Consider the following 287,735-nt stretch of genomic DNA (forward strand, 5'->3'; position numbering starts at 1 on the left):
CTTCCCATCTGATATCCATTTAACATGTACAAGTAGGCATCAGCAGCTCCAGAGCCATTCACTCTACTCATTTTTCCATTATATAGAAGTAGTCAATCAAAGATGCTTGTATATAGGTGCAGTGTGTCTACTTCTGTGCACAGCTGCATTAACCTGGTGCTTATTTCAAGCATTTACAGTTCCCTATCTAAGTCATGCAGCGGTGGAAAAAAGTCCTTAGAGAACATTTTTAAAAATCTTTTTTAAAATGATATACATATACACAAGGTTGGGTACCTCATGACCTCACTATGACCAGTATTACACCCTTCACTGCTTGGGATTTATTGGTTGGAGGCATATGAAGTAAAGCTTTTATTTATCAAACTTTAGGTAAGAGTTGAAGGTGGGGAAATTTTCAGAAACACTGAAGGTTAATTTCAATTTTCAATTGAATTTCAATTTCAGTGTCATGAAAATTTCAAAGAAGAAAAATTTGTTTATAAATCATAACTTTGACCATTTAAATTTATTATATATAAATATATACACAGAACTGCTTCACTTACTGTACTGTTCTAGATGGTCACTATCGATGGTTTAGCAGCTCTAATGATGCCTACGCTTGTGCCAACTCTCAATTTGCTGTTTGGTTGATAATAATACATGGGTGAGTGTATGAGAATTGCCCAACTTTTATTTCTACTGTTTTTATATAGCCTCATTCTGGGTTTCAGAAACTCTTGGCATTGGGGTTCCAGCAGCTTTTTGCATTTCAAAAGAGTTCTAACTTCTGTTTCCTCTTTGAGAGTCATGGTTACATATTCGCCTCATTTCTGGTCTCCTCGTTGACCTGCAGAAGGACTCTTCTTTCACTTCTGCATTTAATCATGTTCCTTTATGAAAGCGGAAGAGTGAAATCTTGCCTTCTGATCTCCCCGGTGCTATATATGCCTTATTTGCATATGTAAATTGGACAGTAAAAACTGCCGAGTCAGACAGCCCCCCTCAACAGAATTTACATTGTATATGTGAAAAGAAAAGGAGTACTTGTGGCACATTACAGACTAACCAATTTATTTGAGCATAAGCTTTCGTGAGCTACAGCTCACTTCATCGGATGCATACTGTGGAAAATATAGAAGATGTTTTTATACACACACACCTTCAGCCCCCAACTAAAATCCCTCCAACGCATTATCAAGGATCTACAACCTATCCTGAAGGATGACCCAACACTCTCACAAATCTTGGGAGACAGGCCAGTCCTTGCCTACAGACAGCCCCCCAACCTGAAGCAAATACTCACCAGCAACCACATACCACACAACAGAACCACTAACCCAGGAACCTATCCTTGCAACAAAGCCCATTGCCAACTGTGCCCACATATCTATTCAGGGGACACCATCACAGGGCCTAATAACATCAGCCACACTATCAGAGGCTCATTCACCTGCACATCTACCAATGTGATATATGCCATCATGTGCCAGCAATGCCCCTCTGCCATGTACATTGGGCAAACTGGACAATCTCTACGTAAAAGAATAAATGGACACAAATCAGATGTCAAGAATTATAACATTCATAAACCAGTCGGAGAACACTTCAATCTCTCTGGTCACTCGATTTCTGATCTCAGAGTGACTATCCTTCAACAAAAAAATTTCGAAAACAGACTCCAACGAGAGACTGCTGAATTGGAATTAATTTGCAAATTGGATACAATTAACTTAGGCTTGAATAGAGACTGGGAATGGTTGATTCATTATAAAAAGTAACCTATTTCCCCTTGTTTATTCCTTCCTCCTCCCTCCCCCCCCCCCCGACGTTCTTGTTAAACCCTGGATTTGTGCTGGAAATGGCCCACCTTGATTATCATACACATTGTAAGGAGAGTGATCACTTTAGATAAGCTATTACCAGCAGGAGAGTGGGGTCGGGGGAGAGAGTTTATCACTTTTGCAGTGATAAACACCCATTTTTTCAAGGTCTGTGTGTATAAAAACATCTTCTGTATTTTCCACAGTATGCATCTGATGAAGTGAGCTGTAGCTCACAAAAGCTTATGCTCAAATAAATTGGTTAGTCTCTAAGGTGCCACAAGTACTCCTTTTCTTTTTGCGAATACAGACTAACACGGCTGTTACTCTGAACCCTGTCATTGTATATGTGGGCATTCCCATACAGAAGACCAATTTCCAGTCCCCTTCTCTAGCTGTTTGGGCTAGGAGGGTTCCACCAGCCCTAAACTCTTGAAGCATAGGTGCCGCTGCTGGAGATGACAAGGGAAACATATTCCTACTGCAATTCTTTACTGTCCTCTATATGCCCCTCCCCAGTGCAACTATTAGACTAACATTCTCACTCCTGATCTCCCAGATTTTTGATGTGGTTGGGGAAGCAATTGCTTTGTGTTGCATAACCATGTTCTTGCCACTGCCAGCCACTGTCTAGTGCAGAAGGGAGTCCTCTCATTAGGATGCTGGCCACGACATATGGCCTTTTCAAAGCTTGAATATGTGGTAAAAAGACCCCTCATCCTCACCCTGCCCAGAATCATTTTGGTTGTATATAAGAATGCAGAGAAACATACAAGCTCAGAGCTTGTATTATTCACTAGCGTGCAGCAAGGAATGAAAATGTAATGCTTTGCCTCCTCCACTCTCCCAGCGACATCAGCCTCCGTACTCCGTTCCCCTGCTTCTGCCACAAGTTCCTTCGTGCTTTCTTCCATGCTGCCCGTTATTCATGGAACACTCTCTTCAAATTAACCCTCAAGGCCCGTTTCTACTGACCCACATACAGGAGACTGCCAATGAATAATGAGAAGGTAGATGGCCAGGAAGAACTTCTGAAATGTATCTTATTGATTTGACCTATGTAATGATTTTTCCCTATTCCTTTAAATACACACACACATACACTCTCTCTCTTTCTTCTTCCCGTGAAGTAACAATTCCAAATTCACAGACAGTCCTGTCTGGTGTCAACGGCCTCTTTTGCAAGATCTGGGGAGTCAAATTGATAGTCTGTGTTTGAAATACCATTATCAGTTGTGATTGTATAGTGGATTTAGAGAAATTCTCTGTCTGAGAATCAATATACACACAATGCTTGTGATCTCACTTTTTCAGATCCTCATAATGAGCCTGATCCAAAGCCCATTGAAGTCAATGGAGAAACTCATATAGCAATAGGCTTTGGATGAAGCCCTAACAAATAATTGTAGATAGATTAGAAATGTACAGTACATAATGCTATACAAGAGAACTGTGTACTTTTTTTTCTGGTTTGGTTTTCTGAGCATTTGTCCGTGTTTTATGGCCAAATAATGTTCCTTCTCTTCTCCCAAGATGGATTTTCCATGCCCACAGATGTTTGTTTGCGCAGACTTCCTCTCATATATCTAGACCAAAGAATATTATTTTGCTCAGTTTTCTATCTACAACTACAAGAAAAGTCTTACACTCACTAATTTCAGAGAGATGTTAAATTAGTTTTTTCTCAGCTCAGGAGAAAGATTCTGCAAAGCTCTTAATTATTTCATGTGGTGCCATTTAGGGCTAACTTCTTGTTCCATTGAAGACACTGGCAAAACTCCCATTGAAATCAAGAAGAGCAGGATTTGCCGCAAGGGCTTGAGCCAAAGCCAACTGTGGTCAATATGAGTCTCTCCATTTGTCTGTATTGCAAATACTTATATTAGTCTATGTAATTTTATATATAAATATATGGTCTATGTTGATTGGTAGTGTCAGTTGCTAAACACAAACCTCATTCTCATGCATCCACTTGAGTAAGGAGAAAATATATTACCTGGCATCACTGAGACAGTCTCAATGTTTGGAGAGGTTTCAGAGTAGCAGCCGTGTTAGTCTGTATTCGCAAAAAGAAAAGGAGTACTTGTGGCACATTAGAGAGTAACCAATTTATTTGAGCATAAGTTTTGGAGAGGGTCTCAGGCAGTGATTAATTCATTACAGGGCTTGCCAGGGCTGAGCCCTGGCACCTCTGGGCTTGGCAGCTCATACCCCCAGCACCTCTAGGTTTGGCAGCTCTTAGCCCTGGCACCTCCAGGCTTGCCACTCAGTTATGAAAGTTTCAGAAAAATTGCTTGAGCCCCAGCACCTAATTGCTTGAGCCCCAGCATCTCTTTCATTACAAATTAAGCACTGGTCTCAGATATATGTAGAGAGGAAGTTGTAAGGCTCGCTGTTTAAAAATTATTTCCTGTTCTTACAAATTAGACGATAGATTAAAATAAAATGCATCCGAGGCTTTCTACATACCTTAAATCTTGGGACTATGGCTTCTGTGATCACATGTAGGCATGTCCAGTTTGCTCTTTCTTACCATTTATAAGAACATGTCCAGCTTTCCTTTCAAGCATCTGATTTAGCAAATTCAGCTTAGGAAAACACTCCACCAGATATCCATTAGTTTCTCCGGCAAAATGTGCAGCAGCCTAACCAACTTCCTGCCAGGTTTGAGTTTCTTAAATTTACTTTCCACAGTACTTACAAGAGTCTTGCACATCTCTCACTTTCATCCTCATAATTAGCGCTTGTTACTTATAAGCTGGAATTATCTGTTTCTGGGAATCCATTTATGATGTCAGATGCTCAAGCCTCTCCAGTATAACATAAACCTTTGCTGTGCACTCATCAGTCTGTGTTATACAGGGTGAACACATTGTTTAATAAATGAGAAAATTATGCAATTAGCAGCTCTTAAGTATAAACACTTCCCTCTTGCTGAACAGTGTGTAATCAAAACAGTTTAGACTTATTATAGACATCCTAAAGTAGTTCAGTGCCACTGAGATTGTAGACAGCTTGGACATCTCATAAAACACTGGAAAGAAAGCACATTCAAGGAAATATTCTAATATTTGTGTGGTGGTGATAGGCTTTTTTAAGGCTTAGGAAGTGTACAGTATAAGCTACTGTTTCTACCAGAGCTATATTTTCCTTCTTAGTTGATTTGCCCCCGTGAGAAAATATTTTAATCATGTGTAGCCCTGCAGCAGAGTTATTTGTGTGCAGAGCTTTCTGTCAGATCCTGTACTTCACCTAGGTACTTCAGAACAAAAAACAGTGGGGTCAGATTCACCTCTGGGCCTCTCAGGTTAAAGCCAAGAGAGGTGGCTTTGGGACACCTTTTCACCACCAAGACTATGGGATGTTCCAAGGGCAAATTTGGCCCCCTGCATAATTTAGAGCAGCATTTAATGCCCCTACACTGAGGGCTAACAGGGGATGGCTGCCAGCCCTGCACCTCAGAACAATTCCCCAACAATAAAAGAATTCCCCAGTTGCTGCCTTAAAGCAGTTTTATGTCCCCTTTGTGCACCTAGGGCAAAATCCTGGCCACATTCAATGGCAAAACTCCCACTGATTTCAGGGGTGAAATCCCAGCCCCACTGGAGTGGTAAAATGACAGCTAAGAAGGGCTGAGAATCTGGTCCAGAACGTCTACTTACAGGGGTAAGAGACTTTCACTGCACCTGTCATTATAGTTAAAGGATGAAAGCCCCATCTTGGTTCTCACAAAAAAGTGAGGAATGAAGCGATGCTCCCCTTGATTGGCTACTTCAAATCTGCAGGGTTCCTGAGCATCCTCATGAGCAGGGGAGTACTCTGACATGGGGCAATATAGAGAAAATGAATGACAAATTAAGGATCTAAGAAGATAAGAACGGCCATACTGGGTCAGACCAATGGTACATCTAGCCCAGCATCCAGTCTTCTGACAGTGGCCAATGTCAGATGCTTCAGAGGGAATGAACAGAACAGGGCAATTTATCTAGTGATCCACGGCCTGTCATCCAGTCCCAGCTTCTGAGAGTCAGAGGATTAGGAACACCTGGACTATGGATTGCATACCTGACCATTTAGGTAACTGCCATTGATGGACCTATCCTCCATGAACTTATCTAGTTTTTTTAAACCCCAGAATAGTTTTGGACTTCACAATATCCCCTAGCAACAAGTTCTACAGGTTGACAAGTTCTACAAAAGTACTTTCTTTTGTTTTAAACCTGCTGCCTACTAATTTTATCAGGTGAACCCTGGTTCCTGTGTTATGTGGAGGGGTAAATAACACCTTCCCTATTCACTTTCTCCACACCATTAGTCGTCTCTTTTCTGAGGTGAACAGTCCCAATCTTTTAAATCTTTAAAGCCATTCCATACCCCTAATGTTTTGTGTTGCCCTTCTCTGTACCTTTTCCAATTCTAATATATCTTTTTAGAAATGGGGCAACCAGAACTGCATGCAGTATTCAAGGTGTGGATGTACTATCGATTTATATAGTGGCATTATGATCTTTTCTGTCTTCTTATCTATACCTTTCCTAACAGTACCTAACATTCTGTTGTTGTTGTTTTTTTAAACTGCTGCTGCACACTGAGCAGATGTTTTAGAGAACTATCTACAGTGACTTCAAGATCTCTTTCTTGAGTGGTAACAGCTAATTTTAGACCCCATCATTTTGTATGTATAGTTGGGATTATGTTTTCCAGTGTGCAATAGTTTGCACTTATCAACATTGAATTTCACCTGCGATTTTGTTGGCCAGTCACCCAGTTTTGTGAGATTCCTTTATAACTCTTACTCAACATTGGACCTATTTTGAGTAATTTTGCGTCATTGGCAAACTTTGCCACCTCACTGTTTACCCCTTTTTCCAGATCATTTATGAATATGTTGAAGAGCACAGGTCCCAGTATAGATCCTTAGGAGACTGAGCTATCTACATCTCTTCATTGTGAAAACTGACCATTTATTCCTGCCCTTTGTTTCCTATTTTTTAATTAGTTACTGATCCAGGAGAGGACCTTCCCTCTTATCCCATGACAGCTTACTTTGCTTAAGAATCTTTGGTGAAAGACCTTGTCAATGGCTTTCTCAAAGTTCACATATACTGTATCCATTGGATCACCGTTGTCCACATGCTTGTTGACCCCCCTCAAAGAATTCTAATAGATTGGTGAGACATGATTTCCCTTTACAAAAGACTTGTTGACTCTTCCCCAACAAATCTTATTAGGCTATGTGTCCGATAATTCTGTTCTTTACTATAGTTTCACCCAATTTGCCTGGTACTGAAGTTAGGCTTACTTACCTGTAATTGCCAGGATCACCTCTGGAGACTTCTTTTAAAAAAATCAGTGTTACATTAGCTATTCTTCAGTCTTCTGGTACAGAGGATAATTTAAGCAATAGGTTGAACTAGTCAGAAGTATAATGGGAGATGCTAGAAGGGACCAGAAAGCAGCATTCTACTCACGCCCTTCTAATACTTCCACCTTATCTCCAACACAGACACTTTGAGCCTTGGTGAGACACCATCAGAACTGGCTATAAAGAAGAGGTGAGATGCAGCAGCCAAACTGCTGTACATAGCACAGTGAGGGAAGGTGCCTCTTCTGAAATACTTGGCTTCTAAGAAGTATTTGAAAAATTATTTGACTGAAGTTGAATATTGACATTTTGGCTGGAATGTAGTGATATACTTATTCAAAACTAAACTTCACTGCATCCCTGCTCATCAGCATCAGTCCCTAGAGAAATCCAGTCACCCCATTTCCAGAACAGATGCTGCAGTGATAAAAACCATAGATAGATAATAATAGTTTCCTGATAAGTTATTCAAGGCAAAAATAATTAGTTCCCATTTTGTATTCATTTCATTTTATTTATAATTATATAGAGCTCAATCATCTGTTGGGCTGTGCCCTGAACAGGTGATATGGGGGAATAAGACCCCTTTTCACCACTGTACACACCCTTCCCAAACTTTGGATCTGGGTGTGCAGGAGGAAGCAGGTACTGCAGTGGGGGTGAGAGGGGGAGGAAGAGCAGGATATGGGCAAAGCCACACCACTCTTGCCTCCCCAGAGCACCAGCTGGCATATCTGAGCTGGCATAAAGCAGGCCAAATTCAGCTTTAGACATCAAGCCATGCAAGCGTTATCTCCGGTGTTAACAGCGATTTGTCTAAGAGCCGTATTCTTCATCATAAACCTAAAATGGCAACCCTAGTTTAAAATTCATGCCACTAACTGGGTGGGAATTTTAACCTTTGGCTAGAGTAGAGAAGGAATAATGAGGATTCCGGTGGCACCTTTAAGAACTTCTCATTGTTTTTGTGGATACAGACTAACACAGCTACCCCTCTGATACTAGAGAAGGAATGATGCTGCTAACCTCTAAGCTAACGTTCAGATGGAGATCACTGCATCCTATTCTCTTTCTGAAGGAGACAGTTAGACGTCACAGGAGACTGACTTAGAGACGGAGGGAGTAGCTCTGTTAAATCCTTTTTTTAAAAGTCAGAAGGCATGAGGTAAGTAGAAAGAGTAAGAAGGAGAACTTGGAAGGGAGACTCAGCCCCATACCATCACTCTTTCTAGGTATGTTATTTTCACTTCTGTAAAGCACCCAGAGATGGGAAGATGACAAATGGGCCATGAAATTCATCAACCAAGTCCAAAACCAACAAATGTTTTAATTCCTTTCCACGCGTGTTTGGTGCTCTAAAATAGCTCTTTAAAAGTAAAGGGATAATGAAACATTTTACATTGACTTTAATCTAACTTATCCTAGGTTCCTAAGGCTAGTAAAGCTTATCAAAAAGTTAATGCCACATTTTCCTAATTTTTGTGTGTGACTAGCTGGTCAGACAGAGCAAGAAAGGATTCTGCTGCTGAGATGGAGTATGGAGAAAAGTAACTGTAAAAGAATGCCAGGCGCCTATTTGGGTGAAAAATAGGGCTTCCCTTAACCAAAGCATAAAGGAAAGGTATATGGTGTGGCCTGGTACAGCCACATCCAAAGCAAAGATATAAAATGTGGCTCACTTCAGCCATATTTCCCGTTCCCCTTTGCAGGTCTTTTCTCCCTAGTTTCACTGCCAGCTTCAGACCCACACTCAACACGGCACACGCTGGAGGGCATTAATAAATTCCTCAGACTGACTCAGACTGTGTGCTCTTTCTCTAGCAGAGGGAAAGAGTTAAACTTTTCCTTGACAATCTCTGGATGGGATCTTGACTTCCATCACACTCCCTGAGCAGCTTTCACAGCTGTTCCATGTTTGCACCAAGCTTTATGGGTGTAAAGCAGAACCTTAGTACTATTACCTCCATGGGAATGACTGAGAGGAGCTAAACTTTAAAAATGGACAGCAAGCCAGGTACTGAAACCGTCTGTTGCTGCTAAAAATCTGGAGAGATATAGAAATCTCAATGCTTACAATAAGCAGCTGCATTTACAGTACCTTTAATCAAGAAACCAAAGTGATGTTTTATAAAGAGTACCTAGAGATGAGAAATGACTGTTTAATAATATAGTATCAGAAGGGATCAGTGCAAAACTCAGCATTCATTGATAGAACACACATGAGAGTGTTACAACACATGGTTAAAATAACAAAGCCAGATAGTCAACTCTGAGATGGAACATATCTACATTTATGGTAACTTTACAGTGATTGGCTGTGAGAGTCACCAGGCACCCAGCCAGTTCACTCTTCCAGACTAAGAAAATGCTCAGTCGGTTTGAAATTTGGTTCTGCTGCGAAAAATTCATTGACCTTGTCAAACTCGGTTCTGTTTAATGAAAACATGAGGCTCAGGGCTGTAACAAGAAGCTGAATTGCAACAGACAGGACATACCTATAATTTAGCTTCCCACAAGAATGACAGGGACCATTCCAAACCACTGATCTTTATGGACAAATCACCCCTCCAATGGAAAAAGTGCAGGGGGGAAAGATTACTTACTGTGGATGGTGAGGTTCCTGCTGCAATACCTCAACCATATCAGCCCCACTGGCCTCAGAGAAGGTAAAGTAGGTGAGGTTGTACAGCCTAGAGATCTGTTGTTAAATGTAGTCCCAACCCTCAGACCCTGACTGGACTCATGAAGCAAAAGACCTATGTGTCCTCCAAGATCCTGTCTCTGGCAGCATGGCTGGCTTTTGGGCAATACTTCCCCCATGGATGTACACTACAATGTCTTCCATAAAGTTAATTCTACAGCCTGACCATCAAATTGCTGCAGACTTTAAGCCTTCTTCTAATGGGAGCATGCTGCATACAATGGATGTTCCCCACATGCATCCCCTTCAGATCTGATGCACCCCCACTAGCCAAAGCTTATGGTACCACCACCATTTGGTGATCATGCAAATGGTGATCATAGGCAAGGGTGGAACATGTGCTATTGCCACAGCTCTCCACCCATGCATTACCTTCCTGCCCACATAGTTCTGTGTCAGCTCTCCTCCGTTCACAAAGGGAGAAGCACATTTGGGCCTCTGTAATCTTTTATGACTGGATGATCTGATATATTGAGATCCTTCCATTCATTTTCCTGCCTTCACGATTAGAAATAAAAATACAAACTTAGAAACTGAAATGGATAAGTGGAAACATAAAATCTGTTAGAACTAAGCCATATCATATTGCAGTAATAATTGCCTGATTCATTCATTATTCTGACTCATTAGCAACTTTGAAAAAAATCTAATATTTGTGTAAAAAATAAAGTTACAGAATAAGGCATATGAACAAAGAAAAATGAAGATGCAGTAAAAGCCAGCTAGGTACCTAATTAATTTTTCCAACTTGAAAAGGAACCTAGCTTCTAGCCCACATCTTTCATCAGCTGCCTAGCCTAACAGCTGCTGTGCAAGTACAAAATACCAATCCTGCCTTAATAATTTAGCATCAAGACAACCATAATTCCTTTGTGCAACAATCCTAACATGAACCCTGGGCCAAAGGCTAATTTAAGTCAATGGGACTATTTGTGTGAGTTAGTGTAGAACAATTTAACCTAATAACAGCGTATATTAATGCAGAATGACTGTCACTATAATATTGTGTGAAGTCTTGTTGTAGCTGTGTTGGTTCCAGGATATGAGAGAGACAAGGTGGGTGAGGTAATATCTTTTATTGGCCCATCTTCTGTTGGTGAAAGAGACACACACACATATGTGAAAGCATCTCAAAAGTAAACACAGCATTTGCAGACATTTGGTATGTTTTAAAAAATAAAAAAAGAAAGAAAGAATCAGCAATCTTGGTTATTATAATGCAGTTTTATCTGGTTCTCTCTCTTTAAAAAGGTAAAACTATTCCAAGTGTTGAAAACAACCCATTACGGTTTGGGGGCCACAGGCTCTATCCCTCTTACTGATCACAGGCTTATGGTCTTGATTTATCCCACAATGTCCTGCTTCTCTTCCCCTATAGAGGCAGTTTTTGAGAAGACTACACTAATAGTCACTCCAAGAAGCCATAATGCTTGTTGGGTACCATTTTCCCAAGTGCCAGATCACCTTTAGGGAAAAGAGAGAAACCCGATACCAACTCAAGCATAAATATAAATTAAAACATCATGATTCTTATTAGCAGAGCACTATAGTCATGTGTTTTAAAGTCAAAGTTTTACTCCTGTGATTTTCTATTGACTCTCTCCAGTCTACTTTGTGATGATTAGGCCATCATCATGGGTGCAAAATAAAGGCCACTGTGAATCAAACTAGTGTGGAGAGAAGTTTAAACTATGAATGGATGAGTTCACTGTAACAACATACATTTTCAAAGACTGAATGCCTGATGACCTAAAAAGTTCAGGATCCTGTGCATTAACTGTAGCTGGAGGCACAGATCCCAGTTTTTTATAACTATTCTGCAGTGAGAGCTATGAGGACATCTAGTGGCAAAAGAGTATAGTCAAGGCCAGAGGTTATATTATTCTAACTTGAAACAGTACAATCCAGGTTCACATTAAGAATTAGGCCTAGTCTACACTAGAAAATTAGGTCGGTTTAACAATGTCGGTCAGGGGTGTGAAAAATCCACATCCCTGAGCGGCGCTGTTAAGATGACCTAAGTCATAAGAACATACGTCCCTGTGAAGACAGCACTAAGTCGACTGCAGAATTCTTCCATCAACCTAGCTACCACTTCTCAGGGAGATGGATTACCTACCCGGATGGGAGAACACCTCCTGTTGGCATATGCGTTGCCTGATCTATGGATTGTATTATTAAAATTACTGTTCAGTTGGTAGCCCTGATGTGCCTGGTTGCAACACTCACACTTTAGGAACCTTTCTATATTTGTAATAGTTCTATTAATACATTTGGCAAAGTCACAAAAACTCTGTCCCAGCAAGGTAGACAAAGATCATGCAGAATGTACATCTGAACATCCATATACTCACACCACCCCTTACAGAACAGCCTGAAACGTTAGCCATTATCTTTCTCATCACTATCGCCAGGGGGCCGTCATTCTGGCATCTCCCAAGGGCTACATCTTTCCCTCCTCCTGCACACAGGCTGGGATACAACTTTTATAATATGTTACACTGATGCCACTCTAATGCATATTCAGTAAGGGTTTCTCCCTTCTTCCTTATTTGTATTTCCTCACCTTATTAATGTTAGGGTGCCCTTCTCCTATTAGTTAGTATATTAATAATCTCAACTTATTATCATATATGTCAATTTGTAGCCATGGTACTCTTGTGGTCAGACATCTGCAGATGTTCCCATCCTAAAATATCCAAAAGTTGGTGTTAGCTCATATTCCTGTGGTCGGCTGGTGTCGTTATGGACAAAATTCCCCCTTAAACACTCTGTTCCCAGTTCCCCAAAATTTAGGGTGACCATCGGGCCATTATCTGTGCCAAAGTTCATAGGTCTCAGCCCTCATGCTAACTGCTGAAGCCAATGTCATACAGGATAAAGGCCTGTAGGCTCCTTGCATTACTGCTAAATAAAATAAATGTTAAAGCTAGTACAGGGCTACATAGGTAGCATCTATACTGAAGCGTTGCAATGGCATTGGTGCAGTGGCATAGTTGTGCCACTGTAGCATTTTAAGTGTAGACAAGCCCTTAAACAGAGGTGAATGGGGAAGAAAAGAAATTCAGAGTCACGGCAGCCACTCCCTCCAGCCAAAGAAGCTGCTACAATCCTGGTAGCAGTGTACAAACCAAACACTTTCACCAGAGTAAATTAGAAATGTTAATGGACTATCATTTTTAAAAAACAAAAACAATACTCCCCTCTCCCTTCCAAAAAATCCCACTGTTGTGTCTTTTGCTCTTTACACAACAAAGGTAATTAAAGGAACTACACACACACACACACACACTCAGTGAGGTCTAAATAACAACAGTGTTTACTAACTATATACCACATGCACGGCCTAGCTACATAAATAAATGGCTGCTCTGCAGGGTTCTGGAGGCTTCTGAAACCTAGAAGCCAGTAAGAACCACTAGAGGGCTCAAGCTATTTAAAAGGGATCCTACCCAGTTTGTATACACTACACCTACCAAAACAAAACACACTACACTGCATGCACAATTCTTCCCCTGGGGAGATGGTGAGAGAAAGACCAACCTACAAGTGAAAGATATTAGTCATGTCACTTAGTAATGCACTGCTGGAAGGCACTCAGAGACTATGATGATGAGGGCGGTATAGAACAGACTCTGGATATTTTTTATGCTAAAATGATACATATCAAGGGGCCAACCCTATTGGATGGGTTTTTTGGGGGTGTGTGTGTGTTTGTTTTAAGGTGAACCCTGCTCTCTTGATTGACGAATTCAGCTATAGCTCTGCACCTCCAGCAGGTGAGGACAATCTAGCACTTCATTTGTACTCAGTGTTTACTCAGGCTAGCTCCTATTAAAATCAATAGCCTGGAGTGTGAACTGAGTAAGTACTTTGGGATTTGGGCCCGTTGTGAACTGAAACTATGGTGTATATAAAGTGCCCACATTTCACATACTTCTTAGCCATTTCACTTCATTTTGGGAGATAGGGGAGTTTGCCATTAATATCTACATCAAAGATGGAGCATCTCAAAGCATCAGCAGTTCTAGATGAAGAGTTTTGTTTTAGGCGGAAGTGGTTAAAATGTCTGAAAGAGAAGCTATTTTTTAATATGTTTCTGAACATAGCTTAACTGGTTTAGCAACATTTCTCAAAGCACAGCTGCTTCTGTGCTTGCAAATACAAGGGTGAGTCATAAACCCCTGAAAAATTGGCTTTAAAATGGAAATACCAGCTCAGATGCAACCACAGTCTTGAAAACACAGTACTGTCATGGCATAAACTGAAACATGTTTAACTATTTCAATAACTGATACCTGATTGAGACTGTCATATTACCTTCAACAGACACTGTAGGCAGAGCTTGGAAGACCAAGGATTCACTGAAGGCAAGCACAAGAGAGACAGCCGTTACATTATGTGCATGTGAAAGGCTGTGAAACAGCACGGATGATAGGTCACATTACCGGCTTTGTCAGCGCCCCTTCAGGCAAGACAGTGGAAGGCAGCCTTGTCCATTGCAGTGAGTCTCTCAACCTTTTTCATATTTCCACTCACTTCTATCCTATCTGGGTTCCCTTGCCCTACACCTACATACTTAACAAAGGCAGGGCAGTCACCCCCCCCCCAAAATGAGAGACTCATATTTAGTGGTTGAAGTGGGGAGACATGAGATCTATTCCTGGATCCATCTCCGATTTGCTGTGTAAACTTTAACAAGTGACTTAATACTATCTATCTTAAGTACTTTTGCAGCTCCTATTACCATAATATCTGAACACCACATAGCCTTTAAATATTTATTTATCCTCATAACACCCCTGCAAGGCCAGAAAATACTATTCCCCCATTTTGTAGATGGGGACTGAGACAGAGAAAGAACAAAAATCCAGATTTTAAGGGTATTTAGGCACCTAAAGATACACATAGGCACCGCATGGGATTTTCAAAAGTGCGGACTGAAAGCAATGGGAGTTAGACAGCTCGGCATTTTGAAAATCCCACTAGGCAGCTATCTGCAATCATTATGTACCTACATGTAATAATTCGGCTTTAAGTCGCTTTCCCAAGGGTCACACAGGAACTCTGCAGCAGAGAACAAAACTGATCAGAGCACTTCAAGTCCCAGTCTAGCAGCCTAGCCAGTGCACTGCCCTTCCTCTGTAAATCTACATCACAGAGGTATTGTTCGCTTTAACTGATTCATTTTAAAATACCTAGGTCACTGTACATAAAGTGCTATAGGAGTACAATTTATTACTACCCCATAGATCACCACAGAACTGCCACTCAGATGCACCTGACGGCAAGACTATTCTGGACTGAGGCATCTGAAAGAGCATGGGCTGCCAACTCTGACTGAAGCTATTCTGGGAGATTTCCCCGCCCCTCCCCCCCCCCCCAAGGTTATGTCATTTTCTTAAAATATCCTATTAAAATCTCCTGGCTTGCTTTCAACTTCCCCGGGGGAGATCGATGGGGATTCCTGGAGACTCCAGGCCAATCCTAGAGGTTGGTAAGCCTAAGCATGTGGCCAGAGACATCTGGGACTCTTTCCAAAATAAGCTGGCCAGATAGAAGCATAGCAGGGCCCCGTTCAGGCGCAGGACCAGAGGACTCCAGGGCTAACGCCTAACGATGAGATCAATACAATTGTTTCCCGCTTGTCCACGAGCCCGCTGCTGGGGTGAGCAGGGAGCCCACATTGCACCTTGCAAAGCTGTAGCAACAACCCTTGGTGGCTACTGGGGGTAGGAGGATCCTCCCAAGTGCGGCTCTGCCCAGCTTCTCCGGGCCAGGCGGTCCTCTTGTGCTCCAGGCGCTCCCTACCCTACGCGGCGCTGCCTCCCTGCTTTCCTTCCCCCCGCCCAACCCCGGCGCTGGGCACGGGAGCGGGACGGGCGGCGCCTAACCCCGGAGGAGGAGCCTGCCCGGTGGCCGGCACAGCGCGGGGCGGGGCAGGTGCCGCAGCTGGGGACCAGTGCTCGATGCGCGCCCAGGGGGGACGGCGGCGAGGGCAGCTCCCCGGCGCCACGACTCACTTTCGCTTTGGAGGGCTTGCCCGGGCACCGCGCCGGCCGGCGGCAGCATGAGCGCAGGGCTCCTCTTCCTCCGCCTCGTCCTCGTAAGTCCCGTCTCGCCCGGGCCAGGCCGCCGGGCTGTCCGGGGAGGGGGCCAGGCGGGATTCCCGCGGCTCGGGCGGCCGCTTGTCCGTCTCCCCAGGGCTGCGCCTCTAGCGGGGCAACCTTCGCGGAGAGTCTCCGGCCCCGTATTTGCGCCGGTGTCTACCGGGGGCGCAGACAGCTGCCGGGGGAGGATGGTCAGGACTGGTCACTTCCCTCACTCTGCTGGGGTGCACAGCGCGGGGCAGAAACCAGCTTCCCGTCCTCAGGTAAAGCTCGCTGTCTCGCTCGCTGTCTCGCCTTCGACCAGAAACAATGATCGTTTCTGAGAAGCGAGATCAGGTAGAGATAAAGTCTTGCCTGCTGCGTGACACAACCGCAATAAACAGAAAGCATTCCTGCTTCCTTAAGTCTGGGGCCAATTGACTCAGAGACCATGTGAAGGAGACGGGGCTCGGAAATATTGGTTCCTAGAAGCGGTTTGATTTTGGGACTGTTTTAAAAAGACTAGTGAAGGAAGACTCCAGGTAGCCTGTAAAGGGAACTCCTCTATTCAGCTATACTTTTTTTCACTTTGGGTCTTTCTGTGGAGTGAAGCAATGCATTAAAACTGAAGTCTTTAGCTCCCTCACTTGTACTTAAGTTATAAAGTACACTACATGATACAATAGAGGACAAACTGAATGTTTTTCAGACTTGGTATAGGGCCCTCCTTTAGTTGGCTTACAAGTGAATTCCTATTTTTGGAGAGCTGCTGTTCTATTTTTGAAAGGTTTCAGAGTAGCAGCCCTGTTGGTCTATATCCGCAAAAAGAACAGGAGTATTTGTGGCACCTTAGAGACTAACAAATTTATTTGAGCCCACGAAAGCTTATGCTCAAATAAATTTGTTAGTCGCTAAGGTGCCACAAGTACTCCTGTTCTATTTTTGAAAATTGACATTTGCCAACACTACACAGTTGTCACATCTATTTCCTAGTATAAGAAAACTGTCCCAGCAGTTGGCAATTACTGATCCTTTAATGGTGATCCATGCAAACTGCACACTTGAGATGAAATTAAAAGATATTAATGGCCAAACTACTATTGATATCAGTTGGGAGCAGGATTTGGCCCTGAAAATGTGACATCCTCGGTTTATAAACTTATTTATTATGGCCCCAATCCTGCACACACTTAAGCACATTCTTGACTTTGCTACCATGAGCAGTCCTATTGAAATCAGCGAGACTGCTCCGGGTAGTAAAGTTAAGCATGTGCTTAAGTATTTGCAGGACTGGGATTTACCATTCCCTTCTTCCAGTCCAGGGAGATACACTGGACCTAAGACTCTTTCTGATGTTTCCTAGCATTTTGTCTGAGGACCATAACTCTATGAATTGTCCCTCGGTTACTGCTGTCAACTCTCTCAGAGATATGGTCTTGAATTTCATACGTAAGATCTTCCCACAGCATGGTTACGATTGGCACTGAATGATTGTTTGCGGAGCAGAGGCTAGTATTGAGATGATTGGTAGCAAAATTTTAACAGTAGATTTTATTCATCACTTGAGGGGTACAAAATTAATTTTGGCAATGCAGTTATGTGACTCAGTTTATACTGTGGAGCTTTACAACTGTGCCACTACACAAAACACCAAAATATAGATTAAATAGTATAGAGGATGCTTTACATCCAAACAGCGGAAGTGTAGGTTGTGTGTGTCAAAAGGGGAGAAACGCCTTCAGCACACCAATTGCAGAGACGTACTCTAAAAAAATCATGCTGAAATAGACATAATCACAGTCAAAAATAGATTTGCATCTATATCCTGAATTTATTTAGGTCAAACTGACAGTGGTGTAAACAAAACTTCTTCCCATCATCCCTTCCTTCAATATACACAATAGGCTGATGTTTCCATCTAAACCTGGCTCTCTGTCAAATCCCAGTCCCATTAGCTAGAGAGGAAGTAGCTCTCCCACAAACCTATTATTCCCTCTTCCCTGATTTTTCTAGCATATGATTTTACCACACTTAAAAAAAATAATAATTTTTTAAAAAGCCCTGCAGTATGTGTCTGGCTGATTAATGTACTTACACCCGAACATGAGAGTAGTTGGGTTTATTAGGCCTTGATCCTGAAAATGATTCCACAGAAGCAAACCCTTGCACTCATCGCACATCAGTTGCAGAAACGGATCCTTAAGCACGTAAGATCATGGTCCATCTTACCCAGTGCCTGTACCAGAGCTTCAGAGGGAGCATACAGAACAGGGCAATTATGGAGTGATCCACCCCTATTTTCCACTCCCATCTTTTGGTCGGTGGAGGTTTAGGATTGCCCCAAGCATGGGGCTGTGTCCCTGACCATCTTGGCTATTAGCCATTGATGGACCTATTCTCCTTGAAGTTATCCAGTCCTTTTTTAAACTCAGTGATACTTTAGCTATCACAACATCCCATGACAATAAGTTCCACCACTTAGTTGTGTGTTGCATGAAAAAGTACTTCCTCTCCTGCCTATTAATTTCATTAGGTGATGCCTAGTTTGATCAGGTGATCCTCCTTAGGCTCTTACTATTCCTTCTCTGTTACCAAAAGACTAATCATAGGCCTGTCCTCATATAAAAAGCAAAGCATAGACCATTTGAAAAAACAGCTGGCGGACACTCGTACAATGATGAGTGTGGTACCAGAACCTATATAAAACAGAATAGAGGAAAAACAACTAAATTTAATAGGAACAGATTTGGGTACCTTGAAAACAGCAAACTAATACTAGCCAATAATTTTCTAGTTCATATATTAAGGTCTTGTACATAATAAATAGCCAATTTCTGAGAATTTAGAAAAGACCTCTTAGAAGTTAAGGCCCTCACACTAAAGTGTTTGTTCCACCCATGATACTCCTTATGACTCTAATAATGCAAACATTTGTACACGTGCTTAAAATGAATGCACATAAATAGTCAGATTCAAGTCCATTGGATGACTCACGTGTAAAGTTAATCTTGTCATAAGTGTTTGCATAACTGGGTCTGTATTTGCACAATATGTTTACCTATTCTACTGCTAAGATGAATTTCTGTTTTCTCCTACTTTGACGCAATACACTGAACAACCAGGAAATGCTGAAAAGTGAACTGCAATATATTGTATACAAGAAAAAAAACAGATCATAAGCTTCCCTTGAATCTTCCATTTTGACATCCGGCCACAGAGTAGCAACAATGACATAGAAGCTGTTAGTGTTGCTGCAAGTCTTAACAATAGACAGTAATCATTAATAAATGTGCATTGAAAAAGAACTCCAAAAAATCCACAGAACACTCGTGTGATACAAGGATGTGTTGTTATCCCCACTGTACAGGTGGGGAAACTGAGATGAGATTAATGCCAACATTTTCAAATTTGACCTTGTTTGTGGGGACTAGGGTTTAGACCCCCATGAATCTGATTTCCAGTCTGATTACTGAACACACACAGATTCTATTAACCTCAGCACCACAGATACACAGATTCTAGGGGTTTTACACTACTGTAACTGTGTTGACTTCACAACATTAAACTCAATTCCTCTTTCTGGCCCTGCTGGTTCTCATGACTCAAGTGCGCTGAAAACTTTGGAACATGAGGAACTGTCACTTTGAGTGGTTGCTTCAGTGCAGTTCACTGATAACTGTGCATTTCATCTTTGTGTGAAAAAAGAAAAGGATAGATGAAAGAGAGCAAAAAGAGGAGGGAGTGGAAAGAGAAAAATGTGCTACTGGAAACTGGACCAGAGCACAGTTGCCAACTTTCACACAGTAAATAAGCCCCCCAACTTTCATAATAAGCCAAAAATTAAGCTAATCTCATTTCAAAACAAGGCCAAAACAAGCCAATCCCTAAGAACCCCAACACTCTATTTGACTAGATCGCCCCGGTGTGCAGTCTGGGACTGTGGTGGGCCTGCTGTGCACCCCTGACTTTCTCCCACCCTTGCCCCTGTTTGCCCCTTGCCCCTGCTTGCCAGGAGCCAATCAGAAAAAAAGAAGCAACAAGCTGCAAGCCCAAAACTAGCCACAAGCAATTCACAGGCCAATTAAGCCAAAAACAAGCCCAATTTCTGCTTGTTTTTTCGTGGGTTTGGCATGTCTGGTCCAGAGAGCACCTGCTATAGTAAGAAGTCTGCTTCATCTAAAAGAGTGCAAGGAAAGGATCCATTTGCCAAACAATATAAAATTACCACCTGTTTGACAGTTCCATCTTGATAGGATTAATGTAAGCTTTTTAATTTGCAAAAGAAAAAATTCATTAAAATAGCAAAAGAGGGATAAACTGTTCATAAAATCATCATTTGTGAGAGAACTACCAAGAGCAAACATCAGAACATAAACGAAACTTCCCACGTCTTGCTATCCAACACCAAAGCAAGGAAATCTCCTCTTCCCCTTTTTAAATTTCTTGAAAGCCCCTAATGAGCTATGTGCACTTGCTGCTGTGTGACTGATGCAAGAAGAGATGGGAGGTTTTGAATGGGTTAAAATTATGGCCCCAAATGAATAGATGCAGGTGTATGCTCCCATGTGGGGATGGGAAATTAATGAAAGAAGAGAATGGGTGACTGAGAGGAAGCAGAGAATTTATTTTAAACTTACTATTTAAGCAATTGTCCATCACTGTCTGGGTCTCACGTACAAATATTGTATGTATTATGACTATGGTAGGGTTAGAGCATTATGCCCCTCATAGTGTTTCCTCTGAAGTGTTCCCCCTGTGTAAGAGACCTGGGATATTGTCCACAAATCACACGGATCCCGGAGGAGCCACTAGGCCCTCAGTGGCTCTGCCTTGGCTCTGTAGGTAGCTTGACTTAATTGCCACACTGCCACGGATTCCCCAACTGATGCCTGCCATTGGAACCCACTTCTATGGCTCTGAAAGAAGGTTAATGCCTGAGCAGATCAATTGGAATTGATAATCTGGCCCAAATTATGATTTCTAAGGGTTTTTCTGGGGTTAGTTGCCCCTACTTATTTTGTTCCTACTGGATGTTCAGACTTTTAGTTTAAAAAATGACATTTGTGTTAGATTAGGAAAAGAACAAAAACAAGCCTCCATGAGTCATTCTAGGCTGAAAGCATACATTGTATACATCTGTTTGTATGAAAACAGATCCAAAAGCACCTATCATCCCCTTAATGCATGTGTGTACCTTCAGTTATTGTCACTGAGTGATATGGGTACTACTGAGGACATGAGTGGTTTCCCAAGCGTACCATCAAATTGTGTTAACGTTAGTGTTCCTTTTGTTGTTAGTAATGAAATTTTAATTTCAGAGGACTGAATATCATGTGGGAGTGGCAATTCCAAGGAGAATCAAAAGAAAAAAAATAAAGTGACTCTAGGATATAAAGAAATATTGTGGAAAATTTAGAATGTCACTTTGGGGATGAGGGGAAGCAAAAAAGGAAGAATATCAGATGTAGGGCAATGTATAAAGTTTCTGTGTGCAGTGCCTATATGATGCTACTTGAAAGACAGATCCTGAGAGGTAGTCCACACTTATTGTATTAGGAAGTACAGAATTATCTGGTAATAAATTGGTTCTATATATGTTACTACACATTATGTTTCTGTCTTTCCCTATTGTGTCAACAAGGGGGCGGTTTTGGTGGTTTTGAGGCGAGTTCTGAGTTCATGCATGCACGTAATAGAAGCTAGAAAGGTTTGTTAGTGTGGTTTTTGCGTAATCAGTTATTTGTTTTGCACGTGTCTGTCATTTAGAAAGTTATATTACAATAACCTATTTTATCCTGTTTTCTACCCCATTCTTTACACCTTTTTCTTTTCATGTTCATCTTGTATTTGCTCCTTCTCTAATGTCCTTCACTTTCTGTCCCTAGAACTAAATGGCATTTGTAGTAACACTATACATTTGGCTAACTGATTCTTGCTCCACTGTACACTCTCCCTGTGTTTATCTTTCTGTTCCACACTGTATCCTCCTTTTCTAAATGACAGCTGCTTGGCTTGATACTCTGGTGCTGGTTCTCCTCTCTCTCTCTCATTGGTGTTAATCAATATTACCTCCTCTGAATTGCTGGAACTGCAACTGTTACTGTTATAAAAGAGTAAAGGAGAGGAGAATTAGGCCCAGTGTGTCTGAGAATAAATATTTCTGGAACATGAACAGTTTCTCAGAGTAAGAATTTGACTTTAGGCACAGCCCTGAGCAAGGAATGATGGCTAGACTACATGCCCAAAGAGCTGCTCTGAGAAGCATTCTGACTCAGAAACCTCTCTGAGTCACAGCTCTCCTGTTTGTGGCCAGCATAATAATTTCCTTCAGGTCTACTCATAGTGTAGACCCATTTACACCTGTGCGCTGCACCTGTGGTCAGGATAGCCCAAGTAGATGGATTAAGGACAATTCTATTTCCATTTTACTTCCCTGAGCCTGTGTCAGACCTGCTAACCTACAGGTTTCCCCATGGACTGCAGGCTTCCAGACCCTTCTGTAGGTCCTAGCAAAGCAGTCTGTCAGAGCTGCTGCAAGCGCTGGGGGACACGGACACCCACATCCCTGCAATGCTTTTACAGCACTCGGAGCACTTCTGGCTCCCAGAGCCAATCGCCTCACAGGCCTGGAACGAGGCAATGATCCTGTCACTGCAGCATCTTTGTGTAGGGTGACCCCTGAGATATGGAACACACAATGAGATATTGTTTTCCCCCTTTCCCCTCCCCACCTCTCCTCCAACCCTTGCTGTGGGGTAATGCTCCCACGCCTTCATCCACTCCTCTCTCAGGGTCTAGTGCTACTGTGGCCCACTCTACAAGTAGCAGGAAGACAGGGTAGAAAGGCAGAGTGTGAGCAATTTTCCCACACCTATAATTTTACTCTTCTCTCCTAGGTGTTTGGTTGGACTATTGGATCACAGTGGGACAGTGATGTACCTGCTGCACACACGATATATGATAAGCTGTCTATAAAGAGGAATATTTCTAAAAGGGAACTTAAATGTGGAGAGAGAGAATATGCTGCAGAAAATATCTGCTGTAAGGAGTGTGCACCTGGTAGGTATCATTTTAAAATAATTTATTGAAAAATAAAGAAGTGAGTGGAAATGGCCACAGGCAGAACGGCATACTGCTTGATAAATACCCTACATAAGAGGTAGTCAATAGGTGGACTGTGAGCCAATTCTGGACCACTAGACACTTTTGAATGGATCCCAAAAATAAAAATAATTGACTACTCCTGCTCTACATGCTGTAGCTTCTACTGGGACACAGTGTTATAGGGCCTTCCTCTGGCCCCCAAGTGACAGGACTACATTGGCTTCATATTTTCATTCGGAAATCCCTTGGGCACTAAAAACTGTATTCTATGGATTGGTCTCTAACCTTCTTGTATTTATGCTGTTTCCCTAAAGATGTATATGATTATTCCATGCTATGCTAGCACTTTCACATGATCTGTTCCAAGCCTAGCTAGAATGCAGAATCTAGAAAACACACAAATATTTACTGAGTTCATGCCAATAACTTTCCATGGATTTCAGACAAGTCCGTGTAAGCTACTTGGATTCATAGAAAAGCACTGGGATATTGACATGCACAATTTTGAAGGAGGTAAAAAAGTGCATTCATGCTCTTTTGCCCACACAACTCCCCATTTATACCGTGAATGCATATTTTCATTGAACATATCACTTGTTTAGTAAATTTTCCTTCTTGTTTTTAATAATTAGAATTTTAAATCCAACCCTGAATATGCTACATTACCAAAAGACATGTACGGATAGATACCCATATAATTTATCTGTAGCATTTAGAAAGTGTTGATCCCGTCATTATTCATAAATCAGAAAGTTTAAGAGATGAAGAGAAATAGAAAATCTGAAGCAGATCTTCCAGCTGACAACTTCTGGGTAGAGATACTGCAACTTTCATTCTTCTTCTTTTTTTTTTTTTTAACAGGTTCATTTAAACTTGCTGATTGCACAAAGGACAACAAAACCTCAAATTGTAAAGCATGTGAAGAAGGATCAACATTCATGGATCATTACAATTCCCTCCATATGTGCAGAAGGTGCAAGTCATGTGACTCTGAACTTGGTATGTCTGTAAAATAGCAACTCAGGCAACAAAAACTGTCCGTAGGACAAGACGGGGGAGTTACCACAAGCTTTGAGTAAGGGATAGCATAAAATTATGATGTCCCAGGGAGAAAATTGTGGCAGAGTTACAATTCGTACCCTGGATCCCCTTTTCTCTGCAGGGGTGGAGGGAGTATGCCATGGCAGTGCTTTTCCTGAGCAATTGTTCAGGTGCACTGGTTGGCACTTTGAGAGGAAACAGAGTTAAGGCTCTGTCCACTCCACACCCACCTGTGTTGGAGGGCAAGTAGAAGTCTCTGGAGGTGGCTCTTTTGCCCACAGTGTGACATGTGATTTGGGTAGTTCACTATGACATTCCGGGGTGCAATCCAGACTAGTGAGGGGTTGTGTCACCACTTGCCTTGCAACGTTGGGTGCCTCACAATGCTATGGGCCCCTCACAAAGACAAACAGTGTGCAGGTCACACCCTCAGTATCTGTATATAGCTGCAGCCTGCCAGCAACACTCCAGTCAAACTCCAGCTTCCACTCGCCTTGGTTACCACTTGCAGGGTGGCCCCAACACGTTCCCAGTCCCACATTTTCCCCCAAAAATGTGTGTTCTATTCTGTCCAGCCCTCTCCTGAACAGTCAGGTATTATATATCCATTGCCTCTGTAAGTGGTCAAATCATAGGACTGGAAGGGACCTTGAGAGGTCATCTAGTCCAGTCCCCTGCACTTATGGTAGGACTAAATATTATCTAGACCATCCCTGACAGATGTTTGTCTAACCTGCTCTTAAAAATCTCCAATTATGGAGATTCCACAACCTCCCTAGGCAATTTATTCCAGAGCTTAACCACCCAGACAGGAATTTTTTCCTAATGTCCAACCTAAACCTCCTTTGCTGCAATTTAAGCCTATTGCTTCTTGTCCTATCGTCAGAGGTTAAGAAAAACAATTTTTCTCCCTCCTCCTTGTAACAACCTTTTACATACTCAGTTTAAACACAACACTGGATTAATTTTAATTTTGATTAAAGAATAAAACAAGTTTACTTAACTACAAAGAGATGGGTTCTTAAGTGAGTACAAGTATAAGGCATTAAAGTCAGAAATGGCTACAAGAAAAATAAAGATAAAATGCTTTCTGGTAACTACAAGTTAACAAACTAGACTTGGTTCAAGGTTCTTACCAAATGTTTCCAGCAACAGGGCTGACCAAAGTCTCAGGTCAGAACCCCTTCCAAAGTCCAAAGACTGCTTCTTTTGTCTCCTTAGATGAAAAAGCAAGAGAGAGATAGAAAGAGACTACCTGGGGTGTTTTTGCCCCCTCTCTTTTATAGTCCAGCCACCCTTTGAAATGCATTTTCGTCAGGGTTACCCCTAGATCAAGTACCTTCCAGCTGTGATGGTGGAGGCATGGGGTCTCGTGGTAAAAGAGGTTCCATGTTGGTTGTTAAAATGTGAATCGATCTGTTCCTGCCCCCCTCTTTGCTGCCAAAGTATGGCCACTTAAAAGTTGATGCCCAGTCAACTTTGATGACACTTGGCTAGAGGCATCAGCTTGTCCTTTGTCTTCGGGAAACTGGTTACCTACTCCCCAAACTTGTCTGGTAAACACATTTCAGTTGTAACTTCAGCTTATGTTCATAACTGTACCTATGTCATTATGTGCATTTCACTGTGATATGAGTGACCAGTGAGTTGTTAGTTTTCAAATAATACCTCACAAGGCATATTTTGTACAATGATTATTAGGGTCAGGTTATTAGGGATTATAGGGTCAGAATACAGGGGTGCAGTCGGTCACACTCACCTTATGCCCTGGAGTCCCTTTTTTGGCATTTACCTTGGCTCACAATCTGATCCTCAGTGAAACCATTTTAGATATATTCAAAGGTTTTCGGGTGTTAACAAAAGGTACACCAAAACCAATGTTTTTATTTAATACCTTGTTTACAGAAGTTACCTTGAATCGTTCCTTGTGATAAAAAACCCCACACACACTAGACAATGTGAGATACAACTTGATTTTCTCACAGACACACAGTTTTGAGTGTTTTAAAATGGACAAACACACCCATGACACAGAGCAACCATCTGGGAGAACAGAAACCTGTTCCCACTCTAGTCCTCGCTGAAGCAGGTTTGCAGCTGCTTCTTCTCAAACTCAGAGGTGCTGCATAAGCAACCCATAGTAGAATCTGTGCATAATATTATAAGAGGCATTTGAGGAAACCTGTTTGCAAGTGGCTGAGAGGGAGGCCACAAGTCACATCAAAGAGTTGAAAATCCTTAGTTTACAAAGAGTTTCCAATAAGGAATTGTTGTATTAATTTTAAATGAATTTAAACTTCATTTTAAAGTTATTAGAGGCTCAGGACCCTGAGCATCCAACAGGGTTTTGCACCTGATTGTGTCTGGCCCTCTGGCTGTGCAAGTGTGTGGGAGGGGGCACACAGAGCTTTCTCTTGCAGCCACATCACAACCCTTGGTGGCTGTTGAAATTGGCATTTTTAGGTGGGGGCTGGGGTTCAGTTCCAGCAGCATCTCTTTTCCTTTAATCTCTCTCAAGGTACTGACAAGGTCTCCACTCACTATCTGAGTGCATGCCTCACCAGGGACTCAAATGGTTGTCAGCTAAAGAAAATTATTTTTTAAAAGTCACCTTCAGATCTAGGTGTGTTACTGGTACTGTATGGGTATCTCTTGCTGTTATAAGATCTCCGCAGTCAGGTCAATCTCACTAGCCAATGATGGATAAAAGCTGACTTTAAATAGCAAGAGCTTAGTAGAAGAAAACTAAACTAGTTCAAACCAGGCCAAACAGAGTGACTTGGCACTGCCCAACTTGTCTGTTTTACTCAATGTCCAGTCCAAATAAGTAGACGGACATCAGGGAACTGCACCAGGGGATGATTCCAGCAGGAGATGCACAGGGAATCATTATAGAAGTGGCAACTGAATATGCAGGAGACCAGACCATTCATTATATAAAGTATCATAGAATGATGAATGAAAACAAAACAGCCAGTATTTTGTAATGTTATATACTAGTCCCCTTCCAGCAAAGCAAGTGCTTATTGTCAGCTCTTTTTCTTCGCAGCATGTGCTTGCAGAGGACTCCTTCCTTCCCTCCTCTTCCCAGTATCACACAATCAGAAGGAGCATGTAGAAAACAATATGGTGATGCTTGCTTTTATGACCAGCTCACATTGATGCATACAGCAATCGAGCTTAAAAGCAATAGGCCTGAGCATAGCATTTGCTAATGGTACACTAAAATAGTTAGAGTACCACCACCTTCTAATTGAAGAAAACTCTTGGGATTTATTTTAGGTTTCGAAGTTGCAGAAACTTGTACCGTCACTCAGAACACAAAATGCAGGTGTAAACAACACTACTTTTGCAATTCTCCTGACTCATGTCATCATTGCGACCCATGCAGCAAGTAAGTTTGAGGTCTTTATTATTTAACTATTCAAATGGTTTGTTGTTTAATGTGAATTATCCAGGCTCAGCCAGTTTTTCAATATCAATGTGGCCTCTAATGCATTGTTTAGATTAGGAAAGAAGTCAGTTTAGCTCACTTAACTCAATTGAAAATCCCACATCGACGTAAACACGGTTAAACACCTTTTAGCTCCATTTAGTGGTCAAGTTATAGCCTAACAAGGTTTTCAGATGAATTAAGCTAGTCCTATTGAACTCATTCATTTAGGGGAAAAAAGTACTTTTTTTTTCTAGTCTGGACAAGGCCTAAAATTTTATAGGTACCCATCTGCATGGATAGTTACCATAATTGTGTGCAAATATCTGTATGCATTTGAATGCACAAATCTGCGCACAAATTTAGAGGCCACTTTTAATAATTCCCACTCCAAGTTTTTTGAGCTTTGTCTTTGTGTATTCTGTTGGGGTAGACAGAAGATTATTCCATGTCAGGAGGTTATGGAATGATGGATTGGATGGGTGAGGAAGTAGAGTTGGAAGGTCTGGCAATACCAGAGGGTGACAGTCTGTAGAGAAAGAGAACTTCAGGGAAAGCAGCAGGTGCCTTTTATAGGATCTTCTGACAAATTCACTTGGACTCATACCTCTCTAATCTCCCCCCCAGGAAGTGACATCACTCATTTTAGAGAGACAAGATGGGTGAGGTAATATATTTGTCCAATAAAGGATATTGCATAACCCATCTTGTCTATCTAATATTCTGGTACCAGCACAGCTACAACAACACTGCATACATCTCATTTTAGTCACAAAGCAAGTATAGTGCATACAGAGTTGGGATTCCTTCATTTACTGATGAAAATTAATCTTCATCAGAAATCTAAAATTATGAAACTGAGGTTTTAGAGCGATTTTGTCTGAAGGAATCCCTCAGCGTTTTAGTTTTCTGGTATGAGTTTTCTAAATCTCTAATTTTGGGTCTTTGTCACACACTGACTGCATCCCACACTGGGGCCTTGGCAGATTGAGAAATGAGTTTGGTTCCTGTTCATAAACAGTCATGTAGCCCTGGTGCAACAGCAATTCTCTGTATGTCTACACTGCAATTAGACACTCACAGCTGGCCCATGCCAGCTGATTCAGGCTAAGGAGCTCAGGCTAAGAGGCTGTTTGATTGCAGTGTAGAAGTTTGGGCTCAGGCTGCAGCTCAGAGATCCTCCCACCTTGCAGGGTCCTAGACACAGGCTCCAGCCCTACTGTCTACACCACAGTTTAATAACCTCTTAGCCAGATTATTTTAGCCAGAGTCAGCTGGAGCAGGCCAGCCACAGGTGTCTAAGCGTACTGTAGGCATACCCTCTGTTTCCTGCTGCATGACTGTTTGATTACCAGATCTGTTGTGAATAAGGCCAGCATGCTTTTCAGTTTTATCAAGGTTTGCCTTATCCCCTCGCCCCCCGCCGCCCCAGCTATTAGTGGGTGTAGGCATAAAATCATAGAATATCAGGGTTGGAAGGGACCTCAGGAGGTCATCTAGTCCAACCCTCTGCTCAAAGCAGAACCAATTCCCAACTAAATCATCCCAGCCAGGGCTTTGTCAAGCCTGACCTTAAAAACTTCTAAGGAAGGAGATTCCACCACCTCCCTAGGTAACGCATTCCAGTGTTTCACCACCCTCCTAGTGAAAATTTTTCCTAATATGCAACCTAAACCTCCCCCACTGCAACTTGAGACCATTACTCCTTGTTCTGTCATCAGCTACCACTGAGAACAGTCTAGATCCATCCTCTTTGGAACTCCCTTTCAGGAAGTTGAAAGCAGCTATCAAATCCCCCCTCCTTCTTCTCTTCCGCAGACTAAACAATCCCAGTTCCCTCAGCCTCTCCTCATAAGTCATGTGTTCCAGTCCCCTAATCATTTTTGTTGCCCTCCGCTGGACGTTTTCCAATTTTTCCACATCCTTCTTGTAGTGTGGAGTCCAAAACTGGACACAGTACTCCACATGAGGCCTCACCAATGTCGAATAGAGGGGAACGATCACGTCCCTCGATCTGCTGGCAATGCCCCTACTTATACATCCCAAAATGTCATTGGCCTTCTTGGCAACAAGGGCACACTGTTGACTCATATCCAGCTTCTTGTCCACTGTAACCCCTAGTTCCTTTTCTGCAGAACTGCTGCCTAGCCATTCGGTCCCTAGTCTGTAGCGGAGCATGGGATTCTTCTGTCCTAAGTGCAGGACTCTGCACTTGTCCTTGTTGAACCTCATCAGATTTCTTTTGGCCCAATCCTCTAATTTGTCTAGGTCCCTCTGTATCCTATCCCTACCCTCCAGCATATCTACCTCTCCTCCCAGTTTACTGTCATCTGCAAACTTGCTGAGTGTGCAATCCACACCATCCTCCAGATCATTTATGAAGATATTGAACAAAACCGGCCCGAGGACCGACCCTTGGGGCACTCCACTGATCACTACCCGTTGAACCCGACAATCTAGCCAACTTTCTATCCACCTTATAGTCCATTCATCCAGCCCATACTTCTTTAACTTGCTGGCAAGAATAAAGTGGGAGACCGTGTCAAAAGCTTTGCTAAAGTCAAGGAACAACATGTCCACTGCTTTCCTCTCATCCACAGAGCCAGTTATCTCGTCATAGAAGGCAATTAGATTAGTCAGGCATGACTTGCCCTTGGTGAATCCATGCTGACTGTTCCTGGTCACTTTCCTCTCCTCTAAGTGCTTCAGAATTGATTCCTTGAAGACCTGTTCCATGATTTTTCCAGGGACTGAGGTGAGGCTGACTGGCCTGTAGTTCCCAGGATCCTCCTCCTTCCCTTTTTTAAAGATGGGCACTACATTAGCCTTTTTCCAGTCGTCCGGGACTTCTCCTATCGCCATGAGTTTTCAAAGATAATGGCCAATGGCTCTGCAATCACATCCGCCAACTCCTTTAGCACTCTCGGATGCAGCGCATCCAGCCGCATGGACTTGTGCTCATCCAGCTTTTCTAAATAGTCCCGAACCACTTCTTTCTCCACAGGGGGCTGGTCACCTCCTCCCCATGCTGAGCTGCCCAGTGCAGTAGTCTGGGAGCTGACCTTGTTCATGAAGACAGAGGCAAAAAAAGCATTGAGTACATTAGCTTTTTCCACATCCTCTGTCACTAGGTTGCCTCCCTCATTCAGTAAGGGGCCCACACTTTCCTTGACTTTCTTCTTGTTGCTAACATACCTGAAGAAACCCTTCTTGTTACTCTTAACATCTCTTGCTAGCTGCAACTCCAGCTGTGATTTGGCCTTCCTGATTTCACTCCTGCATGCCTGAGCAATATTTGTATACTCTTCCCTGGTCATATGTCCAACCTTCCACTTCTTGTAAGCTTCTTTTTTGTGTTTAAGATCAGCAAGGATTTCACTGTTAAGCCAAGCCGGTCGCCTGCCATATTTACTATTCTTTCTACATGTCGGGATGGTTTGTCCCTGTAACCTCAATAAGGATTCTTTAAAATACAGCCAGCTCTCCTGGACTCCTTTCCCCCTCATGTTATTCTCCCAGGGGATCCTGCCCATCAGTTCCCTGAGGGAGTCAAAGTCTGCTTTTCTGAAGTTCAGGGTCCATATTCTGCTCCTCTCCTTTCTTCCCTGTGTCAGGATCCTGAACTCTACTATCTCATGGTCACTGCCCCCCAGGTTCCCATCCCCTTTTGCTTCCCCTACTAATTCTTCCCGGTTTGTGAGCAGCAGGTCAAGAAGAGGTTTGCCCCTAGTTGGTTCCTCCAGTACTTGCACCAGGAAATTGTCCCCTACACTTTTCAAAAACTTCCTGGATTGTCTGTGCACAGCTGTATTGCTCTCCCAGCAGATATCAGGGTGATTGAAGTCTCCCATGAGAACCAGGGCCTGCGATCTAGTAACTTCTGTGAGTTGCCGGAATAAAGCCTCGTCCACCTCATCGCCCCTGGTCCGGTGGTCTATAGCAGACTCCCACCACGACATCACCCTTGTTGCTCACACTTCTAAACTTAATCCAGAGGCTCTCAGGTTTTTCTGCAGTTTCATACTTGAGCTCTGAGCAGTCATACTGCTCCCTTACATACAATGCAACTCCCCCACCTTTTCTTCCCTGCCTGTCCTTCCTGAACAGTTTATATCCATCCATGACAGTACTCCAGTCATGTGAGTTATCCCACCAAGTCTCTGTTATTCCAATCACATCATAATTCCTTGACTGTGCCAGGACTTCCAGTTCTCCCTGCTTGTTTCCCAGGCTTCTTGCATTTCTGTATAGGCACTTGAGATAACTCGCTGATCATCCCTCTTTCTCAGTATGAGGCAGGAGCCCTCCCCTCTCGCGCACTCCTGCTCGTGCTTCCTCCCGGTATCCAACTTCCCCACTTACCTCAGGGCTTTGGTCTCCTTCCCCCGGTGAACCTAGTTTAAAGCCCTCCTCACTAGGTTAGCCAGCCTGCTTGCGAAGATGCTCTTCCCTCTCTTCGTTAGGTGGAGCCCGTCTCTGCCTAGCACTCGTCCTTCTTGGAACACCATCCCATGGTCAAAGAATCCAAAGCCTTCTCTCCGACACCACCTGCGTAGCCATTTGTTGACTTCCACGATTCGACGGTCTCTACCCAGGCCTTTTTCTTCCACAGGGAGGATGGACGAGAAGACCACTTGCACCTCAAACTCCTTTATCCTTCTTCCCAGAGCCACGTAGTCTGCAGTGATCCGCTCAAGGTCATTCTTGGCAGTATCATTGGTGCCCACGTGGAGAAGCAGGAAGGGGTAGCGATCCGAGGGCTTGATGACTCTCGGCAGTCTCTCTGTCACATCGTGAATCCTAGCTCCTGGCAAGCAGCAGACTTCTCGGTTTTCCCGGTCAGGGCAGCAGATAGATGACTCGGTCCCCCTGAGGAGAGAGAGTCCCCGACCACCACCACCTGCCTCCTTCTTTTGGGAGCAGTGGTCGTGGAACCCCCAACCCTAGGACAGTGCATCTCATGCCTTCCAATCAGCGGAGTCTCCTTCTGTTCCCTTCCCTCAGATGTATCATCTAGTCCACCCTCCGCATTAGTACCTGTGGAGAGAACATGAAAACGGTTACTTACCTGTATCTGCGTTGCTGGTACGTGGACGCTCTCCTTTCTTCTTCTGGAGGTCACATGGTGCAATTGTGCTTTTGTTATTGGGCACCTTAATGGGTGGAACTGTTTCTGCCTCCCCAAAACCATTTCTTTCCTAATCTCTCCCTACTTTTAAAAAGCAAGTAAAAAACTTTATTCCAAAGGTGTTTGGGTTATTTTGAAGGAGCGCTGTTGGTCCTTTCTTTATTGCCTTTCTCTTCACTCCTTTTTTCCTATTAGGTTCCCTCCCTTCTTTTATCTTGCAGATATTTTTTGTTTTTATTGTGTTTCATTGGGTTTTATCTTGGCGTACAGCACCCTGAGCTGCTCACAAGGCCGTGCGGGTGCACCCTGTAAATAGTGGTATTAACATCATTTCATTATGACTTATAGGAAACGGGACAAGAATCCCTAGAGCCTAAATATAACAACATTGGAGGACTAGAGAGACACTTCTTCCTCCCTACTAAATTCAAAATTCCGATTTCTTACTATATTAAGCCAGCTGGTAACAGTGTGGGGGGCATGGATAACTTTGCCTTCTTTTTATGACAGATTGTGGTGTTTTTCTATTGTTAAATTACTATTAAATACATACATATTTTTCATATTTTCTCTAGGTGTGAAAATGGCGCAATTGAAAAAGTATGCACTCCGACCACAAATACCATATGCAAAAGTGAGAGTGAATTACTTAATCTTGGTATCTCCATAGGTAGAGTCAGTTGGATACAGCGGAATCAGCTATGCAGTGTAGGCCAGATTGTGTGTGTTAGGCCCAAGGTGGAGCAAGCATGGAGCTGCACCACCATATAAAATGCTTCCTGGGGACACCTGGTATGCAGGGGGAGCACACCCATGGCTGCACCAGGGTAGAACATGGCTTCCAGTCCATGACTGGTCAGTTCTGCTGGCTGGTATGGTGGGGTTGCCCCTTGTAGAGTGGCCTGTACCGCAGGGAACAGTAATGGGGAGCAGTCCCTGTTGGCAGGAGAGAACAGGAATCATTTTTGTGTCTTGCCCTGGCACAGGGATGCAAGGAGCAGAGAGGGAAGACTCCTTGCACCTCACCAGTCACCTCCCCAGACACAGCGCACATCTATACAAGGTCCTTCCACAGTCTGGCCTTTATAATCCTGTGAAGGGTTCCAAGTGTGTTGTTGTATTGCACTGATTTTCTGTGCTTTGCTTTTATGTAAATTTTACAATGCTCTAAATTATCAGGAAACTTCTGGTGGATTTATCTAGTGATTGGAATTGTCATCGCTATAGCATCACTATCAGCCGTAGCAGCGTACTGTTGTAAGTTGATTTCTTTTCTTCATCCATACTGTATACTGAATTGACTACTGCTTAATTAATCATAAGTCTCCTCTTTTAGGTGCTCCACTCTAGCACGGATACATACTATGCGCTGGTTTTTAAAATTCTTTGGCATGTTTTGTTTCAGACAAGAAGAAACGGAAGGATTTTGATGTGACCAATCAGATGCTGCCTCGGGTTGTCCACAAACCACCCACCTCTGTAGGTATCATTGCTTAGCATGGCTGAAATTCAGCTTGGTGCATGAGGCCCTCTGCACCACTTAAATCCACATTGGGGCTGTGTAGATTGTGGAGGCCTGTCCTCCCTTTACCCTCTGGCTTTATGTGAGGGAAGTGAACTTCACCACAGAGAGAAAGACACGTGGGAGAGTTCCAAACTATTTTTGCCAAGCAAATAACAGGATTTGTCCATGTGCTTCCTAACGAGCAGTTCTGAAAAAGAGAGTGTTTTGTATAGTACAATGTATATATGGAGAACAAGAAGAAGTTTTCAAACCCTCCTGTCCCAGCTACACACACACAAGCTAGGAAGGAAGTCAGGGATTTTATTCGAATCGCTCCACTCTTTCTGCCTGAGATAAAGTTGAAGCTTTTATCCCCTAAATAGTCCTATCTTTAAACACGTATTGTTCCTTAGAGTGGAAGGTGCTAGCAATGAGTGCCCAGCAGCTGAGGATAAGAGAGGACATTGTGTCATTCTGCTGTGACCCTCTCTACTCTCTCAGATAATCTATGAGCAGTACTGAAGGGCTCAGTTAATCCAGTTCTCTATGGCCAAAGGACAGTTGCAACACTGAGGGGACCATGAGGAAGCAGAGTGAGAGTTGGGGGTCAGAAGAGTTTTCTACAGAGGACCCTGGGGTGGGGGGGGGAATGTATTTCCTGGCCTGACTCATTAGGGTCAGATCATTACAGAAACATGCAAAAAGCGGCCCAAAGTTTGTGGGGGAAGAGGGGTTGAGCGTCATTTCTCCTCCCCGCCCCCAATGCTTGTCTGTGGGCTGTAGACAGGAAGGGTGTGGAGCTAGGGGAAGCTACCTTCTTGCAGCAGCATCTCTCTCCAGCCTAGTACAGAGCTCCTCACTTAGACAAAGGATCATTTCTCTCCTAAAGAATGTTCCATACATTGATTAAGCATTCTGAGTAGCTAAGATCCTGAAGTTCTTGTACTAGTCCGGTGACCCAAAAAGAGACCACCTTCATTTCTATTATTCAGTTTAAAATTGGCTAGTGCACTGTATTCTAAACATGGCCTGGCTACTAAAGAGAGGGGTCATTTATAAAGCTGAGAGAAAACTCCAAATTTCATGAAATCTAGCATTTTGCATAATTTGGTGTTTTAAAAAAAATTGGTAGTGGGAGCCCAACCCCACCCCCCCCACTAAGGTACAAAAGAGACTGTACCACTGAAAGAAGAAGAGAAGATGGGAATAAGTGAAAAAACAGAAAAAAAATCAATAATCAAGAAAAACTGGGGGGAAGGGCAGAGACTCTACAATCTGCAGGGCCTCCTTTACACTTTTTTCTTTATCTGTTTCCAGGAAGTGGAGCCTCTTGTGTACACAGGTATGAAATAACATTTTACTTTCTGTGTAGGAATGGTGAGAAATATGGTTTAGAAACCATGCAAGAATATATGTTTTGTTCAGTTTAATGCAAGGTCAGTCTCTGTTTCGAGGAGCTATCACTCCTCACTGATTTGTAACTCTCCTTATTAAATAAATGTCAGTTATGGGAACAAACCTCCAGTCCTAACTAAGACACAACACTCTTTTTTTTTTTTTTTTTTTTTTTAAAATCAAAGGAAGTTTTGCCTCAGTAAGGTCTGCAGACTCTGTGTTACTTGATTAATGTTAGCAGGAATTAGTTATTGAAAAACCCAAAATGTTTCTGCTTGGATAAGCACCCAACTGTTTTCCTGCTTGTTAAAAAAATTGTGAGTACATGCAGATTTTTGGAGACTTTGTCCCACAGGACTCTCTAACTAGGAAACCCTCTGGTGGTTCAGTAGATCCACTGGCAATCTTGTTGCCAGATCTCAGGTATTCATATATTCTAATCTCCTGGACTCTGCGGCTTCCAAAGCCAAAGGCATTCACCCTGTATTACAGATCAGGTAGTATTGAAATGTAGTCGTACGCAAAGCCCAGAAGATAGGCTTCTAGACACTGAACTATCAAGTGCATGAGTCCAGCAATGGAAGTATCATTATGGAGAGGTTCAGCGCCGAGCTAAGAGGATGCCAGAGGTGCTTGTCTGCTTGAGGAAGGGAAGGAGAAAGGGTCCTATAGAAAGATCCGAGCACTTATTTGAAGTCACAAGAAGGGGATATGGGTCCATACCTGAACATTTGAATTTTCTAACATAAGGGAAAGTGTAGAATGTTGACCCATTCCTACTGTGAAGTTCCCTGTAAAAGACTTAGGCTTGAAACTTGATCTGTTTTGAATAGGAAATGTGTAATCTATTTAAAACATGAAAAAGATCAGTAAAATACTAGTGCCATGAATTTGTGTTTTCAAATGTTATTTGTATTGTCAGATGTTGACCTGAGTGCCCACATTCCTGCTATTGTGGAGGTGATGACACTACCACAAGTCAAGGCTTTTGTTCGGAACCATGAAATCCCAGAACCTGCCATAGAGCAGACACTCCAGGACTATATAAATGATTCAACTGAGCAGAAAATCAAATTGTTCCATATGTGGTATCAACATCATGGAATGAAGGGGGCTTATGAAAATTTGATCATCAGCCTGAGAGAATTAAAAATGCGTGCTGTTGCTGATAAAATTGAGAAAAAATTGAATGCGGTCACTTTCAGCAGTCAGGAAAACGGAAGATCAAATGTCAATACTGCTGAGCAAAGCAGCACCCATTCTGATAGACATAATGTGTAGTCAGTGGAAAAATATTTCTAAACAGGTAAGTATTATTTTTATGTTGTAAATAACAAAGTTTTCAAAGACCGTTTCCTTCAGCACTTCTACCTGATTAAAGAAGAGGTGAGTGAACAAACACAGACAGCGTGGTTAACTTATGGAAATGCATCGATGTGCACTTCAGAGATTGAGATTTTGCTATCCTTTGTAAAGGACTGGGAACAGAGATTCTGGGAAGCATTCACTAAAAAAACAACAATATAGGAGTTCATGCAGAGGACTCACAATGCTTCTGTGTGTCACACAAAAAAACTCAGCCAACATTTTGGAATGAAGCTTTAGTTAAAGATTTATGGTCCCAGACAATGGATGATCTTTGTGTTTAGTTATGCTAAAATTATGGTTTATAGCTATTTTCCTTATGTAAAAGAATGAAAACTCTGGTGTTACGTTTACAATATTTTCAGCAAACACACTTAGGGGGAAAAAAAGGAATTCAGTTATTTTAAATTTAAAGACTAACTTTAATGTAATCTGTAAACATGTTAAAGATTTACTCACATGAGAAATCCCATTTAAAGTCAGTGGGGCTATTCACTTGTTATGTATTTGGAAGATGAATATACTTGTTTTTATAGATTACTTTAAATGATACTTTCAGTTGTGAAAGCATATGAACATGTACATATTTCATGAAAGCCCCCAAACTAACCACAGATGTGTGGGTGCAGATTATTACCTTCTACGATAATCATGATGGTCCCTTCTGGTCTTAAAAAAAAAATCCGTGAAATGAAATGCGATCTGTGCCTGTATATCTGAAGGACAGAACTGGGTCCTCAATTTTTAAAGGTCTGTCATACCAACTGCGATCTCTCCAAGGCCCAAATGTTTGATACTAGCTTTTCTAATGCAAAGATTTAAAGTAAGAACAAGCAGCAATAAAAGAAGAGCTTGAAATAGTATATGGTTCTTTCCTTTAATTTGTATAAATCGGCCTATAATAACCTCAGTTTCAAGATTTCAGATTCCTGATATCAGTAAACCTCAGGAATGAAAACTGAAAGCTCCATTCATCTCTGGACCATATGAAGCCCAGAAAGCTGAGCACCAGACCAATCTATTCAGCATGACTGGGCTGCCACATAGTTTATCAACCTCCAAAAGAATCTAGGGAACTGCAGGGCTACTCTGTGGAAGGAAAGGTTAATCTGTAAGCCTATGTTAGCGTCCTACTTCCTACAAACCAAAATTTCTTGTGCTGGAGCTATTTCCTTTTCTCCCTCTCTCCTAGGTCCCTTATATAGCTCCAGGAGCAAGTGAGGTACAAATATTTGCTACACTGTATCGCATCATTTGTCCATCATGTTAATTTTCTTGCATCCAGGTACAGCTGGCTGAAAAGAAAAGTAGTTACAAGGACTGTTTGTTGAGGGAAGTCTCCCACCTCTCATGACTCCTGTGGAGGGCTTCACCTTATCACTGAATTTGGGGAGTGTCCCCCTCTACTCACTGATTCCACGCAGCTTATTGGTAGTCTCCTGAGAATTTTTAGGTTGGTGAACGCTTCTCTTCTTCCTGACTGAGATTTTCTGGTCACATGATGCCTTTACTATTTTTTCTTTGACTCACTGCCCCTCAGTCCTCCAGCAGTAACTCCATTAGTCACACTCAGTGCACTGCCTAACACTGCTTCCATGAGCCACATTGCTACTAACGGCTCTTTGGCTACTCAAAGAGTATGGGCCTGTTTCTCCCCAGTCTGTACCTTATGCCTTTGCACCTATGCAGTCATTTACACTGGTTGTAGTGTAGATAAGTGGTTGTAATCAGAAAAGTAGCACTTTACCCAAATGTAAATGACTACAAGGGTGCAAGGCAAAGGAGCATCAGGTGCTGTGAATCAGATACAGGGCAGGCTTGTGCAGAGTGTAATGCTGAGACCAGTCTTAGGAGTCTGCTACTAATGAAATACAGTAAATCTTCCAGGATTGCATGACCTGGGAGGGCTGTGAAGGAAAGTTTGACCTGAATGGATCCCAGTGCTAAAGACAGGTTTGTGTGAAACAGATAAATTTGAGTTTAAAATGAGAGACAATCCTCTCAATAAGGTACGTTTGAGAAATTTCAGCCATTCGTGGTTCTGTCCATGGAGTTTTTATGGCTATAGAGCCTACAACTAGTTTAGGATCCACAACTACACCTCAATTCTTACATGGAATATGCCTGCTGAACTTTTGGAAACATCCCTTGACATGTGTGGAGCAAGACTTCACATCTAGCCCATGCTTATACATTCAGAATGACCAACCAATATGTATTAACGCCAATCAGCATGCCGATGTCAGAGACAGAGTGCCAAAACGCTCACAATCTTCCTCCCTTTATAGGAACCTCAAGTAGCCCTCTACTAATCGCAATGATAGCTAGGAGATAGATGATCTAACTTCTGCGTTCTGTATGTTGCACATGATCGGAAGAGTTGCTGGAGCTGAACGGCACACTGATACTATATGAATAATTAGTAATAAGTAACAAGATTGTTTGCCTTTGTCTGTGTACAGATCTCACACCCCCTGGGGCTGATTATGTCCCCCACTGCAGCCCTTTTATGCTGCTCTACTGCCATAAAGGGGATGGAATGCCCTCCTGGGAATTCCCCAATGCAGGGGTAGCATAGGGCTAGTATGGACTGTTCTACGCTACATTCCCATATAGTCCCAGTGTAGATGGAGGACAAGCAGGAGGGAGAGTGTGTGGCTGGAACATTCTGTAATCTGCCACGCCAACCCCTAGAGCAGGCCAGAATTAGGGAAGTACAAGAAGTAGCTTAAAGGCACATCTACATCTCCTCATCCTGGACTGTCATTCTGGCTTCACTTACAAGGAGATGCAGCACCGGCTATGGCTCCTTTTTATTGACAAGTGCAAGTTATGAGTGCCCATTTCTTGAGGCCTGAGTGGATCACACAGCTTGTCCAGTTTGGAACAGAGGGGCCTTAAAACGAACTTCTTACATTTGTAGTAGTGAACTCTAGTGTGAAATTGTGTATAGATACATTGGAATTTCCCAAAAAAGCACTGTCAGAAGGACTGTTTAAAACAAAAAGCCCCTGAGGAGTGAGTCATATTTTCCCTCTGAGAAGTCTGAAGATCTGAACCCAGAATACCATTAAGTCTGGTAGTCATTACTCTTTTAAACTGCAGCATGATGCTGCCGCAGATAGAGTGAATATACTAGCAGAGCGGTGGTGGGGTTTGTAACAATGATAGTTACACTTTAAGACACCTTTCACCCCCAAAGGATAGTGGTTATATCATTCACAGAGACAGACATTCAAAATGCCTCTCTTCTGAGCACTGGGTAGACCTCAGTTAGAGCCAGACTGGGAAGAGTTAAAGGAGAGTAACAGAAAGGATAGAATGTTTGGAAAATGAAACCTACTATATACGGAAAGCTTAGAGAACCGAATGTGTTCAAGCTAAAGTAAAGCAGACAGGAAGGAGAAACTGAAATGGTACATGAATAAAGTGACTCAACACGTGCAGACAAATTATGAAAGGAAACAGTCATGAGGAGACAAACTCTGCAAAACCCTTATTTTATAAAAACCAGGGTTGAATCTTGTTCAAATGCTTTCCTGGAGAAATCGGTATTTTCAAAATCCTCCCCACTGCTGGAGCCTTTCACTGTGGCAATGAAAGACTCTAGCAGGGGGTGGGCAGAGGAGGAAGGTTCAGCCTTTCCCCACTGTTCACACCCTGCCAGAAGCTTTCCCTGCTGCTGGTCTTTCCCTGCTTCAGGGAAAGACTACAGCAGTGGAGACCGAAGGCAATGTGTGGGGAGTAGAGAGGCATGTAGGGTATGTACTCGGGTACACAGCCACGCCCTTCAGGCCTGTCTGTACTCACCAAAGCCATGCCTTACAGTCTATGTTGTTCGTTACCCCCAAGCTACGGGAAGTCTATGTGTATGTACGCTGCGTCAGAGGTTCTCAACCTTTGTCTTTCTGAGGCAGCCCCAACATGCTATAAAAGCTCCAGTGCCCACCTGTGCCACAACAACTCTTTTTCTGCATATCCAGTAGATTAGAAGCCAGGGCTGGCATTAGAGAGTAGTGAGCAGGGCAATTGCCCGGGGCCCTATGCCACAGGGGACCCACAAATCTAAGTTGTTTGAGCTTCGGCTTCAGCCCAAGGCGGTGGGGCTCAGGCTTCAGCCCCAGTGAGTCTAACACCTGGCCTACTCTCTGGTTTAATTTTGGCATTTCCCCTGAAACCTGCCCACGGCCCCCTAGTGGGACCCAGACTGCTGGATGAGAGCCACTGCACTACATGCTGCCAAAAGAAGCGTGCAGTGTAGATGTACCCTACAGCGCTGCTCTGAAGGGAGACGGACATTTCTGTACAAGCTGGTTTCCTCTTACTCTGGGACAAGGTAAAAAGGGTCAGTTTTCACTACCCAATTAATTATTTTCTATGTCTGTCAAGTTTCTTCATGCTTGTTTTTCTTCCAATTTCTGTAGTTGTTCCTACCACTCTGCAAACTATTTTGATTTCCAAATCAAGCTGAGTTAAAATACCATAAGAGAGGCAATTTTCTGTTATTTTTGTCTAATGGAAACAAAATGCCATCTTTTCCCACAGACAACTAGGTTTGTCTCCTTAACTGTTTTATTCCTAAATGTAATTGCCCACCAGATGGCAATGTGTACCAAGATTTTCCATACCACTGATACTAGATTTCCTGCTGATCCTCTGACACTGCAATTACAAGACATCAGACTGTTCTCCTCTATTCACCCCTGACATGGGAAATTCCACAAGCACACAGTGCTGGTATTCTGGTAGAACTTTTCCTCCTCCTGCAAGTTTTTCTGAGAGGAAAGGATTTGTCCCTGTCAGGAAGTTTTCCTGATATTCAATTTAAGTTTTCTTTTTAATTTCATTCCATTCCAGTTGGAGGACCTCAGGGCTTGTCTCCTCTACCGCGCTATATCAGCCAGCTGCACTGATGCAGCTGCACCACTCTAGCATGTATGGTGAAGATGCACTACGTCAACTGTAGAGTGCTCTCCCACCAACATAATTGCTCCACCTCACCGAGAGGCCACTGACATAGCACAGTGTGGACATCGTTTTAAGTTGATGTCACTTACGTCGCTCAGGGTGGGTGACTTTTTCACACCCGAGCAACATAAGTTATGTTGACTGAAGCGGTAGTGTAGACAAACCCTTAGTCTGCCAGCTGTCCTTCAGGGAGTGAATTAGAATTTGATATGTTGGTATCGCTCTTCAATGGGATTCCCTCTGCTGAGTAGATGATCCAGCTCAACAAGTGAAATTTTAAGATCCCAGGACTATGCTTCTAAACAGACCTCCTGGCACATGCCTAAATAATTCCTCTCCCTCTTCTTTGTACTTGTAGACAGCCACACATCCCTCCCTGAGTCATCACCAAGTTGAGCTAAACCCACTAAATTCTTAATATCTACTCATGAATCAGGTGCTGTAGGTCTCTCATTTTTACTGAGCTTCTTTGAGCTCCAAATTGTCTGCCTCCATTTAATACAACGCTTATTCCTATCATTGTTAATTGACTAATCTATACTCAGTAAATTTCCAAAGGGTGAAATATTATTGCATTTTGTAGATGGGGAAACTAAAGCAGATATGAACTGACTTACCTGAGGCCACCTAGCTGCCAAGCATTCCCTGGGCATAATGGAATCTTCCATGAGCACAGAGCTAGCATAGCCAGTTCTACACCAACCCCTCTCAGCCCTCATCTCAGAGCAGGGGTGCCTGCTTGTATGAGTGCATTACAACAGAGTCCTGATACACATTCACATAAGCAATAAAAACATCTGTGCTTACATTAAAAAAAATAGTTTGGACTCTCCAGCAGAAAGGAGGAAAACAGTATTTTCCTCTTAAAAAAAAAAAATCAAGTCTGTCAAGTCAAGGTGCCTAGCAAAGAGCAGATCTTAACAATGTCTGAATAACACCACTCGGATTATGTCCAGGGAAAATCGGTAGGGAATCCAGAATTTTGGCCTTCCTAAATAAGTACATTTCCTTAGAGTTGAATTATCCAATAGTGTGTGCTTAAAACGAGCCAAATTTATCTGGAAAGGATGGAGATTTTGTTATTCTTACAATTTTAACTACACAAAAGTAGTTAGGTGCCAGCGGTTATCATCAAATTGAAACAATGATCAAATTAACTGGGGATTGAATGAAGTGGAGGGCACAGTAAATGTGTTTAGTTAATAAATAATTACTTATTTTCTTGGAAATGTGACAGGTCCAACTGACTTGGTGGGTGAATAAATACTTCAATTTCTGCAATAGCCCTGTATAAACAGCTGAGTCTTGGTTCTGCTTACATGTTATCTCAGCAAACTATATAACTTTAAACATTGTTAAACATATTACTTCTGTTACAGTTGTAGAAATATTTGTAATAATAACCACAATGCGGGTTCCTTGTGGGCAACAGTTCTTTTCTGTAAACAAAAGAATGAAACATTTCACTGGTGCGTCCACTAGAAAACTAAAACAAATCAAGAGTATTTGAGGATATTTGATACTTGACAGAAAAAGTCAAATTTTAGAATTTAATCTGTGCACCAGGCTCCTGTCGTGTTCTCCATTTATGTAGCCTCAGCAAGCATCAGGTTAACAACCAATTTCATACACAACTTAGGCTTTGGCTACACAACAAATTTTGTCAGCAAAACTTATGCTGCTTTAATCAAAGCACGTTAATTAAAACTGCTGTTGCATGTCCACACTAGCTCCTTGTGTCGGCAGAGCACACCCACACTAACAGCCCTTGCATTGACACAGAGAGCAGTGCATTGTGATAGCCATCCCACTGTGCAAGGGCCGCAGGGTGCTTTGGGAAGGGTTTGCAATGCCTCATGGGGCAGGTACAGTGTCACATGATGCAAGTTTCTCAATCCCATAGTTCCAGGGGCATCCGAGTAGATTGTCAGCTGCTTTTCAACTGAAGTGGGTGGGTGTGGGGGGGGGAGAGGAGAGCAGTGCGTCTGGGGTGAGGGAGACAGCAGGCTGGCCAACCTATCCTGAGGCAGAGGGAGGGAAACTCCCACCAGCCACATCAGCCCCCCAGCTCTGCTCTGTAGTCTCTCCCGAAGCAGCCTGCTCTGCCTGCTGGCCTGCCTATGGTTCTGTCATTCCCTTGAGTTCTCCCCCTCCACAGCCTGCCTCAGTTGCTGGGAGCGGCATCCTGAGCAGTTCTGTGAGCTCTCCCTGCTGAGGAATGTCAAAGCAGCACAGCAGTTCCCCCCCATCCCTGCTCCCTGCCACAGCAGTCTGTCTGTGGAGCACAGCAGCATGCTCAGCTGTCAGATACTTCTCCTTCCTGGAGCTTTGAAAAGGGAGGTGCACATGCCTGCAGGGCAGCAGAGATTAAAACAGTGAGCAGAGATGTCAGCGCAGGCATTGCGGGATACTGGTCCTGTTGGGATCCAGGAAGTGGGTGGGCGGAAGCTAAAGGACCTCCCCTCAGCCTAAGGGAAGGATCTACAGGTCCAGGATTCCAAATGATTGCGGGGGACAACTAAAGATATAACAGGAACGGGAGTGATGTCACAGGGCTAAACGAAGGGAACCTGACGGGGACACTGAGCAGAGAACCCCGGACAGCTCCCACTGCTCCTCGAAGGTGTCAAGGGAGCCAAGCCAGTTATGATAACAAAACAAACAGCAGCGTCTACACTAACGCTTTGTCACTTAACTTTGCTACAAAAAGCTGTATGCCTCTTGTTGAGGTGGTTTTGTTTTGCTACCAAAAGTAGCTTTGTAGTGTGTACACCTCCCCAGTTTTGTTGGCAAAAGGCAGCTTTTGTAGACAGTAGTAGTGTAGTGTAGACAAAGCCGTACGCAGCCCAAGAAATTTATCAAACTAGCCTTTACTGAACAACTGTCCCTTGATTGGGTCCTGATCCAACTCCCACTGCAGGCAACAAAATTCACTTGAGGGGAGCTGGAGTGAGCATCCTACAGGACTGTTTGGGGAAGGGAGTAAATTAGTTATATTATTTAAGAAATAGTATAAAAGCATGTAATTAGACAGTCTTAAGACCCAATTCAGGGGAGGCAGCATGGCCTAGTTGATAATGTTCAGGACTAGAACTCAGGAGACTTTGGTTCTATTCTCAGATTGGCCATTGCCCTGCTGGGTGACTTTGGACAAGTCACTGTGCCTCAGTTTCCCCATCTGTAAAATAGAAATAATGATACTACTGACTTCCTTTGTGAAGTGCTTTGAGATCTGCTGATGAAGAGTGCTATAGAAAAGCTAGGTATTATCCAGGAAAGCATTTAAGTACTGGCCTGTGTGCTTTCCTGATAGGGGTAGACTTAAGCAGGTGCTGAAATATTTTCTTGAATTGTGGTCTTAACCCATGTACCACGAGGCAGAGTTAAGTTTGTGTATGCTCACTTAGTTGTGTTATTTCTCATCTCTTCATTGATTAACCATGTAAATGTAATGGTCTCAACTACTGTTTTTTTTTTTAAATATAGTTTCCTAGGTTCTCCTATTTTTCAATGAAACCAGATAGAAGCAAAATACTATAATCAGGAATTATTTGGTTAGACACCAAGCTTGGAAGATTCTGTCCTATGCAAAAGAGGAAGACAATGAGGACTCAGTGTGGGAGACTCTTGCAAAGCTCAATTTCCTTAAGTGCACACCTTTATACACACCAGTATTAAAACTGCTGGACTGAGATTCACTTACTCAGCAGGTTAGTCTAACAAATCTTGATTCAGGCAAAACACTCAGAAAGTAGTGATCAGATATAAGTGGGAACCACATCAGGACAATCTCATCATAGTCACCTCCAGCTGTGGACAATACAGCTTCAATCTCCATTTGTTACAAAGACTTATTTATAACTTTCTGTTATCTTTTCTTATATATACATATACGTCTCTCATTTCCATGTTAACTCTCCTCCCCTGTCAATACGGGTTTAGTGTTAGTTCAAGCCAGTTTCTTCTAGCTTTCTCTTTTATTTTCCTTAAAAACATGATTACTCTGTATCTTTCTTACACCTGTGCAACACTGTACACGATTACTCTGCAATTTGTACACATACAGTTCACTTATGCATATGCTGTTAAAGATTATCAGAACAGACTCTTAAATAACAGGAGGCTTCTAATCACACCTAAATATGGCTTCACTTCCAACACTTCCTACTATGAAGCCATAGAATTCATTCTATGGTTTCATCAAGCCTGTATTTCATATACATCTCTTCTCTTTCCTAACTGCCTAACCATGCTCCTAACCTTCCAAATCAATGCAATTAACACCACTAGTATTATGGCTTGCGGTTACAAAGCCAAGTGATATCATGCATATCCATGAATGTTCCCCAGTGCTGTATGCTAACCTCCACCATGGAGCATTTCCCAGAATATTTATGTCACTGAATATTTTGACTCTCCCGGTTTAAGGTCAACATACATTCTGAAAGTTGACTCTTTAAGGCCTGCACATTAAATGCAATGGTGGTATCATTTGACTTAACAGTACCTCACAGTACCTGGGCAGCACCAATCAGAGGAGCATCAACTGACAGACTGTGGATCTCATGCTGGGGAACTGGAAAAATTACCTTGTCCCCTATTCGGGTAACCTTCCTTGGAACTAAGCCAACAATTAGCCAATCAAAATGCCACATGCGTGTCCCATATTGAAAGTGTCTGATGCATGAGATTGCACAATATTTGCCTTCTCCAGCCTTTGCAACCTTGGCTTGACCTTGTCCCCGTTGCCTCAGCCATATTGTGCAATTTTGGGTTCCTTTATACAAGATGAACTCACACTCCGGCAATGCACTTCACAGTACATCACAATGACAAAACCAAGTACCATGCCTCTTGAAACAACATAAGGTATCTGGGGCTTTCCTTATCCCCCCGCCCCATCCTTAGCCGTACCTGAGGACAAGTGACATATTCCTTTCACGTGTAATCTGCTATAGAAGGTGCCAACATCCTTATGGATGGGACACTATACACTTAATGCCGCACTTAATCCTGTGGCTATGGGTATTGCTAGGATCACAGGAAGTATCCAAGTTGCATCAAGATTACACCTCTTCGGAGTGTAAGAGACCCTTGAGTTATACCTAACCCTGAACAAATCTACTTCTTATATTTCTGTCCATTATTCCAACATCTTATTAGTTATGAACCCAGGCACTTCCCCACCTTGAGTTTCCTTTAGTCCTACCTGTAGTTCCTGTATTAGGAAGCTGCCATAGCACAAACAGGTGATTGCCTTCAATACATTAGTTCATGATTTTTCCCATTTAATGGACAACTGCTTCCACTTCCCTAGAACAGCTGTCCTGTTATTCTAGCACCCTGAAAATCCTTTAAATCCCCCCCTATATCCTGATTCTGTCATTTATTTAACTTTAACAAGTTTTGCAATTGAACTTTCACTTTCTGATTTTCCTCCCACAACACTGTGATATTCCTATGATTCCAGGGTGATGTCGCCAATGCCCCAACTCCTAGTACTATTCCTATATCTCTTTTATATCTTTCTCCCTGTTGCTTTTCCTTTTCAGACCACCAAGTTTCCTCCAATGCTACCCCATCCTCTGATTGTCTAAAATTTTGCACCGTTTTTGCTATCATCTGCATATAGAAATGCACATATTTTGCATGACTGAGCTGCTGTGGTAATATAACATTGGTTAAATTCAGGTATCATTTGGTACTGTGCATTATACATAATCTGATGTTCACAATTTATCACTAGTCCATTGTCAGGTCCTGCCTCTCTTTCTGGGCACGGTTCATCATCTTGGTTCAGTTCTGGAGTAGGAGGCATTCTTACTCAGTATATTCAGGAGAGGTAGTGATACTCTGCCAGTCCTTAATGACATTCCTGGAGCCAGTCAAAGTCTCAGTCACTTTCATTTTCCTGGTATGGTAGGTGGATTCCTGGGCAGTAGTTCAGTGATCTGCTCAAGTAACTGTAATATTTCCTGAGTGTATTAACTGCATGCTGTGAATAGCCACCTTAGCCATTATCATCCCATTTAAACACATTGGCTTTTGTAGGTCCCCCAGTCCAAGTCCCTGATCCTGAGATTTGCTTGGGCTGCAGGATCCTTCATCTTGGCTGCAGTCCAGTCTGTACCAGAACGCTGTAGGCTTTCCTGCATGATTACTTGGGAACCCTAAGGCTAGGGTGGCATTCTATCTCTCATGCACTGTCATGGCTTTGTTTCTCTGCTGTATCCCAAATTCCACAGACCCTAACGTAGTGCACATTATGCCTCGCAAGATGATCAAAAACTGAGAGAAAACCATTTTTCTCACTTCCCTCTTTTTTTACAATTAGTAGATTCCCTCCTGTCCTTCCCCTTGTATGGTTTCATCTGCGTAACATGCAACCATTGATTCACCACCTCTTTACCCAAACCAGATATACTGATGGACTAGCTTTGTCCATTACATAGCCAGGACCCTCCCAAATGGCTTTTGGAAAGGGCTTTTTATCTGAGACATATTGCACAAATCCCCGCTCCCTCACTTCATATGCCTTGCGAGAAGCTTGGCCATAAGAATAACTTTTCATTTTTCACTTGGCTTCCCCTAAATTAAGCAGCTCACATTTCGAACCTGCAATTTCATTTTTCTATTTCAGCTTTGAAAAACAGCACAGGTGAGATAACTTTTTGTTGTTGTTTTTGGCCTGGGCTCTGTTAATAGCTATATTTTAGCAACATTACATTTTACTGACACTTCGATTTCTGTGTTCTTCTCTGAGGCTCAGCCAACACAGATTTCAGTAGTTCTGCTGCTGCATTTTTTACTATTCCTTCTCTGACAGGCAGTGGTAGCTGTTGTGTTATTTATTTTTTCTTCTTCGCTTCCTAGGTATTTCCCCCTTCTCTTTTTTGTTTTTATTGTTGTTGTTTAATTTTAACATCCTTTTAACACGTGCACTTCCACTCTCACACTTTAACCCTTGCACTGCCCCGACTGTCTACTCTCCTCTGAGCTCTGCAGCGTTCTGAGAGTCTGTGCAGAACATTTCCTGTACCTCCACATTTCCCTAACCCACTCAGCCTCAGGTTTTCATTGTCAAGTAAAACATTTCCCAAGGCCTTGCTGGCTACTGAATCTGGGATTGGAAACTTTCCGTCTTGTCACCCAGAGTGATCCTGTTTTCAGCCAGTGTATTTGGCAGATTTAAGCTTATCTCTGTGCCTTTTATATTCATTTTGCAGCTTAGCACACTTTGCAGCTATGTCTGCAAAACTATTCCCAGACACACTCCTTTAAGGATGGCTGCTTTCTGGATAGAGTCCACAGCCTCCCTCGGGTACCGATACGATTTCTGGGGAGGGAAAATTCTGTCCCTGAACCTGGAACGTACATCTATCCTCCCACACTCATCTTCAGCAAAAATTTCAACAAGTGGCATGCACAGCTCCAAAAACTCAGCATCTGTCACATACTTCTGCCAATCTAAAGAATGTACCTCCTTAACTGTAAACACGGTGTGAGCCATAGCTATTGACATGTTCTCTTTGTCCTTAGAGATATTCCACAGCAAAAGATTAGCTAAATGCACCATACAACCCCCCAGCGTTCATCCAATCTGCTCCTAAAATCTACCTAAAATCATCATCCACACAGCTATGAGTAACAGAAAACTACCTACCGTGACATCTAAGGGTTTAGTAAGCCCCGCAGTGGCTCCTTGCCCTTTCACTCTGGTCATGGTAATACACGGTTGTGTGACATCGCCTGCTTGAATTCTAGATGTTAAAGAGATAGACCATCCACTATCAAACACAGTTTGCCTACAAATGCTTCACATAACTAATAACACATTGAGGCATCCTCACTCATCCAAAATAATGTGAGTAAATCCTCGGATGACTGGGAGGAGGCTCAGTATCCCTAAAGGGGGTGGAGGAAACAGTTCCACCTGGTGGACTGTGCCCTGTTCCCAAGGCCAGCTCCTAAAGCTTCTGCACCTCTTCCTCCAGTTCCTCATTATGCCTCTGCACCTCATAAAAGGTGATCCAGGGGCTCTCATGGCTACCTCCTTTCCCTTGGCCACGTCCTCTCCAATACCCAGGGGTTCCTGTGTTACCCTCAGAATTAGATTCCTCTCACCCCCTGGGTCCCAAGCCTTACCCTCCTGGGTACGCCGACAAGCACATTCTGCTGCTTTTCCAACGAACATCTGAATGTAAGTACGGCCCCTATCAAACACCATTTTAGCTGCCTCTCTCATCTCTGGAAGTTGCCCATCTATAACAAGTTGTGGGTAGCCTGGACCATCACAAGCTGAATTATTCGCAGTCAGAGAATAAGCACAAGAAAAACCAGTCACTCTTCATATTCTGCCAGGGGCTTGTGCAGTTTCTGCTTAACTGTACCAACAATGGTGATTGCCACATCAGACCCGAATAAAACTCAGATGAGCTCTGACCACAGGAACTGCCACTGTCCTGAAGCTCCATAGCCCTGTGGAATATGCTGCCCAATCCCAGAGCTGATGCTCTTTTGCAAAATTCTCTCCCAATCTCCTCTAATCAGATCACAAAATTCAACCTGCTCCCCAGTTTTCACAAGCCACTTTAGAAGTTCCTTTATGCCCCTGCTTCGGAGCCAAGGACCTATTTCTTTCATTATGGCTGAGCTCTCCTCTGGGGAAAGTTTCTAACCTTCACATCTGTACAGGTACCACCACCCTGATTGTTTTGGACTGTGGACATGATTATAGGCTCCACAGTGCCAAGAGCTTTAGAATCCAGATTGTTCAAGGAAGGAAAAAGTGGATAATAAGGAGCTGGAACCACTTCAGACAGTGCAACACTGTCCACATTATGCCATTTTTCTTCCCAAAAGTTTCACTGCGATTAAAAGTTCCTGTCAGTTCTGTATTTTCCAACAGTTTCTAACTGTGTTTACAACTTGCCATGCTGCTCCTTGAGGGCATGTCTACTCTGCAATGTAAGCCCTGGGTTAGTGGGACTTGACACAGTTGAGCCATGTAAGGGAACCCTGGGGCTTGAGCACCTACATCATTTTTTAAGCCATAATATGAAGAAAAAGGAAGCAAAACTTAACAACATCTACTTCCTAAGTTTCCCAGACCTGAAGAAGATCTCTGAATAAGCTTGAACGCTGGTCTCTCTCTCACCCACAGAAGTTGGCCCCAAAAAAGATATTACCTCACCCACCTCGTCTCACTAACCCTACGTTAAGACTTTCTAAATCTGTGCTTGAACCTGGGGCTCTGGCATCCACACTGCAGCACAGAGACCTGAGTCAAAGTAACCCTATTGCAGAATCCCCCACTCCTGAAATGTGGCTTCTCTAAACCTAGGACAGTGGTGCACTGCAGAAAACCTTGACTGCCCGCCCTGCATGTTACAGGAAGTTAGACAAGCCTGCCAACACAGCCTGCTGAGCAGTCCTTTGGGTCTGTGCACTCCTAGTCACTGGAGTCAGCAACGTGGAGGAGGAGCCTTTTGCTGAACTTCTCTTGCTTGCACTTTCACTCCTGTGTCAGGAAACTGACATTGCATCTGCAAGGCACTGGTGAACAGTTTGGTGGCATTTTCTGTACCACCCTGATGGAACTGGAGGAGGAGGAGGAATTCCCTGGCATCACAGACTCACACTGGTAGATGCTGCTCAGTATAATTGGCATAGTGACTGCGGCCCACTACATAAACCACATCATCCACACCCCTGTATGGCCAGCTGTGGAACCAGCACTTTTGCATGAAGAAAGCCACATTTCTGGAGTTTTGTGAGTAGCTTGCCCCTACCCCACCCCAGCATAATGAGACACAACTGAGATCACCCTTGCCAATTCAGAAGTGGGTCGCTATAGGCATCTGGTAGCTGGCTACCACAGACTGCTACAGGTCTGTTGTCAACCAGTTTGGGGTTGGAAAGTTGACTGTGGGTAAAGTTCTGGCACAGTAATTGAGGGAATCAGGCATGTGGTGAGTACATAAACCACAAAGGATACTACTCCATTATTATGCAGGCACTAGTGGACCAGAGAGGCACATTTATGCATGTCAGTGTGGGCTGTACTGGAAAAGTTCATGATGCCAACCTTTTCAGCTGCTCAGAAGTCTATATTCATGGACAGGCTGGGATGCTACTCCTAACAATTGCCATAAACAAGGTTACTGTCCCCATTGTTATTCCAGAGGACCCCTAACTACCCACTTTTGCCTTGGCTTATGAAACCGTACCCTTATCTCAAATGCCCTGGCAAAAGGAGGTTTTATTCCATTCTCAGCAGGTGTAGAATGGTTGTCGAATGCACTTTTGGCAGATTAAAATCCCCTTGGAGGTGTCTACAGATCCATTTGGATTCCAGTCATCAATGCTGTGCACATTACTGTGGCTTGCTGCACTCTTCACAACCTTCCTGAATGGACCTATGGCAGTGAGGGGATGCTGGACTGGTATGCTCAGCCAGAAAGTGCACCTACCCCTGCAGGAGCTGGTTTCACCAAGGCAGCAGAAGTAGGGGATGCTTTATGTTCTCACATTATGGACTTGCCTGGCTCAACAGAAGAGGCGGGGGGGGGGGAATAATATCTGTACAAATGTGCTTGTGGGGAAAAATGGCTCCGTTTTTTGGGAGGGGGAGGGCTGTGCTTGGGAGGAGGGTGGGCTTGATTGCCATGCAATGTAAGACTGAACGACATGATGAATAGTGAATGTGGGGGTGTCGGGGGTAGAAGGGGCAGAATGGGTGTACTGACAATGTACAGAGATGTGAATTGCTGCACCTAACTTAACGGACGAATATTGTTTGCCAGGGGCAGCCCGTCCATATGGGCGAACTAGGCGGTCACCTAGGGTGCCAAGTTAAATGGGGTACCAAATTTGAGGAAAAAAATCAAATTTAAAAAAATATAAAATGAAAAAATGAAAAAGATGAAAAAAATACAAATAAAATAACAAAGATGTCATTATTTCAATTCCCGTGAATGTACGGAAGGAATATGAATTTCTGCATTTCTGAGAATTTATTAATATGTCAAATCTTTTATTTACTGCAAAAATAAATAATATTTTAGAGAAAATTTTTTTCAATTTGCAATTTTCACTCTGCAATTTTGATCAGCAATAACTCAGCCACAATGAAACACATCAGCCAGCAGCAAGAGCTGCAATGCTAGTGACGCCTAACTCAAATATACATCAAGGTCGCATAGCCGGAAATTCATGTAGAGTGGAGATATTGTGAGTTGATACATGTCAAACGGTCATTTTAACACACGTTGCAGGTAGATGGTTAAGAATCGAGCGAATACTGTGGAAAATTGTGTTTCTTGGTACCAAAGAATAAAGATTAATTTCTTTTAGCATTATAAATCCAAAATGTGAGCATCTTTAAGCGTTATTAAACCTTAGCATTATTATCGGGCTGTATAATTATGAACTTTGTTATAACTGGTTCATATGTAATAAATAAGTTCCAGAAAAGAAGAGTAACAGCATTAACGCTTAACAGACTACAAAAGTGATGACATCACACTCCAAGCAGCTAACCGTGAGAAAGGGGATTACTTTCCAAACAACCAGTGCCGTGTTATAATGTCGAAAAAGGTCATTTTGTTTCCGTGTAAATGCTGTAACTAACTAACTGTTTTAATAGGTAAGTGAGTGTATGTTACTAATCATTGAAACTTTAAGCAGTGAAAAGACATATTGAGATGGCTGCAATGTGGTTTAAATCGCCAACCATGTGGTGTGTCAGCCATCCTTAACGCTATCATGCTTGAAGTCGGGAACACAGTTAGTACATAACAACATTCAAATGCCCCATGACAAAAAGAGGAAAAAGAAAGCCCTCAGGAGCTGAGTATCATAAAAGAAGCCTGAGAAGGAAAAGGACCAAGCAAAACAGCAGTGATCCTTCCTGAAATATCTTCTCTTTAATCCAAATAAAGATGGAAGCAGTTCACAGCATCCAGAAGAAGGAATTTTTCTTGGAGAGGAGGTTAGCTCACATCCGCAGTTTGGAACATCAAGATGATGGAAACTTACTTCTAGATGAAGGCAGCTCACAGCATCAGACTGACACGGAAATGGAGAAAATTTATTTCTCTTCAGAGACACATGCAGAAATTGAAGTAAATGAAGTAGAATTAAGAAAGGCTGAGGAAGTTACAAACAAGTTACAATAAGGGGACCCAGCTTCATGACCCAGATGTGATGACAGCGTGCGGCAAATTCTCATGGAACATGGATCTGAACAAGTTCCCTTCCCTAAGGATGGAAATAAAAGAAAATTCTCTGCTCAGCATTACAAGAGGAAACTCATTAATGGGGAAGAAATTGGTCGAAACTGGTTACAATATTCAGCGTCGAAGGACTCTGTGTTTTGCTTTTGCTGCAAGTTGTTTAGAAATCAATCAATCAATGGGTACATCACTTACTGAAAATGGTTCGAAGGACTGGAAAAACATCTCTTCAGTTCTCTCTTCACATGAAAGAAGTACAGAACATTTGGAATGTTTTCAAAATTGGAAAGAACTTGAATTAAGATTTAAAAAAGCAAAAACGATCGATGAAGAAAATGTATGTGTGATCAAGGAAAAAGAAGATATTAACAACAAATATTAGAGCATCTGATTGCTTTAGTAAGAGTTCTCGGTGGACAAAATTTAACATTCTGCCGCTGCGGTAGAAATTAAAAAATGATATACTCCAGGTAATGGAAACTTTTAAAAATTTGTTGAATAGCTAGCTTTGGTTAATTCAGTTTTGAAGGAGCATATACATAAAATAACTGATCATGAAACACAGGTTCACTACTTAGGAAAAAATATGCAGAATGAACCGATTCAAATCCTAGCAAATGCCATTAAAAAGAAAATTGTAGAAGCAGTCCATTCTGCAAAATACTTTTCAATAATACTGGACTGTACACCAGATGTGAGTCATGTTGAACAAATGATGATGATCATTTATTTGTTTTGTGAATAATGTTAAAGTGCTCATAAAGGAACATTTTTTGGGTTTCATACCACTGAAGGAAATGACTGGAGCATTTATGACTGAAACTATTCTACAAGAGCTTGAAACAATCTCATTATCTGTTGAAAACTTACGTGGCCAAGGCTATGATAATGGGAGTAATCATAAAATTATAGAATATCAGGGTTGGAAGGGACCTCAGGAGATCATCTAGTCCAACCCCCTGCTCAAAGCAGGACCAATCCCCAGTTTTTACTGCAGATCTCTCAAGGATTGAACTCACAACCCTGGGTTTAGCAGGCCACTGCTCAAACCACTGACCTATTCCCTGTCCCCTGCCTCCCCCTGCTGCCCAGCACTTTATGAAGGATAAAGACAACGCTGTGCAAAGGAGAATGATGGAAATCAATCCTAGGGCCTTTTTTGTTCCTTGCAGCGTGCATTCTCTGAATTTGGTTGTCAATGTTGCTGCTAGATGTTTTTGGAGGCAAGCAGTTTCTTTGACCTGGTGATTTTGGATTTGTAACAATAAAAATTATAATTAACATTTTCAAAGCATTTTTATTTGAAATCGGACTGAAATATCATCTAGCTGTCATGTACAAATCTATTCTGAAAATTTCGTGTCTATTTTATCTGATCTCAGAAACATTGGTTGGACAGATGGACAGACAGACAACCTGAATAATTAAGCCTCTGTTTAAAAAAAAAAAAAAAAAAAGCTTAAAAAACATTAAAAGGAAAAAAGGGGCAAAATGTTTCCCAGTTTACCAAAAACCTCAGCCTAGATCTGCCCTTGGGGTTTGGGGGCGCCAATTGCATGGTTCGCCTAGGGTACCAGTTGCTGGCAGCTAGTCTAGGGCCGTCCCTGCTGTTTGCTTACTAATGCTTAATTGCTCCTGAACATGTTTGTAGCTTTTTCACCTCAAATCACGGTTGTATGACATGATGCAATGATAGCAATAAACTTTCCTGAAAACATAATAAGCTTTATTTGTTAACATGTCTTAAAATAGTAAACCACACAGCGATGAATGCATGGGCTGCCCTGAAATGGAGTTGTCCAAGCTGCTGCTGGACTGAGGATACATTGCAGAGTGATCATCATGCCATGATGTTGAGGAGGCAGCAGGAGCCATTATGGACAGGAGTTGCTGGAACAGTTCTCTGTTGAGATCTGTTCTCCTCCCTTAGCCGCTGTTCCTGTTCCAGGAACTGCTTTGCAAGAGTCTGCTCCCTCGTTGAAACCCTATCCTCCACTGGGGCAGCATGCCTCAGTCTTTCCTCCTGCCTGTCAGTGTGCTGTTTTTCCAGTCTGTTGTCCCTCTTCTTCTGGTACTGGATCTGCTGGTCTGCCCTCTCAGAACTTCATCTCGGAAACGCTTCCTTTTGGAACGTTTGATGAAGGTACGTTGGCATAGGGATCGAGTTTCTGAAGAACGGCAGTGCAGGCTGAGGGGCCTGAAACAGGCCAAGAAACAGAAGGCTATTGTCTAAACTAGCCTATTGGAGGAGCACAGAATTAATTATTGTGGAATTTCAAGGACATAAAATGTAATGTTTCTAAAGTGAACCAATACATATTGTGAAGGGGTGTTTCACACATCACTCTGTCTCTGGATACAGCCTTGTTAATTGTAGTTACAGAAGTATCGAGACAATGGTACGTATAAAATTATAACCTTTTTTTTTGTTTCATATAAATTTCATAACTAATTGCCATATGGGGATGGGGGTGTGAGGGAGACATGTGTAGTGTCCTGTCTGCAAAAGGCTTTTCTGTTATTTCAGTTCTTTCACATTTTGGAAGGCATAACTGTTCTGGTGCCCTATTGCCAGAGGGGGATGTTATTCCAAGCTGTCAGAAGGAAACCTGCAGTGTATGCAACTGATGTATTTAAACAGCACATTTGTGAGTGGACTGGACTAGTCAGCTATAGAAGGGGCCTGGAAAATACACCCTTCCCCACATTGTGTAACTAGAGCTCCTACTTCAGGAAAAGCTTGAAGATATCAGCGGCCAGGATTGGGTCAGAATCCATGTGGGAATCAACATGATGCTGTATTAGCTCACAGATGGCTTACCCAGTTCTTGTTGTATGCCAACGCACTAAAATCTATAGCTTTTCTCCACCCCACATCCAGCACAGTTCTGGGGAAAAACTGACACCCCACTTATACTTTGGGGAAATGATTTTGTGCCCCACAGACCACATGGACTCTTGCTTGCTGAAATGGACTAGATCTGGAAACAGAATACTGCTCCCCAAACAAAACACACTCAGTTCACTGTTTACAGGCAGCTCCATAGAGCCAGGAGTCAAATTTCTCATTACTGAAAGGAAAAAATGACCCTAGTAGACGCCTGTGATTTAACAGTTAAAATATCCATAAACAGCTGTAAGGGTTGTTTGAAATTCCAGACCACCATTTTGAACTCCATGTGGTGATGGGGAGAGGAATGGGGGAGGCCAAGGTGCTGTGATGCAATCTGCAATTACTGGCCACATGTTGGTAGCTGAGGCTCATCATTTTTGTAATGGAGCAGAAATCCTTCCCGTTCCTGTGATAATAAACTGTACATTTGTGTCATACACTTACCAGACTCTGGGGCAGCTTCTGTCTCCAGTGGGTGTGCTGCTGGCTCGGTAGCAGGCTGTTCCAGGGGAGAGGAGGAAAAAGGTGAAAATAAAACACTCTTCCAAAAAGGGACTGAGAATTTGCTGTTGATCCTGATCTTGAGCCTACTCTGGGACTGGTTCCGTTTAAAAAGACACTTCAAACTCTGTATTGGGAGCCTGCTGCTGGCTCCCACCAGTCCCCATGCTGGATTCAGGGGCCAACAGGGCACCATCCCAGCTGACCGGGACGTCATGAAGCATGATTGGCTCTGTGCTGGGTGCAGTGCCCAGAACCTGGTCAAAGCCATCATAAAATGAGCCTGGCATTGGCGAGTTGCCCGAGGTGCAGTTCTTGTCCCTGGTCTTCCAGCACTCACTCTTCACCTTCTTAATATGCTCCCTGCACTGGTCACCTGTCTGAAAAATCTCACACAGAGCTACCAGCTTTTTAGCTATCTGCTGGTACACATGTCATTTCTGGTGCTTTTGTTGAAGTCCACAGTTTTACAGGCCTCGCAACAGAGATTCACCAAAATTTGGCTGTACTCCCTTAATCATGAAGCAGTTCACTTGGCAAAAGGCTTGATGGGATCACTCTTCATTGGAAACCCAGATAGTGATGTAGAATCATAGACTTTAAGGTCAGAAGGGACCATTATGATAGTCTCTATTCTGACCTCCTGCACGATGCAGGCCACGGAATCTCACCTACCAACTCCTGTAACAAACCCTTAACTTATGTCTGAGCTTTTGAAGTCCTCAAATCATGGTTTGAAGACTTCAAGGTGCAGAGAATCCTCCAGCAAGTGATAGTGTGCTTGCAGATCGGTGATCAGAACAGAATGGGTTAACATCGACCTGAGCTGCTGCCGTTTGCCAAGAGGGGAGAGGGTGGCTTCCATTTTCAGTAGAGTGGATTGGAGATTGTTGGGATAGAGAGGACTAAGGAATTGTCCCATGGAATTGTGGGATATTTCAGGCAGACTACTAGGACACAAGTCAAAAGGAGTTGTGTCTACACTGCAAAGCAATAGAGCGAACCCTGAGTCCCAGCTTGACTTGTGCTCAGATCTTGCAGGGTCCTGTGACCCTGGGTTCGAGCCCTGGGTTAGCACAATTGCAGTGTAGATGCAAGGGGGGCTAGGCTTGAGCCCAAGCTCAAGCATGGGCTTGCATTGCAGTGTAGACATTCTGTAAGAGGCTCACATTCCTGAGCTTTCTCAAAGCCTTTGAACTTGTACATAGTGACCTTGTTTCTCAATTCTTGCATCTCCTGCATTTCTTTAATCTGAGTTTTAAATTTTCTGCATTCCAGTTTCAATGCTGCGTTTTGTTTCACAAAAGCTCTGGTTAGTCACTATTAAACCCCATACCACCATACATTTTACCCTTTTCTTGCCAAAAAAGATGCTTTCAAGCAGATTTGTCACCGCTTCAAGTAGATACTGGGCAACCTGACGTCAGCCTCAAGTAATCAATCTGTTTCTCTTCCACTGGAAGATTTCAAAACACTTTATGAACATGCATTATTTTTTAATCAGAGCACTTGTGTGAGGTGTAATCCCACTTAACATAAGAGAAAATGAGCAGACAAGATTAGTGACTAGTCCAAGACTATACAGGAAGATTGCTGCAGAGCCAAAAAACAGAATTTAGGTCTTGCCTCTTAACCACTTTCACAGAAGGAGTAAGGCCCAGATCCTCAAAAGTATTTGGGTGCCAGTCTCCCATCGAATGATCTGAGCCTAATTGACATAGGTAGGGTTGCAGAGGGCAGCAAAAACGAATTACTTACTGTAAAGTTATTATTACACCATAGGGATTTTGAATTTCCTAGCTCACCAAACCCTGTTTCGTTCCTAATGAACTGTTCTTTCTTTGAAATGCAGCATTGTGTATGATATCAAATAGGAAATAAGGTCTTGTGATTAAAGGAAAATCCAAGATTTCTATGTGATAACAAAAGAGTGGAAAGTCTAGGAACAAAGAATGCTAAAGATAGCATCCAGCCAACAGGAAAGAGTTGGAAAGTCTGTCTTCTTTAAAGCACAGTCAGACAGTCTCTTCCTCAAAAAGTTATCAGTTAGCTTGAATGTGCTAATCCAGCTATCCTTCCAGTAAATTATATTTTGTCCTTTGGTTGTAAATTTCTGAAGCTTGCTACTTAGTCCAAGTCTTGTTCAATAACACACCAAGAGATATAAGGGAACTTAAGGATGCATGACATTCTTTTTCGCATCCTTTCCAATTCAGGAAGCTTTTTCCACATTTCACCTCCACACCTTTATTTTTTCTAAAGATAAATCCGTTATATTGAATTCATCTCAGGTGCATGCAAAGGCTTACTTTCTTAATCTGACTTTGGACTGCATTGCTACATCACAGGTTCCTTCTTCCTTCTTATTAAAAAACAATACAGTCCTTGGCAGGTAAGTAAATGACTTCAGAAGAACTTCACTGAGGATAGAAATAACATTTTCAAAACACAGAAGTGACTTAGGAGCCCAAGTCCCACTTTCAAAAGTGACATAGGCCCTTTTGGGTCAAGCAATGTACCAATGAATCAAGTAACATGCTGCAGTTGTTCCACTTTCAGGGAAGACTCTGTACTCAGAGGTGGGACCTGCATTTGTGTTGTACAGATTTGTGCTCTTAAACAATTGCGTGTACTTTTTTCCCTTTAATTTGCACTCACCCTAATGATTTGTTTGAGAGTTCTCTTTTTCCCTAAAGATAGCTACTTTGTGACTGCACTACTAACATTTTAGGTACCTTTTGGAGAAAAAAACCCCCCTAATTATTTTTGCGCTGAGCAGAGTTACTGTCTTGTTAAGTGGCCTTACTCATTCTGCTACTGAAAAGTTTTGTAATTACATAAAGAAAAATGTTGTTTGCAATTCTTGTAATTAAATTGGCAACAATTTCCTTTTGACCCCACCACTGAAAGATTTGACATTCTCAACTAGTTTCATGGCATTTAGCAATCAAATATACTCAGATCATATTACCAGAAGAGTTATTCAAGCTGTGTCCCCTGTCTGGAATCCTCTGCCCAAACCAAACATTGTTCCTGGAAGTGTCCTTGAACTTGTGCTTCTTTTTCACCAGGGCCCTTTACTTCTGTGTTTACTGTAGCTTCTGCATTGCAGTGGGTTGCAGCAATGCTTCTCTGCAGTTTGTACATTCTGGTGGAACGTAAGAGAGGGTTACTCACCTTGTGCAGTAACTGAGATTCTTTGAGATGGGTGTCCTTGTCCTGGTCAGGTGATGGGGCGTCCCAGCGCTGTTGATTGGAGATTTTCGGTAGCAGTGCCTGGTTGGGCCGTGCATGCACCATAGCTGTCTCGCAGTGCCACTGGAGTCTCGTTTGGCGCACACACAGCCAGACCCTCTCGGTTCTTTCTTTACCATAGAGTCCTAGTATCAAACTCCAAAGTATAGGGGAGGAGGGTGGGTAGTGGAGCAGCCACAGAGCCACATATCTCGAAGAACCACAGTTACCGCATAAGGTGAGTAACCCTCTCTTCTTCAAGTGCTGTCCCTGTGGGTGCTCCACTTCAGGTGAATGTAGAGCAGTGTCCTTTACAGTTGGGGGGACTTTGGAGTTTTTGCATAGTGGAAGAGGAGAGGGCTGTAAGACCTAGTATAGCATTAGTCATGGAATCCTGTGTGATCACATAGTGATTGGTGAAAGTATGTTCTGATACCCATGTGGCAGCCCTTCAAATTTCCAAAATAGGTTCATTGTACAGGAATGCAATGGATGTTGCCATGGCTCGTGTAGAGTGGGATCTGATCCCTATCAGGGGTTCCATCTTATTTGTTTGGTAACACAAGTGAATGCAGCTCAATATCCACTTACAAAGCCTCTGTTTGGATATGGCAGCCCCTTTGGACCATTCCGTCGTCAAGGTAAAGAGCCTCGGGGATTTACGGAAAGGTTTCATTTTGTCTAGGTAGAAGGCTATCGCTTGCCTAATGTAATGCTGCTTCCTGTGCATTTTTGTGAGGTTTAGGATAGAATGTAGGGAGATGAATAGGTTGGTTAATGTGGAAGGTCAATGCCACTTTGGGAAGGAATTTCGGGTGAGGTCGCAGTGTGACCTGGTCTCTGAAGAAGATCATGTATGGTGGATTGGCCATTAGTGCGTTTATCTCGCTAACCCTTCTCACAGTTGTGATAGCCACCAGGAATGCTAGCTTCATTGACATGTGTAGTAAGGAGCAGGTAGCCAGTGGCTCAAAAGGAGGTCTCATGTGTCCCTTGAGGACAAGGCTTAGGTTCCACATGGGAGTGGGTAAGAGTACATCAGGGTGATGATTCTGGAGGTCAGCTATAAAGCATTTTGTAGTCTGATGTGTAAATACCAAGAATCTACTGATCTTGTCATAGATAGTGTTGATCGCCACAAGGTGTACCTTGATAGAGCTTAAGGACAGACCTGAGTTCTTCAGCTCTAAAAGATACTCTAGCACCATAGGTAGAGGTGTGAGCTGGGGGTTAGGCTGTTTCGTTAGGCTCCATGTGGAACACCGCTTCCATTTTTGCAGGTAAGTATTGTGTGTGAATTCACATCTGCTGTTCAATAATACGTTTGACTTGTTCCAAACAGGTTAACTCGTATAAATGGAACCATGGAGGAGCCACGCTTTCAAATGGAGTTTCTCCAAGTCGGGTGTAGGATCTGACCATTGGCTTGTGAAAGAAGATCTGCTCTCATTGGGAGAGTTCATGGGGCGTGAACAGACATATGCAGCAGGTAGTGGTACCAGGTCTGTCTGGGCCATGCTGGGGCAATCATGATGATCTTGGCCTTGTCTTCCTGGATCTTGCATAGGATTCTGTGTACTAGTGGGATTCGAGGAAATGCACACACGAGTGTCCTCTCCCATGTCATTAGGAAGGCATCCCCCAAAGATCGGGGCCCTAATCCCACTCTGGAACAGAATAGGGGGCATTTGTGGTTCTGCACTGTGGTGAATAAATCAATTGAGGGAAACCCCCATTGATGGAATATCTGTTGTAGCACAGCAGGATTCATTTCCCACTCATGCTTCTGTGAGAACCTTCTACTTAGTGTGTCGGCAGTGGTGTTTTGGCATCCCAGAAGGTAAAAATCTGAAATGTCGATGTGGTGATGGATACACCAATTCCATAGCCTCATGGCTTCTGTGCACAGGGAGTGGGATCGGGCTCCCCCTAGTCTGTTGATGTAGAACAGGCATGCGACATTGTCTGTCCGCACCCATATTGATTTGTTCCTTATGAGTGGTAGGAAGTGGAGGCAGGCATTCCTTACCGCTCTGAATTCTAGCAAGTTTATGTGGAGGCGTGTCTCCAATGGTGACCACCTGCCTTTTATTGTGTGGTGATCCAGGTGTGCCCCCCAGCCCAGTAGGGAGGCATCTGTTGTGATTATGGTTGAGCGTGGTCTTTGGTGAAAGGCAATCCCTTCACAGAGATTTTTGGGTCTTGCCCACCACTGTAGGGATGCTAGAACCTTTGGTGTTACCATCATGTGGAGGCTGTGTTTGGTCGGCTTGTATCTGAATTCAGCCAGGCCTGTAGACACCGCTTGTGTAATCTGGCATGCTTTAACCACAAATGCAATGGTGACCATGTGTCCCAGTAGTTGTAGACAGGCCCTTGCCATGATTTATAGGCAAATGGAGATGGTGTCTATGAGATGTTTTATGGCCTGAAAACTGGCCTGAGGAAAAAATGCTCTGGCTTGAACTGAGTCGACATGTGCTCCAATGAAGTCTAGTTGTTGTGTGGGTACCAATGTTGACTTCTGGATGTTCAGTTGCAGCCCCAGTTTTTGGAAGAGGGTGATGGTCAGTTGTGTGATTGTTTCCGTCTCTGTATAAGTGTGTCCTTTGAGAAGGCAATCATCTAGGTATGTGTAGGGAGCCAGGGTCACTTCCCTCCGAACCAGAGGGTAAAGAGCCACCCTCTCAGCCTGAGTGGGCGGGGCCAGACCAAGCTTATGCCAATCCCTGGAAGGGGAGGAGTGGGACAGGAAGTACATAGGGCGGGGCCCTTTGCCCAGTGAGGAGAGCACCAGGGAGGGAGACAGACACAGGCTGCTGGCTGCTCCCTCGAGATCCTGCTGCCGACCCAGGGGAGGCCCTGGGCCAGGAGGAACCTGACCGGGAGGAGGCCTGTGGCGACCAGGACTGCCAGCCGCTGAGTACCCAGAGGACCTGGAGGGGTCAGGCTGTAGCCCGGGCCAGTGTGAGCCTGACACAGATGCGGAGCTGGAGCTGCCAGCAGCTGAATACCCGGACGAGCTGGAGGGACCGGAGAGGCCCACTTGAGAGACTAGATAGGAAGTAGCCCAGGGGCAGAACTGCACCATGTGGTGGGTGTATTTGGTCAGCGGGCGCCACTGTCAGGGCCCTGGTCTGGAACGCAGTGGAGTTGGGTGGGCCTGCGTTCCTCTACCCCGGCCAACCTGCCTTGGGTAGCAGAACCATGCGCTACAAACCCGTGCCGGCGCTCCCCTGCCTGAGGGGCGCGCTACGGACTCCGGCCGGCACACCTTTTCCGCTAATTCCCCGAAAGGTGTGACTAAGGCCTGCCTGTGGGACCATAGCTCTCCATCGCCCCCTAGGGGCTCGGTGGACTGATTGAAACCTGTCACAGTATGGAAAAAATATTACCCCTTGTTTGCGCAAGTGAGCTGCGATTACTGCAAGGGTTTTGAAGGGTCTCAGTGCAGTAGACAGGCCGAATGGAAGTACTCTGTATTGAAAATAGTAGTGTCCCACTGTGAATCTGAGGAATTGTCTGTGAGCAGGATGCATCTTGTAAGTCAAGGGCTGAAAACCAGTCCCCCGTTCCAGCATGGGGATAATTGTGCCTAAGTTGACCATCTTGAATTTTTGGGAGCGTATGAATTTGTTGAGTTTTCATAGGTCTTGTATTGAGCGCCATCCACCACTTTTCTTCTGGGTCAGGAAATAGTGGGAATAAAAACCCTTCCCTCTGTATTGGGTTGATAGTGATTCCACGGCACCTAACTGTGGCAGATGATCTACTTCCAGTCTTAAAAGGTGCAAATGAAAAGGGTTCCTGAAGAGGGAATAGCCTGATCGTACTATCTTTAAGACCCAACTGTCTTGTGTAATGCGATCCCACGGCTGGTAAAAGTGCTGCAGCTGGTGACCAAATGGGCAGATAGGTGCTGGTGTAAAGGGGAGACCTCGACCAAGCCTTCAAAACAGTATCAGCGACTTCCAGGGAGACCTGTAGGGCCATCCTGGTGACTAATTCTCCTTTGATGAGCGTGGATTTCAGTTGTGCTCTCTTGTCCTCAGGGAGATCTGAAGTAAACTCAAAGAGTTTCCCATAATTGTCGTAATCATATTTAGCTAGGAGGGCACTATAGTTGGTGATCCAGAATTGTAACATTGAGGAGGTGTAGACCTTGCTGTCCAAGAGGTCCAGGCACTTGTGGTCTTTGTCTCGTAGTGTAGAGCAGTGTTGAGTTTATTTGGCCCAGTGGTTAACTGCTTCAACCACTAGAGAATTTGGTTGTGAGTGGGAAAACAGGAAGTCCATTCCTTTGGCTGGCACATAATATTTTTGTCTGCCCATTGGCATGTTGGAAGGATAGTGGCGGGAGTCTGCCAGACTGTTTCTGCAGGGTCTAGGATGGCATTGTTTATGGGTAGAGCAATTTTCGATGAAGAGGATGGTTACAAGATTTTTAACAGCTTATGCTGATTTTCTTGGACCTCTTCTAGGGGAATGTCCTGACTAATTGCTATGCGTTTAAATAACTCCTGGAATTGCTTAAAGTCATCAGCCAGTGTGGGTGGAGGTGGCATGATGGCTTCATCAGGAGAGGAAGAAGAATTGTGTGCAGTGGACACTTCCTCAGGACCAGTTTCTTCCTCTGGTTCCTCAGCCATATCCTCCATGGCTACTGATGTTGTAGGAACCAGAGATACAGGAGGGGATCAGAGCTTTCCTCTAGGTGGCGAGGAGGTTTGAGTGTAATGGGCTTTGATGCTGACCATGGGTCCCATGGAGGCCACTGCATGGGGAATGCCATGGGAGGACCCATCCATGGTGGGCCATACCATGAGTAGTGAGGTTGTGCCTGATGGTCTTTAGGTCCTGGTGTCTCCCCAGTAGATTTACGTTGAGGTGTGCGGGAGCGTTGTGGTGAAAAAACTCTATCCTCTTGGTCCTTTGTCACTATCAGTCAACATTGATGGTGATGTCAGTTGTGTGAGGACTGGTAGTCCTTGTGTGTCCAGGAGAGGTGATTGGGGCACAGATGCAACAGTGATATCTTTCTGAGTTAAAAATTGTTGCGATGTTGGTGGCTATGGCATGATGTTTTATAAATGACAGTCAGGTGTTTAGGCATCTTCTGTTTCGCCTTCATTGGGGTCAGTGGGCCCATTGCGGTGCCATCTGTCGGCACTGAGCAAGGCCAAGGCGTCGTGGTCATAACCAGCACCAGTGGAGGTTGCATGGTCGGTGCCATATCTGATGCGGTCATCAGTACAGTCGGTGCTGAGGAGGAGACATGGCATGGTTCATGTCTTGACTCCTTGCTCTTATGTACTGACTCTCAGGGTCATTGGCACAAATGGTAACGACCTTGCAGGGCACTGGTTCTTTTTGTGCCGTTCCCTTTGCGGAGCAGTCAAGGCTCACTTCCTTTTTTCTTGAGAGAATGGAACCGTGCTCTTGGTCGGTTCAGACCAAGTTGGTGAGCAGTTGGGAGAAGGCTTCGGGGTGTCCTTTTCTGATCCTAGTTGGAACAATTTTTCCATAAGGATAATTTTGAGGCAGAGGCAGATCCTGGTCGCACTGGGCTCTTGCCTTCAAGTTGTTGCAACGGGCGCGCTTGGATAGTATGTGTCTCTCTGAGGCATCTCACGCAGAGAAAGTACCGGTTGGACCATGGGATGGCCTCCCTGTAGAAGCCACATCTTTTGAAGCCAGGAAACCTGGCATGATCAAGCTAGTGTCTTGGGTAGACAGAGAACTTTTGCAGTTCGTGCTCCGAAGGGAGCCAGGAACCAGGGAAGGAAGAAACTAAAATGTTCTTTTTTAAAAAATGCTACAAACTAACTCTCTAGCTAAGGGAAAATATAACTGAATTTATCAACTGTCCATTTTTGTTATCTCTAGCGGGAGAAGCTGTCGCACTGGCCAGAGCTCCATCTTCAGCCAAGGACCGTTGAGAAGGAACTGAGGGGGTTGGGCCGTGCGCACGCTGAACAAGACTCCAACAGTGCCACGAGGCAGCTACAGCACACGTGTAGCCCGACCAGGCATTGCTTCCAAAAATCTATGATCAACGGTGCTGGGATGCACCGTTACCTGAAGTGGAGCACCCACAGGGACAGCACTCGAAGAAGAAAGGTGCCTTCCTGATGATTCATGGGGCAGCACCTGCCGTGTTTTGCGCCATATACCAGGCACATGAAGCACCACTTAAGAAGTTAATACATTATACCTGTCTAGTTTTAGGAATCTATAGTTTGCTATCAGGCTTAGAGAGGCATCATCCCATGTAACCAGTTTGCATTGTATAACACTATAGAAAATCCAGAACAATGCATTAATAATTTTAGCAATACTATCAGACACTCTAGATGTTTGTCAAAATCAAAGTCTAATCAGATCAGATAGACAGTATCCTCCAGAGCTAAAATACTTAATTTGTTTTTGAATTTACAACCACTCCCCTGGAAAGTTAAAGTGAGAAGAACTAGCAGGAGCTGTCAAATGTTCTTAATGACCACTTTGTTTCTGGTAAGTCTTTGGGTTCTACATAACACTTTATTCACCCTTCCTTGCTGACCACAGGAATTGGACCTAGTCAGCTAGGGAAAGTTCCTCACTTAGGCAACTTGACTTCTACGTCCCCATCAATACTAAGTTGACCAACAATGAAGAAAGTGTAGTTAACTTTGGGATGTGGTTCCTTTAACATTCCTTCCTATATCTCATTCAACAGCGCTGTTTTAAAGTGAAGTTGGAGGGTGGGAGAAACTCACAAAGTATATAACCAATTCCAAAACACACTTAACCTTAATTAAAGAATATGGTATGTACTTCAGCTGTGGCAAAGGTGGGGGCTGGATGGATGCCAGAGGACAGCCAACATTTGTTCACAAACATATATAAAGTTTGATAAACATACAGAGAACTGGCACATTAGAATTAATTACCCATCACCCAAAATTAGCCTGGATTTGTCAGACGTGCTGGTGAGCATAAGACCTATGGAACGCCCGTTGTTTTCAACAAGTGCTGGATCAGACATATAATGCTTACCAATGTGAGCGCTCCCATGGAAATCAGTGGGCCCGAATCCCCTCTCACTTAGATCGGTTTTACACTGGAGTATCTCCATTGACTAACAGAATTACTTCTGATTTATGCCATTGACTAATAGAATTACTTCTGATTTACGCCAGGGTGAGAGAAGAATCTTGACAAACCTGTTTATACCCTTCTTATCATAAACTTGGAAGTTAGTCGTTCCACTGGATCTGGATCAGGCCCATAGTGTCCACTGACTTCATTTGTCAATGTTTTCAGGATTGGGACCTTGGTTTCCAGATCTGTGAAAAAAATAATAAAAATACAGACTGTAATAAAAAATTGGAGTTGGGATGGGTGGGAAATAGGAAGCACTGTGGGTGATGGGACATTGAGTCATGCTAAATCAGAGGAGGGGAACTCTCTGGTATTTAGTGTAGAGGCAGAAGGATAGTAGTAATAATCTTATAACTATGCAGTAATTATAGCAATACTTAGATACTCAGTCATATTGAACTTGTGTAACTTCATGGAGAGCGTTTTAAGTCAACACATTGGTTTTTGTGGAACAAATTCCAATATTCAGCTTTCCCAATGTCTGAAATATTTTACTTAACTGAATTTAAATTCAGTTGATAGCTGATTAAAAAAACTGAATTCAGGATTTTCTACACTCTGTTTAGACAGCTGCAGCCACTGGCGTCACAAGTCTCTGTATGATAAACAATTTAACTAGGTCTCAGAGTAGGAGCAGCTGCAGGCATTTGGTCATGTATTTCACAGTTAATAAAAATAATAAAGAAAAACAAATGGTGTCACAGTTAACTGCTTGCACCTCACACCGCCCCTCCTGGTATCTCCAGGTGACCACCTCTAGGTCTCAAGCCATCACTTGTCTCATGATGGAATCATGCAATTCTCCCCCTGTCAGGTGAGGTGCTGGATAGTAGTCTCTTGTGTGTCAACCAGGATCCTCTGAGCAATTCTGACTCATGTCAATCCAGACTCTGCAATTTTGTTCCCTCTGGAGCAAAGACCATGGTAATCAGCGACCCCTTAAAACAAATTATCATTTATTTAGAAGAAAAACATTACAAAGAAAACCCATCTTACTGTCCCATCTCACTTCTCGTTTTTAATTCACTCTTGAACCACTAGCAATGCACATGCGTCAGCACTCAGCCATTGAAGGTGTGACTATAAACAGGAAAGAATGCAAAATCAATTTATATGCTGATATTTTTGTACTATTGAAGAATCCATCCTCATCAATCCTATCATTATTGAATGAAGTTGACATTTTTGGAAAGATCTCTGGTTTTTGCATTAACTGGAATAATCACAAGCAATGGATGTATCCAAAAGACCAGATGCTGCTCAGTTTCAGCATTTTCCATTTCAAATATGCAAGGAAATAACTTATGTGGGTGTTAAGATTTGTCCTAATACTTTCAAAAACATTTCTATAAATTCGGACTATATTTTTTTAAAATTCCCAAAGATCTAGAGAGGTGGTGTCTCCTCCCTCTGTCCTTACTGGGGAGAACAGAAATAGCCAAAATGAATATCTGCCCATGAATGATTTATATCATTAGCCTATTGCCTTTCAAGGTCTCTCCTTTGCGCGAATAAATAGACTTATAATTCAACTGGGATAAAAATGGCACTCACCCACTCCTGTAATAGACCCATAACCTCTGGCTCTGCTACTAAAGTCTTCAAACCATGATTTAAAGACTTCAGATTACAGAGAATTCACCATTTACACTAGTTTAAGCCTGCAACTGACCCATACTGCAGAGGAAGGCAAAAAATCCCTAGGGTCTCTGACAATCTGACCTGGGGGGAAATTCACTCCCAACCCCGAATATGGTGATTAGTTGGACCCTGAACATGTCGGCAAGATCCAGCTAGACACCTGGAAAAGAATTCTATATTATCTAGCATTCCAAATGCGTCCTGTTGTAAGGTGGTTCCACTCCAGTGGGTCTGTATACACACCACCCCTGGTTAGAGTCATCACTATGCCATTTGGTTTCCTTTCTTCTTTTATATATCTTAAAAGGCTACCCACACCCTTAAGGAAAAATCCAATCTTTGCATCTACATGGGGGAATCCTCCAAACACTTTAAGACTATTACAGCATCTGATCTTACTAATTCTCGTCTCAAAAACAAGGAGCCCAGTGGCACCTTAAAGACTAACAAATTTATTTGGGCATGGGATTTTTACCCACGAAAGCTTATGCAAAAATAAATCTGTTAGCCGTAAGGTGCCACTGGACTCCCCGTTGTTTTTGTGGCTTAATTTTGTGATTCTTCCAGAAGATATTAAACAGCTATTACTAGACTCCAGAATGTTTGGCAACACACAAGTGACTGTTGGACATGCAAACACCCCATGCCTACCTTTCACACATACTCTATACCTGTCAAAAAATGCACATGTTCTGGATCATCATATTCAGTGCTCTCTCAAAAACTTTGTGTTGCTATTTTTCCTTTGCCAAACTTGTGTATTTTAGGGTTGCCAGATGCACTGAGTTAGCATTAAGAAATTTGCAGTACCTATTTTAATGGTCAAAAGAGTTATTTTGAGAAAATGGAAATCTTCAACTCCTGCCTCATATATAGACTGGCTTAGTGAGCTCTCTACTACTGCATTAATGGAAAAAATGACTCTGTCTAATAGAAACTCTTGGAAAAAATATGAGGAAGTCTGGTCACACATGAAACTATTGCATAAAGTTTCGTATATATTAGTCCCTGATACTTTTATGTTCTCATTTATCTATTTAGTCACTTTAAGAAATGATGCCCTGCATGACCTTTGTGGATTCATGTTTTGGTTTGGTTGGTTGGTTTGGATTTTTTTTCTTCAGGTTTTACAAATAATGAACACTGAATTTTGTTATTTATTATTTTGTTATTTGTTATTAAGATGGTATTTCCATCTTGTGCATGTATGATTATGTGTTTTATTATGTATTTATATTGTATATAAAAACAATGAAAATAAAGTTAAAAAAAGAAACCCCATCATAAAAACTATAAAGCAGGGGCATATATCTGCCATATAGTTGCTGAGAAGTGAAAGACTTCTTCTTCCCCTCAGAAAGTCTTTATAATGCTTTAATTTCCTTTTGATCTCTAGGCTCCTAGCTCTGGCAAAATAAATTTGCATCTGTTGGAGACAGGAAATTCTGGCAGCCAAACAGCTTGCACTGTCTTTCTAGTGTGTAATGTCTAGTGTTCTAGTTCTGGGAAGCCACTGTGTCCCTTCCCATTTATTTGTGCCACAGCCCCAGTACAAGTTAGATCAATGTGTCCAGACAGCAAAATTTTATAACTCAATATAAAATAACTTCCCCTCACTTATCTGGCCACATACAGTGTTCACAAATAGTGCTCAGAAATTACTACAGATCATACAGTAGCTTCACTTCTGTCACAGATGGCTCTCAGATCTGAATGAGAGATCAGTTTAACCAAAGGTCAGAACTACAGGCAGGGCTCGAAGGGACACTCAAGAAGTCATCAAATTCAGACCGCTGTGGTGAGGAAGGACTAAGTAAATCTAGGCTTTCCCGGACAGCTGTTTGTCCAACCTGTTCTTTAAAACCAAGGAAGCCTATTCCAGATCTTAACTATGCTTATAGTTAGAAAGTTTTTCCTAATATTAATCTAAATCTCCCTTGGTGCAGATTAAGCCCATTACTTCTTGTCCACCGAAGGTAGGACATAGAGAACAATTGATCTCTTTATAACAGCCCTTAACATATTTGAAGTTAAACACCCACAGTTTTTTTTCCACCTTTTCTCATAGGTTAGATTTTCTAGCCTTTTGTCCACATCTTTCCTAAAGTGCCGCACCCAAAATCAGATAATTCTCCAGCTGAGGCCTCAGCTGTGCTGAGTAGAGCGAGACAATTACGGTTGGAAGGGACCACAGGAGGCCATCTAGTCCAACCCCCGGCTCAAAGCAGGACCTAATCCCCAACTAAATCATCCTAGCCAGGGCTCTGTCAAGCCTGACCTTAAAAACCTCAAAGGAAGGAGATTCCACCACCTCCCTAGGGAACCCATTCCAGTGCTTCATCACCCTTCTAGTGAAAAAGTTTTTCCTAATATCCAACCTAAACCTCCCCCACTGCAACTTGAGACCATTACTCCTTGTTCTGTCATCTGGTACCACTGAGATTAGTCTAGATCCAACCTCTTTGGAACCCTCTTTCAGCTAGTTGAAAATAGCTATCAAATCCCTCCCCACCCCATTCTTCTCTTCTGCAGACTAAATAAGTTCCCAGTTCCCTCAGCCTTTCCTCATAAGTCATGTGCTCCAGCCCCCTAATCATTTTCAGTCCTATTAATTTACCTCAGAAAAATATTTTCCTTTTTTGCAATTGTATCATATTGTTGGCTCATATTCAATTTGTGATGTACTACAACCCCCAGATCCTTTTCAGCAGTACTACCACTTAGCCAGTTATTCCCCATTTTTGTAGTTGTGCAACTGATTTTTTCCTTCCTAAGAGAAATACTTTGCACTTGTCTTTACTGAATTTTGTTTTGTTATTCAGATCAATTCTCCAATTTTTCAAGGTCATTGTGAATTCTAATTCTGTCCTCAAAATGCTTGCAACCTCTCCCAGCTTGGTGCCATCTGCAAATTATATAGGCAAACTCTCCACTCCATAATCCAAGTCATGAATGAAAATACTGAATAGTACCAGACCCAGCACTGACTCTTATGGAACCTCACTAGATATGGTCTCCCAGTTTGACAGTGAACAACTGAGTATGGTCTTTCAACAAGTTGTGCACCCACTTTATAATAATTTAATCTAGACCACATTTTCCTAGTTCGCTTATGAGACTGCCATGTGGGACTGAGTCAAAACCCCTACTAAAAATCAAGATATATCATGTCTACGGCTTCCCCTCTACCCATTAGGCCAGTAGCCCTGTCAAAGAGAAAAATTAGGCTGGTTTGGCATATGTTCTTGACAAATCCATGCTGGCTATTCCTTATAACCATATTATCCTCCAAGTGCTTACAAACTGATTGTTTAATAATATGTTCCACTATCTTTCCTTTAAACTAAGAACCCTGCTAGAAAGCAGGTGCTAATTCACCTAACTGCAGGATAATCTAGCCTAGAGAGTCAGCAGCCAAGCCTAAATTTCAAAACACAGCAACCAGCCCAGAGTCCTACCAAACTTGATGTCAAGTTCCCAGCACAAAAAGTGTTCCTCTTTTGCCCTCCACAGTTATTGAACAGCAATAAGACAGAAGTTCCCCAGAGATATCACCAGCTGGCTAAGTCCCTGAGTCTCCCAGCTGCCTTCATTTCACCAGCCATGTGTCCATCCCATCATTATAAATCCAAGAGTGCAAGTTCAGTGTACCATCTATTACTTCACTGTGGATTGAACTGGAATCTAATAGTGTGCTCATAAATTCAATACCCACACTGGAGAAATGGAAAGGCTCCCCTCATCCTAAATAGGTACTACTTTATGCCCATCATATGGTTTCATAACTGTACCCTTCTGTCATGGCAGATAGTGACTTCTACATTAAATATGGTTAAAATGTCAATAACAAACCAGATTACCATGAATCAGCACTAGCCTCTCATAGCTCCTCATTCATTTTACTCCAAACTTTTGTGGAACATGTGCTCATTCTATCACATATGTAGCCCATATGTTTCTTGTTTCTCAGTTACCCATTAAATATAATTAAAGTGGATTATTGAGTGGCCAATGCTGTAGCTTGCATATAGCAATACAAATAATAAACCAACAATAATTTTTAAAAATGTTGAATTGTTATGGCAGAGACTTCTACACTTTTCCCTGTTAACCAAATAAGATTTTCAGGAAGACAAAGAATGAATCATCAGAACAGCTGGTACCACTTATAGTACACATGTTCCCATTAAAGGAACAAATGGTTATAAAACCTGAAATGAAATGAGCCACACAAGATGTAAATCAGGGCAGAATTTGGCCAAATGGGGATACATGAAAGTAACTGAGGGCAGAATTAAAGAATTTAATCTCTAAGTACCCCTTGATTTTGTTACATTTTTAGGCTGAAGGTGCTCTTCTTTGAGAAGCTGGGACATCAATATCTTGCTGAAAAGTCTTAGATGGGGTGCTCTGAAAGAAGAAAAACAGATGTGTGTGTTTTCAAACACTGATTTCTGTCTTTGCTGGCTTCAGAGGGCTTATATGCACCTAGCTATTGCAGATTATTGGGCAGCATTTCCTCAACTCTGTATGTGGATACAAAAGAATAGAAACAGAAACAGAACCAAAGAAATATTTTTAAAATGGTATTAATTAGAATAACTTAAATTAGCTTCTTTGGGGCAGGGCTGCCCAGAGGTTTCAGGGGGCCTGGGGTCTTCGGCGGCGGGGGTCCTTCCGCTCCGGGTCTTCGGGGCACTGAAGGACCTGCCGCCGAAGTGCCGCTGAAAACTCTCATGGGGGCCCGGAGTTGCCCCAAATTGCCCCACTTGCCCCCCCCTCCCCCGGACGGCCCTGCTTTGGGGCATCTCCTATTCTCAATTACACAGCTGCAACTCACAATCAAGTCAATGGAAGCTTCACCCTTGTAACTTAGAGTAGAACTAGACCCATTAACTGAGAGTAATAATCCACTGCAAGGCGCCAAAACCTCAACCAATCAAAGTGGGCATAACTCCACTGAAGTTAGTGGAGCTTCAGCGGACACCAGCTGAAAACCTGGGCCCAGGGTATTTAAACCTATGGGACGTGAGCGGAGTAAGAAGTCTGAAAAATCAGAAAGTGAATTATTTGCCAGTAACATCTAAAAATAATCTAGCTCTTGATTTTATTCAAAATGGACCAAACCGTGTGCTCCTCACAATGTTTCTACTCAGACAGAACAATCCCTGAGTACAGAACTTAGCCCGAGCATTTCAACCAATTCATCATTGTTAAAATATTTATATCAAAGTGACTTCTGTCGGTACATTACTGGAAAGGATTTGACTGTAGATAGATTTAGCTATTAATTTATTGTGCAGAAACTTCTATGGTGCTACTCCATATATAGTAGGGTCAGGTCATGGGAAAAATAATGACAGTCATTGGCACAACAGTCTGTATATTTTGACATTCTTCTTCCGCTTTTTAAGGACAGCACCAGAAGAACATTTGGTCAAAGGTCAGGAAACAGCAGGGATGCTGATGGGGCTTTCTGATCTTACTGACTTAGTCAAGCTAACCAAAAACATGAGCACCACATAAGGACCTAATAATAATCATCAAGTCAACTAAACCAGGAAATATCATCATCAAAAGAATAATTCTCCATGCTTGGAGTGAACTGCTTGTACAGACGCCTGATCCTGTTCCTACTGAACTCAATGGGAGTTTTGACAATGACTTCAATGGAAGTAGGAGTACGCCACAGGTGTGCTGAAAGGCAGATTAGTGTAGAGTGCAAAGACCTCTTCCTGACACAGAGTTGGTTTTTCACATTATGTATTTTAATTTTGTTTTTCCACATAAATCTTCAAATACAAGCCTCATAGTGAGATCCTCCCCCTTCCTCTGGCCAAAATGGGGTAAAGAGTCCCTAAACTCCCCCGTTCTGGCTGGGGAGGATCCTCCTAGTGCTGGCACTGTGGAGCACGTTGTAATACTGCCTCCCAAAGACCCCCTTGTACGCTCTGGCAGAGAGAGTGTGCTGTGGGAGAGATGTGTTGGGGCAGGGTCACAGCACAGCAAAAATTCCGGGATTTTCTGCAGCCCATAGGACACTCCCAGGAGACTGCCATAACTTACACACACACACACACATGCACCCCTGCCCCCATCTGTTTAAGTTACACCACAGGCCTCTCCAACCCCCAGAGCAACCCTGAATCAGGAGAGCACAAAGGTGGCTTAAAGCCCTTTGCCCCCTGGGCTGAGGGTTATGTGCTGCCTACCTTAGAGGCACAGTGCATCATTTGACCACTAAGCTTCCGTCAAAGCTACTCTGAAGCCAAGGTCACTTTGGAGCCCACTAAAGCTAGCAGGGCAGTTCTATTGTACCAGAAGCAGGCAGAACTTTGGGGTTTTCACTTTGCATAATTTTTACAAAATCTTCGGAAAGTTTTGACTGTGTCACCTGGACACAACATGGAAGTTATACAGATAGCACAAACTATTTGTCTGCAAAGACACTTTTAACTTTGCAAAAGATTTTCTTGGAGGGATATGGACACACGTCAGAGGGATTATGGTGGAAGTCCAGTGAACACTGACTGTTGTTCACCTAAGGCAAAGAGTGAAGCCCTTTCATTTTTAGTCAATATTTACTCAGGAAGAGCTCCCTGTGATTTTTATTACTGGCGCTCCCTATGCCAGCCCGTGCCCATTGAGATTCTATTCAATGCTTACCCTGTGTGCATGGAAGTCAGATGCATATTTGGAAGACAGGAGACCACTGAATACATGGACAGAAATAAACTAATAATAGGAAAACCTACTTAATCCCAAAATATCTGCAAAACAGTAACTGTACAGAAAACATTTTACACACATCATAATGTCATTTAAATGATTTTTTTAAATCACCCTCATTAAGGCATGTTTCATTAGTGCTTCCATTTAAGTTTATAAAATACCCACAGTAAGCAAGCAGCATGATAGAAATGTCTGGCACCAGCTGGGCTCGATGGTGCACAGGAGGGACACAGCGTCTCCACATCTTTCCCACCTCTTCAGTGCTGCATGATAGAACTGCACTTGTTCCACGGCATGTTGGGTGCTCTGGGGCACGGGGTGGGAACAGATTCTTCCACCCAGACACCACCCAGAGGCAAAGCACTTGTGCAGCTGAGCTTCAGCAAATCCTTCAACCCACGTACTGTAGAAGCCGTTGCTGTCTACTGTGCACCGTCTCTTCTCAAGAGGCCGTATGGCTAGTGGACAGATCTGGGACAAGGACTGGATTCACAAAGGGAGATGCTTACCCCTATTCAGAATTCTCAGCTGTGAACAATCTCCTGAATTTAGGCACCTAAGCCTGCTCAGCTTTTTTCCTCAAGAAAGGGGAGATTGACACCTCCACCCCATTATAGCCAATGGGTGAGTGGTCAGGGCACACACCTGGGATGTGGAGACCTGTTTTCAAATCCCTGCTCTGTCCGATTTGGAGCAGGGACTTGAACTTGGGTCTCACGCCTCCCAGGTGAGGATCCTGGGCAACGGATGATTGAGTGTCCTGTGGCTGGTCTCTCTCAATCTCTCTTGTTGGAGCTGTTTAGCTTTGTATAAATACATATTAACTGGAACAGAACCTTAAACCTAACTCTCCCACCCACAGATGCGTGTCTTAACCAGCAGGAGAGTGGGTATTCCGAGGGACACATGAATGCCTGCCAGCTACAAAATGTCTGTGACCTTCTCACACCCAGCTGTCTTTGTGTACATTAGGCATGGTCTGAGCATGTCCACTGGATCAGGCCCCGCTGGGGTGCGGGGCGGGGGGGGGGACGGACATCTCATTTGAGAATGCTGCTAAAGCTTAAGCATGAACAAAGGCTCTGAACACCTCTTAAGATGTAGGGCAGCCTCGAGCCTGAGGGTATATCTTCACTTCAATCTGAGGGTGTAATTTCCAGCTTGCAGAGACATACCCATGTTTGCTCTCATCAAGCTAGCATGCTAAAAATAGAGTGCAGATGCAGGAGCAGGAGCAGTGTGAGGGGTCAGCCACCCCAACTTTGTGCCTAGAGTCTCAGACAGGTAGCTTTTGCACTACTGCAGCTACACTCTACTTTAGCGTGCTACTTTGGTCAGAGCTAGTGTGAGTATGTCCCCTCGCGCTGGGAATTACACCCCAGGGCAAAGTGTTGACATACCCTTAGGCAGCTTTGTACATGCCCACCAACAAAAACATAGCTGCCAATACGGTTAGGGAGTATCTGAGTGGTGGTTCTGTGATGTCAGGGATACCTAAATGTTGGGTTACTGTTCTGTAACAGTAACGCCTGGCAAACTCACTATACCCAACACACTGCTGCCATGGTATTTATCTATACTAAATGTGGTGCAAAACCTTAAATGAAAGCCAGGATGATGCTGGTCATTAATATCATTGGGGAATATTTGTAAAGATGAGAGTTAAAATGGTCTCTATACTGAAATATGTCCTTATAGTTTGTATTAAGGTTTTACCCCCCAGCACAGGGGGAAAAACTAGTTTTGCCACACAAAGGATGTTTATTCACCTGTCTGCCTAGGTTCATATGTAGACTGTGTATTGTTAGCCCAAGCAATGGAAGCCCCATTTACAAATGTTTATTGGACTATAACTGGGGGACAGGGGCAGCACCCTGTTCTCCATCATGGAGGGAGCAAAAAGGACAGTGTTTTCTGCATCCATGAAAGGTGGATCCCAACCATGTTGGCTGGTGACACTGGGAGATGGTTTTAGATGAGAAACTACTTAAGAGAAGGATTTTAGCCTGTTAGTTGAGACTCTGTGAAGTGTGTTATACTTTTTGTTTTATATGTAACCATTTCTGCTTCCATTACCCCTACCCAGTATCTCTTAAATTTTAATTTTTGATTAAAAACTTGATTGTGCTGTGATTTTATAAAGGACCTGATCCTGAGTTGTCTCAATCAAGCTATATGTATACTGTTCCTTTGGGAACAGCGAACCTGGTAAATACTGTGAGTGCCAAGTGACAGGGGCTAGATACGACAGGAGGATGCTTTCAGAGGGGCTCAGGTACTGGGATGCACCTATTGTTACCAAGTAAGGGCTCGCAGAGCTCAGAGGATATTGTCTGGGTAGTTAACAGACTGGGGGTGTTGGGGAGCTGACACCCAGTTAAGCACCAGCAAGACTCTCTCTCAGTAAGGCAGGGGGGTAAAAAGGTGACTCATACTCCTGGGCACCCTGAGGAGCTGCCATACCATTCCTCTTTTTCTCCTTCCTCAAAACAGCAAAACCTTAATTGTTCTACTGCGTTTTAGGCCTGCTGCTGCTAGGCAGGGCCATGAGAATTTGATCCTTTGATTAATTGGGGAAAAGTTGGGCTGTGAGGGGGGAGAGAAAGTCAAAATAAGGTATTTTATTCAACCATTGTATACAGGCCATTTATATTTGTTTATACAGAGAATCCCAAGATGAATATAACTGTGACCAGTAAAGGACTGAGGCATAACGTACTGGAAGCCTTTACTCACCAACAATTCCTCATAGAGACAGATCTTAATCAGAATCTCAAAGTAAACATTTCAAGGGCTGGAAAAGTGCCATCCAAATTTAGTACTATAAATACCAAACCCACACGTCACACACTGAATTTATTCTAAACAGTGGAATGAAAAGTTGCCTGCATTTTTCTAAGCCCCTTTGTACAGAGACTGGTCTTCCTCTTGTATTGGGGAAAGTATGCTGACAGCACTCAATAACTAATAGAATAACCAACCCCAGCAGATATAGGACCATCTCAATTCTCTCTCTGAGAAAAGCCTTCAGTAAGGGGAAAAGTTATTTAGCAGATTTGGTGAGAGTAGATGTCACAGACTGTGGGGGGGTCAGGGCCCTGAACCCCCCACTTCCTGCAATTCACCATGACTCTCAGCCAGCCAGTAAAACAGAAAGTTTATTAGACAACAGGAACACAGTCTAAAACAGAGCTTGTAGGTACAGAAAACAGAACCCCTCAGTCAGGTCCCTCTTGGGAGGTGGGGAGCCCAGACCCAGGGTGTGGGCTTCCCCCCCTCACCCTAGCCAGCTCCAAACTGAAACCCCTTCCTGCTGCCTCACCCAACCACACCCCCAGCCCCTCCTCCAGCCTTTGTCCAGTTTCCCGCGCAGAAGGTGTCACCTGGCCCAACCCCCTCCTGGGCTCCGGTTACGAAGGGCAGCCACCATTGGTTACATGCTGGCCATCAAGTATCATCCCTCAGCAAAGTCATACCCTTACTTCCCATCACCATCTAGTATTGGTGCTGTACCCCAGGGAAATGGAGGCATGCCCCATGTTAGCAGAAGACAGTAAACTAGTAAAACTCCCATGCAACATTACCAAGTTAATACTCCCTACTCCGTCACACTAGGCAGAGGGCATAGGCAACTCCTCCTTTCTCCCCCGAGTCATAGATAGCCCAAGATCTGTGGATCTCCAGAGTGTCACATGGCAGACTGATCCCTCTGTATTATTCTCCAGGCTCTCCCCCACTCTCCCTGGGCACACAGAGCCACCCAGTGACTGACTCCCCCTCCCAGGGAGATTGCTGCAGATCAGGCCTCAGAGTTAATGCTGACTCAGTCTGTATTAACTCCACTACGAGTTTCCAGAGGAAATTCTGGGAGTTTACCAAGGTTGATGCTGCAAACATTAGAACAATGGATATCCTTTGACCGCACCCCTCTACCCAGAAACACATCCCTCCCAAATCTACTGAGACTATGGTCTGGTAGACACAAAAATTAGGTTAGTTTAACTACGTCTATCAGGGGATGTGAAAAATCCACAGCCTTGAGCAGCATAGTTAAGCTGTCTTAAGTCCCTCTGCAGAGAGCGCTAGGCCAGTGGAAGAATTCTTCCTTCATCCTAACTACTGCCTTGAGGAAGTGGATTACCTATGCCAAACAGGATAGTCCATCCCATCGGTGTAGGTAGTGTCTACTTTGAAGTGCTACAGCAGTGCAACTGTGCCACTGTGCATTTTAATGACAGGTTTCAGAGTAGCAGCCGTGTTAGTCTGTATTCGCAAAAAGAAAAGGAGTACTTGTGGCACCTTAGAGACTAACCAATTTATTTGAGCATAAGCTTTTGTGAGCTACAGATGCATCTGATGAAGTGAGCTGTAGCTCATGAAAGCTTATGCTCAAATAAATTGGTTAGTCTCTAAGGTGCCACAAGTACTCCTTTTCTTTTCGTGCATTTTAAGTGTGAACAAATCCCAAGCAACAGGATGTTCCTGTTGGAGGACTTCTGCAGGTCAAGTGGCGAGAGCTGCTGCCCTAACTCAGATAGTCTTGGGCTCATAGGAGTGGAACTTAACCTACTTTTATCCCCTTCTTGAAGCACAGAGTGGGGATGCTATAAGCCCTAATGCTTACGTGATTAATTGGCTAAATTTCTCGAGCACTTTGGTAGTGTAAAGAGCTGCCTGTTAATCACTTAGTTATAAAAATATTTTCATATATTTCCAAATTCTATTCTGTGATGTGGAACATGGAGACTTGTGGTGATCTCTCTAATAACGTATCTTGAGGCATGCTCTGTTACTAGAAGTTCCAGAAGCCTCCTGCTTACAGCAATGAGGAGTGCAATTGAGGAGCAGAGCTTGGTAAAAATTATTCCATTGATCAGACTCCATTAGCCATTTGCTCTTGAGATGTGCCAGTCATAATTATATACCACAATTTAGAATCACTAAAGCAGGGCACCTAAATGAGACAGAAAGCCATGAAAGAGGAGAGGAAAAGGCTATTGAGTGTAGGGATGGAATATAAAGTACAATAATTCTAATATATAGGAAACAAAAGACAAGGATTTGTTACTGCTTGGTCCTTTCAGGATGGTGAATGAGCAGCCTTGTCACACATAGGAACTGAGAGGATGGAGCATGGTCAATGAGGACAAACTTTGCAGATTTTAGCTGCTCAGTAGAGGCTCCTGACTTAAGCATTACAAAATGAATTTTTTCAAAGGCTTGGCCAAATTTGGGTGGATTTTCACAGAAGTAACAAAAGACACATCCCTGTTCCAAAGCATAGGAGCACTAGAGTTTCTCAAAGAAAAAGTCACAATGTTTTTCACATTGAAAAAGAAAACATTTTCCCCCAGCCTCATTCTCAGAAACTTTTCACTTATCCCTTTTCTTGGCATATTATGAGCCTATTTTGCAGACTGTATCCTGTTCTCAGTTTTAAGGAATTTTTGATTGTTAACACAGAAGTGAGAGGGGCAGATTCTGTGCTGTGTGCTTTAGCCTGGCCCAGGATTTGTTTGGTTTTTTAACTTTACGCTAAAACCAGAGCCTTTAATTTCCAGTGTCACATAACTTGGCAAAATATCTTGTCTCCTATGTAAAGCATTGTGAACAAGAGGTGCTGGGATGTTTTGACCAGTCCTGTAATTTTCTCTGTTAATGGGCCACTGCATGGGATGCCCCATGCATGGATTTTTGCAGCCATATCCTGGTGTACGGAGCACGGATAATTGCTCCTGATGTTTGGTCTCAGTATCCTGTGAAGAAGATTAGTTTCTTGAATGACTAAATAAGAGCAAGAGTCAAGGATACAGGAACAGATAAGCAGACAGAAAATGGTGTTTTTAAGGTGACTGTCAAACACGATTCTAGCTAATTTGCTATTTTGCATGAAAGTAGAATAAGGAATTCCCCAGTGCATTGGCAGATGTGTTATTGGTCCCTCTGTCATAATAGCTTCCCACTGACATTCAAGATTAAATAAATATTAATTAATGGAATAGCAACAGCTGTATGTGGTAGGTGGCCTGCACTGTAGCCATAACAACAATTCAGTAAGAGCTCAAATAAATTGAGATGGCTTGGGGGACTGGGAAAACCACATTGGGCAGAAAGTATATACAGAATACAGTTCTCTGTGCTCTGGATTCAAATACAGCTGGCCTAGATTGCCCTTCATCACGACACTTAAGACAGTGGGTGCCTTGCCCTAGTACGTTTGGCTTTCTTTATCTGAAGTGAATCTAACAGGTCCCTAGTTACAATTGTACACACTACTAATTTTCTTAACCTAGAGTTTAAGATTTTTTTTCTTTTAACAGATGGAGAAAACTATGGAATAAATTATTTACAAACTATAGAAATGAAAGTGTCCAAATGGTGTGGGTGGGTGAGAGACAGAGAGAGGAATAGAAATTGAGAATGAATGTAGAATGTCCCAGTTCAGGGCAAATGCACTGGTATTTCCCTTCAGTAGTCCAGCAAGAGCACCCAGTCTCAGGCTTCTAGCTCCCCAGCTGTTGCCTTTCTTGGGAGGAGATCCACATCTCACTCCCTTCTGAGTGAGGGTATTTCCAGGCTGCACAGTTCCTGGTCTTCACTTTATTATTCCCAGCAGAGACAGGCAGCCCAACCACACCTGCTTGCTTTAAGCGATGGATAATAGAATGATTGTCAACAGTTAAGTACCACACAAATTTTACTCTTAAGGTAAAAAGGACTATAGAGAAAACATTAAAAACTATAAAAGAACCTACACACATACTAATAAGCTTACCAGAGTTCACCTCAACTCTAACATGGGCTCTGGCAGGGCACTCCCTCAACACCCCACCCTAGGGGTTTCCTTGTGGGTACGAGTTCATCACAGTTGCAGCTCAGAATAAGCACAGAGTCTTATGAGGCCTCAGTAGGCTCAGTCCATTGAACCCTTCTCAAAGGGACCTTCTGTGGACCAGGGGTCTGTTTGTTTACTGGATCAGGAAGAAGGCCCTGAACCCATTTAAAACCAGGATTTTTAGATAAATAGCCTCTTTTTGTTGGTCCCTGGAGAATCCAGTTTGAACTAGTATGCATCTCTCTCAAGGAGGGGTGGGTTCAAAGGGCTGATAAGAAAGGAAGTACACTAGCATACTAGAAAAGGTACGTGCGATGCCACAGTAACATACACAATTGCATTTTTAATACAATGTGCCCCAAAAGTATTAACCCTAATTTAACTTCATTGAATTAAGTTTATTTTAATTCCATAAAGGATTGTTCAGGACATTGTCAGTCTGCCACAGAGCTCATAAAGATAAATAGCAGTGAATTGAGTCACGTGTAGGGTAGAAATATACTGTGCATGCTGCCATTGTACCTCAAATCCAATCATCAACCAGGCACGCTCTTCTAGTTTTGAGTGCCTCCAGCATAGGAACATGTGCTGCTCTGTGCTGGTTTTGTGTTGTACACCAGTAGAGACTTGGGTGAGATCACTGAACTCATTGTACGTGTAACCTAACTTCACTCAAAGTGAAAACCCAGTAGCATTTCCTATGCTACCTTGCCTTCTGCGCCCCATCACCTCAAGAGATGCAGGGGGAAAGACTATGATTCATGGGGAGAGACTCCATGAGGGGACCATCATAATTTCCCCATTTTACTGGAGGCGAGAAAAGGAGCTTGTTCTCCCTACCTCCACCACTCTGACCAAGGAATGTGGTAGTGATGCTGCCCCAGTAGCTTCTGGAACTATCTATAGAAGGGAAGCTTGGGGTTATATGGATAAGGTAGGCTAGGGAAGGGCCAGTGAGGTGATGAGGGAGGAGCATGTGAGGAGTGTATATGGGGGAAAATATAAGGAAGGGCAGGGCTTGGGATCATGTCAGCAATGATATCAGGGTTCCCTCCCCACTCTGAACTCTGGGGTACAGATGTGGGGACCCGCATGAAAGATCCCCTAAGCTTATATTTTACCAGCTTAGGTTAAAAACTTCCCCAAGGTACAAATTCTTTTCCTTGTCCTTGGACGGTATTGCTGCCACCACCAAGTGATTCACACAAAAATTCAGGAAAGGGTCACTTGGAGTCCCTGTTCCCCCAAAATATCCCCCCAACCGCCTCCACCCCCTTTCCTGGGGAGGCTTGAGAATAATATACTAACCAATTGGTTACAATGTGAGCACAGACCAAACCCTTTGATTTTTAGGACACTGAAAAAAAAATCAATATGTTTCTTAAAAGAAGAATTTTATTTATAAAAAAGTAAGAGAATCACACCTGCAAAATCAGGACAGAAGGTAACTTTACAGGGTAAATAAAAAGATTTAAAACACAGAGGATTCCCCTCTGACCTGCTTTCCAGTTACAAAAGAAGAATGAAATTACCTGTTAGCATAAGCAAAATTCACAAGCTAAAACAAAAGATAATCTAATGCATTTCCTTGCCTTACTGACAATATTTGTAATCTTAGAGAATCATTTCAGGTGTGTTTTCAGGAGATGTTTTACCTGCCTGGTCTCTCTCTCCATCTGGAGAGGGAACAAAACAAAGAGCACAAACCAACCACCCCCATCCCCCCAGATTTGAAAGTATCTTCTTTCCTTATTGGTCCTTCTGGTCAGGTGCCAACCAAGTTATCTGAACTTCTTAACCCCTTAAGGTAAAGGTTTCAGAGTAACAGCCGTGTTAGTCTGTATTCGTAAAAAGAAAAAAGAAAAGGAGTACTTGTGGCACCTTAGAGACTAACCAGTTTATTTGAGCATGAGCTTTCGTGAGCTACAGCTCACTTCATCGGATGCATAGCATATCGTGGAAACTGCAGAAGACATTATATACACACAGAGACCATGAAACAAAACTTCCTCCCACCCCACTGTCCTGCTGCTAACAGCTTATCTAAAGTGATCATCAAGGAAGGCCATGTGTGTGTGTGGGGGGGGGGGGAGAAGGGTGAGAAAACCTGGATTTGTGCTGCCAGCAGGAGAGTGAGTTTGTGTGTGTGGTTTTTGGAGGGGTGTGTGGGGGGGGGTGGTGGTGAGAAAACCTGGATTAGTGCTGGAAATGACCCACCTTGATTATCATGCGCATTATAAAGAGAGGTTTCAAAGAGGGATGGGCTATTACCAGCAGGAGAGTGAGTTTGTATGTGTGTCTGTGTGTGTGTGGGGGGGGGGGGGAAGGGTGAGAAAACCTGGATTTGTGCTGGAAATGGCCTTCCTTGATGATCACTTTAGATAAGCTGTTAGCAGCAGGACAGTGGGGTGGGAGGAAGTTTTGTTTCATGGTCTCTGTGTGTATATAATGTCTTCTGCAGTTTCCACGATATGCTATGCATCCGATGAAGTGAGCTGTAGCTCACGAAAGCTCATGCTCAAATAAACTGGTTAGTCTCTAAGGTGCCACAAGTACTCCTTTCCTTAAGGTAAAGTGATTCAGTACAGCTGCAAGGGGGGATTTTATGCTACCCTTATCTGTATGTTTATGACAGGTGGTAAGGAGGAAATGGTTTTTTGAATAGTGAGCAATTCACTGTGGATTATTTATGCGATCAAGATCAAGACCAAGACTGAACAAAGCAGTGAACTGAGGGAGACAGATCAATTCAAGCCAGCCGAAGCCATCAGTTGGGGAAGGCAGAATCAGTTGAAAACAGAGGATAGCCCATTGAGGAATGTAGATGCAAAATACAAAAACACAGCCTGGCAATCAAAAGGAAATGTCAGAGGTAAATATTGACAAGATTACCACAATTGTTCGTATGACATTGATTTGTTGGGGCGGGGGAAGGGGACGGGGGAGAGAGATACTGTCACATTACAGTCAGACATGAGGAACAATTGCAGGATATCCTGTAATTCAAATCCTCATAGCCTGTATTTCCATAGCCACGAGGAGAAAAGAACTGTAAAGCCTGTGGTGGGGGTTTTCAGGATGATTAAAGAGGTACACTCAAATGCCTACACAACTCCTTGGGCCCTTCTTGCATTTGAATACACTGCATTGCCAGAAACAATCCTAACTGCCCTGACAATGGATATGAAATCCTTCTATAACTGTTCATATTTATTACAGTGAAAATATATGTTCCCTCTCCTAGTCCAACAAGGCCAATAAAATAAATCTCTTAATGGAATAAATCAGGTAAAAGAATATATTGTATGCACATTGAGAGACTCACTAGTAAAATACAGTGAGGAGTGAACCCTTTAAAAGAAATGCTTGACAATGAGATGGACGGGGAATAATCTTGCAGTGTGCCATGCAACTGGGTGAGAGACCACCGAGTACAGCAGGGCAGCTCCTCAGCTGGTGTTAATGTTCATAGCACTATGGACTTCAAAAATGGAGCTAAGACAATTTACAGCCGCTGAGGATCTGCCCCACTGACTTGACAGTGCAGTATTGCATCTGTTCTTCTCTATGTCTTCTAAATGGCATCCCACTGTAATCAGAACATTTGGGGAGACTTTGGGCCAGTCTTTGAAGACAGGGAAATGGCTAATAAAAGTCAGTTTCAGGTTACCAGTCCTCGTGCTGGACACTCTATACAGTTCCTATTGACTCTCAGATTGCCACATACAGACTGAGAACCAAACTACATAGGCAAAGGGCCAGATCCACCGCTTAAACCAAGAGGCACAAAACAATCCCGAATCTTGGCCCAGCTGTTTGCCTGGCCACTCAGTCTGCCATCCCTTACAGCACCATGGAGGCTGCACTGAAGTGCAAAATTTGGTCCTCCCACACAAAATGCAGCCAGGTGGGGTTACTGCAGCATCAGTACTTTGTTATGTAAGAATTCTCCCACAATCTGCCTCAGTAATCACTGGTGCCCTATGTACTTTGCCACAGCCTTCAGTACAAAGCATCAAAAGGAGCAGATGGTTCAGTGAGATCGTTGTTAATGGAATATCAACAGGAAGATGGGTAAAGAATATAATCAACAATTTAAAGATGAACTGAAGTGTGTAAATAAAACCAATTAATGAAGTGGCATTTTGCCTTGCACATATACAGTTTAAACAATTGTTGACAAGCCTCTACAGCAGGACAGTAGAAAGTGCAATTCCTGAGTAGTTGGTGAGGTAAGCAGATGTTGCCAGAGAAATACAAAACAATGAACGCAGGACTTGGCACCTAACTAACTATTGAGTTAATGCTTGACTTTTAAGTGAACAACAAGAGGCCAAAGAGGGGGCATTTGCCAGCCAACATATATATATCCTGAATGCACACAAGAGCTATGCACACCTAGTCAATACAGGACACAAAGACATCCTGGACTGCCTTGGTGCTGGCCTGCAAAGTATGGTATTTGAGTGCTGATGAAAGTACCTCCTGGGGTGTAACACAAGTGCACTGCACCTGGTGAGAGTGGGCTGGACCATTTCATTTTTAACCACCCTACTTCCCATACCACATGAGCTGGCCAGATTCAGAGATACATCAGCTTTCAAATCACATTCTTGTCAAGCAGCTGGTAGGATGGGGTGGCTTCATGATTAAATTGCCTCTCTGCTCCCCCATCAGTTGCAAGAAATGGGGAACCTTTTTATTTAAAAAAAAAACAAAAAAAAACCCCACACCATCCCCCATTCTTCATCATAAGCAGCAGGTCAGGTCTACTTGATTTGTTTTGTTTTAAAGTTCTTCCTCAGGCCTAACCTCCACCTTATAAACCTGTAAGGGGAACATAATTCTCAGCTGATATTAATGTTCTAAATCATTTAAATGATTCAATTTAGGCTCCTTTGAAAAATAATCCCAGCCTTACTGCATTTGTTTCGTCCTTGATACTATTTCATATTTTTTAATTGAATGAAGTGCTGCTGGGTAATGATCTGATCGGGGAGAAGAATGCATACTCCTGGTGTAGGTGTTCACAGGAAAAACGTCATGAGTTGAAGCCTGTTCAGCTAGTTAAAACATTACTCCCAGCCAAGTTATTTTATTTTATTTACTTTGATTTTTAAAACAGGGCATGAACCCTTAGCTCTAAATACCCTGCCATCACTTAAATCACAAAGTTATACAATGCAATACAGCACCCCAGCCAGCCTTAGCAGGATCCAGCTATCACCAAGTAATAAAATAAACTGATCCTCTCTCAGATCCAACCCCATTCTTTTTACATTTTCACCAGCACAAGCCCAGTAAGATAGATGTATATTTATATTGGTGAATTGGCCAACTCCCCTAACCTATTCATTTCCTATCTGCTCACCTGGAATAGCACACTGGCTATCAAAGCATCCCTTCTCTCCACAACTTGTCCACTAATGGTGCAGCCATCATGTTTCACTCACATCTGGGTTTCTTGAGGGCTTGAGTTGGTGAGCCAGGATAGGTCTTATTCTGTCACACCGAAAAAATAATATTTGTTGGTGATGGCAGTGGGAGCACATGTACCAGCAGCAGCCACCACCTGCCAAGTTAAAATTCACTACTTGCTGGGTCAACACTGCAGTTTTCTGTAGTGCTGAAGCTTTCTTGCAATTTATAATAGTATTTGGATTCTCCCCACCTGAAGCCATCCCAGGTGGAGGTCCAGGTGGTGCAGAAAACAACCACTGACTGATCAATGACATTCACTGTTAGCACCGTATCTCACTTTGATCCAGAGGCAAGAAACTCTGCAGCAGGCAGGTCTCCAATAATCTTGCCACATGGAGAGGTTCTTCCTAATCCATTAAAGGTTGTTTTGTGCCCCGAACATGAGGGTTTCCTAATTTCCAAACATTTTCCTTTAGTAAGGATTTTAAAATTAATAATAATGTAACTCTGGGCCTGTAAACCCATTGCTAACTGACCAACCAGCCCTTGGAAACTAGACCTTTACATTCTCTCAACATGACCAAACTAATTGCAGTGCCTAAGGCCTATCCCCTTCCTATGGGATTACAGGGCTTTATCTGAATAGTAAGAAGTGATCTGGTAAGGCAATAGCCCTCAGTTTCTGTAGGTACGGCAGAGAGTAAAGTACACTGGAGTGCAGCAGGGACTGCCTAAACACCTTTCCCCACACCCAGGAACCAGAGGGGTCAGGCTTGGAATCTCAAAAGGTGTTTATGCACCTAACTTCCACTGAAATCAATGGATAGTGCCTCAAAGAATTTTCCAACTGGATTAAAATGGCAGTTGCCAGTTATCTAAAAGATTGCTTAATGATTCACTAATAAGTTATGAGTCTCGGAACACAGAGAAGTTCCAGAAGGGAAGAAAACTAATGTTCTGCAAATATTTTAAAAGGGTATGTGTTCCTGTTATGGGGCCGTCACAGGATAAACAAATGTGCAAATGCCAGATCACAGGACTCTTGTGCCAAATCTAAGATAATGGCTTTTAATAAATTATTAATAAATTGTGATCAAAAGTGACACCAAGATTAACTGTATGCACTGCTTCCAAGCAAGTTAATCTACATGGTTTATTAGTCCATACCAGAGGGCTGCAAGAATACAGAACCAGCCTCCTTCCCAAATACAGACAAGATTTCCTCCTACTATCCCCACTCTGAATCCTAACATGCCACTGCTCTCACTCTGCACCCCTCCCAATCCAACTCCACACACAAGTGTTTTTGCTGAACCTGTACTTCACATGTGCATTACATCATTGAGATCCAGCTCTGATGAGATACTGAATTTCAGCAGAAGGCTTTGTGCTTTAGGAGATCAAACTGTGACAAATTTTGGCACTCCATTTACAAGAAATGCTACACAATTAGCAGCAATTCTCAATCCAATACTGGTACATGTTCTATGGACTCTTGCATAACTCTATAGTTATCGCTTCTGTCAAGTTAGTAGAGACAGTTACATATTAAACAAATATGGATGAGTTTGTTCTAGATATGACAAAGCTTGGTGTAATTCCCAGGTTGAATGATACAGAGATTACTTTAATTTTAAGAATCAGAATACCTGTTTATCTGAGAATAATACATCAGAAATGGGTTCAAACTCTAAAATGCAGAAGTGGGTCTGTTTGATCAAATTTGGGAGTGTCTGGATCCATGGTTTTACTCTGGCTCATTAGAAAGATCAGAGACACCTGCAAATTTGATTCTAGATATGGATTTTGAACAGCTCCAAAACATGAGTTAGTTTTCAGCTGGGGTTAGAACACAGCTTGAGAAAAGACATTACTTTTCAAATTTGGGTGAAAAACCCTGGCCCTTTAAATCCAGATCAGGGGAGCTGTAGGTATAAATGTCTCATGCACAATCCCCATAAAGTAGGGCTCACCTTGCATTCCACTCTGATTTCGCACTATGCATACCAAGAAATCAGGGAGTCAGAACAAAATTCCAACTAAAGAAAACTTTTAATTCATAAAATAAATATTTATATACAGAAAGTAACTCTGTATTGAATTTCGTCTGCCAGTTTGTTGCTTTGTCACCCAGTTTTGTGAGATCCCTTTGTAACTCTTTGCAGCCAGCCCTGGGCTTAACTATCTTGACTAATTTAGTATCATCTGCAGACTTTGCCCCGTTACTGGTTACCCCATTTCCAGATAATTGATGAACATTTTGAACAGCACGGGTCCCATTACAGCTCCTAGGGGGACCCAGCTATTTACCTCTTGCCACTGTGAAAACTCATTTTATTCCTACCCTTTGTTTCCTGTCTTTTAACCAGTTACTTATCCATGAGAGGGCCTTCTCTCTTATCCCTTGACTGTTTACTTTGTTTAAGAGCCTTTGGTGTGGGACCCTGTCAGGCTTTCTGAAAATCCAAGAACACTATAACTGGATCAACCTTGTCCACCTGCTGACACCCTCAATTAATTCTAATTTAGACTGTTGAAACAGGATTTCACATTGACTCTTCACTAACATATGTTCAACTAGATGTCCAATAATTCTTTTCTTTACTATTGTTTCAACCAATTTGCCTGGTACTGAAGTTAGGCTTACCAGCCTGTAATTGCCAGGATCGCCTCTAGAGACTTTTTTTTTTTTTTTAATGGCATTATGTTAGCTATCCTCTAGTCATTTGGTACAGAGGCGGATTTAAGTGACAGGTTACATACCACAGTAGTTAGTTCTGCAGTTTCACCCAAGAGTTCTGAAGGAACTCAAATATAAATACCATCTGGTCCTGGTGACTTATGACTGTTTAATATATCAATTTGTTCCAAAACCTCCTCTATTGACACCTTAAACAATTCCTCAGATTTATCACCTAAAAAGAATGGTTTGGGTGTGTGACTCTCCCTCACATCCTCTGCAGTGAAGACTGATGCAAAGAATTAATTTAGCATCTCCACAATGCCCTTGTTTTTCTTGAATGCTCCTTTAGCACCTTGATCATCCAATGACCTCACTCATTATTTGCAAAAAGTACAGGAGTACTTGTGGCACCCTAGAGACTAACCAATTTATTTGAGCATAAGCTTTCGTGAGTTACAGGTGAGCTGTAGCTCACGAAAGCTTATGCTCAAATAAATTGGTTAGTCTCTAAGGTGCCAAAAGTACTCCTGTTCTTTTTGCGAATACAGGCTAACACGGCTGCTACTCTGAAACCACTCATTATTTGGCAGCCTTCCTGTTTCTGACATACTGGGGAAAAAAAAGTTTGCTGTTAACAAAGGCAACAAAAACTAATTGCTCTTCAAAAAAAATTTTGGCCTGCCTAATTATATTTTTATACTTGACTTGTCAGAGTTTATAGTCCTATTTTCCTCAGTAGGATTTGACCTCCAATTTTTAAAGGATGTCTCTTTGCCTCTAACCACCTTTTACTCTGTTGTTTAGCCGTGGTAGCATTTTTTGGTCCTCTTACTGCTGTGCTGTTGGTTTTTTTAAATTGGGGTATACATTTAGTTAGGGTGACCATGTTTTCCCAAAAGGAAAATGGGACACCCCTATGCCGGCCCAAGCCCTTCCCCCCACCCCCCACGCAGGGCTGCCCGAGCCCTCCCTGCCTATGCAGGACCAGCCTGAGGTCCCCCTCCCCACTGGGGCCTGCCCGAGCCAGCCCACAGCCCCCGCATCCTGGTCTGAGCCCCGCAGCTGCCCACCCACACGCAGGGCTGGCCCTCCGAGTCCCCCACACCGCCCGCCCACGATCCTCCCACCGCCCACGGGGCTGGTGGTCCAAGGCCCCCCGCCACATGCCCACCCAAAGGCCCCTGCACGTGGGGCAGGCCAGCCAGCCTGAGCAGCTTTTCCTAGCCGTCCCTCCAGTGCGGGGCTGGCATTGCAACTCCTCCCCATTCCTCCGTGCCACACTAGGTCCCACATCCGGTGGGGGGGTCGGCAGCGAGGTGAAATGCTTCTTGCAGACTGCTCCCCCTGCCAGGGGGCCAGCGGAGCCCCTCCGCTTGGGGGATCAGGGACCCCCATCCCCACAGGCCATCCCAAGCGCCAGGCAGAGGGCACAGTAGGTGCCCGGAGGAGGAGGGGGAACGCCCTCCCCTGGCTACTCACCCGGGCAAGGCGGGAGCTGATGGTGGCGCGGCGGGGTTGCTTCCCGGGAAGCACAGGGGGCGGCAGGGCAGGAGCAGTTGCGGGAGCGGCGGAGCCCCGGCTGCTCCTGTCTGGGTGTGCTCTCGCTGCCCATCCCCAGCACTGCTGGGGCTGCCGCTCCAGGAGGCAGCCCAGGAGACCAGTGCGGAAACACACTGGGGAGAGAAGATGGGGGCACAGCCGCTTGCTTCCCTCCACTGCCGGCTCTGTGCTGCGATCCCAAAAAATGCGGGACAATTCACTCATATTTAACAAAAAGTCAGGACACCTGGAAGGCGGCTAAAATACAGGACTGTCCCATTAAAAACGGGATGCCCAGTCGTCCTACATTCAGTAGAAGCCTCTGTTATGGTGGTTTAAAGTAGTTTCCACACAGGTTGCAGGCATTTCACTCTTGTATCTACTCCTTTTACTTTCCATTAAACTTGCATCCTCATCTTTGTGTAGTTCCCCCTTTTGGAAGTTAAATGTTACTGTAATGGGTTTCATGGGTACCCTGGCCGCCCCAGGATGTTAATGTAATTAAGTTATGGTCCCTTTTACTGATCAGTTCAACTATATTCAGCTCATGGACCAGATCCTGTGCGCCCCTTAGGACAAAATCCAGAATTGCCTCTACCCTTGTGGGTTCTAGGACTATCTGCTGCAAGAAGCAGTCTTTAATGGTGTCTAGAAATTTTCTCTGTTTCCTATCCTGAGGTGACATGTACCCAGTTAATATAGACAGTTGAAATCCCCCATCATCATTGGGTTTGTTTTTGTAGTTTGTCTAATCTCCCTGAGCATTTCACAAACATCACCATGCTGGTCAGGTGGTCAACGGTATATTCCTACTGCTATACTCTTATTATTCAAGCGTGGAATTTCTATCTATAGAGATTCTATGGTACAGTTCACCAGCATCATTACTGTCACCACCCAAGTGCAAAATATCCTTTTGACCCAGGAAGGCGCACTTGGGAATTTCTTTCTGTGGGGTACCCTCAAGCCCTTTCACCCTCTGGCTCCCTCTTCCCACCTCCCGGGAAGAGCTGATTATAAGTAATCCTCCTCTGGTTCCTTTTGGGGCTCTACTGTGTAGCATAGGAGCATCATATGAAGAGACTAGGATGGTCCCAGTACAGCCAAGACAGGCAATTTTTGCTTATTGAAGGTGTTCTCTTCTTTAGTCAATGTCTTTTGCTAATAGTAGGATGTGACAGTCTGTACCCTTATGTTCACCCTTTTTACAAGACTATGCTAAATTTTGTAAAAAGTATGCCTTTGAGGTATCATTTGAAAACTCATTTGTTGATCATTATTGTCCTGGTAAAATGTGTGACAAGATTGTATGTAAAGTTATAAAATTCTACTAGGACATTGCTGAGACATGCTCCAAGTTTAGAAAAGCAGGCACAAAGCAGTTCCTCAGAGACAAAAGGCAAAGTGACACCACCTCAGCCAGGTGTCAACAAAATGAAATAGACCATCAGCTGGAGAGGATTCTCAAAGAAGAGGAAAAAGATAAAAATGAGGAACAGAGGCCCCAAATCATCTCTCTCCCTTCATCTCTACTCATGGCCTCAACAACACTTAAAGAACAAAGGAAGACTGGGGAGAGATCCTCTCTGAAAGGAGTTCAGTCAGTAAGTTTGCTACAGCAGGTGGTGAGAGAAACCTTTGCTTTGAATTCACTTAGCTTGTTAAATTAGGTATTAATTTACATTTTACCTTTTAATTCGTTGTAACCAATTTTGACTTTCATGCCTCATTACTTGTAATCACAAAATTTATCTTTCTGTAGTTAATAAACTGTTTTTTTCTAAACCAGTATGTGTTTGGGGAATTTCATTTGAGATAATGAAATGACAGACTTTTCATAGGAGCATGTGTTGCCTAGAAGGGTGGTGGGCAGTACAAGATGCACATTTCTGGAAGAAAGGCTAGGTCTGGGAGCCTGCCGGTATTACACTGCATTGTAATTCATGAGTGGTTGACTACAGCACTTATTCACTATAGCGGAGAGTGATTTACATGCCGGAGGCTGTGTGAGAGCAGACCAGGAGTGGTTGCTCTTACACCAAAGCAGGGTAAGAGGCACCCACTGTTGGTGAATTGAAGGAACACAGCTGTCCATCAATGCTGACAGTAACCTGGGGAATATCACAGGAGGGACGCATGGTAGAAAAAAGCAGGTGGAGACTGCTGCTCCTACTGTTAAGGTCTTACATTCAGGGGATGAGAGAATAGCTCACCTTCCTTAGTTTAGTGCATGATTTCATGAAGGTCGCAGGTTCACTCCTCCTCAGACCATTTAGGTAGCAATCCCCTCTCTACCACCCCTAATGTTCTTGAGTACTGTACCTTTGGAGCCCAGTCCCTCCTGCAGAAGGAGCTCTGCTTGAGCTAGTGCCTAAAAACAGCAATGTGTCCATAGCACCATGGATGGCCATTCAGGCTAGCCTCCCCCAAGAACAATCCCACCTCATGTCCTGGCTATGTACTCAAGCAGCTACTCCATGCCGGTGTGGACACACTACTAGCCATTAGTTGAGGAGACATAGTACAGATACATCTACGTGAGCTGGGAATCACACCTGCCAGCTCAACTGCAGACATACTCAGAGTAGCCTTGTGACAGATCAAACGTGTGTGTATATTACAGAGTCATAGATCCTTTTCTAGATGGTTTGTTGCAAGCCTGATTTGTGACTACATCTGATAAACTGAGTTGTCAGACCCACAAGGGCTTCTCCCCTCAGACTGAGGTTCACAAACATATCATTGGCTCCTGCTGATCCACCTGTATAAAAGGATCTCTAGAGTTTTGTCATACTGCAGTGCACTCCGATGCATAAATTCTACAGATCCATTCTTCCCTTTGTTTCAATGAGCCTAAGGGCTGGAGGCAGGCCTCTTAACTGAATTGCGTAAGTCTCAGAAAATGTTTGGTTCACAAACTAGGAACAGGTTTAGGGGGAGAGAGATGTGAGAGTGTATCTGCTATTATAATAAAAGAGTCCATTTCCTACATGTGCCAAGAGAGCCACTGACTTCCAGATCATGCCCTTGGAATTATTCGTTGCAGGTGATCAAAAGTTTCTAAACCTACAGACCTGCAACTCTCTGCATTCTACTAATTACAGGGAGCGGTGCAGAACCCAATCTCTCAGAAAAATCAAATCTCCCAAGGACATGTTTGGTCCTATTTTGGGGAAGTGGTAATATTCAGCCCACTACTACTGAAGCAGATTTTGCTATAGTGAATGCACCAGCAATATTATTCCTGTGTTCCACTAAGAGTACTTTTGTGCTTGCTCTGGTTCCTTCAGTGGGATAGGCACATATGACTCAATCACTACATTGGATACAGCTACTTGCATAATCAGACGTAATACACAACTAAAGAGGATTGTTCTGGGTTTTTCCATCCACACAAAGGGGGTTTCTCTGTGTCATCCACCATCTTTAATAAAACAGGTTTCAATGAGTACATAGAATGCATCATTTTGATTTTATCTGAAACAACGGAAGGCTGGATCCCATTTGGATCTGACATCTGAATCAAAGCATACAGTGTAGTTATAGCCATGTCAGTCCCAGGATATGAGAGAGAAAAGGCGGGTGAGGTAATACCTTCTATTGAACCAACTTCTGTGGCTGAGAGAGACAAGCTTTCGAGCCAAAAAGTGCTCTTTTTCAGGTTTGGGAAAGCAGCATCATAGCAAAATGCAAGGTGGAACAGATGGTTTAGCATAAGTAATTAGCACATATTGTAAGGGACCAGTCAAGATAGAGTAACCTATTAAATCCTCGGCAGTCATAGGACAAAAAAAAAAAGGGCTTAGCGATTACAGATTGTTGCAATAAGCCATAAAACTAGCATCTCTCATCAGTTCATGATTTTTAGCATCTAGCAGAGTAATGAATTGAGCCTCAAAGGCTCATCTTTTGAAAGTGGTGGGCAAGTTTCTTTGAGGATGGAGGACTGATCAGAGCGCTCACTTTGTGAAAAGTGTTCACCCACCATGATAGGGTATTTCTGACCGTCTGTGCACTTAATGCACTATTTACCTTACAAAAGTTTTGCAGACAGACTTTTTTAGCACGTACATTTAAATGACATACTGTGACATTTCACAACACATAGGAAGTTGCCCCATGTGTTAATATAATTTCACGGAACTGAAACTAACAAAGGAAAAGCTGGGGGGAATCTGTGGAATCCTCCACCACAATCACATCATTTTTTCCAGTGGCCATCACTTTAGAATCACCTTCTAAGGTCAAATGGATCATTGCTCAGTCAAAAACAGATGGAATCTGAATATGACCCTGAGTTACCAGCACCTTCAGATTTATTAAGTCTATGTTTAGATAAACTAAATTCGAAAGACTAAATGTTCCAATCATCAGCCAAGAACTATCAATATGTGAAGGTCTAATTAGCACAATATTTTACTTTTTGGAAGCCAAGTGTTGTCTATGGCTACTTGTTCACAAGAAGGTAAAATATCAGAAATTGTGCTTATGTTTTTACAGCAGATATTCCCTAATTATATCAAGTATTATGCAAAGAAGAACTATAGCAGTAACAATGCCAGCTTGGTTGGACCAATATTGTAGTTTTAAGCAGGGCTTTGCTGTTTTATGAGTTACCCATGTCTATTGTCAGAGGCTTGACATGACTCACAAAAGAGTGCATCTCTTACATGTACATGACATCAGTTCAGTTTTCTGTTGGATCTTAGCTTTACATTGGAATGCTGAAATCATGTTAAATTAGGATCCAACCCAACTCCTGTCAAAGTCCAAGTCAATGGAAAGACTCTGTAAATGTTCTGTAAACAAGAAATGCCTGTTCTATAGCACCCCCTTCTAAATGTCCCTGCTGCAGCCTGTCTCAGTCTCCCCCTCAATGAGGTAAGGGGTTCACTCTAACAGCCTGCAAAGAGAAGCCAAACATTCTCTAATTAACAGCCACATGGGTCTCTTATGACATCTACTCAAAAGAGCACACAAATAATAGCTTAAAGGCTCTTACCTCAGAGCCCTAGTTAGGACTACTCAGAACTTCAAAGTCCCAAAGCAAAAGTCTCTAGGCCTGGTAAAGCCAGTCTTCAGGGAGCTAAAACAGGATCAGTCTCCCTTGCCAGCTGTGCTGCCTCTCTAAACAGAAAGAAAAGGAGTACTTGTGGCACCTTAGAGAGCTTATGCTCAAATAAATTGGTTAGTCTCTAAGGTGCCACAAGCATTCCTTTTCTTTTTGCGAATACAGACTAACACGGCTGCTACTCTGAAACCTCTCTAAACAGAAATTTTCAGCAGCTTCTTTCCAGTCCACCCTGGCTGTCTTACTAGCTCAGCTTCCTCTAGCAACCCCTGTGTCTGCTGTAAGGCCCAGGCTTCTCCACTGCCTGCAGAGCTCTGCAGTTTCTCCCCCTGCTTGCTTAAGGTCTCTCCCAGATCTTGCAGCCCTTAATCAGTCAGATAAGTCCCACCCCTCCCAGGTGCGTGAGGCAGGGCTAATTGGACAGGCTGGCCCTCTCTAGGCCTCTGACCCTCAAGGGTGCAGACCACTGTTTTACACATTCCCACTGACTTCTTTAGGAGTTTGATCAAACTCTCCATTAGAAATAAGTGTATTGACTGAACTAGGCTGTTCTCTCCTCTGTGCAGAAAGTAAATATACCTTTTGAATTTGTGGGTTACATTTTTTATAGTAATTCTATCCACCTTTGCATAATTACTTTTTTTAAAATTTAATTACAGGAATAAACAAAGGAATTATACATGGACTGAACGAATCTGGAAAAATAGATTGACTCTGCCATGCAACATCTAGCCAAACTGGTTCTCAGTATTGTTTCGAATTGTTCCTGAAAGTGCCATAACTGAGTGCAACTTCCTGGGCAAGACATTACAGTGTCAAAATGCTCTTTGATTAGTTTCCTTTCCTAGCATGCTTTTCCCTGGAGTAATTGCTACTGAGTAGAGGTCACAATAATGTGGCTCGGTGTAAATGGTGGTTTGGACAAATAAGGTTTGTGGACACCCACCACCCCCAATGACTTAATCTGCTACACTCAGGGCACACACTCCAACACCAGTTATGCCCCACAAACACCGCTTCAGATTCTGCTGCTGCTGCTCCTCTCTGTGATGAGCTTGGGTTCTGCTTCTTCTACAGCCGCTCTGCTCCTCACTCCCTTTCTGGTGCTGCAGGAGGTTGGGTGGGGGTGGCATCCAGGAGTTTCTAATTGCCCCCCTCCCAAGGCCTGGGGGGGGCAAGAGGGAGTTCCTTTGGCTCCTCCCCCACTCTGCCCCAGGAGGGAGGCAGTGCAGGGAACTGGAAAGGAGGAACCACTCAGGGGGATCTGAAAACCTGGAGTCCATTAGGAAAATCCATCAGGTTGGCCGCCCTGTGGAAGGGGTGTCAGGCTGATCACTAGCAAGACAGGACAGATATAGTTCTGACAACTATCAGGGATGGCCTAGGTATACTTAATCTTGAGCTTTTTGGAGGAGGGGAGGGGAGTTTGTGTTACCTTTCATCCCCTCGCTTCCCATAGGTGAGGCAACAAAAGGAATTTTTCACATAATTCCAAAAACTTTGATGTTTCCCTACCCTTATGGCAAGTGCAGTCAGGCAAGCTATGAGATCCTTCCTGTGCCCCATCGAGAAATGTCCCTATGCTTTCAGTTCTGGGTCCCACACTTACGTTTAATTCCACTCTAACCCATGATGTTCAGGATTAGTTCAGCTGGTTCTAACCCACTCTGTTCAGAATGGCTGAGCAGTTATTTTTGGCAACTAGAAATTTCAACCAAAAATGCACTTTTGGGGGGGCTCCAAAACTATTTGTGAATTTGGAGTGAATTCAACAAATAGTTCTGGTAAAAAAAAATATTTTTTTCATATAATTTTTTTTCAAAAAAGTCAAAACATTCCCAGTTTCAACCACCTTAAAACTTTTTGCTCAGACTTCTTCATTTCTAAACATTTTAATTCAAACCAGTATTTTGTCTTCAAATTTGGCCAATTAAAAAAGAAAAAACACAAAAAGGTGAAAAATACCCCAAAACTGTCAAATTGAAATGAAAAACTTGAAAAAAGTTGTTGTGAGGATATCCAATCACTTTGGTCAATTTTAAACATTTTTTTTCCAAATTTTTTTATTAGACAACAAATTTCAAAAAGATTGATTCTGGTTGGAATAAAATCAGATTTTTTTTATTTGGGAGTTTGGTCCCCCAACCGAAAAATGCATTCTTTGCTCCTCTCTAACCATATACTTCTCGGAACTTTTACACAGGCACTGCTTCAGCCACGTGGCTCAGCTTTTGGTATGAAAAGATAAAAAGTAAATTAGAACTGAACTGCTCCAAAAAAAAGGTCTGATCCTGCAGGCAAAATTCCTTTGATTTTATGTCGGAGAATTGCAACATCAAGCAAAGTTATTTGGTTGGGCATGCAGAGGCAAATTGTCTGGAGTAAGGCCCTGCAGCTGGCCTAAAGAGCCAGGGAGACTGTTTGATGGATTGCCCTGCCTGATTGGCTGAGGAAATTAGCAGGCTGGTTCTTAAACTCAGCAACAGCAGCAGCTTGCTAGCTGCTCAATGCACATACCCAGGAACTCTCTGCTGCCCTGTGTTCATCTCTTGCCAAGCCCTGCTCCTCCACAGCACCAGCCCACAAGGCACCCGGCCTTGTTCTAATCCTGTCCCAGCCTTGCACCTGCCTCAGAACCAGCCCTACTGCTGCCTTCCCTGATTCCTGGTAATCTGGCTCGGACCCCTAGCTCTGACTCTGACTCTGTCTTGACCCCTGGCTCTGACATTCGGACTCTGACTCCAGTTCTGACCTTCGGCCCTGATTCTGGCTCTGTCTTGACCTCTGGCTCTGGCATTTGGGCGCCAACCACTAGACATAACCACCTATGACCCAGTCTCCTGACACAAACATGTAATGTGGTTAAAGAGGTTTCTATGTACGTTAAACATTTATGTGAAAATTCTTTGAATGCTGCTGCATACAAATAAATATACACCCACAAATCCTATTTAGGTTCAATTTACAATTTACATACAAAAAGTGGAAAGCTTAATGAACACTGTTTTATGTACATAAATTCTACTATGTGCATGCACAAGTGATAGTGCTCCAAAGTTGCACATGCAAATGGAAGCCACATTTTGAAAGTGTGGTCTGTAATGGTTAAAATGATTTATCACAATACAGTAACTCCTCACTTAAAGTTGTCCTGGTTAACGTTGTTTCATTGTAACGTTACTGATCAATTAGGGAACATGCTTATTTAAAGTTGCGCAATACTCCCTTATAACATTGTTTGGCAGCTGCCTGCTTTGTCCACTGCTGGCAGGAAGAGCAGCCCATTGGAGCTAGCTGGTGGGGGCTTGGAACCAGGGTGGACCGGCAGCCCCCCATCAGCTCCCTGCTCCCCGCTCCCAAGTTCCCTGTGCGGCAGCTGCCCAGCAGGCTATCAATTGCTGGGCAGTTCAGCTGTCCCTCCCCGCACTGTCATGTGCTGCTCCTGCCCTCTGCCTTGGAGCTGCTCCTCGGAGCCTCCTGCTTGCTGTGCAGAGGGGGGGGAAAGAGGGGTGCTAATGTCAGGGTGTCCCCATCCCCCCGCTCCTGCCCCCCCGACCTTATCTCCACAGAGCAGGGGGAGGGAAGGGAAGGATGGACATGATAGGGCTCAGGACGGAGGCAGCTTGCTGGCAGCAGCTGCAGTCTCAACTTGCTGATCTACTTAAAAAGGCAATGTACTTAGAGTGGCATCAGCATACTTAAAGGGGCAATGCGAGTCTCTCTCTCACACACAGGGTGCGCGTCTCTGTCTCTCTCTGCCCTGCTGTCTCCCCTCCCTCCATTCATCCTGCCTTTTAGAGTGTCAGGCTACATTAACAACGTGTTAATCCTTGAGGGCTCAGCCAAGTGCTAGTTCATCATTTAGCAGTAAGGTATTCCCTGGGACATATCCCACCCCCTTCCACCCTCTGACTCCACCACCTCAACTAAGCTTCACAATCATCATTGCTGTGTACAGTATTAAATTGTTTGTTTAAAACTTATACTATGTATGTGTATGTGTGTATGTATATGGAAATATAGTCTTTTGTCTGGCAAAAAAAATTTCCCTGGAACCTAACCCCCCTATTTACATTAATTCTTCTGGGGAAATTGGATTCGCTTAACATCGTTTTGCTTAAAGTAGCATTTTTCAGAAACATAACTACAATGTTAAGCGAGGACTTACTGTACTAACTAAGGTTTCAGAGTAGCAGCCGTGTTAGTCTGTATTCGCAAAAAGAAAAGCAGTACTTGTGGCACCTTAGAGACTAACAAATTAGCTATGCTCAAATAAATTTGTTAGTCTCTAAGGTGCCACAAGTACTCCTTTTCTTTGTACTAACTAAGACAGTTAGCTAAATGGGTTTTCTACAGAATTGTTCCTCTACTTTTATGTACACTAATAATGAAATGTTTATAAGAGTTCAAATTAAGTTTACTCAATGCACAAGACTAGTGGTTAAGGGTAAATACTGACATAACGTGGCGTGGTTTCAATGCATAAACCTTAAAAGGGATTTGCATCACTTAAAATTCATGTCCATAACAATGAATAGAGGTGGATGAAAATAGCCAAAATATTCATAAATATTCTTGAGAAGTGGTGCTGTAATTTCCTAGCCTTTTTTTAAATGCATGAAAATGAAAGTAAGTCCTTGTCTACACCAAAATTTAGTTCACAGCAAGCTGCACTAACAGTTCTTTAGAGCAGCGGTTCTCAAACTTCAGCAACCCGAGGACCTCCATTTTTATTTAAAATTTTTCAGGGACCCCCAAGCCCTCCCCGCTCAGTCCCAGGCCCTGCCCCCACTCCACCCTTTCCCTCAAGGCCCCATCCTGGCCCCACCTCTTCCTGGCCCCTGCTCACTCCATCCCTCCTCCCTCCCTTGCTCAGTGTCCCCCACCCTCACTCACTTTCACCAGGCTGGGGCAGAGGGTTGGGGTATAGGAGGGGGTGCAGGGTGCGAGCTCTGGGAGGGAGTTTGGGTGCGGGAGGGCGCGTGAGGTGCATGTTCTGAGAGGGAGTTTAGGTGTGGGCTCTGGGCTGGGGCAGGGGATTGGGGTGCAGGAAGGGATGAGTAGTGTGGCGCTTACCTCGGGCAGCTCCGAAGGGACCGACACATCTCTCTGGCAGTGGCTCCTAGGCGGAGGAATCAGGGGGTCTCCACACATTGCCCCTGCCCACAGACACCACCCTCCGGCCAATGGGAGCTGCGGAGTTGTCTCTTGGAGTGGGGGCAGTGTGCGGAGACCCCCTGCCCTCCCCGTCCCCTGCATAGGGGCTGCAGGGACGTGCCGACCGCTTCCGGGAGTGACACAGAGCGGATCCAGGGCAGACAAGGAGCCTGCCTTAGCCCTGCTGAGCCTCCAAAGGGGGAGGAGTTGATCAGCAGGGCCCGTGGACCCCCTGGAGTACCCTGAAGGTCCCCAGTTTGAGAAACACTGCCTTAGAGCATTTTGATTTATTCTGGTTTCAAAGTAGGGTAGATCAAAGTGTAATACAGAACCGTTTGTGCATGTCAGCATGGTCCATGTGGACAGTTAGTGCACAGCAGGCCTGTGAGGGATAGATTTACACCCTAGCTTGCCACAAACTGGATGTTCATGTAGACAAGCCCTAAGAAAGTTTTATGAGGAAAAAATGGTCAGAGAACACAAAAATATATCACAAATAGAATGTGAATAAATATTCATGAGTAGATCTGGCCAAAATTTGGGATTTCTAGTTTACAAGAAATTTTGACATTTCTCAAAATTTCTCAAAAACTGGAATTTCTGAAAAAAAATTGTTTTGGAAAACCAATAGCTGGTATTTCCTTAATGAAATAAGCCTCCCAGACAGGCTGCTGCTGACTGAAATTGACATTGTCAATTTCACGACTGCTAATGGCAACAGTTCAATGGACAAGAATGCCAATTCAGTCAGCAGCAGCTGAGGCTCTCAGGGTCTACAAGGGCAGCCCCACCATGCAGACTGCCCCAGTACCAGGGACCCCAGTGCTTTCCGACTAGCTCTTGCCGTGAGCGTATTTGCATTACACATGCTCTCATGGCCACTTTGAAAATCTTTTTTTTTTATTTGCACAAACATTTAAACAATTACAAATAGCAAACAAATTTACAAAAATCATGACCTGTTTGCAAATCATGCAAGATTTCAGAAAGTAACTCCTCCATTTTATAAATCTTAGGGCTTGTCTACATGGTGCATTAGTCCACACCAGTAAATTATTACGCACACCAGTATGTCATGCACTAACTGGTCCACGTAGACCCATGCTGGCTCATGCTAAAATTTACCTAGAGAGTGTTAGTGTAGTACTGCTTGAAATGGGACTATATTAATGTGCATTAGGGAACTTGGTCCAGTTGGTACACATGGTCCAGTTGGTGCATGACAGACAGATGCACAACAGAATTTACACCCGAGCTGGTGTGGATTAATGCACTGCTGTCGACAAGCCTTTATATCACCCGAGCAGGGAAATATCATGAGACTTAAATGAATCATCACATGGCATGAAGACTGAATGATGAATAATAAATACTCAACCAGCTCCATAACAAGCCACAGGAGTTGAACTCTTAACTTCCATTTGTGCCTTTGAATGTTTTTGAACAAGTTTTAGTAGGAGGTTTTCAATAAAATAGTTATCAGTAAGCAAATTAGCAAAAATCAAAACCTGACTACAGATAACTTGCAAACACAAAAAAGAACTGAATTAATCAAATAAAGTATTCACAATATATAATTTGACTAGCTGACCTTTTTTTTGCACAGAGGTTAGTCATTTTTTATTATTTCAGTTTGTACTTCTCAACCTCCCAAGTCCAAAATGTAAGCAGATACAATGTGTAACGAAGAGCCAAAAATTAGGAACACAAAAATTATTCATACAGGATACTTAAAATCCCGTAGGATTCATTCCTCTAGAGCAGAGGTGGGCAAACTACGGCCCGCGGGACCATCCTGCCCAGCCCCTGAGCTCCCAGCCAGGGAGGCTACCACCTGCTGTCCCCCTTCCCCCACGCAGGCAATGTGGCTGTCTCCAGCGGGGCTGCAAGCTCCTGCTGCTCTGAGCAGCATGGTAAAGGGGTGGGGGGCAGGGAGGGGGGGTTGGATAAGGGGCAGGAGGTCCTGGGGGGCAGTCAGGGTACAGAGAGCAGGGGGTGGTTGGATGGGGTGGAGGTTCGGGGGGGCAGTTCAGGGTCAGGGAGCGGGGGGGGTTGGATAGGTGTGGAAGTCCCGGGGGGGGGGCTGTCAGGGGCAGGGGTGTGGACAGGGGTCGGGGCTGTCAGGAGACAGGGAGCGGGGGGGTTGGATGGGGGTAGGGTCCTGGGGTGCAGTTAGGGGGGTCCCGGGAGGGGAAGGTCAGGGGACAAGGAGCAGGGGGGGTTGGATGGGTCGGAGGTTCTGAGGGGGTCAGTCAGGGTGCGGGAAGTGGGAGGGGCCAGATAGGAGGCGGGGGCCAGGCTGTTTGGGGAGGCACAGCCTTCCCTACCCGGCCCTCCATACAGTTTCGCAACCCTGATGTGGCCCTCGGGCCAAAAAGTTTGCCTACCCCTGCTCTGCAGTAAATAACCCTTTCTATAACCTCAATTTACTTATTCTTTGTTTCTCAAGCAAATAATTCTCAACAATAAAAATGAGGGGACACCAAATTTGTATGAAACATAAGTAACTTTTGAAGTAAAATGAGTGATATCCTCTGAAGGTTACTTTTCAGTTATTGAATATGACAAACTGTTTTCATTCAGATGAGATTTATAAATTGAGGGGTGTGGGAGGAGAGCTACATTTGAAATCAGAATAGCACTGGGGGAGAAGGGGTTCTTTGGTTTGGTTTTTAATTGTGACCTTACCAAATGAGGCCGCTTTGGTTTCAGCTATTACATCTAGATTATTGTAGGTATTCTGTTTTGAGAAATTAAAACCCCTGCAGCCAGAGAAGTGTTATTTCTGTACTAACTTGCAAACCGCCTTTAATAGTTTCCCTTACCCCAGAGATACTGAAGACATCTGTGGTTTATAAATTGAGGAGAAATCTCTAGAGCAGAGAATCTGGAGCTGTTGAAAGGAAGAAACTGTATTTGCAAGACCTAGTAAAACAATTGTAGTGTTAAGACGATGCTGGTATATTTATAAATTATAACTAGGCTTGGGAGGATTAAATTTTTATTGGTACATGTATGTAAACATTGATTTCACCATATACACACAAACTGACAAAAATATTCTCATTGATCATTTAAATTTACAGATGAGAAAAGTAAGAAAAATGCTGCTTGAGATCTTACTAGAGTCTGCTTTAAGGGTATTTACTTTATACATTTTGACATGTGGTGTGGACAATTTGTGTTATAATGGTTATAAAGTTTAACTTTTTGAATCTCAACATCTACTGTCATTACATAATTGTCTGACCACCCTCATAATTTCCCACAACTGTGAAAATTTAAATAGACAAAAATAAGAATAAGATGCTTAAAACCCATAATTTTGTACAACTGTAAAAATGCAATTATATAAAAATTAAAAATGCTTAAAAATAAATAGTGATATAAACATCCACAAAATTATATTAAAAAAATTGAATTCTGCCAAGCCTGATTATAACACTGATATGGAAGAGGAAGACAAAAATACAGTAAGACAAATTAAAAAAGAAAGGTAATTGAATCCGTGTTCTGTGCCAAGGATTAACATTTATTAATAAATTAACCAGCAGCATGCTTGGACCAAAACTGAGTGATTCTAGCACCCTCTTGATGTGACCAATGAAAGTCTCAATTTGACAAATGATGCCAAAGTATAACAGTTTATATTTCTAAAAAAAACCTATTTTTTACATTAAATGAATATTTTTAAAAATTTGATGCATGTGAGGTGCACATGGTCAAAATAGGCAGTTCATGCACATAAAGAAATCTTTACAGAATGCCTTTTAGATTTCTTATTTAAAACACTGTCTATTATTTCATTCCACAAGATGTGAATTTAAAAACCCATGCAGTCAGCTTATGTTTTCTAGAACCAGATCCCTAAACATTGCCCCCTCGGGTTTTGTAGCAGGTTCCCTCCCTCTTCTGATCATTTTTTGTGCTCTATATCCCCCCACTCTCTTCAGGACACCTCCCTCCCCCACTTCCTTGAGCTGAGGCCCATGCTCGCCAATAATATTTGCTCCAAGGTCTCTCTCCTCCAGATTTCCTCTGCTTCACGCTGTTTAATTCAAACCCTTGTGCTACTCCCAATCCTACCACAACTTGATTTCATGCTTCCATTCTTCTTTGGCTCATTGGCCTCTTACTACACTCTGGTTAGGAGGCAGTAAAATGGACAAGTGAAATGTCACTAAAATCTCAATTTCATTTATCCTTCACATCATATGCAGTCACAACCACCAGCAGCACATTGATGAGGAGGAGCTGGCTGAAGATAAACCCAAGTGAGAAGAATGTGGTTGGGGAAAACACTTTGCTGCCACCATGGTACTTCCTTCAGTCAAGGATAGCTGTCTCCAAACTGTCAAGCTAGTCCACACTCAAAGGGCTCCTCTAGATTCCTCACTGACACTGGATTCTCCGATAATATGAAGGGCATAAAATACATTCATTATGTACATCTAGCTAAGAGACTCTGTGCTTTTCTTTCTGACAATAATCCACTCTGTCATAAATGACTTTGTTACCCCCAAAGCTGATTATTGCAACATACTATATCTTGCCTTGAAGACACAAGCCTTGAAAAAGTAGCACCTCCTGCATGAAGTGCTGGAACAAACAATTCAGCCCCACTGACTACCAAGTGGACATCATTCCTGAATGCCACATGCCCTATAGGCTCCCTATTAAATGTGCAGCCATTCCTCCACATAGCAGCAGCAGCATTGCTATGAATGAGCCAGTCCTCCCCTCATCCCTGATTAGTTTAGAGAGGTAATAGGAATCCCACCCTGACTTCCTGTTGCTAGCTCTCCCCCCACTGAAGGATGGGAATGCCACTCAGAAAGAGAAACTGGTGGACGGTGAGCTGGCATACAACTGGGAAAGAGTAGTAATGAAAGGCAGTTTGGACCTCTCGGTTATCATTCATTTGTTAACGGCCTGGAGTTTACTGAGTTCCACCCTCGCTGTTTAATTGCTGACGGTGATTAAGCATATGTGTGGCTCTCCTTGGGTGTCTTTTTTAATGGCTCAGTCAATGGCACAATAGATATATTGAGACATATCTGTGAACTGTAGCTATTCTAGGATAAATTTCTGCCTCCCCTAGACAGATTCTGCACCCCAAAGCAAGTAGGCAATCCAAGCAAAAAGGTGAGCCCTCACTATAACACTGATTTCAAGTTTCAAACACAGAGTCAAGTTTCAGGCCTACTCCTTATTTCCAAAAGGTTGAGTGAGCTGGACCCAGGATACTGAAGAACTGCCTCGCCCTTGAGACCTCAAACACCCTCCACAGCTCTGCTCCTCAGGAGCCTTGGTACTGCACCTGCCTGAAGCATGTGCACAGGAGACAGGATTTTCTCGACAGCCAGCCCAAGACTATGAAATTCACTCCCACAGATTAAGAATGACCACAGACCTGGCCACTTTGCAGTCAAAATTCAAACCTTACCTCTTTGACCTTGCTTTCCCAGGAACTCTGAATCTACCGCAATTTACATAAAGCAAAACAAACTTAACTACTTAATTTACTCCCCAGGGTGTGGGGCCAGGAAGGAGAGTAAAATGTAATTGGTTGATGTAAGTCATTTCCCTGAAATGTGCTCTTGTAAGGGGACTGTTGCCCCCTTACTAACATTCAGTGAGGGTATTTTAGTTGCTAGCTCCTAGTACTAAAAAGGGGGAAGGGTTGATGGGGAATCAGGACCCTGAGACTGACAGCCCCCAGGCACAACTGGGAGAGGCCAATGCTCCAGGTCAGCCTGAATGACAGGGCGGGCAGGCTAATCAGGGAGTCAGGAGGCCAGGGAGGTCCCGTCCTCTGTGTGAGCTGGAATTGGCTGGGTCAGACAGAGTGGGGCCGAGCTGAGCTGCGGAGTAGAGCTGTGCCAGATCCAGAGGGACCAGAAAAGCAGCCCAGAGAGAGCAGACTCTGTCCTGGGAGCAGAGCTCCAACCCCAAAGCCAGAGGCACAGCCCAGAGAGAGCAGACTTGCCCTGGGAGCAGAGCTGCAGCAACCAGAGCCAGAGGGGCCAGAAAAGCAGCCCAGGAAGCAGGTCAGTGCTGGGAGCAGAGTCACAGAAGCAGCCTGCAGAGCAGACCTGTCCTGGGAGCAGAGCTGTGGCAACCAGAGGCAGAGAGGCCAAAGAAGCAGCCCAGGGAGCTGGAGGCAGAGCAGCAGCAGTGCAGAGACAGAGTGGTGGAGCTGGGGCTGGAGCAGTCCGGAGCTGGGTGCGGTGAGCAGCTGGAGAGAGCGAGGGGGACCTTGGGCAACGGGCCCAGCACAGAGAGATGCCTCAGCCAAGGGGCTCTGCAGGCCAGGCTTGGCTCGTAACCCCGACAGGTCAGGGGTGACACTGGGAAGAAGGGTCCTACCACTTACAGCCTGAGAGCGTGTGGCCACCACCAGAGCAAGTGTCCAACCCACAGCATCCCTCACAGCACAGCCAGGGCCTGAGAAGGAGGCCTGGGACTTACAAGGAACAGACTGTGAACTGCCCTGACATTCCAGAGACACTGTTTGTGATGTTCCCTGCCACAGAGCAGGTTGATGTGTTTCCTATAACCTTTCCCATTTTTCCTTATTCTTTTTAAAATTAATTGTTGATTAAATAACTTGCATTTGCTTTAAATTGTATGTAATGGTCAGTGGGTCAGAGAAGTGCCCAGTGTAGAGAGAGTACCCCAGAGTGGGAACACCCTAGCTCCTGTCCTGGGTGACCAAGCAGGGTTGGGGGTCGAGCCCCCCAGGAATCCTGGGCCCAGCCTTGTTGGGGTTACGAGGACTCTGCCAGACAGGAGAGTGGAAGGGGAGTCCTCAAGGGCAGGGAGGCCACTGGGGAAAGGAAGTGGGAGCGAGGACTCAGATCCTTTTGCTAGCCCACTTCACCGGGGTAGTACAGAAGCCAGAAAAGTTCCCCACAATAGCGGGATTATTCCCCTGCTTACACTCTGATACAACAGTGTTAGGAGTCGGCTACAAGAACCTGACTAGAATACTGTTTACCCATAAATAGCACATACTGTAAATGGAATTCAACTTTCAAAAGATCCCGTTCTGACTGTTTTATATTAAGTATTGATTCCTCAAGATTAAATGAAATTTTTAAAAGAGGATTTGGTTTTACTGGGAAATTTCAAACAAAATTAAATTTCCTATAACTTGTGCACCTCCATTTGTAGCAGGAAATGTGGACACAGTCAATCTGAAATCTAGTCAATTTGAAAAAAGAAAGAAATGAGTGAAAAGTAGTTTCAGGTATTATACTTGCTGAAGTCCCCCTGCCAGTTTATGTGGCTTTACAATCATATTTTCCTTTCAAAAATACTCTCTCTTTTTGCTCATCAACAGAATCACACAGTTAACAGAGGAAACTAACTAGCTAGACAGTTAACTGTTAAACTGCTAGTACACAAAGTGCTGTCACATGTACAAAATAAATGAAAAAAAGAAAGTTTGGTTATCTAATGTCTTTTATTTCCAGTAACCTGAGTGGTTGCATGTATCAGCAGTAAGTTAAACCACCCTTTTCAGACACCAGGGTGATTTTTGAGTTAATGGTGTCCTGTTACGCTGTTCACTTGTTTTTCAGCTCATCTCTATGGTAGACCGTCTCAGCCACAACTGATTTCAGTGGCGGCTACTTGGTGATCAGCATTCAGAAATCTGCCTGCCTATTTAGGTGTCTAAATATAGAGGTAGGAAGGTAAGGTCAGACTCCCATGTTTTTAAATCTTGGCCTTAACCTCTCTGTGCCTGAGCTCGCTCTCTCTTTTTTCAGTTTTGCTTTTTACATCGTGCTCAATGGAACTGCTGGGTGCTGAGCATTTTTGAAAATCTGGCCTGTAACATACAATCACTGTCATGTACTTTAATAAGCAGCTACCATTTAATTAGACTGATTAACTCTAAATGTATTGGGCCTGATTCTGATCAGTGGAGAGACTTTGATTGACTCCAGTGTATGTGAAATCAGGATCATGCCCACTGTGTTAGATGTGGCTTAACAACAATGAACACTTGTTAAAACACAACAGATACTTTAATTTAAAAAAAAAAACCTATTAAATACAACAAATATCTTTACATGAAAACTAAGCACTAAAATGTCATTTCTGAATTGCTGGGGGGATATTTTCCAAGTTATTCTAAGCCACCTAAACACAGATTTCCTGTTAGCCTACACAAACTCCCACTTGCCTTCTGTAATGCAGATGTACAGAAGTCTAAGTATGTTTATTCATGGGAAATGTTATAATCCTCTATGAGCAATACTTTACAGTTGCCAAAGAAATACTTAGCCTTGGCAGGAGGAGAAGAGGAGAAATGCTATCTTTTCTCATTCAGCATCTGTTCCTCTTGATCTACTTAGATTCATATCTGATTTAGGCTGCAAATGAAATGCCTTAGGTATTGTAGTTTTTGGTGCATATCTGTTCAGACCAGCAGCACCACATAAAGTTGGAATACAACACATAAGTTGACTGCAAGACAGTTTGCCAAAATTTTAATGGGTTGGCTTTCCCCTCCTCCCTCACATGGCCAAGGGAGTTTCAGGCTCAGTTTCCTTAAGAGATGAGTCAAAACTTTGATCCACTTTATTCCCACAAATATGCTAGTGCTGAGCTATGAAAATAAGATTTGATAGGAGTTACCTCTTATAAACTGTGGTTCCAACTATTTTATTCTTGTAAGTGGTATCTCAGCTGGATGAACAAACAGCAGCCTTGATGTTTGGATTGTATTGGTGATGTACAGAATGAATTGTAATAGTTTTTGTTTGTTTGTTGTCAACACATTTCAATCCAGTTTAAAACCTTGACTCTCTGAGGGTCTGAGACTCCTGTGCTTACAACTCCCACCAACCCTTCTCCAATATTGTCTCTGTCTCTGGCTCCAGACCTTCTCTCTGCTGCTGCTCTTCAGTGGAGAAATGGGATATCCCCAGATTGACCTAAGGAGAAAACCAAAACCATCTGAAAGGAAACTGTCTCCTCCCTACCCCACGGTTTTGACTCAGACACTGACTCTACATTTCCCTATTCCCTCCTAATCTGACCTCTTTTTTGCCTTGCATCATGCTCTCCCTCTTCCCCCCTGCTCAGCCACTCCCTCCCATCTGGCTTCTTTCCCTCTGCCCCCAAACATTATTATGATCGCTTACATAGCATCATAAATGTGCGAGGCAATTTAGAGAGATTAGAGAAAAAGGCTGTTCAAAAAGCTTAAAATCTAAATTAGAAAAACAGAAAATTAAGGTAACTTGTAATGGCAAGGGGAGCTGACAGTTCAAACAAATATTATCAGAAGGCAAATGAATTCTGATCGAAAGAGCAAACAAATAACACCGTTAAACTGAATTACTATAATCTATAAATAAATATTAGACTTTTTAAATTACTCTGTCTAAAAGTGGCATGTTTTCATCCATTCACATTGAACTTTTAATCTAAGCAAGTCCCCCCACCCCGAAAGGCACCCATTAGAAAATCCCTGTTAGAACCAGTAGCTACTTCCCCAACTGAATGTGAGAGCCGACATCAATCAGACAAATCATACCACACATGTCTACTGCATGTAAGCTATAAACTAACAGTTCTCAAACCAAAACTCAATTAATGTGCTTCTGCTTCTAACAAGAGAGAAAAAAGCCTGAAGGCATCGTGTAGAAAAATCTAATTCTGTAGAAAGGTAGTGACAGAAATGTAAGGGAGGTATCGTTTGATTCATAAAAATCTACAGAATCATGTCATTGGTGTCACACTCTGCAAAATGGCAGGGTGAAGTCAGTGCCCCCCGGCTCCCAGCTCCAAGTCCTCCAGTTCATGGAAATCTTGATAATACCTAACTCGACCCATTTCTGATTACATTGTATCATTCAAAAGCCCTTTCCCTAGGAACACAATGGTAACAAACATGACAAAACTAGGACCATTTTGTGGCTATATATTCAAGAAAATATTTAAAAATCAACTTTTACCTTAACACAGGGATGTCAAACATGCAGCCTTCATAAAGTTAAATTGTAGCCCTCAACTGGCAGTAATGTCAGACTAACGTAAGTTAATGCTCAGAACATGATACCTGATTATTTTTTTCAATGTTGCAGATTACTATAAATGGAAGGAGGCTTCAAGTTGATTTGCCATCATTGAGAAAAAGGAACGGTTAAATGGTATTGATTATCAGCTTTGTTTATTATGCCAAAAGAATTGTTATGAGGCACTGGCTATGATGTCCGCATCCAGCCAGAAAATACTGGAATCCATCCACAAATTGTATGCAGATCTGGGGGATTTTGTACAGACACAGTACGGGGAACCAAATTCTTGCAAGGAAAAGGTTACGACATGTAAAAGGAGCACACACCTGAATACTTGTTGCCCTTCAAAAATGCTTCCTACATGTCTTCTTTGAAAAGCACACAGATGTGTTTGAAGTCATTTCTCAAAAGGTACATGACTTGCAAGACTAATTCCACACATCCAGTGTACATTACACTCTCAATGACCTATTGTGCATGATGGTGAGCTGCAATATCACAGAACGGTACAACTAATTCAATGAGGTTGAATCAGCAACAAAACAAACTTTTGGTGCAGTGATACATGAAGATGGTTGAGTCTTTGCTGTTCTTTATTTGATCTGTCAGGACTGCTATTTCGAATTTGCACCTTGCAGAAGTGGAAGACTTGACATTTTTTTTTTTTTTGCTTTAGATTTAACCAACTATTGTGGGATGATTGCCTGGTACCTCGCTGAAATAAGAAGTGTAAAAAAGACTGGAACAGACATATGGGAAGAATTTTGAAAAGGAAATTGGGCTGATAAAAGGTCACCTGTTCCCTTCTCTGCACTTGGTTCAGACAAAGCCCTAACACATGAAAACAGAGCAATGAAAGTCACTGGGGGGGTTGATGGGCATAACACAGCACCCCAATGTCCTTTTCCGTTTTTTCCTGACAACTCCAGAATGACAAATTTGGAACAAAACATTAAGCATGGCTGGGATGACTTCCCAGCAGTAACCAAGCACCATCAAGATTCATTATGTGCAGTTGAAATGCTAAGAAGGGAGAATTTTAAAACTACAGGATGAGCTTATTCACACTGGCAACCCATTTGTGTATGATGGATCAGACCTCATTAATATCATGACAAAAGAAGTCTTTAGTGATGAGATAGCTAAAGGTATCAGCCGAATGGATACTTTGGGTTATGAGTTTTATGAAGCCTTCAAAAACCAAAGAATTATCCAAGGCTCCAACAATGTATGGGCTCCAATCAAGAACAGACTAAAGCTGAGCTCGAATGCAAAGAAGAAAGTTGGAGTGAAAATGGCAGGGACTATTACAGAGTTAACCACAAACAAGTCATTGTTTGCTCCTCTCCTGGTCATGTCCAGATCTCAGCATGATGTTGCTCTTTGTCAGACTTTAGGAAAGTACAAGTTTTCCATGGGACCACAATCGATGGTAGAGTGTTGACAGAACAATGTATATGTGTCAGCTGAAAAGCAAACCAATGTACATCTTGCATGGTCTTCCTAAGCAGCATGACAACATGACCAGTACCTTATGCCAGAAGAATCCTTTCAGCATAGCAGTCATAGATGGTATGGCTGAGGTACAAGCTCGCAACGAACCAGAAACCATTAACGCCTATCAAGGTTTGGCTAAACACTTCATAATGAGGCTACAGAGAAAATACTACGACAAAGTCCACCTCATGTTTGACACATATGCAAAGAAATCAATTAAAAATATTACCAGAAAGAAAAGACTCCATGGTGTGGCACATGTTTAGTACAAAATTATTGACTCCACAAACATCTCCAATGTCACAGTCAAGAAGCTACTGTTCCATACTCTCACGCTGGATGAGTTAACTGCATATCTTGCATGAAAAATGCTCCAGCATGCAAAGAATTGCTCAAAGAATTTTGTTGCCGCATAGCATAATGAAGCTGCTGTCTTGCACTGTTCATTGGAGTTTCTTCGTAGTTCCCATGAGGAATCTGACACTAAAATTATCTTGCATGGCATGAATTCCAGAGAGAGAGGTACTACGGTACTCTGGATTTTTGCACAAGACACAGCTGTTCTAGTGCTCTCTGTGAGATGCTACCCAAGAGACTTCCTCAAGATTCTGTTTTTGGGCCTGCTGCTGGGGAAACAGAATCCCTGTATGTCCCTCACAGATGCATTCCTATCTCTTGGACCATTAAAAGCCATCGCATTGCCAGGTTTCCATGCTCTTCCAGAAGTGTCACATCCTTGAAAAGCTTGCTGGAAAGACCAAATTACCATACTGGAAGGCATTTGATTTAGCCTCCAAAAACTCTCTCCTCACTCTGAAGGTGCTCAGAGCAGCACTCAGAATGGCTGAGACTGTCACTGCCGAGGTCAGAAACTCATATGCTGAGTTTACCATTTGAAAACCAACATTATGATACTTTCAGAGCTAAGTTGGTGGATGTTTTTCAAGAGGCAGACAAATGGAGAAAAATTGCTACCGACAAGGGGTGCATTTATTCCTGCTATCAAGAGGGCAAATTATCAAGCAATGGAATGGCTCTGGGATAGAATCATAAGACTGGAAAGGACCTCGAGAGGTCATCTTCTCCAATCCCCTGCACTCAGGGCAGGACAAAGTATTATCTAGACCATTCCTGACAGGTATTTGTCTAACCTGCTCTTAAAAATCTCCAATGATGGAGTTTCCACAACCTCCCTAGGCAATTTATTCCAGTGCTTAACCACCCTGACAGGAAGTTTTTCCTAATGTCCAACCTAAACCTCCCTTGCTGCAATTTAAGCCCATTGCTTCTTGTCCTATCCTCAGTGGTTAAGAAAAACAATTCTTCTCCCTCCTCCTTGTAACATTTACATACTTGAAAACTGTTATCATGTCCCCTCTCAATCTTCTCTTTTCCAGACTAAATAAACCCAATTTTTTTCAATCTTCCCTCATAGGCAGTGTTTTCTAGACCTTTAATCATTTTTGTTGCTCTTCTCAAAACTTTCTCCAATTTGTCCACATCGTTCCTGAAATGTGGCGCCCAAACTGGACACAATACTCCAGCTGAGGCCTAATCAGCGCAGAGTAGAGCAGAAGAATTATTTCTTGTGTCTTGGTTACAACAGTCCTGCTAATACATCCCAGAATGATGTTCTCTTTTTTTTTGCAACAGTATTACACTGTTGACTCATATGTAGCTTGTGGTCCACTATGACCCCCAGATCCCTTTCTGTAGTACTCCTTCCTAGGCAGTCATTTCCCATTTTGTATGTGTGCAACTGATTGTTCCTTCCTAAATGGAGTACTTCGCATTTGCCCTTATTGAATTTCATTCTGTTTACTTCAGACCATTTCTCCAGTTTGTCCAGAGCATTCTGAATTTTAATCCTATCCTCCAAAGCACTTGCAACCCCTCCCAGCTTGGTATCATCTGCAAACTTTATTAAGTGTACTCTCTATGCCATTATCTAAATAATTGATGAAAATATTGAATAGAACCGAACCCAGAACTGATCCCCACGAGACCCCACTTGTTATGTCCTTCCAGCATGACTTTGAACCACTGATAACTACTCTCTGGGAAAGGTTTTCCAACCAGTTTTGCACCCACCTTACAGTAGCTCCATCTAGGTTGCATTTCCCTAGTTTATGAGAAGGTCATGCGAGATAGTATCAAAAGCTTTAGTAAAGTCAAAATTACCACATCTACCACTTCCTCTCTATCCACAAGGCTTGTTACCCTGTCAAAGAAAGCTATCAGATTGGGTTGACATGATTTGTTCTTGACAAATCCATGCTGTAACTTATCACCCTCTAGAAGTTTGCAAATTGATCTTTTAATTATTTGCTCCATTATCTTTCAGGGTACAGAATTAAGTTGACTGGTCTGTAATTCCCTGGGTTGTCCTTGTTTCCCTTTTTATAGATGGGCACTATATTTGCCCTTTTCGAGTCTTCTGGAATCTCTCCTGTCTTCCATGACTTTTCAAAGATAATCGCTAATGGCTCAGATATCTCCTGAGTCGGCTCCTTGAGTATTCTAGGATGCATTTCATCAGACCCTGGTGACTTAAAGACATCTAATTTGTCTAAGTAATTTTTAACTTGTTCTTTTCCTATTTTAGCCTCTGATCCAACCTCATTTTCACTGGCATTCACTATGTTAGATGTCCAATAACTACCAGCCTCCTTGGTGAAAACTGAAACAAAGAAGTCATTAAGCACCTCTGCCATTTCCACATTTTCTGTTTTTATTTTTTTTCCCCTCATTGACTAACTGTCCTACCCTGTCCTTGGTCTTCCTCTTGCTTCTAATGTATTTGTAGAATGTTTTCTTGTTACCCGTTATGTCTCTAGCTAGTTTGATCTCGTTTTGTGCCTTGGCCTTTCTAATTTTGTCCCTACATACTTGTGTTATTTATTTATATTCATCCTTTGTAATTTGACCTCGTTTCCACTTTTTGTAGAACTCCTTTTTTATTTTTAGATCATTGAAGACCTCCTGGTTAAGCCAGGATGGTCTCTTGCCATACTTCCTATGCAGGGGATAGTTTGCTCTTGTGCCCTTAATAATGTCTCTTTGAAAAACTGCCAACTGTCTTCAATTGGTTTTCCCCTTAGATTTGCTTCCCAGGGGATCTTACCTACCAATTCCCTGACTTTGCTAAAGTCTGCCTTCTTGAAATCCATTGTCTTTATTTTGCTGTTCTCCCTCCTACCATTCTTTAGAATCATGAACTCCATCATTTCATGATCACTTTCACCCAAGCTGCCTTCCACGTTCAAATTTTAAACCAGTTCCTCCCTCTCCCGTAGTAGCCTTCTCCACTTGCTGAAATAAAAAATTGTCTCCAATACATTCCAATAACTTTTTAGATAATCTGTGCCCTGCTGTGTTATTTTCCTAACAGATGTCTGAGTAGTTGAAGTTCCACATCACCACCAAGTCATATGCTTTGGATGATTTTGTTAGTTGTTTAAAAAAAGCCTTATTCACCTCTTCTTCCTGGTTAGGTGGTCTGTAGTAGACCCCTATTATGACATCACCCTTGTTTTTTACCCCTTTTATCCTTACCCAGAGACTTTCAACAAGTCTGTATCCTATTTCCATCTCAACCTCATTCCAAGTGTATAAACTTTTAATATATAAGGCAACACCTCCTCCCTTTTTTGCCTGCCTGTCCTTCCTGAGTTGTGTTTATTCACTAGCATTTCGAGTACTTCCTGCTTATTCCCCATACTTCTCGCATTACTAAACAGACATCTAAGATACTGATTTGATTTCCATCCCCCAGTTCTGTCTTGCGTCTCCTTTATCCCTGCTATAACAGCCCATGCTCCCCCCAAATTCTGACCCTTCTCCCAGGTCTCCATGTTTTTGGTTTACCTGTGGGCTTTGGTCACCTGCCCCCTTTGAACCTAGTTTAAAGCCCTCCTCACTAGGTTAGCCAGTCTGAATCCAAATATGCTCTGCCCTTTCCTCGATAGGTGGACCCCATCTCTGTTTAGCAGTCCTCCTTCCTGGAACAGCATCTCATCATCAAGGAAGCTGAAGCCCTCCTGGTGACACCATCTTCACAGCCAGTCATTTACCTCCAGCATGCATCTGTCTCTGCCTGGGCTCCTACCCTTGACCGGAAATGGCCCACCTTGATTATCACTACAAAAGGTTTTCTCCCACCGCCCCCACTCTCCTGCTGGTATTAGCCCATTGTTTCATGTTCTGTGTGTATATAAATCTCCTCACTGTATTTTCCACTGAATGCATCCGATGAAGTGAGCTGTAGCTCACGAAAGCTTATGCTCAAATAAATTGGTTAGTCTCTAAGGTGCCACAAGTACTCCTTTTCTTTTTAAGAAAGAAGAGAGATTCAACTAGAAACAAGAGAGCATGATGGAAACAAATAGTTATGATACAAAACAAAATCTTGAAATGCAAAGAGCCTGCACTTCTTAAGTTACTTTCCTATCTAATACAGTAATCCAAACTTTCATGAAAAACACCCCACTCCACAAGATCATGTCTCCTCAGTGAATGGATGAGCTCAAAGCATTTCCCTTTCCCTACCAGCACCATTGACTTCTGACTTCCCTGGACTGTTCTTCAGACAGTTGGATTTTGTCCAGGCATTCATTGCCTGCAGACAGGCTCCTCTCTGGGATGGCATTGATAATGTTGGCTGAGAAAGAAAGTGCAGACAAGGGTGTACAGCAGTCTGGAGGCTTGCAGTTCTGTCCTTTTAAAGCCCCTTTCACTAGAACCAAAATGGCAACTCTGATTTCTCTATAAGACGTTTTCATCATTAAACAAACAATGATTGCCATTCATTGACATTAGACTGAATTCACATAATAGTACATTATTCATGTGAAACAAGAAGCCATGTCTTTTAAATACCAAAGTTCACATTTATTGATCCTTTTCTCTGAAAAATTAGTCTATGGCTGCCAAGGAAAAACTATGCAATGGCTGGAAGGAGGATAAAGTGACCCAAGATGTTGGTTTCTTATTTATTGTAATGATTTTAAATGTGTCTTAGGACTGGTCTACACTAGAAAATTAGATCAATTTAACTACCTTGGGCAGGGGTGTGAAAAATCGCCATGACCGACGTCATTAAGTTCCTGTGTAGACAGTGCCAGGTCAATGGAAGATTTAGCAACTGCCTCTTGTGGAGGTGAATTACCCGTGCTGACGGGACCACCCCTCCCATCAGCATAGAGAGTGTCTACACTGAAGTACTGCAGCAGTACAGCTGTGCCGCTGTAGCATTTTAAGCATAGACCTACCTTAGGTTACAAGAGGAATACATTTAATTAGATAAAGTTAATAGTGGACACAGGTACCTAATTTCTGCTAAATGTGAAAATACTTTAAAAACAGAAAACAAATATGGTTCATTGTTTGCACTCTGGTTTTAATTTCCCTTCTTTTTAAGGCCAAGCCATAATGCTATTATTATTAATTATTATTATTATTATGCTATTATTATTATTTTTAAGGCCAAGCTATTATTTCTGACCATTCAGCACCCACTGAAGGATTTCATTGCTAAATACTACCATATCCTCCCAGTTATCCAGTAATTTACCCCAAACCAAGCCCTCTATGATTCCATCCTCCCTCCCTCTCAGCCAGCCACATTCTACCGATATCCCCCTTCTCCTTGCTGCGAACACACAACCCATTCTGATCAACTCCTCACTGTCTTCACAGGCTTCTTGTACCCTACGGTTCAACTTCCTTCCCCACAATTCTCCAGTAGTAACTACTATGTCCCTCCTTTCTTCCCATATTACTCTTCAGGATCCCACAACCTCCACCAAGCCAGTAGCATCTTGTAATCCCCTCTCCCTCTCTACTCCCAAAAAACATTTGATCTGTTTTTTGAGTCAATCAGTGCTACTAAGTCTTCATCCATGGGAAACCAGAAGCCTCTTACTGGTGGGTAGTAGTCATTAATGCCGTAATGCTCTTTCCTCCTTTGTTCCCACATCTACTGAAAATCTTGTCTGGAAGTAGTGGGCAAGGAATTTTGGTGTCACTTCTGACCACACACTTTTTTGGGAAGCTATATTATACATCACAGGCATTAATTCATTCTTGGAGTGCTTTCCCAAAATAAACACTGTCTTCCCGTTACTGGTTCCCAACATGCCACAACCCTCACGCTTCACCTCTCAACATCCAACTCCACACATAAGGTTAGTGTGTTTTTTTGCTGAACATTGTTCTATATGTGCATTACATCATTAAGATCTGACTCTGATGAGAGACAAGATTTCAACAAAAAAAGAAAAGGAGTACTTGTGGCACCTTAGAGACTAACCAATTTATTTGAGCATAAGCTTTCGTGAGCTACAGCTCACATCATCGGATGCATACTGTGGAAAGTGTAGAAGATCTTTTTATATACACACAAAGCATGAAAAAATGGAAGAGGTATTTTTTCATGCTTTGTGTGTATATAAAAAGATCTTCTACACTTTCCACAGTATGCATCCGATGAAGTGAGCTGTAGCTCACGAAAGCTTATGCTCAAATAAATTGGTTAGTCTCTAAGGTGCCACAAGTACTCCTTTTCTTTTTGCGAATACAGACTAAGACGGCTGTTACTCTGAAACAAAAAAAGAAGAAACTCTGACAAATTTTAGTGCCTCCTTTATGAGGAATGTTAACATGGAGAACTGAAACTAGTTTTTATTCTCAGTCCAACAACATTGCATTTTCTATGGCCTCTTGTAACTAGAGTTATTTGCCTCTGCTAAATTACTAGAGACGTAATTACAATGGATTAATACAGATGAATGAGTTTCATATATGATCAGAAGACTACATCAGGAATATGCTCAAGCTCTAAAATGCAGAACTGGATCTGTTTGACCAAATTTGGGGGTGTTCGGAAACAGTGTTTTGCTCTGGCCCATTAGAAAGATCAGAGACACCTGCAAAATTTGATTCTAGGCTTAGATTTTGAACAGTCCCAAAGCATTAGAGCCCAGCTTGAGAAATGACATTATTTTTCACACTTGTGTGATCACCTTGACCTTTAAATCCAAATCAGGGTAGCTGTAGGCACAAAAGACTCATGGACAGCACCCATAAAGTAGGGCTCACCTTGCATTCCCCTCTGATTCTGCCCTTTACAAACCAAGAAATCAGGGGGTCAGAAAACCTAACACAAATTGTTAATAACCCAACTAAGGAAATCTTTTCATAAATAAAGTTTGAAAATAAATATTTATAGCATTACACAGAAGGTAATTTTCCTGTGTTCTTTCCACAGTCTTAGACACAACCAAAATGGAAATTCCCAAATAGGGCAATGCAAAGCAAGAACATTATAATAGAAAGTGCAGTGACTTACAGCTCATTTTCAAAGGCCAAAAGGAAAAAAAAACATTTCCAGAGGAAACGTGGGAAGATAGTATAAATCAGTGATCTACGGACCCCTGTGGGGTCTGCAGACTATGTCTAAGGGGTTCATGAAAGGTTGCCGTTACCACAGAACAGTGGTTTTCAATCTGTGGTCCGTGGACCCCTGGGGGCCTGCAGAATATGTCTGTGATTTCCAAAGGGGTCTGCATCTCCACTCAAAATATTTTAGGGGTCTGCAAATGCAAAAAGGTTGAAAACCATTGATATAAATAAACTTTGACCCTGTTGGGTTCCTGCCCTGACACCAAAATCCCTCAAGGCTAGCCTCCTCCTGTAAGAAGAGAAAAGGAAAGTGGAAATTTAAGTTGCACAAACAGAAGAAAAGGTTTAATTATATTTGCTGATGGAAGGCAACCATAATTCTGGCATTTCATAACTTTTCAGTGCTTGACTTTGCAACTTTAACATTCTTTTATCCTAGGTTTCTGGATGTAATGTCCTATATTTAAAAAAACAAAACAAAAAACAGAAGAAACAAAAATTTCATCACGTGGAACCATATTTACCTCTCACATGCATCATCTGTATGGATCTTTAAATCCACAGCACACTTCTCTGCTACTTGAGCTAATGGAGTAACTGGCCACAGTCGCAGACTGTTATTTTCTGTGTGGATCTGTAGCTAGAGGGGGATGGAGACACACACTTTACCATTTCATCTAGCTACTCGCTAGACCGAAAAGGACTGCTGAGACTCATGGATAAGAGGTTCCATTCCAGGTTCTGCAGGACAGAGCTCTCTATAGACCCTTCTGCCCCTATCCTTCCCAGCCTGTCCCCGCCTCCTTCTGCTCCTATGCCCCTTCTCAGCTCCTACCTGTCCCCTCCTCTCCCGTAATCCTCCCACCCTGCCCATCCTCCACCACCACTTAACTCCTGCCCCATCCCTTCCCCTTTCTTATCATCCTCACAGCTCCTGTCCTTGCCACTTCCCCATCCCTCTTCTGCTCGGTCTCCCCCTTCTGCTCCTGCCCATGTTCCTCCTCCTCTCTTCTTCTATCTTCCCCCTCTACAAATCCTGCCCTTACCTGCCTCCCACTCCTATTCTGCCCCCATCACCAGTTTTTGTCTTTCTCCCTCACCTTTATTCCTATCCCCACCCAGTCTTTTTGCCCCATCCCACACTCCCAACTACTGCTCCTAAGCCCCCTCACCCAGGTTCCTATCCTCCCTACCCCACAAGCTCCTGTCTCTGTCCCCACACCTTTGCATCTCTTCCCTTTCCCACAGCATTTCTCACCCCTCTGCATTGGAGTCAGGTTGCTTCCTCTTTCTCCTCCATGCTGCCTGGAGCAAACGAGGGTGGGGTGGGGCTGGACGGGTGGTGACTGAGAGCACAGAAGATATAGTCTCTCTGCTCTCTGTTCTAGGGCCAAGCACCACCGAAAACCCTGGCATCCAGGAGGAGCAATTACAGGTAAATTCTTGGCCAGCCCCGGGATAGAGCATGCTCTCTTGTTCTGTAGTGATGCCACAAACACAGTCCAGTTGACACATAGATGCGATGAAGGGTCACTATAGCATGTTCAGCTCAGATGGAATCTCCAGGGAATTTAACTGCCAACCTCTAACACATCTCTACTGAGCATGTGTGAACGGAGATTTTTCATCTTATAATTTAGCCACATTTGTGCAAATTTCTACCGGGACAACAAAAGGCATCTCCCTGACACCAGGGACACCTGACACCTCTGCCAAATTTCAAGTCCCTGCTCCAAATCTTGTAGGTGCTAGAGTTCTCAACAGAACAGTCGTTAGAATTTTCTTCTCACGGGGAAAACAACTGATTTTTCCCTGACCTTATTCTTGGAAGTGGCTGAACTGTTTTAGCTGAAACATTCAAAAAAAGTCAGCTTGAGGTAGACACCCAGCATGGAAAATTTCAGTCCAAACAGTTGAAGTTTTACAAAGTTATAAGCAACTGAAAATGGGGTCTTTTAATGGAGAATGTCAGGTAACCTTAATTACAGACAAAGCAGAAGGAACCACTGACAAGTTATATAGCCCACTTTATGCTGAGCAAAGGAGATACTTCAGCCATGAATTTGCTGATGTCCCTCTCTTCTGAGATTCTGACTGCACTACTCTTTCCTTGACACTCCAAGAGAGAGAGGGCAGACTATCTGAATCGGTATCATTTGGAAAGGTTTTAGCTACTGAAATAAACATATTGATGACATTATTACGAAGAATCCTGTTGAGCACCTTCTGGCATTTGAGAAGCTCAAGATCAGATAAGAAACATTTGTTCTGCTGGTTTCAGGTTTGTAATAAGGGAAATGCATGGAAAATAAAACAAGTTCTAGCCTGCAGAACCACAAAGCCACAGGCCCCAAGCACATTCCAAATATTTATCAGAGACCTTGGACTTAATGCCAAGATAAAAACACAAAATCCCCACTGTACAATGTACATTTAATCGCTTTCTTTTCCCCAGCACTTTCCAAATTATTGCCAATTATTTCCAAGCATAACAGATTCATCCAATGTTACTTTAAATGTTGGAGGGGGGCCAAGCTGGGCAATTCCAGTTTACAAACACTGTCATTTGAAATAACTAAAATAACCACATGTAATATGAGAAGATCAAATCCTCAACTCTTACTCTGACAAACCTCCCTCTGAACTCAATAGGTGACTTGCCTGAGTGAGGCCTGAATAAGAACTTTAGGAGTTAGCCCAGTTTTAGTACCTATAAATTCAGTTTTATATTTCTACCAATAAGTGCACTACCAGGCCTCTAGCACACAAACAAGATGGGGGAGGCTAGCGTGTGGCATGATCCCTTTCATAGGGATGTTACATTTAATTATATTATGGTATCTGTAAGATATGGCTCAACTGCAGTTACTTCTTCAACCAGCATTCTTTTTTAGGGCTTGATCCTGCAAATGCTTATGCATATGAATAGCTTTACTAATGTGAGTAGCTTCTTTGACTTCTCAGGTATGTAGCGCCATTGAACTCAAAGGAACTACTTAGATATGTGAAGTTATTCATGTGCATACATGCCTGTAGTACCAGGACCTATTAAAAATATGTTTCATAAATTCCAAGGCCTATAGGAACCATTATGATCATCTAGTCTGACCTCCTGCATAACACAGGCCACAGAACTGTTCCCCCCATCCCCCGCCAAAAAAAAATTCCTTTTGAACTAAAGCATATCTTTCAAAAAAACATCCAGTCCTGATTTTAAAATTGCCAGGGATGGAGACTCCACCATGACCTTTGCTAAATTGTTCCAGGAGTTAATTAGCCTAAATGTTAGAAATTTACACCTTATATATCTAGCTTCAACTTCTTGTCAAGATCTTGTCTGCTAGACTAAAGAGTTCTTTATCAAATATTTGTTCCCCATGTAAGTACTTATAGATTGTGATGAAGTCACTCTAAGCCTTCTCTTTGTTAAGCTAAATAAATTGAGCTCCTGGAGTCTATCACTATAAGGCATGTTTTCCAATCCTTTACTCAATGTGGTCCTTCTCTGAAATGTCACCAATTTATCAACGTCCTTTCTGAATTGTGGACACCAGAACTGGACACAGTATTCCAGCAATAGTCACACCAGCACCGAATACAGAGGTAAAACAACCACTCTACTTCTGCTCAAAAGTCTCCTGTTTACTCATCCTAGGATTGAATTAATCCTTTTGGCTACAGCATTGCACTGGGAGCTCATGTACAGCTGATTATCCACCACAACTCCAAAATCTTTTTCAGAGTCACTGCTTCCCAGGATAGCGCCCTTCATCTTGAAAGGATGGCCTATATTCCTTGTTCCTAGATGTATACATTTACATTTAGCCATATTAAAATGCATGTTGTTTGCTTGCACCCAGCTTACCAGTCAATCCATATCACTCTGTATCAGTGACCTATTCTCTTCATCATTTACTACTCTCCCAGTTTTGGGGTTGTCTGCAAACTGTATTGGTGATGATTTTATGTTCTCTTCGTGGTCATAGATAAAAATGTTAAGTAACAAAGACCAAGAACTGATCCTTGTGGAACACCATTAGAAAAACATCTGCTCAATGATGACTGCCCATTTACAATTACATTTTGAGAACTTAGCCAGTTTTTAATCCATTTTATGTGTGCCTTGTTAATTTTGTATCATTTGAATATTTCTGGTCTTTGATCTGAAACTGTACACTGGATGCTTTTCAGTTTCAGGTTTCAGAGTAGCAGCCGTGTTAGTCTTTTTTCAGTTTCAAAGTTCCAAATCACTATCCAGAGTGATGACATCTATAAAGTTACCATAAATTTGGAGGTTTCCCTGGATAGGCTAAAATACATCCTATTCTGAATTAGTTACAAGATTATTTCTACCCACTGCTCTAAATCACCACTGAGCACACCTTTTTCTCTACCTATTTTTGATATCACCAGATTCCACTTACTTTAAAAAGTGTGCATGGAACTTTTAAATTATTGCAACATCTCAGTGTACCTCTTGATAAACTGCAATATCCATTTAAGTTTCATTTTGTAGGTCTTCTGAAAGCCACCACTTGTAATCAAAAGACAAGACAAGAAGAGGCCAGTTGTGATTTTCCTTTTAAAAAATCTTTTATCCAAACTCATATTATTTAGTTATTCTATTCTATTCTAAATCATCAATCTTTCTGCATAATAATCTGAACCCCATTGCCATCAGAACCACCCTACCCAGATTTGATTCCGCCATCTCCATTCCACAAAAGGGCATCTTATAATAACTAAGCTATTAAAATATTAAATAAAAATAATTACAGGAGAAACTTATTCTTAAATGTTCTCAAAGTAGTTAACATATTTAATGTGCATGACTAAAATTCACCATTTACATTCTCCATCAATTCTGCAGAATCTTCCAACTATCATGAGTTAGAGCAACATGCCATACAAAATGGTAACTCACCCATTCATAAGGGGAAAACACCCACTCATTTTCAGCATGCTTGAAATCCTTTTGACTATCAGCCTGAAGCCTTCAACAAGCTAAGAATATGACTCCCACTAATCCTGATAGCTGAAATATAAAGATGAAAAGCATTGGTTAGTGCACTGTCTCCAGTCATTAGTTTGCTTATAATGCATGACAAAATTATATTTTTGATGTTACTTCTAATATTCAATGCTCTTTGAATATTTTTTCTAACAGAAGGACAATAATTTAACCGAGTAAGAGCTTAGAAGATGGTGGTGGTAACACTAGAATTACAGAATGGGAAATGTAGAGCTAGTGAAGAGAGGCAAAGGGCAACTAGGATGGAAAAATAAAGCAGATGCGAGTCAGAATTCTTAGGACTGGAAAGGGCTGCAAGAACGTGAATGTTTCAAACATACCACTTCAATTTCCCAAAATCTTAAATAATGTTTAAGGTCCATAAAAAGGAAGGTGTGAGAGGAAAATAGGCACAGACATTTTTAACCAGGGTTTCTGTTATCCATTTAGACAGCTTCAGCACTTCTCAGGGTCCAATTTAATACTGTGTAAGTAGGTGGAATTTCCTTCACCACAAGAAAAATCCCAGCTTCTCCATCCCACTAGTCTGGTATTCCCCTCATTGCTGTACTTTAAGGTTGCAAAAGCACCTTTTTTTTTGGTCCAAGTTGCTCTTTTTCAAATTTCGTTGCCTCAGAGAACAGCAATTAGAGAGCATTGCTAAATTCTTCATCAGCACTTCCTCCTTTGGGATTGATTTAAATTAATTATACTGATCTTGCCATGTTAGAACTCCTTTCCCTGGGAGTGTTCATTAATACCTACTCAGTTTTCCTTCATTAAGGGACCTATCCTGTACACAGGCTAAGAGAAGCTGGGCAGCTGCCATACCCTGGGGTGTGAATGCCAAATACACACTTCCTGGCAAGAAGGGGGGGGCTGCTTTATGGATGTTGACAAGCCAAAACAAGGGTAATAAATTTAAATAATTCTAAAAAAAAAGGAAGTGGTGCTGGAAAAAATAACAATACATTCTAACTAGCAGTTGTTTGCTAAGGCTGACACTAAAGTCTTACAAAGGAACTCAGTCTGGAAAGCTTTCATGCTTACTTAATCACAGGTACTGTAAGGAAAGTAGAGGGATTTTGAAGAAAAATGGATTTTTCCTGCTTTGCCACAAGGGGAGCGTTGGTTGAAGCAAATTACTGGTGGAAGCAGAGAATTAGCATGTTTAATAATAAAGAAAAGGCCCATATTATACAGACCAAACTAGTTCAACTATAATACCATAGCTATGGACAATGACACACCAGTTAAACCTGCACAATGACACCCCAGTTAATCCTGCACAGTAAGGACAAGTCTGACAAATTAAAGCTGCATGGCAGCTGCCTGACCTTACAGACCCAATTTTAAAGAGGACAATGCATGCAATTTGCAGTGACAATTCTTTCCAGTGATCTCACTTTCATTTCAAGTATGCTATGTTCAGAGTACCCCGGGCTAAACTGATGTCATAAGAGGCTACTTCATTTGATGGCAAAAGTCTCTGCTACATTATTTAATTTTGACTGCATCATTAACATCTGGCCGTGCATCCTAAACTAATCTAAACTGAGTTCCTGTATAAAAACAAACAAACAAACACGATTCTTGGATTGTCAAGAAATAGAAGCCAATGATTTTGTAATTGTTTAAAAAAATGGGCAGTGATGATCAAAAACAGAAGGAAGATTTAAAATTCAGTGTAAGTAAAATGGCAGATTTTCTCTCACACACAAAATGTTGCCAAACTGCAGAAAAGTGCACTGGCACATCATACATTAGGGAGTCCTTCCTGCCATTGACTTCAAGGTTCTTTGGATCAAGACCTTAGAGCACAGATTATTTTGTAAAGGTAGAAGCTGCCTGCCACCAACTGCCAACAGGACAAATAGTTATTACTGAAAACCCTGTCATTGTTGCAACCTATTACTGTCCCTCAGAGCTAGGCAATGTATAAAGGCTCTGTTTGAGCTCCCTACAGTAAAGGTTCCATTTTGTTCTATTTTTATGTTTTTGTTGCACTTGACTTTGACAGTGGAAATTTGTTATTCCAGTATTCATTTCTATTCACCTTCTCCCATGAGCTTCTTCCCAAGACAGCATATTGTACATTAGCTTTGGAAATAAACAAATGTCAGAGTTACCATAAGCCAACAGCAGCTGCAAAAATTCACTGAAGAGCTTGAACACTATCGTTTTATTACATATTTTGAACCTTCTTATCAAAGTGCTCAGATGATAAATCACATAATAAATACAAAAGCACACAGGGATCCACCCTAACAGCACTTGAACTTGGGATAGCTAGACTGCTTATTTAGAGTGATCACTTTAGATAAGTTTCAGAGTAACAGCCGTGTTAGTCTGTATTCGTAAAAAGAAAAAAGAAAAGGAGTACTTGTGGCACCTTAGAGACTAACCAGTTTATTTGAGCATGAGCTTTCGTGAGCTACAGCTCACTTCATCGGATGCATAGCATGAATGCATCCGATGAATGCATCCGATGAAGTGAGCTGTAGCTCACGAAAGCTCATGCTCAAATAAACTGGTTAGTCTCTAAGGTGCCACAAGTACTCCTTTTCTTTTTTCTTTTCACTTTAGATAAGCTATTACCAGCAGGAGAGTGGGGTGGGGGGAGAGAAAACCTTTTGTAGTGATAAACACCCATTTTTTCATGGCCTGTGTGTATAAAAACATCTTCTGTATTTTCCACAGTATGCATCCGATGAAGTGAGCTGTAGCTCACGAAAGCTTATGCTCAAATAAATTGGTTAGTCTCTAAGGTGCCACAAGTCCTCCTGTTCTTTTTGCGAATACAGACTAACACGGCTGTTTCTCTGAAACCTGCTTATTTATTAATTATTAGTAGTAGTAGTACTATTATCATAGTGCCTAAGAGCCCAGTCATGGATTAGGACCCACTGTGGTAGGTGCTGTACAAACACAGAACAAAAAGATGGACCCTGTCTCAAGGAGCTTTCATGCTAAGTGTAAGACAAGAAACAACAGACAGACAGATAGATGAGGGAGCACAAGGAAAACAATGAGACAATACTGGTCAGCATGATAAGCAGTGGTCTCAGCACCCCTACAGCCTAACCATTGTCAAGTTTTTTGTAGGTGTCATAGCAAAGGAGAGTTTTGAGATGGGATCTGAGAGCTTGAACAAGAGTTTTAGCTGTGTGGAGAGATAAGAAAGGCTGTTCCTAATACGTTGTAGTGAAGGCGGCAGATAAGAAGGATCCTGCTATAAAAGACTGCTAGTACTATTTCACATCAAAAAGACTTCAGTAAACAAGTACATGTTGGTATCTGAATAAGCACACTGTCATTAAAGAAAAAAAGCCTTTTTTTAAAAAAATTACCACACCACTATAATATAAGCACCTTAAATATCACACAGCAATAGCTAATGGTAAACACTGACCGTGTAAAAAACTACCTGTTCATGGAGCTCCAATGCTGGACTGTTGTCTAAACTGTTGTGTACCTGCATTTTATGCACCTTCCATCATGAACTCACCTACCTCTGTGATGAAAATGTGACTGTTTTCTGAAAGGCACAGATTTGGGAAGCTGGATGGAACAGTGGTTTAGTGAACTATCTTTCACCTTTTGTGGGCCACATTCAAATCCTACTTTTGTTCATTTGCCACAGTTGAGAATTTCCACACAAAATGGCAGGGCCGTTAACTATGAGCCATGTAAAAGGTGTGTTACTCTAACTCTCCGGGGAACCTTGCACAAAGTTAGTTCCCGTGTGCTGTGCGGCAAGTGAGTCCTAAATTCCATGGCAAGACCTGCTGATCTTTGAGGGTATGTCTACACTGCAATCAGAGTTGTGATTGCAGAATGGATACACATACCCGAGCTAGCTTTGATCTAGCTAATTTGAATAACAGCACCAGTGAAACTTTGGCAGCATGGGCTGCAGCAGGAGCTAGTTCCACATGCCCAGGGGATGTTCTCAAGAAGCTAGCTTGAGGTATCATGGCTTCACTGCTATTGTTATTCGAGCTTGTTCAATCAAAGAGTTTGCTTACACCTGCAATTGCTGCGTAGATATACCCTGAGAGACTCTGCTGTGGAAGACGGCAAATCCAGTAGCAGCTTCAGGTAAATAAATAATGGCGGTTTTTTATTGAAGTAAGTGTGAAAATGAATAATACCAAACAGTGCACTATTTGTGTTATTTTGATATTACATTGAATTTATTTTCTGCTACCCTTACATTTTCAATTTAAAATACTGTGGTACTTTCTTGGAGTGCCAGAGCTGTAAGTCGCTGTGTTACCCCCCTGCCTCAGCAAGACAGAGACTTGCTGGTGCAAATGTTCTTTGTCTGCTTTCTCTCTCTCTAATGGGGCCAGCTCTAACTTCATGTGTGATTCACTAGGGCCTGCCCCAGCCTGGTTTTCTGGCTTTCTATTTACCTTGCTCATCATTCTACTTGCTTTGTAACCATTTCTTGGTTTCCACTCCCATCACTTGTGAATCTCTCAAAATCTAGTTTATGAGTGCCTGAAGTGTGAACCTCAGCCAGCCAGCAAATTGTGTGTAAATCCTGCCTGACTTCCCAACTGTGATGCTTCCTCAGGGCACTCAGGATTGAGAGTCACCATGTTTCTTCACACACACACACCTGCGGCCCTGCCTCAGCTGAACCAAACAGGTTGATGTGTAAACGGTGACTCTGGAGACAGCGAACTTGTTAATTCTGTGCATGTCCAGTGACAGTGACTGCATGCTACAGGGGAACACTCTTCAAGGGGGCACAGGGAGTAGGGTGCACCTACAATTAACCTGCAGGGCAAAGTAAAGGCTGGCAGAACTTCTAAGGAGATTGTTTGGGTGGCTAACAAACTGGAGTGACAGGGAGATGACACCCAGTTTAGCACAAGAAGCCCTCTCTCACTGAGGCATGAGAGTAACAAGGTAACTCACAGTCCTGTGAGGAAGTTTCACAATTACACTGCAGATTTCTGTACGTACACAGTTCATAACTCCACTGTAGGAACTGTCGGGGGGTGGGGAGGGGGAAGGGATCTGGACATGTGGGCAGTTGGATAAGGGACATTTGGGCACCAGGAAAGGCACTGGCAACTGTTTGGGATTCAGGTGTAAGCCCATTAGTGAACATTTATGTTACAAAGATTTGCAGTGAAATAGTGAATGTTGACATTTAAATTGCCCTCATTACATTTCTGAGTTAACAGCCCATTGATATTATAAGGGGAGTTCTCATATTTCTTACAGCTGTAGTTTTAGGGTCTCTGCAGACTCAGGGAAAAACTGCATTGGTTTACACTTGGCTTGTATTTTGAAGGGTTTTGTTTGTTTGTTTTGCATCTATAAGAGCTAGAAACATAATGTATTTTAAATTAATCCTTAGATACAGGACTCAGTTATACAGAAAAATATAGAGTCCACTGCTATGGAATACATGGGGTCCTTATGACACCTAACTTAAGTCAGGATTACTACTTCTTTGGGTCAAGGACTATCTTTTTATTCCAGCACCTAACAAAATGGGGTCCCGGTCCATGACTGGAACTCCTGGGCACTACATTAATATAAATAATAATAATATTAGTACCTTACCTTCATTAGCACTAATTACTGTGTCCACAATTAATAGTTTAACTACCATCTATTAATTACATGTGTGGCCTTCTTTTATTAAGAGATACTTAGGATTATTTTCTGAAAGCACTGCATTCCATTTTATTCCATCACATTTCAGAATGATGTTATTTTTCAGTAAACTTGCTGAAGGAAGATAACTAAATTTAGTTATTTAAGAATTCACCTCTTCACATTCTGCACCTTCTATTATTGCCATCACCTGTTGATTTGCTCAGTAGGGATAATTTTTGAACATGATCCTGATACTAGTTTTGGAGCACAAGAAAGTATCCATTAATATAACCCCATAAGTCTTTAAAACTAACATGTTTAGAAACCCAGCAGTGTCTGTTGCTCAATATGCGAAGGAAAAAAAATGGGAAGTACAGCTTAAATTTAGACTGGGTTTTACATGCTCTGCTCTTTTAGTTATGATGATAAACTGAATAAATGCCTGCATAAGCTATTAAAGACAAATCTGCTTTTTGTACCAAGTGTGGAGTGATTATGAAATACTCTTTAGTGAAAGAAGGGGTATATTTCCTCTATGATAAGACAATGAAGTCTGAGTCATAGAGGAAAGTCAAATGAGTGGGTACAGGAAACAGAAATTCAGGTGAAGTTCCATTAAATGAAAGAGATGTATGCAGGATATTAGCTTTATTGCAGAACTCAAGAAAAAGAAAACAAAACAAGAAACAGAATGGGAGTAGGTGAATGTAGTTGCTGGCTTTAGATCACTGCCAGCCTGTGGTAAGCTAATTACTTTGTTTTGAAACCTAATATGTTACATACTATTAAACCTCAAGAGAAAATAGAGCCAGTACGTCATAAACAGCAAAAAATTCCACCCCGGAAACCACAAGAAGGACCAAACAGTCTGCTGAAAACAGAACAAGTTACTATCCAGGAAGGGGAAATACTTTGGGTCTGATCCTGCACATCAATGAAATCAATAGCAACTAGCTATTAACAGGGCATCGTGTACCTGTTGTTTGAAGTTTATAGTGTAGTCTGTTGTGGGGCTGTGCACTAAGCCTAGTAGCCTGCTAGGTAGGGTTGCCAACTTTCTATTTGCAGAAAACTGATCACCCTTGCCCTGTCCCCTGCCCCCTACCCCATCCCTTCTCCAAGGCCACGCCCCAGCTCACTCCATTCCCCCCTCCTTCTGTCGCTCGCTCTCCCCGACCCTCACTCACTCACTCCTTTTCACTGGGCTGGGTCAGGGTGCAAGAGAGAGTGAGGGTTCTGGCTGCGTGCTCTGCAGTGGGGCCAGGGATGAGGAGTTTAGGGTGCAGGAGAGGGCTCCGGGATGGGGCAGGGGGTTGAGGTGTGGGAGGGGGTGAGGGCTCTGGCTGGGGGTGCGGGCTCTGGGGTGGGGCCAGAAATGAGGGGTTCAGGGTACAGAAGGGGGATCTAGGCTGGAGCAGGGGGATTGAGAGCTCCAGCTGTGGGTGCGGGCTCTAGGGTGGGGCAGGGTTTTGGGGTGCAGGAGGGGGCTCAGGGCTGGGGCAGGGTGTTGGGGCATGGGAGGGGGTGAGGGGTGCAGACTCCAGGCAGCGTTTACCTCAGGTGGCTCCTGGGAAGCAGTGACATCTCCCTCCAGCTCCTAGGTGGAGACGCAACCACGTGGCTCTGCACGTTGCCTGCAGGCACAACTCCCTCAGCTCCCATTGGCCACGGTTCCTGGTCAATGGGAGCTGCTGAGCTGGTGCTAGGGGTGGGGGCAGTGCACAGGGCCCTCGTGGTCGTCCCTGGTTAAAAAGCCAGCCACTAAGCAACCAGAGGAGCTAGTGAACAGGAGCAGAAAACAGGGAGTTTAGAGAAGGAGCATGAGAGCCAGCTACCCCTAACATTCTCTAAAGATAGGTCAATAAACTCCACTCCCTCTCCAAAACGCCCCCAGCAAGAATAAAAGCAATGCAGGCAGAAGTCCAGGAGCAGAGTAGAGGCTATCCACTTTATTGCACTTGTCATAAATAGAAAGGGAAGGGTAAACCCCTTTAAAATCCCTCCTGGCCAGAGGAAATCTCCTCTCACCTGTAAAGGGTTAAGAAGCTAAAGGTAACCTCGCTGGCACCTGACCAAAATGACCAATGAGGAGACAAGATACTTTCAAAAGCTGGTAGGAGGGAGAGAAACAAAGGGTTTGTGTGTCTGTCTACATTTTGTCTTTGCCGGGGATAGACCAGGAATGAAGCCTTAGAACTTTTAGTAAGTAATCTAGCTAGGTATGTGTTAGATTATGATTTCTTTAAATGGCTGAGAAAAGAATTGTGCTGAATAGAATAACTATTTCTGTCTGTGTATCTTTTTTGTAACTTAAGGTTTTTGCCTAGAGGGGTTCTCTATGTTTTGAATCTAATTACCCTGTAAGGTATTTACCATCCTGATTGTACAGGGGGGATTTCTTATTTCTAATTCTATTTTTATTAAAAGTCTTCTTGTAAGAAAACTGAATGCTTTTTCATTGTTCTCAGATCCAGGGGTTTGGGTCTGTGGTCACCTATGCAAATTGGTGAGGCTTTTTATCCAACATTTCCCAGGAAAGGGAGGGTGCAAGTGTTGGGAGGATTGTTCTTAAGATCCAAGGGTCTGGGTCTGTAGTCACCTAGGCAAATTGGTGAGGCTTTTTACCAAACCTTGTCCAGGAAGTAGGGTGCAAGGTTTTTGGGAAGTATTTTGGGGGGAAAGACGTGTCCAAACAGCTCTTCCCCAGTAACCAGTATTTGTTTGGTGGTGGTAGCGGCCAATCCAAGGACAAAAGGGTGGAATATTTTGTACCTTGGGGAAGTTTTGACCTAAGCTGGTAAAGATAAGCTTAGGAGGTTTTTCATGCAGGTCCCCACATCTGTACCCTAGAGTTCAGAGTGGGGGAGGAACCTTGACAGAACTGAATGCAGCATGTATGATTACATGCCTTGTAGGCAGATGCCATGTGTGCACATTCGGTGCAAGCAGCTTATGGCCCTCAGAGTCCAAGTGCGGGTTCTTGAGACTAGAGGGGCTGAACTGGAGGAGCTAACAGAGGCAGAGAAGTACACAGAGAACACTTCGTGGGACACAGTAGAATGGTCCCACCCACAGTCTGACGGCCTCTGTGCTGCTGAGGAGGATGAAAGTCTTTGGGAAGGAGAACATCTCAAACTGGAGCAGAGGGAAATAATCCCATAGTTGGGAAACCGCCTTCCAGATGATGTCATGGAATCCTCTTGCACTGAGGTTACCCCTCCAGGGGAGGGGACCCCAGGTATTAAGAAGAGACCGGCAATAGTACTGGGGGATTTGATTATTAGAAATACAGACAGTTGGGTTTGTTATGACCTCGAGAACCGCATAGTGAATTGCCTGCTGGGTGCAAAGGTTGCAGATCTCTCAAGACATTTACACAGATTTATGTGCAGTGCTGGGGAAGAGCTGGTATGTGTAGGAACTTGGACAAGGTCAGACCTGACAACTATAAGAGAGTTTAGGAAGGTAAGTATATCAGCCCTAGAATGGTAAAGGCCCTTTTCAACCTGAGATGAAAAGAGGTTACCTCAGGCTAACTAGAGATACCTGAGTCCAATTAAGGACCTTTAAAACCCCCCTCTTCTGGTGAGAGAGAGGGAGGAGGGATGAGAGACAAGCTGCAGTAGGTTAGTGGAAGAGGGGAGAAAAGGCATCTCCTAAGTGGAAGGCTGCTCTCCTCCCTATAGGGGAAGCAACCCAGCTAACTGCCTGTTTCTGGAAGAACTGGCGCCAAAAGCCAGCATAACAAAGCAACACCCCAGAGAGAGGGTAGGGAAAAGTATTCCCTTTTCATGTCATGATTTTGTTTCTCTTGCTTGACTGATGGGTACCTCCTTGGGCCTACCCTGAGGTCTACTTTGTAAATATCAAAATATAAAGCAGAATGAAGAATAAAGAAAACCTGTCTGAGTCAGACTGTCTTACTCCATGCCCCCAACTCCAAAGTGAGAATTAGGGAGGAGACGAAGTAGGTGCCTTGCCAAAGTACCAATGACATAAGGAAAGGAGAGAGTTCCTAGAGGCCAAATTTAGGAGGTTAGGTTAGAGATTAAAGTCCAGGACCTGCATGGTAGCATTCTCTGAAATGCTTTCAGTTCCATGCACAGAGCCCGTTAGACAGGCAGAACTGTAGGGGCTCAATGTGTGGATGAGACGATGGTGTCTGGAGGAGAGTTTTAGGTTTATTAGGAACTGGGAAACCTTTTGGGAAAAGAGGAGACTATACAGAAAGGATGGACTCCACCTAAACCAAAATGGAACCAGATTGCTGGCATGTAAAATTAAAACAGCTGTAGAGGAGTTTTTAAAGTAAGGGCTGGGGGAAAGCCGACAGGTGCAGAAACCACACTGTTCAGACAGAAACATCCCCTGGGAGGACCTATTAATGGGGGTTCTCTATATCCTAGTAAAGAGGGGAGGATAGAAGTTACTAAAGTACAGAAGCTGAAGCGAAATAGTCAAATGAAAGAGTCCCATTCAGTTACATCACATGAAGGCAGACAACTAAATAAGTGCTTCTATACAAATGCTAGAAGTCTAAATGCTAAGATGGGTGAACTTGAGTGTCTGGTATTAAATGAGGATATTCATTTAATAGGCATCACATACATTTGGTGGAATAATGATAATCAATGGGACATGGTAACACCAGGTTACAAAATATATAGGAATGACAGAGTAGGCCACACTGGTGGGGGAGTGGCACTATATGTGAAAGAAAGCAGAGAGTCAAAAATAGGAAAAATCTTAAATGAATCAAACTACACCATAGAATCTGAAGTTCCATGCTTGAATAAAAAGAGTATAACAGTAGGAATATACTACTGACCACCTGATCAGGATGGTGATGGTGATTGTGAAATCTTCAGGGAGATTAGAGAGCCTGTAAAAATAGAAATCCCAATAATAATGGGGGATTTCAACTATTCTCATATTGACTGGGTACATGTCACTTAAGGGTGGGATGCAGAGATAAAATTTCTAGACACCATTAAAGACTGCTTCTTGGAGAAAATTGTCCTGGAACCCACAAGGGGAGAGGCAATTCTTGATTTGGTCCTAAACGGCACACAGGATCTGATCCAAGAGATGAATATAGCTGAACTGCTCAGTAATAGTGACCATAATGTAATTAAATTTAACATCCTTGGGGTGGGGCAGCAGGTGGAAATAACAAAGAAGCCAACCACAGTAGAACAGTATCATTTAACTTCAAAAAGGGGAACTACAGAAAAATGAGGAAGCTAGTTAAATGGAAATTACAAGGAGCAGTCAAAAGGGTGAAATGCCTGCAAGCTGCATGGAAACATTTTTAAAACGCCATAATAGAAGCTCAAATTAAATGTATACCTAAAATAAAACAATAGAAAGAGGACCAAAAAAATTCCACCATGGCTAAACAACAGAGTAAAAGAGGCAATTAGAGGCAAAAAGGGATCCTTTAAAAATTGGAAGTCAAATCTTATGAATAAAAATAGAAAAGAACATAAACTCTGGCAAGTCAAGTGTAAAAGTATAAGTAAGCAGGCCAAAAAAGAATTTGTAGAGCAACTAGAAAAAGACACAGAAACTAACAAAAAAAAAAAATGTGTTGTACAGCAGAGGCAGGTAACCTGCCAAACAATCAGTGGGGCCACTGGACAAGCAAGGTGCTAAAAGAGGGATTCAAGAAAGACAAGGTCATTGTGAATATGACCACCAATGCAGAAGATGTGAGGGAGATTCTCACACCTTAGCCATTCTTTTTAGGTGACAAATCTCAGGACCTATCCCAGATTGACATATCAATAGAAGTTTTGGAACAAACAGGTAAATTAAACAGTACTAAGTCAGCAGGACCAAATGGTATTCACGCAAGAGTTCTGAAGGAACTCAAGCATGAAATAGCAAAACTACTAACTGTGGTACGTAACCTATCACTTAAATCAGCTTCTGTACCCAATGACTGGAGCATAGCTAATGTAATACCAATTTCTGAAAAAGGCTCCAGAGCCGATCCCAGCAATTATAGGCCAGTTAGACTAACTTCAGTACCAGGCAAATTGATTGAACCAATAGTAAAGAACACAATTATCAGACATATAGATGAACATGATTTATTGGGGGAAAGTCAACGTGGCTTTTGTAAACGGAAATCATGCCTCACCAATCTATTAGAATTCTTTGAGGGGGTGAACAAACATGTGATCAAGGGTGATCCAGTGGATATTGTGTATTTGGACTGTCAAAAAGGCTTTGACAAGACTCTTAAGCAAAGTAGGTAGTCATAGGATCAGAGGGAAGTTCCTCTTATGGATCAGTAACTGGTTAAAAGACAGGAAAAAAGGGTAGGAGAAAACGGTCAGTTTTCACAATGGAGAGAAGTAAATAGCAGGGTCCTCCTTCTTTGGGTCAAACTTTTTTATGCTTATTTACAGCAATATGGTGAAGTTTTTAAAAGGAAGTTTTGATAAATTTACTCAGGTCACTATCTTAACTGGAGAGAGTGATGTTTTTTAATAATTCAAGAAAAATGTTGAGAGTTTCTTTTGTTGTTGATTTGTTTCATTCTTTTGAGCTCAAATAACTTGGTTTCCATATATCAGACTTGGCGGAGATAGAAATCCTCTGTCACAGGGCAACTACACCTGTATTCCCCCCTCCAGGGTCCGCAAAGGGCACCAGCTTTAGGCTTCCAGCTGTCACCTCTCTTGGTGGAGACCCATGTCTCACTCCCTCCTGAACAGGGATTTTAAGGATGCACAGTTCCCTGCCTTACACTGTGATATTCCCAGCAAGCCAGACTGCCTAACAAGGCCAGGGCCTGTGCTTTGCTTTCTCTCTGAGAGCTCTGGCCAGTGTATTGCCCATAGTTACAGGTTACCGCACAGCTCTTTCTAAGCAAGTACATTTATTCTTAAGGTAAAAGCATTACAGAGAAAACATTAAAATCAATAAACATTCCTGTGCATATAGGTCTGATCCTGCTCTCACTGAAATCAACAGCAACTTAATATTAACAGGGCTTAATACACTACGGTCTCCCAAAGGTATTGCAAGAAGCTGCCCTGTCTCTCTGTCAATCCCTCCATGAGGCCTGATTTGTTAAGTATGGAGAACAAAGACGACTGAGAAATAGAGGTGATTGAATGTCCCAGTAAAACTAAGGGATGGTGTAGGTTGTGTGTTTAGATTTGCTAGGGACCCCAGTAAACTGAACACGCTGCTCTCTTCCAGACATGCAAAACTTTAATACCAAACTGCTAAGCCTTTTCTTCCTGACTGTAGTGAGGCCTGGCCTGTGCTCAAGCCAGGTTATAGGGGTTGGATTCCTGCCTTTAGCACACTGGATCCAGCTTTTAAAGAGACCAAACAATCAGAAGAGATGATGCTCCAAATACAGACAGAGTAATTCGCGGCAGTGATTCTGACATTGTCTATTACTTACTACGCACTTACATTGGACCTGATTCATCATTGCCTGCAGCTCCCCCAAAACAGACAGCCACTGTGCCAGAGACCTGTGGTCATGTCAAGGTGAGCTGGGGAAATTCCATAGATGGGTAAAGCAGGACTGAGACAGTTCTAGCTATTCCCTGATTACTACAAGGCCCATAGAAGCTCTGAGCAGCCAGTAATGCCTTAACCAGAGCTGGGAGCTAAACCAGGACCTGAAGCATTAGGACTGGGGAGGCAAAAGCACCCTCCAGAATTGAGCCCTCTAAGACTAGTAGGGATGAAAACATGCAAGGGAAAAAGATTTAGAGAGAAAAATGTCAGAATGAATCTTGCCCTGGGAGGTGTAGCCTCATCTATAATAATTAAGTTATCTTTGACTGTTTGCTCTCCTGAGGTTAAATATGAATCAGCATGCAATGGTCTGCAAGGGGTCAGCCTCCAGATCAGCTACTGTTAGAGAGGTTGTCATTAGTATGAGGACCTGGAGATGCACTGGGACAACAGACTGCTTTTCCCACTTAATTGCTTTTTATTAGCCAACCAAACAAAGATACACACACACACTGCAATCTGGCAAAGGAGAGAGGAATTATACAGAATGGCCAATATTTGCCTTACTCACACCATCCTTTGCGGAGATATCCGAGAGTTGGTATGTGGTCACCATCCTGCTGTCTCCCATGGCTCTCAGGACGAGAAACATCTTTTATAATGTGTTAAACTAATGCTCACTTTATCTTATGCATATTGATAATGGTTTTGATCTCCTTTTCTTCATCTGAACTTCCACACTCCAGTTCTTTTAGTGTCTCCACTTCCTATAAGTTAAATATTCCTCTACTTTACAATCATTAACATTACATCAGTTAGTTGCCACAGCAACATTGAGTTAATGCTTGTCAGTTTTGTGTAGACATATTTCTTAAAAATACTTTAAAATATCAATAACCTGTGTTTCCAGTTTCTTGCTTCATACCAGCCAACTGACTTATTACACTTATTTATTGCTACACTTCAACTTGTGACTTACAGTCACTTGCTTATCAGTTAATTATGTCAAGCTTCAGCCTAAGCCTTGATTACTTTTGCTAAACAAACTACCTTACAGGCCCTGTTGGCCTACTTGGCATTACTGCATCATTCAGGACTTATATCTTACCTACATATACATATGACTGGCTACAGAGGAAAAAAAATTCAAGCATATGTCCTCCCAACATATAGTATATGTGTTCAATGAAAATGTGAGTTTAGTGTATCTCATGTATTGCAAGGTCGGTACTCCTCTTTAAAGTTTAACTACATTATAAAAATATTTATATATGGTCCTTGTAATGATAGGTACTAGCAGTATATTAATTCTTCTAGGCTGCAGAATGCAACCACAGAAAACATCATTCAGACATCAGGGAGCAATTATCCTACTGCTCAAATATAAACAGTGCAGAAGTTGGCAAACTTGTTCTTTGAGTTTCAGCCAATTTTCTTTGGAAGAAGTTTTCAACAACAGCTGAAGGGTTTATTGAGGCTCAAAGAAACAAGAGTATGCTGAGGGAGAGTTATGATCTAGGAGAAGGGAGGAGAGTTGGACAATATTTGTTCCATCAATAAGTTCAATTGAACAGGCCACCCCTGAGCTTGCAAACTTTCTCAATTTCACAAATCTAGTGTGAGATGGTCAAAATGAAAACACAGCTCCTTAGTGAGCTGGAAAGACCTTTATTGACTACAGTGGGCCTTGGATCAGGCCCTACAGCAGGGGTTCTCAAACTGGGGGTTGGAACCCCTCAAGGGGTTGCAAGATTATTACATGGGGGGTCGCGAGCTGTCAGCCTCCACCCCAAACCCTGCTTTGCCTCCAGTGTTGGATCATATTAAAGAAGTTCTGTATTAAAATCACAAATGAGTTTGATTCCACATAGTTTAAATTCCAGGGTATTACTAATTAAGAAGTCTCTTGGTTTTTGGTACTGTTTCTCTCCCTCTATGTGTGAAACTTGCAAGCTGCTAATTGTGTTAGTACATTCTAAGACAGAGTCTGTTCTCAAAACAATTCACACAGAGAGAGACTCAAAGCAATACTCTGTAACAACAGAAACAGCACCCAGAGACTCCCCGCCCTTTTGTTGTATTAACAATTGTGATTAAAATAGAGATAGAGGATGTATGTGGATGGATGCTTGGTGTGGATAATAACTGAATGATCAGGGAGATGCCAGCCTAAGAATCCAGTGTCCATCGGCTGAAGAAGGCGTCAAGTGGTAATAACCAGAGGACCCCCAGAGGGCAGACTGGAATCCACGCAACAGCCTCAAGAATGGGAGAACCAAAGAACAAGATAACATCTAGCAGCACGGAGCCGTCAGGAATGTGCTATCTGCTGATTGATTCAGTAACAGCATGATGAAGCAATTCCCATAGACTGGCATAGGAAGAAATTCCTATAAAAACGGACTCTAGAAAGTGAGAACTTTGGGGTCTGATTCTGCAAACCAACTTCCAGGAGCATCAGATGAGCATCTGACAAGGCCCTGCTCCCTCCTCATGTCCAGACCACCTGGCCAGTGGCTTGGCATGAGCAACTCTAAGGCTGGTAACTAGGATAACAACCTTGCACAACGTGTGTGTGTGAATGAATGTGTGAATAAATATAAGATTGAATGGAATGTTATAGCTATAACTAACTGCTTACTATGAGTCTTTCTGTATTCACAATTAATGTGGTATTTTGCCTTTTTCCCTTTAATAAGATCCTGCTGGTTTTTATTTTATTGGTATAACACCAGCATTTATAATGGTGTTAAATATTAAAAAATGTGTTTTTAATTTATAAGGGGGGGGGGGTCGAACTCAGAGGCTTGCTACGTGAAAGGGGTCACCAGTACAAAAGTTTGAGAACCACGGCCTTACATTATTTGTTGGCTAACCTTCACAAGGAAAGTTTGGTTGTTTGCTCCTGGAACTTCCCTAGCAGCATAACTTTCTTGGGAAGAGTTAGTTTACCTGTGTCAAGATCCTGGGTGAAAATTGGCAGGAGCTTGGGAGCCGAGCCAGTGATCAGAGCCAATATCAGGGTCAAGAGTCAAGCTGAGCTTTAAGCCAGAGTCAGAGTCAGGAGTGAAGCAAAGGGCCAAAGCCAGAGATAAAGTCAGGAATCAGGCTGAGGGTCAATACCAGGTATCAGGGCCCATGTTGGGGTTGCAGAGGTCAATTGGGAGTCAGAATCCAAGTCAGAGCCTTGGTCAGTACTAGGAGTTCAGAAGCAGGGCAGTCATGACAGCTAATTAGGGATCCATACTGTGTCCTAGACACTTCCTAGTATGCCCCATGGGATTATGTAGGATCAAGGAGCCAATCAGGGATTGCTAAAACCATTGTCAGTCAGATCACTCAAGGCAGAACTTCTTGTGGTGTAAAACCTTTGTGGATTGCAGGGAGTAGTCAGGTTACAGCTGCAGACAGGTGGCATGGGGGGATCATTGCCTGGTATCCCTGCCGGCCCAGGTTCAAATCCTTACACTCTGCACCATTCATATTAGCTATGACTTTTTTTCATGAATTTATTTTTTTTTCTATCCAGCTATTTGGTTTGATTCTTCTCTATAAAACTATAGTTCACAAAATCCACATGATATTCATAACAGTTGTAACATAGCTAAATCTAAGGAGTTTTTCATAAAGTAAATTAAAAGATTTGACCTTATGAACTGCTTTTACACAGGTTTCAGAGTAACAGCCGTGTTAGTCTGTATTCGCAAAAAGAAAAGGAGTACTTGTGGCACCTTAGAGACTAACCAGTTTATTTGAGCATAAGCTTTCGTGAGCTACAGCTCACTTCATCGGACGCATACTGTGGAAAATACAGAAGATGTTTGTTTTTATACACACAAATCATGAAAAAATGGGTGTTTATCACTACAAAAGGTTTTCTCTCCCCCCCCCCCGCCCCCGCCCACATTGTAAGGAGAGTGATCACTTTAGATAAGCTATTACCAACAGGAGAGTGGGTTTGTGTGTGGGGGGTGGGGTGGGGGGGGAGAAAACCTGGATTTGTGCTGGAAATGGCCCAACTTGATTATCATACACATTGTAAGGAGAGTGATTACTTTAGATAAGCTATTACCAGCAGGAGAGCGGGGTGGGGGGAGAGAAAACCTTTTGTAGTGATAAACACCCATTTTTTCATGATTTGTGTGTATAAAAACAAACATCTTCTGTATTTTCCACAGTATGCGTCCGATGAAGTGAGCTGTAGTTCACGAAAGCTTATGCTCAAATAAATTGGTTAGTCTCTAAGGTGCCACAACTACTCCTTTTCTTTTTGCTTTTACACAGAACCTCTATCCCAGAAATCGTAGGCTCTGCCAGTTCAAGTTTAAAGTCCATAAGAACATATGTAATCAATTTCAGAAATGTTAAAACCTTTATATGATGTTTTAATACCAGTTCTTGAACCTATGCCAAAAGAGTTGCTCATCTAGCAAGCATTTGGTGAAAGCAGCCTCTTTGTTTCAGCTGGGATTATTTGCTAAGCTTTTGTACTTTATTACTGACTATCATACTGCGCAGACTCCGGAATTGTTAAAGATTTGAGGTAACATTTTTCAAAAGCACCTAAGTGACTTACGAGCCTCCAGTCCAACATTTAAGGCTTGTCTACACTGGCACTTTACAGCGCTGCAACTTTCTTGCTCAGGGTGTGAAAAAAACACCCGCCCGAGCGCTGCAAGTTTCAGCGCTATAATGTGTCAGTATAGACAGTGCACCAGTGCTGGGAGCCGCGCTCCCAGCACTGGTAGCTACGCCCCTTGTAGAGGTGGGGGTTTTATAGCGCTGGGAGAGGGAGTAAGATGCCAATAGGGAGTGAGATGCCCTTCCCAGGGAGCTCAGGAAAGGGGAGAAGCCATTTTTGAGGCAGTCTGGAGCCAGCCAAGGCAAGGGCAGGGCTGGCTGTGTGGGAGCTGGTGAGTCCCAGGCCTGCATGGAGGGTTCCCCCTGAGAACTGGCCTCAAGGGACCTGAAAGCAAGATCCCTCAGCTGGGCTTTTCCTTTTCCACTGATGATTCCCAGTTTGTAGAGTTTTGCTGGGAAACTTCCTCAGCCAGGCTGAGTTAGCCCTCCAGCTCCCAAGGTGAGACCAGCCACCACATGGTCAGCTCTGCTCTGGCTGCTAGTCCAGAGCTGCTGCGAGTGTGTCTGGATGCTGGGCTAGGAAACTACAGTTTGATTTTTAGTATAGTTGTGTAATCTGCACCTTGAGCCCTGCACCCCTTTGTGGTGAGGGGAAATCCTGGGACCAGAAGCAGCCTGACTCCTGCCTGAAGAGGATCCCTGCCAGCAGAGATCAGCCCCTCTGCAGTGACCGAGGAGTCCAGAGTCATCTCTGAACCTGAGGATCATTCATGGAGTTTGTGAGTGCACCATCTTTTAGTCAGTCAGGGAAATTGTTTTGGGGACCCCCTACTCCCTGAACTGTGTCCTCAAGCCACAAAGTAAGGGTTGGGGATTTTATAACCCACTGCGTATCAAACCTATGGAGGGACTTACCACCTCCTCCCACTGGTGAGTCCTTTGGGCTGTACTGAACCCAGTCAGCCACACTGCTAAACCACTGCAAAGATGGCCATAGGTCATCAAGGGCCCAACAAAGTACGTGTACCAACGGGACACTGATCTTACATTTGCTACATCAGGTCACGTGACTGGGGAAAGTATTATCAGCGTGGGCGCCGGTGACCCAAAGAATAGTGTTTTACCCTGTTATGTTATATTTGTCTCCTGTTTAATATAATTACTGTGTTGAATATATTGTATGTATTTGTGTTATTTCTTGGGAGTCTCCAACTATGTGGCAAGTAAGTGGGGGTTACCCTGTGGTTAGAATTTTCCTCCCAAGCTGCCCTGGTGACCCTGCCAGGAAGGAGTGAGGGGGTGGAGGCACTGCCAAATAAATTCATAGGGAAAAATAAAAAAGACACACCCTGCTGAGTTGGTGGTGGGATCCAGAAGAACCCAGACCTGTCCAACATCTATAATCAGATTCTCATTAAAGAAGGTAACTGGGTGGAGAGAGAGAGCTATACTACTTTTACTGTCTTTTATGGTGGGGGGGGCAAAGGAACAAAAAATGAAATGTCAGCTTTGGAAAAATGAAATGAAATTATCAATTTGAAATTAAACATATTTTCATTTCAATTCTTTCATCAAAAATTGAAGTTTCTAAAAAAAAGAAAGTCAAAATGGAACTGTGTCCGCAAAATATTTTCATTTTGATGAAACTGTGTTATTTATTTAAAAAAACTGATCAGCTTTACATTTTCCCAACTCAATGACGACCAACGGAAGGAGCTTTCCAAACACAAGTCCACTTATTGCAACATGATTTCACATGTGCAGTAACTCTGTAACTGGCTAAGTTTTGTTCAGTAAAACACATGCTGTATTTTCAGTTTTAGTCACTACTTCCTTGATCTGGAACTTCTGCCCAAACTTGAGATATTTCCTGAGGTCCTTATATGGAATGTGGAAGCTGAAGAAAAAATGTTCATGGACCAGAATGTGTGAATACACTGTACACTTAGAAGAATTCTCATCAGGTGACAGAAATGTCTTTTTGGTGAAGGCCTCGGAGATAAAGGCAGTGAACTACGTTTATGGAAATATGATTTCCTGCACACATGGCCAGCTGCATAAGTCTGAAGCTTGGAACACATCTAATTTTGGCTTAGTAAAATGAATACTCCCTCCATTTTTTAAGTTATTATAATTGTAGGGAAGGTGACTCACCCAGATGACATAACAAGCAGGCATTAAGGGGACAATGTACATGCCATCGACTGAGCAGGATCCTCACAAATTCTCTTCAGGATTCTCTTCAGTCAGAATTCTGACTGAAACCCAGTTTAGGAGCCTTAAAATGCAAAGGCAGCGAAACAAGTGGACACTTTGTATATGCATTGTGGTGTTGCTGCATGATATGTCAGCATTTTTATTCAACTTCCACATTCCACGTAAGGATCTCAGGAAACATTTGAAATCTGGGGAGACTTTCCGGATCAAGAAAGTAGTGACGGTCGCTGAAAATACAGCACGTGTTGTACTGAACAAAAATTACCCAGGCGCAGAGTTTCTGTACATGTGAAATCATGGTGCATTAATTGTATTTGTATTTTGTAAGTGAAAATAAACAGCTTCTTCAGAGGTGGGAAAATGTAGACCTGAGCCAATTTTTTTTTTTAAATAAAAATGCAGTTTCATCCAAATCAAAATATTTTGTAAACAATTCCATTTTAGAAGCTTCTATTTTGGTTAAAAAAAATTCAAATGAAAATACTTGCTTAATTTCAAATTGACGTTTCATTTCAATTTTCGAAAGCTGACCAAAATTTAATATTTTATTTTTTGTTCCTTTTCTCGCCTCTCCCCCCCTACTTTTTTCCTCTTTGTAAAAGAGAGTAAAAACAGAAGAGGGAGAGAAAGTGGAGTGGGGGAGGAAGTTTTCTTCATTTCCCCCCTGCACCCCTCCACACATTTTCTCCCTTTTTAATTTTCTCCCACCTTTTCTAGTGACTTCCACCATATATCACCAAAATCATCAATATTTTTCTGCTAGCTGATTTTATGGTCCCGGGACAGTGACCCCAAGCTAGGCTAGGCTTTGCTAAATGTGAGGAGAGGCAGAGGCAAACCAAGACAAAAGGGATCATTTTAAATTTTTTGATCTCTATAAGGGAAACCCAAAATTGTACCAGAGCATAAATAATATAATAATGAACTGTATGTTACCAGAAGCTTGTAACACACTACTTCGCAGGCTTGTACACACTACTTGTACACACTACTCTTCCTTACTTTGTGCAGTTAACACCAAAGGCATCATTACTAACAAGAACAAAAGAAATTACTCAAGTTATCCATTATCTCTTCAGAGAAGAATCAACTCTTGGTCTCCTTGGTTGTAAGTCCAGCTCCATTCTTGCTGTTCTAGTCTTTGCTCCTCTTTGACTTGATGTGATCCTTAGATTCAGTGTTCCTGTGGCTCTCTCTTTTTTCACCAAGTTTCTCTACAAGTAGAGTTAAGAACATAAGAATGGCCATACTGGGTCAGACCAATGGTCCATCTAGCCCAGTAACCCATCTTCCGACAGTGGCCAATGCCAGGTGCTTCAGAGGGAATGAACAGAGAACAGGCAATCATCAAGTGATCCATCCCCAGTCATCCACATCCAGCTTCCGGCAAACAGAGGCTAAGAACACTCAGAGCATAGTGTTGCATACCTGCCCATCCTGACTACTAGCCATTGATGGACCAGGAACTTATCTAGTCTTTTTTTAAACCCTGTTATAGTTTTGGCCTTCACAACATCCTCTGGCAAAGAGTTCCACAAGTTGACTGTGCATTGTGTGAAGAAGTACTTCCTTTTGTTTGTTTTAAACCTACTGCCTATTAATTTAATTGGGTGACCCCTAGTTCTTGTGTTATGTGAAGGAGTAAATAACATTTCCTTATTTACTTTCTCCACACCAGTCAAGATTTTATAAATCTCTATCATATCCCCCATTAGTCATCTCTTTTCCAAGCTGAACAGTCCCCATCTTTTTAATCTCTCCTCATATGGAAGCTGTTCCATACCCCTAATTATTTTTGTTGCCCCTCTCTGTACCTTTTCCAATTCCAATATATCATTTTGAAATGGGGTGACCAGATCTGAACGCAAGATGTGGGCATACCCTGGATTTATAAAAAGGCATTATGATATTTTCTGTCTTATTATCTATCCCTTTCCTAATGGTTTCTAACATTCTGTTAGTTTCTTCACCTTGTGATCGATCCCCACTTGGCCATTAAGAACTTTAAAACTGTATTGCATCAACAGATATTCACACAGTCATTTTCTCTGTTCATTTACTGTAGGTTGTTGGCAGTTGGACTTTTCATTTACTGTTTTCAGGATCTATTTTAATCTAACACAGCTTTTCAATCAATTCCCTTTTTCACCAATTTTTTTTTCATTTGTTTTTTCCCTTGATACTCTATCTCCAGTACGTCTGTAGATTTTATTTCCCTCTACTACTTCCCTTCTCCAATAGTGTCTGTTCACATGCCCGGTTCTATTTTTTTTACTGCTTCTTTTTTCCTCTTTCTCACTTCCCTGTCCCCTACTCTTATTCTCCTCCTCTTCTTCTTTCATTTTTCACCTCAGCTTTTACCTCAGTTCCGGTTCATCCACTAGCTCAGCACCTAAATCCTTCTTCTCTCACAGCTTCTTCCAACTGCCTCTCCTTCTCTGCTGACATCTTCAGAACCACTCTCTCAGCTTAAGCTACTCTCCCATTTGCTGTTCCTTTCCCAGGACAGTATTCCATACTGCTTAATCACAGCTGCAGTTCCTAATAGCATCTCAATAACTCACCGCTACAACAGGTGTTAGTGCTGGGGCCAGGGTTACTACACGAGTAGTATACCTTCATATACCTTCAGTATAAGGTATCATAAAATCTATGAAGTAAGTTGCATGAACTGAACTTAGAAAAGACTAAACCAGCAGACAAAGGGGGGTAGCATCATAGTTCTCAACCATGATGACTATGTTAATGAGGCCAACCAACAACTCTCCAACACCACCTATTATAAAGAACTCAGAGAAGACCCAACATGCCAGTTCTTCCAAGAATTTAAGGATGTCATCAAATCCTTCCCCAGACAACTCCAAGAAAAACTCTACAACCTCATCCCCCACAAGCCCACCCCAGGGACCTTCTACATGCTTCCCAAGATACACAAACAAGGAAACCCAGGAAGACCCATCATATTTGGCCATGGCACTCTTACTGAAGGAACAGCAGGACTCACAGAAGCCATCCTCAAATCACTCACCACACAAAGGGCCAGCTTTCTCCAGGACACAACCAACTTCCTCCAGAAACTCCTTAACATTAACAACCTCCCTATATATCCGCATCCCTCAGAATGACTGGATCACTCCCTGACTCAAATATCTACAAGACAATGGACAGCACTCAGATATCCACTACAAACACATCACCAAATGGATCCATTTACTCTTCACCCATAAAAATTTTACATTCAGCAACAAATACTTTGTACAAATTATGGGAACAGCCATGGGTACTGGGATGGCTCCCCAGTATGCCAACCTCTTCATGTGCCATCTTGAGGAAGAATTTCTGGACAAAAGCATCATAAAACCAATGATAAACCTAAGAAACATCAATTATATATTCATCCTCTGGACAGAAAACCCAGACTCCTCAGATTTCCACCACAACTTCAACAACCAGCACCTATCCATCAAACTCTGTTTAGAACACTCCCGTACCAGCATCAACTTCCTGGATCAGCTTCAACAATAGTACCCTACAGACAACTATATAGAAGAAACGCCAAATTCACCACCCTTACCTTCACAAATTTAAACACACTAAGAAATCTGTTATCTACAGCCAGTCACTCAGATACCACAAAATATGCTCAGAGGAAAAAATCTGGGATATACACCTTAACACACTTAAAACCACCTTCACCAAACAAGGACACTCCACCAGAGAAGTAGATTGTAATCATGGAATGGGCCACCCAAATACCCCAAGAGAACCTGCTTCAATACAGAAAAAAAAGCCCACCAACTGCACACCCCCTAGTTGATACTTACCACCCCATACAGGAACCTATACAAGGTTTCATTAAACAACTACAACCCATAGTTGTGATGGGGACCACATCCTGAAAGAACTTTCCTGAACCCCTTGTTCTGGCCTTCAGATAACAACCACACCTTGCCAAGCTCATCATCAGAAGCAAGGTTCCCACAGACCAGACCCTGCCATAAAAACAGATGCAAAACTTCCAGAAATATCTCCATTGCTATGACACACCTTTCAAGATTAATGGGTCCTCCTACATCACTCGTTGTGATAGGCATGTGCACTAAGTGCCCCAATAACAACTATGTGGGTGAAACCAAACAATCACTATGTTCTTGAATGAACTTACATACAAAAATGATAAAAAGGGAAAAACCACCATATCACCTGTGGGTTAATATTTTTCACAAAACAATCACTATATATTTGACCTCTCAGTCTTCATCCTCAAAGGAAGCCTGCACAAAACCCTCAAAAGATGAGCCTAGGAGCTTAAATTCATAACTTTGCTAGACACCAAAAATCATGGTTTTAATAAAGACACTGGATTTATGGCTTATTATAACAATCTATAACCCACTAACCCACCTTTTTTGTCCTATGACTGCAAAGATGTTAACTGGGTACTTCACCTTAAATGGTCTCTTGCAATATGTGTTAATTTATGCTAAACAATTTGTTCCACCTTGTAGCTAATGGTGACACTCTGAGTACTTTTCCCAGACCTGGAGATCTTGGTGTAGCTCAAAAGCATGTCTTTCACCAACAGAAGTAGGTCCAATAAAATATATTACTTCTCCCACATTGTCTCTCTAATATGTATGCATCTATTTTTAGCTATGGTCTAGCTTTTACCCTGTTTATTCAGTGTCTTTATTTTTGTAAGTGTCCTGTGTTGGGACAGAGGAAGCGTGCAGAGATGTCTCCCATGTTGCCATAGGATAATTCAGAGTTCTAGATTCTGACATTCAGGTTTATGGTCATTGTAGACTGGTGTATCAACTAACAGATGCCTTTGCATGGCTTTAGGCAAAGGAAGGGTGAATCCAAACTGCTATTTCTGCCCTGCTTTGTCTGTTTTTGTTAATATAACAACAGGCTCATAGGAAACCAAAATGTAATCAGTCCTTGTGTCAAGGAAAACCAAGTGGAGATAAAAGGTTAACGTGCAACCAAATGCATTCTTTTTTCTCCATATATCCATTCAGTGAATTAGTGAATGATTCTTCTCAATTTCCATCTTTTACATTTTGGGTCTATACAATTGGGCTCAGGTTGTCCCACCTACCATTTATGTAGCAACCGATATCTGCTGTACTCAAAGACCCACACCTGAAAAGGTGGCTATTTTCTAAAGGTAATAGTTCTTTTCTTATTAATTGTGTGTTTAATATATACTTACTTATAGACATGCTGGCCAGAATAGGTGTACCTCAGGGGACTCGATTGGGACTGAGATCCTAGCCCCATTGAATTCAGTGTGAGTTTTGCCATTGACCAGCAAGCCAGGACTTCACCTGGGAATTCTGGAGACCTGAGTTATATTTTTATCAATATCACCAATCTCCACTGTGACCTTGGGCAAATACTTTCATTTCTCCCCATCTCTAAAGAGGATGATGATACTTATGCACCCTGGCATAGGTTTTGAAATCTATTTAATAAAAGCAATAATAAATATTTGTTACAACTAAAGTGAATTCCATGAGACTACTCTGTTTGTGCATGTGTTCTGTATTACCTGTGCAGCTTCTTAGTAATTAATATATTTCTTTCCCTTCTCATTTAATGAGTAACTATTTTCTCCCCACTTCTGTCTATAATTTACTGCGTTCTTTTGCAGTTAAAATGAGTTTCCTGTAGGAAATCTACTCCCTTATTGTTATATAAAACTTCTTTGTCTGAGCATTTATTCTGGATATTAATATTGAACCCTTGTATATTTCAAGACCACTTTAAAAATGTCTCTGACTATCCTTATTATCTACCATTATTGGGTAATAGAGTTTTCCTCTCAAACCAGGTGAAGTCTCATGAGCTGCTGCATCTACCTCAGCATGCATCATTTTGGACTGCTCCAATACAGTGGACTTAGGGAATCAGGATCTCACTAGTCAGGGCTGTAAGGTCTTCTCTCTTTCTTGCTTTGCACAAGTAGTTCTTTTTGAGAAGTATAGGTCTTGAAGGCATTCACCTCACCCAACCAGGTGAGAAGAGCGGTCAATAGGACCTATCCATTGCTACTGTCTGTAATACCCCCAGAGAGAAGTAGGAATACAGCTCTGGATGGGGACTCTGACCATATTTTTATTTATTTTAGTAAAAGGACACCTACCCAGATGGAATCTAGCTCTTGTTGCTGCCATTGGCACTTGGCAAAGGGGTTACTTAAGGAAAAGGAAAGCAGGCAAGAGCATTAACTTTTTTAATTTGACGCTGCAGGAATTTGTATTTCACTTGGGGCAAAAATACAACCTTAGTTTGTATTCTTACCCAATCTCAGAGACTGGGACTGGGCTTGATTAGCGGGTGTAAGGCCTCCAAAAAATTCCAAGAGCTGCTACAGGAAGTGGTATTGACTATTCAGGATGTGGCACTTTTCCCTCTCAGGGTATGTCTGCAATGCAATCAAGGATTGCTGTTCCTTAGACACACTGAAGAGAGTAACTGCAGTATAGCTGCAACAGCTGGGCGGCAGCATGGGCTAACCTTCCAAGTATGTACCCTAGGCAGGATTGTATTTGGGAGGTTACCAGGTGACACTGCCCCTGCTGCTGGTACTAGGGCTAGTGCTCTCTTCGGTGTGCCTAAGGAGCAGCAATCCTTGATTGCATTGTAGATGTACCCTGAGAGGGAAAAGTACAATATCGTCAATAGTCAGCATGGGCTGCAATCACACCTCTTGACTCCAGTGTTGACATACCTTGAGTCTGTGACAATACCTTGGCATAGTGCTGAAGGCAACACCAACAGCACAGTGCCCTCTTTTGCGGGGGAGAGAGATAGTTAAAAGCCTGACATCTGTAGCTCTTAAATATTCCATGGCACGTTTTGCCAGAGTTAGGAGGGTTAGCTCCAGGGTCCTGGACAAATTTCAGTTGAGGTAACACACTTGGCTTACATAAGTGTGGTACCTGTAATTCCAATTGTATGTGTATTCTTCACTGCCTGGGCTGCACTGCTGTGTAATGGTGCCACTAACTGCTTGGTTCTGGGGTGGAGAGAGTGATTCCTGTTTGATTGCTTAATGGATCTGTGAATGGATGAACAGGCCCTTTATGTTTTAAGGGGCAAGTGATCTGAGATCAAGTCACCTCTCCATGATGTTCATGGGAGAAAAAAAAACATTGACCCTGTAAAAACAACGAGGAGTCCGGTGGCACCTTAAAGACTAACATTTATTTGGGCATAAGCTTTGAGAGTAAAAAACCCACTTCTTCAGATGCATGGAGTGAAAATTACAGATACAGGCATAAATATATATTGGCACATGAAGAGAAGGGAGTTACCTTACAAGTGGAGAACCAATGTTGAAGGCCAATTCAGTCAGGGTAGACGTAGTCCACTCCCAATAATAGATGAGGAGGCGTCAATACCAAGAGAGGAAAAATTGCTTTTGTACTGAGCCAACCACTCCCAGTCCCTATTCAAGCCCAACTTGGTGGTGTTAAGTTTGCAAATGAATTGTAGCTCAGCAGTTTCTTAGAAGTCTGTTTTTGGAGGGTTTTTTTGTTGAAGTATGGCTACTTTTAAATCTGTTATTGAGCATCCAGGAACATTGAAGTGTTATCCTACTGGCTTTTGTATGTTACCATTCCTGATGTCTGATTTGCATTTATCAGACATCCATTTATCCTTTAACATAGAGACTGTCCGGTTTGGCCAATGTACATGGCAGAGGGGCATTGCTGGCACATGATGGCATATATAACATTAGTAGATGTGCAAGTGAATGAGCCTCTGATGGTGTGGCTGGTGTGCTTGGGTCCTATGATGGTGTCATTAGAGTAGACATGGGGACAGAGAAGACAACGGGGTTTGTTGCAGGGATTGGTTCCTGGGTTAGTGTTTCTGTGGTGTGATGTGTAGTTGCTGGTGAGTATTTGCTTCAGGTTGGGGGGCTGCCTGAGGATTGGCCTGCCTCCCAAGGCTTGTGAGAGTGGGGGATCATTTTCCAGGATAGGTTGTAGATCGTTGATGATATGCTGGAGAAGTTTTAGCTGGGGGCTGTATGTGATGGCCAATGGTGTTCTGTTATTTTCCTTGTTGGGCCTGCCCTGTAGTAGGTGATTTCTGGGTACCGGTCTTGCTCTGTCAATCTGTTTCCTCACTTCCCCAGGTGAGTATTGCAGTTTTAAGAATGCTTGATAGAGATCTTCTAGGTGTTTGTCTCTGTCTGAGGGATTGGAGCAAATGCGGTTGTATCTTAAGGCTTGGCTGTAGACAATGGATAGTGTGATGTGTCCTGGATGGAAGCTGGAGGCATGTAGGTAAGTAGAGCGGTCAGTAGGTTTCCGGTATAGCGTGGTGTTTATGTGACCATCGCTTATTTGCACTGTAGTGTCCAGAAAGTGGATCTCTTGTGTGGACTGGTCCAGGCTGAGGTTGATGGTGGGGTGGAAATCATTGAAATCCAGGTGGAATTCTTCAAGGGCCTCCTTCCCGTCGGTCCACATGATGAAGATGTCATCAGTGTAGCATAAGTAGAGGATGGGTGCTAGAGGATGGGTGCTAGGGGATGAGAGCTGAGGAAGCATTGTTCTAAGTCAGCCATAAAAATGTTGGCATACTGTGGGGCCATGCGGGTACCCACAGCAGTGCCGCTGACTTGAAGGTATAGGTTGTCCCCAAATCTGAAATGGTTGTAGGTGAGGACAAAGTCACAAAGCTCAGCCACCAGTCACAAGTGCAAACAGATGGATTTTAAAAATAAAATGTAGAAGCTATTTGAAGTTGCTCTGAGGTTTGGAATTGTGAAGATGGCTCAACAGACAGAGGCCCAGTGGGGTGTGAGAAATGACTATCCGATGGCCATCCTCTCCACTGGTGGTAGCATAAAGGCTGATCACTTAGCATTTGCCTAGAATACTTTGCTTAACACCCCTACTCTTGCAGCTCAATAATAGGGTTGCCAACTTTATAATCCCTGAAAACCAAACACCCCGGCCCCCTGCCCCACCTGCCTTCCCCGTCCATTGCTCACTTTCTGCCCCCACCCCCGTCACTCGCTCTCCCATCCCCCAGGATTCACCTGCTGCCTGCAGAGCTGGGCTGGGAGGAGCTGATGCAGAGCCTGCCTCCCTGCCCAATCAGGGCACAGCAGGAGTCAGTCCCCTGAGTGAGGGGCCAGGGTGGGGAAATCAGGGCACAGTGGGGGGTCCCCGTAGCGAGGGGCTGGGGGGCACAGCAAGCCAGGGGGGCAGACAGGATCCCCCCTTGTCCCCCTCCAGACGGCACCAGTACCTACTCTGGAGCCCGGTCCACGAGCCAGTCAGCTCTCTTCAGCAGAATGGAGGGTGGGAAGAGCAGCGGCTGCTAAACAGAGCTGCTCCTCCAAGCTCCAGCAGCAACTGCTGCTCTTCCCATCCCCAAGTAGCAGAGGCCAGTTACAGCTTTTAGCAGCTGACTGGATACTGCCAGGTTCCCTATTTGACCAGATGTTCCACTCAAAAACCAGACACCTGGCGACCCTAACCAAGTGGGCAAAACACAGCACCTCCACTATCAGAGACCTCACTGAACTCTAGCATTAACTCAGTATTAATTCAAAGAGAGCACTTACAGAATTACCAGTCTCATTTCCTGTAGCATCTGTTCATAGGTTTCTGTTTTTATTTTTAAACAGAGATACTATCCAAGTATTGGCTTGGCTTAACCTTGTTTAGCACGGAGATCTGACAAGATCACATCATCATATGTCCAGTATAATACCGAACTCCCATTGAAGCCACTGAACATCACCACTAGAAGTTAAGAATTTGGCCATCTGAAGTCAGTGGAAATTTTTCCTGAGTTTAAGAGTAGAGCTTTGAGCCATGGGTTACTTCAAAGCTGATATACTGGTTAAAGAGAAATCAGAGTTTATAATTTGTCTCTCATTTGCCATAAAAGAGAACACTTCCTCTCCTTGCCCTGCACCCCACAATATTTAAGATTATTATAATCAGGCAGATTAGATGGGTCTTTATTTCTGCTTAGTTAGTGAACACATCAGCTGGTTATATTCTTTTAAAAAAATCTAAGCTTATTTAGTCCCTTTTAAAAACAAAAATGTGATTTTAGGTTAACATCTTTTCAGGGTAACAAAACTGTCATGTTTCATAGATTTTTATATGGAGATATTTCATGAGCAAAACAATCGCCCTAAGCAACTACTAAGAACGTCATATGGCTTCCCTCCAAGCCTTCCGCCCCTCCCCCAAATATTTCCAAAAGTGTGCTGCCACCTTTACCATACAACCTGACAGTCTCAAACAGCAACAAAGGCCTTTATTCCAGGTTGGGTTTACTAGAAATCCAGAGCAGGAGCTTTTCAGGATTTGCAGTCAGAGGACCAATGCTCTCCTACTTCACTAATAGAACTCCCAGTGAAGTCACTAGGGATTTTGCTGAGAGAGGAGCATGGGATCTGCCCCAGACTTGTATGTTTACATTCTTCTATGAGCCTTTTATTTCCGGACTATCCTGACAATGTTATCGATAACTATGTTCTGTGACAGGGTCAGACTGGCCAGACTGCTACAGGAGAGTGCCGGAGGGAAGGTATATTAGCCTCAGGATAAGCAGGTCCCTCTTCCCCTGGTAACTGAGCTGGGGTTATTCCAGGTTAATTAGGACACCTGGAGCCAATTAAGAATCTTCCAGAACAGGTTAAAAGCCTTCCCCAGACAGTCGGGGGGTGATAGACGTTGTGGGAGTGGAGGCGAGCTGAGCAGTGCGGAAGCTGACAAGGATCAGGGAAGAACCCCACAGGTATAGAGATTGGGGAGAAACCCTACCCTAAACAGGAGCTAGGGACCCTTCCAGGTCCAAAGACCTGAAGAAAAGGACCCTTCTAGAGGGGAGAGACTGAGCTGTGCATTTGCTGTGGTGCTGTCACGCCCAGAAGGGTTACCAGAGACTAGGGGTTATTCTTTCCCCGGCAGGAGGGTCGGGAGGAACCCCGCTCAGGCAAAGTGGGGACAATAAGCCAAGGGGTGTGGGGAAGTAACCCAGGGAAGCTAGCAGCTTTTCCTGGGAACTGGCAGCATGAGGCTGCTACTTGTAGGGTCCCTGGGTTGGGGCCCAGAGTAGAGGGTGGGACCACCCCCTCCTGCCTTTTCCTCTCACTGGATGTCCGCCAAGGAGGCCAGAAGCCTCAGTGAAGCAGTGAGGGCCTAGCAGGCCCAGAAACGGGAAGGCTGCTTGGAGACAGAATTTCCCCACCAACTATAAACCGGGGGAAAATTCTGAGACACAAGACCTGATCCTGACCCACCACTAGAAGGAAGCGCGGGACCCACCAAGGCAGAGAAGAAGCCCTGTTACAGCTCTTACAAGCCTTAAAGCTTGTTGTGCTTCAACCAATGCCAAGATTCATGAAAAAATTAATGAAAAAATTCCTCAGTTTTGTGGGAATTCCAGTCTGATTCCTAGCCAGGTTTTTGCAAGTCAACAACAAGTAATTTGGTTGGAGGACAGTTACAGGAATTTCAAGTCAGACGCCTATGAAAGGGTCATTCTACTCTCACGTATATCATAATACAGTGGAAATTATTCAAACTCAAAATCAATATGAGTGGAATTTGGCCCAGATTTTTAGACCGAATTCTACCTTTCTTTGTATCATCAAAAACTGAAAATTATTAAATAAACTCTCTTGACTAGTGCTTTATTTTGGAGGACAAGCAAACTGTCCTATTCTGATATTCAGCATATGTATTTGTCTACATGAACCTAAATATTTTAATAAGAAAACTCCTACCTCTGAAATCGAAACAAACCCCAAACTGTGCAGACAGAATCAGAGAGACAAGGTGGGTGAGGTAATATCTTTTCCTGGACCAACTTCCGCTGGTGAGAGAGACAAGCTTTCAAGCTCTTCAACAGGACATTGTACCAATAGAAGATATTACCTCGGCCCCTCTTGTCTCTCTAAGATCCTCGGACCAACAACAATACTGCATATAGACAGAATCATACATTTTCTGAGGACTAAGGACCAAAATATAAGAAAGCAAAACGTAGTTTTAAACAAATATAAAGATTTATTTTCCACTTAAAAAAATAGAGAGTATACTGGGGTATGCAATATAAAGATCCAAATTATTGCAAAGAACAAACAGAATCAGATTAGACATTTAATGCCATCCAGCAGCAACCTTTTTTAAATAAGATATTTTCTTGGAATTCTTAATGCACACTATGTGCATTGGTTCTATTCATATCACAAGTCATCCTATAACAGTAAGAAAATATTTGTCTCTGTATGTATAAAACACAGTAACACAATATGCTTTATAAAAGCTGGCATAGTCAAAGGAAAGAAGGCAGTGAGTGTTTCTTAATGCTTTCCTTATAATGTGACATTGTTTCCAAACACGTAGTAACAGACCTTACATATGCAATTCCATAAATATATATACAAACATTAAATTAGATTTGTTATAAATGATTTCACATTTTATATCTGTGCTCGGGAAAAAATTATACTCTTCTTTTAATTTATTAGCTGTACAAAATTAGCTAGGTAACAGACGAATTCCCTGTTATTGTTGTGAATGTGCGTGAGCAAGTGATCCAAACAGTCTGTCCCAGTGGGTGAAGTAAGGAGCATAGTTACATCTGAACTTCAGGTGATGGAGATCGTGATGCGGAGCTCCTCCATACAGGCCAAATGGTATCAGTCTGTTTGTTGACCATGGAAGTTCATAGCCTGAATGATCCTCCACTGACAGCCAGATATTAACAAGGAAGAAAATCATTTCTGTCAAAGGATGGCATTTCAGCAACACTGGATTTATGGCAGCAAAAAATCCCAGTGAAAGTAACTCCCAAACACTTGAGTACTGTGTGGTAAGAGCAAACGTAGATACATGCTTATGATGAACCTTGTGAAAAGTCTTGTAGAGCCAAGGCACTTTATGATGAAGCAAATGCCACAGAAAATACTGGAAGTCAAAGAGAAGCAGGCAAACAGTTACATCCAGCAAGACCCTCGGCAGCTCTGGAGCCATTGCTGGTAAATCCACTGGTCTCCAGTACCAATGAGCAACTGTCACTGGGAAGATAAAGACAACGTGATGATAGACACATTGAACCATACAAGGTACCATCATTTCCAGAGTTGGATAAATTAGAGGCTGGATTTTGTATTTTCTCACGGCTGGTACTTTAGTGCTTAAGAAGTCCAGTGCAATGTAAGGAAGACAGAAAGTCATGTAAGCTGTAAACGAAAACAGCACTGGAAAGTAAGGTGACTGGATCAGTGGCTCCTTTGCCATGACAAAGTCCCAGAAAGGCTGCAGAGTGACTGGGTCTAGCCTCTTTTCCATTCCGTAGCTGGGCAGCTCTCTGTGAAGCACGCTGCAGTTCATGTTGATGCTGGCTGAGGCTGCTGTGGTTGTGCTGCTTTTGTAAGACTTTACCCCACCCATTTAGTGACATCACGCCAAATATGGTCACAAGCACTCCAGAAGGAAATCCCTCTCAATCCAGAAGCAACAAAGTGCCCTACAGAGTCAGAGCAGGTAGATCTGTATCATTAGCCCACCTATACTGGAGACTAATTTTGTAAATTGATGACTAGTTACAGGGCAAGGCAATCATTAATATACTAAAAAACCCTCACTGTATTATATGAATGGTAAGTAGAAACAAACTAGTGTGATATCCCTGAACACTAGAAACAGGAGAAAAGGTTGGAGTAGGATTTTCTGTGCTGCTTCACCCCGTACATTTTCAAGAACTGTCATTTTACCATTTTGTAAATCAAAGCAATGGTAGCTCTGCCTCAACACCCGTAGCTACACATTAATCAGGTCAAAGTGTTGTATTTTTCTATAATTCATACTAAAAGATTTACCTGAATTTAAACCCCACATATGACCCCCAAACTCTTTTGAGATGAGAAGGGTAGAAATCGGAACCCAGGTCCACACACATTTTGCAAACAGCCGTTATAGGGCAGGGTTCCCCCACCCTGGATCCTTCTCTGTAAACAGTCCTTACACACTCCCCTGCCAAGGACACCACCATGAGCTTTAGCTTTACCATATGCTATATACAAGTCTTTGTCCCTATCAGTATGAGGCTTTTACCTTCTGCCCAGACACAGGGCTTGGTTTCCCTGGCCTTTCCTTCCAGCCTTACCTACCCCACCCCCTTCCCTTTTCACTGTCCTCTGCTGACAAGCTGAATCACTTTAACTGGTTAATCACCTTGTGCTCAATCAATTATCTTCTCAATTTGTCCCATGTGGGGATGTTTAAAAAGTGCACAAAGCGGCGAGTCTGACTTAGGCTACTCACTCCTAATCTCCATAATGGGCACAATCAACCCCCTAAATCAGAACAGCACCAAGCTGTGGAGCTGAATTTCTGCCTTTGGCCCACATCTGTCTAGTTCACAGCGCATATTCAGGTTGTGATCCTGGACCCACTGAAGTAAGTGACATTGACTTAGGCTGGGTGCAAAATTGGGCCCTTGGTTATTTTATTTAAATACATCATCTCACATCAAACTGAGGTGTTTTTGTCAGTCCACATCAAATAGTACAACATTAACGCACACTAGGGAACTTTTAGTGCACACCAGCAGGGTCCACACGGGCCAGTTAGCACACAACACATTAGTGCACACTAGAATTTACACCCCTCTGGTGTAGACTAATGCACCATGTGGACAAGCCCCAAGGTTTTGGTGTCCATGTAAAGCAAACTGAAAAACATTTCAGTTACTGAGCACACTATTGAAATAAATACTTTCATACCCTCTCTGTATTTAACTCGTCATTATACACCTAGCTTTTTTCACTCAGTTCATGATGCTGCCAAAGCTTCCATATGCTACAGGATTGCAAATTGGTACCTCACAAAAATCAGAGGGTCTTGCTATAGAGATTAGGTAGAAAACCCCATATATTGGAATGAGGCCCTGCAGATGAATACCCACAGAATGCCCACAAGTGCATGACTCCAAAACTCTCTCCCAGTCCCAGCGGTGAGGCTCACAATGTGGAGCTCCTCTGCACAACCCTAACAGCTTGATGAGGGAAATTCAGACCCTGAAAGATCCGCCATCAAGAACAAAATGTTAACAATGAAGAAAATTCTGTATTTGATTTTTTCCCCCAGAATATTTTGATAGGGACCCAAGATCAGCGTTCAAAGCAGAGTGCGTCAAAATTCCATCCTACTGTCCTCAGTTTTGGGGATACATCAGAGGGCAGATCCCAATGCACATTAAGCCCCTTACCAGAAAAGGGAGTTGGGGAGCAGGGTAGGCAAGCTCTGTAGGAAAGCAGCTGGAGAGGAGAGTCATTCAAGGCTTGCCTAAGCTACAGATACTACAACAAAGGAGGGTAAAGGCTTCCCTGTCTTTTATTTTAGAACAAGCCACTAAGCATGATGCAAAAGGGGAAGATAACTGGGGTCCTTACATAAAGACTCACCTCCAAGAAGCTGTGTGAAACAAGCTGTATAATCCCTGTGGTTGAGGTCTGTAAAAACAGCATGTGCTAATAGCTGATGGGTTTGTTCTGAGGTTGTTCAGAAAGCCCCTTTGAGATAACAAGAACTAGATGCAGAGTATTATTTATGAGTGCAGCTGCACCACCTTGTGGCCAAAACCAGATTTCAAATGGCTTTATCAATGACATAAGGTTAAGTGGTTTTAAGATAAAAGCTTGTATCAAACAGACTTAGTTATAATGGCTATTTTGGAAGTAAAGATTTGCTTTATGCTGTTATCGGTGAATAATAAAACATTAAAAGTAGTTTCTAATTCAGATGAATTTTCATGAACTGCTGGGACTCAAAGCTGCCAGCAAAATAAATTGTTTCCTCAAAGTTTAACTTAGTCCCAATAACTAATTAAAAAACAAACAAACAAACCCACACATTGATGTAACTTAGATCACAATCCAAGATTTACTTAGTCCTTCAATTCAGTAATGGCAAAATTATTTACGCTGTCTATGGCTGAAACTAACAGCTTTAATATCAGATAAGTATTTATGTTTTGCAAGGTGCTGAGTATAGGACATACCTTTTTTATTCCTGTGGTTTTTTGTTTTTTTTTTAAATACACTCCTACATGCCTTCAGAGGACCAGGAGAAGAAGATAAATCCAAATTCATCTTGCAGACAGCTTCACTGAAAGCTCTAGCCCACAATTCTAATCAGAAGCTTTTTGGCCCAGATGTTTTAAAGGGTGTGGACAAAACACATCCTTTTGTATACACAAAACACTTGATGTGGGCACACACATTGGAGTCTGCAAATACTGGACTTATGCATATGCTTCACGTTGCATGTCTATTTTTTTTAAATGTAGGCCTGGGTATCTATTGATTGATTAACTGTGTCTCTAGTCTCTTGCTTTCTTGATCCTGATCACCTCATTAGACTATAAGCCTAACTCAGACTTGGTCTACACGTAAAAGTTTTACCAGTATGACTATTTCAGTTGTGGGAGGGGGGAGGAGTTGACTTTTACTAAAACAGGTACACTGATACAAGCCCTAATGTGGATGCACTTATACCAGTTGAGTTATTCTCCTGCACATACAGGAATCACCTTTATACAGATATTACTGCATCCACATTAGGAGGGGTTGCACCACTTCAACTATACTAGTATAGCTGAAATGGCACAACCTTCTACTGTCTTCAAGTCCTCAATAGAAGGAATACCGTGTTCCCTTTGCTCCCATACTGGTGCATTTTTATGTTGTTCCAAGTTGTTTTTTACCCCCAACCCTCAAGTGTCCTAATATTATACAAGTGGTATATGAAAAACAAACAACCTTCCATTTCCAATGGAAAAAGTTTCTTGCAACATCAGAAATTCTTTGTAGAGAAAACTCACCTAAAGCGTCAAAGATGGTAAGACGACACTGATGGACGTATAAGGACACTCTTTATGGATGCCTGTAACATGACTTCCGCTGCAAGTGATAATGTGGACACTACCTGGAAAGTGAAAAGGAGGGTGACCCAGAAAAACATCATGCAGAACAACAGAGAAAAGTGAAATCCATCAACATGACACTCAGAAGCCCGAACATATCAGCAGAAGACTGAAATAAATGGTGGAAACTAGTGGATGCCCTATGCACCTCAGGGTGCAGGATGCTAAAGAAAGAAGTGTAATAAGCCAGCAGATGGCAGCTATGAGAATCAACAGTTGGGAGGAGCACCATCTTGGCAGGAATGTGTGCATAGGGGGTGGGGGGAAGAGCCTTGGTGGAAGGACTGTGTTATTCTGGCTGCGAGTGTGTGTGAACCCAAGGAACAGGACTGTGATGGACACTGCAAGACTGGGGCTGGAGGTGAACACCAGGCCCGCCAACGGGGGGGAAGGGGGGGCAATTGAGCACCTCCAGAGGTGGAGAAAGGAATTATGCCATTGGGATTTTTTTTTTCCTTTTACTGTTTCACTGTTGCTGTTGAATTCTCTTAAGTCCCCCATACCCGTTTAGTCTGTTGCTCTGAACCCATTTCCATGCCGAATAGTCTTTTATATAAATGGTCTTAGAACTCGTGTTTAGGTTTTTGTGTCGGGGCTTCAGGCTCCACGTAAGCAAAGGGTGGTCCCCTGCACAACCCAAAGAGAAATAGGTGCAGGCACGTGCTACCTTAGGACAGGAGTTCCCAGACATTTGCTTTATCCAAAGGGGCAATAAGGTAGTAGTCTGCCGTAGAGGAATTGCCAGGGTGTTACCAGGGGCTTGTCTCCGATCCGCAGAGGGCTCCCCAGAGCAAGCTAATCTTGCTAACCCTTGGAAGGACACGGATACAGCCTTCTGCTCAAAGATGGACAACACAAGCAGTAATTCTTCAAAAACAAAATAATATTTATTTAGAAGAAATGAGTAGTTAACAGTGTATCTAATAAAGCAAGAAAGAATACATAAAACACAGTAAAACACAATAGAATTACATTTGAAGAGTCATATAATAAAGCAGAGAAACAAAGTTTAAAAAAACAACAACACAGAATACACAGGACATACAGACCATATAGCAGTTACACTGTAATAGACATATACAGACCGTGCATACGCAAAGGCCTTAGTGTTAATGTTATAATCCGATAGTGTTGTTTAATTTAATGTAGTATGCATGACCTTTACATGCACGTAAAAGAGACTATTTCAATGTTACAGATTTAATTAAATCCTTTGCTTAACACTAACATCCTGTGAGCGGTGAACAGCCGGTCATGCGGGATGGGTGGGGTGGATCTCACTCAGAAACAGGCATCCAGCTTTACTGACAGGCATGCCCAATCATTCCTTTTTACGAGAGACAAAAATCACACTTACTTCTACTTTTTGTAAAGCCCTCTGATATGGTTCCTAAAGGTCATCCTGCTCTGTCACAAAAGGAAGGAGATGCTGTTGGGGCTTCAGCGATGTCTTCTTCAGGCTGTCTCGGTAGCCTTGGTTTCTGCTGCCTTAGAGGCTTCTGTAGCTACTGTGTTCTAAAGCTGCTGCCCTCTGGAAGATTCTGCTGCCGCTGCTTCTGCAGGTAGCTGCTTTCTGCAATCTTCTCAAGATGCTGCTGCAGTTGTCTCAGCTGCTGTTCTCGCTGCTTCTTGAGGCTTCTGATCTTCACAAACCGCCAAAACTCCAAGACTAAGCCTGCTGTCAGCCTTATTTTCAGGAACTCTTCACTTAAAGTCAATGTTAAGTTGCTGAACAATTAGGGAACATGCTCGTTTAAAGTTGCGAAATGCTCCCTTCTAACGTCGCTTGGCCGCTGCCTGTTTCGTCCACTGCTTGCAGGAAGAGCAGCCCGTTGCAGCTAGCTGGTGGGTGGTTGGAACCAGGGTGGACCACCAGCCCCCCTATCAGCTCCCCGCTCCCCTAAATTCCCTGTGCAGCAGCTGTCCCTCCCCCCACTGCCATGTACTGCTCCTGCCCTCTTTGCCTGGGAGCCACTCCCAGAGACTCCTTCTTGCTATGGGGGGGGAAGAAGGGAAGAGGGGGGCTAATGCCAAGGTGTCTCCCTCTTCCCCCTGCTCCTGCACCCTGCTTACCCCATCTTCATAGAGCAGGGGGGACACACAATGGAGGGAGCTTCTAGGCAGTAGCTGCGGTCTCAGGTCTCAGCAAGCTGATTTAATTAACAAGGCAGTGTACTGAAGCCTGGGGTCAGCTACTTGAAGGGGAAATGTGCATTTTTTTCTCTCACACACAGGGTGTGTCTCTGTCTCTGTCTCCCCTCCCCCCTCTGCTGCCTTGTAGAGTGTGAGAGTTAACCCTTGAGGGCTCAGTCAATTGCTAGTTCATTTAGCAGTAAGGCACTCCCTGGGAAATGTCCCACCCTCTTGACTCCACCACCTCAACCAAGCTTCACAATCATCATCGCTATGTACCAGTATTAAATTGTTTGTTTAAAACTTATACTGTGTGCGCATTTATATATATATATAATATAGTCTTTTTGTCTGTTTTTATATATATATATATATATAATATAGTCTTTTGTGAAAAAAATTTCCCTAGAACCTAACCCCCTCATTTATATTAATTCTTATGGGGAAATTGGATTCGCTTAACGTCACATTTTTCAGGAACATGAACTCCTCACTTAACGTTGTAGTTCTGTACTGGCTGCTCTTGCAAGATCTGCTCATTAACATAATGTATTAGCCTGGCTCAGCCAATCAGCTTCCTGTAGTTATATTTCTAGATCATTCCTATTACATCATACCTATAGATAGCTAAGCTCCTCCCTTTGATGCCATCTTGAGTAGAGCTCCTCCCTCCGATCTATTTTTAGATAGCAAAGCTCTTCTCTAGGAACTGTGGGAACTTTCCATACCCTAACCCTGTGTCTTTCAGAGAGGATTACTGTGTCCGCCATTTTGAATTTCTAACTTTAAACTATCACTAATTACTATTTATCTAAAGCCTTAATCTTAAAACTAACTACTGTTTTGTGCAAGTCAGTGTCCTGATACTGTCACCACCTTAATTTTTTCAATAGGGAGAGGTGAAATTTCTACAATATTTAAACCCCTTTTTTGCAGTTTTTCTCTGCCGGTCTCTATCAAGGTGCTGCAAGGTTTTTCAAAACAGCTAAAAGCAAAATCATATTACAAGACCAGACTAGAATGAAGGTGCAGTGTCAAAAATTACACAGAAAATTTAATGATGTCTTTTCAGCCATCAGGTGCTATTTGAGCTATCTATTGTGGTACACTACAACTGGCTGAAACTCTCTGTAAATGCCCAGTGCACAGACCCTGATCCTACACTGGAACCCTGGGTAACCACCCAATCTCAGCTGAGATACTCACAGGGGTCCTGTATTATAGTCTCCCCCAGTTCCAACACACAACCCCTAAACCATGTTCCTTGGTCAGAAAGTCCAACATGACTGTGGCCTGACGAAGATGGGGATAGTGAGCATGAGTAAATGCTTGATGTGGCGTCAGGGAGGGCTCAGCAGGAGAGCATTCCCGTGACTCACACCTGGCTCCAGTCTCAACCCTAAGAGCAGATAACAGCAGGTGCAGACTGATCAGATGGCTTAAAGACTATTTGAAAAAGCTGCAGCAGGATGCAGGGATGCATCCTTTTAAGGGGGGGGGGGCAGCAAGTGAGGGGATGGGAATAATGTAAGGCAGCAGATGGCACCTCAGGGCATTCAGCCAAGTCCTGGAGGAGCAACAGCCTAGAGGGGCAAGAAGTTGGAGGATTTCAGGACAGTTGAGAGCAGCTGGGGGTGAGTGTACCACATTAGCAGGCTTGTATGCATAGGCGGGCATCGGTGAGGAGGAGGAAGGACTGTGTTGCCCTGGATGAGCGTGTCTAAGCTCAGGGAAAAGGACTGTGATAGACACTACTAGACTGGGGCTGGTGATAAACATTTTGGCCACAGGCTTCCTGAGGGAAGGTGAAGGTTGAGTGGCTGTGCGCCCCACCAGGCCACAAGTCCAAACTGAGGAGCCACCTCACCAGGTTAGCATATCTCAATTCTATGTGCACCACTGGTGGGATTAGAGGCCTCAAGTGGGGAAGACTGTTTTGGGCACCTCCAGAGACGGATGACGGGACTGTGCTATTGTTTCACTCTTGCTGTTCCTTGAAGTCCCCCATCCCCTTTTGGCCCATTTATCTGTACCCATTCCCTCTAATATTCTTTTATATAAATAGTCTCAGAACCTCTGTATGAGCTATTGGTTTTTGTGTCAGGGGCTTCCAGCTCCACATAAACAAAGGGGGGGTCTATGCCCAATCCGAAGAGAAATAGGTGCAGGCATGTGCTACCTTAGGACATTTATCAGCACCTGTGTTCAGCATGAAGAAGGAGGGGGTGGTACGGAAGATTTAATATCATTTTAAATACTGTACACTCCACCAGAATCATTTTCCTGCCCCCACCCAGCATATATGGCATGCTTTTTCCCATTCCATGTATTCAAGCACATCCTGCTGCCAGCAGATATACCTCCACAGGAACAGAGGTAGTTGTGGAGTTTATAATCCCTATCCCAGTCCCTGCAAAGAACAGAAACTTTGCAGAGGCTCCTGTGGAACATGGGATGCTGCTTTTGTGCTGCCTCCACTCATGCTGGGACTCCCCAGGGCAGCAACCTAGGGAAAGTTGATAGTTTGTGGACCCAGCTACCCAAATGCTCATTCTCTACTGTACTCACAACATGAACTTGCTGAGTTTAAGATCAAACATGTTCCAAAGGGGGAAACCCTAATGTTCAAATGCAATTTACAGCTCATGTTCAGTGTATGGAGACAATAAATGAAATTCATGTTCTCTATCTTAGAGAGAGTCTTGAGACTAGGCCACTGCATAGCAACATTGTTATTCACTGTATATCAGATTAACAGACAACGGGGTAATGGGATTGTGACTATGAGTGTGAAGAAGGAAGCCTTTTCCCCAGGTCACTGGTGTGAGGAGAAGTCATAACCTACTGTATGGAGGCTTAAAAGCCATGTGTTGGGGTCTCAGTCTGGTTCCTGTGAACACGTTATCAAAATTGGCACCCTTCTTGAAAGTCTCACATGAGAAGCCAGAGACTTAATGAACGATCTATTAGCTCTAGAGAGCGACCCTTTCACAACTGGGGTGAAGTGTGCATGGGCGTTTAGTCTGCTACCTTATCCCTACATTGTATCCGTCCCGGACACCTATGTCAATGAAATATTTTTGACAAACATCATATATGCATATGTAAAACTACATGCAGCGTAACAGAAAACACCATTCCAAGCTCTGACAGATCATTCTGATTTATTGAAAAATATTTAAAGCATTAATGATCATGCACCGCGATGACAGCTGTCCAAACCACTTCACACTCTTTCAGAGACTTCCTTTTTAAAGCAACTGAAAGTAATCTAAAGCAAATGCCAATACCAGGAGTATAGAGCATAGGGCTCTGTTAGGAGTCACAACTAGGATATTAAGAGCAATTTTTTAAAAAAAAAATTAAAGTACCAGAACTTATAAATGCAAGGGACTCCCTGAGCCTCGATAAGGAGTAAAAAACTCCAAAATCATGGCTTTTTTCTAGTTTATTTACAAAGAATTCGCCACCAAGAGTTTAACATCTAATATTTTCTATATCAAATAGAGGAGGAAGCCAACGGACAAAGGATGGCTTTGTGGTTAGGATTACAGGCTGGGACTCTGGAGACCTTGGGTTTAATGCCTGCTCTGCTCTAGAAATCCTATGATCTCCTAGCTCTTCATTGAAGCCGCTGATTATGGATAGAGTTCTAGTGAAAATGTAGGCACAATATACCTGAATTACAGAATTGTTACCTTTGGCCCCTCCTCTGCCAGTACTACATATTTGAGCCTTTTTTTCTAGTGGTTATCAGTGCAAAAAAATAAATTACATACATCTTCCACCCTTTTCACTGCAACTCATAACAAGTAACCATTACAGAAAGCATTGTTTTCTTTTAACCTGTTTGCTTCTCCCAGCAATTTGCAAGGTCAAACAATAAGTAATAATTCTCATCAGTACTTTGCATTTTAAACAAAGGGTCTTAGTGTAGTTTTACATCAGTGTAACTCCAGTGACGTCTGGAATAATGCAATAGTGAATCAGACCCAGAATATGTGACTCCAACTGGCGCTGAAAGCATGCAGTGTCAGCGTGGATTCTTCTTGGAGTAATATTAGGAAGAAAGTAAACTGACAGGTTTAGCTGTTAAAATATGGCTAAGTTATGATTAAAGCACAGGAGAGAATAGCTAGGTGTCTTTGGTTCCTGTGCTGCCAGTGTTAAACTGTCACCGTATGAGCAAGAGCCCTACTGAAAGGTTTGGAAAGATCTACAGTAGAACCTCAGAGTTATGAGCACCAGATTTATGAACTGACCAGTCAACCACACACCTCATTTGGAACCAGAAGTACACTGTCAGGCAGCAGCAGAGACAAAAAAAAAAAAAAAAAAAGGTACAGTACTGTGTTAAACAAACTACTAAAAAAATAAAGGGAAAGCAGCGTTTTTCTTCTGCATAGTAAAGTTTCAAGGTGTATTGAATCAATGTATAGTTATAAACTTTTGAAATAATAACCATAACGTTTTGTTCAGAGTTACAAACAATGTCCAATCCCAAGGTGTTGGTAACTGAGGTTCTACTGTATTTGATTTTCAAACCCATGTTAATATTTTATTCAGGGGCAAGTGCTTATCTTTTGAACTTTCAGGCTGCTGACATGCAAAGTGGGTTAATTTGTCTTTTTAAAACCTATTTTAAATCCATGTAGATTTATTGATATTTCCTCTAGGCAAAGGCACATTATTGTTTTCTGACAGTATTACCACATTGCATGAAGCCAGCAAGATAGGAAAGGGACTGTAAGAATGAAAGAAATAACACTGTTTACATCAAAAATAGATATTAATCCAAACCAGTAGTCATTATTGGCATTTTTAAAGGCATTATAAATAAAGATGTGGTGCTATTGCCATGACAACACCACACATTCCAAGAGAGGCATTTAGCAAGATTTTAACCCCACACACCCCGGACAGTTTTACAGATATGTGCTCATCTCGTTAATGATTTCTTTATACATGCGATGGGGTGCGTCGAGACCCCAGATGAAATCCAGATGTTCCCATTCAGGAATGTGTTTGTGGTAAACCAGATTAGTGACTTGAGTGAGCAACATGCCAACATCCTTCCAGTCTGCAAGCCAGTCATGTCCACCAGTCCACAGTACAGTTGGCACAGTCATATCTTTTACTTTGTAGAATGGAGGGGTAGACTATGGGAGGGGACGGGGAGAAAAAGATTGCAATCTTTTAAAAATGAAAGCATATATACAAAAAAGACAACTCTGGCTTTAGAAAGAGCCCATCTGCTAAATGGGTTGTCTAGCAGTACTGCAATGTATTAGCAAATGCAAGAGGCTAGAAGAAGTCAGAATCCTAGCCCTTCCCTTTCTTTGCTCTGGAGCAGCAGTCACTGGGGGAGCAGCAGTCAATTCAAGAGAAGCCCTGACTAACTCCATGTTAAAACCTGCTCAGTAGGAAGAATGAGGTTTTTGGACATTGCAAGGTAATGTTGGATGAGTTGTGTGTGCAAAGAGTCTACCATGTAAAATTTTAATCCCAAACCGGCTTTTATAGGTCACTATTACACTGAAAGTAAAATTACACCTACCATGAAACATTACGCCTGCATGTTTCTAGTCTGTATTGCACTGCTCAAGCTAGGATTACTGCAAGAGATTACAGTCACAGTAAAGCAAAAGAAGGGTAAACTTTTAATGCTATGCACAGAGATCTAGAGAACAATTTGATATCCAAATGAAGCTACAGGGGGGGATTTAAGTAGGCTGAAGTTTGGCCAGGGCAGCATAATTAACCCTATACAACTCTAATGATCTCACACCACTTCTCACTAATAATCTAAAAACAGTCAGGCCTAAAGATGAGCAAATAAGTGATTTTTCAACTGAAGGGCCACACCAAAAACTCTGGGGGGGCAGAGGGGATTGGTTTATTTCTAACTACAGATTATTTTTTTCACATTTTCACTAAAGTGAAAGAAGTTTAAAAACAAAATTGTTTCAGACTAAAACACACCCTAAAACTAAAATGCTAAAATGAAATTTTTGTATTTTTTTGTTTTATCCTTTTTTAAAATATGTAGATATATTTCAAAATGAAAGAAGAAGTCAAAATATTTCAGAATGGTCAAAATGAATGGGTTTGACATTTTCAAAATAAATTCTCCCCTTTTGGCTGAATATATTTCCAAATTTGTGAATACTTTCAGTGCCCTAAATGCATTTTTTTTTTTTTTTGGGTGAATATACTATTCACTGAAAAACCTGCACCCAACTCCAGACAAGACCTTGGTTAAGACCTATTTACTGCACCTCTTGCAACACAGTATCACCCCATGTCATATCTGAAGCATTGACTCTGTACTGACTCTGTACTCGGAGACAACAGTGCCACCTTACGTCTAATAATTTCCTAGCGCCTATATCAGGGGTGGCCAACCTGTGGCTCCGGAGCCACATGCAGCTCTTCAGAAGTTAATATGCAGTTCCTTGTATAGGCACCGATTTCAGGGCTGGAGCTATAGGCACCAACTTTCTAATGTGCAGGGGAGCGCGCACTGCTCAACCCCTTCCTGCCCCCTCCCCTGAGCCTACCATGCCCTCGCTCCTCCCACTCCCCCTGCGAGCCTCTTGCACGCCACAAAACAGCTGATTGGGAGGTGTAGGGAGGGAGCAGGAGGTGCTGATCGGCGGGGCTGCCGGTGGGTGGGAGGTGCTCGGAGCAGGGGCGGGAGCCAATGTGGGGGATGCTGACGTATTATTGGCGCTCTTTGACAATGTACATTTGTAAATTCTGGCTCCTTCTCAGCTCAGGTTGGCCGCCCCTGCCTGGCCTGTATGTTTGCATCCCAGCTGCAGGTCCCTGCTTAATTTGCAAGGCCTCACTAGATCACAGCCTGACATGGTCTCCGGGCAGTTTTTGAAGTTTTCTTTTTTGTTTCTCAAGGATTGTAAGACTTCCATTAAAATTTCTTTACCTGGTTATAGTGAGCCAAATTTGCAGCCTTGCTTCCCCAGTCATAAGCTTTGAGTTCCCCAGATTTAACGGCCTAAAACAAATATTCACACAAAAACATGAAGGTCAGTGTCTGCACTCAGGAATTGTAAAGAAAGAACAAGATGGTTAGTTGGAGAACTGCCTTAATCCTATGTGATTAAATTCAAAAACAAAGAACACACCACAGGGAGAGGAGGTACTGTTTTACCTATACAATGAGACAAAGATAACTGAGCAAAGGAAAGCCAAACTGATTATAGCCTTTGTTCTTCTACAATATTCATTCTACTATTCCCACACCCCCTTCCCCCTACCATTCCCATGCCCACTTCTTCTCCACAAGGTGTCTTAGATCTCACATTTTCACCTACAGATTATGGCCAGAAGCAGGAGCACACACCATGTACTGAAATGGAATAAAGAATTTTATTAAGTAATACACAGGTGGCCAGATTTTTAAAAAGGTAAACATGCAATTGTGCTGGATTTAATCCAAACTGGGGGTTGCACATGCATATTGGTCTGAATATTTCAGAAAATCTGGCTCAGTGCCTGCAGGTCACTATTTAAGCAGTAAAGATTTGTTCCACCAAAGCTGTTGTTTTGGTGCATTTGCATTGCAGCAAAGCAACAATGAATTCATGTCACACAAAGCCATCTTAGCCATTTTGGGAACAAGAAAACTTAGCCAGTTCTGGGAACAAGAATGGATCATAGCACAAAAAAAAAAATAAAAAAAATCCAGGCCAACTACTCAGGTGCTTGTCAAAAGCCCTTGTTGGAGTTGGGGGGGGTCGGGGGAAGGGGAAGGGAGATGATCTCTGGTAAGCTTTTTGGCATGCATGTAGGTTCTTTTAATTGTTTTCAGTATGTTTTATCTGTAATGCTTTCACCTTAAGAATAAATATGCTTGCTTAGACAGGGCTGCATGGTAACTTAGAACTGGGGCAATTAATCTGTTCAAAGCCTTCGGAGAGAAAGCAGCACACATGCAGGCCTGTTAAAGGCAGTCCGTCTTGCTGGGGAATTCACAGTGTAGCAGCGTTGAACTACCCCAGTCAGCACGGAAAGAGATGTGGGTCTCTGCCAGAGGTGGACAATTGAGCAGCCGGGAGCCTAGAAGGGGTGCCCTCGCTGGACCATGGAGGACAAATACAGGTGCAGTTGCCCTGAACTCTGACAACCACATCAATGGAGTTTTCCTTTAAAACTTACTTAGTACTGTTTACAGTCCAAAAGTTTTCAGAAACAGCAGTCTAAGAAACATGAATCTTTAAAGCCAGCTTTCTGTATGAGCCTCTCCCCACTTCATTCCAGGCCCGATACCTAACCCATGGAAGCTCAAAGTACACTTCCCAGACCAACACACACTTTGTGTAGACAACCAGGTTGACTCTAAGATTGTATCTTACTTTCAAGCACCTATGCAGGGACCAGCAGATGCTGATTCCACGAGAAATCTCTTCCCGCAGCATAGGAGTACAGCACCTGCTTTATACCACTGAGATACAGCCACTAAATTAATTGCAAGTATGTGGACTGCAAAGTGTAAAAAAACCCTACTGTAACTATCCACAATTTGTCCACTGGCCCTGCTACAGTATGTAGCTCATGGTCAGAAACCAAGGTTGCTGAAGGAGAATCAAATGTTTGTTATAGCAACTTGATCTCTGATATGGTAGTTTAAAACACAGGCAGAAATACTGTCTGCTGATCTGAAGCACCTATTATTTTGCATTCATGCAAAAATATATGCTGCATCAAAAGGGAAATTTTAAAAAGTTTCCCTTGCAGTGATTAATACCTGCTGTTCTGACTTTCTCCTTAGTAGTCCCAGAGTCTTCTCAAAGTTGTGCTACCATGGGATCATTTTGACATTTTTATCCCTATTTCACTGACAGCAGTATTTTATAAACAAGTTAGGTCAACAGGCACTTTAGATTCAGAAGCTCTACCTGGGTCCAATGGATCATGTTTTGTACAGATGTCCCAGCAGGGCAGTGTGTTGAATACACGTCGACTCGGCTCTGCAACAGCAACATAGTTAATCACAATTTTCATCTATTAATATGCATCAGTTCCATCCTTTATTGCTTTTTGCACAACTGAATAGAGTAAATTTAAAAGAAATAAGTTCTGATCAGAAAGTTAAGAGTAGACTAGTATACACAAACTGGATAGGATGCTTAAGTCTTGCCATTAATTGAATAACATTGTCAACTTAGTTTAAAACTAAAGTTTGATCTAAAGCTGTTTTATTTTACCTTAAAATTACACTTTAAAAAAAAAAACACCAAGAAACTGAATCTGACTAGGAATGTTTCAATGTTTTGGTCTGAGTTTTTTCCAAAAAACAAAAACCAAAGCATGGTTGTGAAGGAAGAGATGTAAGCCTTCTCCTAACACATTGAAAAAAACAAGGAGAATAGTATTGCTTAAGTTACTAGAAGCAAAAGTGAAACTAACCACTCTAGCTTTGTTTCCCAGCTGAATGAAAAGCAAACTAAATTTAGAAAAACCACTTCAGTTTTAATAGTCTATGGTGTCCTTAATACAAGGATTTTGTCATAAATATTGACTTTAAACTGGACAGTGATATGCATGAGTAATTTTTATATCAATTTACAAGTTTAAAAATTTTAATGTTAGCAAAAGCGTTCCAAGCTCTTCTAACTTTTAAACGCCTCCCTACACTATACTAGTTTTGACCCGCTGTTCAACCTACTTCTACTAATGTAGACTGTTGCTCCAAATAAGCTTCATTTATTTTCAGTTTAAAAATACCGTCTCCTGAAAGCTGAATCCTCAGACAGAGTAAAGTATTACCCAAATTTAGAACTATGCAAAATTGTGTGGGGAGTGGGAAATTCTGCACACAAAAATTAGCATTTTCCCTATTTCATATAAATTATGCCATATTCAGATTTTCGATCAAAATTCCTTTTTTTTTTTAATTGAGGGTGAAATCCTGTTTTGAAGTTAATATTGAAGTTAATGACAAGACATCAATTGGGCCACATTTCAAATTGTGATTTTGCCCAAATAGTTCTTTTGTGACAGAAGAAATGATTTTGAAGATTTTCCCCACAATATTTTAGTGCAGTTGCATGGAAAAGCAAAAACTTAACATTGAAGTTAAAGTTTTGTTGGGAATATTTTGCACAATCTCCCCCATATGAGTGTCCCCATTTCATTGCTCTTTCAGGTGGCCAGTCGGATTCGCACTCACTCTCTCCATGACCAAACCCAAAGCTCCTTATGTCTATTAGAACATAAAAGCGGCCATACTGGGTCAGACCAAAGTTCCATCTAGCCCAGTATCCTGTCTTCTGACAGTGGCCAATGCCAGGTGCCCCAGAGGGAATGAACAGAACAGGTAATCATCAAGTGATCCATCCCCTGTTGCCCATTCCCAGCTTCTGGCAAACAGAGGCTAGAGACACCATCCCTGCCCATTGTATTCTTACTATTGTGTCCCGACCACTGCCCCCAGCTTACAGTACTACTCCACAAACCAATTCTAAAAAGTGGCATTGTGGGATTCCATGTTTATTGTCTGTCACAGATGTCCAGAGCAATGTAGAGAGATGTTCTGCTATTTGGTGTTTTTTGTTGGGTTTTTAAACAAAAACCCAACTCTGGAAACTCAACCTTGAGACTGGAAATTTCAAGCTGGATTCTTTCCTTCTGAAGTTTTATCACCAGCAACAAAAGGTTCCACAGGCCAAATTATGCCCTCATCAAAACATACATCCCTTCAGTCTTTAAACTGCATCTTCAGCGACACCTCTGCAACATTTCCTCCAATGCATTTGTACAGGTGTAACCGATTAGGACGTGGTAGACAATTTTTTACAAAATTGCTTTTCAGACTAGAAATGCACTTAACCAATTTGTCCACAACACACCTGCACTGTCTCCTGTGCTTCAATCTTCGTTTGGAACACAGAACAGCTACAGACTTTTAAAATGTACAAATTGACTCCTAGAAAAACAATTGCATATGTCCACTATGAGATCTGGAAATCTCAGCAGCTCTTGCACATGGATACATCCCAAGCTGTGAAGTCTAATTTTTACTTCTCCCTTCTCTCCATGTTCTATACCATTAATTCTCTTCACCATCTATCCATCCTGCCCATGTTCTTCCCACAAAGTACAAAAAAATTGTTTTATCTTTTCAATCCATTTTTAAATTTAGTTCTATGTATTTTATCAACTGGACTGTGCAGCTGGACTCCTGTCCATAGCAAGAAAAGATACTCATTCAATCTCTCAAGAACTAGAAGGTATTAAACTTCTTTTAAGGTACATATGGAGTATAAACACTCTAAGATCATAGTCTATACTCTTAAAGTCACAAGGAGATGATTGCTAGGTATATACAGAACATACCATGTTTAAGTTTCTCTCATCAAAACCACATATAAGAAAGAAGAAATTGCCACAAAGGTCATCCAGTAATCTGTGGGTACAAACATGAGTGGCAAGCCACTTCAGCAATGAACTCTGGGGAAGGAATTGCTTCTTTCCAAACATATCCTGCAAAATAATAAGCAAATACACATAACAGAAGGCTATTTACTTTTACTCATACTTTAGCTTTCTTGGGATAACTACTTCAATTCATAAAAGAAAGATTAAGAATGTTTCTCATTACACTCCATGTGTGCCTAGATCAGGGGTCAGCAACCTTTCAGAAGTGGTGTGCCGAGTCTTCATTTATTCACTCTAATTTAAGGTTTCGCGTGCCAGTAATACATTTTAACGTTTTTAGAAGGCCTCTTTCTATAAGTCTATAATATATAACTAAACTATTGTTGTATGTAAAGTAAACAAGGTTTTTAAAATATTTAAGAAGCTTCACTTAAAATTAAACTAAAATGCAGAGCCCCCCGGACTGGTGGCCAGGACCCGGGCAGTGTAAGTGCCACTGAAAATCAGCTTGCGTGCCGCCTTTGGCATGCGTGCCATAGGTTGCCTACCCCGGCCTAGATCATTACTCTGTAGTGAAATATATAATTAGTACCTTTGCTATCAAGTTAAGAACAGAATAAATTATTCATGGCTACCCAAAGAAAATCCATGAAAATTCCAATTTTTTAAAAAGTTTTATCAGTTCTATATTCATTATGTCAGAGAGGGCATGTCAGATTTCTGCTAAAGGTTAAATATTTTAAGCTACATCTGCTTAAATTGGGATGCTTGATATTTGAAGCTTCCTCAATTCAAACGATGTGAATAAAACCAAGCTTGCGTTGTGGTGGCAGTTTCCTCTTGCAAGATATTTTTTAAAAGTCCAAGGGTTTGAACATGATCTACAGAGTGCTTTTTACTCACACTGACACAGCACAAAGTCGATGACCTATCCACTAGTTTATGGTTTATTGGGTGGTTCCACAATAGCTCACTGTGCAAGTCACTGTGACTGGGTCAAGTTTCACAGCACCATGTGAACAGGTGCATTTTTCTATAAAATAAAAGCCTCTTAACTGGGGACACTGATCAGCCTATTATTCTAACAAAGCAGCCATCTTCACTATGAGAAGAGGGACAGAGTGAGCTGGCAGGTGTTATTTGGCCTAATCTCTATCTGTCTGAGGAGAGAAGGAGAGCCAGTGGCAGTTAAAATGCACAAAAATATCTATTCAAGATATGTCCTATGGTTAGAAAAGGTACATTACGCCTAACAGAGATAAGGTGACACTTCCAATATCTAAAACCTCCTCTGCCATAACTCACATGGCTCGCCCTCCTTCTCCCACCAAAGGATAGCTGGGTGGATGGAGGTGGGCAGTCCAGCCCCTATACACAGCAGCTAGTGAACATCTTCACTGTATCCTCCTTCTGTTTCTTCTCACTCTGTTTGGCAACTTGTGTGACAAATAAAAATTTAGAATTTCAAGTCTGAAAAAGCACCATAGTATTCTTTACCAGCCCAACTCTCCTTAATGGGATCAGCATTTATGCTAATACTCGCCTGCCCAAGAAGCAGGCATTAGATTTAACAGGGTCTCTAGGAGCCATACCAATTTAATGGAGTGGAACATGTGAGTTTATCAATGGAAAAATCTATATAAAGACTGAAGTACACAGAGGTGATTGCTAAATAAATCTGCAGAAACTGATGACAAATGGAAAATATTCTATATAAAGGAAGAAAGGATATCACATGACCCTACTAACATTGACTAATTTATATATACCAGTCATGGCTTTTTGGAAACACAAGTCCTAGAACCATGTGCAAATGAGTAAATGGAATACTGATGCTTTCAGGTTAAGCCCTGTTTATAAGATACGTTTTAAGTTTTAACCTTCCCCTAGCTTCTCCTGTCATGTATTTAAATTTCTCAGCCTGCTGGTTCAATTCTCCCATTTTGAAGGCTTTCAACATCCTTGTGTATGGTACAAAGATAAACAGTGTTTTCAGATAGCATGTGATCCATCATCATCAAAACAAATGTCTGCTTTTAAAAAAAAAAAAAAAAAAAAGTGAGTAATAATGTAATGTGGAACATGGAGCGCAGTGGGCAGCATCAAATACATTTTGTGGTCACTGGGGCAAATTCTACTCTCAATTACGCAGTTATCAATACAGAAAACCATCACAGAGCAATTCTGGACATATACTGATACAAAGTCAAAATTTGGCTTAGAACTCATGTTGTGAATGTTAATCTTCTGTACAAGTGTGTACATCGCAAGAGAGGCACATTCATATGCATTAAGTCTACAAGCAGTTTTATTTATATTCCCTACTAAAACCATTTTTAATGGGAAAGAAATACTCATTTATGTTTAAAACAAATATCTTGACTAAAATACATACCTTGAGCAGCAGCTCTGGAAGCACTCCAAGTTTTGTCAGAGGGCTAGTGGAGAACTTGACTGTGGCTACAGGTGCCAATGCAAAAAACATTTTTATTTTCTTAGCCAGCTCCGGCATAGTTGAAAATGCGATGAAAGCTATAAAAAAATATGACTGCTTAAGACAATATTTGACAGAAACTAAATCAGATTTTTAGCTAGGGCATGTTTTCATTATAGAGTATGTTTTAAGTAGTATGTTTTAAGTTCTGAATTTGGAAATTGTGTATGTGTTTAGAGAACAATTTGAATTAGCATCAGTCCTGTATTTCTTTAAATACTGGTTTGGTTAATTAAAGGTTGACCTGAGCATCAAATTCTAGCTGGAGTGATGAATCTATGATTTTTCATATACACTTTCACAACTCTTTAGAATATTTGTTTCTACATAAATTGGATGAATAACATAGTCTATTAGCTTAATTTACTATTTTATATGTTTTCACTTCAAATAAATAGGTGAAAGTTAATTCTCTAGCCTTTTAGTTCTAATGAGGATACAAAACAAACTGTACTAGTAAATCCGTATTTTATCATTATTTAACCAAAAGTGTGCAAATCTCTCTTTTAAAACAATGTATTTAAGTTAAATTAAATCTCTTAACATACCTATAGTGGTACCCTGTGAGTGGCCAATGTAATAGATTTTCTCCTGTCCAGTTTTATTCACAATAAAGTTTATAGTGGCAGGAAGGTCGTATTTAGCCATTTCATCAAAACTATAACATAAAGACAAGAAGATGGCTATATAAATAAAGCTATAAAATTTCCATATCAACATACACAGAGTAGAACTATTGAATGGAACTTTAGTACATTGAAGATTAGTCAGATAAGAATGAACAAAAACTTCCAAAGGTTGATTCCAAACAGCCAAACTCTGACAAAGATTCACTTAGGGCTTGATCCTGCACCACTCAAGTCAATGGGAATTTTCTCATTGATTTCAATGAAGGCAGGATCAGGCCATTACAGCAAATTTATCGTTCCCCACACTATTAGCATATTAGCACATATATAACCAGGATAAAAAATTGGAGTGGCACAATCTTGTTTAATCTGTTACTGAAGTGGGGTAGTTGACAGAGCATAAGAACAGCCATACTGGGTCAGACCAAAGGTCCATCTAGCCCAGTATCCTTGTCTTCCGACAGTGGCCAATGCCAGGTGCCCCAGAGGGAATGAACAGAACAGGTAATCAAGTGATCCATCCGGTCACCCATTCCCAGCTTTTGGCAAACAGAGGCTAGGGACACCATCCCTGCCCATCCTGACTAATAGCCATTGATGGACCTACCCTCCATGAACCTATCTAGTTTTATTTTTTAACTCTGTTATAGTCTTGGCCTTCACAACATCCTCTGGCAAGGAGTTCCACAGGTTGACTGTGCACTGTGTGAAGAAATACTTCCTTTTGTTTTAAATCTGCTGCCTATTAATTTCATTTGGTGATCCCTAGTTCTTGTGTTATGAGGAGTAAACAACACTTCCTTATTTACTTTCTCCACACCAGTCATTACTTTTAGACCTCTTTTATATCCCCCCTTAGTTGTCTCTTTTCCAAGTTGAAAAGTCCCAGTTTTATTAATCTCTCCTTATATGCCAGCCGTTCCATACCCCTAATCATTTTTGTTGCCCTTTTCCTCAACTTTTTCCAATTCCAATATATCTTCTTTGAGATTGGGTGAGAGCAGGGTGAAGTTTTTCAGTTGAACAGTTTATTTGCCAAAAAAAATGCAGATTTGGCCAAAGAAATTTCAAGGGAAGGGATGGGAGGGAGTCCTGGCTATAGGGTATTAGGGGTGGGGGGTGTCTCAATCTCCTCTCTTGAAGCTGTCTCACTTTGTATAAAAAAGTGCATGAATAGTCATTGGGCCAGACAGAGAGCAGGAGAGAGAACGACTATATCCCCAGTGGCTGAAGGAAAAGACCTGGGTTCCAGTCCCTGCTCCCCAGCAGGAATTCAAACCTGAGTCTCCCACATTCAAAAACAATGCCCTGACCGCTGGGCTAAGGGGGACACCCTACTGCCTTGGCTGTGAATTGAAACCTTAGTTTCCTTTTATTTTTTTAAAAATGCCTGGAAACAAATCGTTTCATTCAACCCAAAAGGAAATTTTTCCTACTTTTTCAATTCACCAAAAATTCAAAAAGTGTTTCAGTTTGACCCAAACCAACCTCTACTCTCTCGGCTCCAAGAACTTCCAGGAAACCAAAAATTCAGTGATCGGCACAGCGCTAATAGTGGGGGCATGGTACCATGGAGGAAATGAGGGAAGGAAAGGAGTGGTTCCTGTTGACAGCATGTATAACATGTAATAAACAGCACTCCTCAGAAATGAGATCCAGCTACCTGAAAACCCAGAATTCCTCTTGCTTCACTGTATAGTGTTTATGCTTTCTGGACCAAGTGTTCCCCCTGCTGTTTCCCATCCAAACATCATAGCCAGCATCTGCCAGCATAAAGCCCAGGCTGTTGTTGTCCAAATTTGTGATCCAGTTACTACCATCTGCAAGAAAACCGTGCTGCAGAAAAACAGCGGGCTTGGGACCTGAAAGATAAAGCATGTTATGTAGTTAAAAATCAAAGCTTCATGTTCTCCTGGCACTGAACTCCTGACACAAATTCTAGTGAGTATTCAATATTTGCTTCATATCTATATTTGAGTGGTTAAGCTATAGGACTGTAAGATTAGCAGCCTTTATGATACTCACAATGTCTTAAATTCATGCACTGTAATCTTCCACAATAGCAGGTTTTTAAAGAAAAAGTTATTTTATTGTTGTTATGGGTTTAAAAACATTACATTAGGTGCTTAACTAGAGCAAAAGGCCCTACTATTTCACACACACCCAAAAGCAGGTTTGCAACAAGCAAACCCGAGAAAAGCAGGAACTACAGCAAGAACATAGAGAGTGCTATTTATAAGAGGCCTGATCCTGAAGGCATGCTAGCTTTTCTTCATTGTCCTTGCTCCCCTCCTCTTCCCACAAGGCCGCAGAAGGCATTCTTATAGGTGAATTCCAGGGATCAGGCTTTTCAGGCTAAGACAATGACAAACTAAGATGGTGTACCACTGTCTTTAGCATCAGATCCCCTTCCACTTTGTATCAACATTAACATCTGCTGCAGGTTCTCAGAATGCATAGGAGCATGGGAATGGAAACTGGGAATGGAAGGTGAACTTACTTTAATACCTTCCATTCACGTACTGATGTTGATTTTTAGCACTCATTAACAAACAAAGTCATTGCCATTTTTCTTTTTAACTCAACAAAATTTCCCTTACAGTTTTTGCAGCTGTGAAACTGTAGACTGTTGTGGACTTTCACTTCAAAAGATAATGTCATACATAACAGCAATTAATCCCATTCACATTTCTCAGATATTGCAACAGAAACATTATGAAATATGTGCCCTATGAATTCTGTCAGTAGTAAATATACACTGTTTGGGAAAAGATACCAGGTCCATAACAGCTTGAAGTCAACATGAACTTTGAAGTCTTCATTCTTCTTCTAGGGGATCCTACTTGACAAAAGTTGCTCAGTAATCCTTGTTTTTAAAAAATTAAAAGTATTTTACAAAACATGAATTTTGATACTACTTCCTCCTTCACCTCCTCATCACTCTTTTGAGACAGGAAACTTCACTCTATTTGCTTATGTTACAGATGAAAGATTCAATAAAAAAACCTACAGAAGCATAATCTATCTTCACTTTGTGGATTTCTCAGGATTTTTTAAGCACTAATATAAAACTAGCCAAATTGACTAGCTTGCCTTGTGCACCAAACTGTCTGCCTGTATGCTCTTTGAGATAGTAGTTAGGGGGCAAACGTGCTTCAGAGAGATCAAATCAACCATTAAGGACAGACAGATTTTTTTGCCTTTGGAGGAAGAGGGTCTTTTGCCATAGTATTTGTTCACACCTGCAATTATAGGATATTTGCTTTTTCCCCCTTCCATAAGATACATATGTATGCATCACACATCTTCACCTTTTTAAACTCCATGGGTTCACACTCTACTCTCAGATATAAGCATGCAACTCCCACTGAAATAAATGATAGATGCATGCATGCCTCAGAGGGCAGAATTTACCCCAAGGGACATTAAACATAATTTGATTCTGGCCGAATTCATCCAATGCTATTCAGATCTACATGGATACTAGTTTCCACAGCATAATAGTATAGCAGATCTAAGACTGTTTCCTGCACATGCTTCTCTTCTTCCACATCCATTTTAGTCTTATTTTCAAAACATTCTATAACTTAGGTCTTGCCAGTACCTTTGGCCTCATTCCCTCCTATACACACTCCCACTATCTACACTTATCCCAAGCTTCTCTTCTGAAAACTCCCTTTGTCTCCTCTTTTGATTTCCCCTCTCCTAATTTTGTGCCTTCTTTCATGCCACTCTTTACGGCTTGGACATCCTCCTCCTTAGTATATGCTAGTCATTCTCCTTCCCTGTCAAACACTTCTGAAAGGCAACCACTTCTGGCGAGGCAATAAGCAACAACATCCACTTGGCCCTCTGTCTTGGCTTGGGTGCAGTACAGCTTAAAATATCCAATTTCTTTAGAAACAAGATTTTTTTTTATTATTACAATATTTTATGTACTGTAAATAGCTATGTACAATATGGTGCTATAGTAATTACTACTTTGCTTTATAGTTTCTTATAACGACAAGGAGAATAGCATGCTAGAATCTAAAATCAAATCAACTTAGTCTAATTCCTATTTCCAGGCAGAAATCAGAAGAGCACTGGGATTTTGTTTGTGTTTTGTTGGGGGAGGGGAAGTGTCTTTCTGGTTTGTTTTTCAACAGAAGAGGAATAGGACCTGCCCCTACCTTTAGTGTTAGTCAAAGTTTTTAAAACCAAAAAAAGTTTAAAAAATGATATTTTCGCAACAGACAGACTTTAATACATTCTTACTTTAAAAAAAGTTACCATTTCTCTTATCATAAAATGAGTTTTTTCAGTAAACGTAAAATTTCAACACACACACAACAAAAGTGTCTGAGATCCTGCAAAATACAAACCACTTACAAATTCTGAATTTTGGGGGGGAATCCCACGCCCCCCCCCCCCAATAATCTAACCACTCTAACATAGTCCGCACTGTTATTTTCCTTTATAAGTAATTGTAAACCACATAAGTTACCAACATTTTATCCTGGTCAGGTTTATTACAAGAGCTAGCACTCTCTAAATCAAAGTGATCTTTTTCAAGCCTTCCCTTTCTTCAGGCAGAAGTAAATCTTACCCTTCTTCCTCCCATGGCTTTTCTTCCCATGAGGAATTCTGTTAATGCTAAGGATATATCCATCTTCAGTCACCACTTCATGCTCCTCACTAGGGTAGCCTCTGTAGGTAACAATTTCACTCTGCAAAAAGAAAAACAAAAGCTTTTAATTGAAACTTTTGACATTTTTAATTCATTAATGTCTGTATAGTGCTTCGAAGTCTTTCCACAGACAACAAAATAGAAGTGTGATGTCTCCATTGCTGTGGCTATGTCTGGTACGTAGTAGAGAGAGACCATCAGGGAAAGGTTTGTTACTAGGTGATGATGTGTTCTCTACCGCACGTGTTTTAGTCACCAATGAGAATTAGGCACCCAACTCCCACTGACTTTCAATAGGAGTTCGGCACTAACAATTCTTGGTGCCTTTGAAATCTCTCTCTTATCTGTCTCAATGTCCAAGCCCTACAGAGAGAGAGCTCCAGATTCTAGTTCGTATCCCAGGCTAAAGCTGGTAGTCTATGTCTCCACTATAGAGAAGACACATAGGTCATCTAGTTTGCCACTAACCAGAGGAGACGAGTGCTGGAAAAGGGGGCAGGGGAAAGAAGATTGGGACAACAGGATAAAGAAGGGAAAGACTGAAGTGACAGAGAGAAGGACAGACAGACAATGCCCACTGAAAAGAGCAAACATCTGTCAATGACAGACAAGTGATGTCATCAAAAATTGTGCTATCAGTGGCAGATGAGGGGATGCATCTGTCTTCTAAAGGGCAAGATTTTTAAAACATTTCAAATATTAGAGGCATGATCCTTACTCCTATTTATCACTCATGGAATCCTATCAACTTAAATAATCATCTAAATGACCCACAACACAGCAGGTTTGAAACAAAATGTTGTATAACAGTGGCTTCAATAAAGTCATTTATATTATGACTTAACCATTGCAGAAAGAACAGGAAAGTTTTGCACACTGTTCAGATACGTGGATTATGGCTTTTAATGTCCGACACTAATGCTATAAAATAGGACTACTAAACACCATCTCTTTGAAAAACTCACTTCTATTCCATCACTTGCAAGTGAGTTAGTTCACAAACCTTTAAAAGAAAAAAAAAAAAAAACATTTAAGCAGAATCATTTAGAAGATGTGTAAATGCCTAACCAGTACACTGCATGATCCTATTGGCAATAACTCTAGTTACTATTTTTTTTTTTTTTTAAAGTGCTCAAAAATATGCTAGGTGTTGTATGGAAAAGGCAAATTCTCTCTTCCCCAAAGAGTTTATAAGCTAGTTTCAGATGTGATGCAACAAGGGAAGGTAACAAAGAGTGTGGGGAAAATGAGAGGAGGGGCAAAGGTGCCGATAAGATCACAAGTAATTAACAGCAAGTCCTTACCCAAGGACAGAAAGAGGGAAAAGCAACAAGAGTGAAAGCGAAGGGGGAGCAAAGCAATTGTCAGGAAAACCTTACTAGGAACAAGTGGTTTTAATAAGTACAGTTCCTTCTAGCAGTTTTAACTAGAGTGGAGGCAGGGCCACAGAGTATGATCTGGAAAAAGGTGTAAACAGTGGGGTAGCAGAATTTACAGATGACACAAAATTACTCAAGATAATCGGCTTTGGACCTAACTACCAAGAGTTACAAGATGATCTCACAAAACTGGGAAATTGAATTTCATCTGCCATTTTGTTGCCCAATGTTGATAAATGCAAAGTAATGCACATTAGAAAACTTAATCCCAACTATACATACAAAATGATGGGGTCTAAAATTAGCTGTTATCACTCAAGAAAGATCTTGGAGTCATTGTGGATAGTTCTCTGAAAACAACTGCTCAATGTGCAGCAGCAGTCAAAGATGATAACAATGTTAGGAAACATTAAAAAAAAAGGACAGATAAGACGACATAACATTATCATAATGCCACTATATAAATCCATGGTATGCCTACATCTTGAATACTGCGTGCAGTTCTGGACACCCCATCTCAAGAAAAAATATTAGAATTGGAAAAGGTACAGAGAAGGGACACAAAAATTGTTATGGGTGGGGAACAGCTTCCATATGAGGAGAGATTTAAAAGGTTGGTACTGTTCATCTTGGAAAAAGAAATGACCAAGGGGGAATATGACAGAAGTCTATAAAATCATGACTGATGTGCAGAAAGCGAGAGTGTTATTTACCCTTTTATATAAGACATGAGACAGCATACAGGCCAAAGATATGTCTTATTTATATATGTTACTTCCTCTACATCTTTCTCACATGCACACCCATACCCACAATCAATCCACAGCTTTTTTCAATTTGCAAGCAAGGAGGGAGATGGAAACAGAATGTCACTGACAAGATTCCTGCTTACTGTCAGGCGTCTAAACAGGTTAAGCAATTTAAAGAACTAGGTTAGACACTTTCCCTCTGTTCTTTATTCCAGACCTACAACAAGAGCATTATTCATTAAAGTTTAAATAGGCAAAACACCCTTCCACAGTTAAAGTAATCATTTTCAGAAGTCAGCATTTCCCCACAGTAAACATACTACAATATCTAAGATAACTAGAGTTATTCACTATATATAGTAACCATATGGTAACATGACAATCAACAATTTTTTTAATTGGTAGCTATTGAATGAATTTTACAATACATAACTTACAATATTCATAGATGTTTCAGGATCCACATTTCTTCTTCTTCTGACAAATGCTTCTGAACTTACAATTCCTTGGATCAAACATGCCACAATTATGAAGAGCCACATCTTCATTCTATAGAAATACATTTCTTTATGTATTTGTGTAAGAAAATAAGGCTTTGCAAAAACTACACTGTATAAGAAAGAAAAAAAGATTTATGCTGCAAAAGAAAAAAAAGCGAGACCCTGAGGTTAAGTTGTATGGCTTCTTCTACAGAAGAAATAAATTGGCTGGGGGAGGAAAGGGGGAAAGGAGTAATATACAAAGAGTCACGGTCTACTATAATTGAGAAACTTTTCTGCAGCATTATTTGTTTTCATGAAGACTTCCAGTGGATTTAATACAAATAAATCAAATATTCTTCCCTTCCAAAAATCAACATTTTCTCAAATGGTGATGTAGTGGACCAGAAACAAAAACCTTTATAACAGCACATCAATATTAAACAAAGAATGGAGAAATCTGGGCCAACTGTATTAAGCTGCGCATGTACTTCCCTGGATTTGCTCTTATAAAATAACTAAGAAAATCACTACAGTTTTCTTGTGCAAACTGCCCACAGAAGTGTAACCATCTCACATGCGTAATATTCACAATGCTATTCACCTACAGTTATATCCAGCCCTGACTTACCCATCTCACAGCATCCAATGCTATTAAGCTTAACAAAAAACAAACACTCAAAAACAGGTTTCAGAGTAACAGCCGTGTTAGTCTGTATTGGCAAAAAGAAAAGGAGTACTTGTGGCACCTTAGAGACTAACCAATTTATTTGACCATAAGATTTAGTGGGCTACAGCCCACTTCATCGGATGCATGCAGTGGAAAATACAGTAGGACAATATTATTGGGTGTATAACAACACCCATTGTTTCATGTTCTCTGTGTATATAAAATCGTCTTTCTGTATTTTCCACTGCATGCATCTGATGAAGTGGCCTGTAGCCCACGAAAGCTTACGCTCAAATAAATTTGTTAGTCTCTAAAGTGCCACAAGTACTCCTTTTCTTTTTGCAGATAGAGACTAACACAGCTGCTACTCTGAAACCGGTCACGCTAAACAGTTTGTTCCCTTTAGCTGACACACTCTTCCCAGAGCTGAAGAAGAGCTCTGTGTAAACTCAAAAGCTTTTCTCTCTCACCAACAGAAGCTGGTGCAATAAAATTACCTACCTTGTCTTTCTAATCTCCTAGGACCAACACAGCTACAGCAATACTACATACAAGAGTCAAGACAAAATTCACCGCAACACATTCAAGAGTCAGAGATTTAGCAATATTCATGGTATCTCTAAAGCAGGGGTTGTCAAACTGGGGGTCGGGACCCCTCAGGGGTCACAAGGTTATTACACGGGGGTGGGGGACACGTGCTGTCAGCCTCCACCCCAAACCCAGCTGTGCATCCAGTTCCCTCATCTGTAAAATGGGGATAAATACCTACAATAGGGGGGGCCCATTTAAGTACTTTCGAGAGGAGGGTGAAGCCACACAACTGTGACCCAAACAGGAGGCATGCTGTCCGCTATCAGTATTAATTTATTATTCGCCCTGGGGTAGCACTTGAGGTCGAGGATCAGACATAGTTCAGGCGTGCTAGGTGCGGTACAAACATCTAAACAACAATCCTACGACACAGCACAGAGAAACAGGAAGCCGCGTCGAGCGCCCCGGCCCTCGGGAAGCGAGGGCACAACTAGAGCTAAGCATTAAAAGAACGGCAGGGGCCTGCGCTGGTTCCCCCGGGGGAGTCAGCTGCAGGCCTCACGGCGCCCTACGAACGCGGATCCCAGCGCCCTGCCACCCGCCAAGTCTCTTGCCAGCGTCACCGCCCGGGCCGTGCTGCCGGCCCGGGGGAAAGGTCCGTCCCGCCCCGCCCCGCTCCGCTCCGTCCGGCCGCCGCCGGGGCAGATGTGCAGGGAGGGCGCGCGGGTGGAGCCAGGCAGCGGCCGCACTGACCTGAGCGGAGGCTGCCGCGGAGCGCGCCGGCCGGGCTGCCGGGGACTCGCAAAGGGCCGCGCGGCTGCTGCTGACGGCGGGGCTGCTGCGCGCGGCAGACGGGAGGGGGGACGCTTCGCTAGCACCGCCCAACCCTGCCGGCCTCCTCAGACCATGCCGCGGCGCCAATGAGCGGCTTCGGGAGCAGGGGTCGCCCCGCCTGCCTCCCTCTCTCCCCGCCCCGTCCAGCTCGGCCTTGGGCCTGGCGGCGGAGGCCGGTTGCGCTGAGGGCGGGAGTGGAGGCTGCTGCAGGGACAGGGGCAGTAACAACAACCTTGCTCCGGCCACGACTGCCAAAGTAATTCCATCCCCCTGCCGCCGAACACCCCACCACACACACACACACACTGCACCCACCAATCCCATCCCATCCCCCTGCAGCCCAACACCCTCCCACACACGCACTACATCCCCCCCATCCCATCCCCCTGCAGCCCAACACCCTCCCACACAAGCACTACATCCCCCCCATCCCATCCCCCTGCAGCCCAATCCCCCCCCCACACACACACACTGCACCCACCAATCCCATCCCCCTGCAGCCCAATCCCCCCCCACACACACACACTCCACCCACCAATCCCATCCCCCTGCAGCCCAATCCCCCCACACACACACTGCACCCACCAATCCCATCCCCCTACAGCCCAACACCCTCCCACACACACACACACTGCACCCACCAATCCCATCCCCCTGCAGCCCAACACCCTCCCACACACACACTACATCCCCCCATCCCATCCCCCTGCAGCCCAATCCCCCCCCCACACACACACACACTGCACCCACCAATCCCATCCCCCTGCAGCCCAATCCCCCCACACACACACTGCACCCACCAATCCCATCCCCCTACAGCCCAACACCCTCCCACACACACACACACACACTGCACCCACCAATCCCATCCCCCTGCAGCCCAATCCCTCTCCCCCCACACACACTGCACCCACCACTCCCATCCCCCTGCAGCCCAATCCCCCCCACACACACACTGCACCCACCAATCCCATCCCCCTGCAGCCCAATCCCCCTCCCCCACACACACACTGCACCCACCACTCCCATCCCCCTGCAGCCCAATCCCCCCCACACACACTGCACCCACCAATCCCATCCCCCTGCAGCCCAACACCCTCCCACACACACACTACATACCCCCATCCCATCCCCTGCAGCCCAATCCCCCACACACACACACACTGCACCCACCAATCCCATCCCCCTGCAGCCCAATCCCCCCCCCACACACACACTCCACCCACCAATCCCATCCCCCTGCAGCCCAATCCCCCCACACACACACTGCACCCACCAATCCCATCCCCCTGCAGCCCAACACCCTCCCACACACACACACACTGCACCCACCAATCCCATCCCCCTGCAGCCCAACACCCTCCCACACACACTACATCCCCCCATCCCATCCCCCTGCAGCCCAACACCCTCCCCCACACACACACACTGCACCCACCAATCCCATCCCCCTGCAGCCCAATCCCCCTCCCCCACACACACACTGCACCCACCACTCCCATCCCCCTGCAGCCCAATCCCCCCACACACACACTGCACCCACCAATCCCATCCCCCTCCAGCCCAACCCCCCCCCACACACACACACTGCATCCCCCCATCCAATCCCCCTGCAGCCCAACACCCCCACACACACACACACTGCACCCACCAATCCCATCCCCCGCAGCCCAACACCCCCCCACACACACACACTGCATCCCCCCATCCAATCCCCCTGCAGCCCAACACCCCCACACACACACACACTGCACCCACCAATCCCATCCCCCTGCAGCCCAACACCCCCACACACACACACACTGCACCCACCAATCCCATCCCCCTGCAGCCCAACACCCCCCACACACTGCATCCTCCAAACCAACGTGCCCCTCGCATGCCAACTCTCCTTTGCCCAAATTTACTATTTTATGGCACCCCAAAATACAGTGAGCACTTCCCAGAAAGACAGTCTCTGCCTAGTTTAGTTTAATTTAGCGCAATTTAAGGTGTGAAACAAGTGCAGATGACAAACAGGGAGTAATGATTTTTCATAGATTCCAAGGCCAGAAGGCACCACTGTGATCATCTAGCCTGACTAACTATATAACTTAGACCAGTGGTTCTCAACCATTCCAGATTGCTGTAGCCCTTTCAGGAGTCTGATTTGTCTTGCATACCCCAGGTTTCACCTCCCTTAAAAACTACAGTACTTGCTTACTTAATCAGACAAACATACAAAAGTGGCACAGCACACTATGACTGAAAAATTGCTTACTTCTCAATTTGTCTGTATGAAATTTTAGTTTGTACTGACTTCACTAGTGCTTTTTATGTAGCCTGTTGTTAACTAAGCAAATATCTAGCTGAGCTGATGTACCCCCTGGAAGACCTCTGCATACGTGTACCCTGGTTGAGAACCACTGACAGACCACAGAACATAAAGATATTGGCACGTTCTCTGCTCACCTATTAATTACAGGTGCCAGCAGCCTACACAGAACTTTATAATTAGTTAATGTGCTGAACATATAAATCCATGCCCTGAAGAGCTGATAATTTGTGAGAAAGAATTAATGTTGCACAGCCCTTCACAAGTATGAAGCACTATAATTGCTAAGTATTATTCTTGCGCCCACACTTAGCTTAATGACTGTGACTCAGATGCAACAACCCTGTCCTAGGGATGTTTAGATTACACCCAAGGGGATCCATCCTAAAGGATGTAGGCAGTTGCACAGCCACTATCTTCTTTTGAGGCTTTCCATCAAGGATTACGTGGGAGTCCTGCAGTGGAAGTTGCTGAAGGGAGGTGCTGGATCAGAGTATACATCATCAGACATGGTCAAACCTCCTACACACCTAGCAACACCTACTCCCCCAACAGCGGGAGGTTGCAACCAGCTTGCACCTACTGCTACAACCTCAGTTTTAGGAGCCAGGTGACTGCACTTAAGCCTGCACAAGCTTGACCTGAATCTTGTGCATAATACAGATGTAAATGTAAATAGATACTTAGGGTTTGCCTACACAAGGGGTTTAAATCAAGTTAATCTGGTTTGAAAACACATTTGTACATACAATGCAATCACCACAACACACTACATTTAACTCTACATTTATTGCAAAAATTAACTTGATTTAATCTGGTTTGAAAACACATTTGTACATACAATGCAATCACCACAACACACTACATTTAACTCTACATTTATTGCAAACTCTGGAGTCCTCTTGCCAAGTGGACTGTTTGCTACAAATTGAATTAGTTGGGTCTGTTTGTGTGCACGCAATCCTGCTGCACATCACTTTGGTATACCTCCAATCACTATCCCACTCTGCTTTGCAGGTGACCATTATTGGTCTGCCTGTTTACCTGTGTGCCCGCCCCTGCTCTGGTGTCATGTTGCCAAGATCAGGGCTGGCTCCAGGCACCAGCGTTCCAAGCAGGTGCTTGGGGCGGCAGTTAGAAAGGGGCGGCAGTGTTTCCTCGGCGGCAGCAATTCGGCAGCAGCTTCTCCCTTTTGCCATCCACGGCGGCAGTTTTTTTCACTGCTTGGGGCAGCAAAAACTGTAGAGCCAGCCCTGGCCGAGACATCCCTCCTCCCACCCCCCGCCATTTTAAAGCTGGAGGAGGGCCAGATTTTGCCCATTTGCTCCTGGGTTCCCACGTATCAGTGTGGCTGAAATGCTACTCCAGAAGCCCCACAACAACATGCCTCACACAGCCGCCTGGGGCCATGCTGAGATGGATCTCATTGCCATCTGGGGTGAAGCGACAGTGCTAGAAGCTCTTGTGGCCAGCCTCCAGAATTAAGATCTGTTTGTGGACATTGCAAAGCAGATGTCCAGGATTCTGAGCAGTGCCAGATAATATTAAAACCAGGGAAGACGAGGGGGAGAGAATCAGATAGGGGACACACAACCTATCCACTTTTTGAGGAACTGGACAGAATTTTGCACTATACAGCCACCCAATCCAGGGAGGTTGTGAAGCCTGCTGTCCCCTAAGAGCCGGGATCTCTTTGGTATTCAGGACCCTGATGCCAGCCAAGTAGAAAGCCAGCCTGATTCCTGCAGTGCAGCAATGCAGCCCAAGTCCCACCCAGAGGCAGATTCTCTAGCACAGCATTTCTTGCATGTGGCCACCAGGGGTTTTTTGTGCAGCCACAACAGCCTCCTGGGCGGTGATGGGGGGGTGGAGGGGAGAACATTGCCCCCTCCCCCTCCTGGATGTGCTGCTCTGCACCACCTCTGGAAACAGGTGGGGTGCAACACTGCAGGAGCAAGGTGAGTTCTCAACCCACCGGGGGGGGCCAGGGGAGCTCAGGCTTCAGCCCTATGGTAGTTGGGCAGCAGGCTCCAGCAGCAGGACTTTGGGAGCCTGGCCGTGCTGCCCTGGCAGGTGCTGATCCCCGGCTCCAGCCACATGGCCCTGGCGTCCAGTGGCTGGGCTTCGGGCTCCAGCCCCTGGTTCCAGCACACAGTGGCAGGTGCTGGCCGCTGATTTCCTGGGCTCTGTCTGTGCAGCAGGAGGCACTGGCCCCAAGTGCCAGGCCCCAGCCCCAGCCACATGTCAGTTGCTTCTAACCATGGGGCTTTGGACACCAACCCCTAGTTCCAGTGCATGGCCCTAGCCTCCAGCTGCAGGGATTCAGGTGCCTACCCCCAACTTTGGCTGTACGGCCCCAGCCCCTGGTGCTGATCCTCAGCCGCAAGGCAGTGGGGGCCAACCCCAGCCACGCAGCAACAAGCACCAGCAGGTGCTGACCCCCAGCTCTGGCCATGCGGCCCCAGGCTCCAGCACCCAGCTCCAGGCTCTGGCCACATGGGGCCAGTGCCCACCACCAAGCGCCGACCCACAGCTCCAGCCATATGGCAGCAGGCTCCAACCCCTGGCTCCGGCCGCACAGCACATGCCGCTAGCTCCAGGCTCTGGCCATGGGCACTGACCCCCAGTCCTGATCGCAAACAGAAACACCTTCCTTTCAACCGGCCAAATGCATGCTCCACTACCCTTCTCCTACTGAGAGAGATAGTTAAGTTTCTTCCTTTTGTCCAAGCAGCCTGTGAATGTCTTCATTATTCAGGGAAGCAGAGGATAACCCAGGTCTCCCAGGATAACTGTAGCAACCTCCACACCATTAATGTCCATAGTGATCCTGGGGACAAATGGCCCTTTCTCCATTAATGTACATATTGCTGAGTTCCATTAATACACATATGGCCACCAAGTAAAAGTGAAATCAGGACATAATGCGCTACAGACAACCATGGCCAAGTCCCTTCTTACTTCTTCAAAGACATTGCAGCACATGTTGATGTATCTCCAGTACTACCAGGTACAGATCAGATTGTCCAAGATGATTACTGGTGTTACTTGACACTCTGAGCAGGGCGCAGAAACCCAGTATCAGTGAGTTGGAGAAAGGGGAACAAGATATACACCATCATGTTAATGCATTCAGTCTCCCAATTTCAACAGTGAAGCTGCTGAAAATCAAAGAGGCTGTGGAAAAGGACGTCCCACTACAGGTAGTCAAGGTAGTGATACCAACAGAGAGGCCAAAAGACAAAAGTCAGGTTCTGGTAGGAGCAGAAAAGGTGGCAGTTTAGCTAATGTCTTGTTTGCAAAACTGATGCTTGTTGTGAAGGTTTATATTTTACTTTTATTCGCCAGGATTATTGAAGAGTATTATTTGTTAGTATTGCCATTTCATTTGTACAAAAATCTATATAACTGAGTTCTTATTGCACTGAAGAAAGGTGTACCAAATCCCCAACCTACAGTAAAAAACACTGGCCACACAATACAAAGTTTACCATTTCTGGACTTTGTCATTGGGTATCATGTTTTCTTTAGAATGATCTAGTTGGTAAAAATATTGCTCAATATATCATTGGATTTTGGCTTTGCTGTCAAGTTAACTGGAGGAAATATAGGTTTCAGAGTGGTAGCCGTGTTAGTCTGTATCCGCAAAAAGAACGAGGAGTACTTGTGGTACCTTAGAGACTAACAAATTTATTTGAGCATGAGCTTTCGAGGGCTAAAGCCCACTTCATCAGATGCGTGCAGTGGAAAATACAGCAGGAAGATGTATATATATGTATATATACACATGCACACAGAGAACATGAAAAAATGGCAACTCTAACAAGAGCAATCAATTAAAGTGGGCTATTATCAGCAGGAGAAAAAAAACCTTTTGTAGTGATAATCAGGATGGCCCATTTCAAACAGTTGACAAGAAGCTGTGAGTAACAGTAAGGGGAAAATTAGCATGGGGAAATAGTTTTTAGTTTATGTAATGACTCATCCACTCCCAGTCTTTATTCAAGCCTAATTTAATGGTGTCCAGTTTGCAAATTAATTCCAGTTCTGAAGTTTCTCATTCGCGTCTGTCAGACCAAGATCGTGTGGTGTGGTCTGGATGAAAGCTGGAGGCATGTAGGTAAGTATAGCGGTCAATAGGTTTCCAGCATAGGGTGGTGTTTATGTGACCATCGCTTATTAGCACTTTGTGACTTTGTCCTCACCCACAATGATTTCACATTTGGGGACAATGTAGACGTTCAAGTCAGCGGCACTGCTATGGGTACCCGCATGGCCCCACAGTATGCCAACATTTTTTATGGCTGACTTAGAACAATGCTTCCTCAGCTCTTGTCCCCTAACGCCCCTATTCTACTTATGCTACATTGATGACATCTTCATCATCTGGACCCATGGAAAAGAAGCCCTTAAGGAATTCCACCATGATTTCAACAATTTTCATTCCACCATCAACCTGGACCAGTCCACACAAGAGATCCACTTCCTGGACACTACAGTGCTAATAAGTGATGGTCACATAAACACAACCCTATACTGGAAACCTACTGACCACTATACTTACCCACATGCCTTCAGCTTTCATCCAGACCACATCACACGATCCATTGTCTACAGCCAAGCTCTAAGATAGAACTGCATTTGCTCCAATCCCTCCGACAGAGACAAACACCTACAAGATCTCTATCAAGTGTTCTTAAAACTACAATACCCATCTGCTGAAGTGAAGAAACAGATTGACAGAGCCAGAAGAGTACCCAGAAGTCACCTACTCCAGGACAGGCCCAACAAAGAAAGTAACAGAACGCCACTAGCCGTCACCTTCAGCCCACAACTAAGACCTCTCCAGCGGATCATCAAGGATCTACAACCTATCCTGAAGGATGATCCCTCACTCTCACAGATCTTGGGAGACAGGCCAGTCCTCGCTTACAGACAGCCCCCTAACCTGAAGCAAATACTCACCAGCAACCACACACCACACAACAAAAACACTAACCCAGGAACCTATCCTTGCAACAAAGCCCATTGCCAACTCTGTCCACATATCTATTCAAGGGACACCATCATAGGGTCTAATCACATCAGCCACACTATCAGAGGCTCGTTCACCTGCACATCTACTAATGTGATATACGCCATAATGTGCCAACAATGCCCCTCTGCCATGTACATTCGCCAGACTGGACAGTCTCTACGCAAAAGAATAAATGGACACAAATCAGACATCAAGAATTAGAATATTAAAAAACCAGTCGGAGAACACTTCAACCTCCCTGAACCCTCAATTACAGACCTAAAAGTCGCAATTATTCAACAAAAAAAACTTCAAAAACAGACTCTAACAAGAAACTGCAGAACTGGAATTAATTTGCAAACTGGACACTATTAAATTAGGCTTGAATAAAGACTGGGAGTGGATGAGTCATTACATAAACGAAAAACTATTTCCCCATGCTAATTTTTTGTCCCTCCCCCCCCGCCCCCCACCCCGCCCACACACACACATGAGGATCAGTCAGGAAGCAAACCCTCCTGGCTAACACACCAACTACATGAATATCATCTTTCTTGTTCTCATCCCCTTTTCCTCTCTTCTCCCTTTTCTGCCATTTCCTTTCTTCTTCTTCTTCGTTTAAAAAAAAAAGTGTCTCTGAGTGCTTTGGTGTTTAAAATCTGCCTTTTGGTGCTACTTTCTCCAGAGTTCTTGTGCTCACTTCTCTCTTAATCCCAGTAAGCACTTGATCTTACTGCCAGGTTGCTCCAGATGCAGCTGTTTCAAAAGTCAATACACCACTGTGCAGCAAGTGTTGTGGACCTGCCATAGGAGGTCTTTCAAAATCCTTCTCCTTCCTGCATTTGATCTGTTTTATGCATATCTACTGTGCCCATCATTGCATTTAGGCACATATCTGAGGCTAAATTTACCTAAATGTAGTTGTTGACATAAATTGCTGTATTTCAGATGGAAAACTCCTTAATTCCCTCATCCCCACACAAATACGCTTGAGGGGACACAGTTCATCATTCTGCTTGACACACATATTCTGGTACAATAAGCACGAAGTTAAATAAGTGCCAAAAGCAATAGTCAGATATTGTCAAGCTAATACAGTAGTTATCATACCTGCATGATGGATGATCTCATTAGATAAAGATCCCAGCCAAAGCACTCAGTTTACCTGATAAATAGGAATGACTTGGAGCCAACTTTTTTCACTGCTGCTACAAAGGGACTTTGTGAATACAGTGTAGACTAAATGCCAAGCAACCATGTAATACAAGGAAATAAATAACTGACATGTTTGGTAATGTCATAAACCACAAGAATGAAGTCCACAGTTGACTGCGGTATCAGGTTAATCTCCAAGTATTCTCCCCACTGTTACTGTTGCCTGTATTTTAATTTTTCTTATCAAACCTGAATCCATTCAGACCTCTGCTCTCCCCCTTTATTCTCATGCTACTGCTTCTTCCTTCTGTCTATCAAATGCCTAATTGCTGTGGGCTTCCACAGTACTCTCAGTTTTTTACCTAGACATTTTACCACAGCAATCACAATCTGAATTTTTTTAAACTCAGATTAATCTTTTGAAATAAACAAAAGTCACGTTTAGTTGTATGGATAATCATTGCAGAAACCTCTGGCAATTCAGTTCCAACTTAAACTAGCATTCTTTCCTCAGGATTCAGAGCCTGATTTGTAACTAAGCCTATAGTTGGTACTATATTTTGGTCTATTTCCTTGGTGAAATCCCACTTTATTCAGAGGGCCAGCACAGGGTGAGTTCCACCCTTAGTCCTTTGCACCATCCCACAGTATGGTCCATTGAATGCTTTCTAGTTTTTGACAGTCTGACGATTGTATGCTCACTTTTAGCAAGGTTACTTTGTGTGACAACTGGGGACGGACCCAATGTTTTCCAAATATCAAAATCCCCAAACTGGAAACCACAGGACACTTTATATGGTGAGTACTAACAGACAATACCTTTAAATAACCCAGGTATATAAAAAGCAAAATATGCACCTTCACAGCAAGCAACGATCAGCATCAGCTTTGCAAATTAGACTGACTGACTGCCTGCCACCTTTTTCTTTCAACCCTCTGCCTCTGTAGAAAGAAATCTGAATTCTTGATAAGTTCACAGCATGGGACTACAAAGTCTTACAAGAAAACCTTCCTAAAATACCCAACACTTCTGAACCTATTCCAGCTGTTAAATTGTTACCAGTTAGATTACTTTGATTAAAATAATTAATAGATATTTTCTCTAAAAGCTCTTCCAGTCCCATCTGCAGCTTTTTCACAGCCTTTCCTTTACTTTTAAAACTTCATGAAATGGGGGAAGCTGACACTGATCTATGCTGGAGATGTAAAAGCTCTCAAGGTACAATGGTGTATACTTTTGGGGACTGTCCTTTCCTAAAAATACTCTGGGTACATATAGGTACACTAATTCCTCCAGGATGAGTTTTGAAGGGACATTGTCAAATGTAAAACAAAAACAAAACAAAAAAACTCACCACAAATGTTAATGACAATCTTAGATTGTAAAACTGAAAAGACATTACAATTGAAGAACAGGTTATATGGTGCCTGGCAAAAACTGGAACAAGTCTTACTGAAAGTAGTGTCCTAAAGCCACCGTTGCACCCCCCTCCCCTGCGTTGTGCCACTTGCACTCATATCTGATCATCTGCAAATGAGCAGCATCTCCTTTGTCTCCCTCCATCCCCCCCAAACACACCACAGAATCTTCTGACTCTGGATTTACTTTTCATTTGTAATGCTGTTTGTCTAGGATTTGCATTCAGTTCAGTTTGGGCAATGAAAATAAATGAGTCATTTTTACTGGTTTTTAAGCATTAGCAAAAAAACTGCAGACCAATTTTGTCTCATCTTTAAATACAGATCTGTACTGTCTGATAAGAACAGATTTTAAAATTTTATTAAAGCTAATGTTAAAAAATATATAATACATAGGTTGGGAAAAGAGTGTCTGTACATTTGGGTATAGTGCTTAGATTATCCACAGATATAAAGTTAGTTTTTAAAAGTCATATGACACAGAGTACATAGTCAGCAATAACCCAAATTTAGGTGAATAGATTTAACAATACAGTTTAGATATTAGAATCCGAATACTCAGGTACATCACTCATGAAAAGTTGTACAAAGATTTGGTTGTGAAAAGCAAAATGTATCAATGAGTGGAGATTGTCCTTCAGTAATTGAGAATTAGGTTGGTTGTCCATTTAGAAAATACAATCCATGAGGAAAGTATGTGTTACTTTCCTGACTGCGCTTCTCATTCGCACTCCAGCTCATCCCCCCTGGTATTGCTGATGTCCACTGATGTGTTCTATATAGATGTCCCTCGACCACCTGATAGCATCTGACACCATGAGTTGCCGCATCAGCCAAGTGTAGCGTTGACCGATTCCACATTCTCTCAGCACTCTCTCGTTACTGGGGTCCCATGCACCTAAGGCTCCGACGATCAGTGCGTGTGTCTGGACCTGATAACCCTATTTCTCAAAGTTTCAGCCAGAGGGGCATATTTCTCTACCTTTCGAGCTTGGGCATTTTAGGGGTTCCACACATGGAGAGAGAGTGGGAAGGTACCAGGGAGAAACACAACAGACAAGCATTCTCTCTCTCTCTCTCTCTCTCACACTCACACACACACACACACACACCCTAGTCCCAAACAAGCCACTGGGAATTCTTCATATGCATTAATACTGATGGAGCCCCTCTGAAGATTGGAACCCCGTGTGGGGATTGTGGGAGCAGTGGCCAATGCAGGAGGCCTTAGCAGCACAACTCCAGTGGATGCCTGCTGCTCTGGAGGGGAGGGGTAGGGCAGCAGATCCTGGAGGTAATTCATGGTATGTCTACACTGCTGGGGAGTGAGCCTGCCAGCCCAGGTAGACAAACTTAAGCTAGAAGGGCTCGAGTAGCACGCTAATGATAGCAGTGTGGATGTTGCAGCTCTGGCACAGACTCGAGCTAGCCACCCAAAGTAGGAGAGGCCAAGCTGCTGCCCAAGCTGTAACATCCACACTGCAGAACATCCACTATTTTTAGTGCACTAGTTTGAGCCCACGTAGCACAAATCTGTCACCATGGGCTAGGAGCTCGATCCCAGCTACAATATATAGACACTACAATATATAGACATAAAGGCACTTAGCACAGAAGAATCCCATGCACTGCTACAGACTAGGGACTGAGTGGGTAGGCAGCAGTTCTGCAGAAAAGGACCTAGGGGTTACAGTGGAAAAGAAGGGTAATGGCATTTCGGGCTGTATAAAGTAGAAGCATTGCCAGCAGATCGAGGAACGTAATCATTCCCCTCTATTCGGCATTGGTGAGGCCTCATCTGGAGTACTGTGGCCAGTTTTGGGCCCCACACTACAGGAAGGATGTGGAAAAATTGGAAAGAGTCCAGCAGAGGGCAACAAAAATTATTAGGGGGCTGGAGCACATGACTTATGAGGAGAGGCTGAGGGAACTGGGATCATTTAGTCTGCAGAAGAGACGAATGAGGTGGGATTTGATAGCTGCTTTCAACTACCTGAAAGGGGGTTCCAAAGAGGATGGATCTAGACTGTTCTCAGTGGTACCAGATGACAGAACAAGGAGTAAGGGTCTCAAGTTGCAGTGGGGGAGGTTTAGGTTGGATATTAGGAAAAACTTTCACTAGGAGGGTGGTGAAGCACTGGAATGGGTTACCTAGGGAGGTGGTGGAATCTCCTTCCTTTGAGGTTTTTAAGGCCAGGCTTGACAAAGCCCTGGCTGGGATGATTTAGTTGGGGATTGGTCCTGCTTTGAGCAGGGGGTTGGACTAGATGACCTCCTGAGGTCTCTTCCAACCCTGATATTCTATGGCTTGCTCCCCCCCAACAAAGACACATGGTCTTCCTGCAGATGGCCTCTGCCTCCTGCAGATCTCTGATTGCCTAGTCTGTGGCAAGCAAAGCTTTCCTTTTCTCCCTCATGGTAATGACCTAGAGGGAACACAAAAATCACACCATTTCCTGTGTCACCTATGCTGGTTAGTCCTGCATGTGGAGCAGACGGGCTCCTTGTGTTTTAAATAATACAAATGTCACAGCACCCAACATGGTTGTGCAGTATCAATGGGGATAATTTAATTGACGAGTTTACTGAGGCACAGGAAAGCCCCAGCTTTTGACGGTATTTAGGCATTGCTCTGCTCAGCATTGCAAGGAGCAAAGGGATGTAGATGGCTAAGTCCCATTTTCAAAAGTGACGTAGCCACCTAGAAGTCTAAGTCCCATTGACTTTCAATCACACTTAGACTGCTAAGGGTGGGATTCACAAATTTATGTAGGCATCTAACTCCCATTGAAATCAAAAGGCGTTAAGTACCTAAATATCTTACCCTACCCCACGTACCTCAGTCGCCTGAGGAACTAAGACTTAACTACCTACATAACTTAGGACTTTCAATACTGAGCAGAGCAACACGTAAATTCTTTTAAAATCTGGATCCAAGTGACTTGTTGAAATTGGATGATTCAGTGGAAGAACCAGGAGTAGAAATAGAGACTGGGAGTGGATGAGTCATTACACAAAGTAAAACTGTTTCCCTATGTTTATTCCCCCCCACCCCCGACCCGTTCCTCAGACATTCTTGTTAACTGCTGGAAATGGCCCACCTTGATTATCACTACAAAAGGTTTTCTTCCCCCCCCCACCCGCTGGTAATAGCTCATCTTAAGTGATCACTCTCCTTACAGTGTGTATGGTAACACCCATTTTTTTTATGTTCTGTGTGTATATAAATCTCCTCACTGTATTTTCCACTGACTGCATCCGATGAAGTGAGCTGTAGCTCACAAAAGCTTATGCTCAAATAAATTGGTTAGTCTCTAAGGTGCCACAAGTACTCCTTTTCTTTTTTCAGGAGTAGAAACTGACTCCCAGTCCCTCCCACTGAGCCGTGTTTCTGTTCAATCCATTAACGACACATCTTTCCTCTATCCATTTCCACAAATCTTTATATTTTAAACAAAGTGGAGCCTTAAATTTTTATATTAGGAAGGACTGCCTGAACACTCTGGGTTATTATTGCCTTAGTCTCTGTAGCACAGTTAAATCAGTGGCATAAAGCCAAATGCGAACAGAAGAAACAGATCCAAGTCCCTTAAGTTTCAGTTTCCCTAGCAGCAGCTAGTTCAGCTTTTCTGTTATGCGTTCGGAGAGCTGTGCATAGGTTTCACTTTCTAGTTTCCATTTACTTCACTAAACTGCTGAGGAACAGCCCATGTCACATGATGCTGGAATGAGTATAAAAGGGAGTAGAGGAACAGCAGCCAGCAGTCAACATCCCAGATTAGTAAGAAAAGAGGCCAAGCTGCATTACAACAACTGATCAGCAAAGCAAAGCCATGAGGTAAGTAAACAACAGCAACTCTGAACTGTGCCGATTTCATAGAAATGTAGAGCTGGAAAGGATCTTAAGAGGTTGGCCAGTCATCTTGTCCAGTGGTTCTCAACTAGGCATACGTGTACCCCTGGGGGTACACAAGAGGTCTTCCCGGGGCACATCAACTCATCTAGGTATTTGCCTAGTTTTACAACAGGCTATATAAAAAGCACTAGTGAAGTCAGTACAAACTAAAATTTCATACAGACAATGACTTATTTATATGTCCCTATACATCACACTTATAAATTTATTTATTTATTTTAAGGATATGTATATTATTTACATTATTATAATATATATATTAAAATGAGAAGCACGCAAATTTTCAGTAAGTGTGCTGCGACACTTTTGTATTTTTAGGTCTGATTTTAAGTGAGGTGAAACTTGGGGTACACAAGACAAATCAGACTCCTGAAAGGGGTACAGTAGTCTGGAAAGCTTGAGAGCCACTGATTTAGTCCATCCCCCTGTGCTGAGGATATGTGTTTCTTTCATATGAAAATTCTAAACTTTAATTTACTTGAGTTTAAGTAGTTACCAAAAGTAAGCAATTGTTTTACATGTTAATTAAACTGAGGACTAGATTAAAGTGATGGTATTGTTGGAAATTTAATTCTGTCAGTTCCAGATGTTCCAGCCTCAAACCCCTCTCCATTTTCATGGGTGGAATTTACACCCACAAAGCTTGTGCCCACAGTTCACTGTTGCCACGAGTACTGTAGGGTCAAATGGATGGCTAAGTAGATGATTTGTGCTCTCAAATCAGGAAACTAAGCTTCTAATAACTACTATTGTGGGTGGAACCAGAAAATGTGAGTACATTTTTGTGCAGCAAACTGATATCCAGAAGTTGGTCTCCTTTTCTGTGGTATCTGGAAAGAGAAAAGGAGTACTTGTGGCACCTTAGAGACTAACCAATTTATTTGAGCATAAGCTTTCGTGAGCTACAGCTCACTTCATCGGGTGAGCTGTAGCTCACGAAAGCTTATGCTCAAATAAATTGGTTAGTCTCTAAGGTGCCACAAGTACTCCTTTTCTTTTTGCGAATACAGACTAACACGGCTGTTTCTCTGAAACCTGTGGTATCTGGGGGGTTTAAGGAGTCTCAGAGCTTTTTTCACTAATATTTTAAAGGAGAAAACTCCAGACTTATGATGATTCTGAAAGTAACATCATTTAATGCTTATGTGCTGAAAAGATGTTTAACTTGCTGTAACCGTGCCTTAGAGAGTCACAACTGAGGATGCCAAATTCAGGACGAACTACTAAGAAATAGGGCAAACACCCCAAAACTGGTGGTTATTCTTTTATAAGATATACCAGACCAGCCACAAAAGTAAACGTCTGTTTCACCCCACTGGCTAACAAGAAGACATAAAGGCAGTTTCCTCAGGCATTCTAGTTCTTATCTCTGAATCCAGTGTTTTTGTGGTGATATGAGTGGTTCTTTACAACCAGTCTCATGAAATAATAGGTTCTTCTTCTCCCAAGACCCCAGTGATCCAGATTGAATTCTGCTCCATCCCCCCAAAGCTCTAATAGTTCATTTTGGATCCTCTTCTCCTAACCTCCCCACAATTTGCTAATAGGTCTTTCAATGTTAATCTTTCAATGGTCCCCCAGTCAGAGCACTATCTCAGGACTCAGGAGACCTGGGTCCAATTCACTGCTTTGCCACAGACTTCCTGTGCAACTCTGGGCAATTCGTTCAGTCTCTCTGTGCCTTAGTTCCCCATCTGCAAAAAGGGACAATAGTCTCCACAACCCCAACTCATCTTTCCCTTCCCAATCCTCCAGTTGTCCCCTTGCTCTCTCTCCAGCACCTTCAGTATGCATGATTTTGCAATTGGATGGCAACACATACATTGGCACACAAGCTGCCAGATCTTCTGTGTTCCGGCAGAGTTCTGCCAAGTAACAAATAAGGATTTGATTTAGGGCTCTATTTTGTTTAAGCTATACAAATATTTGTTTGTGGAGCTGCAGTGTTGTGTAGAGTTTGTTTTGACTAAGATTTAAAGGTGTGTTGTCAGCCAACAAGTTTTAACACGTTCTAAAGTGCTCCTATGGACAAGGCAGTATGGACTTTAGTACATGCTAAGCTGGTCAAGTTGAAGCTAAAGGGTAGCCTAGGCTTCAAGTTGATTGGTTTATCACTTGGTACAGTCTACAGTGGTGTGTGTACACTAAAGTTCTAGAATATGTTAATTATAATATGTTAGCTGACACACTTACACGCCTTTAAATCCTAGTTAAGACAAGGCCTGAGAGTCTAGACCCCCTCGGTTTCTTTTTCTGCTCCTAGCTAGAGCAGGGTGGAATTAGGGGCAGATTATCAGAGCTAAATGAGAGGAGAGCTCAGAGAAGGGATCCCCAGGGACAGATGGGTGCAATGTCAGAAAGAAAATAGTGGGAAGCAGAAGCAAGGCAGCATGTGTGCCAGGATAAATGATCAGGCAGGAGTACTGACTTCTGTTTCATATTAGTACCACTCTGTGGAGAGTACACCAATTTGTTCTTTTTCAAATGGTCTCCCAACATCTACTACTTATGAAAAATAAAATAAAGATAAGGAATGGGAAAGAGAGTGTAGCGAAGACTGACCAGTGTGGTGCCTCCTGCTGGTCATCTTGGGAATTGGCTCAACTCCAGCTCCGGAGGGCCTCCTGATGGCTGGTGTCTCACCTGCCGCAGGCCCCCCATGTCCCTCCCAGACCCCAGAGCCCTTTCCTCAGGGTTCTGCCCACTACCCGCACTCTCTGAGTCTCCCCTCCCAGGGGAACCCCCAACCTTCTACACCCCCCTTGCCTCAGTAGCTACTGCCAGTTGTCATCTAGCCCCCGCTCACTGGGGCAAACTGCAGTCTGTCATGGCCACTCATCATTGGCAAGGAGGTTGGACCAGCTGCCTCTGTCTAACCCTGGGTTGCACCTCATAGCCCCAGTACCCGCATAGGCCTTTATCAAGGCCTCAGCCCGGGGAGTTACCAGGCTGGAGCTCCCCAGTTCCCCTTGCCCTTGCCATTGCCCTGCTCCAGGTACCCTATTCCCAGGCAGCTAGGTCCTTCTCTCTCCACAGCTAGAGAGAGAATCTTTTAGCTCCTGGCCCCCAGCCCTCTTATCAGGGCCAGCAGGGCCCTGATTGAGCTGACCACACCTGTGGTCAGCTACTCAGTCATCTTCTCCTAGATGTTCTCACTCCTCTTATTTCAGGAGCGGGGTAACCGCCCCGCTACAGAGAGCATTCATAGAAATGTACCGTCTTTTACACATTTATCCATTGTAGGTTGCTGGGTGTTAATACTTTTGACAATCAGGCCATTTATTTCAGTGTCTATATATGGATTTAGAAGCCTAAATTTAGGCACCTATTTTTAAAAATCTTGGTCCCAGTTTCCAGTTCTTTCATAACTTATTACTCTACCCCCATCCACTCCCAATATTCTCCTACCTTCGATGATTCCACAGGCAAAGGAAGATCTGAGCAGTGTGTCATGGAGTGGAAAATAGAGAGCCTCAAGCAAAGTCACTGTTGCTTGAAAGAGCAATGAGGCCTGCATGACTGAGTGCAGGCAGCTCTATTTCTCCAGCTCTTCAGCAGCTGTGTTCCCCCTTCCATATGTTAGTGTACACGGAGCTACTAGAAAAATGGAGCTGTCCACACTCTGAAGAAGCTCCTAAATGCAGAGGCTTCTAGTGCTGCCAGATCATACGGCTGGCCATTTTTGACTTATCTGTCTGAGGGTATGTTTACGTTATAAATACTATAGTAGCACAACTGCAACTGCAGCACCGTAGTATAGATACTTACTCCAGCAATGGAAGGGGTTCTTTCAGCACCGTAGTCACAGGTGCTGGAACATGGGTGCAGGGGGTGCTGCCGCAGCCCCTGGCTTGAACTGGTTTCCATTATACACAGGATTTACAGTTTGGTTCAATGGCTCTCAGCACTCCCACTATAAAAATTGTTCCAGCGCCCCTGACTGTACTAACTCTGCCTCTACTGGGCTAGATAGACCTTTGGTCTGACCCAGTATGGCTGTTCTTATGTTCTTAACAGAAGAACGCTTCCATCAACCTATCTACTGCCTCTTGGAGAGGTAATGAACAGAATAGGTAATCATCAAGTGATACATCCCATGTCACCCATTCCCAGCTTCTGGCAAACAGAGGCTAGGAACACAACCCCTGTCGATCCTGGCTAATAGCAATTGATGAACCTATCCTCCATGAATAGGAGTTCCTTTTTGAACCCTTTTTTTTTCAGATGCATGGAGTGAAAATTACAGATGCAGGCATTATATAATGACACACGAAGAGAAGGGAGTTACCTCACAAGTGGAGAACCAGTGTTGACAGGGCCAATTCGATCAGGGTGGATGTAGTCCACTCCCAATTATAGATGAGGAGGTGTCCATTCGAGGAGAGGCAAATCTGCTTTTGTAATGAGCCAGCCACTCCCAGTCCCTATTCAAGCCCAAATTAATGGTGTTAAATTTGTAAATGAGTTTTAGTTCTGCGTGGACTCCTCCTGACGGTCGAAATGACAGACTGGACTTTTACATAAAGCGCTTCGGCAGACATGCACAGCCTGAAATTGTGAACAAACAGCATCACTTGCCTCATAACCTCAGCCGTATAGAATGCAATGCCATCCACAGCCTCAGAAACAACTCTGACATTATAATCAAAGGGGCTGACAAAGGAGGTGCTGTAGTCATAATTAACAGGTTGGATTATGAATAGGAGGCTGCCAGGCAACTCTCCAACACCACATTCTACATGCCACTATCCTCTGATCCCACTGAGGAGTACCAAAAGAAACTACACCATCTGCTCAAGAAACTCCCTGCTACAGCATGGGAACAAATCTACACGGACACACCCCCAGAGCCCCGACCAGGGGTATTCTATCTGCTACCCAAGATCCATAAAACTGGAAACCCTGGATGCCCCATCGTCTCAGGCATTGGCACTCTTACAGCAGGATTACCTGGCTATGTGGACTCTCGCCTCAGACCCTACGCTATCAGCACACCTAGCTATCTTTGAGACACCAGTGACTTCCTGAGGAAACTACAATGCATTGGTGATCTTCCTGAAAACACCATCCTGGCCACCATGGATGTAGAAGCTCCTTACACCAATATTCCACATGAAGATGGACTACAAGCTCTCTAGAACAGTATCCCTGATGAGGCCACAGCACACCTGGTGGCTGAGATTTGTGACTTTGTCCTCACCCACAACCATTTCAGATTTGGGGATGACCTATACTTTCAATCAGTGGCACTGCTATGGGTACCCGCATGGCCCCACAGTATGCCAACATTTTTATGGCTGACTTAGAACAACGCTTCCTCAGCTCTCGTCCCCTAGCGCCCCTTCTCTACTTGCGCTATATTGATGACATCTTCATCACATGGACCCACGGGAAGGAGGCCCTTGAAGAATTCCACCTGGATTTCAACAATTTCCACCCCACCATCAACCTCAGCCTGGACCAGTCCACACAAGAGATCCACTTCCTGGACACTACAGTGCTAATAAGCGATGGTCAGATAAACACCACGCTATACCGGACACCTACTGACCACTATACTTACCTACATGCCTCCAGCTTCCATCCAGGACACATCACACAATCCATTGTCTACAGCCAAGCCCTAATATACAACCGAATTTGCTCCAGTCCCTCAGACAGAGACAAACACCTACAAGATCTTTATCAAGCATTCTTAAAACTACAATACCCACCTGGGGAAGTGAGAAAACAGATTGACAGAGCAAGAGGGGTACCCTGAAATCACCTACTACAGGACAGGTCCAACAAGGAAAATAACAGCACACCACCGGCCATCATGTACAGCCCTCCAGCTAAAACCTCTCCAGCACATTATCAACGATCTACAACCTATCCTGGAAAATGATCCCTCACTCTCACAGATCTTGGGAGGCAGGCTAGTCCTCGCTTACAGACAGCCCCCCAACCTGAAGGAAATACTCACCAGCAACTACACACCACACCACAGAAACACTAACCCAGGAACCAATCCCTGTAGCAAACCTTGTTGCCTACTCTGGCCCTATATCTACTCTAGCGACACCATCAGAGGACCCAACTGCATCAGCCACACCGTCAGAGACTCATTCACCTGCACGTCTACTAATGTTATATATGCCATCATGTGCCAGCAATGCCTATCTGCCATGTACATTGGCCAAACCGGACAATCCCTACGTAAAAGAATAAATGGACACAAATCAGACATCAGGAATGGTAACATATAAAAGCCAGTAGGAGAACACTTCAATCTTCCTGAAAATTCTATAACAGATTTAAAAGTAGCTATACTTGAATAAAAAAACTTCAGAAACAGACTTCAAAGAGAAACAGCAGAACTAAAGTTCATTTGCAAATTTAACACCATTAATTTGGGCTTGAGTAGGGACGGGGAGTAGCTGGCTCATTTCAAAAGCAGCTTTGCCTCTCCTGGAATTGACACCTCCTCATCTATTATTGGGAGTGGACTACATCCACCCTGATTGAATTGGTCTTTTCAACACTGGTTCTCCACTTGTGAGGTAACTCCCTTCCCTTTATGTGTCATTATATAATGCCTGCATCTGTAATTTTCACTCCATGCATCTGAAGAAGTGATGTTTTACCCATAAAAGCTTATGCCTAAATAAATCTGTTAGTCTTTAAGGTGCCACCAGACTCCTTGTTGTTTTTGTGGATACAGACTAATACGGCTACCCCCTGATTTTTGAACCCTGTTATAATCATGGTCTTCACAACATCCTCTGGCAAGGAATTCCACAGGTTGACAGTGTTGTGTGAAGAAATACTTCCTTTTGCTTGTTTTAAACCTGCTGCCTATTAATTTCATTTGGTGACCCGTAGTTCTTGTGTTATGAGAAGGAGTAAATAACACTTCCTTATTTACTTTCTCCGCACCCGTCATGATTTTATAGACCTCTATTATATACCCTTTAGTCGTCTCTTTTCCAAGCTGAAAAGTCCCAGTCTTTTTAATTGCTCCTCATATGGAAGCTGTTCCAAATCCCTAATAATTTTTGTTGCCCTTTGCTGTACCTTTTCCAATTCCATTGTATCTTTTTTGAGATGGGGTGAGCTGATCTACACAAAAAGTATTCAAGATGTGGGTGTACCATCAATTTATATTGAGGCAATGTGATATTTTCTGTCTTATCTATCCTTTTCCTAATGATTCCCAACATTCAGGTAGCTTTTGTGACTGCCACTGCACATTGATACTCCTGAGGGCATTCTGCGCCAAAACATTTAAAATTCTGCACACAATATTTTAAAATTCTGCAAAATTCTGCAAATTTTATCAAATAAATGTGGAGGCTCCAGCATAGCATTGGGGAGCACAGGCCACTGGTTGCACAAAGGTGGGCGATTACTGTGCAGCTCCCACTTCCTGGGACATGGACTCAGTGGTAAGCCTGCCCCCAACCCTGACACAGCGCATGGACCGGGCATGCCCCAGAAACCCCTCAGAGCCCTGCCCCTCCATGCCAGGTTCATCAGGTGTGCGCAGGCAGGCTCACAAGATAGGATCCAAGTGTGAAGGGGCTTACCGTGGGGGAATCCAGGTGTGGGTTGAGAGGGTTCGGTGTGTGGCAATCTGGGTGTAGGCAGCTCAGTGGGGTTTCCAGGTGTGGGGGGATCTGGATGCACAGGGGCTTCATGGGGGTTTCTGGGTGCAACAGTAATGGTACTGTTCGGGGGGGCCTGGTGAAGGTAGTTGGGGCTCAACAGGGCAGGTCTGAGTGTGGGTGGGGATAGAGCTCTGCAGGGGTGTCTGGGTGTGGGGGGCTCAGTGGGGGGGGGTCCAGATGCTGGGAGAGTGGGGCTTAGTGTGGTTGGGATCCAGGTGCAGCGGGTTGGGGCTCAGTAGGGTGGGGATCTGGGTGGTTCAGGTGCAGGGGGAGTGGGGCTCATTGGGGGGGTTCTGGGTGTGTGGGGGGCTGAGGCTCAGCAGGAGGGTCTGGATACACAGGGGTTAGGCAGATGTGGGGAGCAACTCTCTGTACAGTGATCCATTCCGCTGCAGCTGAGGAGCAAGGGGTTCAGGAAGCATGGGGTCGGTGGGGGAGTTTGCAGAGCTTCCTACAGCTGGGGGAGAAATCTGGAGGTGGGTCTGACCTGGCCCCGGACACCGTGCAGGGGAAGAGGAAGTCCTGTCTTCCTGAGTCCAGATGGAACTAGCAGCTGAGCCTGGTGCAGGGTAGGAGCTAGCAGCTGTGTCTTCCCCAGTCCCGCCCCACAGTGATTTATCTCTCTGCCAGCTGCCCTGGGCACCCAAAACATACTTTTGGGGAGGGTTGCATGACCGCTCTTGTGGCTTCTCTTTGCTTCCCTGAAAGAAAGTTCATTTTTCTGCAGGGAAACAAAGAAATCCTGCTCATGTGCAGTGGTGCAGATTTCCCCCACGGGTAACATTGAGTGGATGTTTTTAGAGAACTGTCCACAATGACTCCAAGATCTCTTTCTTGAGTGGTAACAGTTAATTTAGACACCATCATTTTATATGTATAGTTGGGATTATGTTTTCCAATATGCATTACTTTGCATTTATCAACAATGAATTTCATCTGCCTTTTTGTTGCCCAGTCACCCAGTTTTGTGAGGTCCCGTTGTAACTCTTCGCAGTCTGCTTTGGACTTAACTATCTTGAGTAGTTTTGTATCATCTGCAAATTTTGCCACCTCGCTGTTTATCCCATAGGCGCCAACTCTTTGGGTGCTCCACGGCTGGAGCACCTACGGGAAAAATTAGTGGGTGCTCTGCACCCACAAGTAGCCACACTCCCCTCCCTGTCCCACCCCCACCCCACCGCACGTCACCTCCGCCTCCTCCTCTGAGTGCGCCGGGTCCTCACTCAGCCTCCTACGTCCCAGTGCTTGCCACCACCACACAGATGTCTGGCAGCATAGCAAGCTCCAGGAGGGAGCGGGGAGGAGCGGGAACGTGGCGCACTCAGGGGAGGAGGTGGGGAAGGGGCGGGACCGGGGAGTTGGGGAAGGAATCGGAATAGGGGCAGGGAGGGGGTGGAGTTGGGGCGGGGACTTTGTGGAAGGGGTTGGAATGGGGGCAGGGTAGGGGGAGAAGGGGGAGGGCAGGGATGGACTCAAGGCAGGGCCAGGAGCAGAGGGGGGTTGAGCAACCACCGGCACGAGCAGAAGTTGGCGCCTATGGTTTACCCCTTTTTCCAGATCATTTATGAATATGTTGAACAGTACTGGTCCCTGTACAGACCACTGGGGGCACCACTATTTACCTCTCTCCATTGTGAAAACTGACCATTCTCTCCTACCCTTTTTTCCTATCTTTTAACCAGTTACTGATCCATGAGAGGACCTTCCGTCTTATCCCATTACAGCTTACTTTTCTTAAGAGCCTTTGGTGAGGACCCTTGTCAAAGACTTTCTGAAAAAGTACATTGTGTCCACTGGATCACCATTGCCTACGTGCTTGTTGAGCCCCTGAAAGAATTCTAGTAGATTGGTGAAGTATGATTTCCCTTTACAAAAAACATGTTGACTCTTTCCCAACAAATCACGTTCAACTGTGTGTCTGATAATTCTGTTCTTTACTATAGTTTCAACCAATTTGCCTGGTACGGAAGTTAGGCTTACTGGCCTGTAATTGCCGAGATCACCTCTGGAGCCTTTTTAAAAAATTGGCATCACATTAGCTATTCTCCAGTCATCTGGTACAGAAGCTGACTTAAATGATAGGTTACATACCACAGTTAGTAGTTCTGCAATTTCACATTTGAGTTCCTTCAGAACTCTTGGGTGAATACCATCTGGTCCTGGTGATTTATTATTGTGTAATTTAATTTGTTCTAAAACCTCCTCTAAAGACATCTCAGTCTGGGACAGTTCCTCAGTTGTCACCAAAAAAGAATGGATCAGGTTTGGGAATCTCCCTCGCATCCTCTGCATTGGTGAAGACAAATGTAAAGAATTAATTTAGTTTTTCTGCAATGGCCTTACCTTCCTTGAGTGCTCCTTTAGCATCTCGATATGATAGTCCAGTGGCCCCACTGGTTCTTTAGCAGGCTTCCTGCTTCTGATGTTGGCCTAGCATTATTAACTTTGGCACTTAGCTCATCTTAACTATGTCTCTCGGGAGTTGAAAAATTCACCCTAAGCGATGTAGGTAGTTGACCTTAGTTTTAGGTGTAGACCAGGCCTGAACAACATCCTAGCCCCAGACAAACAAATAAATAGAAGTGTGCAGATCTGGTATAACATAGCCCAAATGAAGTGCAAACCAATTTAGGCCTCATGCCACTTTTCTATCCTTTAACTACCCACTAGGGTAACATAATACAAGATAATTTAATCATACAGAGTAAATATGATCCAACATGGACAAGAAAAAAAATGCAAAAGCAGAAACACTATAGAACAGAATATCAACACAGGAAACATGAAATTAATATTATATTCCCAGATAAGAGTAATGTGAAACTGAAGAGAGAACTTAAGTGTAGAGAACATTACAAAATGATGTAATGGTTATCCAAAGAAGCATTGCAAACCCAGGAAATTCAGTGTTAAGTTATCATCGAAGAAATCCAAACTTGTTAAAATATGGAAATATACACTTAGGTTACCCAAACTCACTTGCCGTAATTTTTTTTGTAAGCCTTTGTTTGACAGTCTTTTTTAGGCAAACATTGGCATTTGATTACAAGCTCCAATATTACGTTGGCTTTTTTGTATAATCTGACACTTTCATGAACTCGCTACATCTTTGATATAGTGGTTTACATGGGATCAGAGTAACAGAGACAATATGAATAACCAGTTGTGTTCAAATCTTCAGACCTATGCACTCCATATCTTTGGTTTCTCAAAGTATTGTTCCCTGGTTAGTGCCACTTGTGATGCACCCTCTCTCTGAAAAGCATCTGTAGAGGGGACATTATTGCTATCTCACTAGTTAAGATTGGCAATATTGTTAATTAAAAACAGAGGTACAGAAAAGCAAAATAGAAGACAGATAATTGTCCTCTGGGGTAAAGAAAGTTTTAATCTGAATCTCTTCTTCACAAAGGCTTAAACATGCTTTTATTTTTTCCTCTAGCAATATTTCCAAGAATTCGCTAAAGGCAGTCTTGCTGCAACTTGAATGCCATTTTACATGGACGTTGCTGAAGGATGATGTTGATCTTGATAACTTAGAGGAGACAATTTGTGATCAGATTGAGTTTCTAATCACAAAATCCAAAATCACTAATTATAATCTGCTAGCCTATGTGAAACACATGAAAGGCAACAGTGAGGAAGCTCTGGAAAGTCTACAAAAAGCTGAAGGAGAAGTTCAAACAAATCATGCAGATGAGGTTGATAGGAAAAGTCTTGTTACCTGGGGGAACTATGCTTGGGTCTATTACCATATGAACAAACTTCAAGAAGCTCAATCCTACATAGGCAAGGTGGAAAGCAGCTGCAAAAAGCTCGCAAGTGCATCTCGCTATAAGATCCAGCTCCCTGAGATCTACTGTGAACAAGGGTGGGCACTATTAAAGTTTGGAAAAAAGTATTATGAAAGAGCAAAGAAATGCTTTGAAAAGGCTCTGGCAGAGACACCCAACAATCCAGAATTTAATTCTGGCTATGCAATTGCCATATATCGCCTGGAAGATTTTCTTAAAAAAGGCTCTTCTGGTGAGGACTCATCACTGGAACCTTTAAGGCGTGCAGTAAGGCTGAATCCAAATGACACTTTTGTTATGGCACTTCTTGCACTGAAACTTCAGGACATAGACCAAGCCGAAGAAGGAGAAAAGTACATCAAAGAAGCATTGCAAAAAACCCCAGATCTTCCCTATTTATTGAGATATGCTGCAAAGTTTTACAGAAAAAAAGGACTAGTGGAGAAATCACTGGGGTTTTTGAAAAAGGCATTGGAATTTACACCAACCTCTGGTTTCCTGCATCATCAGATAGGTCTTTGCTACAGAACACAATTATACAAAATGAAAAAGGATACAAAATATCCACCTAGAGAGCAGATGGAGGAACTGATTCGATTTGGCATTTTTCATTTTAAAATGGTGGTGGAGCAAAAATCAAAGTTTATGTATGCCTATATTGACCTAGCTAGCATGTATGCAGAAGGCAATCAATATCAAGAAGCAGAAGACACCTTTCAAAAAGTATTTAAGATGGAGAAACTCACCTGTGATGAGAAGCAACAACTCCACTACCGCTATGGACGCTTTCAGGAATATCACAAAAAGTCCGAATCTGAGGCCATTAATCATTACACAAAAGGGCTGAAAATTGAGAAAAACTCGCATGAAAGAAACCTGTGTAAATATGCTCTGAAGAAATTAATAGAAAGGAGAATTCAGAGAGGCTCTGCAGATGCTAAAAGTTTGGGTATTCTTGGACTTATTCACCAACTGAATGGGGAGAAGCCTCAAGCAATTGAGTGTTATGAGAGAGCCCTGGCACTGGAGCCTGATAATGAAGAATACTTGAGTGCTCTCTATGAGATACGGCTTTCCATAGAAATCTAAAGCTTCTAACAGCTGGCAGAGAATCCATTTCTGTAGCCACCCAAATAAAATTTTTTTTTCAAACTATATATGATGAAAGTTTGTCAACTTCCTGCATTATTTATAAGATAGCCTGAATTCCTCATTTAGGCAAAACTTGCATTGGGATTAGGCCTATAGTTTGGACGCTCTTTATTGGCATGTAGTGCAGACTTTGTAATCCTAGCAGTTAATGAGCTCTTGCGTCCTCTCTCCCCTGTAAAATAGCTATGTTTATGTTGATAACAAACATTATTCTGCAGTGCTTGAAGTAAAAGTGTAACGGACGTGGAAGTTGATAGCACTACCTGCTGGTGATCATGTAAAGCCTGGAAAATGATGTTTTCTAACTTGCATATCACCAAGAGTATGATTGGAGAAAACATATAATAGTTATCTATCTTTTGACTCAATTTAAGAGCTCTGTAAATATCTGTGTTTGTGTTAATTTCTGCTCTTAGATACATAGCTTCAACATGAATCATCAGAACTTGCAGTACACTGGGAAAAGATGAGGGTTAAAATTTATCAAGAGTCTCTTAGTTCATGCTCTTTCAAGACATCAGATAATTGAGTGCATCCTCCTATGAGGGAAGGAAATACTAATGATATGGATTGGATACTACTGATGGGTTTTATAATTTTGGACAGGGTGGATTTATCTTGTTACTAGGATGCACACTTTGGAGCTATATTCAAAATTCAGTATGAGTCATGGACTTTTATGAGTTTGGGAGTCTATAGGCTTGCATAATTGACTGTGTTTGGAGTAATTGTTTATGAAGAAAAAAGAGCCCTGCTTGTATCTTTTTTCCAATGAGAATCTTATAAACCATGTACCATTTGCACTTTGCTGTATTTTTGTAAATTATTAAACTGCACTAAGTCAATTAAATTATGCTTTGGGAATCTGTCTGCAGACCAACCGTCACGTCTGTATGTAAAAGCTACTAAAATGGCTATTTAAAGCATAGCAATAAAATTCTGATCAGATGTTAAGGAGCCAGAGAAAAAGCCCCACTTGATTTCCTGGACTGTCTGCAAAGCTAATTTTTGTAGTTTTGCACTGAACCATTGAACTGTGCATAGAGAGCATCTTTCTAGTTCAAGTACATTCCACAATCTTGAGTACGTGCACATGGGTAGAGGGACGAGAGGACATAAGGGGTGCATGCGGGAGGAGGTGACGGAGCATTGGGCACAGGGAAAGAAGTTTGACAGAGCATGCGGGAGGGGATAACAGAGCACAGGGCCCAGGCACATGGGGGAGAGGAATGACGGAACACAGGGCATGGTTCGCATAGGGGAGGGTGTGACAGACCACCGCACACAGGCACATGGGGAGGGGGGTGACAGGGCACAGTTGCACGAGAAGGGCAGTGACAGAACACAGGGAATGTGCACCAGGGAGAGAGGAGTTCTAGAAGACAGGTTGTTTTTAAAAAAGAAGAGGAAGGTGTGGAGAATGTATTCCATCTTGTGAATTGCTAAGAAGAATCTAATTGGCTTAGGACTGATGGCCAAAGGGCAAAGCTTGTACCGTGTGACACTTTTACATTCCATTATTGTATCTTGGCCAATGGGATGGCATGCAATGCTCCATGTAGAAAACATGCTACATTTCCAAAGCAAACCCCATTAAAACTTTGTTTGTGAGAAAAGTAAGAGCTATTTTTCAGGACCAGTTAGATCTTCACTTTTGTACATTTCTATCAGACAGCAGGCACCAGTCAAAATGCAAAAACCCTCCAGCAGTCACATTAAGTGCCCAAATCACTCGTGTTGTTAGAAGTGCTTCACGTAGTCAGTCAGTTATCCAGGAATAAATATTACTCATTAAGGGTGTAAAACTCTGGCTTCAGATGCACATGTGGAATTCTCACTCATTGCACTGGCAGCTGTGTTATTGGCAGGTGGGGTTGGTCTCTAGGAAACACAAATGAAGCCAAAGGGGATTTACAGTGTGATTCTGGGTCATGAAAACCCCCTTTCTGACAAAATTTCTCACAAAATTTTTCTCACAAATTTCTCATTTGATGTCTCCCATCCCATATGCACACGGTCATAAAAGGGTTAGAGAAGTACACTGCCACCTCTTCTCTCTGAAAAGGCGGGGGAGGAGGCCTTTCTTGCTTTTTATAACTAAGGTCCAGATTTTCTCCTCCACTTCCAAAAACAAAGTCGACCCGGAATGGGTGGTAGAGGTGGGGGAGGGACTCCCTGTGGGAGAAGATAAAGGGGGTGGAAGGGAGGGGACGAGTGTCACATCTACAGAATGATCTATCCCTACCCCACCTCTTTCCCTCTCCAAGTCTGAGAACTGCTGGGAAGAAGAGGAGCCACAAGAGGGGGTCCAGTGTGCAGTACGGTACGGTATATTTCAGCAAATCTGTATCAGTGTAGAGTTTTGTATGTGTGAGAGTGATTTTCTTCCCCACCAGGTGGTTCTGTTGCTTAGTTTTGTGCTGTCAAGAGACTGAGCCTTTGGCATTATTCAGAATGAAATATAACTGAAAGAGGTGAAAGCTGCTCTGTTTTGGTACTGGGTCTGATGCTTAAACAGGGCACATTTGTTAGATTTACATCTTTAAACAGACAGAAAATCCCTGAAAAACACTACCATGCATTTCACTGCCTACTTCTTCTTCTCAGTAGGGCAAAGCTTGAAGAAACTGCACTAGGTAACTATAGAACAGATCTTCTAGCTTAGAAAAGCTGGGAAACCTGAAGCCGTGCCTGATTTTTACCACGCAGGCCTAGGATTTGTATGAATAACTCCAAGTTCAATGGGGAAAGGGGTGTTCTGACTTTTTTTGGTTTGGTTTGTTTGTTTGTTTAGGACAGTGGGCCAATTCTCAGCTGGTGTGTATTGGCATTGCTCCCTTGAAGTCAATGCTGATTTACCAGCTGAGAATCTGCCCCATTGCCTGTTTCTCAAACACTTCTTCTTGGTATTCATTCTCCAGGTGAAATAAATTCAGAAGAAGAATCCTAGAATCCTAACCTGAGGTTGTGCTTTTATCGCCTCTGCCCCCTCTGCTAAAACCCACTGACCCTCAACGAGTTTAAGATTGGGTTTTCGACACCATTGCAGGTAACATGCTTTTGCCAGCGGGTACTGATTTATGAGGAATGGGCCAGGCATTTAAAATGATTTCTGAAAACCCAGCTATGTATATTCAGTTGTTTAGACCAATAAGCATATGCAGACCATAGAAGTGGTAACCATGTAATTTCAGTGGGTGAAGAATATAAACAAAGAACACAAAGTTGTAGAAGTTTCCTTTTAGCTAAAAATACAAGAAAAGTAGTCAGCCCCAGTACAATTTGGGAAGCTGCATCACCTTGCTCTGGGTTTCATTTGCACACTATAAGTTTAGCAAGTATAATATTTTTCTAAATTGCTTTAGCTTCAGTTGTGACTACATTTTTTATCTTTTATAGTGTATACTTGATAGAAGCAGAACCCCAGTCACAGTGGGTGCTGTAAAAAAGTAAACATTTACCACGCTCCAATATAAATGCCTCACTATAGCCTACATTTGAAGTACAAGAAATATTGAAGGTAATGCCACAGTGAAGTATTTGTTTACTTACTAATGGCACCCACTATATAACACCACACAGTGTTTGTAAGCATGAACATCGACACAGAGAGCCAGATTCTTAGTTGGTGTCAGTTAGTGAAGCTCCACGGGCTTTGATGGAGGTATGCTGTTTTACATCAGGTGAAGACTTGGATCATAAACCTATCTTCAGGACACACTCAAGGGATCAACAAAAATCACTTGCATAGTAGAAGTGATCCTTACCTGAAAGTAAAACAAAATTGCATCAGAAATCACACGGGAATACTTTTCAGTGGTCCCTTCAGAGGACGTTGTGGAGTGGAGTGGTGTTAGAGTATTTTATTTTTTATGTAGCCTAGAGTGAACACGTAAGGCACCAGCTTGGTGAGTCAGGATGCCTCATTAATAGAATGGTTTTCTTAGAAGATTTGTAAAAGTTTGGCAAACTAAACCCGTGGGTCTACAAGGCAGAAATGCCACTATAGAGTATATTCACCTTATAATATTGTGTCTATTCTAGGCTGTCAGCAGGCAGAGTGGCTATTAATTAATTATTATTAGAGCTGGTAGAAATTTTTCAGACAAAGTTTTTTCATTGAAAAATGACCTTTCCTTGAAAATGATTTTTTTATGACAAAAATTAATGACTTTTTCAAATGTTTGCTTTTCACACAACTTTTCATCCAGTTTTTTATTTCAATTATGATAAACAAATTAATTAAAATAATTGTGATAAATATTGAAAAAGTAAAAATGGGTCAGCTTCAAACCCCACTGAATGGAAACAACATGGACATTTTTGGTTATGGTTCCCCCCTCTCCTCTCCTCTTCCAACCAGCTGAAAGTATAATTATTTATAAAGCACTCCCAGTGTGGTCATCTCTGAACAATCAAGCATCCAGATCCTCGCTGGGCTGTGGCATTGAAGTCAATGGAGCTATGCTGATTTGTACCAGTTGAGGGTCTTCTCCTGGGTCTCTTCTCAAGGAGCTTGCAGCCTGTTTCAGATGCAGACAAACACTTCAGACATGTCTAAAGTGCCAGAAGTCAGTTTGATGGGATGTCTTCAGGGAGAATTACATTGAAAAGATTAATGAAAGAGGCATATTTTCAGGAGAGATTTAAAGAATGGCAGGGAGCTTGCTTGGACTATGAGTAGTGGGAGCAAGTTACAAGGGTAGGGATGTGGTTGGGAGGCCAAGCATGGGGGGAAGCTGCAGTTGGGGATGAGAGGAATGTAGCTATTCCAATTTGGCGCAGAGAACAGGAATAGGGTCAATATCTTATATCGCCTCCACTTCATGCCTACACTACTTGACAATCACTGTTTAGCTCTGCATGTGAGAAAGAACCACAAAATCTTCTACATATGGTGAATTAACAACACACACACACACACACAATGGTGATTGTAAAAGCAAGCTTAATTTTAATTCAAATTTTCAAAGTTAGTTACTATTCCTGAACACTTTTTACTCATACAAAAGGCTTCCTTGAAGACAGTGGAATTACTTGCATGAGTAAGGACATTTCCTGTGAACAAGAGGGTACTGGACTGGGCCTTTAATTTTATTAAATACTGCTTTACTGAACATAGGAATTGTTCCTAAGCACACATTTAGTTATGCAAGCTAACCTCATGAACCAGTCTCCTAAAAAGTTGTGTTCTTAGAGATCAACCCATCTACTTATTATTCCATCAAGATTTACATTGCATTCTCTCGGCATGTATAAGGTGCCAATCATTATGCTATAAAAAGCTGCCATACACAAACATGCATTTTAGTCTACAAGTTGCACCTGCACAAAGCAAAAGAAAATACAAAATTAACACATGAAAGGACTGCAAATATAGCAACATCTTTCAACTGATTAAGGACCAGATTCTGCCACTCTTACTCACATTGAATGGTACCTTACCTGGTGAGCAGTTCCATTTATTATTACTTAACTAAATAAGTATATATTATCTGCCATTTACAAAGTCTTGTAGATATAGTAATCAAGAGATTTCAATCTTCTCCAATGCAGAAGAAGGAGTTGTTCAGGGACAACATTATACCCCAGTTTTTGGATAGGATCTTGGAATAATATCTAAGAGACCAGGGTTCTATTCCTGGCTCTGCTACTGGCAGTCACTTCACCTTTCTATGTCTCCATAAACTCTTCAGAAGGGGGACTGTTTCTTGTTATGTGTTTGCACAGTGCTATTTAAATATCATTCTCATAACTGGGATTTTCCCCATTGGCTTAAGCAGGAGCAGAATCAGACACTAGAAGATAAGTTGAATAAAAGCTGACTTCTTGTGAGCAATATGTGTTTTTATTTAGTCTCTGGTGTAACAGTACCAACACATGCTACATTCACTATCTGCCAAGATGCTGGTAAACAAGATGCACACAATTTATAAACATATATATTTCAATTTAACAATACATAAACAAAGCACTGATATTTTGACTGTGCTGTATTTTAATCTTGTGAGGGCGTGTAATCATTACTGCACTTTTTTCAACGTAAATGTCTTTGAAAATTTCACTTACTATTATGAAATACTGAAGATCTATAATACAATAAATACTCTTATTCATTCCTATCAATACATTTTCCCAAGATGCTGAATATATGACCTATGTTGGTCATAAATAGTTATAGAGTCAAACTTTTATTCAGCATTTCGGGGTAAGTGTGTTGATAGCAATGTATTCTACAGCCAATTTTAGAGTCCCTGAACACACTGCCATTTTAACAGTCTACAATCATATTTTCTACCTCCATATTTACATTCCCCAAATGTACAAACAAAACAAAATTAATCAACAAGTGTGGCTGCAAATGCCTTTTATTTTTTCCTTAAAATACAAAAAGTGGAGCCTGATCTTGCAAAGCCTTACTCAGGCAAGTTGTTCTTACTCATGTGAGTAGTCCTATTTGGATTGCCCGAAAGGGCAGCCCAACAGAGTCTGAAAGAAGGACTGTGGATTAGATCATCCAGCAACAAACTTATTTTCCTAGCACAATTTACATACACAACAACAATGCATTAATGTTTCTTTTTTATGGCAGCTTCTGGGAGTCTCTCCAGTAAGCAGAATATGGGCAAACAGAAGGGGACAGAGTGAAGACAGGAGTTAGAATCTTACCTGAGATTTTCCAAACTCTTTGATTATAGGTGTTGTGAATGACAGCATAGTTCTCTGAAAACATCCCATCAATGTGCAGCAGCAGTCAAAAAAGGCGACAGAATGTAAGGAACCAATAGGAAAGGAATAGATTATAAAACAGAAAATATTATAATGCCACTATATAAAATCATGGTACGCCCACACCTTGAATACTGTGTGCAGTTCTGTTGCCCTGTCTCAAAAACAATATTAGATATGGAAAAGGTGCAGGTTTCAGAGTAGCAGCCGTGTTAGTCTGTATTCACAAAAAGAAAAGGAGTACTTGTGGCACCTTAGAGACTAACAAATTTATTTGAGCATAAGCTTTCGTGAGCTACAGCTCACTTCATCGGATGCATTCAGTAGAAAATACAGTGGGAAGATTTATATACACAGAGAACATGAAACAATGGGTGTTACCATACACACTGTAACGAGAGTGATCACTTAAGGTGAGCTATTACCAGCAGGAGAGCGGGGGGATGGGAACCTTTTGTAGTGATAATCAAGATGGGCCATTTCCAGCAGTTAACAAGAATGTCTGAGGAACAGTGGGGGGTGGGAGGAGAAATAAACATGGGGAAATAGTTTTACTTTGTGTAATGACCCATCCACTCCCAGTCTCTATTCAAGCCTAAGTTAATTGTATCCAGTTTGCAAATTAACTCCAATTCAGCAGTCTCTCGTTGGAGTCTGTTTTTGAAGTTTTTTTGTTGAAGAATTGCAACTTTTAGGTCTGTAATCGAGTGACCAAAGAGATTGAAGTGTTCTCCGACTGGTTTTTGAATGTTATAAATTCTTGACGTCTGATTTGTGTCCATTTATTCTTTTACGCAGAGACTGTCCAGTTTGACCAATGTACATGGCAGAGGGGCATTGCTGGCACATGATGGCATATATCACATTGGTAGATGTGCAGGTGAAAGAGCCTCTGATAGTGTGGCTGATATGATTAGGCCCTATGATGGTGTCCCCTGAATAGGTATGTGGACACAGTTGGCAACGGGCTTTGTTGCAGGGATAGGTTCCTGGGTTAGTGGTTCTGTTGTGTGGTGTGTGGTTGCTGGTGAGTATTTGCTTCAGGTTGGGGGGCTGTCTGTAAGCAAGGACTGGCCTGTCTCCCAAGATTTGTGAGAGTGATGGGTTGTCCTTCAGGATAGGTTGTAGATCCTTGATAATGCGTTGGAGAGGTTTTAGTTGGGGGCTGAAGGTGACGGCTAGTGGCGTTCTGTTATTTTCTTTGTTGGGCCTGTCCTGTAGTGGGTGACTTCTGGGTACTCTTCTGGCTCTGTCAATCTGTTTCTTCACTTCAGCAGGTGGGTATTGTAGTTGTACAGAGAAGGGCAACAAAAATTATTAGGGGTATGAAACAGCTTCTGTCTGAAAAGGGATTATAAAGACTGAGACTGTTCAGCTTAGAAAACAGACGATGAAGGGGGGATATGATAGAGGTCTATACAATTACAAATGGTATGGAGACAGAGAATCAGGAAGTGTTATTTACCCTTTAACATAAGAACTAGGGATCACCTGATGAAATTAATAGGCATCAGGTTTAAAACAAAACAAAGGAAGTACTTCACAATGCACAGTACCCAGAGGATGTTGTGAAGGCGAAAACTATAACTCAATTAAAAAAGAATTAGCCAAGATGGTCAGGAATGCAACTCTATGCTGCAGATGTCTCTAAACTTCCAGAAACTGGGAGTGGACAACAGGGGATGGATCATTCAGTAATAATGCCCTGTTTTGTTCATTCCGGCACTGGCCACAGTCAGAAGACAGGATACTGAGCAAGATGGACCTTTGGTTGACCCAGTATGGCCATTCTTATTCAAAAATGGCTCTTTTTGCTTAAGGTATGTCTGCTGTACCATACTTACAGCCTGAATCCTGCCTGAAATTTATTGTTTGGCAATATTTCATTGATTTTAAACCAGAATTCCAGGTGTGATTTCCTCCATTTAATACCCATTTTGGGGGGGGGTTACACTTTTTAGTAGCCTTTCTAGCTCCTCTGCAGCAATTATAATACACTACTGAATAAACTGCAAAGAACTGAAAGACTACAAAACTACAGGCTTCTAAAGAGAAAAGGATCATGTTAAAGCCATGGGCCAGATTCACCGGCGTGGTATGACCACTATGCATTGCACTACTAGCATAACTGGCCCATAGAGGGTCACCTTTGAAAGAGTGATCCTCAAGTGGCATAGAGTCAGCAAACTACATTCTCCCTCTGTATTATCAGAGCAGCAAGGAGAAAGGGGATGTGGCTGGGACACCTTTATGCTATATGTGGATGTCTGGCTGTGTCTTCAGCCCTGGGCCTTTTGCAACCCGTGACTGGGGTACCACCCCTTTCACAGAGCTGCTGTAGTATCAGTGAAGTGCAAAGGTTACTTTTAAGCTACCTTTGCATACAACCCCCTTACCTATGCTCTGTGCAGCTAAATTGGACTGCAGAATCAGGCTCTTTAGCTTTATGTAACATGGTACCCATAATAAATAGCTTCTCAGAACACTAACAGTGAGGTTAAATTATGCCTCAATATTTTATACTGAAATATGCATGACAAATAAATCTAGTCAACTCATGTTCTATTTATAAAAATAGTAAAAAAAATATAGTTTTATCCCCCTAAAGTATGTACCGTCAGCTCCTGATGATCTCAAACAGCTTTATATACTGTGATCACTGTCACTTTCCCTTCTCACATTTACAGGACTAGGAAATCATGAGCAACTGCTGAACACATTGACAAGTTTCAGAGTAGCAGCCGTGTTAGTCTGTATCCGCAAAAAGAAAAGGAGGACTTGTGGCACCTTAGAGACTAACATTATTATTATTATGCTCAAATAAATGTATTAGTCTCTAAGGTGCCACAAGTCCTCCTTTTCTTTTTCCTGAATTCATTGTAGATTGCAAAGAAAAATACTAGTTCAGTGGTAATGAAAATTCTTTGAGCACTAATCAATTTGAGAACAAACAGAACACAACCTTATACAGTATCAAAACATAGAAACAACCTTCACTTCAGAGTTTAGATGTCACCTGTCTGTTACATTTTGGAAATGTAGACATGTACCATTATCTAATAGATGAACGTATCAGTAATGTACCCCACAAGCTACATTTACTCCATAGCTTTTCTGAAGAACCCTATTGTATTGGTTTTTTCCAACACAATGAGTCTGAATCAGCAGTAAATGTCAGCAGTTGTCTTCTGGCCCAAACAAGCCAAAAATAACTAGGGCCAGATCCTCATCTGTTGTAAATCACGGATTCACATCCACTGAGGATCTGGCCCCTGGAGTTCTAGAGAGGAGAAGGACCTCTCTGGGTTGGGTCTGGTTTGGATTTCAGGCAATGAGAATTTGCTTTGGCTGCTTTACATTTCAGTATGCCTGGTCTCATGCATAAAAACCCTGGAAGGACAAACCAAACACACCGGGCTCCAGAGCCCAGCTGGGATGGCAGTCACAGACTCCCTTCCCATCTGCTCACAAAAGGGATCAGCAACAGGGAATAATACCTGAACTGGAACTCTATCCCCTAGAAATCCAGTTTCCAGGGACCTTTGAAGTGGGAGAGGGCAAACATCTTGTAGCAGGTTTGGGAACAGAGCTGTAAGAATCGTATTTCTCATAAAGCTGAATTCTAGTTATGTACAAAATTTAGGCACACTGTAAAATTAAAGCTGCTTCAGAGATACTTTGAAATAATGTTCTATATAGTCTAAAATACAACTCTCCCACAGAATTCCTTAACAATGACATTGGCATTTTCAGTGACAGTGACTTTCAAACATTTGGCAACGGCCAATAAGTTTGGAACATTTTTTTGCTGGTCAGTCCACTGATAAACAAAACAGAGTGCATCATTGAAAAGCTTATTTCATCAGCCCTGTTTTTAAAACAGTTTTCAACCTAAGTTCCGTTGTTCAGTTTTGCTTTGTGATGGTCACGTAAATCCATAGAATCATAGAATAACAGGGTTGGAAGGGACCTCAGGAGGTCATCTAGTCCAAACCCCTGCTCAAAGCAGGACCAGTCCCCAGTTTTTGCTCCAGATCCCTATCCCAGATGGCCGCCTCAAGGATTGAACTTACAACGCTGGGTTTAGCAGGCCAATGCTCAACCCACTGAGCTATCCCTTCCCCCAATGATTATGATCAATTACCTCAGTAAATTCATCCTGTTATCTCTGGAGCCAGCATTACTGACTCAGAAAATATCCTGCATACGTTAACTGAAGAACTTTCCTCATTTGTATCTAAGTTTGCTTTAGAGCTGTATAAACCACAGTTTTTACCCTAATAAAATATGAGAGAAAAATCTAGTTGAAAGATGTCTTGTTTCTTTCATTGTATTGGGAAAATATATCTTCAAGAGTGTAGCATATGCAGTCACATCTCTCTTAGCCATGGCTGTGCTGCATACCAAAGCTTGATGGCACTTGTCATCTATTTGCCTCAGTGGCCAATATTTCTACATCCTTTTGGTCTAAATCTCCAGACACAGAATAAGCTGTTGCTCCATTTGTCCAGATCTGCTGTTTTGTGTCAGTATCTCTGGTAAGAGACCTCAGCTGTGTCCTTTTGATTTTCTTTGCTAGTCTAGCAAAGCACAGTAACATTGAACTGAATATCATGGAAAATCCACACAGAATGAATGATGCAGTGTAGCTGCCGGTTGTATCCACCAGCCAACCTATTGGAAAACAAATAATTGTTAAGGTATTTAATACTTTACAAACTCCTTGTACACTACAGCATTCGTACTGAAGTTCTATCACATACACCAGTGACTAAGTGACAAGCATATATAGCTGACACATCAGTTAAAATACATTTTGCCTCCAGGGAAAGAAAACAAATATCTTGCATAATGATCTCATCACACTTAGCTCAAGTTTTTAGAAGCTTTTGTTCAGAACATAACCCCATCACAAAAGGACACTGTGGTTTTCCCTACAATCCTATACAAACATCCTCTAAAAGCATTGATTTAGCTGACAGTCTGCAAATGCGCTCAGAGCCATCATGGGAGTAAATGCTATTCTGTGCATGAGTTCCCCACCCAGAAACTTTGCCTGCGTTTGTGTATCAGTTGAAATGTTCAATTAATATTTTTGCTGTGACAAATCAAATTAAAAAGCATCAAAAGCAGAGGTGAGTTTGAACTTGGAGTAAACAGCAAATACAAACTGAAAGACACATACTGTACTATGTACGAAGACTGTATTATGGCTATTCAAGAAAGGTGAAATGAATCGCTGATCTTCCCACATCACTCAAAATGGATATAAATCCTTTCTGTGGAATGATCAGAACAGCATTGTCCTAATCACTACTTCATTTTTCAAGCCAGAAATTTAAACTAAACTGGCAAGAATCATGGGGTTCAGATATCATGGTGATGATGATGGCTACTTAAGAACCTGAATAGAATTGAATAGACTATTGCCAGCCCACACTAAAGAAATTCAACAGTAAACCCCACTGCCTAATCCATGACACATTTCTGAAATGGATGGGTAAAGCTCTCTGGATCCTAAAGTCTATAAAAGAACATCCTTTGATTAAAACTCAAGGGTTATTTAATTTCACAGCAAAAGATACATTTTTTCACTTTTTATATTGCTGAACTACATGAAACAATTAAATAACAATGTGCTGCATTATATCATTGTATGCCCCTGAATTTCAGTTTGTTTTTAGTGTGCAGAATTCACTCCATCAAAATAGGGCTTAAGTGGGACCCAAGTGGTGTGTAGGTCATGCATTGGCCCTCTGCTCAGGGCTCAAGTAGACTCAAATGCTATTTGTTTATTTTCCTTTCTCTTTTCCATCACTTAGTGCTAAGGCCCACATGAATTTTACATAGAATTTAGAAAACAACTAATCCACAGGGATCGTTTCCTCACCAACACAATGAAAACATCAGAGAGAGTTTACTTTGATCAGTCACAAGGGAAGAACACATTGGGACTGTTAATAATATTTGAAAATGTTATAAAAATACACAAACTGAAAAGCAAAGTCATACTAAGGTGTTTGCTCTTAACTACCATGGGCAGTACATACCATAGGCTGGGGAAGACTATGCCTCCCCAAACAGCCCCGCCCATGTCCGCCCTCAGGCCCCCTTCTGCTTGCCGCTAGTTGGCCCTAGCCCAGGCAGGCTGCTCCTCTTCCAGGAAGCTGGCTGTGGCTAGGGCAGCCAACCTGTGGCCAGGATTCGGGGGTTGCTGGGGCCACCCAGCTTGGGGGGACCCCCAGCTCTGGAGCTGCACTGCCCGGCGCTCCAGGGCTGGGGGTGCTTGTCAGCGCTCCGGGCAGAGGGGGAGCACATGCTACCCACCCAGCGCTCTGGAGCTGGAGGCACTCAGGCAGCCGGGACTTGCGGGGGAGGTTCTGGGCTTCGGCGGGGGTAGGACAGGTGGGGTCTCAGACAGAACGGGTGGGCTGGGCCAGGGGCTAGCCTCCCTGAACCCATGGCTCACCCACCGCCCATATTAACTACTAATCTCCCCTATTCTCTTCTGGCTTTGTTACCTCCTTACCAATATTGGAGGAGGACTTTTGTTTTTAATATGGGCCAGATGCTCTCATCTGCTCCAAGTGTTTTCTTTTCTCACCAAAATTTGTCATGGGCATCTGTATGGTGGGAGGGTCCCGGAGCTTGGGCTGCAGCCTGAGTCTAAACATCTACAGAGCAATTAAATAGTCCCTTAGTCTGAGCCCCACAAGCCCAAATCAGCTGGCATGTGTAGAGGGCTATGTTGCCAGGGCTGAGAAGGGGATGCACCCTGCATGGATGCCCTGACCTCCACAGGATTCATATCAGGATTGTCTGTGGCTCTTCATGCCATTTGGGTGAATGTGATCATGAAATGATGGATTACATGATTCTAAGGAAAGGAAGGAGGGAGAGCAGCAGAATAAGGACAATGGACTTCACAAAAGCAGACTTTAACAAACTCAGAGAACTGATAGGTAAGGTCCCATGGGAAGAAAATCTAAGAGGAAAAGGAGTTCAGGAAATCTGGCAGTTTCTCAAAGAATTAATATTAAAGGCACAATAGCTAACTATCCCAATGCAAAGGAAAGACAGCAAGAGGCCAATATGGTTCTATCAGGAGCTCTTCAGTGACCTGAATATCAACTAGGTATCCTACTAAAAGTGGAAACATAGACAACTTGCTAAGGAGGGATACAAAAGAATAGCAAAGGCATGTAGGGAGTATATCAGAAAAGCTAAGGCACAAAATGAGTTACATCTAGCGAGGGACATAAAAGGCAATAGAAAGAGGTTCTATAATATATTAGGAACAAGAAAAAGATGAATGAAAGTGTAGGTTCTCTACTTAATGGGGAAGGTGAGCTAATAATAGATGACTTCAAGAAGGCTGATATGTTTAATGCCTATCTTGCTTCAATCTTCACTAAAAAGGCAAACTGTGACCAGATACTTACCACAATAAATATTAACAAACAGGTGGAAGGAACACAAAGCAAAACAGGAAAAGATCAGGTTAAAGACGATTTAGATTTAAATTTGGCTAAATGTAAACGAATACATCTAGGAACAAAGAATTTAGGCCATACTTACACGATGGGGGAGTCTATCCTGGGAAACTGTGACTCTGAAAAAAAATTAGGGCTCATGGTAGATAATCAGCTGAACATGAACTCCCTGAGTGACGTTGTAACCAAAAGGGCTAATGCAATCCTTGGATGCAGAAACAGACGAATCTCGAGTAGTAGTGAAGAGGTTTTTTTACCTCTGTATTTGGCACTGGTGTGACCACAGCTGGAATATTGTGTCCAGTTCTGGTGTCCACAGTTCAAGAAAGATATTGATAAATTGGAGAGGGATCAGAGAAGAGCCATGAGAATGATTAACAGATTAGAAAACTTGCTTTATAGAGACAGATTCAAGAAGCTCTATCTATTTAGTTTAACAAAGAGAAGGTTAAGGGTTGACTTGATTACAGTTTACAAGTATCAGAGTAGCAGCCGTGTTAGTCTGTATTCGCAAAAAGAAAAGGAGTACTAGTGGCACCCTTAGAGACTAACCAATTTATTTGAGCATAAGCTTTCGTGAGCTACAGCTCACTTCATCAGATGCATTCCGATGAAGTGAGCTGTAGCTCACGAAAGCTTATGCTCAAATAAATTGGTTAGTCTCTAAGGTGCCACTAGTACTCCTTTTCAGTTTACAAGTACTTACACATGGAGACAAATTTTTGATAATGGGTTCTTCAGTCCAAGAGAAAAAAATATAACAGGATCCAATGGCTGGAAGCTGACATTAGACATAATCAGACAGGAAATAATTTTTTTATGGTAAGGGTAATTAATCACTGGAACAATTTATTAAGTGTTGTGGCAGATTCTCCACCACTGGCAATTTTAAAATCAAGATTGGATGTTTTTTCTAAAAGATATGGTCTAGGAATTATTTTGGGGAAATTCTATGGTTTGTGTTATACAGGAAGTCAGACTAGATAATTATAATGATCCCTTCTGGCCTTGGAATCTATGAATCTAGATAAATTAGATATATTCAAGTTAGCAGGGCCTGATGAAATTCATCCTAGGGTACTTAAGGAACCATCTGAAACAATCTCAGAACCATTAGCAATTACCTTTGAGAACTCATGGAGGATGGGTGAGGTCACAGAAGACTGGAGAAGGGCAAACATAGTACCTATCTTTTAAAAAGGGGAAAAAAGAGGACCTGGGGAATTATAGGTACCCAGAAATACACTAGAACAAATTATGAAACAATCAATTTGCAAGCACCTAGAAGATAACAGGATTATAAGGAATAGCCAACATGAATTTGACAAGAATAAATCATGCCAAATCAATCTAATTTCCTTCTTTGACGGGGCTAATGGCCTAGTGGATGGGGGGAAGCTGTAGGTGTGATATATGTTGATTTTAGCACGGCTTTTGACATAGTCCCACATGACATTCTCATAAGCACACTAGGGATATGTGGTCTACATTAAATTACTATAAAGTGGGTGCAAAACTGGTTGAAAGACAGTAATCAAAGAGTAGTTATAAATGGTTCTTGTCAAAGTAGTGGGGTCCTTGTCCTGTGTCCAATACTATTAAATATTTTCATTAATGACATGGATAATAGAGTGGAGAGTATGCTTATAAAATTTGCAGATGACACCAAGCTGGAAGGGGCTACAAGCAAGGACAGGACTAGAATTTGAAACTACTTTGATAAATTGGAGAATTGGTCTGATTTCAACAAGATTAAAGTCAATAAAGACAAGTGCAAAGTACTACACTTAAGAAGGCAAAATCAAAGGCACAGGTACAAAATAGGGAATAACTAGCTAGGCACTAATACTGCTGGAAAGGATTTGAGGGTTACAGTGGATGACAAATTGAATGAGAGTGAACAATGTTTTGCATTTGTGAAAAAGGCTAATATGATCCTGGGGTGTATTAACAGGAGTGTTGTATGTAAGACACAGGAGGTAAATGTCCTGCTCTATTGAGCACTGGTAAGCCCTCAGCTGGAGTACTGTGTCCAGCCGGGTGCCACACTTTAAGAAAGATGTGGAGAAATTGGAGTAAGTCCAGAGGTGAGCAACAAAAATGATAAAAGTTTTAAAAAACTAGACCTGCGAGGAAAGGTTAAAAAAACTGGGCATGTTTAGTTTTGAGGGGAAAAAAAAAGACGGGGGGTGTTCCTGATACCAGTCCTCAAATATGTTAAGGGCCTTTATAAAGAGGCCAGTGATCAATTGCTCTCCATGTCCACTGAGGGTAGGACCAAAAGTAATGGGTTTAATCTGCAGCAAGGGAGATTTAGGTTAGAGATTAGGAAAACATTTCTAACTATATGGATAGTTAAGCACTGGAAAAGGCTTCCAAGGGAGGCTGTGGAATAATCCTCATGATTGGAGGTTTTAAGAACAGGTTGGTCAAACACCTGTCAGGGATGATCTAGGTTTATATGGTCCTCAGCACAAGGGGCAGGACTAGATGACCTCGGGAGGTCCCTTCCAACCCTACATTTCTATGATTTTAGGCTCTTTTATTTTCATCCTTTAATGTGTTTTTCCACAAAAGTGAGTAATTTTGATGGCTAGAAGTTAGAGATGGGCAACATTTTCCAGAACTTGATTTTTCAATGACATTTTCCGTCAGTGTTTGAAATTTCTATGAAATATATAGAACAAAATTTCTGCACAAAATTACTTCCCATGTCTGACCAGGTCTAGATAAATAATAAATATTTCTGCTTTCATCAGACGGTAAAGCTGGATTAACAGTATGAACAGGACAGTAAAGTCATCTGTGAACTGACCTGCAACGGGTGGACTCACTAGATAAGGGAGTGCATGAAGAAAATAAACTACTCCTAGGGCTGATGATAAGGAAGCAGTTCCCACTACATCTGCTGTCACGACAGGGATCATTGTAACGTAGGCTCCATCAAAATACCCAAAGGTAAATGAGAATGGCACAAGCATGGGGAAACTTTGGAGAACGGGAAGGAAGAGACAACAGAGGCCATCCATTCCCACAGCAAAGAGGTAGCAAAAATAGCGGTACTTCTTCAGACACCTGTGGATTTTAAAAAGAGGCAGGATAAGTCAATCATGTGTACTTCCTCTTTGTTTCTGTTCACTTCCAGACCTATTAGTTTACCATATGCAATTAACATACGGTTGTGGCCTGGGATATTCTCTGTTTTAACCTGTTCCCTGTCTTTTCTATGCTGCACAGTTTTAATGTCCAGCTTAACAAACAGCTTTCCAAGTGCAAAACCCAGCCAGTGATGGCTCTAACACTCTGCTGGACTGACAAACCTGGAGAGTGAAGTTCTCTATCTATCCATAAAACACACATTAGGGACAGCAGTGCAAGCTTCCCTATGCTATGAATGTGCCTCAGTTTTCTTGGGGACCACCCTTGATGGGGTGAGGGTAGTTCAACCTCCAGGCCCATTCAACCCTTAGTCTTGGTTTTAAAACTTTGTCTGAATAACGTATACTCTTCTGTATTTATATCTAAGCTCACTATAACTGTTTCTAATATTTTGCAGAAATAAGACAAATGATCTTATTCCCTTTTCTCACTTTTACTGGTATAAATCAGGACTGATGCAATGGAATTAAAAGTGATGTAAGTGAGAGAAGAATCAAAGCCACAATTCGCATTGACTCAAATATCCAGTGCACTGAATAAGTATGACAACTGAAAGAATAAGTATGTTGACCTTTAGAATAGCCTACTGCCACACTCACCTGATCTTCATCACCAGTGTTATAGAGATTGCATACAACAAAATGTCACAATGGAGTAAAGGTAGCAAAACACGGCTAAGCACTAAAACATCCGGAAATGCAGAAGTTAGAAGTCACATACAACCTTAATTCTGCCCTTTTGTATTTATGCATTACAATACAGTGCCAGATCCTTCATCCCTTTTGTGCCACGACAGCAGCACAAATGAGACAGAAAGGCAGAAGTAGTAGACTCACATCCTCTACTGATCAGGTACAAAGGGTAAAGCTTAATATACACTGAACAGTGAGTTACATTTACACTACAGACAATGGCAACTTTGGGCAAATGTTATTCCTTTCTAAAAATGAAAATTAAAAGTATAAGTTAACTCAAAGATGAAAACTAAGGTAAAAAATTAGCATTTCTGAAAGTTGTATAAATACCATAAATTGAGCTGATCTATTGGAAAAACACTACAAGCCATTGTAATGTCCTCAAAATGTACATTAGCAAGCATTACACCTGGCTATCCCACATGCAAAGGCTTATAACTAGTTTGTGGTCTGTCATTACCTTCTGTCTGTCAACCATCCAAAGGTGATATTACCAACGATATCGATGACACCAAGTATGGACATAAGGAAGGCAGCCTGCTGATGATTCACACCAACGCTCAAAGCATAAGGCACTAGGTAGACAAAAAGAGGGCTACAGCCATATGCCATAAATAAAACAGACACTGCTAGCATCATGAAGTCTGGCATCAGTAAGAAGTTGTATTCTTGCCAGGAGCAACAGCACAGACATTCATGGGACCATGGTTTGATTAAAGGTGAACAGATGGACAATTGCTTTAAATCTTGCTTCTGTGCTTCTGAGACATACTCCTGTTCAAGAAACTCAGGAGGGTGTTTATGGTCCTCCTTAAGAGTAATAGGCCTCATCAGGGCACCACAGACACAGAGATTTAAAACAAAACCGCCCAGGATGAGTAAGGCTCCACGCCAAGAAAATTGTTCAATCAAGAGTTGGACCACAGGGGCCAGAATGAAGGTACCGATTCCACTCCCTGACATGGCTATCCCATAAGCCAGTGCTTTCTTTTTGTTGAAATATTTTCCCACCATTGCTATGGCTGGAGAATAACAAAGTGCAAATCCAAGTCCTAGGGAAAAAAGCAGAATGAAGGTTGTTTAATACTGAATACAAGTAACAGGATACATTAAATTAAACCAAGTAACCTACTCCGATCAGCATGAATAATCAAGAGGCCCTTTGTGGATTATCACATTTTGCAATTCAGTGAATATGGGATAAAAACATGAAGAAAAAAACAGGGATACTGAGTCAAACAAATATAGTTGAACCTCACTAATCTGTGCTAATGCAGAGGCTCAGTGAGGATTGACGAGCTTTGTGTATGAACATGTACTCAGACTAGATAGGAGCACAGCATCATTGGCCAGTTATTAGTAGTCTGGCCCTGTACCCAGGCATCGCTGAGTGCCAGGGGACGGAGGGAGCTCCCATTTAGATAGCGGGATCATTGCATCAGGCACATTGGTCCTAAGATCATTGCTCAGTGTTACACTCAGCTACAAACCCAAATATCTATTTTCAGGGCAGATTTGTGTGTTTGCAGATCTCTGAATGGCGGCATAGAGAATTTCTCTCTACTGTAAAATGTTCTACGGGAAACTCTCTTTGATAAGACGAAGAAATTCTGCATTTGAACTGGCTGGAGCTCTGTGCAGTTTTAAATCCCCTGGGAAAGTCCTTATTCAAGGTGCTGTGACCACTTTCAGAACCGAGGTTAAAAAGGCTTGGAACAAGATGCCTTTCCTATTTAGTAGATTAATTAGATTCATCTAGGCAGGGAACAATTTCATGGATTTTGCTACAGAGCTTCAAGGACTGATGCACAAGAATCAGACATTAGCATCAGTGCTGGCATTTGATTTCTGAATCAGACACAGAAATTTATTCCAGACTGGCATTTTGAAATAAATTGCACCCTCAGTTACACAGGTACCTCTCCCATTGCCTTTGGCAGAAAGCACTAGCTTGGGAGAATCTCAGGATGTAGCAGGCTATCAGTGTTGGCCTGAAACACTCCATCCTGCTAACAGGTGCTGACTCTGCTGGGAGAGGGCTGAATGGATTAAATTGACACACTGAGACCAGCAGCTTGTTACCTCACCCAGACAAAAAAGAGATGAAGAGTATCTAGCGTGTCTTGAGGCAGGACCTGTGGCTTTTGGGGGGAAGGTTTAAATTGAACTTTATGTTCTGTTATTGTTTATTTCTTTGTGAACAAAGCCAAACCGCAGGAAGGGCAGTGAATTTTGACACTACAAAGCTAGTGTTGTTCTCAACTGCCCTCTAGATTACATGTCAGCTCACTGCATCAGTACTACCAGCCTTTTACTATTAGTTCATTTCTTCCCTACTCACTCCCTGCAAACTAAATTCACTGCTTGTGAAATGGACTGTCTACAACTTAATATACAATGCTTCATTGCTTCTCTTCCTCAATATTCATAACAGCTGTCATAAAGGAAGCCTCAGGGGCAGTAGCAGGGTATGTGACATGGTGCTGTGTGTTACAAGGGACCTTTTTATTTGTTACGAACACATTGGACAAAGATTAACATTGTAATGCAGGAGCAACACACACTGTAACAAGGAATTTTTTTTTCTTAGCAAATAAGCTGTTGGCAGCACACAAAGTATAGTAATTCTACCAACTTGCTACTCAACGGCAGGGGACCAAGTACAAGGCTTATATCACCGTGGCTACCGTGGCAGTTTTAATGAGGCAGGAATTTCAGTATAACTATTGCAACCTCTCCCTCTTTTTAGTGTACAAGCAACTATAAAAAAACAGGACAGACTGAGAGTATTCTTTTAACACAGTGGCTGAATTCAAAGGGAGGATGCATTAGGATAATGCATTCAACAGAGGATTTGTGCTTATAAACTGAATGTAGAGCAGGCAGAAATAAGCCATGCAATGGTGACTTAAGAAACCGATACAATGACTCTCTCAAAGCTTTGTGTGTCTTGACCAATAATTTATATTACAACAAAACTCCAAAAGCATTAAACCAAAAGGAACCCTGTCAGCCAGTAACCTACAAAGAAACAATCCTCTTTCCCACCCTCTTATCATCTGGGAAGTTTACCCTCAGCCACACCACTGTTGAACAGATGACTTTTGCTGTTTGCTAGGCAGGTCACCAAAACTGGGGCTATTTCAGATCAGGAGCCAATACCAGAGGCCTGGAGCCCTCCCACATAATGCTCTGCAAGCAGGTTATTCTTTCATAACAAGGGGGTTCCATCTTGAGAGCCTCTGCTGACTGCAGCTGGGGCAGTGTCATTGGGACAGTGGTGGTCCCTCTAATAATGTTAAGGTAATGGCTGGGGCAAACATCATGAACCCCTCCTACCTGTAAGCACTCCTAATGAAAAGTAGAGGTGTTCCAGGCTTGTGGCAAATGAACTCAGGATCAGTCCAGCAGACGCAAGCAGTCCTCCGAGCATGATGCCCACTTGACATGATAGATGGTTACTGATAAAACTTCCAAGTGGGGCTTCAAAAATAATGAATGCAGTTAGTGAATGAATTCAGTGTGTATTCACATGCACTTCATCACCGGAGACAAGGCTTGGGAACAAAATTCAGCACCAAGACCAGACAAACAAGAGAAAAACACTGATCTGCTGCTGCAGCTAATTGGAGTGACATTTCAGATTCACATACATCATGTCATGGTGTTTGTGGCCTCCTCAAAAACCTTTTCAAAATGGTTGTTTTCTATTTTCCATAAAATCAGGTCAACGGCTATTTTAAATCAGGCAATACCATTATAAGACAAAGCTGTTATTCAATTAATGGGGTCAAAGGAGGCAAAGCCAATGACTAGCTTAGGAGCATTTTGTTCATTACCCTCTCATTACAGCAGCAATAAACCTGCTACCTCTGGAATTTGTACTGCTACTCTATGAAAAGATGCCCCTTCTGCCTCATCACTGAAGAGCTTAGAAACTATAAAGCGCAGAAATGATATCCTTCTTTGGTAGGAATAGGCTGACCCAGCAATATTAAAAGTTAAAATCCCTGCCCACACAAAGAGCAGTGTGGAGTGCCAAAGTCCAGTTTCACCCACGGGAAATACAAATCCTAGAAACCTTTGGGCTCTTCTCTCTGCCTTCTTAAAATTCCCTTAGAGTTTCAGGCGGAAAACTTTGTCCTCACATCTTTGCCTATGAGATGTGGCGTAGTTGGTGCAGAGGTGACGGCTACATTTTAGGCCCCAATCCTGGAATGCAATGAATATGGGCAGACCACTCTACCTGCAGTATGACCTGTGCAGGATCAGACCCTAAGTTTCCACAGTACTTTGCAGACCTTTAAATGATATCCATGAGAAGTTAAGTATAACTCCAGAACAGAACAGGTGTCCTAGGGCAGTGGTTTTCAAACTTGTTTTCTGGCGACCCAGCTGAAGAAAATTGTTGATGCCCATGACACAACGGAGCTGGGGATGAGGGGTGTGAGAGGGGCTCAGGGCTGGGACAGAGGGTTAGGGTGAGGGAGTGAGGGATATGGGGTGGGGCCGGGAATGAGGGGTTCAGGGTGTGGGAGGGGGCTCTGGGCTGGGGCAGGGGGTTGGGGTGCTGGAGGGGGTCAGGGCTATGGGTGCAGGCTCTGGAGTGGGGCCGGAGATGAGGAGTTTGGGGTGCAGGAGGGGGTCAGGGCTCTGGGCTGGGGGTGCAGGCTTTGGGGTTGAACCATGGATGAGGGTTTTGGGGTGCAGGAGGGGGTTCTGGGTTTGAGGGAGGGGCTGAGGGCTGGGGCGGGGATTGGAGAGTGGGGTTTGGGTGTGGGCTTACCTCCGGCAGCTCCCAGTCAGCAGCAGAGCTGGGTTCAGAGACAGGCTTCCTGCCTGTCCTAGCACCGCGGACTGCACTGCGCCCTGGAAGTGGCCAGCAGCAGGTCCGGTTCCTAGGTGGAGGTAAGCAAGCGGCTCCATGCGGCTCTTGCCCGCAGGCACCGTCCCCCCACCCCAACCCACATTGAGTGCAGAGCCAGTGCTCAGGGCAAAGGCAGTGCATGGAGCTCTGTGGTCCCGCCACCTAGGAGCCAGACCTGCTGCTGGCTGCTTCCAGGACACAGTGCAGTGTCGGAACAGATAGGAACTAGCCTGCCTTAGCCAGGCAGCACCATCTATGTGACTTTGAATGGCCCAGCTGGTGGTGCAGACCAGAGCCGCTGCGACCCAGTGCCTTCAATTCTGCGACCCAGTACTGGGTCATAACCCAAAGTTTGAAACCACTGTCCTAGAGGATGTTTCATAAAGAAAACACAAAGGACATTTGCTCACAAAAAAGTTCAGTGAAGGGATGCGATGGTTGTGACTTGAACCAAAGGAACTAGGAAACACACAGTCAAGTCTGAAATATAATTGCAATATAGTAGGCAAAACAAGTCCCAGTGGAATTCCTCTTAAACCGTGACCCTTCCCATTAGGTCTTTTCACTAAAACATTTCTTAAAACACACATCACGTGACAATAAAATGCTCTGTTTCTTTTCAGTATCAGACAAAATGGTACAAAAAAAGCCCCCTCCTTGCCAAACTGTGCTGCAGGACACAGCTTGGACATACTATACCCATTTGGCTACAAAGCCAGGATGTGCTGGACAAAAGTCAATAGCCAGCCTGAAGCCAGAAATTTTCCAAACTGGCTCAGATGACTTGGGAATACACTAATATCAGGTATCCCACAGGACTAAAGAACAAACCAGTTTATTACTCAGAGAGTGCAATACCCACCACACAGCATCGTGGCACAGTCTGTAATGGAATGGATCCAAGCTGTTCGGGCATAATCCTGAGCAAAGTATGTCTGGAACTCCACAAAGAAAATTGAGATACATCTAGGAAAGAAAACATGAACACTGATCTGTTAAATTCAGGGATAAAGGGCCTCTGGTTTGGGTCTGTTCCAAATCCTATGAAAGTCAATGCAAAGATTCCTGTTGACTTCCAAGGGAAATGAATTGGGTCATTAAACATCTGCAAAATGGAGACCAAAATGAGAGACTATCTGGATGCACAGGAAATAATGACAAATGACAATGTGGCACATGGGATGGATAGTTCCTACAGCAGTTCATGTGCCTGGCTTATATCTATCTAATTGAATCAGAGAACAACAAATGAGACAATGACAAATGAGACACAGGATGGTCACCAAGTATGACCCTAGTAGTGGGATTAGACAGATCAGTTTAATCCAGCAAGGACCAGGAAGACATTTCCTTCCACAAGGACAGCCAATCTTTAAAAGAGCAGACAATTATCTTGCCTTTTTTTATTTTAACGTCCCATAAACTATTTTCCTATTCCTACATTGTTGTTACTTTCTTCAAGGACTAATGTATATTAGTCAGATGACTTCTGGGCCATCAGAAGTCACTTAGGGCACAAAGAAGGCCCTGTCATTCCTGTCTATCATGCTGTTTGCCAGAGTGGCTTTCATTTTTTCACTAGGATAGGTTGTTGGCCTATCATTCAATCTGTGATACTTCCCAGGGACACCCAGGGCCATGAGGTACCTCACTATCATCAGCCCTTAGCATGAGGAAGCCTTGTCTGTGTCTGCCATATGTCAGCTCCCTGGCTGCACCAGCCACAGGCAACACAAGAACTCCCTTATGCAGGCCCTGCTCTCTCTACAAATTAGCGATAGGCACATTCCAACCCCCAAGCATCTCCCTGGAATGTTCAGCCCCTGGTCCACCAGACAGTTGCAGTATTCACAGAATTGCTGCTTCCATAGAAGCAGTACACCCCAAATTACCAATTACATCTCCGATCTTAACACACAGCACTTAGGTATGTTTATAGTGAAAACAGTAAAAGTTTATTTAATAAAATATAGAGGTTCAAGTGATAACAAGAAGTAGTATTGGAAACAAATGGTTACATATAAATTAAAACCATAGCATGCATTCTAGAACTTAGAGTTATTTTCATATCTTAGAGCAATACTTATCCAAAATCCTTCCCGTGTATTAAACGAGGCTTGGCTGTGATCTTCCATTCATCAGACAAGTCATGCTGGCAGCTTGTCTCCTCAGTGAAAGATCCAGGGTGTCTGTTTGCATACCCAGATAGATCAGAATAATTCCTTGTCCATATTTATAAACAGGATACCACCTGCTGTATACTACTTTATTGTAGACTTTGCAATTTCTTAATCAGCATCTGGCTCAGTATGCAAATAGGCCTCCGTTAAGACACACACAATACACAACAACCAGGCAGGGAAATAAGCGTCTGTTACCCACTTCCTGAAAGGAAGCCATCCAAGACATGTCGCCTCCTGGTTATCTGCCTTAAGAATCTCATTTTCAGTATAAACATATAACTCCTTAAACATGATCTGTGCATACATTTTGCAGTGATTATGGTGGACCAGCAGGCTACTGGCTCTCAGTAAAAACTTCATATGCCAACCTTTACTGAATTATTAGGCAAATATTTGACCTCGCAATCCCTGTAAAACTCTATGCACCTCTTGTGCTCTCAGTCAGTTGGCACCAAGACATTTCTCAAGGATAGGATGTTGGCCTGTCATTCTCCCCTGCAACCTGGAGGACCTAGGGACTGCTTTTCTGTCTGGCCCCTATTCTTTGACCTATCCAGCTTGGGTGGCTCCGCCAGAAGTTAAAACTTCTGCTGACATAGCTCTCAGGGTCATTGGAATGCAGAGGCCTTCCCACCGCATCAAGGATATTCTTCTCCTTCCCTGGGGACTGCACCTGAATGTGGTGGGAATGTTTGCATATGACCCTGAGAGCTATGCTAGAGGGAGCTTTAACTCCTGGCAAGGCCACCCAAGCAGGACAGGTAGGGAGGGACCAGATGAAAAGTAGTCTACTGGTCCTCCAGGCGGGAGGTTGGGGGTGGTGGGAAGAAGGGGCTGAGCAATAAGCCAACAAACTATCCTCGTAAAAAAGTGAAGTGATAGAAACACAACAAGATAGCCACTCCAGCAAACAACATGATAGACAGGGATGGCAGAGCCTTCCCTATGCCCTAACTGACTTCTGATGGCACAAGAAGGATTCAAATTCATGTTTACAGAGACATATAGATATACAGATGCACACAAAATGCCATTCGGTTATGTAAATTTTGGAACAAACTCACAGTAATCAAGGAATCCCGTGCCCATATGCCTGCAGACAGCAGCATACACTGTAACTAAACAAAGGATCCAAAATGCTGGCTGATTTAACAGCATGGACTCTGAATGGCTCTTTACATACAGAAACTGATTCTGAGACCAGCCCTCCCTTTTTGTGGCTGCAAATACTCACGGATGCATTGTGAACACAAAGACAGGAGTCCATCTGTTTAAAATCTGCCAATAAGGTAGAATGTTGAAGTACAAATAGTAAGCAAATCTTTCCTCCCGCACACACACACAGACACACACCCTGTCTATACTGATGCCAATTAATGTTAGACTTATTAGTATTATTTATTTAGGTACCTCCTACTGCAAATCAAATACCACAACCCCTGCTCTGACAAGCTTATGAAGTATGGCATCAATGAGACTCATGTGCATAAAGTTAAGTGTGTGCATGACTGTCTGCAGGATTAGGCCTAAGGCTCTGACCCCGCAATGAGTTCAGTGTGGATAGACCCAATGCCCCACTGATTTCATTAGCCCGAGTTGCAATAGAATATATACAAAAGAACGAGGAGTACTTGTGGCACCTTAGAGACTAACCAATTTATTTGAGCATGAGCTTTCGTGAGCTACAGCTCCCTGCATCGGATGAAGTGAGCTGTAGCTCACGAAAGCTTATGCTCAAATAAACTGGTTAGTCTCTAAGGTGCCACAAGTCCTCCTCGTTCTTTTTGCGAATACAGACTAACACGGCCGCTACTCTGAAACCAAGAATATATACAGACATTCTTCTTCTTTCCTGAATCCACAACATCAAAGTGCAGGGTGTGTCTGTCATCTTTCCATATCACATGAATGAACAAAACTGACCTTTAGGATAAAATGTGTTTATGTACTATTAGAAGCATGTTACTAAGGAAAAATAATCAGAGTTTTGTTTGAATGACAGCATCAGTAAGGATGAGGGGCACAGTGTAATTCTCAAATATAGTCTGGTAAAGTAGCCCCTTTCATCAGGTCTTCTGGCTGTATCTATGTCTGATCTCAAATGCACCATGGAATTCCACGGTCTCCTTTACTGCTCATGTGGCATCATACCACTATTTAGTGGTGCTTTATGATACTTGAAAATAAAATATCCACACACCCAATATCTGATCGAGAAATAGGAATATTTCAAGTTTGCTAAATAAGCAAGGGGTTATTGGGTGGTCTTCCTGCTCTGTCTCCAATCAATCAACTGTCTCTCAGTTCAAAGCCAGATTTCAGATGCATCTGTTCTAGAAAATATAGCATCAATTAGATCAGTTCTATAATACAAATCAATGTATTTCACAGGCAAAAAAGCAAACATTATGGGGACAAAACTGCCTTTAGAAAAACTTGTAGTGTTAGTATGTGGTTCGTGTAGCTGCAGTAATACGGTAGCACTAGATCAACATTTACAGGGTGATAGACAAGCGTCTATGAGACTTACCACACAATTCCTTCATCAGGTCTGGCAGCTTCATTTAAAAAGAAATACATTATGTAGGTAAGAAGAGTTGTAACTGTATCGTGTTGCCAGTTCAAATGAGACCCTTGTGTCCAATGCCCCTCACATACTGTGCTGCCTGTCTCTGATATCCCTCATACAGTTTACATGGTCATATCAACAGAGACCATCCTCCCATCTATAGTAAAAATAAAACACAGCAACACTAGCAGAAGGAACCTTCTTGTCCCCAAATGTATAGATGCGCGTTTCAAAGTACGTTAGCCTATTTTCTCTCCTTCTATTTTTGAGGAATACAGCAACAAATAGTCCCTGCATAGTTAGGATACTTGAGGTATACATAGCGAAGGGCCTCTTTAGGTCACAGCTCTCATGCAGGGTGGCACCTGAAATGCTTGTAGAGAGCAAAGAGATTACACTACAGGTCAATCAGATATACCCAAGAGTCAAACAAATCCACAGGAACTGTCCAAAACAAATCACAGGAAGGTCAGAGAGGGACACAGGGCCTGGAAAGACCCTGACTGCCTCCTCTAGTCCCCACTGAACAACTACAGCATGAAGTAACTCTGAGAGTGCAGAATAGTAAGGGTGCTGATAGGAGTTCTTGGACAGGGCATAACAGCTTTCATCGGGGACTAAGCAGGACTAATATTGGAGGAATCTTAATCTTTTAGCTGTCCCAGCCCCATACAGATTTCAGAAGGCCTTCGAAAACAAAACAGGTTAGAAGGATAGTAAAAAGTCCAGACAGAATTGATTCTTTTAACTTCAACTATTAGCCATTACAAAGGATCTTTCTTATTTTTCTCTTTATAAGAAAGAAAGAAAGAAAGAAAGAAAGAAAGAAAGAAAGAAAGAAAGAAAGAAAGAAAGAAAGAAAGAAAGATTGCAAACAGTCAGCCTGACAAGAAGCTATTTTACCTTGTTACAGCCCTAGTGCAGATAGTAACGAGGAAGCAGCCAACAACAATCATCCATCCCCACCCTCCATCGGGAGGGGAGGAGAGCAGAATTTTCTTTGGTGTTGCCATAGCTGTGATAGTGGTGATAGTGATTCTTTTTTCTTCTTTCCAGAGTCACTGTAAGGGACCGACTCCAGCGGACACACAGAGCATGCATGGAATGTTACCTGGTACAAGTATTATTTGCCATCTGAAACAGAAAAACAGCAGGGAGAGAATCAGACTAAGTCACCCTTCACAAAACCCCTGTGAAACTACATTATCAAAGGGTAATATATAGCTGTTGTTTTATTGTATGTGGTGATATATTTTTAACTATGATTGGGTAACACACATTCTGTGCGTTGTGAAAAGCAAATGAATTTGGGTCAGAGTCTGTTCTCATTTACTCAGCTGTAAATCAGGAGGAACTCCACTGATTTCAATTTACATTGTATAATCAAGAGCAGAATTTGGTCCTACATCTGAGAGATTTTCTACCTTTAATATTTTGTTCCCGCAATTACACCTAGCACATAATACCACAAAATGCAGTGATCCACATATACAGGCAAAATCCTCAACCGGTATAAATCCCTGTAGCTCCTTTAACTTCAACAGAGCTACACTGACTAATGCTAACTGATGCTCTAGCCTGATTTTAATTAAAGTTGTAAAACAGTTTCCGTTATAATCAACTGTTTTCACTCACACATAATTTACTGAAAAATTCACCTTTTGGGCTGAAATTTTCACCTACACATTAAGGTGAATATTCCTGGAAGTCTGAGCTTTTTTGAACTACAGGTAAGTGGAAAAAAATCCCGCCCCCCCCCCCCCCCAACAAGCAAAACCTGCTGACTTCAGTTATGATTTTTCTGAGTAGGGAGAAGCATAAAGGGAGGAATTTTTACCCTTTCCCATGAAAACAGTCAACACAATGTCTGTGTACCACTTACATTACAATTAAAACCTCAAAACAGGGTTTAAATGCAGTTTGAATGGGGCTGGACCTCTGCACTAGACTGAATTCAACCTAAAGGGCTCAATCCTGTAACCAACTAAAGTTATGTGAGTGGTCTTCTTAACAACTAAAGTTACTCATGTTACACACATTTGCAGGATTGGACCCATAGTGACCAGCTGCCATGGCTGTGATTCGGTTTTCACCAACCACTACAATACAAGGCAGGGCTGAGCGTTCTGAGGCTAAGCCCCACGTATGCTCAGTTTCCTGCACATGCAGCCTGGCTGTCTGGGCTGTTCCCCATTCCCAGGTCTGGGCAGGATGACTGCATGGTTTGGGTGATTACTGTTAAGGGCTAGTTGCTTTGTTGCAGGGTTGTTGGGTTTTTTTTTTCCTGAATGAAGTAAAGACTTCAAACAAACAAGCAAAGCAGTCTGGTATGTGTTTCAATTTTGCTTGGAGAGAAACCTAAAATATCACAGCTATAGTGTAATATTGTAGATGCTGAACATACAACATTCATGCTGACAAGAATCACAGGCAGTCCCATGAAATGTTATCTGATAACATTTGGAGAAGGGCTTTGGGGCTCTTTAAAGGTACACAGTGATAAGCAACTCAGGGTAGTGATTAAATCTCTGATGAGATGCCTGCTCAAGTCACACAGTTCCTCAGTCAGACACTGCGCAGGTGCTTGACCCTGAAAGGCCCTGAGCCCTATGGTCACAATCCAGCAAAGCACTACAGCACATGCTTAACATTAAGAACCCGAGTCCTCCAACTGAAACTTGCACGATCCACCCTTGTAGCATCTCAGTTTGTGCATTTTGGAACAGAAACTCTTTCCAAAGGCAGAAGCTTCAATTCACAGGGCAGTATTACAATGCACCAGAACTGGTGACCTGAGTTACGTAGTGAAGGGAAATATTTGGAATTGCAATATGGAAACGTGTGCTGGTCTGCAGTTTCAGGCTGTTATTTTAATGCAAATGTGTTTTAGAAGGCATACTCCAAAAACAGTATCAAGGAATAAAACAATCCATGGAGCAGGCTAGACCTACGTGTCACTGCCATGCGATGACACAAGTTAAACCAGGTCACTGACAAAATGTCTGCCCCAATTCTTGATGTAAAGGATACCAGAAAAACCAGTTATTTCCACTGGTTTTCTGTCACTCCCTTTACTTGAGGCCGAGATACTGTATCATGTGTGTTTTCTCTCTCTCGTGTCTGATGGGGATAGCTGATATTTCTATTTAAATATTTCTAAATGGTTCAGAGCCAACAGGCTATGCACATTGTTAGCCTATGAAATGCATGTTTGTATATGACACTCTCCTCCCTCTGATGGTTTGTCACACTCACTGGTTTTTCATTTAAATCATATTGGAAATGGACAATGTCAACCTACATGTTTGTATAGCACGTTGCACAATAGGCCTCTTGAGTGGCACCTTTGGGTGCTACCATGGTACAAATACGAATAACACATTAATTAAAATAAAATAGGGCTGCAAGTGGCTCCAGTTGTGGTGGAAATTACATCCCCTGTAACGGGTCAGCTTCCCTTCCCAATTCACAGTGGCTTTCAATCTCATTAGTTTGTCAGGTCCCTTACCCCCAACATAAAAAATAGCCCCTGTGTCATACTGAACACCTGATGTATCTGCAGTTTGGTTATATAGTAATGGTTATCTTTGCTTACAAAAAATCTAACAAGAAGTCCCAGCTGTCATTGCAAGAGTTTTTATGAACAGCCACAGGAATAGGTAGCTTGGCCACAAATGTTCCTATGGGAGTTTAAAATGTAGAAGCTCGTACAAGTACAAGCTCACTCTTGCAAGAGAAGAGACCACAGACCTTGTCAGTTCGAATCTTGTCTCAGCCCTTATCCTCAAGGCAGTGAATGGCATGGGCCCAGGATACCTAAAAGGTCAACTGAAGCTCTGTGATGAAGACTATAATCGACAGCTGTGCTTCTCTGAACTCTACAATAAGAGTAAAGCTCTTCTGTTCAGGAGACAGGTCTTTCTCCAGGACTGGTCCAAGACTGTGGAATGAACTCCCCCAGGCACTAAGGACCATCACAAACCTCACCACCATCCAAGTGCAAGGTGTGTTTCTTTGACCTACCTTCTCTAACTAAAGCATATAGAAACATGTCTATACATCTTATTTTCAGAAGTTCCAAAACAAGACACTTCTCCCCTGGTGGGAGGATGAGAGAACAAACACGTGACAAATGTTAGACAGGTTGCTTTATCCATTAATGGAAGGGACTCAGATACTATGGTGATGAGTGCAGTATAAGAACCTATGAAGAATTACACACACACACACACCCCCAAATATATAAAAGAAAAGAATATTAAGGTTGCCAAGTCAAGCTCTCAAAAGCTAGGAAATGCCAGAACTAAGGTTGCCTGTGCTTCCTTAATTTGTCCCTGTTGGGCATATGCATTATGTTACAGTCTTTAATTACATAATCACAGGGTGAGACTCAGGAATCTTTCCTTCCATTCCAGACTCTGGAGGGGAGTGTGTTGTAGTGAACGTAGACTTTTTTTGTTCGTTTCCTCCAACCTTGACCCCTTCTGCCTCATCCCCTCTAACTGGTCCCTGACCCAGTCCTGTCTCTTTTACCACCCTTTGCTCCTTGTCACAGTCCCATCCTCTACTCCTCAGTCTTCTTATCCCAGTGCCAGTCTTCTTGTCCAGCCAGTCCTTGTCTTCCCCTCCAGGTTCACTTCCAATCTCCCCCCTGGCTCCCAGTTTCTCGCCTTCCCCACACCCAGTCCCAGTCTCCTTGCCCAGGCAGTCCCAGTTCCTGCCTCCCAGATCCTCATCTAATCCATCTCTGTCTTCCTCACATTGGCTTCCAGTCCCAGTCTCTCTTCCTGGGTTTATCCAACCTCAATCTCTTCCTTCCATCTCCTTACTGGCTACTTAGCCTAGTCATTTTGCCTAGTCCAGTTTCTTCCCCCACACCCTGCTCCTTGTCAGATCTGTCTCTTCTCTACCACTGACCCCATTTCCCTCCAAGCATTCCTAGTCCCAGTCCCCTTGTCCAGCCAGTTCCAGTCTTCCTTCTGCCCCTCACCTCCTAGTACATCATCCAACCTCACTGTCATACTCCCAGCCACCTGGCTCGCAGTCCCCATCCCAGCCTGGAACAGCTGGGAGGAGTCATTACAGCTGAAGTCCCTCTGAGCTCCCATAACCCTGGGCTGTAGTATGTTCATTCACTCTGTGGGGATGGCACATGCGCAGTCTGGTCAGCACTAGGCTATGAGAGGATGGAGCATGCTCAGTGAGGATAGAATCTTTGTAGATTTTAACTGTTAATATTGACATTTTTATTGAGCGTATGCAAACTGCAATTTTTCAAAGGCTTATATCTTGACCAGATTTGGGAGGAGTTTCCTGGGGATGGCATTAGGCACGTCCTTGACACACAGGCAACCCCCTGTCACATTTCAAGTCCCTGCTCCAAAGCTTGGAGGTGCTAGAGCATTTCTGAAAAAGTCTCAAGAATTTTTTAATATGGGCTAAACAATCATAGAATCAGAGAATATCAGGGTTGGAAGGGACCTCAGGAGGTCATCTAGTCCAACCCCCTGCTCAAAGCAGGACCAATCCCCAACTAAATCATCCCAGCCAGGGCTTTGTCAAGCCTGGCCTTAAAAACCTCAAAGGAAGGAGATTCCACCACCTCCCTAGGTAACGCATTCCAGTGCTTCACCACCCTCCTAGTGAAAGTTTTTCCTAATATCCAACTTAAACCTCCCCCACTGCAACTTGAGACCATTCTGTCATCAGCTACCACTGAAAACAGTCTAGATCCATCCTCTTTGGAACCACCTTTCAGGTAGTTGAAAGCAGCTATCAAATCCCCCCTCATTCGTCTTTTCTGCAGACTAAACAATCTCAGTTCCCTCAGCCTCTCCTCATAACTCATGTGTTCCAGTCCCCTAATCATTTTTGTTGCCCTCTGCTGGACTCTTTCCAATTTTTCCACATCTTTCTTGTAGTGTGGGGCCCAAAACTGGACACAGTACTCCAGATGAGGCCTCACCAATGTCGAATAGAGGGGAACGATCACATCCCTCGATCTGCTGGCAATGCCCCTACATATACATCCCAAAATGCCATTGGCCTTCTTGGCAACAGGGGCACACTGTTGACTCATATCTAGCTTCTCGTCCACTGTAATCCCTAGGTCCTTTTCTGAAGAACTGCTGCCGAGCCATTCGGTCCCTAGTCTGTAGCAGTCCATGGGATTCTTCCGTCCTAAGTGCAGGACCCTGCACTTATCCTTATTGAACCTCATCAGATTTCTTTTGTCCCAATCCTCCAATTTGTCTAGGTCCCGCTGTATCCTATCCCTGCCCTCCAGCGTATCTACCACTCCTCCCAGTTTAGTATCATCCGCAAACTTGCTGAGGGTACAATCCACACCATTGAACAAAACCGGCCCGAGGACCGACCCTTGGGGCACTCCACTTGATACTGGTTGCCAACTAGACATGGAGCCATTGATCACTACCCATTGAGCCCGACAATCTAGCCAGCTTTCTATCCACCTTATAGTCCATTCATCCAGCCCATACTTCTTTAACTTTTAATGCACATTTATTTTGGCATTATGGCAATTTGATTCTCCAGTTAGAAAACGTTATCTGTCGTTAAACAAATCCAGTGTTATTTTTCTAATGATGCCATACAACTGAATTTCTTTGGGTTGTGGACGCTGCAAGCAAAGTCTTGAAAAACACTTAATGAGGCATGCAGCTGTGTGACCCCCTGTCCTCCCCTCCACTATTCCTACCTCTGTTTGTGCATCTTAACTTAATCTAGACACTAAGCTTTTTGGTGCAGAAAGTGTCTTCCTGGTGTTTTTATGGAATCTAGCATGATATGACCCTGATCCCAACTGGTCCCACTGGGGACTGTGATAATACAGATAATGCATACAACGTGAGTCTTGCTCTCAGATTTGGGTGAGGGGAGGAAGGATTAAGGGAAGAGATCACTAGAGAGTTTGCACTTTGGAACCTTTCTTGGGTAATTTTCACTCAGGCATTAAAATGAATTTGCCTTATAATGAGTTCAGAGGAGACTCTGGGGGAAAAGGTAGCAGAAATTCTGCTGATGTATGAGAAAACTCTCAGCTACCCTGTTTGTCCAGAAGATGAGTAACTGCTTAGTGAGCTGGTTCTCAAGTTAATATGTTAGGCTTGAATCTGGCAAAATAAATAGCCTTTCAATTACTTTTACAGTTGTCGTCAAGATTCCTGGATAGGAAACAACAGTTAGCAACAGCATCTTCCTCACTGTTTCTGCTCAGCCAACAGAAAGAAGAGGGCAAGTCTGCTCAAAGGACACTGCCTCAGTGTCTCACCTCATCAGGAGATCCCTCTCCTAATGATAGGAAGGCAACGAAATCCACTGCAACCTAGCAACTGGCCTCTGCACATCACATGAGCCACCAATCTTTTAAAAAATGGCACATAGCCAATGAGGCACTCACTGCATCTCTCTGTCCATCTGTCCTTCCACAGTAAAGATTTCATTTTTTAAACAGTACAATTCAGTGATACAGTGATATTGCAACAGCTTTTGTGTTTTAGAGGATATTAGTCTTAAACTGTGGAAATTAGAGAGAGTCCCTTTGTTTTTTCTGTTCCAGTTCATCTCTTCAATCTCCAGTGCAGAGTTTCTGGTTAATAATACTTCAGAAAATAGCTCTCTCGTCCATTGCAGGTTTTGGATGATTCTCAAACTTTTGGGCTTCTCGTTAGATATTTGATCCATGATGGAGAAACAGACATAGGGCTGGATTCTGCTCTCCCCCAGTGTAAAGCTGCAGTAACTCTATTAAAGTCAATTACCCTTATTCTCATTTATACTAAGCCCGCTTGGAAATGTAAAAGGGGCCTTAAAGTGGGAGTAAATTAAGGCCCTTTTGCACTGCAAGAATAGCATAAAAGGGCCTTTGTGTAACTGAGAATCAGGTCCAAGAAGTTAGTCCAGATTTACAGCAGTATAATGGCAGTCAGAATCTGGCCCATAATTTCTACATATGTCAAATAATACAGAAGGAAAGGTAATTTTCATGAGACACAGAATGAGGAACAAAAGGATTTAGACAGTGCTTTGTCAGGAAAAAATTCTGAGAAAAAGTTATGTGTACATATTCAGTATTTGATATTCACTTCACTATTTCAGCTGTGGTGTTTCGCTGTGTTTGGTCAGATAAGGTACACATGATGACTGCCACTGTGCCCTGAATGGCTGAGGGTACAAGTTCTCCTAGAATGAATGAATTTGCATGTGTGAATGTAAAATCTGTTTCCTGTGAATAGTAATGTACATAGATTTGAAATTCACTTTCTGGGAATGAATGTTCATGGAAAGTGAATACAAGCTGCATAAGCAAGGCTAATGCAAAATTAATTATAAATTAGAGTGATTAATCACAGCTTTTTGTGTGTGTGCAATATTCACCCAGTTCTAATAGGTTTACTATCTTCCTAAGCAGCTACTTTTTCCATAAGATTTTCAATGCAGGGCTCCGATTATGAGATTTAGTATAACTTGTTGGTATGCATATGTTATATGAATGCATTAACCTCTTGCTTGGATCTTCTCTGGTCTTTGTTCTCTCTTCTCTGAATATTGCATATTTTGTCAGTAATGGAAGAAGGGGAAAGGGCAGAGAGGGGAAGAAGAGCAAAAGATGGAAGAAAAGGAGGGAAATGGGAGAAAGAAGAAAGAAAATGGATGGTAGAAAAGAAAAAAATTAAAATATTTGATAAGTGCTATCAGAGCTGACTCATGATCTATATACAGGTTAAGTCTGCATAAGTTCTGCATATTGCATATTCTGATTTCTGAATGTGCCTTGAAAGAGTTATTTGCCCTAGAAGGGTTTTCACTGCTGCATATAGATGCATATAAACCCACAGAGAGAGTAGCCTAAACCAAGCAGCACATTTGAAGGAAGATGAGATAGTACTAGTGATATGAACATGAAATAGCATGTTACTTCGCTGTGATCAGATTATCTAAATTGATAAATATTTCATATGGTATCAAGAATCTCCCTTCCCCACTCTCTGGTGTCCTTAGATGTTTACTTAGATCCAGTTTAGTTACTTTCTAAGTATTCTTAAAGAAGTTAGTGCACATAATAATCTGAAAACTTTCTTTTTAGGAGCCATTTTTAAGTAATAAGAGGGGAGAAGATGTTGAAGGGCACAGGAGTGTAATTAAATAAATTATTCTGAAATAGCACCTGGCCTCCCTTTCCTTTTTTCCATAACAATTACATATCTCTAATGGCATTAAAATTAGAAGTTTGGTAGTCAGATAGATTTTAACTTGTTCTTTAATGCATGGGAAACAAATACCCTTTAATTCTGGGATTCGAAGGCATTTTTTATTCTAATATATTTTCTCCAATTAAGAAATGAGCTGTCCCATTTTGCAACCTTGATTAGCTATTTAACCAAAAAAGAACAGCTTGTTTTGATAAGTAGCCCCTGAGTTCTAGGATTATGACTTTGCCTTATTTTTTATAAAACTCACCTGAAAATCTTAGTGCTGCTGCCCAAATGTCTCAGATTTCTTCTCCACTTGGAGATGTGTCTGTCTAATCTTTAGACAAAACCAGTTGTTTATGCTCTTCTGAGATAACAGGTGGGGTTTACACATCCCTACACAGGTTGTCCAATTAACACTTGTCCCCTTGGGAACCAGTAATTCTGAGGATTACACTGACTAAGGGACAAGGTTGTTCATTCAACTTTTAAGCTGGTCTTGCTAATTTCACTGCTTCCCTTATAGCGTTACAAAAGGTCATTAAAAATGATCATTCCTTTAGTGAATTTTGCCTGTAAAAAAGATTTCAACCAGATTATTAACCACTACAACACTTACATTCCTTATCTCACTGTATCTTTGGGAAACATCACTCTTATCTTTAAACAGACATTCATCCACAATACGATGCATTGCCTTGTTTCTAACTGGGTGGCATCTATCTGATTGGAAGAGAAGATTTAAGTTGAAATGAGTGCACTAGGCAAGCTTATATTGCTATTAAGAAGTATTAAGAGTGAATCTAGTCACACGTCTATTTTTCTAAATTACGAATACATTATATTTTGGATCATGTACAGGCTACACTGATAAAGCTTGAGTTTGAGATATACTTTATTTATCTCAGTGCTCTCAGACTATGGGCCACATTCGGCTTTCAGTGCAGCCACTCAACCCTATAATGATGATGATATGGCTCAACAATAGCCATAGCAGCCATTTGAGTAAAAAATCCATTTTAAAAGGATGACAATGCCTGGTTTACGTGCATACTATTCTGTGATCTTACTATGCATACTGAATTCTTCCCACAGACAGACCTGCTACATACATACATACATACGTGCATTTCAAAGCACGTTATTTACCCCCCCACCACCACACCATAGGGTGCAATAAGTCCTCAATACTTGTTTCACTTTATCAACAAAAATATATTTAGACAATTTTTAATCTGCTAGTCTGTAAATCTTTAATCTGCTTGCTGACCTGTAATGATGGACTTTCATATAAGAGAATGATAATAAAAATGAATTTGTATTCCAATAGGTCCAGAAGGCCCCAAATCAGGATGGGGGCCTCACTGTGTTAGGTATTATACAAACATACAATAAAAGACAGTCCCTGATCTGAAGAGCTTCAGTCTAAATAAAAAAGACAGATAAGGCAGGGAGGGGGAAGGATGTAGCAAGCATATCAACAGAGCAATCAGGATGATGGGTGACAAACATGTGCTTCAATTGGTTAGTTGTCCATTTATATGTAGTGGGAAATGGTGTGAGCAGGGGGTAGGGTGAAGGCGTGAGGTACTAGGAGCATGGAAACAGGAGAACCACACACCACACAACAAAAACACTAACCCAGGAACCTATCCTTGCAACAAAGCCCGATGCCAACTCTGTCCACATATTTATTCAAGTGACACCATCATAGGACCTAATCACAGTAGCCACGCCATCAGGGGCTCGTTCACCTGCACATCTACCAATGTGGTGTATGCCATCATGTGCCAGCAATGCCCCTCTGCCATGTACATTGGCCAAACAGACAGTCTCTACACAAAAGAATAAATGGACACAAATCTGACATTAGGAATCATAACATTCAAAAACCAGTAGGAGAACACTTCAGCCTCTCTGGCCACTCAGTAAAAGATTTAAGGGTGGCAATTTTGCAACAGAAAAGCTTCAAAAACAGACTCCAAGGAGAAACTGCTGAGCTGGAATTAATATGCAAACCATTAACCTGGGTTTGAATAGAGACTGGAAATGACTGGGTCATTACACATATTGAATCTATTTCCCTATGTAAGTATCCTCACACTTTCTTGTCAATTGTCTAAATGGGCCATCTTGATTATCACTACAAAAGTTTTTTTCTCCTGCTGATAATAGCTCATCTTAATTAATTAGCCTCTTACAGTTTGTATGGCAACTTCCACCTTCTCTGTATATATCTATATCTATATATTTATCTTCTTACTATATGTTCCATTCTATGCATCCGATGAAGTGGGCTGTAGCCCATGAAAGCTTATGCTCTAGTAAATTTGTTAGTCTCTAAGGTGCCACAAGTACTCCTGTTCTTTTTGAGGAGAAGGAATGGCAATATGGATAGGGAAGGGAAGGAGAAAAGGCAAGAGGGGAAGGTGGAGGGAAGCGAGAGTAAAGTTACAGCAGAGAGACTGTGGTGGTGGGTGGAGGGAGTTGGAAAAATAACCACTCAGAATCAAAACACAAGAAAATAAAAATTGTAAAACAAAAGTAATAATGTAACTTGAATACTATTATGGCCCACCCCGGCACTGGGATTAGTGTGGGGGAACCCTTATAGCCATTGATTCGAATGGGACCGGGCAGGAGCATGAGGGTCCATTCACACTGGTCCCTTTGCAGGACTTAGTTTGTGAGATCTGGTGAGATCACAGATGAGGACATGGTTACAGGCCCTCACAGAGGGAATCAGTATAGTCTGCTGAGTCCATAGGATGCAAATTAAAACTTTACAGTGAAATTAGTCAACTTTAGAAACCATCTAAGGGACTCGCAAAAGCCAGCGGTCTGTCACAGGTGGTTTATAGCAAAAGGTCAAACAAAATTATGATCCTTATGGTTATTTAAAGTGGTTTCTTCAGAGAAAGGACTGGCTCTGATAGTTAGTCCTTATTTAGTGCAGGTTTCACTACACATATTTACATGATAGGGTGTAACAAGCGTGAAGGAATATTCAGAAGAAAAGTAATTTTGTCTGGGACGTATTAGTCCAAGTTTCAGCCTGGAGGCAGTAATTATGATCAAATTATACTAAACTTACCTGGAAATATGGATTTCTGATTGTAGCCCTGACAGACCTTTAACTTATCTATATCAAGTGCCACTGTAATGACAGTATATAGAGCCAAATTCTCCACTTAAATACGCTGGTCTAAAGGAGAGGAGAATTTGGCCCTTTAGAGTGTATTCTCTCAGTAAGATTACTCTATGATCACATACAATAAAATATGCTTACTGACTGGAAAGAGAATTCTTCTGAGTCTAATTGGAAGCCAGCACATAATGGACATTTTATAAGTGTCAGCATTTTAACAGTAAGTTTTTGTAGATTTTTCCTGTGGATCTGGAACAAAGCAGTCCCAATTACTAATAGACATCTGAAAATGTTAACAGTAAAGACTCAATAATACTTTGGAAAGTCATTTGGATCCACTCTCTGTTTGAAAGAAAATGGTTAGGAATTCTGAGCCAAATTTTCATGTACACTGGTGTCAATCCAGAGTGATTGTAATGGAGTTATTGCAAATTTACTCCACGAAGACTGAGGATAGAATTTGGCCCTGTGGTCATTTCATTCTAATGGTCCATTACATTTCTATAGTAAATAAAAATCTAATCAAAATTGAAGAACTGCCCATCAGAAGATTCAAAACTTTTACAGACACCCCCAAAGGGCAAGGACTTTTATTGTACTGTGACCTGAATTCTGTTTTAATAATACAAAAATAAAACTAATGAAAAAAGTCATCTTAGGCCAAATCCTACCCTAGGGTTCATGTTTATAGCTTGCACCGACTTCAAGGTTTCTCCTACTCACTAGATTGTGTGATAAGTGTAATTCAGTGGTAAGATTTTTAGAATTCTGGATTTTTTTTCTTAATAATAAATCAGCGGTGAACTACACATTTATTATTCAGGAGGCTGTTGGCCCAGGAGTTCAGCAGTCATTACCATAGGGGTCATATGCCTTCCCCACTGCTAACTATTTTTTTCCTCAGTATTTGTACTTAATATACATTGTTGATTCACTGTTCATTTTTTAGTGAGTATGGAAGGTTACAAGAACGTTTCTTAGAACTGCCAAGTTATATATTGATTCCGCAATTATATTTCATTTTGGGGGTTCCTTCTGAAGTTTGTCTTTTTAAATACTGTTATATTTTAAACATTCCAGAAAACACTTCTCTTTTACAGTTGAACATCTAAATATGTGGTGGTACTTCAGTTTTTCATTTTCTTGATTTCCCTAATTGTTCTGGGAATCATAAATTCACTCCTTTGGATTGGCTTTTCATCAATTTCCCATTATGCCTTTAAACAGATGTGAACTTTTCAATTTAATTGCTTGCAAATACAGAAAAAGCTTTTTGTAAAGCCTTACGCTCTTCCATCTTGCAGGAACACTACCATGAGAAAGAATTCTGCTGTACTACTGCAATAGGACACATGGGAATATGATGTTTTTCTCAAGGCATTTGGTGATTAATGTGACTAAATTATTACTTTTTTTCTGTTCACTGATGCAAACCAATTTCATCACTGAGATACCCTGACAGTGATCCAAATATTCTTCTTCCTTTGTGTTAGTTGGGGATGGTCTAGTAATGATGTGAACTGTAGAGGGAACATGACCTAGAAGAAGCTCATCTCACCATTAATTCAAGGAAGATTTTTGGTACCAGGCAGCCCTAGCTGTGTGGGGAGTACAACATTATGTAGATTAAAAAGGAGTATGCTACATCATGTGGTCATATAGATAGGCTTATAAGAAAAGTACCCAGGCTGCTGAAAAGCAGTGATACTGCCAGCTCTCTCAAATCCAAGTCCTGAAGTGAGATCTACACAGATGAACACTTTCTGCCACAATTGTAGGATCAGAGCCTTAGGGAAGTGCTAGCAATAGTTCTGCAGGTTTATGGGAGCTTTGTAACTCATGCCTCAAATACTCCTAAATATAGAGCTACCAAGTAAGCAGTAGTCAGGGCTACAGGAAGTTGAGATGACCTCACCTAGTACTTTTAGAAAATGTACTTGTATTTTGAATTTCTCTCATTTTTCATCTGATGCTTTTTCATCCCTTCTGTATGTGGAGTTGTTTTCATTCAAGTTACGAAAGGCTGAGTTGGTCAGTAATGTTCCTGAGTTCTAGTAAAATGGAAAAATGCCCCCATAAAGGGGTTCACTCACCATATGCTCACCTCCCTGTGCCTGGCATAGCAAAGCGGTTGTCCCTATATGGAGCCCCTGCCGAGATTGCTTGCTCACTGCAGTGGTCTCTCTTCTTGCAGTTTGGCCCTCCAGGCAAGTCATGCTTTAGTCCACCCCTTCTGAGGCAACAGAGTCCAACCAAACTACAGTCAAATGACCTTACAGGTGTCTTCCAACAGTCTCTGGGCTTCATAATCCTTATACCCCTTACTTCAGGGCATTTCATCCCACCTTCCTTGGTGGCTGGTAGGGGAGCCTAGGTGATCCTAGCCTCAGGGACCCTGTAGCTGGCAGCCAAGGTCTACTCTGTCAGACTCCTTGCGGCCTCCCTGGACAGCTTCTTACTTCTTCTATCCCTCAGCGAATGACTACAGATTCTCTCCCTGCTGTCTCTTTCTACTACAAACTTCATGGCTTTATAGTCATCACCCAGGCTCTCCTCAGCTAGGCTTCATTATCAATTAAGTCTGGCTTTTTCTCTCTTGCAGGTGCTGCCAGGTATGTTAATTGGCCTCTCAGGCTCACATTAACCCCATCAGGGCCTGTGTGGAGTGCACTCCCCTTCATAACTCTCTTAGAATCAGACAAGGGGTGTCTCTTTTAATACAGAAATAATTCTTAGGAAGATTCTCAATGCTTTCTTCTTCATATTTTTCTTATTCTACAGAACTGTAATTGGCTAGACCAATTTTGTTTGTTACAATGTGCAAGATTTGTTTACAAAAAATCAGACATGAAAAGGCAAAACACATGATTTCTCCTCATTCGCTTATACTTACATACCCAAACAAATCAATTAATATGTTTAATGCACTGTGCGTTCTTCTAATGGGCAACACCCTTTACGTACAATGATATTAAACTGCCACTATGACCATTATTTCCACTTCCTGTAGGTCACAATTGTTAGGTATACCACTGAAATAATGATCCCTGTAAAATTATGATAGCCACATCATCAGCTAAAAGACTCTCTTGATTTTTCTAAATAGAAAACATCCTTGGTCTTTCATGGATTTAAGGCAGTAATGGAGCAGCATCTCCAAATATAGGGGAGATAAGAGTTCGACACAAAGGAAAACCAAAAAAGATGAAACCCATTGGTTCTTGAAATGACTGCTGCTTTTGATTAATATTGTTTTAATAATGATGGAGCTGGACACTACTGAGGCACCAAAAAGTCACCAGACAACCCACAGATACCTCAAAGAGAGAGTAAAACATGTGGCCAATGATATCAATGAGTGAAGGCATCTCTATTATAGCAGTGCCATTCATGTTCTTAGAGATCATATGTCTGTGTCACCTCTGCATCTAGGAGTCATTAAGGCTATAAAATATTGTTCTGAAACAATCTTTGAAATAAAAGGTATCCGTGCAGGAGGAGCTGATTTTACAAAATGCTGAATGAAACTCTGTTTTCCCTTGGTAAATATGTTGTTTCACATCTCTTGTCCCTTCATATACATTATTCTGACCACCTAACTAAAATAAAGGATGAGCATATACTTTGTTCAGAATAAAGTTTGTCTGTATATTAACAGGTGGAGGGTGCTTCTGTCTTTCTCTTGTTTCCTTATTGTGTCAAACAATAAACCACAGGCCAACCTTTTTCATTCATAACCTTAAAATTCCCATTGTTTCAATAATTCTCTCTTTCTCAACAATACCAGTCTATACAGTATCTAATAAAATCCCTCAGCGGACGCTATCGCATCTATCCCTAACCTATCTGCCTATTACAAATTATATGAAAAAAGTAATGCATAATTAAAGTTTGTTTTTTAAAATTTTCTCACTCTCTTGTAACTAAAATAGTTTAAAAGAAACCAACCACCTGTGTAAGTGACTAGTCAATAACAAATTATGCCATTCATATCCATAACAAGTAAGATTTTAGGAAACACATGCTGTTAGGTACAAGAGAATACTTTGATGTGGTAGTCACTTTCAATCAATATAAAAACCCCTTGAGTCAGAGGAATAAAGTATTACATACCCTATGACTAAGAAACATTGTAAGGAAGAAACAGACAGGCAAACAGCGTATTCACATATAAAATACAGGATTGACTTTCCTTGTTCCAGAAATCTGTATAAGCCTAAATTTTCCCTTGTATTTTAAGAAATGAGTGTAGGACTAAACTGTTGCACCTCAAGTCATCATCTGACAAGAAGAACCATTCAAACAAAAGGAAAGTCACTGCCTCTGTCATCCCCACAGCTTGTTATTCCACATAAACTCACTCTCATGGCAGGCACTTTTATAATAAAAGGCACAAACAGAAACAAATCTATGATTATTGTATCAATACCAGACTGATTTCTTTGTGATATTTTTCCAAAACAACAGGACAATAGACTTTTGCGTGTGTGCAACTTTACCATCACTAAGAACCAGCATGAACTTCTAGTAGGTCACATCAAAGGCTCCTCTTTTCGAACATGAACAAGGCCACATTTCATGAGAAATCTTTGAAACCTGAGTGTTATTTTAATTGCTGTTTGTTGAACCTCCTTCAACAACAATTCCTTTTCTTTCCCATATATACCAGCACTAATCTGAGTTATAACCAAAGCCTAATAAAACTAGAATAACTGCATCTTTTCCTGCATTGAGCTAATAGATTTAGAGATTTTTCTGTAATAATTTCCAATATCAGTCCTGCTGTGGTAGGCATTATAGCAGACACACCTTTCTGTTTAGTAAATATCTCTTCCTTTGTTCTTACTCCATGTTCATTACCACCAAACTGCATTCACATGTGACCGTGTCTGTAACGGGCCAAATTCTGCCCTCAGATATGTGTTTACAACTCCTATTAAAGTCAATAAGAGTTGCACCCATGTACTTTAAGACAGAATTTGGCTAATTGGTCCTAATTGTTTTTTCCTTTGACTGAACCATTCCTGACCTGACTACTTATTTACAACTCCAGTACAACCATGAAGTACCATTACCTGCATCATTTAATAATACGCAGCCAAAGTTCCAATATTGGTCCTTTAGGACTTCAACAGAAACTTCATTCAAGCATTTAAAAAGTTTGAAGTCTGACTTCATAATTCCTCTGGCTAATAAGAGGTCTTTCTATATACTACAAATATTTCCATATATAGTTCAAAATGTATAACTTAGTCACCACACTCTTAGAAAATCTCAGACCTAGCTGGAGGGCATACAGTATCTCTTTTGATTCCCTGAAGACTTTCCATAAAAGACACACACCTCTGCTTTCAGAGCACTTCCATTTTCTTTCCTTGAGTATGCTCAGCTTTTTCAAATAACTCTTACAATGTAGATTCTTAAGATGTTCTCCAGAGTTGGTGTTAATTCAACAGATCTGTAAATCCTTGGTATAAATTTAGGCCCCTTGTAAATATTTTACATTGCACAAAGTCATTCCAGCAATATAAGCAACAGCAGGAAGATTTCCTAGAATGGGGTTAATAAGTTAATTTGAATATTATTTAAAATATTAAAAGTTGTGACCATAAATGTAGCTCTCAGAGAGGTACAGCAAGTACTCTGAAATGTGTTTAATTTCAATCATCCCATTTTATTAGGAAAGTGCTGGAAGCCTCATCACTGGCATACTTTAAAACTAGATTGGACAAAGCCATGGACACTATCTGGAACAACCCTACATTGGGAGGGGGGATATGCAAATCACCTAATAGTTATTTTTCATCTTTGTGATAATGTTATGATTCAGATAGCTCCTTCTATACCTGAAGCACATCAGGCTGTGATCCGGTCTGATCTCACAAACAAAGATGGGTTGAACCTAGCTAGGAAATGTATGGAAGTCCACAGGAAACACATGCTACAGGAAGCAGTGTTGGAGACTCAATAGTTTACACTCTGCCTTCTAAGGCAGTGCTGAATCAATGCCTCAGTAAGATGATGAGTCCACAGTGTGACTGCATGGAGATGTCATATTTTGGATGAGATACCTAATTTTTGACCACTTGTATCATTAAAGATTCCATGGCATTTTTCACAAGACTAGAGATATTCGCCCTGGTGACTTGGCCAGTTGAAGTGGAGTAATTTATGTTCTGCTTATATAAAAATCTCCCTTATTTCAGTTTGTTAAAGTATTCTTCCCTTTCAGTAGGGCACTAGTGTCACTGTCTGCCATTGTAAAGTTACAGACTTCCACACTACAGGTAGCTGTATTTCAGTGGTAAGTGAAATGATTCATAAACCATGTAATTCCTCTAAATAGTTGTTCATTCTTTTAATAGAGTACTTGGAAATTCCAAGTTCTCTATCAGTCTGGAGTCTCTGGATTTAGTCAGAATCATATCTGTCCAAATAATACAATTACAATACATTCTTTTTGGCACCTTGTATTTCTTTTAATAGAGATTGGTTTTTTTTTCTGAGTTTTCTAAATAATGTGGGAAGGAAACATCACACATTAAAATGGAAGGAAACAGGTTGAGATCAAAAGAAAATGCTGAAAACATTTCTGAAAAGAAAACAACCGCTGAACAAGAAGAACCTATTAGTCTATAAGCACATTGTGAAACTAGGTAAAAACTTTCATCTGTTCACAAGTAAAAGTCTATTTTCTTGTAGAAATTATATACCATGAATCAAAGAACAGCTGACATGTCTGAAATAAATGGGCACATTCCCTATGCTCAGTGTCCCAGTTTGTCTTACTGAATAATTCATGTTTAAACTAGTTTCCCATTAAGCTTGTTTCTTTTTACTCTTCGGGCATCTTTGAAGCTATAAGAAAACTGCCTCTCTAGTTTCCCCTCCAAAGCAAACCCAGGAACAGCTATGTGACTACAGAGAATCTGCAGCGACTTCCAGGCATGGTACTGCTTGAGGCCATGCCTATTGCAACCCAGGAATACAGTTTCAATATTCATCTCCCTTAACCGTTGACTTTGTGATTCGTAGGAGATTTAAATTCTTCACGTTTCACCCATCCCCTTTATAATCAGTTCCAAACCCCAAATGAGTTACTATAGAAATGTTCACACGGTCACGTGCAGACTTGCCATTTCCATTCTGCTCTGTTAAAATCTATCTCCTATACTATGCCCATAGAGATCTTCAGTTTGTAAGCTATCAGCTTCACAGGCGGAACTAAGCAACAAACAGAACACTACTTCTGGTGAGGGACAGATGGAGGCCTTTGAGCAGCTCATTTGGGACTGGCTGTCAGGAAGTCACATGACAGTCTCTCACAATCAGGGAATGTATGGATCTGTAACTACTGGGAATGCTTGAAGAAATAACTGCATATGAAAACAGAGGATTAGTCCGACACACAAAAAACACTAGACAAGGTGCTAGGTAGGTGAGATGCACAGAACTAAAGAACTATAACAAAGAACTAAAGGGTGTTCATGATGCTAAAACTAACTAGTATAAATGGGAGCCTGTGGTTTTATATAAAAAGAGATTGAGTCACATCAGAACTCAGGAGACAGCAAACAGAGAGAAAGACTGCATCACGTTTTTTCTTTGGTCGTTAGTAGCTACACTAAAACAGGAAAGAGAGCCATAAAAGAAAGGTTTAGCTAGCCAAAGAGAAAAAGATAGTGAGTCAATGAACTGTGAGGCAGCAACCTTAGAGATTAGAGAATTGTTTTTTTAAGAAGTGAAGGGATTAATAATAACAGAGCCTGTGAAGGATGACATTTAAAGAGCCTGAAAAGACGAAGGGAGAGAGACAAAACTGACTATCTATAAACCAATCTATGAATTTATCCATGAACCACTTACAGGAAAACTGCACAAAAACCTCTATATCTCCCTCCCATGAAACAATCCCCTACTTGCACAGTCATTTTGCCTATGGATTAGAAAATTTACAAGACGAAAGACTTGACCAGGCAGGCATTTTAGAAAAGATTATAGAACTAAGTATCAGATGAGAGCATATGAATGGTATTGTTCTCCCACAGGGTGTGGGACAATAACAAGGGCCTGAAGAAGTGGAGCAAGTACATCAGCTTCCTTCCTGACACCCAGCTAGACTTGATCGGTGAGCCATTCTCAGAAGAAGTTGTCACTGGCTTGCCAGCCTGCATAGTCACATGCCTATCTGTTAGCAAACATCTGAGCACATACCTCAGCTAAAGGAACCACCACTATGTCACCTGTAGCAAACAAAAAGTGGGAGTGTGTTAATAGAATTTGCAGATGACTAAATTGGGAGGTATTGCCAATACAGAGGAGGACTGGAATATCATACAAAAGAATAACAGAAATGGGATGAAATTTAATAATTTGAAGTGAATGGTCATGAATTTAGGGATTAACAACAAGAATTTTTGCTATAAGCTGGGGACTTATCAGTTGGAAGCAACAGAGGAGGAGAAAGACCTGGGGTATTAGTCAATCACAGGATGACTATGAGCCACCAACATGAAGCAGCCATGAAAAAGGCCAATGCAATCCTAGGATGCATTAGGCGAGGTATTTCCAGTAGAGAAAGGGAAAAGTTATTACCATTGTACAAGATATTGGTGGGACCTGATCTGGAATACTATGCGCAGTTCTGGTCTCCCATATTCAAAAAGGATGAATTCAAAGGGTGATCCAAGGAATGGAGAACCTGCTTAGCAAGAGGAGACCTAAGGAGCTTGGCTTGTTTAGCCTAACCAAACAAAGGCTGAGGGGAGATGTGAATGCGCTCTATAAATACATCAGAGAAATAAACACCATGGACGGAGAGGAGTTATTTAAATTAAGGGCCAATGTTGGCACAAGAACAAATGGATATAAACTGGCTATCAATAAGTTTAGGTTTGAAATTAGACAGTTTTCTAACCATCTGTGACATTCCCCTCTGGTGTTATCTGGACCAGTGATCTGCTAGGTCACTCCAATCCTTGACTCTGGAAGCCAGCCTTACCCTGCTCTGCTGTGAGAACCTCCACTCCTGGGCTGTTCACACACAGCCTCTGGCATGTAAGCTGCTCCCAGCTACTTGCAACCGAATGACACTAGCCAATATGTCCGGTCCCAGACACAACCCTAGGAGCCTCTGTCTTGCAGTGTCCAGTTATGCCCATTGGACGCTGCAAGCTCACATGAGTTAATCAATTTAACAGAGAAATTGATATGTACCAGGCTTGTTATCCCAAAGGGAGCCTCTGACACACTTCAAACCAAACACACTGCTTCAGGTAGAATAAACAAACAAATTTATTAACTGTAAAGATAGATCTTAAGTGATTATAAGTCAAAACATAACAAGTCAGATTTGGACAAATGAAATAAAAGCAAAACGCATTCTAAGCTGATCTTAACACTTTCAATGCCCTTACAAACTTAGATGCTGCTCACCACAGGCTGGCTGGTTGCTCTTCAGCCAGGCTCTCCCCTTTGATCAGTGCTTCAGTCGCTTGGTGTGGTGATGTCTGTAGATATAGGTGGAAGAGAGGAAAAGTATGGCAAATGTCACTCCCTTTTATCATGTTCTTTCTTCCCCCTTGGCTTTGCCCTCCCCCTCCCCGTTCAGAGTCAGGTGAGCATGTTAGATCATATTAAAGAAGTTCTGTATTAAAATCACAAATGAGTTTGATTCCTGTCATAAATATAAAGGGAAGGGTAAACCCCTTTAAAATCCCTCCTGGCCAGAGGAAAAATCCTCTCACCTGTAAAGGGTTGAGAAGCTAAAGGTAACCTCGCTGGCACCTGACCAAAATGACCAATGAGGAGACAAGATACTTTCAAAAGCTGGGAGGAGGGACAAAAACAAAGGGTCTGTGTCTGTCTGTGTGATGCTTTTGCCGGAGACAGAACAGGAATGGAGTCTTAGAACTTAGTAAGTAATCTAGCTAGGTATGTGTTAGATTATGATTTCTTTAAATGGCTGAGAAAATAGCTGTGCTGAACAGAATGAATATTCCTGTCTGTGTGTCTTTTTTGTAACTTAAGGTTTTGCCTAGAGGGATTCTTTATGTTTTGAATCTAATTACCCTGTAAGGTATTCACCATCCTGATTTTACAGAGGTGATTCTTTTCTTTTTACTTCTATTAAAAGTCTTCTTGTAAGGAAACTGAATGCTTTTTCATTGTTCTGAGATACAAGGGTTTGGGTCTGAGGTCACCTATGCAAATTGGTGAGGATTTTTACCAAACCTTCCCCAGGAAGTGGGGTGCAAGGGTTGGGAGGATTTTGGGGGGAAAGACGTGTCCAAACTCTGTTTTTTCAGGAACCCAGATAAAGTTTGGTGGTGGCAGTGGAAATCCTAGGGGAAAGGGTAAAATTAATTTGTACCTTGGGGAAGTTTTAACCTAAGCTGGTAAAAGTAAGCTTAGGAGGTTTTCGTGCAGGTCCCCACATCTGTACCCTAGAGTTCAGAGTGGGGAAGGAACCTTGACAATTCCCCGTAGTTTAAATTCCAAGGTATTACTAATTAAGAGGTCTCTTGGTTTTTGGTACTGTTTCTCTCCCTCTATGTGTGAAACTTGCAAGCTGCTAATAGTGTTAGTACATTCTAAGACAGAGTCTGTTCTCAGAGCAATTCTTTGTAACAACAACTACTCACACAGAGAGAGACTCAAAGCAATACTCTGTAACAACAGAAACAGCACCCAGAGACTCCCCGCCCTTTTGTTGTATTCATCTCGCTTTGTTAACAATTGTGATTAAAATAGAGATAGAGGATGTATGTGGATGGATGCTTGGTGTGGATAATAACTGAATGATCAGGGAGGTGCCAGCCTAAGAATCCAGTGTCCATCGGCTGAAGAAGGCGTCAAGTGGAAATAACCAGAGGACCCCCGGAGGGCAGACTGGAATCCACCCAACAGCCTCAAGAATGGGAGAACCAAAGAACAAGATAACTTCTTGGAGCCGTCAGGAATGTGCTATCTGCTAATTGATTCAGCAACAGCATGATGAAGCAATTCCCATAGACTGGCATAGGAAGAAATTCCTATAAAAATGGACTCTAGAAAGTGAGAACTTTGGGGCCTGATTCTGCAAACCAACTTCCAGGAGCATCAGATGTGCATCTGACAAGGCCCTGCTCCCTCCTCACCTCCAGGCCACCTGGCCAGTGGCTTGGCATGAGCAACTCTAAGGCTGGTAACCATGATAACCTTGCAGAACCTGTGTGTGTGTGTGTGTGTGAGAATGAATGTGTGAATAAATATGAAATTGAATGGAATGTTATAGCTATAACTAACTGCTTACTATGATTCTTTCTGTATTCACAATAAATGTGGCATTTTGCCTTTTCCCCTTTAATAAGATCCTGCTGGTTTTTATTTTATTGGTATAACAAGCATTTCTGAGTCTCTCCAAGCAAGGTTGAGCAATTCCTCTGGTGTGGCCTCATGCAGGTGAGTCATTGCATTGTAGCTCCCTTGCTGGACAATGGCTGTTGATGGGTTGTTTGACACCCTGCCTGGGCGTTGGTTACTTTCCTTGCTGTTGCCTCAGGGAGCTAATATCTGGCTGATTCCCCCAACTTACAGCATGTTTTAGTGACAACCATACTACATAATTCTCATAACTTCAGATAAATTAATGATATACACATATGGATAGAGAAATGACTTTCAGCAGATCATAACCTTTCTCCTGATACCTTACAAGGCATGCTTTATATGTAAGAGCACGATTATATGAAAATGGGGAATATGGGGATTACAGCATGCTCCCCCAAGGTATAGAATGTCACACCATCAGAGGAGTGAAGTTCTGGAACAGCCTTCCAAGGAGAGCAACAAATCTATCTTCTTTCAAGACTAAGCTTGATAAGTTTATGGAGGGGATGGTACGATGAGTTTTATATGGCTCATCCAAGACTGCTAGTAGCAAATATCTCCAATAGCTGGAGATGGGAGATTAGATGGGAAGGGCTCTGAGTTGCTACAGAGAATTCTTTCCCAGGTGTCGGGCTGGTGGGTCTCACCCACATGCTCAGGGTCTAACTGATCACCATCAGGATGGGGTCAGGAAGGAATTTTCCCCCAGGTCAGATTGGCACAGACTCTGGGGATTTTTCACCTTCCTCTGCACTGTGAGACATGGGTCACTTGCTGTTTTGAACTAGAGTAAATGGTGGATTCTCTTTAACTTGAATTCTTTGAATAATTATTTGAAGACTTCAGTAACTCAGCCAGAGGTTGGGGTCTATTACAGGAGTGGATGAGCAAGGTTCTGTGGCCTGCCGTGTGCAGGAGATCAGACTAGATGATCATGATGTTCCTTCTGGCCTTAAAGTCTAAGAGAATCCTAGCGCTAATTTTAATCCAGGTAGTTAGTCTAGTCCAGCGGTTCTCAAATTGTGGGTCAAGACCCCAAAGTGGGCCGCGAACCCTTTTTAATGGGGTTTCCAGAGCTGGCGTTAGACTTGCTGGGGCCTGGGGCTGAAGCTGAAGCTTGAGCCCAAAGCCAAAGCCTGAGCCCCACTGCCCAGTGCCAAAGCCTAAGGGCTTCAGCCTGGGGTGTCGAGGCTCAGGTTACAGCTGTTCCCTCTGGGGCTGAAGCTCTTGGGCTTCGGTCTCCCCACTCTGGGTGGTGGGGCGCAGGCTTTGTCTTTGTCTCCCCTCCCCCTCCACCCCACCCAGGGCAGCAGGGCTCAGGTGGGCTCAGGCTTTGGTACCCCCTCCTGGGGTCGTGTAGTAATTTTTGTTGTCAGAAGGGGGTTGCGGTGCAATGAAGTTTGAGAGCCCTGGTCTAGTCATTTGTCAATATACATCAGCCTGTGAACTCAGGAGCACAGAAACAATAGAGAATAAGAAGCATCAGGCTCTTCTGGGACTAAACAACCATCCCCTTATCCTGTTATTCTTCTCAGTCTAGTTAACAAGATTCCATTACCAATAACCCTTATTAAGTGAATCTATTTAACCTTCACCAGCTTATTACACAAGACATCAAGAGAAACAAGAATGATGCAATATCAGAGGACAGAGATTCTTACAAAAAAAAGTTTAGATGGAAAAACATAAGATGACATTCCTAAAAATCGATTTTGTCTGATTTAGTTCAATTCTTCCCCTGAAATATTCAATGCCTCAGTGATTGCTTCAGGAAATTCTCCTATTTATAAAAATAAATTCATCCCATCAGAGAAGAGAAACTATTACTATGTGATTTACGTGAGCAATCACGTGACTAAATTCTACATATTGAATATCTGAAAGGACTCACTCTGGACAGTTTTCAGATAAGCCATGGGCACATATATTGTATGTTCATAACTGTTTGGCAAAAAATTATGAACAAACAAGTTAGTACAAATTCCAATCTGCTTGTGGACAATTTATGAATAGAAAACAAGGACAGATCCAATAAATCCATTGTTCACAATGACTAGTACATCCAGCTCTGCTCTTATTTCTTGTCCAGTTAAGTGCAGCTTCAGTTTCTTTCTTCCTCTCCCCATTCATCCCCAACAATTTCTAACTGCCTTTCTTGTTCTGTATGTGGAAAAATATTGTAGTCACCTCTGGCTATGAACGTTCTTTTTGAACCAAGTTCTTTTTAGCTTGAAAGCCTCACCTGATTTATTATTAAAAAATTCAACTGCAAATGAATTATGCATCACAATTTAGGCATGTTTTAAAAGCCTGTGGGCCATATTCTGCTCTCAGTTATGCATGTACATTGACCTTCACCTACGTTACTGAATGCTGTTTATGGAGATGTGGATTATTTGTGAACAGTTTAATGACAAGTTGAAGAGTCATTCCCAAGAGGCTATGCTTCAGGGCATCCTAGACTTTTGACCCAAATATGGCAATAAATAGAATGTCATGAGAACTGCACAACTATCAATAGTCCTTGTCTTCTGTCTGTATGTTGCATACAGTATGTATTTGTGTCTTTGGACAGCCAGCTTCTTGGGGCAAGGACTGCGTGCTTTGCGAGATTTCATATGATCTACTTCATCAGCTGTAAACTTTCGCATTCATCTGTAAAAGAACTGCCTCCTGCTCATTCTGAGGCAAGTAACCTCCCTTTTTCTCCTTAAAATTGATCCTTAAAAATATACTCCATGTGTTTTACACTGTTGCACAAAGCCTTCCAATGTTATTCTTCTTGACAGCACCTTTGTGTACTTCAGTTTTAACTAATGTCTTAGAGCAGATTACAGGGAACTGCTCTTTGATGTATTGGTGAAGTGCTTCATATGCTTACTGTATTCTATAAGTAATTGTCATAGCTCTTGCTCCTTAACCAGTCTAACCAAATGGCAGCCCTATATTCCAGGTTATCCGAAGTGCCTAGGATTTACTCTCTCAACAAAGCACAAGACAGAAAGTACAATCAATCCCCTAAGAAATCCTTTGGGAAATGCCTTTGTGATTCTGTATTTGAGAATTTCCCATGTGAAAGCTCTCACTTGGGAAGCATATTATTACTACCATCCATATCTTGCTGGCAGACATCAGATCCTGAAAACTATACCAGAAGGCATTTGGATGAAGGCTTCATTTCAATACAAGTTGTGTGTGTTTGGGTATTTTTGCCCAAAGCACAGCACAAACAAGAGCAGCATTATATAATGTGGCTTTATATCTACTCCCAAAAAATGACTATCCATCCACTAACTTCTCCAGCAACCAACTAGCTGTGTTGCATAACTCGGTTAGTTCATTTTAACTTTGCTACTGCAGCAGGGTAAATGAAATTAAAATTAATAGGATAAAATCCAACTACAGATAAAAGGTGAGAGAATGACTCCAAATAGCAGAGAGTAGGCTAGTGGTGGACCAGCAACCTACAATAACACTAAATTTGAGGTTTTCTCGTGCACCTCCACCCTACATTGTCCCTGCATAGTTTCCACATCTGGATCCCTAAGCAACCTGGAATGATTATTTTTTCAAACCCTGGGAGATTTGTATTGTGCACTACTGGATTAAAGAATGTCATCCAAGGACACAGTGCTTGTTTCTACAGGAAACAGGCTCTTGCTGGTGTGCACAGTGATGTCTCTGTTGTGAAACTTTGTTGCCCTGCCAATTTACATCTCAGCCACATGCAAAAAGCAAAAACAAACTGAGGCAACACAATTGTTCTCCATTAACATCCTGTTTTGAAGGCTGAGCATTTTCACATTTTTAAGGTAGAAGACAGTGTCTGTGTGGCGTAATGACATACGGTGCATATTTTTTCTCGTTGAAGGTTCTTTTTCTCCAAGCTGCAATGCTCCATACAGTATATTCTTCACTTTGTCGGATTCATTACTCTCATCTAATTGTATTCCATAGAGTCTCCATTTCTACTTTTGGTTTCAAATATGAATGTGACCCAAGCATAATGAAATAGAGGGAAAGTGACTGAAATTACGTAGACAGGAAAATTAGCAAATTTAAGCCCCAGTTCAACAGTAATATCTTCTTTCACATCACAAAACTGGGGCTTTCTGGGACCTCATATCAGATCCTGATGTGCAGAAGTTGCTTATTTTTGTATGAACCAGGCCCTTGCAGAGTAGAATTGCTGCTCAGACTCTTGCTCCGCTGGTTTTCATTTCATGTGTCTTCACAGAGGCATTATTTTAAATCTCTACCACCACTTAAAAACATAGATGTGTTTTTGCCAGCCAGTATACTGACGTGATTTTTTTTTTATTTACATTGTGCCATGACTATACCTGGAACAGCACAGGCTTCTTAGTCAATAAAAAACATAACAAAATGACAAAACATAGCCTGAACTGAAATGAGGAGCGCTGTGGGCTGAGGTGGAGGGGTGGGAGTGTCTAGAAGATACTGCTTATGGAAGTAAAGCTTTTCCCCAAAGAGCAAACTGGATTGGTTGAGTAGATCAGGCAGCTCAGACAGGATGACCTTTCTTTGGTGGATTCATTTTAAAAGGGTTTATGGAAGAAATGTATTTTAAGAAGTGGTTTCTATGAGAGCAAGGTGGCCAGCTGGTGGGAAAGTTCTCCAGGCATATGATGCAGGATGAAAGATGGGCAGATGAGAGTGGGCAGACTGGCTCTGTTATCCAAATGAAAACATGTCTTCTGGAAAATCAGAATGTCTACAGCCAGAAAGAAGTAAGTGTTAACACAAACTGGTCTGGTCTACACAAAATGATAGCAGAGGAGGAGGGACAGAGAAAACTAAAATCAGTACAGTCTCAAATTGGAATATCCCAGGGAATCAGTTCCCTGAGCTTTGAGAAAAGCCATTACGCTGGAAACTGAAAATGTATTCTCTGTGATTGAAAAGATGGCTCTTTGGCCTCATTAAACTCAGCTTTGTTAATGCATAAGGCTCCGATTCTTTCACAGAGGAAAGATGGAGTTCATAATAAAACCAATAAAAATCACCTCACAATAAAATAACAGAAAAAGGAGAAAAGAAAAGGAAAATATTCCAACAGTAAAAGACTAGTAACACCACTGACTCAAAATTACACTAAAGAACTCTTCAGTTACCGTCCTCTAAGTTCATTATTTCACCTTCTAAGAGCATCAAGTAGTTAAATGTATGAGTCTATAGAAGGGAGGCACAGACAAATAATTATGACACATACAAGGGAAAAAAAATGAAAGCCTTGTTTGGTTTGTTACAAGTGCTTAGGAGCAGAAAAACAGAATACACCACTTTAGAGAGAACCTTGCAAACAAGATAGCTCAGTGCACAGGCTTTGCACCCAAAGTAAACTCTTAAATGGCATCATTTAATGCATGACAGACAACTGATCAGGTTTAACAGGGATAAGCAAACTGGTTCTAATAAAATCATACACACCTTGTGATCTCATTCTCCACAGCAGCTGTACAACTCTCAGCTGCACTGCAGGTCTGGCTGAGGGGAGAGGCTTTTGAGACTCCAACAGCAGGCTCATCTTTTGGCTAAGTTACCTTGCTGTTGAGCTAAGATTTACTGCCTCTGAAGTTTGCACAACTCCTAAGTCTACAGGTAACGAGTGCTGGATTTGGCCTCGACTACTGAAGGAGAGAGAGGTCCTTCCTAGCTATATTTGAGTTCTGCAGGGAACTGTAACATGCAGCCTGAGCAATCTGATCTCAGGTGTCAATCACTGTGTTAGCTAGGGACCATATGGTAAGTGAATGTGCAAGGTATTTGTTCTACAGGGCATCAACCCCTTCCCAGTGAAATAAAAATTGGGATTGTGTCTTGCTACTCTAAAACAAAGAATAACCCTAAATACAAGGTGTTTTTTTTTTATACTCATCACTTTGATACTAGAGCACAGCTCCTAAAGGTGTAGGTGTAGTCACATGGGTCCTACAAAGGGAAATTTTAGGCTTCTTCTTTTGTTTTATTGGTAAGGGGCCAATGCCTGCAATCTTTACCTAGTCTTCACTACAACAAAACTCCCACTGAAGTCAATGGGATAGCACTGACAGTGGCATTAGCAGTACCTTTTGTAAAGAGGGCAGGAAAAAGTGGGGGCGGGGCAGCAGAGAAGTGGATACTGCACCTCCCTTTCCCTGACTGGTGCAGAAGCCATCTGTGCTCCTGAGAGCTCCCAGAGGTATTGTGTCTCCCTGCAGCACAATGGACCCCAGAGCTGCTGCTGGGCTTGGTGCTCCTGCGTTCCAATCTACAATCCAGCCCAACTGAATTTTTGCCATAGTGAAGGCTGTGTAAGAACTGCAGAATTTTACCCAAGATCCCCAGCAGGAGTCACTAGTATTACATAGAGGGCAGTGAAATGCACCAAACCTTAGACCATGAGACCACAGCCCTGATTAAAATTGAAGGAGGATAAATATTGGCTAACACCAGCTGGGTCACCACATACAGCTGAGCCTGAGATCCTGCATGCTCAGGACTGATCAAGGTAGGCAATCCAGAAAAAGCGCCTGGCAGCTGCTTCCAAACCCAGTTTGAATTGCTATGTGACCCTAGCGGCAATGGGACTCCCACCACAGCAAAGGGAGATCATTCTCTTGAGAAGAGCTCTACACCTTTGGGATTGGATAATCCAAGTGAAACAGTTGAAAAAACCCTACTCCAGGGATGAATGATGAAGCCAAAGAGGTCTGTGGATCTATAACTTGTTTTTAAGTATTCATTCTTGTTTAAGTTTCTTTATACAGGAAACAGGGAGATATGAAATATGAGTACCGTTTCTTTTAATGGATATCAGGGTCTCCAAACAAGGGGGTTCCAGGAAGATTTAAGATGAAACTACAGCGATGAAGAGCTGGAAAGACTGAGTAGCTTCAGGGAAAATAGTGGTTTCTTTATTCTAATACCATTTCTCATTTCATGTTAGAAGACAGCAAATCAGTGATTCTTTACTACTGTCTCAGGACTTTAATAGCAAGTAACTAATTCTGAACTTTCCACACATGAGTATCAAATTCAGTTCCTGTTAGAAAATTACAGCAGGTATGACAAGAGGTCTCTTGAACTTAAATGAAATAGTAAGAAGTGGGATAGTTTTTACAATCACTGAAAATTACCCTACAGTACAGCATCTCTATCAATCTCTGAGCAATGAAGTATAGCAGTGTTTTTTATTGATACCCACACGGAACACCACAGAAATGTCTTTTGATGTAAATGCTTTGTAAGATGCTACAGCAGGATCATCATGTAGAAAGAATGTGTGTATCAGGCCAGAGCAGGAATAGAAAATTTTAAAATACTGATATAAAAGCAACACATTTATTCCAGCCAGAAACCACTTACAGTGGATTTTGGAAGCTGCCGTGCCCCACTGACTTTTCCATCTCCTTGAGTATGCTTCTAAATTAAAACATGACTAGTTGCATAATACTTTTAGAGTATGTAAAACTTTAACAGCACATCCACAGAATACTCAAAGTGCACAGAGTGTAACATTCCCATATGTAAGCAGGTTTCAGAGTGGTAGCCGTGTTAGTCCGTATCAGCAAAAGCAATGAGGCGTCCTTGTAGCACCTTCGAGACTAACGTATTTATTTGGGCATAAGCTTTCGTGAGCTAAAACCCACTCCATGAATCTGATGAACTGGGTTCTAGCCCATGAAAGCTTATGCCCAAATAAATGCGTTAGTCTCTAAGGTGCCACAAGGACTCCTCATTGTTTTTTCATATGTAAGCAGTATACATTATGACTACGTAATTTTGCGTATTTTTCTGTATGCTTAGAGGCGTCTCAGCATGCTTTACAAAAAGAGTATTGGTTATTATCTAGACATACTACACTCCTGGAGCCTTACAATTCCACCTGACTGGCAGAACACATTCCAATGAATAACATTCAGTTCCTATCAATACAAAGATCCCTTCCTGCATGACAGGTGGGATTGTAAAGAACAGTACAGTAAATGCCTCCTGAAATTGATTACAATTATCACCAAATACCCATAGAGTAAAATCAACGAGGACAAGTATCTGCCAAATATACATAAAATTACATGCCTTTTTTTTGTGTGCAGCCATAGTGACTGCACACACCTATCTGTTAACTGCATGCCCAAATGATCATATAAGGATGTTTGAGCATTCAATTACTTTTTTGTTTCATGCAAGTGCAGTAACTATATGCATAACTAAGGAAGGTAGTTCCCTGTGCATACCTAAAATATTTGAAACTCTCTCCCCACAGGCTTTATCTAAAGGATTTCAGCATTTGGCCCAGCCTTAACAGTCAGTAAAAGTGTACCTTTTTAAAGCCATTCGTTAGGTAAAGGTATGCGATGAATACTCAATGCCAAAAGCTGGACAAAATACTCTGTTTTCAAGCTTTTCCTCCCTGAATTTTTGTAGCTAAACCAATTTTGACAAAGCTTTGTAAAATAAAAATGCACTCTCTTGCATGGAGATATTTTATTTCATGCCTTTCCCAGTCTTAATTTAAAGCAAAAGTTAATCCGTGAGTTTTAGAGTGCTTAAAATGGAGGCTTCTAAAGAAAATATTGACATACTCTCAATTAAAATGGTGTTGCCACATGCTCTCATAGGTAATGACAAAGTAAAAGATAGAATAGAAAGGAAAAATAGGGTATGAAATAAAATAGTGGAGAAAAAGTAATGAATGGACTATTTTTGTGAAAGATTGCATTGTAATGATGTTACATTAACAACATTATATACAATAAAGGCATAACAGACCTCTTTTGAGCAAAGTGTAATCCTGCTACACTTCATTAAGTTTCATGTTTTCCCTGTAATTTCCCAGCATTAAAGGAAACGTTATTTCACTGACTCTGCAGGAACAGACATACAACAACAAATTGAATGTGGCTGCTCCAACTAGCTTGTTAATTCGATGAAATCAACGCAGTCAAAAGGTTATCACGCAAACGTACTTGAATTCATCCCAAATGTTTCATTAAGAGTCTACATTCTTGGAATTAAACAAGTTTTAAAAGTAAACTAATGGCAAATTAATCAAAAAGTACTAGTTCAGCCAAGGCTCATTATAAGTATTCTCATTTTGCTTTTTTGTTTTTTAGTTGAATTATCAAGCATGTACTAACTATATAGAGATACAAACAAATAATTGTTTAAAAGCTTTATAATGTAGGTAGGTTGGAAGGTATTTGCATATTTATATTACTTCATACTTATGGGTTGGCTCAGTCCTGCAAGATGCTGAGCATTCAACTACCCCTAGCACTGAGGACCTCCCAGAAGGTACTCAACATGATTGAGTCACCATTTTTATTTTTATGGTTTTAATATCCCTATACAATAATATGGGCCACATTTAGCAATTCTTCATTGCACAATTAATTCCATTGATTTCAATGGGACTACTTCTATAAGTAAGACCATGTGCATCACTAAGGTTTTGCATGATCAAGTCTTAGGTAATGAACTGACAGAAAGACACTTAATCCTCTCTGCACATATTGCATACTACAAAAGCATAGCTCGTACTGCAAATGCTCCAATGTTCATTCTTATATTTGAAATAATTATTTCAAATAGAATTTGGAACAGGTATAGTTGCACAGGTGTCCCAAGGAATAAGAGAATTACATTCTGTGATACCACCTGGGAATTTGGACAGTTGAACCATTTTTTGATTGTATCACTCATGGTTAATCATATTGATGTATTATAAACTGATTAAATTGAAAAATATGTTTAAAAAAAAAATCAATCTATCACAGTTCTGTGGTTGGAAACCACAAAAAGTAGAGGGAATATGAAGATCATTCACTTAAAATATTAGTTAAGAAACTCATGTGATTCAAACTATTGGACTACATGACAGAGCTTTTGTACAAGTTTGCCTTTTTATACAATCAGCAACAAAACTGTAAATATTGTAGAGCTGGTCAAAAAAAATGGGACTCAAATGATTTGGGTGGGGGAGGGGGTGAAAGTTTCATCCCACTTTTCCCGTTGAAATTTTTTGAATTTTGAAATGTTTCTACTAGCTCCATCGCTAACTAGAAAATGGAATGAATTTTTCATACAATTTTTTATGAAATATGCCCATTTTAGTATAATATTTTCAAAGTTCAAAAGTTTTTAACCAGCTCTAAAATAGTCACATTTATAATTTTATACAACACTGCAGCAAACTATTTCCATATATGCAGGACTAAATATAGGTCTACCGCAACACACAGTGTCTTTAAAATCTCATCTCCAATACACTTACAGGAAGAGTGTTTGACAGACAAGCCCAGAATGCCAGCTTGTGGGACCTCTCACCCTCACATATGGAGTTAGTGCCACTGAATTTGATACAGGTACCTGTGCAGGACAATGCTACTTGATGTGAGTAACATAGCACAGTCCAGCCCCAAAGCAGCAACCTTCTTCCCACTGAATTCACTGGGCATTTTGCCTTTGAACTCAAGGGGAGAAAGCTGGACTCTGCCCTCTAACAGTTTTGCAAAGTGTGTTTTTGAAACTATTTCCCAGTTGAAACTCTTCCTAGCAGGTAAAGTCATCAGATCTAAATCCTGACATCCCTTTGTCTCAAAATAATGCTCTTTGGGTTGCTTTGGTTCCTGCACTTTGCATGCAAGCAGGCAGAGAACAAGGCTGCCCTTTGCTCTGGTAGACCCCTGCCTATGCCCCCTCCAGTCGCCTCTCTACCTTGCCTCGCCCAGATAACACCACCACATCCTTGTTCCCGAGACTGTTACGGCAACTAAGGAAAAGCCACTTTCCCCAGGAAGTTTCCTAGCCGATCTAACTAGCGGAGCATTTGGAAACCTTCTTGCCATTGGCAACGAGTTACATGGGCCTGTGGTGCCTGTGCTCCAGCAAATTCAGGGCCCAGGGGCCCGGCTCCACCAATGTTCGGGGACAGGTCTCTCCCCCGGCCCCGCATGCCTAAGGTGACCAGACAGCAAATGTGAAAAATCGGGACGGGGGTGGGAGGTAATAGGAGCCTAAGTAAGAAAAAGACCCAAAAATTGGGACTGTCCATATAAAATTGGGACATCTGGTCACCCTATACGCACCTCCCCCAGAGTGTCCCTGCTTGTGCCCTGGGCAGGGAGCGGCTGCCCTGCCACTCCACGCTGCTGCAGAAGGGAGCAGTGCTGGCGGAAGGCTGCTGCGGCAGTGCAGCTGCTGCCTGTGGAGGGAGGAGGCGCACACATGATGGCAGCCCTCCCCGGCACTCACCACAGGGGAGGCAAGGGGGCTTCCTGTACCTGAAAGGGGCCCAGCCCCTAGGAGCATGTTAAGTGATGGTACTGGGTGAGTGTGCTGCCAGGGGGAGCCCTTCCCTGGAGCTCGCTGCTGCCAGCAGGGAAAGGGCTGGAGGGACCGTGGAGTCTTCCTCTCTGGACCCAGCCCCGGGGCAGCCTGCCTGCACCCCAAACTCCTCATCCCCACCCCACCCTGCCTCAGAGCCTGCGCCCCCAGCCAGAGTCCTCACCCCCCCCGCACACCAACCCTCTACCCCAGCCCTGAGCCCCCTCCTGCACTGTGAACCCTTCATCCCCCAGCCCCACTCCACAGCCCTCACCCCTGCACCTCAACCCTCTGCCCTAGCCCTGAGCCCCCTTCCAAACCCCTCATCCCCAGCCCCACTCCAACCCTCTGCCCTAGCCCTGAGCCCCTCCACACCCCAACCCCCCATCCCCGCACACCGCAACCCTCTGCCCTAGCCCTGAGCCCCCTCCTGCACCATGAACCCTTCATTCCCCAGCCCCACCTTGCAGTCCTCACCCCCGCACCAGCCCTGAGCCACTTCCACACCCCAACCCTCTGCCCTAGCCCTGAGTCCCTTCCCACACCCCAAACCCCTCACCCCCAACCCTACCCAGAGCCCTCACCCCCCTGCACCCCAACCCTCTACCCCAGCCCTGAGCCCCCTCCTGCACTGTGAACCCTTCATCCCCCAGCCCCACTCCAGTCCTCACCCCTGCACCTCAACCCTCTGCCCTAGCCCTGAGCCCCCTTCCAAACCCCTCATCCCCAGCCCCACCCCAACCCTCTGCCCTAGCCCTGAGCCCCTCCCACACCCCAACCCCCTCATCCCCCCACACTGCAACCCTCTGCCCTAGCCCTGAGCCCCCTCCTGCACCATGAACCCTTCACTCCCCAGCCCCACCTTGCAGTCCTCACCCCTGCACCTCAACCCTCTGCCCTAGCCCTGAGCCACTCCCACACCCCTCATCCCCCCCACATCCCAACCCTCTGCCCCAGCCCTGAGCCACTCCCACACCCCAACCCTCTGCCCCAGCCCTGAATCCCTTCCGACACCCAAAACCCCTCATCCCCAGCCTACCCAGAGCCCTCACCCCCCTGCACCCCAACCCTCTACCCCAGCCCTGAGCCCCCTCCTGCACCGTGAACAACCTCCTCCCCAGCCCTCACCCCCGCACCTCAACCCTCTGCCCTAGCCCTGAGCCACTTCCACACCCCAACCCTCTGCCCTAGCCCTGAGCCCCCTCCCACAGTCCAAACCCCTCATCCTCCCACATTGTGTAATATAGGGAAACTGTTAAACACTTACTGTTTCCAGTCCACGTTTACATTAGTTTAAAAAATATATATTGGCTTATAAGGCAGGTGGGGAGGGAGGGACTTGGACCCGTTCTGGGCACCACCAAGAATTATACAAACCTGCGGCCCCTGCCATTGGCTGACTTTGCACCTTGGACATCTGCTCCTGCTAAGGGACTGGCTGCCTGACAACAAGAGAGAGAAACTCTCTTCTCATCATACAAGCAACGATTCCGTTGAATTCCTGCCCTCTTCTTCTCCTTTCAAACCCCCGCCCTCATACCGGCCCTCCCGGCGGCTCCATCACAACCCTCAGCACACACCCCGTTAGCCCACATTATCCCCAACACTCTCATACACACATACGCTTTCCCCCTCACCCAGTAGAGCCCCAGCCAATGACTAGGGCCGGTAGGTGCTATTGCAATACCAATAATAATGCATCCCCCCCCCCATCCCCCAAACACACCCACACCCTTAACCCCACAGGTCTTTCCTCCGCTGCAGTCTCCTCCCCCCCCTTAACACCCCGGATCCCTTTTCATCTCCTATCTCACCCTCTCCTCCTCCACCATCCCGCTGTCCCCCTCGCACCCAATCTCACCTCTCACCGCCCCCGCCTAGCCAGCCCTTCTCGGAAGAGCTGCCATAAAACCCTAACCCAAGGTCAAGCTCGGCACTGGGGACACGGAGGCGCTTACCTGGCGTGCGCTGCGGCCGCCGCAGGGTGACTGGGCTGAATCGCCCCGCACGGTCCGAGACTCCGTGTGGAAGAGGTGGCCAGGTCAGGGGTACACACAGACTCCTCCTAGGGCTGCCCGGGGCGGCCAACTTCTGCTCGTGACGATCCGCCGGGAGCTAGGGAAGCCGCAGCAAAGTTACAGTGAAATCCTGGCCCCTAGCTCACTGGAATCGGATTACACCAACTCCCCTGGCCTCTGCTTACTTTACATGGGGCACCTTAAACCACAAGGATTTAATACAGACCGGGCTGAAAAGAGCTAAAGCTGATCTGGATTGCCTCCCAGAGGGAAGGGGGAGAGTGCTTTTTGGAAGGAGAGGCCAGGGTGTTCGTTTTTGCTTCCTGCATGAGGTGTTCTCTTTGATTCAGTTAACGACTCGGATGTTAAAGAATTAACCAACAGAGCCCGCAAAATGTTGGCAAATAGATCTCTTTCAAAAGTACTTTACGTGCCACTTTAAGCAGCTGGTAAAGGATCGGAGAAAGTGCTGTGGATTTTAAAATAGAAAATCTGGCCAGATGAGCTGGCTGGCCATCTCTTTATTCACAGCAATGATCCTCACTTTACAACAACTGTCAGCTGCATTGGCCCCGGGAAGAGCCAGGGTCTGAAATGCATGCTGCTCCTTATGTCAACTCCGTATTTGACAAAGACTTCTGGGAATTTACTTAAATCGATGGCCACCGTGGGAACAGTAGGGATAAACCCAGCGCCTTTCCCAACACTGCACTTCACTCAGAATTGCCCCGTTAGTGCTAATACGTGGTTAAGGCAGGCGGGAGAGAAAGCAAAGAGAAAGCGGAGATTAATTTAGGGAAGTGAATTATGCTTGGGCTGTCCAGGACTTGTCTAGGCTAAGAGTTATGGAGTAATGTTACCGCTTTTCTCTCACCCATTTTAGCATGGGTTAAAACAAGGTGCCTTGTTTGCACTAGACTTCACAAACGTATCATATGTGCCAACATCACGTATCGAGTCTAGTCTAAACAAGGCCTATATTCAGCATTATAAACTCCTGTCTTCTGGGGCGAAAAAAGTGTTTTTCAATCCAATTTCCTCAGATGAGTTAATTTAACTCAATTAAGATATCCTTTAAAACCCCCATAGACACTCTTCATTTGAGCTGGGTCACACTGAAGCCTAACAACCAGCTCTAAATACTTTAAAGGTGCATCCAAACTAAAAAAAAAAAAAAAGTGTGGGGGGAAACTGGTTACTGTGTACTAGATAACACATGATAAAATCCGGCTGTGGGCAAGGCAAATGTAATTTACACATGGGTTAGCAAGTTGGAGATAAATACCAGTAGGGAGCCAAGGGTTTACCTCAGCCTGCTAAGGTATGAAAATCTACAAACTGAGGTGTCCCCATTAGGAAGTTACTACATTAGTGAATGTGGTAAAAAAGACACCAGATGCTAAAACTACCTGAGGGGAGAAAGTCTCCTTATTTGTCCATCTAGACACAGCCTCAAAGGCCATTGTGCCTGTCTCATTTTTTTTAAGCCCTCTGACTCTTGACAGATGAATTAGGTGTGGTTTTTTAAATTACTTTGGCTCAGTCAAATTAGTTTAACAGGATTAACAAGCCTCTTTAGTCTTCAGGAGCATTAAGGGCAAGTCTACACTGCAGGTGGATGCAAGCCCTCACAGACGCAGGCTGGTGCTCCAGGAACAGCTGCGTAGATGTTGTAGCCAGGGGTGGAGCAGGGGCTCTGAAGTCCTTCCCTCTCCTGCCCCAATCTTAAGAGCCCAAGTCACAAGATCAAAGCAATATCTACACAGCTATTTTTAGGGTGCTAGAGCAAGTCTGTGGGGCCCTGGACTGGAGGCTCATTCCCACATGCAGTGTAGACATATCCTAAAAGGGCTTCTCAGTTAATTCAATCCAGCTAATATAGTTAGAAACATACCCTTTTTGCCCTTTGAACCTTTGAACTTACCTCTAACAGCAACTTCAGACTTTTCTTTAACTCACTGAAGAAAAAAAAAAACATCAACTACATCCGATGAAGTGAGCTGTAGCTCGCAGAAGCTTATGCTCAAATAAATTGGTTAGTCTCTAAGGTGCCACAAGTCCTCCTGTTCTTTTTGCGGATACAGACTAACACGGCTGCTACTCTGAAACCTGTCAGTACCTCACTCAATAGGACGCAGATAGTGTTAAGAACATGGGCTGATTAACCAACAGTAATTTCCCCATGTATGAATATCAGGGTCACCTTTTTCCTGTGTCTGCTTGCAATTAAATTTAATTAAATGTTAATTTTGATGTATTCTGCTCAAAGATCCAGGGTAGAATATGGATAAATTTTTCCTTAGGATGCATTTTTAAGCTGCGCCAAGTGCACTTTGTTCATATGGATAGGTCCACTTTAGTATTTCCATTAATTGTAATACATAAATAGTAGGATATTGCCCATGTGAGGATGCCTTATTTCAATGTGCATGGATAACGTGCTATACTGCATAAATCTCTAAACATCATGGTAAGTGTACATTTATGAGTTGGACTGCTAGCATTGATTCTGAATGCTTAGAGCCTGATTTAGAAACCACTGAACCCAATGGAAAGATTCCCACAGACTTCAATGGGCTTTGGGCCCTAGATTCAAACTCTTGGAACAACATGCTCAAATGCAAGCAGCCTTTCATTTATCTAAAGAAGATAAACTGAGTTGCACGCTGAATACTGCATGTGGATTATTCAGATGAAATCTGGGCACTTTCAGCTCTACATGGACATTAAAAATCCCATGGCACTTACTATAGGAATATGAGCAAAGTACGGCCAACATTTTCCCTCCTCCGCTGCTATTCAGTGTGCTGAGGATTGTTCAGTAGCTGTCCTCCATCCCAGACCTGGCTCCCTGTCAGTGGTGGTGTGTGTAATTTACAAAAAGCAAGTGCAATGCTCCCATTGACTTCAGTGGTACAGAAGCAGGACCTAGGAAAAGACCTATGTTGTGTATTTATTACACTGCTTCTTCAGAGTAAAGGCCAAATCCTGGGCCCCATACCCAGCACAAGTAACTGCAGTATGGGTGCAGCAGGAGAAATTCTTCTCCCCAGGTTATGGAGCTACTCTGCAGGGATACTGCAATCCAAAGGCGAGGGTAGCCTATTTGTCTTCCAGCCGTGACAACACATGCCCTACCTTCATCTGAACCCTATGTTCAGGCATGCAGGTTGCTCTTGTGGAGTGAGCCCTGCATTGCACAGGGGGTACTGCCTGAATACCTCTTCTCTTGTACTGTGGAATCACCCCAATTCTGCTGCCAGGGTGCTCAGCCTGGGGCTGGACTTGCCGCAAGCACAGAACCGATAGGGGGTCATTTAAAAAAATATATAAATACAAGAGTTATATTATTTGGTGAGGTTCAGATAATTCTGGTTTCTGGTCTTAAACTAAAACCCCGTCATGGTATCTTAGTATTAAAAGTCTTTCTGCACCGAGAACTCATGATTTAGTAGTAGAGTTAATACAATGTGTGAGAGCACCTCTGTTGGGCATCCAGCTTTTTAATACTGCATTGTGAGGAACCCTTGATGACCGTTAGAGATGCTCTTCTTAGACTGGCCTGAAGCTCAAGAGGCATGAGTTCTATTCCTACCTCTACCACACACTTCCCGTGTATCTTTCAGCAAATGATTTAGGCAGTGCCTGCACTCAGAGGAGCTGATTGTGTGATTTCTCCTGGGGATGCTGGACCCCGGCTCCACCTCAGTCCCTGCCCCCGCTCCACTCCTTCCCTCAAGCCCCCACCCCTGTTGGATCATATCAAAGAAGTTCTGTATTAAAATCACAAATGAGTTTGATTCCCCATAGTTTAAATTCCAGGGTATTACTAATTAAGAGGGCTCTTGGTTTTAGGTACTGTTTCTCTCCCTGTGTGTGTGAAACTTGCAAGCTGCTAATTGTGTTAGTACGTTCTAAGACAGAGTCTGTTCTCAAAGCAATTCACAGAGAGAGAGAGACTCAAAGCAATACTCTAACAACAGAAACAGCACCCAGAGACTCCCCGCCCTTTTGTTGTATTAACAATTGTGATTAAAATAGAGATAGAGGATGTATGTGGATGGATGCTTGGTGTGGATAATAACTGAATGATCAGGGACATGCCAGCCTAAGAATCCAGTGTCCATCGGCTGAAGAAGGCGTCAAGTGGAAATAACTAGAGGACCCCCGGAGGGCAGACTGGAATCCACCCAACAGCCTCAAGAATGGGAGAACCAAAGAACAAGATAACTTCTTGGAGCCGTCAGGAATGTGCTATCTGCTAATTGATTCAGCAACAGCATGATGAAGCAATTCCCATAGACTGGCATAGGAAGAAATTCCTATAAAAATAGACTCTAAAAAGTGAGAACTTTGGGGTCTGATTCTGCAAACCAACTTCCAGGAGCATCAGATGAGCATCTGACAAGCCCCTGCTCCCTCCTCATGTCCAGGCCACCTGGCCAGTGGCTTGGCATGAGCAACTCTAAGGCTGGTAACTATGATAACAACCTTGCAGAACCTGTGTGTGTGTGTGTGTGAATAAATATAAGATTGAATGGAATGTTATAGCTGTAACTAACTGTTCACTATGATTCTTTCTGTATTCACAATAAATGTGGTATTTTGCCTTTTTCCCTTTAATAAGATCCTGCTGGTTTTTAATTTATTGGTATAACATTTTGGTGGAGAACTGCGAAAGGGGGAATATTGGTAAAAAACCTCAGTTATTGTAAATATTGGTGTGCACACTGCCAGCTCTAGTGAGCTAGGCATTTCTATTAGGTTAACCAGACCTGCTGGCCTCCGAGAAGGTAGCAGGGGACCTGCTGGCCTCCGAGAAGGTAGCAGGGGACCTGCTGGCCTCCGAGAAGGTAGCAGGGGAAAAACGCATAGATTAAGCTATGATTTCAGAATCTAGGCTGTGTCACTTGCTAAGTAATACCAGCAGTGACAAAGAGATTGAAATATCCATGTTAAGATGTTTAAAAGAAAACAGGGTAAGCCAGTACCAGAGGGAGGAATGGAGTCAGAAGGAACTCCAACCTCACCTTTTGTTAAAGAAATTACACCTTTTAAACAAATCCTTCAAAAATTTGGGCACAGTCCTTGGACTAAACAAGCCCTAGCTGATGTCTGTACTATTTCGGACCTAGAGGATAGATTGCTCAGTATATCCTCATATACAAACCCTTCTAGTGCTGCCAAAAGAGATGCAGCAGCAATTTGGTTGTTGTGGGAGGCATGTAAGGATTCTTCCCTCTGCTTGTCTTCATGTAAAGAAGAAAAGGCACAAACGGAAAAGGGAGCAGACAATTGGAAGGTGCTGGCTACAAATACCCAAAGCCAGCTGAAAATAGTGAAAGAGGCACTCCAGGAATACAAAAAGAGTGAAAAAGTTAACTCTGCAGAGGCTGGAGGGAGGCAGATAAAGGGGGAGAAGGTCCTATGTATGGCACCCCCAGGCATAATTACAAAGAGAAAAGAGAGTTAAAAAAAAAAAAAGTTAACTCTGCAGAGGCTGGAGGGAATGAAGCAGTTAAACTTTGTGAAAATGTTAAAAAGGAAAAAAGTGTTAGAGAAAGAGCATTCTTGGTTTCTTTGCAGCCATTCTGAAAGAAAAATGGGCCCTTTTCCAAAGGAATGTCTGTAAATTAGCCAGGCAAAAATAAACTATCTGATTAAAATCATTTGACTGGACAATTTAGTCAAATTTGCTAAAAGAACATAAGAGGGTTCTATTGGAACTTAATTGCCTCAAATGTATAAAGGGAATGTAAGATGTAAAAAACAGAGCAGTGTGGAAGGGATGTTAAGGAAAAGAAAATGTGTATGTATCTGTCTGTGTGTGTGTAAATATGTAAAGTTCTAAGGACCAGTTGGTTTTGTTTTTGTTTTAAATAATGCCACTAAAAATCCATTTGACTCTTTAATTCAAAGTTGCAAAACTGACAGACCTTTTTGCTAGACACAGGTAATTAGTGTTGTATGGCTTTGGGATTTGGCATTTAACCCTTAAAAGGTAACTCAATGCTTTACAAAATTTAAAATGTTTTTAAGTTGTGGCTGCAGCAGGGCAGTCAAAATCAGGAGAATATAAAAAAAAAAATTCTGGATTCTTTTTGTTTGTGTGTTTTTGTAACAAAATAGCAGATGAGAGTTGTAGTACAAAAAAAAAAAAATTAAAAAAAGACAGTGCCCCCTGAAGCAACAGCAGGGGTGAGGTGCACAAAACAAAAAGAAGCAATGTTAGAAACACTGAGTCTTAAAATGGCTCTGAGTAATCAGACTGTCACTTTGATAAAGGTACATGAAACCTCTGTAAGCAAAAAAAGAAATAGTGACACCTTATGTAAAAATGGATCTGGATAATGTTATAGAAGTTAAACTATGGAAGGAATGTGCATTTGCCCCAGAACATGTGCAGGGTATATTGTAGAAGGGGCAAAAGAAATGCAAAAATACCATGCTACTTAATTAAAATGCTATTAGAGCTCCAAAGGGAGCCACAATAGGTTGGGTTTTCTTTTTCAGATTGCTGTGTGTTTTGGAAGCAGAAGTTAAAAGTAATCAAAACTCTGGTGAAAGTTGATGGTGTCCCTTTTAAGATAGAGTCTCTGAGCTGCTGATGGCTTTAAATCCAAAAGCAGGAAGCTTCTGTGAAAATGCAAATTACCTAAATGATAAAGGAAGGAAAGAACTAGCAGCACAAAGGAGCTGCAGATAAAGGACATACCTGGTCAGCAAACAAGTTGTCTAAATAAAAGGCATGGGA

The 287,735-nt window shown here is 42.7% G+C and overlaps 5 protein-coding genes and 2 long non-coding RNA genes across 15 annotated transcripts; 3 read left to right on the forward strand and 4 right to left on the reverse strand.

The window, feature by feature from the left end:
- The first annotated feature begins 15,801 nt into the window (after nucleotides 1–15,801).
- Nucleotides 15,802–37,768, forward strand: FAS (Fas cell surface death receptor). Its single transcript, XM_074959983.1, has 9 exons — nucleotides 15,802–15,977; nucleotides 22,857–23,019; nucleotides 23,926–24,063; nucleotides 27,388–27,499; nucleotides 33,242–33,300; nucleotides 33,846–33,923; nucleotides 34,072–34,145; nucleotides 35,488–35,512; nucleotides 36,488–37,768. Exons 1-9 carry the CDS (start codon nucleotides 15,942–15,944, stop codon nucleotides 36,844–36,846), a joined length of 1,044 nt encoding a protein of 347 aa, XP_074816084.1. The 5' UTR covers nucleotides 15,802–15,941; the 3' UTR covers nucleotides 36,847–37,768.
- Nucleotides 37,769–55,949: 18,181 nt separating this feature from the next.
- LOC141991652 (uncharacterized) lies at nucleotides 55,950–162,372 on the reverse strand. The gene is made up of 6 exons (XR_012640423.1): nucleotides 162,305–162,372; nucleotides 126,844–126,954; nucleotides 67,968–68,090; nucleotides 60,500–60,676; nucleotides 57,472–57,526; nucleotides 55,950–56,331 (listed from the first exon to the last, which is right to left on the reverse strand). It is a non-coding gene; the product is annotated as an uncharacterized LOC141991652 (long non-coding RNA).
- On the reverse strand, nucleotides 158,940–164,018 carry CH25H (cholesterol 25-hydroxylase). The gene is made up of 2 exons (XM_074959984.1): nucleotides 163,723–164,018; nucleotides 158,940–160,365 (listed from the first exon to the last, which is right to left on the reverse strand). Exon 2 carries the CDS (start codon nucleotides 160,287–160,289, stop codon nucleotides 159,402–159,404), a length of 888 nt encoding a protein of 295 aa, XP_074816085.1. The 5' UTR covers nucleotides 160,290–160,365; nucleotides 163,723–164,018; the 3' UTR covers nucleotides 158,940–159,401.
- A 5,115-nt stretch (nucleotides 164,019–169,133) lies between these two features.
- Nucleotides 169,134–189,827, reverse strand: LIPA (lipase A, lysosomal acid type). Its single transcript, XM_074959031.1, has 10 exons — nucleotides 189,711–189,827; nucleotides 187,715–187,826; nucleotides 185,069–185,189; nucleotides 182,144–182,342; nucleotides 180,400–180,509; nucleotides 179,753–179,889; nucleotides 177,316–177,462; nucleotides 174,876–174,947; nucleotides 172,901–172,972; nucleotides 169,134–171,116 (listed from the first exon to the last, which is right to left on the reverse strand). Exons 2-10 carry the CDS (start codon nucleotides 187,823–187,825, stop codon nucleotides 170,883–170,885), a joined length of 1,203 nt encoding a protein of 400 aa, XP_074815132.1. The 5' UTR covers nucleotide 187,826; nucleotides 189,711–189,827; the 3' UTR covers nucleotides 169,134–170,882.
- A 13,632-nt stretch (nucleotides 189,828–203,459) lies between these two features.
- LOC141991653 (interferon-induced protein with tetratricopeptide repeats 5-like) lies at nucleotides 203,460–217,148 on the forward strand. Its single transcript, XM_074959985.1, has 2 exons — nucleotides 203,460–203,534; nucleotides 214,704–217,148. Exons 1-2 carry the CDS (start codon nucleotides 203,530–203,532, stop codon nucleotides 216,142–216,144), a joined length of 1,446 nt encoding a protein of 481 aa, XP_074816086.1. The 5' UTR covers nucleotides 203,460–203,529; the 3' UTR covers nucleotides 216,145–217,148.
- Nucleotides 217,149–220,559: 3,411 nt separating this feature from the next.
- On the reverse strand, nucleotides 220,560–281,126 carry SLC16A12 (solute carrier family 16 member 12). Of its 9 annotated transcripts, XM_074959034.1 has the most exons (9): nucleotides 280,922–281,126; nucleotides 280,341–280,405; nucleotides 265,698–265,771; nucleotides 244,806–245,036; nucleotides 240,013–240,116; nucleotides 237,623–237,766; nucleotides 234,744–235,335; nucleotides 233,245–233,504; nucleotides 220,560–227,610 (listed from the first exon to the last, which is right to left on the reverse strand). In XM_074959034.1, the coding sequence occupies exons 4-9, from the start codon at nucleotides 244,913–244,915 to the stop codon at nucleotides 227,360–227,362; spliced, it is 1,461 nt and encodes a 486-aa protein (XP_074815135.1). In that variant the 5' UTR covers nucleotides 244,916–245,036; nucleotides 265,698–265,771; nucleotides 280,341–280,405; nucleotides 280,922–281,126; the 3' UTR covers nucleotides 220,560–227,359. The 9 variants fall into 9 exon arrangements, with proteins under 9 accessions (XP_074815135.1, XP_074815136.1, XP_074815140.1 ...); XM_074959035.1 differs by lacking the exon at nucleotides 280,341–280,405; XM_074959039.1 differs by lacking the exon at nucleotides 265,698–265,771.
- Nucleotides 244,363–251,151, forward strand: LOC141991039 (uncharacterized). The gene is made up of 3 exons (XR_012640321.1): nucleotides 244,363–244,606; nucleotides 244,959–245,115; nucleotides 251,072–251,151. It is a non-coding gene; the product is annotated as an uncharacterized LOC141991039 (long non-coding RNA).
- Nucleotides 281,127–287,735: the final 6,609 nt, after the last annotated feature.

Source organism: Natator depressus, chromosome 7, assembly GCF_965152275.1.
Source record: "Natator depressus isolate rNatDep1 chromosome 7, rNatDep2.hap1, whole genome shotgun sequence".
NCBI lineage: Eukaryota > Metazoa > Chordata > Testudines > Cheloniidae > Natator > Natator depressus.

What these genes read in the sequence shown, in the direction of transcription:
- SLC16A12 (XM_074959038.1), bottom strand. Translation starts at nt 244,915, where the DNA reads ATGGCAACACCAAAGAAAATTCTGCTCTCCTCCCCTCCCGATGGAGGG. An exon ending in TGCACTAGGGCTGTAACAAG is followed by an intron (nt 240,117 to 244,805) that starts GTAAAATAGCTT and finishes TTTCTTTCCTAG; the next exon opens with ATGTATCTCAATTTTCTTTG. An exon ending in TTCATTAGGAGTGCTTACAG is followed by an intron (nt 235,336 to 237,622) that starts GTAGGAGGGGTT and finishes TTTTTTCCCTAG; the next exon opens with GACTTGGATTTGCACTTTGT.
- LIPA (XM_074959031.1), bottom strand. Translation starts at nt 187,825, where the DNA reads ATGAAGATGTGGCTCTTCATAATTGTGGCATGTTTGATCCAAGGAATT. An exon ending in AAGCCATGGGAGGAAGAAGG is followed by an intron (nt 182,343 to 185,068) that starts GTAAGATTTACT and finishes TTTATCTTTCAG; the next exon opens with GTCCCAAGCCCGCTGTTTTT. An exon ending in ATTTGGCTCACTATAACCAG is followed by an intron (nt 171,117 to 172,900) that starts GTAAAGAAATTT and finishes CCCCTCCCATAG; the next exon opens with TCTACCCCTCCATTCTACAA.
- FAS (XM_074959983.1), top strand. Translation starts at nt 15,942, where the DNA reads ATGAGCGCAGGGCTCCTCTTCCTCCGCCTCGTCCTC. An exon ending in CATTGCGACCCATGCAGCAA is followed by an intron (nt 27,500 to 33,241) that starts GTAAGTTTGAGG and finishes TATTTTCTCTAG; the next exon opens with GTGTGAAAATGGCGCAATTG. An exon ending in CACAAATACCATATGCAAAA is followed by an intron (nt 33,301 to 33,845) that starts GTGAGAGTGAAT and finishes CTAAATTATCAG; the next exon opens with GAAACTTCTGGTGGATTTAT.
- CH25H (XM_074959984.1), bottom strand. Translation starts at nt 160,289, where the DNA reads ATGGGTGGGGTAAAGTCTTACAAAAGCAGCACAACCACAGCAGCCTCA.